Source organism: Ranitomeya variabilis, chromosome 2 (assembly GCF_051348905.1).
Source record: "Ranitomeya variabilis isolate aRanVar5 chromosome 2, aRanVar5.hap1, whole genome shotgun sequence".
Lineage (NCBI taxonomy): Eukaryota > Metazoa > Chordata > Amphibia > Anura > Dendrobatidae > Ranitomeya > Ranitomeya variabilis.
Window position 1 is genome coordinate 626851968 of NC_135233.1, and position 226095 is coordinate 627078062.

At 47.3% G+C, this 226095-nt stretch overlaps 1 protein-coding gene across 5 annotated transcripts; it reads left to right on the forward strand.

Annotated features, from left to right (window-relative positions):
* Positions 1-16595: 16595 nt before the first annotated feature.
* On the forward strand, positions 16596-134849 carry ELMO3 (engulfment and cell motility 3). 5 transcript variants are annotated; one of them, XM_077289038.1, is made up of 22 exons: positions 16596-16725; positions 18120-18185; positions 40691-40783; positions 50794-50846; positions 63573-63645; positions 63757-63807; positions 64500-64669; positions 78802-78901; positions 82981-83132; positions 83261-83339; positions 83409-83459; positions 83531-83653; positions 86369-86497; positions 87004-87108; positions 87217-87325; positions 91702-91838; positions 97343-97506; positions 107932-108044; positions 108280-108384; positions 133829-133911; positions 133984-134061; positions 134551-134849. In XM_077289038.1, exons 6-22 carry the CDS (start codon positions 63763-63765, stop codon positions 134761-134763), a joined length of 1956 nt encoding a protein of 651 aa, XP_077145153.1. In that variant the 5' UTR covers positions 16596-16725; positions 18120-18185; positions 40691-40783; positions 50794-50846; positions 63573-63645; positions 63757-63762; the 3' UTR covers positions 134764-134849. The 5 variants fall into 5 exon arrangements, with proteins under 5 accessions (XP_077145153.1, XP_077145152.1, XP_077145151.1 ...); XM_077289036.1 differs by having other exon boundaries at positions 16637-16725; positions 50794-50834; XM_077289039.1 differs by having other exon boundaries at positions 16638-16725; positions 50794-50834; positions 133955-134061; positions 134551-134689.
* The last annotated feature ends 91246 nt before the right edge of the window (positions 134850-226095 follow it).

The following is a 226095-nucleotide window of genomic DNA, read 5'->3' on the forward strand; positions in this document are numbered from 1 at the left end:
ATTTTGGGGATATGTCAAAAGTAAAGTCAAAGATGCTATAGGATTGTTACAGGATGAAAATGATGAAATGGTAAGAAAGGATGTTGAGAAGGCTTAACTTTTAAATTCCTATTTTGCATCTGTTTTCTCAAAGAAAATCTTAACAACTGATTTTCACTGTCCTATTAAGGGAATAGATGAATCAAGGATATCTATAAACAGAAAGATAATGAGGAAACACTTAGCGAACATAAATTAATTCAAGTCTCCGGGTCCAGATGAATTATACCTCAGAATACTGAAGGAGATAGCAGAAGAAATTTTTGAACCACTCTCCATAATCTTTGAAAATTCTTGGAGAACAGGAGAAGTCCCAGAAGACTGGAGAAGAGCATTGTTCCTATCTTCAAAAAGGGGAACCCAGGGAACTATAGGCCAGTGAGTCTGACTTCCATACCAGGAAAGATCTTTGAACAAATTATTAACATGTATGTAAGTACCTGGATAAGAATGAAGTGATTAACCAGAGTCAGAATTGGTTTGTAACTAATAAGTCATGTCAGACTAACTTAATTTCTTTCAATGACAGAATAACTGACTGGGTGGATCAGGGAAATGCTGTAGATATAGTATATCTTACTTCAGCAAAGCATTTAACAAAGTATCTCACACCATCCAAGGCAACTGTTAGCTGGATTCATAACTGACTTAGTGATCGGACCCAAAGAGTGGTCGTAAATGGCTGCGCATCCAGTTGGAAGAATGTCTCAAGTGGGGTACCACAGGGTTCTGTGCTGGGCCCTGTATTGTTTAACATCTTTATCATTGATTTAGATGAAGGAATTGAGAGTAAATTGATAAAATTTGCTGATGACACAAAGCTGGGAGGGATTGCTAATACTAGAGAAGAGAGTGAGGATTCGAAAGGATGTAAATAAACTGGAGCAGTGGGCAGCAACTAACAGAATGGTTTGTAACAAGGAAAAATGCAAAGTGCTACATCTGGGCAATAAAAATGAAAAAAGCATATACAGAATGGGAGGACTACGGTTAAGCAACAGCACATGTGAAAAAGACTTGGGTATACTAATAGATCATAGACTGAACATGCATCAACAGTGTGATGCAGCAGCAAAAAAGGCAAATACAATTCTGGGATGTATTAACAGAAACCACCAAATGAATTTTATGCAGGGTAAACTTACAAAAAAGAACCAAAACTGAAAAAAACCCTAAAAAATACTTTTAATAGATATGCATTAAAAGATGCTAACCATCGCTTGAAATCACTAAATATAAATTACCAACACCTGGGCTGGGTAGAGTAATAAACCCAGGGCCAAAAATACCAAAAGGAGGGTGAGAAATTCCTCAAATCACCCTGGAGGGCTCCTAGTAGACTAACCCTTCCTATCAGGAGGTTGGCACCCTAAGAGTCGATGTGGCGCCCCCACTCCTCGTTGACTGTCCCTCCTAGCCCTAAAAGTCCCTACCAACTACCCACGCCCACACCCAACAACATACACACAAGGTACTATCTAGCTCAGTGATGGCGAACCTATGACACGCGTGTCAGTGCTGACACGCGTAGTCATTTTCAGTGACACGCCGGCCGCGGCCCCATAGAAATTGCTTCTTTCCCAGGGTCTGAAGGAGAGGAAACTCTCCTTCAGGCCCTGGGAACCATATTAATATGTAAAATAAAGAATTAAAATAAAAAATATTGCTATACTCACCTGTCCGACGCAGCCTGGACGTCCGCGAGGGAACCGGCAGCGTTGTTTGCTTAAAAATCGCGGTTTTCCTTCCTTCCTTGAAGTCCCGGCTTGTGATTGGTTGCGTGCCGCCCATGTGACCGAGACGCGACCAATCACAGCAAGCCGTGACGTAATTTTAGGTCCTTCAGGATTTTAAAATTACGTTCCGGCGTTGTGATTGGTTGCGTCGCCCATGTGACCGCACGCAACCAATCACAACGCCGGAACGTAATTTTAAAATCCTGAAGGACCTAAAATTACGTCACGGCTTGCTGTGATTGGTTGCGTCTCGGTCACATGGGCGGCACGCAACCAATCACAAGCCGGGACTTCAAGTAAGGAAGGAAAACCGCGATTTTTAAGCAAACAACGCTGCCGGTTCCCTCGCGGACGTCCAGGCTGCGTCGGACAGGTGAGTATAGCAATATTTTTTATTTTAATTCTTTATTTTACACACATTAATGTTGTTTCGATACCGATACCCGATACCACAAAAGTATCAGATCTCGGTATCGGAATTCCGATACAGCAAATATCGGCCGATACCCGATACTTGCGGTATCGGAATACTAAACAATGGCATCCGATCCGATTTTTTATCGGATCGGATGCCATGCAGGAGGTCTGTGGGTCCAAACAACAGAGCTCCGGTGCAGAGCGTCTAGGCCTGGGACTTCCGGTAGGCCAGGCGCAGCTCCCGGAAGTCCCAGGCCTCTGCGTCGGATCTGTGTTGTTTGGGCGACATTGCGCTGCTCCCTGCTGCGCCGACCAGAAGTCCCAGGCTGCACCGACCAGAAGTCCCAGGCTGCACTTCTGAGGCCTGAGGAGATAGCTGTCTGGAGGCCCTGTGATAGCTGTCTGGACTCAGGCCCTGTGATTGCTGTCTGGACTCAGGCCCTGTGATTGCTGTCTGGAGGCCCTGTGATAGCTGTCTGGACTCAGGCCCTGTGATAGCTGTCTGGACTCAGGCCCTATGATTGCTGTCTGGACTCAGGCCCTGTGATTGCTGTCTGGACTCAGGCCCTGTGATTGCTGTCTGGACTCAGGCCCTGTGATTGCTGTCTGGACTCAGGCCCTGTGATTGCTGTCTGGACTCAGGCCCTGTGATTGCTGTCTGGACTCAGGCCCTGTGATTGCTGTCTGGACTCAGGCCCTGTGATTGCTGTCTGGACTCAGGCCCTGTGATAGCTGTCTGGACTCAGGCCCTGTGATAGCTGTCTGGACTCAGGCCCTGTGATTGCTGTCTGGACTCAGGCCCTGTGATAGCTGTCTGGACTCAGGCCCTGTGATAGCTGTCTGGACTCAGGCCCTGTGATTGCTGTCTGGACTCAGGCCCTGTGATTGCTGTCTGGACTCAGGCCCTGTGATTGCTGTCTGGACTCAGGCCCTGTGATTGCTGTCTGGACTCAGGCCCTGTGATTGCTGTCTGGACTCAGGCCCTGTGATAGCTGTCTGGACTCAGGCCCTGTGATTGCTGTCTGGACTCAGGCCCTGTGATTGCTGTCTGGACTCGGGCCCTGTGATAGCTGTCTGGACTCAGGCCCTGTGATTGCTGTCTGGACTCAGGCCCTGTGATTGCTGTCTGGACTCAGGCCCTGTGATTGCTGTCTGGACTCAGGCCCTGTGATTGCTGTCTGGACTCAGGCCCTGTGATTGCTGTCTGGACTCAGGCCCTGTGATTGCTGTCTGGACTCAGGCCCTGTGACTACTACAGCAACCATCATCCAGTGAACTGTGGGGTGTCATTGGCCATTACTGAGATAAGTGAGAGGGAGGCATCAGTGATGGCGAACCTGTGGCAGTCCAGCTGTTGCAAAACTACAATTCCCATCATGGCTGGCCATTCAAAGCAAAGGCTTTGGCTGTAAAGACATGATGGGAATTGTAGTTTTGCAACAGCTGGAGTGCCACAGGTTCGCCATCACTGGAAGAATTCCCCCTCCCCCTCACTTATCTTAGTTCACGGCACCCCACACAAGTTAAATAATAGCAAGACCAACAAAAGAAACCAACTGACAGATGAACAAAGAAGTCACTAAGCAGGTAAGTTAATTCTAATTATACATATTTGTTATTTAAACTATACATGTCGCAAAATTATGTTTTTTTATCAAGGTGACACACCACCCAAGTTATGCTCGGTTTTTTGGCGAATTTTGACACACCGAGCTCAAAAGGTTGCCCATCACTGATCTAGCTGGACTGTTCTGCAATACAATTTGACAACTGATAAGTCAGAGATATCATACCTACACGGTACTACCTTATGAGATAAATATTTTTCTTATACTCATAGGGTATAATAACCTTGAATACTTAAGCCAAAATGACTCAAGTTAGATTGCACACATGGATCCAACTAAAATAGATAATCTGCATTAATGTCACAGTGACCAGGACTTATCCTACCATTTTCATGGTCTCATTAGATATGAGATCATTATATACTACACCTATCCACATATTAGGTGAAATAACATCTACATCGGATACCAGCAAAATCCTTTAGACATATCACAGTTCTTGCAATAAAAAAGCCTAATGAGTAAATCCCTGTAACTCAGTCATTCTGGATTCAGTGTACATATAGGGACAAGGCAACCTGGTATTTGCACAGTATAAGTCATGGTTCATAATGCAGAAAAATATCTTGCTAAAGCCACCATAATGGGTCACTTATCTGGTCATTTGTCTGATCATATCTGGTCATTTGTCCCGGTTTTTCTTATAGCGTCCCTACGCGTTTCGCCCTCTCCCATCAGGGCTCATCAGGGGACAATAGATAGGAGCATGCTGAAATGGCTGTAGTAATAGATGATCAGTGTGGATGTGTCCAGAGGTCCCGCATTTCCTTTTACAAGGTGCGTTTACCGTAATTACGATTACACATCCCATATGTCCCTTTCCCAAAAGAACCTAAAGACGTCTGTTCGTGCCTCTATTATAGTAAATACCTTACAACAGGCGTGGGGGATACCGTGAGGCACATGCCAGGCTCTCGTGCCAAGCCTCCTTTTCAGGTGAAGAGCGCGTACATCCGGACCCGCGCACCATGTTTTCCCTGTGGAGCGCAGATGACAGGCGCACACTTCCGGGCTTGCGCACTAGATTCTATCGGAGCATAGATAGGAAGGACACAGCTCCGGGCCTGCGCACTGGATTCTCTCCTGGTGGAGCACAGTTCTATAACTGCTGGGCATGCGCAGTATCTACTTTACCGCGCTAAGATCACTCAGGATTGTGGACATGCGCAATGGCGTGTATACCACCTCCTAGATGTGCTCAATGGCCAAAACCAGGCTATTAGGAGTGTGGACAAATATCTTTGCAGCTGAAATATTCAGCGATCTTATATGTGAATTCACCGCCTGCTTTGTATTGGACCTCCATAGATCGATCTTGTTAGTTTCTTTCCAGAAAGGGGATCATTGGTCACACCCACCAAGAATTAGGTGGCAGCTTGGGTTAAGGGGGATAAATACATCCAAAAGCTTACACGCTAATTTGATGTAGGTAATCTTGCAGATCTTATAATTATACTGCAGATATATTAACCAAAATTAGTTAAGAATGGACAAAAAGGAATTCCATCAGTTAAAATATATGTAACACGGAAGGCTTTAAATGAAGCAGGTATATGTGAGTTGTTCATTAATGCTATCAGGGCTAGTACTTTCCATCCAAAAGATCCATCTAGATTCTCTTTGGAGGATCTTTTTGTCCCAATCACCTTGCCTGATTGGGGGGCTCACCACCTCGATGACTTTGAAGGTGATGGTTTCCAAATCACCTCCATGCACTGCATTGACATGTCTGGCTAGGGTGGTGTCTCTGTTGTTTCTGACATCTCCCAGGTGTTCCCCTATCCTCACGCGCAATTGTCTCTTCGTTTTTCCTACATAGTCCAGGGGACAAGAGCACGTGCACAGATAGACCACACCCTCAGTTTTGCAGTTCGCAAAGCATCTATTGTTATAGATACGTTTGGTTACTGCACTTTGGAATGTATTGGACGATGAAATGTACTTGCAGAAGCTGCAATGTCCACATTTAAACATGCCCACAGATCTATTAGTGAGCCATGTCTCTGTTTTTTGGGGGGGATTGTAGTGACTACTTACTACTTGATCTTTTACTGATCTCCCCTTCCTATAAGTCACAGACGGATTGGGGGAGATACATTTAGCCACATCTGGGTCTGTTCTTAATATTCCCCAGTGTTTTCTCAGGATGCCCATCACTTTAGACTGTTGATCGTCAAAAGTTCCTATTAGTCTTGTTGTATGCTCATCAGTGCCCCTCACATTCGGATTGAGCAAACTGGCTCTATTGATCCCACGAGCATTGTTACAGGCCTCATCCAGTAAGGCTCTAGGTTAGCCCCTATCCCTATGTATTAACAGAAGCATACAGTCTAGATCATGTGAAGTCATTATTGCCCTCTACTCTTTGGTCAGACCTCATCTGGAATACTGTGTCCAGTTTTGGGCACCACATTTTAAAAAACACATCAACAACCTGGAGCAAGTTCAGAGAAGAGTGACCAGAATGGTGACTGGTCTGCAAACCATGTCCTATGAGGAACGGTTACAGGATTAGGTTAAATCCAGGTGTCAGGCCAGGAACTTCCTCTTTTCCTCCCGGCGGACACCTGTAGTATCAGGGCTCAGCTTCCTGTCCCCTCTCCTGCCCCCGTGCTCACAATCCTCTCACCTGGTCCGGCTAGGTCCGTCTCCCCTGTGCCCCCAGGCCCCCGGGTGTCCGGCTCTCCTCTGCTGGGTCGCTCTGCGCTGCGTACTGGGGGTCCAGAGGGTGGAGCTGCCCGGATTCCCACGCCGGAGCCCCTCTCTTCATCGCAGCGGTCCGGGGCCCTCCCAGCCGCGGGCGTGCAGGCGACTTCCCAAAGGTGGGGGGATAGGGCTGGGCGACGCACCCGCCGTAAAAATGTTTGCGGTCCTCCTTCGGTAGGGGTAGCGAGTCGCGCAAGTCCGCGCACGGCGCCGCCACTTTCCCCTTCTGCAGCCCCGGCAGCAGGCGTTGTGTCGGCGACCAGCGCCGGGCGGCTAGAGGCATCCACCCATTCCCCGGCCGCTCCAGGGACGTGGTCGACGCAGGGGGAAAGGCGGTCCGCCCGCTTACCCCGCGCCCCAGAGCGGCTCCAGGTCGGGAGGGGGCGGCCTCGCAGCTGCAAGCCTCTTCCGGCGTCTTCTGGCACCGCTCGGAGCTCTGGGAAGGCTCCGCCCAGCCACTTCCGGTCCCCGCCCACCCACTTCCGGTCACCGCATATCAGCGCTGAACACAGCGCTGGCCAGTCCTCCATTACCTCCCCTGCGGGCACTTATATGCCGCAGGGGGTAACTTGGAGGCTGGCATTAACCCCACATGGTCCCCAGAGTGCGCTGATTGATCGAACCCGACCGATCAGTGCGCTGATTTCCCACCAGGCTTGACCTCCAGCCTACCCCTGGCAGACGCAGCACTGATGCCTGCACTGGGGTATCAGGGGTCAGGCCGGAGAGGTTACAGGGCAGCTGAAGAGCGCATTGTTCGGTCCCATAGGACCGAGCAAGGCGCTCAACAGCCGCACAGCGGGAATCACTGCGAAATATCAGTAAACGCACCAAACACGGACACATTCACACCTCCCCCCACTGCCCAAATTCCTAATAAAAATTATCCGGTAACCGCCGCCCCGTCAAATCCCAGCATTGGGATTGAATACAGTTACCTCCTTACGCCCCCCCTTCTAAGTAGCACTACGGGACCGTATACGGCCATTAATCCCCCTCGTAATAATGTTAGAATCCCCCCCATTACACCGCTAAGTAACGGCGGACGAAGGCGTAGACGCCAAACATCCTCCCAATCCTCCTCTGATAACTCCCGTCGCCATTCGCGCTACCCCTCTAAATGCCCCTCCCGTCACCGTCGCAGACACAGCTCCCATAGGAGCCGCCGCAGATCCCGGGCCTCAGGATGGCTGTCATCAGCAACATCCGAGGGGTCCGATGTATCGCTGAGCCCGGAGAGTAATCATCGTGCACATGGCAAATTCTCAAAATTACGGGCACCCTCTAGGGCTTTCAGCCGGGGAGAACAATCCCCCGCGGCTTCCAGCCACAACAACCACCACGCCGTCGCTGAAGACAGAGCCATTAATCCGCCACTACATGGTTGTAATCAGGCTCCAACGCACGATACTCAGAGCATCGGCCAGCACATCGGCCAGTCCCTCGCTGTAGCGGGAGCCAGAGTTTCCCCGTCCTGTGACATCACCCCGTCAACATCTGCGGGGGTTCCTCCAGGATCGGAGTACACTCGTCCAGAGTCACACAGCGGTGAGTGTTCCAAGGGTAGCGAGGAAATGTTACACTATGGTGTTAACTTAAAAGAAATGGAGCTAACTTCAGCGTTAAAGGAGTTAATCCTACAACTATCACATTCGAGCGGAAAAGTGATGAACAATACACCACAGTCCGCTAATCTACACAGAGACGCCTTCTGCGGGATCAGCCCGCTAGGCGCCCATATAGATCAGGAAACTAGACAGAAAATCTGGAGCAACGATTATATTGATATATGGTCGCTGTTATCAGCGGACCAACAGACGGTGGATAAAGCTAACGATAGGGGTTTTGATAGGGGGAGATCGAAAATCGGATTAACCATGAATAATTGGCTCCAGGCCTTCGCAGTATTGGGCTGTATTATGGGCCAGAAACATCCGGAACGCTGCTCCGAATTGTTTATATATCAGGACATGATATATAGTTCATACAAGTCGCATGGCAGTTCAGCCTGGCGGAGGTATGACGAGGAGTTCCGCAGGCGTCTGGCCCTACAGCCCGATCTAGGCTGGGGGGTTAAAGCAACAGACGTGTGGTTGCGACTGATGCTGTCCCAAAAGCAGCCCCCCTTTTCAGCCACGACCACTAATTACTCCACAGCCGCAGGTCAGAACTCAGTGGTCGTGCGAAAACCCGGGGCCTGCTGGTTATTCAATGAGGGAAACTGCCGTTTCCACGCGTTATGCAAATTCAGACATGATTGCTCCGCAGCGTCAAGGTGCACTCGTCAGCCATACAAAGTGGCTACAAGGCAGAATCCCAGTGAGCGTAACCGCGATGGCCCCCTGGCTAAAGCTCTACCCCAATAAGAAAGCGGCTCAGCAGCTGCGGGTGGGATTCTCCGACGGGTTTTTTACTCCCTTTAGGCTAACAAGAATGCCAACCCTATCCGATAACCTAAAATAGGCTCGCGAATTTCCCCAAATTCTTAGACAAAAAAATTGAAAAGGAGGTAGAGTTGGGTAGAATAGCAGGCCCCTTTAAGTCGCTCCCCTTCAAAAACATGAAAATATCACCGCTAGGCATTATACCAAAAAAGGAACTTGGTAAATACCGCCTAATCCATCATTTATCTCACCCAAAGGGCGATTCGGTTAACGACGCAATTTCCCCAGAAGAAGCTTCTGTCTCATACGCGTCTTTCGATAAGGCGGTAGAATTAGTTCGGGCAGCCGGACTCGGCGCCCTGCTAGCCAAATCCGACACAGAATCGGCATTCCGTTTACTAACCGTGCACCCCGAATGTTTCCACCTTCTGGGCTGCAAAGTGGACCAACACTATTACTTCGACATGTTCCTCCCGATGGCATGTTCCATCTCATGTCACTATTTCGAGCTATTCTGCACCTTCCTAGATTGGGTAGTTCGGTACGAGACGGGTAGCAAATCCCTAATTCACTACCTAGACGATTTCCTGTTCGTCGGCCCCAGAAATTCTAAACTCTGCTCCGATCTACTAGAAACATTCAAAGCTATCTCACACAAATTCGGCGTGCCATTGTCACCGGAAAAAACGGAGGGACCATGTAATGTGTTGCCCTTTTTGGGTATCGAAATAGATACCAATTCGATGGTTTTCTGCTTACCAAAGGATAAAATACAAAAAAAACAGCAAATGTTGCAAGGCTTCCGCGAAGTTAACAAGGTAACCCTACAGCAAATGCAGGCATTATTGGGCCTACTGACGTTCGCCTGCCGTGTAATGCCGGTTGGCAGAGCATTCTCGCGCAGACTTTCTTTGGCAACAAAAGGTGCTTCGCAGCCCGGCCATAGAATTAGGCTCACTCGTTCGCTAAAAGCAGATCTGCTGGTATGGCAGACGTTCCTACAATCGTACAACGGTCACACATGCGTCATGGCTAGAGAGATCACATGCAAGGAATTAGGGCTGACAATAGGGTGGAACAAAACAGAGGGTTTTGCAGCAATCTACAAAAACCAATGGTGCAAATCTGATTGGCCAGAGCAATGGACGACAACAAAGTGGGGGCAAGATCCAGCCCTATGGGAATTGTTTGCGGTTGTAACGGCATTGGAGTTATGGGCCGATCAGTTGAGAAACATGAACATTCGTTTCCAAACAAAAAATGCGAAAACAGCGAAGAGTTTAAATCACATGTCTTCTTCATCCTTGCCCATACTCGCTCTCTTGCGCCGGCTAGCGCTGATATGCCTTGAAAACAATATCTGGTGTAGAACCACCATGGTGGCGGAAGTTGACAATAATATCATTAATCCACTGTTATTTTCCAATTGGCAGGCTTTCAGAAACCAGCAGCCCAACGCGCAACCCCGGGGTATTCTGTGTCCACTGTCCCTGTGGGACACAGTGGCCAATCATTGATGCCCTTAATCCGGGCCTCCGTTTCGCCAGCTACCTGGCAGGTGTATGGTAAGGCTTGGAAGTAGTGGTGCTCACTAATTCAGGGTAGGCCAGTCGACGAAAGCGACGGAGCGCGAAGCACGGTGACAACTGATTTTCTATTACGGATGAGGGAAGGCGGGGCGTCGGGTACCTCGGCACAACGGAAATTATCGGGGCTAGCATTTTTCTTTCAATTATTGGGATGCGTAGACGTTACTAAGTCCTTCTGCATAAGACAAGCCATAAAAGGTTGGAAAAAGCTTCAGCCAAGCCAAGAATGTCGCCGCCCCATTTCTCTGAGACTATTGCAGGACCTGACTGCGATATCCCCGTCAGTCTGCTCATCGCAATATGAGGCGGCCCTCATATCGGCAGCTTTTGCGACCGTCTTTTTCGGAGCACTGCGTATCAGCGAATTGCTACCGCGGTCAAAAAACGCGTCGGAAGGAGGCCTAATTAATGAGGACATAGTTATATGCAGCGACGCCCTGCGCATCAGGGCTAGAAAATCCAAATGCGATCCCACCGGTAGGCGCACATGGGTCCTGGTTAACTCTACAGAGGGCCCAGCTTGCCCGCTAAAAATTGTTAAAAGATACGCCGTAATAAGACACGCTGGTAGATTTTTCTTCACTCATCCAGACGGGTCCCCTCTGACCAAGTACCAATTCCAGGCAATATTTAGGCTATGCTTGGAAAAAACCGGCGCAAATCCAAAGGAGTACGGAACACATTCATTCCGGATAGGGGCGGCCACAGAGGCAGCTAGGGCAGGAGTGTCAGAGGCCGAAGTGCAGAGAATGGGTCGCTGGAAGTCTGCATGCTTCGCCAGATACATAAGACCTGATTTGCTGAATTAACATATGTTGTCTCTTACAGGGGTTGAAGTTTGGGTTGTAGGAGATTCCTTCGTATACTGGGCCGAAGAGAGGGCCAAACTGCGGCCAGGAGGAACAAATCTTTACCTCCCGGGCATAAAAGTTAACTGGAGGGGTGTCAGAGGCCTCCAGTGGAAACAGGTGTTCAAGGAGATGGTTGGCATAGCAAGGATGGCGGAACGCCCTGTGATAATGGTGGTACACGCGGGTGGCAATGACCTTGGCAAACAAAAGGTGGCCGAATTGTACAAATGGGTGACAACGGATATGGAACGGTTCAGCTGGCTATTCAGGAACATAATACTGGTGTGGTCGGATATAACACCACGGGCCGTATGGCGAGGAGCAAGAGATAAAAAAGCCATAGAGCGGACAAGGGGTAAATTCAACGCGCGGATCGGAAAATATGTGAGAGGAAGAGGCGGTGTCGTGATTCGTCACCACCCGCTACAAGGTAATAACACGCCACAATTAAGACCGGATGGAGTTCACCTAACGGACATTGGCCTCGATATTTTTTTTCGGGTTTACAGGATGGGGTTGAACAGGTCCTAAGGTTGATGGGTGGGGTCGGAGTCCCGCGTAGGTAATACACGGGATCCTCCGTGGCAGAAGAAGCGGAGGAGGGCAAAGGTCGTAACCGCTCGTTGGGCCAATTCCCCTGTCGATCACGGACAGGAGCTCGGCGCGAGCCGCCCGTTACGATATGTAAGTGCCTTTCTCTGCTTATTTAATTGATAAACTGTGACCGACCTGTTCAACCCACCTAGGACTGTGTGTGTTTCATTACGGGATTGATGGGAGGGTGGAAGGCACTGGTTACGACACTCAGGTCTCCACAGTCTTCATACAACAAGTGAACGATACAGGCTGCCGTGTCCTGTATGGGAGATGTGACGTCTTCATACAACACGTGAACGATACAGGCTGCCGTGTCCTGTATGTGAGATGTGACGTCTTCATACAACAAGTGAACGATACAGGCTGCCGTGTCCTGTATGGGAGATGTGACGTCTTCATTCAACACGTGAACGATACAGGCTGCCGTGTCCTGTATGGGAGATGTGACGTCTTCATTCAACACGTGAACGATACAGGCTGCCGTGTACTGTGTGGGAGGTATGAAGTCTTCATACAACACATTTACGATACAGGCTGCCTTGTCCTGTATGGGAGGCGTGACGTCTTCATACAACATGTGAACGATACAGGCTGCCGTGTCCTGAATGGGAGATGTGATGCCTTCATACAACACGTGAACGTTACAGGCTGCCGTGTCCTGTATGGGAGATGTGACGTCTTCATACAGCACGTGAAAGATTCAGGCTGCCGTGTCCTGTATGGGAGATGTGACGTCTTCATACAACACGTGAATGATACAGGCTGCCGTGTCCTGTATGGGAGATGTGACATTTTCATACAACACGTGAACAATACAAGCTGCTGTGTCCTGTATGGGAGATGTGACGTCTTCATACAACACGTGAACAATACAGGCTGCCGTGTCCTGTATGGGAGATGTGACGTTTTCATACAACACGTGAATGATACAGGCTGCCATGTCCTGTATGGGAGATGTTCACGTGTTGTATGAATACGTCATGATACAGGCTGCCGTGTCCTGTATGGGAGGCGTGACGTCTTTATACAACTCGTGAACGATACAGGCTGCCGTGTCCTGTATGGGAGATGTGATGTCTTCATACAACACGTGAACGATACAGGCTGCCGTGTCCTGTATGGGAGATGTTCACGTGTTGTATAAAAACGTCACGATACAGGCTGCCGTGTCCTGTATGGGAGATGTGACGTTTTCATACAACACGTGAACGATGCAGGCTTCTGTGTCCTGTATGAGAGATGTTCACGTGTTGTATGAATACGTCATGATACAGGCTGCCGTGTCCTGTATGGGAGGCGTGACGTCTTCATACAACACGTGAACGATACAGGCTGCCGTGTCCTGTATGGGAGATGTGATGTCTTCATACAACACTTGAACGATACAGGCTGCCGTGTCCTGTATGGTAGATTTAAACTTCAAGAAACTAACCGTCACATCCAAACATAGACTAAGGGTATGTTCACACGTTCCTGATTTCAATCCTTTTTTTTGAGGACTAAAACCGCAGCTCTTGGCAGAAAACGCAGGTGCGTTTTTGGTGCGGTTTTTGATGCTTTTTTTATGCAGTTTTCTCTGCAGATTGTCTGTGTTTGACACAAATAAAGCTTTAACTGCAGTGGGGGAAAAAAAAAAAGAAATGATGTCATTTCCTTGTCCAACCCTTTTCTTCTTCCATCCTCCATTTTGGGACTAAACACCAAAATGAGTGGACGTGTTTTGAATGACAGCGCTCCGCAGAGTGCTGAGCGTAGGCCAGATCACAGCCCGCGGATCCAGCTCTATCCAGCTATTTAAGTCTACGTTCACATTTGCGGTCTGCGCCGCAGCGTCGCCGCATGCGTTATGCGCCCCTATATTTAACATGGGGGCGCATGGACATGCGTCGCACTTGCGTTTTGCGCCGCATGCGTCACTGCAGCGCACGCATCCGGGCGCAGATGACGCAGCAAGTTGCATTTTTGCTGCGTCCAAAATCAATAAAAAAAAAGACGCATGCGGCGCACAACGCAAATGTGAACATAGCCTAAGTGCCACGTATTTAAGTGCCACGTATTTAAGTGCCACGTATTTAAGTGCCACGTATCACGTATTTAAGTGCCACGTATCACGTATTTAAGTGCCACGTATTTAAGTGCCACGTATCACGTATTTCAGTGCCACGTATTTCAGTGCCACGTATTTCAGTGCCACGTATTTAAGTGCCACGTATCACGTATTTCAGTGCCACGTATTAAAGTGCCACGTATCACGTATTTAAGTGCCACGTATTTCAGTGCCACATCTTTCAGTGCCACGTATTTAAGTGCCACGTATCACGTATTTAAGTGCCACGTATTTAACTGTCACGTATTTAAGTGCCACGTATCACGTATTTAAGTGCCACGTATTTCAGTGCCACGTATCACGTATTTAAGTGCCACGTATTTCAGTGCCACGTATCACGTATTTAAGTGCCACGTATCACGTATTTAAGTGCCATGTATTTCAGTGCCACGTATTTCAGTGCCACGTATCACGTATTTAAGTGCCACGTATCACGTATTTAAGTGCCACGTATTTCAGTGCCATGTATTTCAGTGCCACGTATTTCAGTGCCACGTATTTAAGTGCCACGTATCACGTATTTCAGTGCCACGTATTAAAGTGCCACGTATCACGTATTTAAGTGCCACGTATTAAAGTGCCACGTATCACGTATTTAAGTGCCACGTATTTAACTGCCACGTATTTAAGTGCCACGTATCACGTATTTAAGTGCCACGTATTAAAGTGTCACGTATCACGTATTTAAGTGCCACGTATTTCAGTGCCACGTATTTAAGTGCCACGTATCACGTATTTAAGTGCCACGTATTTCAGTGCCACGTATCACGTATTTAAGTGCCACGTATCACGTATTTAAGTGCCACGTATCACGTATTTAAGTGCCACGTATCACGTATTTAAGTGCCACGTATCACGTATTTCAGTGCCACGTATCACACATATATATAACGTATAACACACTGACAGGAGCCATAGTTCCTGTCGGTGTGTCATTGTGCATGCGCGAGCGAGTTTGCCGGCGGTCATTGACCCCGGCACTCTCGCTTAACGGCAGTGCTGCGTGGGAAAGTTCAACGCAGCTGTACTGCTGTTAACCGAGACGCCGGAGCCATTGAACTCCGGAACAGTACGCGATACACTGCTAGGAGCTTCGCTCCTGGCAGTGTATCGCCGGAGAGCAGGGGATCGGCGTGGGACACTCGTTTTATGGATTCTGCGGACAGGGAGTATGGATTTGATTTTTTATTTTGGGATTTTTCCCTGGAGGATCGAGGGCTTCGCCTACAAGTGTGCTGTTGGTGAGTATATACTCTGTGTTATGTGTTGTATGTACTGTACTGTGTGTCATGTATGTGTATTGTGTGTAGGTGTTTTGTGTAACTTTACAACTGTGCTAAGTCGCCGGACACAGGGACAACTCTCCCATCCTAATACCGGATGGGAGTAGTAGTCCCATACGGCGACTTAGCACAATGGAGACACTAGCGTCGCATGGGGACACACACACACACACACACACACACACACACACATAGAGACACACACACACACATACCAAATCAATCAAACGGCCGACACGATCCCCATGCGACGGTATGCCTCCATGTCTCTCCGCCCAAGCACTTCCGCCCACGCACTTCCGGCCGCTTCCCCGCACTTCCTGCTGCAGCGGTTCTGCACCACAAACCGCAATAAAACCCGCAGATATATTTTTGATCTGCGGGTTTTACTGCGGGTTTGACCTCACAATGGAGGTCTATGGGTGCAGAACCGCTGCAGTTTCGCACAAAGAAGTGACATGCTCCTTCTTTTTTCCCGCAGCTATTCAGCGCGGCTTTTTTTTGGAAATTCAGGATCGTGTGCACAGTGGTTCCTGTTTTCCATAGGGTACATTGTACTGTACCCTGCATGGAAAAAAGCTGCGGAACCGCAGCGGCAAAACCGCTGCGGTTCCGCGGTAAAAAACGCACTGTGTGAACATGGCCTAAGTGTGAACAGGTGCTGAACCTAAAGTCACCAACTCGTATACAGTCAAATAAATAAGGCAACACACTGGCGCCAAAACCTACAAACATGAAAATGGAATTGCATTACTGCACTAGAAATATGAAAAATTGAGAAAGTTTAGCGCATAAATTGGCCAATTTATGTGTACTTTGTAGCCACGTTAAGGCATTTCTCATATACAAGGTCCTAGCAATGCCTTTCCTCTCTGAGAATAAAGTCTTATTTATTTAACTGTATACGAGTTGGTGACTCTAGGTTCAGCACCTGTTCACACTTAGTCTATGTTTGGATGTGACGGTCAGTTTTTTTAAGTTTGTATTCATTAGCCTTCTGACTGAGCACTCCGCCTCTTAGCCACAGGTGTTTTTAATCACAGTAGGTCCACTTCCCCTCCACAGAGAGAGAGATTTTTAGTCAAAGAGAGGACTCCCTTTTAGGTTCCCATTCAGATGAAGACTTTATTCTCAGAGAGGAAAGGCTGCTGTGTCCTGTATGGGAGATGCGACATCTCCATACAACACGTGAACGATACAGACTGCCGTGTACTTTGTGGGAGGTGTGACGTCTTCATACAACACACAGACACTCCCAGAGGAAATTCTTATCTGAAGGAAGGAATGCAGGCTTGTGGAAACCTGTCTCCTCCTGGCTCCACCTCACAGCTCTGTCCGCATTCTCCACCTTTCTCTGCTGCTTCAAAGTGACAGGAAACAAGTTGCAGGTAAAATGAAACTTTGCAATGATCTAGAAAATAGAAATCATCTGGTGGGCAGCGCCATTGTCGCTTCATTGCCACGGTGTCTTCCTGCCCCCTGTCTGTCATTCCTGCCTGTCTTTCCTGTCTGTCTGTCCAGCCTTCCTCTCCTCAGTCTTCAGGACCTGTGATATAGCTTTCATGTAAATCCCTTTTCACAATGAAGGGATTGGGGCGGATGCAGGTGCAGTGTCATCTGGAATAAATAGCTGTGCACTCTGGCTCCTCGTGCTCTAGCATCTATCACACCTGCCTCTCTCCGCAGTCATCCTCTATACCCAGTTGCCTTGTGCTGTGCTCTCTGGCTCCTCTTGCTCTGGTACCCATCTCTCCAGTCTTCCTCTGTAGTCATCCTCTACACCCAAGGTGCCCTGTGATGTATACTCTGGCTCCTCTGCCTCTGGTACCCATCTCTCCTGCCTCTCTCTGCAGTCATCCTCTATACCCCAGATGCCCTGTTCTGTGCCCTCTGGCTCCTCTTGCTCGGGTACCCATCTCTCCAGTTTTCATCTGCAGTCACCCTCTATTCCCTAGGTGCCCTGCGCTGTGTACTCTGGCTCCTCTTGCTCTGGTATCCAACTCTCGTACCTCACTCTGCAGTCATCCTCTATGCCCTAGATGCCATGTGCTGTTCACACTTGCTCCTCTTCCTCTGGTACCCATTTCTGCTGCCGCTCTGCAGTCAGCCTCTCTGTACACTATGTATCCTTTGTTCTGTACAATCTGGTTCTTGGTGCTCTGGTAGCCATCTTTTTCTCCTCTCATTGCAATCAGTAACTCTGTACCACATTTCCCCTTGTACTGCTTTTCCACTTGTACTGTGTACCCTAATCTTGTATCAGACCATAATTGGAACTGTTTGCCAGGAACAGCTGTGTTTGCCTACTTTGGGCCAAATCTTCCTCCCCTGCAGTCACCTCTATACTCCATGTGCTTTGTGCTGTGTACTCTGGCTTCTCTTCCTCTGGTACCCATCTCTCTAGTCTTCCTCTGCAGACATACTCTATACTCCAAGTGTTGTGAGCTGTTTACTTTTGCTTCTCTTCCTCTGGTACCCATTTCTCCTGCCTCTCTCTGCAGTCACCCTCTATACCCCAGGTGGCCTGTGCTGTGTACTCTTGCTCCTCTTCCTCTGGTTCCCATTTCTGCCTCTCTCTGCAGTCAGCCTCTTGGTACACTAGGTATCCTGTGTTGTGTACAATCTGGTTCTTGCTGCTCTGACATCCATCTTTTTCACCTCTCATTTCAATCAGTGACTCTGTACAGCGTTTGCCCTTGTACTGTGTACCCTAATCTTGTATCTGACCATAATTGGAACTGTTTGCCAGAAACAGCTCTGTTCATCCACTTTTCACCCCTAGACGAAGGACTCCATTCCGAAACCCTCGTTGGGGTGTGTGTTGTACTTGGATCGGCGGACCTTAAAGGTATATGCCCCCTCTACTTTCCCTGAGATGCTTCCATTGCACTTTAACACTCTTTACTCTTTATGTACACTTCCTCTTTGCTTGCACTGCCATTAAGTATTTATTGTATCTTTCATGCCCCCTTTTCCATGCAGTGCTACAGGTTTATTATTTATTTCATGGCACAAGCCTGTTACGCTCATTAACTCTTTACTGTACTTGCTTTCAGTGCATATAACCATTCCCTACTATTTTTTTTATTTTCTAGGTATATATCTTGTGCAAATCGTAGGGGCTGTAAAAACACACACACACACATATATATATATATATATATATATATATATATATATATATATATATATATATATATATATATATATATATATATATATATATATGTGTACACAGTTGGTGCGGAAAGTACCCCTTTAAATTTTTCACTCTTTGTTTCATTGCGGCCATTTGGAAAATTCAAAAAAGTTCATTTTTTTCTAATTAATGTACACTCTGCACCCCATCTTGTCAGGAAAAATAAAACAGAAATGTAGAAATTTTTGCAAATTTATTAAAAAAGAAAAACTGAAATATCACATGGCCATAAGTCTTCAGGCCCTTTGCTCAGTATTGAGTAGAAGCACCTTTTGAGCTAGTACAGCCATGAGTCTTCTTGGGAATGTTGCAACAAGTTTTTCACACCTGGATTTGGGGATCCTCGGCCATTCTTCCTTGCAGATCCTCTCCAGTTCCGTTAGGTTGGATGGTGAACGTTGGTGGACAGCCATTTTCAGGTCTCCCCAGAGATGCTCAATTGGGTTTAGGTCAGGGCTCTGGCTGGTCCAGCCAAGAATAGTCAGAGGGTTGTTCTGAAGCCACTCTGTTATTTTAGCAGTGTGTTTAGGGTCATTGTCTTGTTGGAAGGTGAACCTTCGGCCAAGTCTGAGATTCAGAGCACTCTGGAAGAGGTTTTCATCCAGGATATCTCTGTACTTGGCCACGTTCATGTTTCCTTCACCCGAAAGGTCTAGCTTCGTCTCATCAGACCAGAGAATCTTATTTCTCATAGTCTGGGAGTCCTTCATGTGTTTTTTAGCAAACTCTATGCGGCTTTCATATGTCTTGCACTGAGGAGAGGTTTCCGTCGGGCCACTCTGCCATAAAGGCCCGACTGGTCGACGGCTGCAGTGATATTTGACTTTGTGGAACTTTCTCCCATCTCCCTACTACACCTCTGGAGCTCAGCCGCAGTGATCTTGGGGTTCTTCTTTACCTCTCTCACCAAGGCTCTTCTCCCACAATTGCTCAGTTTGGCTGGACGGCCAGGTCTAGGAAGACTTCTGGTGGTCCTAAACTTCTTCCATTTAAGGACTATGGAGGCCGCTGTGCTCTTAGGAACCTTGAGTACTGCAGAAATTCTGTTGTAGCCATGGCCAGATCCATGCCTTGCCACAATTCTGTCTCTGAGCTCCTTGGCCAGTTCCTTTGACCTCATGATTCTCATTTGGTCTGACATGCACTGTGAGATATGAGGTCTTATATAGACAGGTGTGCGCCTTTCCAAATCAAGTCCTATCAGTTTAATTAAACACAGCTGTCCTCCAATGAAGAAGTAGAACCATCTCAAGGAGGATCACAAGGAAATGGACAGCATGGGACTTAAATATGAGTGTCTGAGCAAAGGGTCTGAATACTTATGACCATATGATATTTCAGTTTTTATTTTTTAATAAATTTTAAAACATTTCTACATTTCTGTTTTTTCAGACAAGATGGGGTGCAGAGTGTACATTAATGAGAAAAAGATGAACTGATTTTGAGTTTAACAAATGGCGGCAATGAAAGAGTGAAAAATTTAAAGGGGTCTGAATACTTTCCTTACCCACTGTATATATAATTTTCCCCTTCGCCTCATTGGGGGACACAGACCGTGGGTGTATGCTGCTGCCAATAGGAGGCTGACACTAAGTGATACAAAAAAAGTTAGCTCCTCCCCAGCAGTATACACCTGGCTCTCAGCTAACCAGTTCATGCTTAGTGTCTTAGGAGGCACAGGTCTGGTTTCCAGACCTCCCGTTTTTTTTTTCTTTTGTTTTTCACCATGGAAGACGAGACAGGGGCGACAGACCCTTTTGAAGGGGTCCGATCTCCCCAAACCAACAACTGGCGATCACATGGAGTGTCGACTCCAGGTATCCTCTCCCGGAACGTGGGACAATATGCCGGACTCAGCCCTGACCACCCTAAGGTAACGAAACCCTAGGCTGTACAGGCATATGGACAGCCCGTGTGGCCCCCACTGCATCACCAATGCTCAGACAACGGTGATGGAAGGAGGCGGACGGTCCCTCTCCTCATCCCCTGAAGGGAAGATGGAGCTAGGGTGCCTGCACCGTCCTTTATACAGCCCCCCTTTAACCTTAATCTCTGGAGCCATGCGAGGTGGGGGCTGGGAGGGCTCCTGCTGCGGCGCTGTTTTCCTCTGCTGTTCAAGATGGGAAGCCTCGCTCCAGCCCCGTGCCCGTGTTCTCGGGCGGGTGCTGGGAGTTCCCTGCTGCTGGCGACGCCAGGCCGCAGGCCGAGATCCCGTTCCTGTCTCCCTCTTCCAGGTCCGCCCCCTCCATACTCGGGCGGACCTCAGATAATTTAGTGCCCGACTTCTGGCGCGGTTAGGCCGCAGGAGGAAGTCCCACCCCTTTTAGCTGCATCATCTTCCGGTGGCTCCGCCCCCTCATCCTCAGGCGGATGCCGGGGAAAAATTTAGACCCCGGCTTTGACCTCTAATAGGCCGCGAGTTGAAACTCTGCCATTTCCAGCAGGACCGGCCACCAATTGGGCACATTTTTTATATGGGACTTCACTGATTCTTCCTCCTGTGACGGATTCCACAGGACAGCCGGAGACACAGGACTGGGGTAAGTGCTACTCCCCCCAGCCTGGCAGCTGCAATATATATTCCTGCAACTTATCCAAATTCTGGTTATAACAGCAGCAGGTCCAGCATGTCTAGAAGGACCAAGTCTCATACAGTTTCATATATGCTGCATGTGTGGCCTGTCGGTCCGCTTTTCCGCTTGCCCAGAGTAATCATCTCTGTGAGGCCTGCGGTTCCCAGCTTGCTCAGGAGCCCTCCCCTGCGACTCAGCCCAGTGTGTCAGGAGCCCGGAATGGGCTTTGTCTTTGTCGCAATCTATGGCGTCCCTAACAAAGGCAATCGAGTCCCTTCAGACCCCATCTGGTTCCAAGGGCAGCAGTTTGCCTGTCCTGGAGAGGTCCTCCGACTCACAGGAGCCTCCGGCCTGCAGGGGCCGCTCTCTCACTAGGCAGACGCAGGGGAAACGAACCCACACCGCGTCTCCCGGTCCATCGGGTGCATCTGCATCCTTGAGTTCTATCTCTCGTTCACCCTCACCAGCAGAGAATAGTGAACATGGTTCGGAGTACGATTCCGAAGGGTCCCTCAATTTAGAGGCGCCTGATTACTAGGAGTCAGTAGACAGCATCATTGAATCCGTCAACCAAAACCTGGGGGTAGAGGATGTATCCACCTTGGCTTCCTGTCATAAGGTGTCTTTTAAGCAGCCCCATAGAGGTTTTTTTTTTTGTTCTCATCCTGAGAATTTAGTACAGCATCTCTGGGAGTGGCTGGAGAGGCGTTCTCGGGGCAGAGGGCTCTAAATGCAGACATCCTTTCGCCTCTGAGTTCCGTAGGAAGTGGGCGGAATCCCCTTCGGTAGACTTTCCCGTATCTCGTTTGGCTTCTAAAAACATTATCCATTCCTAATGGTTCTTCTATTAGGGATCCAACAGATCGACTAAGGGTACCGTCACACAGTACCATTTACATCGCTACGACGGCACGATCCGTGACGTCGCAGCGATCGTATGATTATCGCTCCAGCGTCGTAGACTGCGGTCACACGTTGCAATCACGGCGCTGGAGCGATGCCGAAGTCCCCGGGTAACCAGGGTAAACATCGGGTTACTAAGCGCAGGGCCGCGCTTAGTAACCCGATGTTTACCGTGGTTACCAGCGTAAACGTAAAAAAAACAAACAGTACATACTCACATTCCGGTGTCTGTCCCCCGGCGTTCTGCTTCTCTCCACTGTGTGAGCAGCAGAGCCGGAAAGCACAGCGGTGACGTCAGACGTCACCGCTGTGCTCGCTTTCCGGCTGGCAGGCGCTCACAGTGCAGAGAAGCTGAGACGCCGGAGGACAGACACCGGAATGTAAGTATGTACTGTTTGTTTTTTTTTTACTTTTACGCTGGTAACCACGGTAAACATCGGGTTACTAAGCGCGGCCCTGCGCTTAGTTACCCGATGTTTACCCTGGTTACAAGCGAACACATCGCTGGATCGCTGTCACACACAACGATCCAGCGATGTCAGCGGGAGATCCAGCGACGAAAGAAAGTTCCATACGATCTGCTACGACGTACGATTCTCAGCAGGATCCCTGATCGCTGCTGCGTGTCAGACACAGCGATATCGTATGGATATCGCTGAAATGTCACGGATCGTACGGTCGTAGCGATCAAAGTGTGACTGTGTGACAGTACCCTTATAGAAGGCCTGGCGCGTTCAGTATTTGAGGCTTCAGGCTCAACCCTCTTGCCTACTTTTGCGGTGTCTTGGGTGGCCAAGGCCATATCCTGATCATAGTCTTTGAGGAGAGCTCAACAGGATAAGGATCTGCCATCAGAGGTGACCGAGATTTCGAATCAGGACTCCCTAGCAGGTAACTATCTGATTAATGCGTTCTTGGATGAAGTCTCTTACTACTCTGCTCTATCAGAGCGGCCGATTATTCGGCGAAGAATTGGATCAGCTCATTTCTGATACCACAGGAGGAGAGAGCAATTTTCTCCCACAGCATTTCGTCGCCAGTTTCAGGCACATTTTAAGTCTTTTCGGGTGGACCACAGCGGCAAACCCCGCTGGCCCAGGTTGACCTAATCAAGACATAGATCATCAGAGCTCTTACAGAGCAACCCACTGGGAAAAACGCGGTTTCAACAGCCTAAATCAGGAGGATCTAAGTCCTACAGATTTTTGGCCAAATATCTGGAGGCAGGCTCAGGTCGACACCAACATATCCTTTTTTTTCAGATATGCAAACACGTGGGGTATCCCCTCCCTACGACGTGAGATGCCATGCGTGGTCTGATTCTTAGGGGCAACGGGTCCTTTTAAAGGGCACCGATCTCCCCACACCATCAATAGACGAGCACATGGAGTGTCTCCTCCATGTATACTTTTCTGCAGCCAGACCTAACACCGGAACCAGCCCTGTCCACCCGGAGACCTGAACTCTGTGGATGTACTATGGGACCCCTTTTTTTGGCATCCAAGCACTCCCCTCTGCATAACCACTATTTAGCAGAGGAGGCAAGAAGGCGGACGATCCCTCTCCACTTCCCTGTTAAGAGGGTGGTGGAACAAGGGTTCATCATTTTAACTCTGCACTGTCAAAAGAGTGCGGAGGTTGCAAGAGACCGTTTTTTCTGACCTGGATGCAGCCGGTTATTCTGTCACTTGGCAGATTAACTGGAGAAAATCTCCTGTGGCATACCTACCAGTATTCCTGCCCGAGGGGTTATCAATTAAAATTACTACAGACTATCAGATAGCAGATCTGATTTGTTCCGTCTAGCAGCCTCGGGTTTAGTGCTCTCCTTAACCACCCCTTGGGTTGCTAGAGCAATGATCTCCTGGTCAAAGACCTTAACTACTTTGATTCACAACAGTAACCTTTTCCCGAAGACAGTACAGCTGGTCAATCAAATTTCTTGAGCAGGAGACTAACCGGTTCACACCTGTCGGATGCGGCTAGATGCACGGCGCTGTCAGCAGCTAATACCATTACATCCAGAAGGGCATTATAGCTCAGAGAATGGAAGTGTACTCTGCTTTCAAAAAGCCTCTGACATCACTCCCTAGGATCACATGTTTCCTATTATTATTATTATTATTATTATTATTATTATTAATTTATATAGCACCATTGATTCCATGGTGCTGTACATGAGAAGGGGTTATGGCAAAATACAAATATCACTTACAGTAAACAAAACTAACAATGACAGACTGGTACAGAGGGAAGAGGACCCTGCCCTTGCGGGCTTACATTCTACAGGATTAAGGAGACAGTAGGCCGAGGGTTGCAGTAGCTCCAATGGTGTTGAGGTGGCCGTGTGGTCTTTACAGGCTGTAAGCTTCTTTGTAGGGGTGGGTTTTCAGGTTTCTTTTGAAGGATCCAAATGTGGTGGATAATCGGATGTGTTGGGGCACTGAATTCCAGAGGATGGGTGATATTCGGGAGAAGTCTTGGAGGCGATTGGGTGAGGAGCAAATAAGCGTGGAGGAGAGGAGGAGGTCTTGGGAGGACCAGAGATTATGTGAGGGAAGATATTGAGAGATTAGTGTGGAAATATACGGAGGAGAAAGGTTATGGATGGCTTTATAGGTCAGTGTTAGTAATTTAAACTGGATACGCTGGGAAATTGGGAGTCAGTGAAGGGATTTACAAAGAGGGGAAGCAGGACTGTAGCGAGAAGAGAGATTAATTAGTCGGGCAGCAGAGTTAAGGATGGACTGGAGGGGTGCGAGAGTGTTAGAAGGTAGGCCACAGAGGAGGATGTTGCAGTAATCAAGGAGGGAGATGATTAGGGCATGCACGAGCATTTTGGTAGAGTGTGGGTTGAGGAAAGGACGGATTCTGGAAATATTTTTGAGCTGGAGGCGACAGGAGGTGGTGAGAGCTTAGATGTGCAGTTTGAAGGACAGGGCAGAGTCAAGGGTTACTCCGAGGCAGCGGATTTTGGGGACAAGGGAAAGTGTGATTTCATTTATTTTGATAGATAGATCAGGTAGGGAAGATATGCATGATGGAGGAAAGATGAGTTCAGATTTGTCCACATTGAACTTGAGGAAGCGAGAGGAGAAGAAGGAGGATATGGCTGCTAGACACTCTGAGATTCTGGAGAGCAGAGAGGTGACATCTGGGCCCGAGAGGTAGATCTGAGTGTCATCAGCATATAGATGGAACTGGAAGCCATAGGACCTTATGAGTTGTCCCAGGCTGAGTGTATAGATTGAGAAGAGGAAGGGTCCTAGGACAGAGCCTTGGGGGACTCCAACAGAGAGGGGGTGAGATGAAGAGGTAGTATGGGAGTAGGAAACGCTAAATGTGCGGTTGGCAAGGTATGAAGAGATCCAAGATAGGGCAAGGTCTTTGACCCCAAAGGAAGAGAGGATCTGTAGTAGGAGGCAGTGGTCAACTGTGTCGAAGGCAGAGGACAGGTCTAGGAGGAGGAGTATAGAGAATTGTCTGTTAGCTTTGGCTGTAAGTCGTTAGTAATTTCGGTCAGGGCAGTCTCAGTGGAATGGTGGGGACGGAAGCCAGATTGTAGGTTGTCAAAGAGGGAGTTAGATGCAAAGTGAGAGGAAAGTTCAGTTGGACGTGCTGCTCAAGGAGTTTGGAAGCAAATGGGAGCAAAGAAATGGGGCGATAGCTAGACATAGCGCTTGGGTCAAGGGATGGCTTTTTGAGGATATGTGTGATTGTGGCATGTTTGAAGGCAGAGGGGAAGGTACCAGAAGGTAGTGAAAGGTTGAAGAGATGGGTGTTGTGAAATTGGATTTTGGGCTCCCCTGGTGGCCACTGGTGGAATTGAACTGGTGTGCATCATCCTCTCTGTTCACCTGTTTCCATCAGGATGTGGGAGTCGCTATTTAGCCTTGCTCCTCTGTCACTTCCATGCCGGTCAACATTGTAATCAGAAGCCTTTCTGTGCATGTTCCTGCTGCTAGACAACTCCCAGCTAAGTTGGACTTTAGTCCTTGTTTGTTTTTGCATTTTGTTCCAGTTCACAGCTGTAGTTTCGTTTCTGTGTCTGGAAAGCTCTTGTGATCTGAAATTGCCACTCTGATGTTATGAGTTAATACTAGAGTCTTAAAGTAATTTCAGGATGGTGTTTTGATAGGGTTTTCAGCTGACCATGAAAGTGCCCTTTCTGTCTTCCTGCTATCTAGTAAGCGGACCTCAATTTTGCTAAACCTATTTTCATACTACGTTTGTCATTTCATCTAAAATCACCGCCAATATTTGTGGGGGCCTCTGTCTGCCTTTCGGGGAAATTTCTCTAGAGGTGAGCCAGGACTATATTTTCCTCTGCCAGGATTAGTTAGTCCTCCGGCCGGCGCTGGGCGTCTAGGGATAAAACGCAGGCTACGCTACCCGGCTACTGTTAGTTGTGCGGCAGGTTTAGTTCATGGTCAGTTTAGTTTCCATCCTTCCAAGAGCTAGTTCTTATGTTTGCTGGGCTATGTTCTCTTGCCATTGAGAACCACAACAGATGGGTTAGGGATGGGATTAGTGTGGTGGTGAGGTTGGGGAGGAGATGGGATGGGGTCAAGTGCACAAGTGGTGAGGTGTGATTTGGAGACAAGATGAGCAAGCTCCCCTTCAGAGATTTTGGAGAGTGAAGTTATGGGGTTTGGGCATTGGTCTCTCATACAAAGAGGGTGTGGTGGTTGGACAACAAAGACTTGCCTTGTTTGGTCTATCTTATTTTTGAAGTGCGTGGCAAAGTTCTCGGCAACGATTACGGAACTCGGAGGGGGCAGTGGTGGGCGGAGGAGGGAGTTAAAAGTGTTGAACAACTGTTTGGGGTTGTGGGATAAGGAAGATACGAGGGTTGTGAAGTAGGCCTGTTTAGCAATGGTGAGAGCTGATTTGAATGCCAGTGTTGCTTGTTGTTTGAGTGCAGTGAAATCATCTTGTGAATGCGTTTTCTTCCAACGACGTTCTGCAATTCTGGACACTTGCCGAAGCTTTTTAGTGGTGTTATTGTGCCAGGGTTGTCTATTGGTTCGTCGCACTCTGCTATGCATGACAGGGGCGACCGTGTCAATAGCTGATGCAAGAGTGGCATTGTAGAAAGCAGTGGCAGTGTCTGTGTCGTGGAGTGAGGATATAGAGGACAGTGGTAGGATAGAGTCAAAGAGTGTGTGGGTGTCTAGGTGTGTGAGGTTCCTGCATGGGTGCAAATGGTGCTGGATATAGGTGACAGGTGAGGAGGACAGGGATGAGAAAGTGAGTAGATGGTGGTCAGATGGAGGGAGAGGGGAGGTTGTGAAGTTAGATAGGGAGCATAAACGGGTGAAGACCAGGTCTAATGTGTGTCCGTCTGTGTGGGTGGCTGAGGAGGACCACTGAGTAAGTCCAAAGGATGAAGTAAGGGACAGGAGTTTGGAGGCTGCTGACTGGTGGGTGTCAATGGGGATGTTGAAGTCACCCATGATGATGGTGGGAATGTCATCAGACAGAAAGTGAAGGAGCCAGGTGGAGAATTGGTCAATAAAGGCAGTGGTCAGGCCCAGAGGTCAGTATATGACGGCCATTTGGAGGTTGTAGGGGGAGTAGATGCGGACAGAGTGGACTATAGACCCTTCCTATAGACCCAACCAGCAGTGGAAGAGTTTTCCAGGACGGTCTAGATCTAAGGGATCTTCGTTCCAAAAAGAGGGAACAAAAAGTAAGACTAATCCTGGTCCTCAAACTTCTTCCTAGCTTGACAAGGTCCTCCTTCTTCGGATGGAGTTTCTCCGCTCAACTATTTCTTCAACGGAAAAGGGTGGAGCTTCTGGCATCCACCGACGTTCGGGATGCTTGCTTTCACATTCCTATTTTCCCTCTTTAAAATAAATAAAAAAATTTGCTTTTCCATTCGCAAACAGCATTTTCAAGTCACAACCTGGTCCTTCAGCCTTGCTACCGCACCCTGAGTGTTCGCAAGGGTCATGACGGCTGTCATGTTCCTCTTGCACCCTAGAGGAACGGTCGTCCTGCCCTGTCCGGTCGTCTTTCTAGCTTTCTTCCAGGACTACGCTGAGTGGTCTATATCAATTGCTATACCCTCTAACCTGGATTGGCAGCCTCATCTAGACAAGTTTTTCCTCATTTCCAGTCCAGCATATATCCTTTTTAAGGATGATCCTGGGCACTTCCAGGGGGTTGGTAATTCTCCCTTGAGAGAAGGCCGTGGCTCTTCAACTCAGAACTCTCTTACTTGACCTCTCATTCCCTCATTCCATTCGATTGCTGGGAGGGTCATGAGGAAAAATGGTGACAGCAATGGAAGCTGTTTTCCTTCATTTCGCTCGTTTTCTGTAGGTCAAACAGGCTTTCAGAGGGTAGTCTCTGAGCTCCTTCCTCATCCGGGAGAGTTCCTTCCGGTTCAATGATTATTAGTAACTGCCGTTGACAGCCTTCTTCTCCCGATTGTTGTTCTGGGGATCCGAACGATACGGCTAGTCCTACAGCAGGTCCCCTGATTTCTGGTGGGTCTCCCATTTGAATTCAATCGGATAATGCCACGGCTGTCCCATATGTCAATCTTCTAACAGGTACCCACGATTAGGCATCAGGGACGAGGTGCCTCACATTCTCTGATGGGCCGAGATCTGTCATTCGGTGATCTCGGCAGTACACATCCCAGGAGTAGACCTCTGGACAGCATACTTCTGCAGCTATCAGGGTCATGCCTCAAGTGAGTGGGAACCTCTCTCAGAAGTCTTCTATCAGATCTGCCTTCTCTGAGGCACTCCAGATGTAGATCGGATGACGTCCAGACTGAACGCCAATGTACTCGAGTTCATAGTTCGGCCTCGAGATCCAAAAACCGTTGCAGTGAATGCTCTGGTTCTTCCGTGGTACCAGTTTCCATAGCCCCCCTTCCACTACCTCCGAGAGTCGTTTGGAAGCGGGAAAGACCCCTGGGGTCCTGGGAGATCTGCACGGACCACGTTAGGTTTTTTTGGTTTGCGGAGCTAGGACTTTTCCATCTTATTCCAACAAAACTGCAAGTAGGGTATTTCTTGCAAGGAGTTTTCATATGTGGTGCTTATCTTTCGCATACCATTATATCGTTGGGTCCTTAATGGTCCTGGGAGTCTTACAGTAGACTCTTTTTTTTATCCGGACAGACTTTACTATCAGGGAAGGTCTCCTCTTTTTTTTCTCTGCGATCTCGTCATCCTGACGAGTCTTCGGTGCTAGCCGCTCTGTTCTTCAGACTTTTTTTTTCTTATTACCATCAAGGCAAGGTTGTACTCAGGTCATCCCCGTCTCTTGTTAACAGTCCACAAAAAGGGGGATGGGTTCTCCATATTCTTGACGAAGTAAGTGCTCTGAGAAGGTACGTATCAAGCTCGGCGTCCTTCTGAAGGTTGGACGCCTTATTTGGGCTTCCTGACGGTCAGAGGAATGCTTCCTGATGGTTACAGGAAGGGTTTAGCCATTTTAGCGGTCTTGTTAGCCTGGTGGATTTGTTACACCATCCAGGAGTCCTTCTGGGTTAGACGTAAGCCTAACTCCATTCCACTTTGTCGATCGAGGTTTCTTGGGCTCTAGGCACCAGGCGTCAATAAAGCACGCCTGCAAGCTTGCGGGTTCGTCCAGTCCGCGTGCAGCCATGAAGCACTATAATTCTCAGACTTTTACTGTTATGAGTCTGGGCAGGCGGACTCTGCAGGCCGCGGTGGCACTATTGTAAGTAGCAGTTACACAGGGCCTGATCTGATGTTGTCCCCACCCAGGGACTGCTTTGGGACCTCCCACGGTCTGCGTCCCCCAATGAGGTGAAGGAGAAATAGGGATTTTTGTGTACTCACCGTAAAATCCTTTTCTCCGAGCCATTCATTGGGGGACACAGCTCTCACCCTGTCATTAGCTTCTGCTTGTTTTGTAATTTGACATGTTATACTCTCATATAATTTGGCATGCTATACTCTCATATGTTGTTGTTGATCTCCTACTGCTTTTGCACCGAACTGGTTAGCTGAGAGCCAGCAGGAAGGTGTATACTGCTGGGGAGGAGCTAACTTTTTTTTTGTATCACTTAGTGTCAGCCTCCTATTGGCAGCAGCATACATCCACGGTCTGTGTCCTCCAATGAATGGCTCGGAGAAAAGGATTTTACAGTGAGTACACAAAAATCCCTATTTCTAAGGCCGGCGTCACACTAGGCGTATGAAAATACGGTCCGTTTTTTACGGCCGTAAGACGCAGTAATTGTCCCAAAACACTGTCCCGTATTCAGTTCGAGGATGCGATTTTTACGCACAAATTTATCCGTGTGTCATCCGTATGGCATCCGTATGGCTTCCATACGGCAATTTTTTTCTCGCAGGCTTGCAAAATGGACATATCATGGATCCATCGGCTCAAATATTCTTAAAAACATATATACAGTCTATATATATATATATATATATATATATATATATATATATATTGTGATGCAGCGATTTCCTTGCTGTGCAGTGAATAGGCAGTGACCCATATAAAGTTCAAACAAAGTCTTGTTTATTTCACAGCATACTCACAAACCAGAAAAATAAGCAAACAAGTCTTTCAGTATGCAGCCAGGAAAAATAACGACAGTCCACAATCCGTTGCCGTGAACGTAATACACCACCGTGTACACTGGGGTGTCAGGCTTTTTAGGATTTGCCTGGCCCGTGTTGCACCACACGGACAGAGCTCCTCATAAGGCCGGGGACACACTTAACGTATAAAAAAACGGTCCGTTTTTCACGGCCGAGAATCGCACAAATGTTTCAAAAACAGTGATCCGTGTGCAGTGCGAGGATGCGATTTCCTCGCATCAAATGATCCGTGTGACATCCGTGTGACATCCGTATGGCATCCGTATGCCGAGATTTTCTCGCAAGCTTGCAAAACCGACATCTAATGGATTTATGTGCTCAAATGTTCGGGAAAACATATATACAGTATATATATATATATATATATATATGTCATTGAGACACATATATATATATTCTGTATTTATATTTCATTCAGCGCGATATCTGTGAACAGCCGGTAATTCAATTGCCGGCTTTGCATTTCTCCTGCACAAACCCGACAGGATATGAGACATGGTTTACATACAGTAAACCATCTCATATCCCCCTTTTTTTTGAATATTCCACACTACTAATGTTAGTAGTGTGTATGTGCAAAATTTCAGCACTGTAGCTGCTAAAATAAAGGGTTAAATGGCGGAAAAAATTGGCGTGGGCTCCCGCGCAATTTTCTCCGCCAGAATGGTAAAGCCAGTGACTGAGGGCAGATATTAATAGCCAGGAGAGGGTCCATGGTTATTGGCCCCCCCTAGCTAAAAACATCTGCCCCCAGCCACCCCAGAAAAGGCATATCTGGAAGATGCGCCTATTCTGGCACTTGGCCACTCTCTTCCCACTCCCTGTAGCGGTGGGATATGGGGTAATGAAGGGTTAATGCCACCTTGCTATTGTAAGGTGACATTAAGCCAGATTAATAATGGAGAGGCGTCAATTATGACACCTATCCATTATTAATCCAATTGTTTGAAAGGGTTAAAAAACACACACACACATGATTTAAAAGTATTTTAATGAAATAAACACAGCGGTTGTTTTAATAATTTATTGCTCTCTCATTCCATTTTCAGACCCTCGCTTGGCAAAACAATAAACACACAAGATACATACCCTCTCTGATGAACTGTCACGTCCCACGAAGTAATCCATCTGAAGGGGTTAACTAATATTACAGGCAGAGCTGCGATAAACCACTCGCTCGTGCCTGTAATCCCCGGGTGCTGAAAGGAAAGCAGTGATCTATACTTACATTCAGTCGCGGTGATGCGCCCCCTGGTGGATGTCCTCATATGACCTGGAGCGTGGGAAAAAGTTCCCAGGCTGCAGTTCATGAGAACATCCACCAGAGGGCGCCTCACCGCGACTCAATGTAAGTATAGATCACTGCTTTCCTTTCAGCACCCGGGGATTACAGGCACGAGCGAGTGGTTTATCGCAGCTCTGCCTGTAATATTAGTTAACCCCTTCAGATGGATTACTTCGTGGGACGTGACAGTTCATCAGAGAGGGTATGTATCTTGTGTGTTTATTGTTTTGCCAAGCGAGGGTCTGAAAATGGAATGAGAGAGCAATAAATTATTAAAACAACCGCTGTGTTTATTTCATTAAAATACTTTTTAATCATGTGTGTGTGTGTTTTTTAACCCTTTCAAACAATTGGATTAATAATGGATAGGTGTCATAATTGACGCCTCTCCATTATTAATCTGGCTTAATGTCACCTTACAATAGCAAGGTGGCATTAACCCTTCATTACCCCATATCCCACCGCTACAGGGAGTGGGAAGAGAGTGGCCAAGTGCCAGAATAGGCGCATCTTCCAGATATGCCTTTTCTGGGGTGGCTGGGGGCAGATGTTTTTAGCCACGGGGGGGCCAATAACCATGGACCCTCTCCTGGCTATTAATATCTGCCCTCAGTCACTGGCTTTACCATTCTGGCGGAGAAAATTGTGCGGGAGCCAACGCCAATTTTTTCCGCCATTTAACCCTTTATTTTAGCAGCTACAGTGCTGAAATTTTGCACATACACACTACTAACATTAGTAGTGTGGAATATGCAAAAAAAAGGGGGATATGAGATGGTTTACTGTATGTAAACCATGTCTCATATCCTGTCGGGTTTGTGAAGGAGAAATGAGAAGCCGGCAATTGAATTACCGGCTTTTCTATAGAACACCGCTGCGTATTTCTCGCAAGTCACACTGCAGGTCCGTGTGTAATCCGATTTTTTCTCGCACCCATAGACTTTCATTGGCGAGTCTCGGCCGAGATACGCTGACAATCGCAGCCTGCTGCGAGTTCCCTCGGATCCGAAATACGGTGGAGAAAATATCGGATGATGGGAGCTGCACCATAGATTAACATTGGGCCGAGTGCTATGCGATTTTTTATCGCATAGCACTCGTCCGTATTACGGTCTAGTGTGACCCCGGCCTAAAGCTCCTGCTAGGTCTGATTCCCAGACCAACACTGACACACCCAAACTCTCTTGCAGGGTTTTTTTTTCTTTCCTCCAGATTCCATGGCCATGGGCCACTATAAGATCTGGGCTGGAGGAAACGGACCGGCCCCACTACCTTCCTGCAGTCCGTTTCAAAAATAAAAGCCCATACCGGGTTTTCCTGAATAATTTCTGGGTCAAATAACTTGATCCAGTTCACACTCACTTTTATTCTTCCCTGTGTCTCACAGGCAAACCTGCTGTGAGCACAGGGCACTCCAGCGGACCTAATATGCTTCTAAGCACATCCTGGGGGATACATAGCGACCCTCGCATATGACACCGGTCACTGCCTTAGGCCGGGGACACACTTAACGTATAAAAAAACGGTCTGTTTTTCACGGCCGAGAATCGCACAAATGTTTCAAAAACAGTGATCCGTGTGCAGTGCAAGGATGCAATTTCCTCGCATCAAATGATCCGTGTGACATCCGTATGGCATCCGTATGCCGAGATTTTCTCGCAAGCTTGCAAAACCGACATCTAATGGATTTATGTGCTCAAATGTTCGGGAAAACATATATACAGTATATATATATATATATATATATATGTCATTGAGACACATATATATATATTCTGTATTTATATTTCATTCAGCGCGATATCTGTGAAAAGCCGGTAATTCAATTGCCGGCTTTGCATTTCTCCTTCACAAACCCGACAGGATATGAGACATGGTTTTCATACAGTAAACCATCTCATATTCCCATTTTTTTTGCATATTCCACACTACTAATGTTAGTAGTGTGTATGTGCAAAATTTGGCCGCTGTAGCTGCTCAAATAAAGGGTTAAATGGCGGAAAAAATTGGCGTGGGCTCCCGCGCAATTTTCTCCGCCAGAGTGGTAAAGCCAGTGACTGAGGGCAGATATTAATAGCCAGGAGAGGGTCCATGGTTATTGCCCCCCCCGTGGCTAAAAACATCTGCCCCCAGCCACCCCAGAAAAGGCACATCTGGAAGATGCGCCTATTCTGGCACTTGGCCACTCTCTTCCCACTCCCTGTAGCGGTGGGATATGGGGTAATGAAGGGTTAATGCCACCTTGCTATTGTAAGGTGACATTAAGCCAGATTAATAATGGAGAGGCGTCAATTATGTCACCTATCCATTATTAATCCAATTGTTTGAAAGGGTTAAAAAACACACACACACATGATTAAAAAGTATTTTAATGAAATAAACACAGCGGTTGTTTTAATATTTTATTGCTCTCTCATTCCATTTTCAGACCCTCGCTTGGCAAAACAATAAACACACAATATACATACCCTCTCTGATGAACTGTCACGTCCCACGAAGTAATCCATCTGAAGGGGTTAACTAATATTACAGGCAGAGCTGCGATAATCCACTCGCTCGTGCCTGTAATCCCCGGGTGCTGAAAGGAAAGCAGTGATCTGTACTTACATTCAGTCGCGGTGATGCGCCCCTGCTGGATGTTCTCATGAACTGCAGCCTGGGAACTTTTTCCCACGCTCCAGGTCATATGAGGACATCCACCAGGGGGCGCATCACCGCGACTGAAGGTAACTATAGGTCATTGACCTACATTTCCTTCAGTCGCGGTGATGCGCCCCCTGGTGGATGTCCTCATATGACCTGGAGCCTGGGGAAAAGTTCCCAGGCTGCAGTTCATGAGAACATCCAGCAGGGGCGCATCACCACGACTTAATGTAAGTACACATCACTGCTTTCCTTTCAGCACCCGGGGATTACAGGCACGGAGCGAGTGGATTATCGCAGCTCTGCCTGTAATATTAGTTAACCCCTTCAGATGGATTACTTCGTGGGACGTGACAGTTCATCAGAGAGGGTATGTATATTGTGTGTTTATTGTTTTGCCAAGCGAGGGTCTGAAAATGGAATGAGAGAGCAATAAAATATTAAAACAACCGCTGTGTTTATTTCATTAAAATACTTTTAAATCATGTGTGTGTGTGTTTTTTAACCCTTTCAAACAATTGGATTAATAATGGATAGGTGTCATAATTGACGCCTCTCCATTATTAATCTGGCTTAATGTCACCTTACAATAGCAAGGTGGCATTAACCCTTCATTACCCCATATCCCACCGCTACAGGGAGTGGGAAGAGAGTGGCCAAGTGCCAGAATAGGCGCATCTTCCAGATGTGCCTTTTCTGGGGTGGCTGGGGGCAGATGTTTTTAGCCACGGGGGGGCCAATAACCATGCACCCTCTCCTGGCTATTAATATCTGCTGTCAGTCACTGGCTTTACCGCTCTGGCGGAGAAAATTGCGCGGGAGCCCACGCCAATTTTTTCCGCCATTTAACCCTTTATTTGAGCAGCTACAGCGGCCAAATTTTGCACATACACACTACTAACATTAGTAGTGTGGAATATGCAAAAAAAAGGGGATATGAGATGGTTTACTGTATGTAAACCATGTCTCATATCCTGTCGGGTTTGTGAAGGAGAAATGCAAAGCCGGCAATTGAATTACCGGCTTTTCTATAGAACACCGCTGCGTATTTCTCGCAATGCACACGCATGGTCCGTGTGTAATCCGATTTTTTCTCGCACCCATAGACTTGCATTGGCGAGTCTCGGCCGAGATACGCTGACAATCGCAGCCTGCTGCGAGTTCCCTCGGATCCGAAATACGGTGGAGAAAATATCGGATGATGGGAGCTGCACCATAGATTAACATTGGGCCGAGTGCTATGCGATTTTTTATCGCATAGCACTCGTCCGTATTACGGTCTAGTGTGACCCCGGCCTTACAATATATATATATGTCAGTGAGACACATATATATATATATTTATATTTAATTCAGCGCTAGATAGCAGAAAAGCCGGTAATTCTATTTCTGGCTTTTCCTATCTCCTTCACAAACACGACAGGATATGAGACATGGTTTACATACAGTAAACCATCTCATATCTCTTCTTTTATTACATATTCCTCTTTACTAATGCAAGAAGTGTCTCTGTGTAAAATTTGGGGGCTCTAGCTATTAAATTAAAGGGTTAAATCCCGGAAAAAATTGGCGTGGGCTCCCGCGCAATTTTCTCCGCCAGAGTGGAAAAGCCAGTGACTGAGGGCAGATATTAATAGCCTAGAGAGGGACCATGGTTATAGGACCCCCCCTGGCTAAAAACATCTGCCCCCAGCCACCCCAGAAAAGGCACATCTGGAAGATGTGCCTATTCTGGCCAATTCTGGCACTTAGCTATATATATATACCTATGTGTACACATTTATTCTATCTATTCTATTCTGTCAGTGTGATTTTACTGTACACCGCACTGAATTGCCGGCTTTTCTATAGAATACCGGTGCGTATTTCTCGCAAGTCACACTGCTGGTCCGTGTGTAATCCGTAATTTTCTCGCCCCCATAGACTTTCATTGGCTGATTTTTTGCGCAATATGGTGACAAACGCAGCATGCTGCGATTTTCTACGCCCGTAACATACCGTATATTACGGATGCGTAATATACGGCAGATAGGAGCTGCCCCATAGAGAATCATTGGGCCGTGTGCAATGCGTATTTTCTGGACGTATTTTCTGCGCTCATACATCGCATCGTAAAACTCGCTAGTGTGACGCCGGCCTAACACTTAACATCCTTTCATCAATAATTTTATCTTTTTTTTTTAATATAAATTCCTGTTATGATTTTTTCTACAATATTCTCCAACATTGTTTTTCCTCTAGTGTCATCTGGGGCTCTATATATGTAATTTTTGTGTTTATTTTTTGGTCCGCTGTTTTTTTTCCGTCATTGTATGTTTTTATTACCTTATTTATTATTGATCTTATATTCCAAGTACGGGCACATTTTTTACTGTTATGCTACCGTTTACCACTTCTGTTCAATAAAGGTACTTTTATTTAAAGTAATTATTAGTGCTTGTACCTTCTTTTTTAGACCATACAGTTATATGAAAAAGTTTGGGCACCCCTATTAATCTTAAGCTTAATGTTATATAAAAATTGTTTTTTTTTGCAACAGCTATTTCAGTTTCAAATATCTAATAACTGTTGGACACAGTAATGTTTCTGCCTTGAAATGAGGTTTATTGTACTAACAGAAAATGTGCAATCTGCATTCAAACAAAATTTGACAGGTGCATAAGTATGGGCACCCTTATCATTTTCTTGTTTTAAATACTCCTACCTACTTTTTACTGACTTACTAAAGCACTTTTTTTGGTTTTGTAACCTCATTGAGCTTTGAACTTCATAGCCAGGTGTATGCAATCATGAGAAAAGCTACTTAAAGTGGCCACTTGCAAGTTGTTCTCCTGTTTGAATCTCCTCTGAAGAGTGGCATCATGGGCTCCTCAAAACAACTGTCAAATGATCTGAAATCAAAGATTATTCAACATAGTTGTTCAGGGGAACGATACAAAAAGCTGACTCAGAGATTTAACCTGTCAAGTTCCACTGTGAGGAACATAGTAAGGAAATGGAAGAACACAGGTACAGTTCTTGTTAAGGCCAGAAGTGGCAGGCCAAGAAAAACATCAGAAAGGCAGAGAAGAAGAATGGTGAGATCAGTCAAGGACAATCCTCAGACCACCTCCAGAGAGCTGCAGCATCAACTTGCTGCAGATGGTGTCACTGTGCATCGTTCAACTATACAACGCACTTTGCACAAGGAGAAGCTGTATGGGAGAGTAATGCGAAAGAAGCCGTTTCTGCAAGCACGCCACAAACAGAGTCGGCTGAGGTATGCAAAAGCACATTTGGAGAAGCCAATTTATTTTTGGAAAAAGGTCCTGTGGACTGATGAAACCAAGATTGAGTTGTTTGGTCATACAAAAAGGCGTTATGCATGATAGCAAAAAAATACAGCATTCCAAGAAAAACACTTGCTACCCACAGTAAAATTTGGTGGAAGTTCCATCATGCTTTGGGGCTGTGTGGCCAATGCCGGCACCGGGAATCTTGTTAAAGTTGAGGGACGCATGGATTCCTCTCAGTATCAGCAGATTCTTGACAATAATGTTCATGAATCAGTGACAAAGTTGAAGTTACGCAGGGGATAGATCTTTCAGCAAGACAATGATCCAAAACACCGCTCCAAATCTACTTAGACATTCATGCAGAGGAACAATTACACTGTTCTGGAATGGCCATCCCAGTCCCCAGACCTGAATATCATTGAACATCTGTGGGATCATTTGAAGAGGGCTGTCCATTCTCGGCGACCATCAAACTTAACTGAACTGGAATTGTTTTGTAAAGAGGAATGGTCAAAAATACCTTCATCCAGGATCCAGGAACTCATTAAAAGCTACAGGAAGCGACTAAAGGCTGTTATTTTTGCAAAAGGAGGATCTTCTAAATATTAATGTAACTTTTCTGGTGAGGTGCCCATACTTATGCACCTGTCAAATTTTGTTTGAATGCAGATTGCACATTTTCTGTTAGTACAATAAACCTCATTTCAAGGCAGAAACATTACTGTGTCCAACAGTTATTAGATATATGAAACTGAAATAGCTGTTGCAAAAAAAACAATTTTTATAAAACATTAAGCTTAAGATTAATAGGGGTGCCCAAACTTTTTCATATAACTGTAAATTCGATGTTTTTTTCTTTTTTCGGTTTCTTATTTTCAAATGGTCTACCATTCATCCACTGAGCAACTATGTATGATCTATATTATATATATTGATTGATGTTGTAAGGCAAACACACAAGAGAAGAGCCGCGGGATACAGATATCCCCTGCCCAATCTGTGATGAAGCTTACACAGTCACAGCTCTATGGCGCCCCCTTACCCTCAGGTCAGTCAGGGAATTGCACCTAGGATAAGTAGTTGCCGGAGAGGCTGCCCTGTCATGTACTGGTTATCGGGGCACTCTGCAGTGAGGGCGGTATATATATCACCAGTCCAAGGCCGGGAATATATATATAAACCTCCGATCCGTCACTGCCAGGATCCCCCAATAACACCAGAACGGTATGCTGCCGTTCCAGTTCCTCGTTAGATATAAGCCCGGTCTCTTAACAAGCTTATATCGGATCAGAAACCAACCCCAGGTAGTGTATAAGGACTAGCTGAACTTACGAACGTGGGAAATCGGGATTCAAGATAAAAGAGCAGCCCAAAATTAATTCATATTTTAATTGCCAAAAGGCGCACTAGTTACTACAAATACACAGAGTAATATACAGAGATTACAGCCAGAAGTACAGATAAATGTAGGGTACAGGTTGGGGATAGCAGTTAGCTGTATGTGTCATGTTACCGTCTCTTCGTTTGTCATCCGTCCCCACACGTGACGTGATGTGGCTTCAATATCAGAACAAAGACCAAGGCTAATGGTGTGTAGCTAGCTTTTAACCCCCCCCCTTGCTCGTCCCCTCCCATATTTGCCACTGCCCCCTTGGGTTGGACTGAATTTTTCTCCCTTGACCTCCTAGCTGAAATAATTCCTCATATCTAGGATGGGTCATAACTTCCTAGTGGGAGGTCAAAACTGGACAAATGATGTCTCAACGGGTTTGTAGGAGCTGGACCGATACGGAGAGTCCAAACTTGGGTTAGCGAAGTGGTTTTTGGCCAGTCTCAATAGCTTGGAATCTGGGACCGCTAGAGAAATATGAGACGCAGGGGTGCGTGCGGAGGGCTCCCAGGGTTCTGGTGATATATTGGACATAACCCTGAGATGCACAGTACTCTCATAATTCATCTCTAGGTGTCGGTGCCAAAGTGTCTACACTTTCATGGTACTCTCATAATTCATCTCTAGGTGTCGGTGACGCTCGGTCTAGAACTTCCTTTGATGTGGGCCGCCTTGCACAAAATATAGCAGGGGTCCCAGCTCTGCTCCTCATTGCCTTCATTAACACGTGGGCTCTAATTCTCTAGCCATATGGTAAAGTTCTGTTCTTTTGGGAATTGTGTGCTTATCCCAAGGGTGGTGGCCACATCCCTGCTGTGGAAGGGAGATCTACGGATAATCTATGGGGCCTGAATTAATAAATCCAAGATGGAGTCTCCCTCGTCCTTCACAGATGTCACTTTCTGATATATAGGTATTGGTACGTTCAGTTTGTGTTATTATTATCACCCACTTTGGGCCAAATGTTCCTCCCCTGCAGTCTTGAGCATTTGCTAGTCTCAGCTGTACAACACAGATGTATGCAGGTGAATAGTATAAGAAGCAGACAATTGGAGGCGTGCATGAAGACTTCTGCGGCAGCTCTCTTTGGCGCACTATTTTTGAACAAACATTTGTGACTTTTTTAGGTTTTTCCATTGATCGCACCACTTTTCAAATACTGTGTTTTAAGTTATGGCAAAGGGGATTTATCCAGATTTGTTGCAACTTTTTTTTTTTTTTTTAAATCACAAAAGGCTTTATTTTACTACAGTATCGGGTGGATTTAAAATTGGAGGCATTGTTTTAAACAGAGGATTTATATTTAAGAGTTATTGAAAATGTATCAAACATTGACCGGGATTCTGATAAATTTGCACAAATATTCTAAAATCTCAAGTGTCTGGTGCTTAAAATGCCAAGGTAAGTCCAAGTAATGGGGATAATTGTGTGAACCACAAACTTCATGGCTTAATATGTTTAATGCCCTTGTTATTGCAGTTGCAACTGGGAATGATGGAGCCAGCAAAGAATATCGTGAAAATCGCCATCCAGATGATGGGTGCGTACCCCCAACTTATCGAGCTTAACCAGGTGAGCATCCATGCTTAGCTCCGATATATACGATCCCACACTGTCTGTGTTAGGCCGGATCAGATGTCTTCAAGGTTAAGAACTGACAACATTTATTTATTGCATTTGATATATAGGAGACAAACACATAAAATGTGGGGGAGAAAACATAGCAATGTGGCCCTTGCAGAGTCACAGTGGAAAAATCCAAATTAAAGGATTCATCCAGGGGACTGTGTTTCTAGAGATTCCGGCAACAAGAATTCACCCTCCAATTTGGGACCTTACCCTAATTAGCCCTAATGCTGCTTTTACTCATCTTTGTGTCACAGTCCGCTCGTGGGTCTCTGGATCTGGTCCTGGCGGCCTCCTGGACGTACATGAGACCTGCGACCATCTGTCTTCTCGGCCTGTGTTCAGACTGAGACACACGGAGGTATGAATGCTGCATTACCAGAGTCTGAGGCAGCTCCCATGGGAATTCTCTTCTAACCCAATAATGGACACACCTTCCAAAAAAGCAATGTCTTTTTTTAACCCCTTAACACCAAAGCCTGTTTTCATCATCCTGACCAGGCAAATTTTTCAAATCTGATGTGTTAAGTGTAACCCAACAAAAAAAAAAACTCTAAAAATAAGTTTTATTCAACTTACAGTAGTTAAAACCACAAATATATAAGGACACTGTCAAATGAAACAAAGAGAGAAGTGTGTCTAATTAGTAGGGTACAAAGATATTTATGAAGGGGATTTAGGGACTAAGTATCCCTGGTAGGCCTTATTATAGACCTGCCTAAGGACAGAGGTTGGCACCCTATACTTTGAGAAATGGTGCCCCACTCAACTTCAAGGATCCTTTGAACCTGTTATGCACCCTCTCTAGATAATAGGTGAGATATCAAACACACAGACAGACCTGGGTAGCATATGACTAATATTCTACATGATATGGGATGTATAAGACCTCCATTGACATGATATGCTAATCATTACGTCTGCAGAGTGGAGCATCATGAAGAGATATTGCCCAAAATCAATAAACAGCGCAATCGCAGGAAAGGAGGTCATAAACACCAGACGTAATGTAGCTGTAATCCTTCATTGCTTTCAAACATTATCCAGACGTGTTTCCCTCTGAATATAGACAGGCATCATCAGGGGACACATCTAATCAGGAAAGCACCAAACATGGGGAGCACTTACAATGCGTTATGACCCCACTGGCCTCATACAGGTTAGATGGCGCCCACAATATATAGGATATTTGTCCTGGGTTTGTTTGTGTGCATTTTGTATGGACAACTACACAGATGAAGTGACTTTGAGGGCCTCATGTGTTAAAAAACCCTGAAAACTTATTGTCATAGAAAATATTAAAAAATCCTTGAGGTCCCTCTTGTCCCCCCTCTCTTTTTTCATCTATCATGTGTCTTGAGGAAACAATGGTGGGTGCCTTTATGTATAATGGCAGTGGCAGCTAAGTGAAGCAGATTGCTTACAATTGCGAGGATTGTCTTTATGTCCAGGTGACTGCAGAGGATGTCTATTGTCCCCACAGAGAGACAGGAAAAGGGCCTTATTAGGGTCTGAAGTGGATCAAAGAAAATATGACCCCCTTTACAAATAGCCATGGTCAAGGTAATACAATGAGAGAGCAGACAGTATGGCTCCGGGAGAAAATGTGGAATATTGGAATTTCTATCCATCCAATATTAACGAGACGTACATTGTTGGCACCGGGATAACTGAGCAAAAATACACATTTACTCATAATTATAACCCCCACCAAAAGGCCCCAAATCCATAGGGGCCGTATAACCACCAGCAGCTAGGCCATGCTTGGTCTCTAAGCGTAGCTAATAATCCCGACATCAGTCTCGACCTTCTGTGACAGCGCTATAAGGAGATATTACTTAAATTGGGATTTCCTAATATTATGAAGGACTGAGTCCGGCCCACAACCGGGCCCTTGTGAGGTTAGTGTAGGGCGGTGTGTGGGTGGGACTCGGGGTCTGATAAACGATCGATCCCAATTATCATCAGTGTTCGTGCAGAGAGTTACATATCGTGTATGCAGGGACTCCGTTATTGACGGCCCTCTCCTTCGGCTAAACTGACTCGTCTCTGCGATCGGGGTAGTAAGTTCTCCCTTTAATCCCTTTTATATTATGTACCTCTATATTTTTTATTGTTTTGTGCCCTTTGTAAAATCTTTTGTATATTTTTCGTAAACACTGCCTTCCTTTGGATTAAATATAAAATTTAATAGTTTTGTTCCTTCTGTCCTGTAAACTACGCCCCAAGCCATAAGCTACCAGTTAACGGTGTCTAATCAACCAAAACAGAGTGGTGGTGGCAGCGAGTAGTTGGGGGGCATCTGAGAGTTAGCTGTGACCCTACCGAAGTATTTACACATATTCCATGTGTTGGAATCCGGAGGTGTATATGCCATACGCTCACTGTTTATTTTCCAATAGCCAGCCTAGTGGAGCGAACAGGCTGCGGCCTTCTCCGTTCCTCATCGGCCAATCATGTAATTGTCCGGACGATAGGGGGCAGCAGAGAGAGGATCGCTCCAGAGATCACAGCGGGTTCTCATGACCTTCCCGGCCTGTGATATCTGGGATTCGTGGGAGTAAGAAAGTCCTGACAAATACTCATATCCCTGATACTAATAATCATCCTTCAATGTAAACAACATTCAAGAAGTTTATTAACCCTTTAGGTGCGTAAAAGGAATTAAAGCAAAATTAAATTTAAAAAATTGAAACATTTCTTTTTTTTTATGTAAAAATGTTGCTTTAACCCCAAATTTTCAATTTTCAAATGAGGATAACAGGAGAAAATGGAGCCCACAACTTGTGCAATTTCTGCTGAGAGCAACGATATTCCATATGTGGTGGAAATTACTGTTCTGGCACATTGCTGAGCTCAGACAAGGAAAGGGTCCTTCTTTGGAGCCCAAACTTTGCTGGGATGACACCAAGTCATATTTACCGAAGCCTTGAGATACCAAAGCAGCAGAAACCCTCGGCAAGCAGGAACCCTCGGCAAGCGACACCATTTTGAATTGATCTAGGGATGTGTTGAGGTTTAGTTTATAAAGGGTTTTACTGATATTTCATTTTATAATATTGTGGCATATATAAGTTGTGCAGCGTAGATCATGGCATGATAAAGTGGTGCGATAAATCAGAGTAAATCACAAATAAATGTATTAACCCATGGGTGCGTGGTACACGCAGAAACAATCCTTTATGCACAGGCTTTTTTGGGGGGCTAGGAGGGGGGCAGATGTTGCATTGCCAATTGATGTCCTTCCTTATTCCTCTTTTGTAACATATTCTGCAACATTTTTGGGACCTTACTTTTCTTGTAGTTGGGGGACCTCACCGGGAACATGATGCCTTCATACAATACTGGCACTATCATTGTTTCTACATTGACTGTGGCCTAGGAAAGCTGTGAGAGGCAGCTCAGCCACCCTATTGGATCTGGAGTGTCCTGGACTGTCCAGTTATCCAAGCTTATCCTAGGACGTTCAACAGTTTTAATGACAGCACTTCTGTTCAATCTGGCTTAGTCTGCAGGCGTTTCCTCAGGTGCATCCCATCCCTAATCATTTGCAAGGTATTTACAGTGGGGCAAAAAAGTATTTAGTCAGTCAGCAATAGTGCAAGTTCCACCACTTAAAAAGATGAGAGGCGTCTGTAATTTACATCATAGGTAGACCTCAACTATGGGAGACAAACTGAGAAAAAAAAATCCAGAAAATCACATTGTCTGTTTTTTTAATCATTTTATTTGCATATTATGGTGGAAAATAAGTATTTGGTCAGAAACAAAATTTCATCTCAATACTTTGTAATATATCCTTTGTTGGCAATGACAGAGGTCAAACGTTTTCTGTAAGTCTTCACAAGGTTGCCACACACTGTTGTTGGTATGTTGGCCCATTCCTCCATGCAGATCTCCTCTAGAGCAGTGATGTTTTTGGCTTTTCGCTTGGCAACACGGACTTTCAACTCCCTCCAAAGGTTTTCTATAGGGTTGAGATCTGGAGACTGGCTAGGCCACTCCAGGACCTTGAAATGCTTCTTAAGAAGCCACTCCTTCATTGCCCTGGCGGTGTGCTTTGGATCATTGTCATGTTGAAAGACCCAGCCACGTTTCATCTTCAATGCCCTTGCTGATGGAAGGAGGTTTGCACTCAAAATCTCACGATACATGGCCCCATTCATTCTTTCATGTACCTGGATCAGTCATCTTGGCCCCTTTGCAGAGAAACAGCCCCAAAGCATGATGTTTCCACCACCATGCTTTACAGTAGGTATGGTGTTTGATGGATGCAACTCAGTATTCTTTTTCCTCCAAACACGACAAGTTGTGTTTCTACCAAACAGTTCCAGTTTGGTTTCATCAGACCATAGGACATTCTCCCAAAACTCCTCTGGATCATCCAAATGCTCTCTAGCAGACTTCAGACGGGCCCAGACATGTACTGGCTTAAGCAGTGGGACACGTCTGGCACTGCAGGATCTGAGTCCATGGTGGCGTAGTGTGTTACTTATGGTAGGCCTTGTTACATTGGTCCCAGCTCTCTGCAGTTCATTCACTAGGTCCCTCCGCGTGGTTCTGGGATTTTTGCTCACCGTTCTTGTGATCATTCTGACCCCACGGGGTGGGATTTTGCGTGGAGCCCCAGATCGAGGGAGATTATCAGTGGTCTTGAATGTCTTCCATTTTCTAATTATTGCTCCCACTGTTGATTTCTTCACTCCAAGCTGGTTGGCTATTGCAGATTCAGTCTTCCCAGCCTGGTGCAGGGCTACAATTTTGTTTCTGGTGTCCTTTGACAGCTCTTTGGTCTTCACCATAGTGGAGTTTGGAGTCAGACTGTTTGAGGGTGTGCACAGGTGTCTTTTTATACTGATAACAAGTTTAAACAGGTGCCATTACTACAGGTAATGAGTGGAGGAAAGAGGAGACTCTTAAAGAAGAAGTTACAGGTCTGTGAGAGCCAGAAATCTTGATTGATTGTTTCTGACCAAATACTTATTTTCCACCATAATATGCAAATAAAATGATAAAAAAACAGACAATGTGATTTTCTGGATTTTTTTTTCTCAGTTTGTCTCCCATAGTTGAGGTCTACCTATGATGTAAATTACAGACGCCTCTCATCTTTTTAAGTGGTGGAACTTGCACTATTGCTGACTGACTAAATACTTTTTTGCCCCACTGTAGCTGGCTAGCTGCTAGGAGTCTGTGTCAGTTGTAGATTTGCTTTAGCTAGGTGTGTTTGCTCTGTCTGACTCTGATCTTTCTGATGACCCTGGATTTTGTTGTGGCTACTTTTTTGAGTTTTCCCTTCTGCTTTTGACGCACCCTCTTGGCATTTGATCCCAGACTGTTACTTTATCACGCCTTTGTATCACCCTTTGTACTACAAGCCCTCCTGGTATTTGACCTCAGGCCTCCTGACTACACTGTCTCACGGCTTGCCCATGAGTATTGACACAGCGTCACATGAACTTTCAGTTCCAAAGGTGTTTACAACCTCCTGGAACTAGAAGAACGTGCTAGTCTGACCTGTGCATAGTGAGGGTTTGTAAGCATTATACAGTGTGTCCTAGAGAAATTAAAACCCATAAGACATCTCCAGGCAAGGGACATATCACCCTCACATTGAACATACCGTAGTATGGGATTAATTATCGCTGGTGAAGTAAAAAACTAGTTATAATTGGGGAAGAGAGAAAAAGAACTAACATATCAACCTCCTTTGTAGTAGGGACATACTGCGGTGATCAGGTAATTACCACAGAGGTCTATTCTGGGGAAAAAGACACCCAGACTGAGAGTTGTTTACCCAGAGGCAGGGAAATACACTTAATAGGCATAAGCTTCCTCTGATCAAAGCAACAATCACAGACCCTTTGGTCAATGATGAATATTGGGGTTTTTCATCAATCAGATATTTATGTAAGATATATTTTTGGTGTCATAGAGAAGGGACGCAGATAATGCATTCACTCCCTTCACCATAAGGCTTTCGGAACCCCTCCGACTTAATATCGATCCAGTGGACGGTGCCATTCACTATAGATCCATGCCAGTGGATGGATCCATGCCATGTTTAATTTCTATAGACAGATAAAATCAAAATCAGAAATATGACAACAATATCTACCACCGGAACCTCCAGGGGTGAAGATATATCCTGTAAGTTTGGGATGGGTAAGTAGTTGTTTTGCAAAAATAGTCTAATCTGTGATACGTGGAATGTGGATGGGAAAAAAGTGTAATCTTTAACTAAATGATTGAGGAGTTTCCATAAACCAGTTAAATGCAAAGAGTTTAGGGAAATATAAATTATTTTAAGGGTTTTCTGTGATAGGGTAGAGTGACCCGAGAAAATATCTAAGAGTGAGTTTAATGGAGTATTAATATCACGTCCAACTATAAGAAAAAGAAACAAAAAGAAAAGCAATAAAAGGCACTATTTTGACCACATACCTTGAGTAGTATTCAGCAGATGCTTGATAGCAACTTGCTAGTATCCAGGTATACAAGTGCTCCACCCGAAGAAAACAAGCCCTTGGTGCAAGCTTCAGGAAGAGGAAAGGATGGTACTCTGACTTACGCAAGTATCTTGTAAAAACTTTTATTCCTACAGCATTTTATACAACATGGAGCCGGCATCGATATTCCTTCAGGACGACGGCCATTTCGCGCCGCACTAGCGCTTTAATGAGTCCAGGTCCAGAGTTTGGCTGCACTTTGAGGGAGAATTCATGCCCTTCGTATTGAACGATGCCACCATAATGGCGTTAGAGATACAGTGGGGAAAAAAGTATTTAGTCAGCTACCAGTTGTGCAAGTTAAGTTCTCCCTCTTAAAAAGATGAGAGAGGCCTGTAATTGACATCATAGGTAGACCACAACTATGAGAGTCGAAGTGAGAAAACAAATCCAGAAAATCACCTTGTCTGATTTGACAAGAAGTATTTTACAAAATATGGTGGAAAATAAGTATTTGGTCACCTAAAACATTCAAGATTTCTGGCTCTCACAGACCTGTAACTTCTTCTTTAAGAGGCTCCTCTGTCCTCCACTTATTACATGTAGTGATGGCACCTGTTTATACTTGTTATCAGCATAAGACACCTGTCCACAACCTCAAACAGTCACACTCCAAACTCCACTATGGTGATGACCAAAGAGCTGTCGAAGGACACCAGAACAAAATTGTAGCCCTGCACCAGGCTGGGAAGACTGAATCTGCAATAGGCAAGCAGCTTTGGTGTGATGAAATCAACTGTGGGAGCAATAATAAGACAATGGAAGACATACAAGACCACTGATAATCTCCCTCAATCTGGGCCTCCATGCAAGATCTCACACCATGAAATTTATCGCAAGAATGGTGAGCAAAAATCCCAGAACCACACGGGGGGACCTAGTGACCTGCATAGAGCTGGGATTACGGTAAAAAAGGCTACCATCAGTAACAGACTACGCCGCCAGGGACTCAGATCCTGCAGTGTCACGTGTCCCCCTGCTTAAGCCAGTACATGTCTGGGCCCGTCTGCAGTTTGCTAGAGAGCATTTGGATTATCCAGAAGAGTATTGGGAGAATGTCATATGGTCTGATGAAACCAAAGTAAAATTGTTTGGTAGAAACAAAACTCGTCCTGTTTGGGGGAGACAGAGTGGCGAGTTGCATCCAAAGAACACCATACCTACTGTGAAGCATGGGGGGTGGCAACATCATGCTTTGGGGCTGTTTCTCTGCAAAGGGGCCATGAAGACTGATCTGTGTACATGAAAGAATGAATGAGCCATGTATCATGAGATTTTGAGCACAAACCTCCTTCCATCAGCAAGGGCATTAAAGATTAAACATGGATGGGTCTTTCAGCATGATAATGATCCCAAGCACACCACCAGGGCAATGAAGGAGTGGCTTTGTAAGAAGCATATCAAGGTCCTGGAGTGGCCTAGCCAGTCTCCAGACCTCAACCCCATAGAAAATCTTTGGAGGGAGTTGAAAGTCTGTGTTGCCCAGTGACAGGCCCAAAACATCACTGCTCTAGAGGAGATCTGCATGGAGGAATGGGCCAACATACCACCAACAGTGTGTGCCAACCTTGTGAAGACTTACAGAAAATATTTGACCTCTGCCATTGCCAACAAAGGATATATAATAAAATATTGAGATTAACTTTTGTTAATGACCAAATACTTATTTTCCACCATAACTTGCAAAATAAATGTTGCCTAATCAGACAAGGTGATTTTCAGGATTTGTTTTCTCATTGTGACTCTCATAGTTGTGGTCTACCTATGATGTCAATTACATGCCTCTCTCATCTTTTTAAGAGGGAGAACTTAACTTGCACAACTGGTAGCTGACTAAATACTTTTTTCCCCACTGTATCTCTGACGCCATTATGGTGGCATCGTTCAATATGAAGGGCATGAATTATCCCTAAGCTCCCTGTACTTGTATCAGTCATACCATAATTTGGGAAAGGAATATCTAGGTAACACATCCAGCAATCTAGGTACCAACATGACTCAAATAACGTTTAAATATTAACAATAGACATCTTATCTGCAGGGGGTAACATCCCAATTTGGGGCAGATAACATAGTCCCGGTGGTGATCCATCTAGTATTCTAGGGAAAAGATAAACTGCATATAACATGCTTAATGTGACCGGCTATGGGGAGGTGAGAGGGAAGCAGTATATAGGAAAAAACAAATGTAAAGAGATGGGATGGGGTACAGTTACAAAAGGCAGGTAGCCTTTGTCCTTTCTGTAAAGGACTTCAAGGAGTAAAAAAGATACTGTCCTTGATCTTCACGGAGTAGAGTTTCTTTATACTTGCTTCTTGGCTTTGGAATAGGTTGTTTTCCCCTGCATCAACTTTTTTTCAGGCCCCTGAAGCTGGGGAAGTTGAAGTTGACATCCGGGGGCATGCAGAAAGGAACTTCTACTGGTGCTATTCCAAAAGATCCCAAGCCATTTAAAGGTCTTCCACAGTACTGATGTAAAATTTGTTTGCCATCTTTTGGAACTGCAATCTCTAAGAGAAATAGCCATCTGTAGGTCAATTTGTTTGCAGGCAGAAACAGCTTGATTCTTCTTCTCTTCGCCAAGATGGATGGTGCTGTGTCCTGGAAAATTTGTACCCAGGTGCTGTCATAGGATAAGGATGGCATATCTCGTGTCTTGCTTGAGATGGTGGAGGTGTCGACAAAGCTCAGGAGACCACAGATTATCTCTCGGGGATCCAATGGTCTTGGTTTGGGTTTTAAGGCTCTGCGTACTCTTTCAATTATGATGTTTTGGCCCTGTCCATGACCACTAGAGAAGCAAAGATTTCTTTGAAGAGCAATAGGACTCATGGACCCTTTAATTCTCAGGTTTCTGCGTCTACTTCTACAGTTAAGTTGTTGTTAGTGAGGTGCCAATTGTTCTTTTACGAATTCTGGGAGAGAGAGAGAGAGAGAGAGAGAGAGAGAGAGAGAGAGAGAGAGAGAGAGAGAGTGAAAAAAAAAATAAAAAAAATAAATAAAAATCCCCATTGACGTGCATAGGGTTTCGTGTTCCGGCCGATCCTCGACTTTTCGCAGTAATCGGCCGATTTCGCCCGACTCGACTTTTCAAAAAGTCGGGTTTCGCGAAACATGACTCGACCCTAAAAAGGTCAAAGTCGCTCAACCCTACTCAGGAAGCCAGAAAAATGTCCTGGATGAGACTGAGCTAAAATATTTTGCAGAACTGAGTATTATATGGACATCTGCTGTGTGAGCGAGGAGATCATGACATGAACTATTGCTTTGCAGATTTTTAACAGGTTCTGTCCATTATCGCATGAGCCCCAGAGTTGCTTCTGATCACAATTAAGACATTCTCAATTGAGTGGCCGATCGTTCTATTTCTTACTCTTTTTTTATTTTTTGGTCACTAAAATCTAAGACTTTACATTGTAACCTTATTATATCTGTGCTTTTTGCAGAGTAAACCTCTGTCAGCGGTTCTGAAGGACGTGTGTGATGCGTAAGTAATAAGGTTTGTGGGACCTAAGTATTGGTTGACTAGATGTCTATTTCCATACAGTGACTGCCCTGGAAGGCTTTCTCTGGTCTTCGTCTGTGACAGCTCCTTCATGATTCTACACTTTTACTTTGAAGCAGTCAATCTTGCTTCCCATCCTGGCCCTGAATGCTGAGGCAGTCACTCTCGTTCCCCATCCCGGCCCTGATCACCGAGGCAGTCACTGTCGTTCCCCATCCCGGCCCTGATCGCTGAGGCAGTCACTGTCGTTCCCCATCCCGGCCCTAATTGCTGAGGCAGCCAGTCTCGCTTCCCATCCTGGCCTTGAATGCTGAGGCAGTTACTCTCGTTCCCCATCCCAGCCCTGATCGCTAAGGCAGTTAATCTCGTTCCCCATCCCGGCCCTGATTGCTGAGGCAGACACCCTCGTTCCCCATCCTGGCCCTGATCGCTGAGGCAGCCACTCTCGTTCCCCATCATGGCCCTGATTGCTGAGGCAGCCAGTCCCGCTTCCAACCCTGGCCCTGATCGCTGAGGCAGTCACTCTCATTCCCAATCTTGGCCCTGATCACTGTGGCAGCCACTCTCGTTCCCCATCCTGGCTCTGATCGCTGAGGCAGCCATTCTCATTCCCCATCCTGGCCCTGATTGCTGAGGCAGCCGCTCTCGCTTCCCATCCTGGACCTGATGGCTGAGGCAGTCACTTTTTTTCCCATCCTGGCCCTGATCGCTGAGGCAGCTGCTCTCATTCCTTTTCCCAGCCTTGATCACTGAGGCAGCCACTCTCATTCCCCATCCCAGCCCTGATCACTGTGGCAGCCACTCTCTTTCCCCATCCCAGCCCTGATCACTGTGGCAGCCACTCTCATTCCCCATCCCAGCCCTGATCGCTGAGGCAGACACTCTCGTTCCCCATCCCAGCCCTGATCTCTGAGGCAGCCGCTCTCGTTCCCCATCCTGGCCCTGATCCCTGAGGCAGCCACTCTCGTTTCCCATCCCAGCCCTGATCTCTGAGGCAGCCGCTCTTGTTCCCCATCCTGGACCTGATCGCTGAGGCAGCCAGTCCCGCTTCCCATCCTGGACCTGATCGCTGAGGCAGTCACTCTCGCTTCCCATCCTGGCCCTGAATGCTGAGGCAGTCACTCTCTTTCCCATCCTGGCCCTGATCGCTGAGGCAGCCGCTCTCGTTCCTTATCCCAGCCCTGATCACTGAGGCAGCCACTCTCGTTCCCCATCCCGGCCCTGATCGCTGAGGCAGCCACTCTCGTTCCCCATCCCAGCCCTGATTGCTGAGGCAGCCAGTCCCGCTTCCCATCCTGGCCCTGAATGCTGAGGCAGCCACTCTATTTCCCATCCCGGCCCTTATCTCTGAGGCAGCCGCTCTCGTTCCCCGTCCCAGCCCTGATCTCTGAGAAAGCCGCTCTCGTTCCCCATCCTGGCCCTGATCTATGAGGCAGCCACTCTCATTCCCCATCCCAGCCCTGATCTCTGAGGCAGCCGCTCTCATTCCCAATCCTGGCCCTGATCACTGTGGCAGCCACTCTCATTCCCAATCCTTGCTGTGATCACTGTGGCAGCCACTCTCATTCCCAATCCTGGCCCTAATCACTGTGGCAGCCACTCTCATTCCCAATCCTGGTCCTGATCACTGTGGCAGCCACTCTCTTTCCCCATCCTGGCCCTGATCGCTGAGGCAGCCACTCTCGTTCCCCATCCTGGCCCTGATCGCTGAGGCAGCCACTCTCGTTCCCCATCCTGGCCCTGATCGCTGAGGCAGTCACTCTCGCTTCCCTTCCTGGCCCTGATTGCTGAGGCAATCGCTCTCGTTCCCCATCCCAGCCCTGATCGCTGAGGCAGCCACTCTCATTCCCAATCCTGGCCCTGACTGCTCAGGCTGGTTCTGATCACTGTGGCAGCCACTCTCGATCTCTATCCTGGCCCTGATCACTGTGGCACTTGGTCTCCATTTCCAATTCCAGCTCAGATGGCTGAGGAAGAAGATCTTGCTCCCCCAACCAGACCCTGATTTCTGCAGCAACTACTCTCATTTCCCATCTCGGCACTGATCGCTGAGGCAGCCGCTCTCACTCCCATCCCATTCCTGATTGCTTTGGCTGCTGCTCTTCTTCCTCCTCTTAGCCTGATCACTGAGATAGCTGCTCTTGCTCCATATCCTGGCCCTGATCACTCTGGCAACCACTCTTGTATCCCATCCTGGTTTCACTCTTTCCTCATCTTAGCCTTGATTGCTGAAGAAGCCACTCTCACTATGGGCCTGATTGCTGCGGCAGTCGCTCCAGTTCCCTGTCCCAGTCATGAGTGCTGTGGAAGCCGATCTTATGCCCCCACCTGATCTTGATCACTGCAGTAGCTGTTCTCTTTCCCTATCCCAGCCCTGATCTCAGCAGCCGCTCTCATTCCCCATCTCAGCCCTGATTGTTGAACTTGCTCTCACTCCACCATCTGGCCCTGATCGCTGCAGCTGTTCTAATTCCTTATCCCTTAACCCTAACCCTGATTGCTGAGGAAGCCACTCTTGCATCCCTACCAGGCCCTGACTTCTGTGGCACCTGCTGTTGTATCCATTCTGGCATTGTTCGCAGATGCTGTTGTTCTCTATCCCAGCCTTTGGTCACTGCAGCAGCCTCTCTCAATCCCCATCCTAGCCCTGATCGCTGTGGCAAACTCTTGTTCCCAATCCTGGCCCTGATCACTGTGACACAGTGTCTCCATTCCAATTCCAGCTCAGATGGCTGAAGAAGATGCTCTTACCCCCCAACCAGGCCTTGATTGCTGCGGCAACCACTCTCATTCCCATCTCGGCACTGATCACGGTGGCACCAACTCTCATTCCCAGTCCCGGCCCTGATAACTGTGGCAGACAGTTTCCTTTTCCAATTCCACCTCAGATGGCTGAGGAAGATGCTCTTGCTCCCCCAGCCAGGCCCAGATTGCTGCGGCAACCACTCTCATTTTCATCTCTGCACTGATCGCTGTGGCAGCCACTCTTGTTCCCAATCCTGGCCCTGATCTATGAGGCAGCCACTCTCATTCCCCATCCCAGCCCTGATCTCTGAGGCAGCCGCTCTCATTCCCAATCCTGGCCCTGATCACTCTGGCAGCCGCTCTTGTACCCAATCCTGGCCCTGATCACTGTGGCAGCCACTCTCAATCCCCATCTTGGCCCTGATAACTATGGCAGCCATTCTCATTCCCAATCCTGGCCCTAATCACTGTGGCAGCCACTCTCGTTTCCAATCCTGGCCCTGATCACTGTGGCAGCCACTCTCATTCCCAATCCTTGCTGTGATCGCTGTGGCAGCCACTCTCATTCCCAATCCTGGTCCTGATCACTGTGGCAGCTGCTCTCATTCCCAATCCTGGCCCTGATCACTGTGGCTGCCGCTCTCATTCCCAATCCTGGCCCTGATCGCTGAGGCAGCCGCTCTTGTTCCTTATCCCAGCCCTGATCGCTGAGGCAGCCACTCTCGTTCCCCATCCTGGCCCTGATTGCTGAGGCAGCCAGTCCCGCTTCCCATCCTGGCCCTGAAAGCTGAGGCAGTCACTCTCTGTCCCATCCCGACCCTGATCTCTGAGGCAGCCGCTCTCGTTCCCCATCCCAGCCCTGATCTCTGAGGCAGCCGCTCTCATTCCTTATCCTAGCCCTGATCACTGAGGCAGCCACTCTCGTTCCCCATCCCAACCCTGATCTCTGAGGCAGCCGCTCTCGTTCCCCATCCTGGCCCTGATCTCTGAGGCAGCCACTCTCGTTTCCCATCCTGACCCTGATCTCTGAGGCAGCCACTCTCGTTTCCCATTCCAGCCCTGATCTCTGAGGGAGCCGCTCTCGTTCCCCATCCTGGCCCTGATCACTGAGGCAGCCGCTCTCGTTCCCCATCCTGGCCCTGATCGCTGAGGCAGCCACTCTTGCTTCCCATCCTGGACCTGATCGCTGAGGCAGTCACTCTCGCTTCCCATCCTGGCCCTGATTGCTGAGGAAGTCGCTCTCATTCCCCATCCCAGCCCTGATCGCTGAGGCAGTCACTGTGGTTCCCCATCCCGGCCCTGATCGCAGAGGCAGTCACTGTTGTTCCCCATCCCGGCCCTAATTGCTGAGGCAGCCATTCCCGCTTCCCATCCTGGCCTTGAATGCTGAGGCAGTCACTCTCGTTCCCCATCCCGGTCCTGATCGCTGAGGCAGCCACTCTCGTTCCCCATCCCAGCCCTATTGCTGAGGCAGCCAGTCCCGCTTCCCATCCTGGCCTTGAATGCTGAGGCAGTCACTCTCGTTCCCCATCCCAGCCCTGATCGCTAAGGCAGTTAATTTCGTTCCCCATCCCAGCCCTGATTGCTGAGGCAGCCACCCTCGTTCCCCATCCTGGCCCTGATCGCTGAGGCAGCCACTCTCGTTCCCCATCCTGGCCCTGATTGCTGAGGCAGCCAGTCCCACTTCCCATCCTGGCCCTGATCGCTGAGGCAATCACCCTCTTTCCCATCCTGGCCCTGATCGCTGAGGCAGCTGTTCTCGTTCCTTATCCCAGCCTTGATCACTGAGGCAGCCACTTTCGTTCCCCATCCCAGCCCTGATCACTGTGGCAGCCACTCTCGTTCCCCATCCTGGCCCTGATTGCTGAGGCAGCCACTCTCGTTCCCCATCCTGGCCCTGATTGCTGAGGCAGCCACTCTCGCTTTCCATCCTGGACCTGATCGCTAAGGCAGTCACTCTCTTTCCCATCCTGGCCCTGATCGCTGAGGCAACTGCTCTCGTTCCTTATCCCAGCCCTGATCATTGAGGCAGTCACTCTCGTTCCCCATCCCGGCCCTGATCGCTGAGGCAGCCACTCTCGTTCCCCATCCTGGCCCTGATTGCTGAGGCAGCCACTCTCGTTCCCCATCCTGGCCTTGATTGCTGAGGCAGCCAGTCCCGCTTCCCATCCTGGCCCTGAATGCTGAGGCAGTCACTCTCTTTGCTATCCTGGCCCTGATCGCTGAGGCAGCCGCTCTCGTTCCTTATCCCAGCCCTGATCACTGATGCAGCCACTCTCGTTCCCCATCCTGGCCCTGATCGCTGAGGCAGCCACTCTTGTTCCCCATCTTGGCACTGATTGCTGAAGCAGCCAGTCCCGCTTCCCATCCTGGCCCTGAATGCTGAGGCAGTCACTCTCTTTGCTATCCTGGCCCTGATCGCTGAGGCAGCCGCTCTCGTTCCTTATCCCAGCCCTGATCACTGAGGCAGCCACTCTCGTTCCCCATCCCCGCCCTGATCGCTGAGGCAGCCACTCTCGTTCCCCATCCCAGCCCTGATTGCTGAGGCAGCCAGTCCCGCTTCCCATCCTGGCCCTGAATGCTGAGGCAGTCACTCTCTTTCCCATCCCGGCCCTTATCTCTGAGGCTGCCGCTCTCATTCCCCGTCCCAGCCCTGATCTCTGAGGCAGCCGCTCTCGTTCCCCATCCTGGCCCTGATCTATGAGGCAGCCACTCTCGTTCCCCATCCCAGCCCTGATCTCTGAGGCAGCCGCTCTTGTTCCCCATCCTGGCCCTGATCACTGAGGCAGCCAGTCCCGCTTCCCATCCTGGACCTGATCGCTGAGGCAGTCACTCTCGCTTCCCATCCTGGCCCAGATTGCTGAGGCAGTCACTCTCGTTCCCCATCCCAGCCCTGATCGCTGAGGCAGCCGCTCTCGTTCCTTATCCTAGCCCTGATCACTGAGGCAGTCACTCTCGTTCCCCATCCCGGCCCTGATCGCTGAGGCAGCCACTCTCATTCCCTATCATGGCCCTGATCGCTGAGGCAGCCACTCTCGTTCCCCATCCCAGCCCTGATTGCTGAGGCAGCCAGTCCCGCTTCCCATCCTGGCCCTGAATGCTGAGGCAGCCACTCTATTTCCCATCCCGGCCCTTATCTCTGAGGCAGCCGCTCTCGTTCCCCGTCCCAGCCCTGATCGCTGAGGCAGCCGCTCTCGTTCCTTATCCTAGCCCTGATCACTGAGGCAGCCACTCTCGTTCCCCATCCCAGCCCTGATCTCTGAGGCAGCCGCTCTCGTTCCCCATTCTGGCCCTGATCCTTGAGGCAGCCACTCTCGTTTCCCATCCCAGCCCTGATCTCTGAGGCAGCCGCTCTTGTTCCCCATCCTGGCCCTGATCGCTGAGGCAGCCAATCCCGCTTCCCATCCTGGACCTGATCGCTGAGGCAGTCACTCTCGCTTCCCATCCTGGCCAAGATTGCTGAGGCAGTCACTCTCGTTCCCCATCCCAGCCCTGATCGCTGAGGCAGCCGCTCTCATTCCTTATCCTAGCCCTGATCACTGAGGCAGTCACTCTCGTTACCCATCCCGGCCCTGATCGCTGAGGCAGTTACTCTCATTCCCTATCATGGCCCTGATCGCTGAGGCAGCCACTCTCGCTTCCCATCCTGGCCCTGAATGCTGAGGCAGTCACTCTCTTTCCCATCCTGGCCCTGATCGCTCAGGCAGTCGCTCTTGTTTTATATCCCAGCCCTGATCACTGAGGCAGCCACTCTCATTCCTCATCCCGGCCCTGATCGCTGAGGCAGCCACTCTCGTTCCCCATCCCAGCCCTGATTGCTGAGGCAGCCAGTCCCGCTTCCCATCCTGGCCCTGAATGCTGAGGCAGTCACTCTCTTTCCCATCCTGGCCCTGATCTCTGAGGCAGCCGCTCTCGTTCCCCGTCCCAGCCCTGATCGCTGAGGCAGCCGCTCTCGTTCCCCATCCTGGCCCTGATCTGTGAGGCAGCCGCTCTTATTCCCCAACCTGGCCCTGATCGTTGAGGCAGTCACTTTCGCTTCCCATCCTGGCCCAGATTGCTGAGGCAGTCACTCTCGTTCCCCATCCCAGCCCTGATCGCTGAGGCAGCCGCTCTCGTTCCTTATCCTAGCCCTGATCACTGAGGCAGTCACTCTCGTTCCCCATCCCGCCCTGATCGCTGAGGCAGCCACTCTCGTTCCCTATCATGGCCATGATCGCTGAGGCAGCCACTCTCGCTCCCCATCCTGGCCCTAATTGCTGAGGCAGCCAGTCCCGCTTCCCATCCTGGCCCTGAATGCTGAGGCAGTCACTCTCTTTTCCCATCCTGGCCCTGATCGCTGAGGCAGCCGCTCTTGTTCCTTATCCCAGCCCTGATCACTGAGGCAGCCACTCTCGTTCCCCATCCCGGCCCTGATCGCTGAGGCAGCCACTCTCCTTCCCCATCCTGGCCCTGATTGCTGAGGCAGCCAGTCCCTCTTCCCATCCTGGCCCTGAATGCTGAGGCAGTCACTCTCTTTCCCATCCCGGCCTTGATCTCTGAGGCAGCCGCTCTCGTTCCCCATCCCAGCCCTGATCGCTGAGGCAGGTGCTCTCATTCCTTATCCTAGCCCTGATCACTGAGGCAGCCACTCTCGTTCCCCATCCCGGCCCTGATCGCTGAGGCAGCCACTCTCGTTCCCCATCCCAGCCCTGATCTCTGAGGCAGTCAGTCCCGCTTCCCCATCCTGGCCCTGATCTCTGAGGCAGCCACTCTCGTTCCCCATCCCAGCCCTGATCTCTGAGGCAGCCGCTCTCGTTCCCCATCCTGGCCCTGATCTCTGAGGCAGCCGCTCTCATTCCTTATCCTAGCCCTGATCACTGAGGCAGCCACTCTCGTTCCCCATCCCGGCCCTGATCTCTGAGGCAGCCACTCTCGTTCCCCATCCCAGCCCTGATCTCTGAGGCAGCCGCTCTCGTTCCCCATCCTGGCCCTGATCTCTGAGGCAGCCGCTCTCGTTCCCCATCCTGGCCCTGATCGCTGAGGCAGCCACTCTTGCTTTCCATCCTGGACCTGATCGCTGAGGCAGTCACTCTCGCTTCCCATCCTGGCCCTGATTGCTGAGGAAGTCGCTCTCGTTCCCCATCCCAGCCCTGATCGCTGAGGCAGTTACTGTGGTTCCCCATCCCGGCCCTGATCGCTGAGGCAGTCACTGTTGTTCCCCATCCCGGCCCTAATTGCTGAGGCAGCCAGTCCCGCTTCCCATCCTGGCCTTGAATGCTGAGGCAGTCACTCTCGTTCCCCATCCCAGCCCTGATCGCTAAGGCAGTTAATCTCGTTCCCCATCCCGGCCCTGATTGCTGAGGCAGCCACCCTCGTTCCCCATCCTGGCCCTGTTTGCTGAGTCAGCCAGTCCCGCTTCCCATCCTGGCCCTGATCGCTGAGGCAGTCACTCTCTTTCCCATCCTGGCCCTGATTGCTGAGGCAGCTGCTCTCGTTCCTTATCCCAGCCTTGATCACTGAGGCAGCCACTCTCGTTCCCCATCCCAGCCCTGATCACTGTGGCAGCCACTCTCGTTCCCCATCCTGGCCCTGATTGCTGAGGCAGCCACTCTCGTTCCCCATCCTGGCCCTGATTGCTGAGGCAGCCACTCTCGCTTCCCATTCTGGACCTGACCGCTAAGGCAGTCTCTCTCTTTCCCATCCTGGCCCTGATCGCTGAGGCAGCTGCTTTCGTTCCTTATCCCAGCCCTGATCATTGAGGCAGCCACTCTCATTCCCCATCCCAGCCCTGATCGCTGAGGCAGCCACTCTCGTTCCCCATCCTGCCCTTGATTGCTGAGGCAGCCAGTCCCGCTTCCCATCCTGGCCCTGAATGCTGAGGCAGTCACTCTTTCCCATCCTGGCCCTGATCGCTGAGGCAGCCGCTCTCGTTCCTTATCCCAGCCCTGATCACTGAGGCAGCCACTCTCGTTCACCATCCTGGCCCTGATCGCTGAGGCAGCCACTCTCGTTCCCCATCTTGGCCCTGATTGCTGAGGCAGCCAGTCCCGCTTCCCATCCTGGCCCTGAATACTGAGGCAGTCACTCTCTTTCCCATCCTGGCCCTGATCGCTCAGGCAGTCGCTCTTGTTTCATATCCCAGCCCTGATCACTGAGGCAGCCACTCTCGTTCCCCATCCCAGCCCTGATCGCTGAGGCAGCCACTCTCGTTCCCCATCCCAGCCCTATTGCTGAGGCAGCCAGTCCCGCTTCCCATCCTGGCCCTGAATGCTGAGGCAGTCACTCTCTTTCCCATCCCGGCCCTGATCTCTGAGGCAGCCGCTCTCGTTCCCCGCCCCAGCCCTGATCGCTGAGGCAGCCGCTCTCATTCCTTATCCTAGCCATGATCACTGAGGCAGCCACTCTCATTCCCCATCCCAGCCCTGATCTCTGAGGCAGCCGCTCTCGTTCCCCATCCTGGCCCTGATCGCTGAGGCAGCCAGTCCCGCTTCCCATCCTGGACCTGATCGCTGAGGCAGTCACTCTCGCTTCCCATCCTGGCCCTGATTGCTGAGGCAGTCACTCTCGTTCCCCATCCCGGTCCTGATCGCTGAGGCAGCCACTCTCGTTCCCTATCATGGCCCTGATCGCTGAGGCAGCCACTCTCGCTCCCCATCCTGGCCCTGATTGCTGAGGCAGCCAGTCCCGCTTCCCATCCTGGCCCTAAATGCTGAGGCAGTCACTCTCTTTTCCATCCTGGCCCTGTTCGCTGAGGCAGCCGCTCTTGTTCCTTATCCCAGCCCTGATCTCTGAGGCAGCCGCTCTCGTTCCCCATCCCAGCCCTGATCGCTGAGGCAGGTGCTCTCATTTCTTATCCTAGCCCTGATAACTGAGGCATCCACTCTCGTTCCACATCCTGGCCCTGATCGCTGAGGCAGCCACTCTCGTTCCCCATCCTGGCCCTGATTGCTGAGGCAGCCAGTCCCGCTTCCCATCCTGGCCCTGAATGCTGAGGCAGTCACTCTCTTTCCCATCCCGGCCCTGATCTCTGAGGCAGCCGCTCTCGTTCTCCATCCCAGCCCTGATCGCTGAGGCAGGTGCTCTCATTCCTTATCCTAGCCCTGATAACTGAGGCAGCCACAGTCGTTCAACATCCCGGCCCTGATCTCTGAGGCAGCCACTCTCGTTCCCCATCCCAGCCCTGATCTCTGAGGCAGCCGCTCTCATTCCCTATCCTGGACCTGATCTCTGAGGCAACCGCTCTCGTTCTCCATCCTGGCCCTGATCGCTGAGGCAGCCACTCTTGCTTCCCATCCTGGACCTGATCGCTGAGGCAGTCACTCTCGCTTCCCATCCTGGCCCTGATTGCTGAGGCAGTCGCTCTCGTTCCTTATCCCAGCCCTGATCGCTAAGGCAGCCACTCTCATTCCCAATCCTGGCCCTGACTGCTCAGGCTGGTCCTGATCACTGTGGCAGCCACTCTCGATCCCCATCCTGGCCCTGATCCCTGTGGCACTTGGTCTCCATTTCCAATTCCAGCTCAGATGGCTGAGGAAGAAGATCTTGCTCCCCCAACCAGACCCTGATTTCTGCAGCAACTACTCTCATTTCCCATCTCGGCTCTGATCGCTGAGGCAGCCGCTCTCGCTCCATATCCTGGCCCTGATCACTCTGGCAACCACTCTTGTATCCCATCTTGGTTTCACTCTTTCCTCATCTTAGCCTTGATTGCTGAGGAAGCCACTCTCACTCTGGGCCTGATCGCTGCGGCAGTCGCTCCAGTTCCCTGTCCCAGTCATGAGTGCTGTGGAAGCCGATCTTATGCCCCCACCTGATCTTGATCACTGCAGTAGCTGTTCTCTTTCCCTATCCCAGCCCTGATCTCAGCAGCCGCTCTCATTCCCCATCTCAGCCCTGATTGTTGAACTTGCTCTCACTCCACCATCTGGCCCTGATCACTGCAGCTGTTCTAATTCCTTATCCCTTAACCCTAACCCTGATTGCTGAGGAAGCCACTCTCGCATCCCTACCAGGCCCTGACTTCTGTGGCACCTGCTGTTGTATCCATTCTGGCATTGTTCGCAGATGCTGTTGTTCTCTATCCCAGCCTTTGGTCACTGCAGCAGCCTCTCTCTATCCCCATCCTAGCCCTGATTGCTGTGGCAAACTCTTGTTCCCAATCCTGGCCCTGATCACTGTGACACAGTGTCTCCATTCCAATTCCAGCTCAGATGGCTGAGGAAGATGCTCTTACCCCCCAACCAGGCCTTGATTGCTGCGGCAACCACTCTCATTCCCATCTCGGCACTGATCACGGTGGCACCCACTCTCATTCCCAGTCCCGGCCCTGATAACTGTGGCAGACGGTTTCCTTTTCCAATTCCACCTCAGATGGCTGAGGAAGAAGCTCTTGCTCCCCCAGCCAGGCCCAGATTGCTGCGGCAACCAATCTCATTCTCATCTCTGCACTGATCGCTGTGGCAGCCACTCTCATTCCCAATCCTTGCTGTGATCGCTGTGGCAGCCACTGTCATTCCCATTCCTGGCTCTGATAACTGTGGCAGCCACTTTCGTTCCCAGTCCTGGCCCTGATCACTCTGGCAGCCGCTCTTGTACCCAATCCTGGCCCTGATCACTGTGGCAGCCACTCTCAATCCCCATCTTGGCCCTGATAACTATGGCAGCCATTCTCATTCCCAATCCTGGCCCTAATCACTGTGGCAGCCACTCTCATTTCCAATCCTGGCCCTGATCACTGTGGCAGCCACTCTCATTCCCAATCCTTGCTGTGATCGCTGTGGCAGCTACTCTCATTCCCAATCCTGGTCCTGATCACTGTGGCAGCTGCTCTCATTCCCAATCCTGGCCCTGATCACTGTGGCTGCCGCTCTCATTCCCAATCCTGGCCCTGATCACTGTGGCAGCCACTCTCATTCCCAATCCTTGCTGTGATCACTGTGGCAGCCACTCTCATTCCCAATCCTGGCCCTAATCACTGTGGCAGCCACTCTCATTCCCAATCCTGGTCCTGATCACTGTGGCAGCCACTCTCAATCCCCATCCTGGCCCTGATAACTATGGCAGCCATTCTCATTCCCAATCCTGGCCCTGATCACTGTGGCAGCCACTCTCATTCCCAATCCTTGCTGTTATTGCTGTGGCAGCCACTCTCATTCCCAATCCTGGTCCTGATCACTGTGGCAGCCACTCTCAATCCCCATCCTGGCCCTGATAGCTATGGCAGCCATTCTCATTCCCAATCCTGGCCCTAATCACTGTGGCAGCCACTCTCATTCCCAATCCTGACTCTGGTCACTGTGGCAGCCGCTCTTGTTCCCAATCCTGGACCTGATAACTATGGCACATGGTCTCCTTTTCCAATTCCAGCTCAGATGGCTGAGGGAGATGCTCTTACACCCTTAACCAGGCCCTGATTGCTGCGGCAACTGCTCTTATTCCCATCTCTGCACTGATCGCGGTGGCAGCCACTCTCATTATCCATCCCAGACCTAATTGCCTAAGCAGCCTCTCTTGTTCCCCGTTCAAGCCCTGAATAGTGAGGAAGCCATGTTCGTTCTTCAACACAGGAACTCTATAAACAATGGGCTCATATTTCTGCACATTTTTAGAGGGGACTCTTGTGCAGCTTCACTCCTCTTATGGATAACACAACTGTCCTTACCTAAACAATGCGTAAAAGTAACCAAATCTAAGTATGATACTGCTGGCGAGCCTTGTTCTGAACAATAAAAATCATATCCAGAATAGGAGCCAAGAAGGTGACTATTGCGGTTTCACCGAACTGAGCGGCTGACGCGTTTTTATTGTATTTTCCTCTCCTTCTCCTCACTAAACTATGATTGAAAGATGTTTGGGCTATGTGCTATGTCTGGGGCCACTAGATGTGCCCTGGGAGGTGCCACCATGTCACACCATGCTCATGGTGGTGTCGTGTTAGGAATCTTATCTTATGTAAAAGACTCCTGATGAGGCTGACAGTTGTCTCATATTCTCTAGGTGGAACATCAGCAGTTCAGAACAGTATGCTCTGCAGTATGTAGATGGCCACCAAGCCTACATCACTGAGCTGGTGAGTACTGGGCAGACGGGCGAGAGCATGGCAAAAGTCCGAGAGCAGTAGAGACTCAGACCTAAGTGATGATCACATTCCTTCATGTTCCATGTTATCTTCTCCTCATAGAACAGAATGGAAATAAAGAATGGCAGCATCCTCAAACTGACCACGTCCCCGGTGAGCGAAAACTGCAAATCCTGCCTGTCATGGTTCACCCAAAGTGCCATGTACCGCGAAACCAACCAGCAGACATGAGTTTATTGCTACTCACCGCAGAGCTGACGGATCCTCTATATACAGTACTACACCACACAGGACACATCCTCTATATACTACACCACATGGGACACATCCTCTATATCTACACCACACGGGACACATCCTCTATATGCTACACCACACGGGACACATCCTCTATATACTACACCACACAGGACACATCATCTATATACTACACCACATGGGACACATCCTCTATATACTACACCACACGGGACACATCCTCTATATACTACACCACACGGGACACATCCTCTATATACTACACCACACGGGACACATCATCTATATACTACACCACATGGGACACATCCTCTATATACTACACCACACGGGACACATCCTCTATATACTGCACCACACGGGACACATCCTCTATATACTACACCACAGAGGACACATCCTCTATATACTGCACCACATGGGACACATCCTCTATATACTACACCACAGAGGACACATCCTCTATATACTACACCACACGGGACACATCCTCTATATACTACACCACACAGTAGAGCTGACGGATCCGCTGTTCTCCCCTTTGTTATCTATGAGCGCAGTGATTGTTTTCTTCCTCTGACCTGCAGGATAAGGAGGCGAGCAGCTTGTGTCAGGGAGTTCAGAGTCATAATGTGGACGTGAGATCAGAGTCTCTGAAGAAACTCGCCGTTCTATCCTCCGATGTCACATTTGCTCAGGAATTCATTAGTCGCGATGGACTCCAGGTTCTGTCTCGGGCAGTTGAAGATGATGAGGAGTAAGGTTCAGTAAATTAGGAAAAGAATATGGCTGCTATCATTATTATTGACGGTTTACACCGTGGTATCATTGAGTTCTGTCCATGTTGTTCACCCACTGATTGTATACACCATGGTATCATTGTGTACAACCCGTGTAGTTCACCCACTGATGGTATACACCGTGGTATCACTGTGTACAGTCCATGTAGTTCACCCACTGATGGTATACACCATTTTATCATTATGTATAGCCCGTGTAGTTTACCCACTGATGGTATACACCATGGTATCATTGTGTACAGTCCGTGTAGTTCACCCACTGATGGTATACACCGTGTGTCAGGAACATGAGGTATTTGATTGTGTATTATCGCACACTGAGTTCTGCTACATCCAAGAATGGAGGACAGACATCCACTGCAAATTCAACCCCCCCCCCTTCTTTTCTCTGCCTCTGTGTATGTGAATCCTAAACCCCTCATTTCACCCCTCCCTCAAAAATTTATATGGTTCTATGCTGCGGGCAGACCACTCTCACTACCCTACTCATTCCCCCCTCCCACCTGGTACTGTTTAAAACTGGTACAGAAGCATTGGCTTCTATTGTTCTTTCAAGGTAGTATATATTGGCACAGATCAGGGCTAGAGATATATGAATAAGAATTATATATTCCGGATGTCCATCGAGGGATCTATAACTCCCTGAAACCGCTAGAAGCTAAACCCAACGAGTGCAAAGTGCGGGTTTTTCCGTAAGCGGTTCATGTAATTACTCTGTGTTTACACTTAAAAGAATCCCCATGATGTGGGGCACATTCTGATCATCGTGTCTTTCGTATACGAGATTCATACAGCGAGCTAGGTAGAAAAATGGTTGCCATAACACTAAGTAAAAGGGGAAGATTCAGCCTCTAAGTGAGGTCACCACAGAGGGAGTGCCTGCGTTTTAGGCTAGGAAATAAGTAGTGAAGCAAGCAGTCTTGACATGTATTTGTCCAGGATCTAGCTGCTATACAGACTAGTGATGCAGGTAGATATATGCTCGCCCCTCCTCCACATCACACGGCCAGTGTCATGTCGGACGCTGTTCAGACCAGGTCGTCCGACAGACAGCGGTAATTCCGCTTTTGACCACTATTTACTCATTGGCGTCTGCTAGATTTTGTCTAGCTGTTCCGGGGTTAATTTACCTGATCCTCGGATTGGAAGCTGGGCCATTTCCATGGCCTTTAAATAGTTCTCCTGATCATTGGGCGTCGCCGATTATAGTTTCTGTCTTGCGTTGTTATCTCGGTCTGGAGTGGAGAGCTGGTGGTTGGAGATTCGTTGCTGGTGGTGTATATTCCTTCGTCTTATTTACTTCCTATATTTGTGTTTATTTTGCCCTGCACATTTATAGTGTATTCCTGAGTGTCTGCGGCGTGGTGTATATTTTCCTTTATCCTTGTCTGAGCTACTGTGGGTATTTAAGTATTACCTCTTCACTGGGTGGTGGGTGGAGGTTTCAGCCTAGGGCTGAGCTCAGGAGTTAGGGTGAGGTTCGAGGCCTGAACATGCACACCATCAGTGTAAACTTCAGGTAGAGGGTCAGTCAGGATTTCCCTAGTCTTAGGGAAATTGCAGGAGCCCGGGTTATTAGCTCTCGCTCACCAAGTCTCTCCCTGACATTATAATCGGCCCAACAACAACAACAACAAAAAAAAACAAAAAAAAGAGGGGTTTCTTTTTTTTTTTTTTTTTTTGTCATGGATCCCATGACTTCCATAACCCGCCAGTTGGAGGCGCTGTCCCTACAGGTCACTGAGTTGAGGGGGCAATGCAGCAACAGGGACTAGCAGTGTCCAATGTGCAAGCTGGAGCGACAGGAAGAGTTACTGAGCCTAAATTTCCGTTGCCTGAAAAATTTGCTGGGGAATGCAGTAAATTTGTTTCTTTTCGTGAAGCTTGCAAACTATATTTCCGTATGCGCCCGATATCTTCGGGTAATGAGGCTCAGCGTGTGGGCCTGGTGTTGTCATTGTTAAGTGGGGATCCCCAAGCGTGGGCGTTTTCTTTGCCATCTGATTCTGCGGCATTTGTCTCTGTGGAGAGTTTTTTTCTTCTCTTGGGAAAATCTACGATGAACCTGACAGAATGGCTCTGGCAGAATCTAGATTACGCTCTATTCGCCAGGGGGAGCGAGTAGCAGAGGATTACTGTTCTGAATTCCGCCGCTGGGTGATCGATACCCAATGGAATGATCCAGCATTGCGGAGTCAGTTTATTCATGGGATTTCTGGAAGGGTTAAAAAAGCCCTTCTGATGTACGAGACTCCTACTTCTCTGGATTCCGCTATGAGTCTGGTTGTCCGCATTAATCGCCGTTTGCGTCAGGGGGAGCATGAGACACCGCCTATGGGAGAGGGTTTAGGTTCACATGAGGTTGCTGCAGGTGAGCCCACGGAGCCTATGCAAATCGCAGGGGTGTCACATGTCAAGCATCGAGCCCCTGAGCTCAGGAAGCAGGGACCCTGCTTTTACTGTGGTAAAATTGGTCATTTTATTAACATCTGTCCTCTGCTGCCTAAGAAAAACGCAACGGCGGAAAACTTCTGAGCTCAGAGGGTGTGGAGGAGACCAGTCTGAGCTTATGTATATCCTCCATGGTGGTTTCTCAGTGCATGCTCCCTGCTAAGGTTTTTGTTGCTGGCAGTGAGCTGCCAATTACTGTTTTTGTGGTTAGTGGTTCAGCCACAAATCTCATTAATGAGGGGTTTGCGCGCACAGCAGGTTTTAGGATTGAAAAACTGTCTCATCCTATCCGCGTGGTCACCATCAATGCTGCTCCTCTCTCTCAGGGGGAGATTACTGAATTTGTGGCTGAGGTGAAACTCCACATTGGAGTTCTACATTCTGAGCGGGTTACATGTAAGGTGCTCAGGAATCTTCCTGCTCAGGTGGTTTCGGGTTTTCCTTGGTTGTCTATGCACAACCCGGTAATTGACTGGAAAACCTCAGGACATAATTCGGTGGAGCGAGTTCTGCCAGGAGAATTGCCTGGCCACATGTGTGGCTGCGGTGACTTCAAGCGTTCCGGAGTCACTTCAGGATTTTGTGGATGTGTTCTCTGAGAAGGGTTGTTCAGAGTTGCCGCCACATCGTCCTTATGACTGTTCTATCAGGTTTAAACCAGGGGCCAAATTACCTAAAGCAAGGATGTTTAACATCTCCGGTCCGGAGAGACAAGCGTTAAAAGATTACATTGCGGAAAGCTTGAGCAAAGGGCACATCAGGCCGTCATCCTCGCCGGTGGCAGCAGGGTTCTTCTTTGTGAAGAAGAATGATGGCGGATTACGCCCGTGTTTGGATTTCAGGGAGTTGAACCAGATTACGGTTCGTGATCCATACCCTATGCCTCTGATACCAGATTTGTTCAACCAGGTGGCAGGTGCTAAGTGGTTCACCAAGCTTGACCTCAGGGGGGCGTACAACCTCATAAGAGTCCGTCAAGGTGATGAGTGGAAGACGGCTTTTAATACCCCTGAGGGTCATTTTGAAAATTTGGTGATACCGTTTGGGTTGACTAACGCACCTGCAGTGTTCCAACATTTCATCAATGATGTGTTCTCGCATGTTTTGGGGAAATTCGTTATCGTGTACCTAGATGACATTCTCATATATTCTTGCGACCGTGAGGCTCATTTAGATCATGTCAGGCAGGTGTTACAGCTTCTCAGAGAGAATAAGCTGTATGCTAAACTTGAGAAATGTGTATTTTCTGTTCAAGAGTTGCCTTTCTTGGGTTATATTGTGTCTGCTTCTGATTTTAAAATGGACGCCGCTAAGGTGCAGGCGGTGCTGCATTGGGAACGTCCTGATAACCTGAAAGCACTTCAGCGGTTCCTTGGGTTTTCTAACTAGTATAGGAAATTTATCAAGGATTTTTCCATCATTGCTAAACCGCTAACTGACATGACTAAAAAGGATACCAATTTCTCTGTTTGGCCTGAGGCTGCTGTGCGCGCATTTGAATTTCTTAAAACCAGTTTTGTTTCAGCCCCCATTCTTGTGCAGCCAGACGTATCTAAACCATTTGTTGTGGAAGTCGATGCGTCTGAGGTTGGTGTGGGGGTGGTACTATCTCAAGGCTCATCTTTGAGTGGTTTACGTCCGTGCGCCTATTTCTCCAAGAAACTGTCGTCCGCCGAACGTAACTACGATATCGGCAACAGGGAGTTGTTGGCAATTAAGTTGGCCTTTGAGGAATGGCGACACTTCTTGGAGGGGTCGGTCCATCAGGTAACTGTTATTACCGATCATAAGAATCTGCTGTATTTGGAGTCAGCCAAGAGTCTGTCCCCCAGGCAGGCTCGCTGGGCATTGTTTTTCACGCGGTTCAATTTTGTGGTCACTTACAGACCGGGGTCTAAAGACACTAAGGCGGATGCTCTGTCCAGGTGTTTTCCGGGGGGAGAACCTCGGGAGGATCCAGTACCCATCCTCCAAAAGGGTGTTGTGGTTTCGGCTCTCACTACCGAGGTTGAGGCTGAGATTGCCGAGGCTCAGGAGGAGGTACCATCTGAGCTTCCCATCAACAAATCTTTTGTTCCACTTCATCTCCGCCTAAAGGTTTTGCCGTCCTGGCTGGTCACCCAGGGGTTAGCGGTACCTTGGAGTTGGTGTCACGTCGGTTTTGGTGGCCCAAGATCCGACAGGACGTAGTCTCATACGTGTCAGCTTGTACCACGTGCGCTAGGGCTAAGACGCCCCGCTCCTGTCCTGTTGGCACACTACTTCCTCTTGAGGTACCTAGTAAGCCATGGACGGAAATCTCCATGGATTTCATCACTGATTTGCCCTCATCAGCTGGAAACATGGTCATCTTGGTGATTGTTGATCGTTTTTCTAAAATGTCGCACTTTGTGTCTTTGCCTGCGTTGCCTAATGCTAAGATTCTGGCTCAGGTATTTGTGCAGGAGGTGGTCAGACTTCATGGGGTTCCGTCTGACATCGTGTCTGATAGGGGGTCTCAGTTTGTGGCAAAATTTTGGAGAGCGTTTTGTTCACGGCTGGGAATCAAGCTATCTCATTCTTCGGCGTTTCATCCTCAGTCAAATGGTCAGACTGAGCGTATGAACCAAAATTTGGAACAGTACTTACGCTGCTTTGTCTCTGATAACCAGGAGGAGTGGTCTACCTTTCTTCCTTTGGCTGAGTTTGCCATCAATAATCACCGCCAGGAGTCGTCTGGGGAGTCTCCATTTTTTTGTGTTTACGGGCTACATCCTCAATTTTGTACCTTGAGTCAGAGGGGCTCTTCCGGCGTTCCGGAGGAGGACCAGTTAGGAACACAATTGTCATCAGTCTGGAGGAGAGTTAAACAGCGCCTGTTGAGTGTGGGTGCTAGGTACAAACGTGTGGCTGACAGTAGGCGTGTGCCAGGTCCGGACCTGAGTGTGGATGACTGGGTGTGGTTATCCACAAAAAACATAAGACTCAAAATACCGTCCCTTAAATTGGGTCCACGGTTTATTGGTCCATTTAGGGTCACCGCCGTCATTAACCCAGTTGCGTACCGATTGGAGCTCCCTACGGTGTATAAGATACACAACGTGTTCCACAGGTCTCTTCTAAAGAAGGTGGTGGGTTCTGTGGACGCGGCGCCTATGCCACCTCCAGTCTTGGTGGATGGTAATTTGGAGTTTGAAGTCTCCAAGGTGGTTGACTCTCGTGTAGTGCGTCGCACTTTACAGTACTTGGTTCACTGGCGTGGTTATGGGCCTGAGGAGAGGTCCTGGGTACCAGCCTCGGACGTTCATGCTGACCGGCTGGTTAGGTTGTTTCACCCCCGTCATCCGGACAAGCCGGGTCCTATAAGCCGTGAGGGCCCTGGGGTCCCTCGTAGAAGGCGGGGTACTGTCATGTTGGACGCTGTTCAGACCAGGTCGTCCGACAGACAGCGGTAATTCCGCTTTTGACCACTATTTACTCATTGGCGTCTGCTAGATTTTGTCTAGCTGTTCCGGGGTTAATTTACCTGATCCTCGGATTGGAAGCTGGGCCATTTCCATGGCCTTTAAATAGTTCTCCTGATCATTGGGCGTCGCCGATTATAGCTTCTGTCTTGCATTGTTATCTCGGTCTGGAGTGGAGAGCTGGTGGTTGGAGATTCGTTGCTGGTGGTGTATATTCCTTCGTCTTATTTACTCCTTCCTATATTGTGTTTATTTTGCCCTGCACATTTATAGTGTATTCCTGAGTGTCTGCGGCGTGGTGTATATTTTCCTTTATCCTTGTCTGAGCTACTGTGGGTATTTAAGTATTACCTCTTCACTGGGTGGTGGGTGGAGGTTTCAGCCTAGGGCTGAGCTCAGGAGTTAGGGTGAGGTTCGAGGCCTGAACATGCACACCATCAGTGTAAACTTCAGGTAGAGGGTCAGTCAGGATTTCCCTAGTCTTAGGGAAATTGCAGGAGCCCGGGTTATTAGCTCTCGCTCACCAAGTCTCTCCCTGACAGCCAGTCATGAAATAAGATGACATAACGAAATGTAAGTGTGCTTTTCAACGGTTATCCCATTTTATTTGTAATTGTATTGTACATATGATATTTGTCTTCTTTATAATATCTTTTTATACCTCTGTAAACACTGCCTACCTTTTTTGGAGTAAAATATAAAATTACTTGCTTGTCTCTCCCTGCTCTATAATGAACTGTCGCATTCTCTGAAGTGAATTACGCTACTAATTTGGGTTGGCTCTGGACCCATTAATAATTATGAAATCGGAGCTGGTGGTAGCATAATCTGTCCTGTGCAATTAGGAGTCTTTGAAGCGACCAGTGGCGTTGATAATTATTGTTCCTTCCTGAGTGGGAGTAGTTATATCGCCCTCGCTGCAGCATGCCCAATAGCCAGTACATAGCAGGCAGCCTTTCTGGTCACTAATTACCATAGATGCAGTACCCTGACTGACCTGAGGGTAAGGGGGGTGCCAGAGAGCTGCAAGTTCCAAACCGGAACTGGGAAATGGGATATAGATAAATCCCCTTCAGAAAGAACCAGGGGCAACCAAACAACCCCGGTTCATGACAAATTGGTGAGTGGTGGGGATGACAAAGGTATATCCTCACCGTGAACTATGACATATTGGTGGCAGCACGGTGGGATTCTTGACATATTGGTGGCAGCGGTGGGATCATAGAGCATTAGTGATCGGGTTTGAGTCATTCCTCTCACTAAAAACTTGCACAGTTCTTGCGAGGACTTGGAGCAAAAGGTTTTGGAGAACAAGCTCAGTGTTTACTAGTCCTGAGACAATAGTGTGTACTTGTGATTACCCCCTCCCTTTCTCTTTGTTTTTCTATCCTATCTTTTATTTGGCAATGATGGCCGCAAAAGGAGAAGCCTGGTACATCTAGCAGAAGAGGGACACCCTTGTTGGAGTATGCACGTACCACGGCCTGGACCCCCATGGCAAAACCAAGGCTCAATTGGTCATGGAACTGGTGCAATTTGAAGCAGACCAAGACCGGTCTCAGAGCCCAGTGGCCGCAGAAGCCAGCACAAGCTTAAATAGTGCTGCAGCAGAGATCCAACCACTGAATGCTGGCCCTACTTGCAACCAGGGTGGATTGGACCCCAACCTGCTGGCGGCCTTGGAACAACTCCCCGCCGATGACCGTGATGAACATCTGCAGCTGATCCAGCAATACCACGAGAGAGCCGAGCGGCAAGCGGTGCGGGTGCACCAGCTGGAGTTAGTCCGACTCCAGGGGCCGAAGTCGTCCCAGTCCAGTGGCGAGCCCAACAGTGCTCAGACCCCTAAACCCTGGCCAGAGCACTTTCCTGTGATGAAAAAGGTCGGAGACTTGGACACTTTTTTGAGGGCATTTGAGAAAGCCTGCAGACAGTATCGGCTGCCTGGGAACGAATGGGCCCGACACCTAACCCCTCGGCTAAGATGCAAAGCTCTGGAGGCGTTTGCTGCTCTCCCTCCAGACCAAGATGACGACTATGAGGCCATCAAGCAGGCCCTGATAACCAAGTACCAGCTTACACCTGAGGTTTACCGTAGAAAGTTCTCCAACGTGACCCACACGACAGTCATAGCGATGCGGTGCATAGACTTAGGACCCACTTTAACAGGTGGATCCAAGAACTGTCAGTGACCACCTTTGAGCAGCTGGGAGACCTGATGATCAAAAACCAATTTCTACATCTGTGCCCAGCCGAGGTGAGACAGGTCGTGATGGACCAAGAGCCCAAAGAGGCGGATAAAGCAGCGCAGATTGCCGATGCCTATGAGGTGAACCGTAAATCGGAAGTGCGGAAGCCAGTCACCACCAGCTGGAGAGGGGGTAAGCCTGCAACCAACGCCAGTACCCTGCCAGCCAACTCACCAGAGGCCCTGTCCCTGTTGCCAATAGCATCGGACCTACCACCGACCTAAGCCACACTTTTTCCTGAAAACGAACTGGTCATATCAGCGCCAACTGTCCAGAGAAGCAGAGGAACCCCCCAGCCAAGGCCCCAGGGCCGAATGCAGTAGTTCTCTTGGTGGGTGGGGCTGTTGGGAGGGTCTGTGACAATGTGCAGCATGTCACTGAGGGGGGCCATGTCGCTCAAGGCTTCAAGGACATCGGGGCTGAACGAACCCTCATCTGACCCAAACTGGCAGCCCCTGAACAGATTATTGCGGGGAAAACCCTGACTGTCACCGGGATTGTGGGCATCCGCTGTCCCCTGCCAATGGCCCGGGTGTATATAGATTTGGGTGCCAGGAGCGGGGTGAATAAAGTGAGGCTGTTCGATAACTTGCCTACTGATGTTTTATTGGGAACTGATTTGGGGAGGATGGTTGCATATTATGTCCTTGACTCCGCTCCCCGATCGAATGCTGAGGATAGAGATGGGAAATTGCATGTGTTACCTGACAATGCTTTACCGGTTAATGATGTACCTGATAACCATTTTTCTGAAAATGCCGAAGGTAATGCTGATAATGCGGATGATGAAAATGTGCATGTGTTACCTGCTAACCATTCATTTCCTAAGAATGATGTGTCTACAGGTGCAGAAGTGCTCAGCCACGTCACTCCGCGGGTGGGATGGCTGAGGAACCCCTAACAGGAGCAAGCGATGGTGATAAGAGAAATGGGGAGATGCATGGGAACTGTGAGGAAGGTGATGCCGTGCAACTGACCAGTGCCACAGAGGACTGTAACTACCCCATAAGTAGCACTGCTCCTGGGGTGTTGGGGGTGGATGGGGAGGTAGTACCCATAGCAGCGCCAGCTGATGGGTCTATGGAAATTCCCGGGGAGACAGCCTACGTAGCTGCTGTCACCCGCAGAGTGCCCGGAAAGCAGATAACGTTCTGCCTTCTGGACCCTCCTCAGTCACAGGCGTGACAGAACCAGAGATGGACCCAGAGCAGGTCCCAGAGGATTCCCGTGGGGAAGGGACACCGACATCGCTTCTGGCTTCCCCTAGCCAGGAGTTCCAGGCTGCTGTGCACTCAGATGCGAGCATGGAGAATTTGAGACACCTTGCCAAGACGCCCACCTTCGTGACAGATAAGGAGAGGGTGTTCTAGAATCGAGGGAGGTTGTACTGGGAGACAGTACCCAAAAAATCCCAAAAGGAGTGGATGAGGGAAAGACAGCTGGTCATCCCGCACCCATTCAGGGGTGAGTTTTTGCGGATTGCCCATGAGATCCCGCTCCCTGGACACTTGGGGATCATCAAAACTAAGGCCCAGCTGTCTCAACACTTCTATTGGCCCAAGATGGGGACAGATGTGACAAACTCCTGCCACACCTGTATCAACTGTCAAAGAGTGGGGAACGCAGGGCCTGCTCTTAAGGCTCCCCTGATCCCTTTGCCAGTGATAGCGGAGCCTTTTCAGAGGATTGTGGGGGACATTGTGGGCCCGCTGGCCGTCCCCAGCAGTTCTGGAAAGCAATACGTCCTCACTGTGGTAGACCGCTATCTGGTAGCCAGAGGCAGTGGCTCTGTCCTCAAATAGGGCAGATAAGGTGGCGGATGCACTGTTGGCCATCTTTTCACGGGTAGGATTTCCCAGGGAGATGCTTACCGATCAAGGGACCCAATTGAGGTCTTGCCTAATGGAGGCTCTCTGTAAGAGAATGCAGGTGAAGCGTCTGGTATCGAGTGTGTATCACCCACAGACCAATTGCTTGTGTGAGTGTTTCAACGGTACCTCAAATAGATGCTACGCATGCTGGTTGAGACCCAAGGACACGACTGGAAGCGGTTCCTCCTACACCTGCTATTGTCAGGACTCTGAACATTTTTTACCTTTTGTGCATTACTGCCCTTTTTCAAGATGGCGTCTTTGGTCTCATGTGCACTGTGTCTTCCTGCTATAAAGCTCCACCCCAGCCTTCAGTCTGTGCTAGATTATTCTGCCTTGCATCCAGCTCCTGACCTCTGATTACTCCCTGGCTATACACCTGCTCCTGTGAACCTGTGTGGTGATCCTGCTACTCTGCTCTGAGTCCCTGCTGCATACACAAGCTTCCAGTAATCCTCCTTCATCTGCTGCTCGTGTTTACTTCTATCTGCATTTGCTGGACATGTAAGCTGTTGCTGCTTTGCAATAACCTGAGACTATTAACCAGGCTTCCCTGGTTGAGCTAAGATATGTTTTGAACTGCCTTATAAGCATATCTATCTGTGTCTGGACTAGACAAGGATTTATTCGTGTCAAGTATCCTCAAGAATAACTGTGCTTCATAGACTTTCTGCTTAATTTCATTCTCCTCTGAAGTTTCCTATAGACTGCTAAGCTGCGTTTATTATTTGCACCAAGTGTTGTGGACTTGAGTTTCTCTCTGCACCTGTTTGAATCACCGTGTGATAATATAGACTTTACCACTTATAAAACTGTGTCCTGTAGTTGTCTTGTTCCACGCAAAGAGTCTCCTGAGTTATCCCCTATAATTATTACAGCTATTCGCTTACCGAGAGGTTCCGCAGACCTCGACGGGGTTCTCCCCCTTCGAGCTCCTGTACGGCAGGCAAGTCTGGGGACTCCTTGGACTGGTAAGGGAATCCTGGGAAGAGGAGCCGAACCCTTCTGAAGTGTCCATAGTGGAGTATGTCATGCGCTTCCGTGACAAAATGCAGACCTTGACGCAGTTGGTGAATGACAACATGATGCAGGCTCAGGCTGATCAGAAGCAATGGTACGACCAGAACGCACGGAAGTGGACCTACCAGGTGGGTCAAAAAGTGTGGGTGCTGGTCCCCGTACCAAAGGATAAGCTTCAGGATGCCTAGGAAGGCCCATACGTTGTCCACCAACAGCTCAACCCAGTCACTTACGTGGTCACACTTGACCATGCTCGGGATAGGTGAAAGGCCTTTCACGTCAATATGATGAAGGCCCGTCACAAAAGTGAAGCCTACATCCTACCGGTCTGCAGCCTGCCCGAAGACGGGGAGGATGACTCTCTCCTGGACATGCTGGCCCAAGCCAAGGCCGGTGGGTCCATCGAGGACATGAAGGTAAGCGCCTTGTTAACCAAACCGCAAGGGTCGCAGTTGCGGACCACGTTGGAACCCTTCCGGGTCATGTTCTCCAACCGACCTGGAAGGCCTGAGTTAGCGGTCCATGAGGAATCATGCCCCACTACGGCGAACACCCTATCGGATCTCTGATGAGGTGCAGCAGGTTATGCGCCAGGAGATCGATGAGATCTTACAGCTCAGGGTGATTCAACGGTCAAAGAGCGCTTGGGCCTCACCTGTAGTTCTCATACCAAAGAAGGATCGGACCACCTGGTTCTGCTTGGACTACAGGGGGCTCAACGCCATCACAGCCTCTGATGCACTCCCAATGCCGCACATCGAGGAGCTGCTTGAGCGGTTAGCTGGCGCAGAATATCTGACCATAATGGATCTGAGTTGAGGATACTAGCAGATTCCCCTGAGCCACAGGAGAATTCTGCCTTTATCACACCCTTCGGACTGTACGCGTCCATGGTCATGCCCTTCAGCATGAAGAATGCCCCTGCCACTTTCCAGCGGATGGTCAACCACCTGCTTCAGGGACTGGAGAAGTGTGCGGTGGCGTACTTGGATGACATTACTATCTTCAGTTCCTCCTAGGACCAACACTTGCAGCATCTTCAGGAGGTGCTCAGGCGAATTCACCAAGCCGGTCTGATCATCCCATCCATCCAAGCCGGGGAAGTGCCAGATGGGCATGAGAGAGGTCCACTACGTGGAACACCGGGTAGGCGGGAACTCCATGAGGCCAGAGCAAGGTAAGGCAGATGGGTTGTCCCACCGGGGCGAACCTGCCGAGATGCGCATGCAGGAGTACCAAGAGGGGGAGGTGTCAGGAACATGAGGTATTTGATTGTGTATCATCGCACACTGAGCTCTGCTGCATCCAAGAGTGTAGGACAGACACGCACTACAGATTCGCCCCCCCTTCTTTTCTCTGCCTGTGTGTGTGTGAATCCTAAACCCCTCATTTCACCCCTCCTTCAAGAATTTATATTTTTCAATGCTGCGGGTAGACAAGTGCAAAGTGCGGGTTTCTCCATAAGCGGTTCATGTAATTACTCTGTGTTTACACTTAAAAGAATCCCCATGATGTGGGGCACATTCTGATCATCGTGTCTTTCGTATATGAGATTCGTACAGCGAGCTAGGTAAAAAATGGTTGCCATAACACTAAGTAAAAGGGGAGGATTCAGCCTCTAAATGAGGTCACCACAGAGGGAGTGCCTGGGTTTTAGGCTAGGAAATAAGTAGTGAAGCAAGCAGTCTTGACATGTCTTTGTCTGGGGTCTAGCTGCTATACAGACCTGTGATGCATCTAGACATATGCTCGCCCCTCCTCCGCAGCACACTGCCAGCCATGAAATAAGATAACATAATGAAATGTAAGTGTCCTTTTCAACGTCAATCCCATTTTATTTGTAATTGTATTGTACCTATGATATTTGTCATCTTTATAAAATCTTTTTATACCTCTGTAAACACTGCCTACCTTTTTTGGAGTAAAATATAAAATTACTAGCTTGTCTCTCCCTGCTCTATAATGAACTGTCACATCCTGATAAATCCTGATAAAGGTATCCTCCCCGTGAACCGTGACATATTGGTAGCAGCACGGTGGGATTCCTGACACCGTGGTATTATTCTGTACAGTCCATGTAGTTCTCCCACTGATGGTATACACCGTGGTATCATTGTATACAGTCCGTGTAGTTCTCCCACTGATGGTATACACCATGGTATCATTGTGTACAGTCCATGTAATTCACCCATTGTTGGTATACACCGTGGTATTGTTGTGTGCAGTCCATGTAGTTCTCCCACTGATGGTAGAATCATAGAATGGTAGAGTTGGAAGGGACATCCTGGGCTATCTGGTCCAACCCCCTGCTCCATCCCGTGTAATATAGGAGAGGCCTCCATCCCGTGTAAAATAGGAGAGACCTCCATCCCGTGTAATATAGGAGACGCCTCCATCTCGTGTAATATAGGAGATGCCTCCATCCTGTGTAACATAATAGAGGCCTCCACCCTGTGTAATATGGGAGAGCCCTCCATCCTGTATAATATGGGAGAGGCCTCCATCCTGTGTAATATGGGAGAGGCCTCCATCCTGTGTAATATGGGAGAGGCCTCCATCCTGTGTAATATGGGAGAGGCCTCCATCCTGTGTAATATAGGAGAGGCCTCCATCCTGTGTAATATGGGAGAGGCCTCCATCCTGTGTAATATGGTAGAGGCCTCTATCCCATGTAGGTCCAGAAAGAAGCGAGGCTTGTGTAGAACTCTCTCCAAAGTGATCTTTGTCACCTTTTCCTTCTCATTTTGTGTGCATTCCCAAGGGAGAGCTGAGAGGTCCCTGGTTTGTCTATAAAAACCTTGGTGACTAAAGCTCTGCTCCAGAAGGAAGGAAACTGGTGTCTGTGCTTGGAGAATGCCATACTGGAGGTAAATGGTCTCAGCCTGATTGAGAAGCTCAGGATGGAGGTATCAGAGGATCTAAGGGAAACCAAAGGTCTTGTGTGCAGCCAGACATGCAAAGAAAAGTCCTGCTCCCAGATGCCACCATATAATGACCCCCCCACTGACATATGGGGAATTCTGCTCATCACTAGCCTCATGTCTTGTGTTTACAGGCTTAAGGAGGTGATGTGTCACATCTTGAAGGCCATTTCGGAGCTGATGGAACATGGCTTTGTGTCCTGGGAGACGTTCAGCCCAGCATTCATACAAAAGGTACACAGGAAGTTTGGGTAGCACCAGATGCCATGACACGCATGGATTGTGGAGAGAACTAGGGCAGCACCTCCGCATGGCCAACATCACCTGAGCTAGATGAAACACCATCTTTATCCTTACGTGGTGATTAAAATGTAATGGTACAAAATTATAGCCTCGGTATTCCTAACTAAGGCACATTCCAGTCGTGATTTCCATTGGTGACATTTAGTGTTGGACTGGAAAACAACGAGCCCACCACAGAACTTCATTCTTAGGGCCCACCATCCAGTAATAAAGAAATAAGAGGACAAAGTATGCAACATAAAGAACAGCAATCTGTACATAAGAGCAGCCCTCCTCAACTTCGCCTTCCTCCTCATCCTCCTCGCCTTCCTTCTCGACATGTTGGTGTCTCGTCTAATCCCAGTGACATGTTGGTGTCTCCTCTAATCCCTATGACATGTTGGCATCTCCTCTAAACCCAGTGACGTGTTGGTGTCTCCTCTAATCCCTATTTCAAAGATAAAGCCGTGTGCACTACTACTGGTGGTGCCCAGGTAGGTTCCCACACCATGTGATACTAAGGAAAGAACCTGGCACTCAACTTAATGCTTGTGAGATTTTAATCGTAGTAGCCAAAACGTTTCGGTCCTATATCTGGACCTTCATCAGTTACGTACTATGATGAAAAAAGTAAATGACTGTAGTGTCATATAAGGCACAGCATGGTCTGCGTCTGGTATTTGCGCAGATAGGTTTAGGCACACAGAATGGACTTATTCACGCTGATAGGTGCTGTGCTTGTGTCCAGACACGGTATCCCCGGGGATACCGTGTCTGGACACAAGCACAGCACCTATCAGCGTGAATAAGTCCATTCTGTGTGCCTAAGGCCATGTTCACACTTTGCGGTTTTTGCGGTTTTTACCGCGGCGATTTTGATGCTGCGGGTCCGCAGCAGTTTCCATAGCGTTTACATTAACATGTAAACCCTATGGAAACCGCAAACCGCAGTGCACATGCTGCGGGAAAAACCGCGCAGAAACGCAGTGGTTTAAAACCCGCAGCATGTCACTTCTTTGTGCAGAATCGCAGCGATTCTGCACCCATAGAAATGCATTGAACCGCTTACTTCCCGCATGGGGCTGTGCCCACGTTGCGGGAAGTAAGCGGATAATGTGCTGGTGGTACCCGGGGTGGAGGAGAGGAGACTCTCCTCCAGGCCCTGGGAACCATAAATAGTGTAAAAAAAAAAGAATTAAAATAAAAAATGATGTTATACTCACCTCTCAGCGCGGCCCGCGGCCGTCCGGTCTTCGGTTTGCTGTGCGAGCAGGACCTGTGGTGACGTCGCGGTCACATGACCGTGATGACGACGCGGTCACATGACCGTGACGTCACGAAGGTCCTTCTCGGCACAGCATCTTTGGAATCGGAGCGCCGCGTGCAGCGCCGAGGAGATGCGGACATCGGAGGGTGAGTATAACCAATTTTTATTATTTTTATCATTACTATTGATGCTGCATATTGCTGCATATGCAGCATCAATAGTACAGGAGTAATCCCGCAGCGGAAACCGCGGAACAAACCGCGATAAATCTGCAGGGATAACCGCAGCGGTTTTGCCCTGCAGATTTATCAATTCCGCTGCGGGATAAACCTGCAGAGCACACCGCAAAGTGTGAACATGGCCTAAACCTATCTGCACAAATACCAGACGCAGACCATGCTGTGCCTTATATGACACTACAGTCATTTACTTTTTTCATCATAGTACGTAACTGATGAAGGTCCAGATATAGGACCGAAACGTTTTGGCTACTACGATTAAAATCTCACAAGCATTAAGTTGAGTGCCAGGTTCTTTCTTTTAGTTGTCCTCTAATCCCTATGACATGTTGGCATCTCCTCTAATCCCAGTGACATGTTGGCGTCTCCTCTAATCACAGTGACATGTTGGTGTCTCGTCTAATCCCAGTGACATGTTGACATCTCCTCTAATCCTAGTGACATGTTGGCATCTCCTCTAATCCCAGTGACATGTTGGTGTCTCATCTAATCCCAGTGGCATGTAGACATTTCATCTCCCTCTAATCCCAGTGACATGTTGGTGTCTCATCTAATCCCAGTGACATGTTGGTGTCTCATCTAATCCCAGTGGCATGTAGACATTTCATCTCCTCTAATCCCAGTGACACGTTGGTGTCTCATTTAATCCCAGTGATATGTTAGCTTCTCATCTAATTCCAGTGACATGTTGGCTTATCTTCTAATGCTAGTGACATGTTGGTGTCTTCTCTAATCCCAGTGATATGTTAGCATCTCATCTAATCCCAGTGACATGTTGGTTGTCTCCTCTAATTCTAGTGATATGTTAGCTTCTCATCTAATCCCAGTGATATGTTAGCTTCTCATCTAATCATAGTGACATGTTGGCTTCTCTTCTAATGCTAGTGACATGTTGGTGTCTTCTCTAATCCCAGTGATATGTTAGGCTAGTTTCACATTTGCGTTTAAAAACGCAGCGTTTTTAACGCAAACGCATGTGGTGCAAAAAACGCATGTAAATGCGTTCAAACGCTGCGTTTTTTAGACGCATGCGTTTTTGCATGTGGTAAAAAAACGCGGCGTTTTGACGCGTTTACATGCGTTTTTTCCTGCGTTTGCGTTTTTGAAACGCATGATGAGAAGTGTGTGACAGCTGCCAATCATCAAAATCAACTAGAAAACCCACTATAAACAGAAATAGCTAGGGTTAGTGTTAGGATCCCTAGTAACCCTAGGGATCCTAACCCTAGGGATCCTAACCCTAACCCTAACCCTAGGGATCCTAACCCTAACCCTAGGGATCCTAACCCTAACCCTAAGGGTTAGGATCCTAACCCTAACCCTAAGGGTTAGGATCCTAACCCTAACCCTAAGGGTTAGGATCCTAACCCTAACCCTAAGGGTTAGGGTTAGGATCCCTAGGGTTAGGGTTAGGGTTAGGATCCCTAGGGTTACTAGGGATCCTAACCTTAGGGTTAGGGTTAGGGTTGGGGGGTGGCTTATCAGTGTGTTTTCTTGTGTTTTTCTATTGAAACGCATGCGTTTAAAAACGCATGCAAACGCATGTGCTTAAAAACGCATGCGTTTACAAAGACAGCAATACGTTTTTTTGCCGCGAAAAAACGCATGCATTTTTTTGCCGCAAAAAAACGCCGCTAGAAATTACTACAGGTTGCATTTCTGCAACAAAACGCAAGCATAAAAAAACGCATGCGTTGTCAAAACGCGGCAAAACGCATGCAAAATAACGCATGCGTTTTTAATGTTAAGTATAGAAAAAAAAAAAGCATGCGTTTTTTAGTGCTAAAACGCAGCGGCAAAAAACGCAAGTGTGAAACCAGCCTTAGCATCTCATCTAATCCCAGTGACATGTTGGTTGTCTCCTTTAATCCTAGTGGCATGTAGACATTTCATCTCCTCTAATCCCAGTGACATGTTGGTGTCTCATCTAATCCCAGTGATGTGTTAAGGTACCTTCACACTAAACAACTTTACAGCGAGAACGACAACGATCCGTGACATTGCAGCGTCCTGGATAGCGATCTTGTTGTGTTTGACACGCAGCAGCGATCTGGATCCCGCTGTGATATCGCTGGTCAGAGCTAGAAGTCCAGAACTTTATTTGGACGTTAGATCGGCGTGTATCGTCGTGTTTGACAGCAAAAGAAACGATGTCAGCAATGTTAAACATGGAGCTAACGACCTGTAAGAACGATAAGTGAGTCACCGCTACGTCACAGGATCGCTCCTGCATCGTTCTGGAGCTGCTGTGTTTGACATCTCTACAGCGACCTAAACAGCGACGCTGCAGCGATCGGCTCGTTGTCTATATCGCTGCAGCGTCGCCGAGTGTGATGGTACCTTTAGCTTCTCATCTAATCCCAGTGACATGTTGGTGTCTCCTCTAATCCCAGTGATATGTTAGCATCTCATCTAATCCCAGTGACATGTTGGTGTCTCCTCTAATCCCAGTGACATGTAGACATCTCATCTAATCCTAGTGACATGTTGGCATCTCATCTACAGGTCTTCATTTTTTTTGTCAGGTTGTGACCTTTGTGAACCTGAATCTGATGCTTCTGGAGATCACCAGGTTGGCTCTGATCATCCTGGAGAGTGTGGTCCAGAGTAACACCACACTGGGAGCCATGGTCAGACAGGAGGTTCCTCTGGATAGACTGCTCATGCTTCTGCAGCTGTACGTTTTTTCCCCTGATATTTATGAGGTTTAAGTTTGTATTAAAGAGAAGTATTTCTATCATATGATGCAGAATCCTCTCAGGGCTACAGACAGGCCTTTAGACTCAGTGTTTTCTGCTCTTGTAGGCCTGATCAGGAGACACAGATTAAGGTGATGGCGCTCCTTGTGGCCTTACTACAGACGGTCGGTGGGCAAGACAGAGCGGTAAGACACTGGTTGGGTGTATTGCCTTGTTCTCTTCATTTGCTGTAAACTGCTGAACTCCTTTATCAGGAAATGCTGGAATATCTGTGGAAGAAGAACATGAGGCAGTTTATCCATAAGGTGAGCGATCCAGACATAGAAGGCGGCCATGTGTTGGATACTGGCCCAGACGTACGTGTTTTGTGTTCCAGAGCATTATCCACGGCTGGCCACAACTTGGAGATGAGATGCGTCACTACCTCTATGTGCTGCAGTGTCTTAGCCTCGGCCTACTGGACGGGCGGATGAGAATCGCCATGGATCCCAATGATGCTGTAAGACAATGCTCACATTTTTCGAAGTGTCAGCTTCTAAAGCCAAATTTCACCCATTAGGCACCGTTGTTGGACAGGAACAAGTCGGGGTCAATTCCAGGTTCAGAAAGTAGTCTATAATCCTAAGTAGCTTAAATTGTTCACTTCTAATGATAAGAGTACAAGTCAGTAATAGTGGTCAAATAACCCCCCAAATGTTCATACATGTGTGTGTAGAAATCTCCAGGACCTTGTGCCCTCTGTGTGAGTGGTCTCTATACAATCTCTCTTAGAGGGCAGCCATGGAGAAGTACTGATTGTGTCCACATACCAGACATCCTCCATGGACACAAGTGGTGCTGTCTCCCATTCACACACAACCACCACATCTTGGCTGAAGGACATGTCTGGAGAGTGGCCATATTGTGAATGTCCCTTTTTATAAATGGTGCCCTCACGGTCCAGGTGTGGGATCATTCTAGTGCTATTTACAAAGTGTAGAAGTCAGATTCTGGCAAATAGACAGCCCAAAAGAAGTGTTTAAGAGGCCAGCACCGCTTCATGAATTTGGCACACCATAGAGCAGCACTTTTCTTTCCTGGTGTAAGTAACGTTTTCCTGGAGCGGTTTCTCTAAATCTTTTGTTGATACTTTTTTTGTGCTTTTTAAAATGTTTATTTTGGGGGAGATTTTCTATAATTTTTTAAGTTTATTTAGCAATGAATATAATGCTATCGTTTTATCATGCAAAAACATCTAAAAAATGCTCAGAAACCTTCCCGGTGTCTTTGGGACATTTTTGTTGCCTTTTCATTAACTTCTATTGTAAAGTATGTGACATCTTCAGTGGGGTAAATGTGTGAAGAATGGTCAGGTGCTTCTTCTAAATGCTTGGTGGTTTTGAAACCTGAAGGTAATAAAAATTTAAAAAAAAACTATCAAAAGCTTGAATATCGGAACAGTTATTTTTAAATAAAAATGCTTTCAAGCATTTTTAAAGCAATTTTTTAAGTGTTTTTCAGAGCTGATCTACTTTAAAAAAAAAAAAAACAACTCCAAAAAAAAAACAACTCCCGTCCATTTGCACATACGCTAGTGTTTGGAAATACACCTGGCAAATGAGATTGGAATTTGAAAACTTTTTAAAAAGGCAGCATGTCACTTCTTTCAGCATTTCCTCAGCGTTTTTCACCCATAGAAAGCAATGAGTAAGTGCAAAAACACAAGTATCAGGTTTTTGCACCAAAAACGCAACAAAACCCAAGAAAGTTGAATCATGATTTTTTTTATTTTTTGAGCACCAAACCTTATCAGTGTGCACAAGAGACAATAGAAACGCAGCAAATATGCAGCAAAACCTGCTTTTTTTTTAAAGACGAGGAGGGAGGACAGAGAAGCCAGAAGGACGAGGAGGAAGGAGGACAGAGAAGCCTGGAGGACGAGGAGGAGGGAGGATAGAGGAGCCTGGAGGAGGGAGGATAGAGGAGCCTGGAGGAGGAGGGAGGACCGAGAAGCCTGGAGGACTGGGAGGAAGGAGGACAGAGAAGCCTTTAGGATAGCGAGGATAGAGGAAGATAGAGGGACCTAGAGGACAAGAAGGAGGGAGGATAGAGGAGCCTGGAAGACGAGGAGGAGGGAAGATAGATGAGCCTGGAGGAAAAGGAGGAGAGAGGATAGAGGAACCTTTAGGACGAGGAGGAGGGAGGATAGAGGAGCTTGAAAGATAAGGAGGATAGAGGACAGAGAAGCCTGGAGGGCAAGGAGGAGGGAGGACAGAGAAGTCTGAAGAACAAGGAGGAGGGAGGACAGAGAAGACTGGGGGATGAGGAGGAGGGAGGACAGAGGAGGAGGGTGGAGGAGGGAGGACAGAAGAGCCTGAAGGACAAGGAGTGAGGACAGAGAAGTCTGGAGAATGAGTTGGAGGGAGGACAGAAGAGCCTGAAAGACAAGGCGGAGGGAGGACAGACAATCCTGGAGAACGAGGAGGAGGGAGGACAGAGAAGCCTGGAGGATGAAGAGGAGGGAGGACAGAGAAGCCTGGAGAATGAGGAGGAGGGAGGATAGAGGAAACTGAAGGATGAAGAGGAGGGAGGACAGAGAAGCCTGGAGAACGAGTTGGAGGGAGGATAGAGGAACCTGAAGGATGAAGAGGAGGGAGGACAGAGAAGCCTGGAGAACGAGTTGGAGGGAGGATAGAGGAGCCTGAAGGACAAAGAGGAGGGAGGACATAGAAGCCTGAAGAATGAGGAGGAGGGAGGACAGAGAAGCCTGAAGAATGAGGAGGATGGAGGACAGAGAAGCCTGGAGGAAGAGGAGGAGGGAGGACAGAGAAGCCTGGAGGAAGAGGAGGAGGGAGAACAGAGAAGCCTGAAGGAAGAGGAGGAGGGAAACGCATCATTTAGATGAAGTCTTTACAAAATATTCTAAGATTGCATCTGTGACTACAAGTTAACACTCTATGATCCTGCAATGAATGACCCGTTTATGTAGACTAGGTGCACAGACTGAGAAGAACCTCATGATATCATATCATGATATCCCGTAGAATATAAGTCCGCAAGGACAGGGTCCCTCCCCTATGTACCAGTCTGTCATTGTAAATTTATGTACTGTAAACGACATCTATAACCCTGTATGTAACCCCCTTCCTATGTACAGCACCATGGAATTAATGGTGCTGTATAAATAAATAATTATAATAATATCATAGAGAGCATTTCTTCTTCACACTTTTAGGAACAGAGACAGCAACTCCAAAATCTACGACTGGTGGCTTTTCCAAATGAAGTTGAAGAAGGCAGCCATATGACATCAGAGAAACGTCGCTCCCTCTGTGCCAAGGAATTCCGCAAACTGGGCTTTACGGTGAGTTATTTCTGTGCAGAACCCTAAGAACCGCATGCTTTGCTTAACTGCATTCATTAGTTTTCTCTCATGTTGTATTTGATGCTTTCCAGAATGTTCTGCCTTTGCCGCTTAACCTTGACACTGTGTTAGTACAGATGCCTGTCATTCCTTTATCTCCGGGGAGGGAAAACATCACCCAAGAGAGTCTTATATGAATGTGTTTTCACCAGTAGCAGCCTCGGTATCATGGGGTTTGCTCCACTGACAAGTCCGCAGTTTGGGAAGGGCTTTAGGTGCTTTGGCCTTTTTCACCCAATGAACAATTCCTTGTCTGCAGCTTTTGGGGTAATATGTGGAACAGGATTTCATCATCACTCATCCCACAGATTTATTTATTTTCTCTGTTCAATGTAAAGATTCCAGATTTTAAAGTCATGAGTGGGTCACTATGGACCTGTATGATATCGTCGTGGGTGGGATCTGAGGCATCTGTCTGAAAATGCAAAATTTCTTCTCTTGCTCAGAATAATGGCAGTCCATGGCAGGACCTTTGTCATGTTCCTCCTGGACTTTTGGCTCTTGACAATATGGTGTATTTCTCAACACGTTGGCCTAGTGCATACAGTCGGGTGAGTAGTTCTGATCAGACGGTCAGTGGTCGGCCGACACCTGCTAGTCCATCTATGGAAATTCTTTGACATGAGCTACTAAACTACATCTTGTTGAATTTTCTATAGTTTGTACTTGAAAATAGCAGCCGAGAAGACAAACATATTTGTCCATTTGCCCGAAGCAGCATTCACCTAACCTTGATCCTCTGTGAAATCCTACAAGTTGGAGAATCCGGTATGACAATGGATCTTCATAGTTCTTCTCTTTCTGTAATAATCTTGTCTTATCAGCATACAACTCGGCCTTAAAGGGAACCTTGTCAGTAGGAACAACCCCCCTGAGCTGTCTATATGGCCACAGGTCATAAATGAGAAAACTTGCGAAAGCGATCAGCATGACAAATAATTCAAGAAGATATACTATATAAAAATAATAATAATTCTTCACTGCTGATCAGAGAGATATTGGATAAAATATACCAGACCGGTTGCTAGAACAATGACACGAAACATAGAGGCAATCAAGCCAGAAAAAACGACCAAATAGTCCAAAAGTATAAAAGTAAGAACACTCTTTATTTAAACCAAATATGTTACAGGCTAAAAAGATAGGTGCACCACAAATGTGCAGATACTATGAAACCCCGCAACTGTGGCAGGAGTGCAGAGAACCAGGGAACCACCAATCACATCAGTAATATTACAGACAAGGTACATTTACCCCTCCCCATTATACAAATTTAATCAGGGGGAGAAATCAGTAAGTAGTGTGACTATAACTGCCCATAAGAAAAAATGTAACTCATGGAGGCAATGTTATCAAATAAATAACCCAAAGGCAATACGGTCATGAATGTAATTGCACCGACTAAGGGACAGATCAATAGCCGATGGGATAAACATTACCTTAACAGCGGTGCAGATATAAGGATTCCCGGGGTCCGTGCACTCACCCCGACGCACGTTTCGGATGATCTCCTTCCTCATCCACTATTTGGTCGTTTTTTCTGGCTTGATTGCCTCTATGTTTCGGGCCACAGGTCATAGAAAGCTGAATAAAATGGCAACTTGATATCTGTGATTCGATCTTTAATTTTAGAGAAATCCACTTTTTTCTTAATATGTAAATGAGCCATCTATGGGTTGGACATGGATCTCCCTGAGAATCTGCCTCATGTGTAGTTGTTGCCAAGCCAAGTTTTTTTAATACAGCATACAGTGCGTTTCAAGTCTTATTAGTCTTCTTCAGGTATTACATTTGAAGAAGACTCATAAGAGTTAAAATGCGTTGTATGCTGTGTATCCTACCCACTGTGTTCTGGGAGCGCACACTGCCTGGAGAACAACTACACATGTGGCTTCCTATTGAAACACCTTGAGTGCCTTCACAAGTGCTCAGGATTGTGCTGCAAATCGGGAACAGGGGGAACAACAACTAATTCGCCCAGTGGAATTATAGACAAGTCTAAAAAGTCATAAGAAAGGTGAGTGCAAATAGCACTTGTTTAACATACATTTGAATCTAGTTGCTGCACTTAGAATCTGTGCTCTCTCCCCTCTTCCCATTTTCCTATCTGCCTCCAAAGATTATTGTAAATGAAAGGAGGCATTACAGATGTGAGTCATGTAGATCAGGAGAGCTGACTGTCAGTCACTACATGTCTCATCCTGGTAATCCCCCTTTCTGTTAATGTTTGACTCATAGATCCAAAAAGCTCATTTGCATACAAGATAAATGTGGATTTCTCTGGAATAAGAGATGGAATCACAGAGATCAAGGTGTAATTTTATGCTCCATTTTCTGACCTGCGTGCCCATATAGGCGGCTTGGGAGGGTTGATCCTACTGGCAGATTCCCTTTAAGGACAAATCGACTATATTCTACAGAAATGTCATGATTTAGAAGGGTTTTCTACAGTACATCATGAGACTTCTTACAGTGTATCTGAGAATTTCTGCACCTGATTCCAGTGCTGGGACCACAATGTGAGACTGCTCCAACCCGCCATAACATGTAGATAATCCCAAAATTCCAGACAAAAGATTAGCAACAGCATTTATTTCAATCGATGTCAATGATTGTGCCAAAAGGTGTAGACAAACAGAACCAGCAACTTTTAACACATGCCTGGATCAGTGGCAAGCAATCTTTTTCTATGAACGTTGATTAGACCCTAACTCTAAGGGATAGTTATCATAATTTTCACCATCTCAGGAAAATAAATAGTTTCAGTGGTTACTTCTGCCTTGTGCTTATAGAAATATCAAATACCTTCATGAACAATAAAAGAATTACACGGACATTGTGTATATATGAAGAAATGGACAGAGACTCTGCAGTAATCAGATCATTCACAGCCATTACATCCTACCTTCCCAGCACATGACCTCCTACATTTCCAGCACATGACCTCCTACCTTCGCAGCACATGACCTCCTACCATCCCAGCACATGACCTCCTGCCTTCCCAGCACATGACCTCCTACCTTCCCAGCACATGACCTCCTACCTTCTCAGCACATGACCTCTTACCTTCCCAGCACATGACTTCCTACCTTTCCAGCACATGACCTCCTACCTTCCCAGCACATGACCTCCTGCCTTCTCAGCACATGACCTCCTGCCTTCTCAGCACATGACCTCCTACCTTCTCAGCACATAACCTCCTACCTTCTTAGCACATGACATCCTACCTTTCCAGCACATGACCTCCTACCTTCCCAGCACATGACCTCCTACCTTCCCAGCACATGACCTCCTACCTTTCCAGCACATGACCTCCTACCTTCTCAGCACATGACCTCCTACCTTCTCAGCACATGATCTCCTACCTTTCCAGCACATGACCTCCTACCTTCCCAGCACATGACCTCCTGCCTTCCCAGCACATGACCTCCTGCCTTCTCAGCACATGACCTCGTACCTTCCCAGCACATGATCTCTTACCTTTCCAGTACATGACCTCCTACCTTCCCAGTACATGACCTCCTACCTTCTCAGCACATGATCTCCTACCTTCTCAGCACATGACCTCCTACCTTCTCAGCACATGATCTCCTACCTTTCCAGCACATGACCTCCTACCTTCCCAGCACATGACCTCCTGCCTTCCCAGCACATGACCTCCTGCCTTCCCAGCACATGATCTCGTACCTTCCCAGCACATGATCTCTTACCTTTCCAGCACATGACCTCCTACTTTCTCAGCACATGACCTTCTACCTTGTCAGCACATGACTTCCTACCTTCTCAGCACATGATCTCCTACCTTTCCAGCACATGACCTCCTACCTTCCCAGCACATGACCTCCTGCCTTCCCAGCACATGACCTCCTGCCTTCCCAGCACATGACCTCGTACCTTCCCAGCACATAGCAGCTTTACGCAGTGGAGAATGTCTGCACAGAGGCAATAATGACTCCTTGGTGTTGTGTGCGTTTTTCTTTCTTCAGCTCCTGTAACCTTCTTTCAATCCTGACACTTCTGTATTTAATGAATGAATGTAGGAAAGAGAGATATTTAATATACACAGGACCTAAATGGTTAATTAATTATAGCGAGATTTGATTCGTGCAGATATGTGGGGATAATAACCCCATGCCAGCCTGACAGACATTAATGTTAGTAGACAAATTCCGCTGCTTCTCTTTCTATATCTTTTCCAACAATACAGATTGACATCAGATACATTCCCACTCTTTACAGTTCGTCACATTTCTACACTATCACAGCAAGAAACCTTTATAAGAATTCACATGAACAGTTACATTAATTATTGACCCTATGGCAAAAAATTAACCATTCACTATAATGACGTCCACCGGGTTGTCCATTATTTTAATGGAAAAGAGAGCAGCATTCGGTACTTTTTCCTTTGATAAAATTGACAGAAACTGCAGAATTCTCCAGCACAAGTGAATTATTGGTAAAAAACGGTCTTCACTATTGAAATGATTAATAACTTTGCAATTCCCTGCTGCCTCCGGCCCAACACTTTTTGGCCCCTCAGATTCCCCGAGTCCAGTGCAGACACAACAAGTGAGCACTAGTCAATCAGTGGACGCATTGGTGACTGCAGTGGTTTCCACGTTACCACTACTGCCAGTGATCGCCTGCAGCAGTTATCTGCTGACATGGTACGAGACTGGCAGGAGTCCAGGGAACATGACCACAGCAGCAGACTATTGGTGAGGTGATTATTAGTGATGAGCGAGTATACTAGTTTCTCGGGCGGTCTCCGAGTATTTGTAAGTGCTCGGAGATTTAGTTTTCGTTGCGGCAGCTGCATGATTTACGGCTACTAGACAGCTTGATTACATGTGGGGATTCCCTAGCAACCGGGCAACCCCCACATGTACTCAGGCTGGCTAGCAGCCGTAAATCATGTAGCTGCGTCAACATAAACTAAATACAGTTTACAAATGCAAAGTTACAAATACTCGAAGACCACCCAAGCGTGCTCGGGAAAACCCGAGCAACGAGTACACTCGCTCATCACTAGTGATTATTACCAACTATATAAATTAGTAAAACTATTCTTGACATCCAATGCAGCAGTAACCAACTGGATTCAGTTAGACACTGACATGTTTGTTTTTATGACATTTCAGCCTCGGAGACAGGGCAAGATTTCCTAACTCTGTTTTATGCACAAGACCACTTTCTCCAGGAGCTATTCTGTGTTTGCATTCAGGTGCTTAATAAGACTTGGAAGGAGATGAGAGCAACCCAGGAAGATTTTGACAAGGTGCAGTAACTGGATAGGTGATCTGTGTTGCTGGTGGTGGTGGTATGCAGTTCTTTTAATGCTTATTGACCACTATAGATTCTGGATACATACTGTAGAAACAATTAATATATAAAAACTAGATGTCCCATTGTGAACGGACACTCCACGTTGACCACATAGGGCTAATGGCCTAATATGTTGTGCAGTATAAATATCACTTGGTTTATTTTACATTCAATTAACAAGTCTGAAATGATCAGGAAACAACAAGTTACTCAAATATTTTTGGCCAAGTGACTTGCCCGAGATACAGCCATAGCCTAACAAAAAACGTGACATGATGTGCTGACATTTGCTTCTTGACATCCTCCGTGTAATGACATGCTCTTCTCTTGGTTTCTTTAATGCCGTTTTCATCTACTGCTTTCCTCTGTGTAATTATGTCCTCTTCTACTTTATTCTCTGTATTGACCTCCTCCTCTTTTTTACTTTATATAATTACCTCCTTCTCCGGGTTATCTGACTGTAATGACCTCCTCTTCTGGTTTCTTCTGTGTAATCACCTCCTCTTCTCTTGGTTTTCTCACTGTGATGACCTCCTCTTCTACTGGTTTCTGCTATGTATAATAACCTCTTTTTCTCTTGCTTTTAATTCTGTATTGCCCTCCTGTAAAGACACAGCATTTCGGCGTTGGGAGAATCCAGGTTTTGACTCTCCAGTCACCTGGAACTGATGGATATGTTTGAGGAAGCTAGAATTGTGACTCTTTGGTCACCTGACCCCATGGAGACGTTTGGTTTAACCAGTTTAGGACCATCCGGTCACTTGGCTTCATGGAGACGTTCCGAAAAGCCAGGATGGGACCATCCGGTCGACTGGCCACGTGCCTCAATGGACTGTCAGTTTCCTAAGCTTGTCATTACCTCATCTCTGGTGGGATGAGCCCTGTTTCATGCGGTCTCGGGCCAGCAGAGGAGAGCACACACTGTCCCCTGTGTCTCCACATTTGGTGGCAGCAGTGGGATACTACTCAGCCCGGTGGATCTGGGGAGCTGCAGTGGATTATTATTTGTAGACACTGTCCAAGGGCTCCATAACCAGGGAGGCATGCAGAAAAACTCACCAGAGCATATGTGAGGCATGCAAAGCAAGTTTCAGGCGCTACTATGTCCAACCTCACCAGCTCAGCCTTTGGAAGAGGACCTAAGTAGATGTATAATTGCAACAAGAAACCACAACTACAGCAGCTGACCAAGCTTTAACAGATTGAATACCAGGCCACCGACACTTGTTCGGATTTGATACAGGAACTGCGGGATGCAGAGGACGCCATGTGTGGAAGCAATGGATATGAGCCGTTTCTCATCAATTACGTAAGGAGTTACCCAGGTCAAGTCAAGGAGCAGGAGAAGGATGATTGGAAGCCTATCACGTCTGTCTAATTAAGATGGGGGAGCAATATGACAACACAGAATTTCATCGTAATTATCCAGATACTTATTTTCAGTAAGCCAGGAAACATAGGCTTTATTTTGACTTTTTGTGGTTTTCTTTTTCTTTAGTTGGTCACACAGACTATTGTTCATATAAGCTGGATATTGACTTTTGAGTTAAGGTTTGTTGTATCTTATTGTCTATCTTCAAGGGACAGGGACATAGGGAAGTTGAACAATAGATGCTTGTTATTATGTTGATTGCACATTGTACCAGGCCAGCTAGTTTGTTGAGTTGCAAAACAGAGGAGGACAAACAAGGCAGATGGATTCAATAATCAAACAATGCACGTTAATCTAATCACACCTTCCCCTTGACCTGTGGTTGATTACTTGAAGGACAGTTGTGAACTGTATAAAAGGGGAAATTGCCTCTGTATCAAGAGTGACTCGCCAGAACAATAGCCAGGACAACATGGCTCCAACAAGAGGGACACAGATTTGACTTATTTGACTTTCTACAGGATATCAGCTTAGGGGACCATGGCCCCAGCTTGAAAAACGCAGATCTGCTTCAGGATTGTGACCCTCCAGTCACCTGACCCCTATGGCTACATTTGCAGAAGCCAGGTTGATACCATCCAGTCACCTGGCTCCATGGAGATGTTTGGTGATGCCAGGTTGGGACCATCCTGTCACCTTGCTCCATGAAAATGTTCAGAGAATCCAGATTGTGACCCTCAGGTCACCTGGAACTCATGAATATGTTTGGGGAAGCTAGGATTGTGATCCTCAGGTTACCTGAGCCCATGGGGATGTTTGGAGAAGCCAGGTTGTAACCATCCAGTCATCTGGAACTCATGGATATGTTTGGGGAAGCTAGGATTATGACCCTCCAGTCACCTGATCCCATGAAGCTGTTTTGGGGAAACCAGGTTGGCACCATCCGGTCACCTTACCCCCATGGATATGGTTCGAGAAGCCAGGTGGGACCATCCAGTCATCTGGCTTCATAGAGACATTTGGAGAAGCCAGGTTAGGACCATCTGGTCATCTGGCCACATGCCTCAAAGGGTTGTCAGCTTCCTAAGCTTGTTGTTACCTATTCTCTGTGGGTGTCTGTATGTTATTGTCTGGTGGGTAAATAAAGTATTGCCACTCTGTTTTACCCTTACCCTGTGTTGTCTGAGTAGCATTATGCCCATTGGGGAAAGGAGAGCTCTTCTCCTGGTTTCCTCTCTATAATGACCTCTCTTCTCTCCTAGCTTCCAGTCTGTAATGATCTTTCCTAGTTTCCTCTTGGTAATGATCAACTTTTTCCTGGTTTCCTCTCTCCTCATTAGAGGTCTTCTCCTGTTTTTTTTCTGTGTAATGACCTCCTCTTCTACTGGTTTCTTCTCTCTGTTATGAACTCCTCTTATTCTAATTGCTTCTCTGTAGTGACCTCCTCTTCTCATGGTTTCCTCTCTGTAATTACCTTTTCTTCTCCTTGTTTCCATTGTAGAATTACCTCCTCTTCTCCTAGTTTTCTTTCTCTAATGACCTACTCTTTTCCTGGCTTCCTCACGCCTTATTAAACGTCTTCTCCTGGTTTCATCTGTGTAATGACCTTCTCTTCTCCTGGTTACTTCTCTGTAATTACCTCCTCTACTCCTGTCTCTTTCTCTGTAATGACACCCTCATCTCTTGTATTCTTCCATGCATTGGTCTCCTCTTCCTCTTTCATTTGTGCTATGACCACTTTTTGTCCTGTTTCTCGTTGTACAATGGCCTCCTGTTTTTCTGTGCAGTGACCTTCTCTTAGCCTTGTTTCTATGAATATAACCTCCTATTATTTTGGATTTCTTTCTGTAATGTTCTCCTCTTCTCTTGGTTTGCTTTCTGTAATGATCTTCTCTTCTCCTGGATTCCTTTGTATATTGACCTCCTCTTCTCCTGTTTTTTTTTTCGCTTTAATTATCTCTTCTTCCCATGGTTAGCTCTGTGCATTGACTTCCTCTTCTTCTGAATTGACCTCTTCTCCTAGTTTCTTTCTTTTACCAACGTCTTCTCATGGTTTCTTCCCTGTATCCATCTTCTTTCCTCCTATATACCTGTGTCCAATAACATCATCTTGCAGTTTCCTCTGTGTAATTACTCCTTTCTATCTCATTCCCTTTTCCCCAACCCCTCTTCTGTTGGTTTCCTCTGTGTGATGTCCTCCTATTCTCCTGGTTTCCTCTGTGTAATGACCTTCTCTCCTCCTGATTTCCTTTGTGTAGTGACTTCCTCTTCTCCTGGTTCCCTTTATGCAGTGACCTCATCTTTTCCTAGTTTGTGTGGTGATCTCCTTTTCTCTTGGTTTCCTTTCTGTAATGATCTACTGTTCTAATAGCTTCCTCTTTCTCATGACTTCCTCTTCTCCTCATTGTCTCTCTGTAATGATCTCTCTTTCTTCTTTTTCCCTCTGTGCAGTGACCTCCTCTTATCCCAGTTCCTTCTTTTACAATGTCTGTCACGATATTGTATGAAATGTAATATGATTTGGTAGCTTTGCCTGTCAGACCCATGCTGCGGGCTAAAAACCCCCTTCTCTCTGTGTTTGTGTTTGCTGAGATATTGACGTGTAGAAGAGGTTTTATTGCTCTGGCTGTAAATTCCAGGCTTTGGGCAACTTCCTCATCTCTCCTCCCATCTAGAATCAGCTAGAACTGGTATAGAAGTTTTCCAAAATCCATGAGGGTCTTTGTTCTAGTATGATAAGATTCTGGGCCACCGACTTGGGCTAGGAAAATAATAAATACATATTGCTAACGTCCATCGGCGGGTCTGTCAGCCCCTGTAAGCAGGAGCCTCCAAGTCCAACTGGGACAGAGTACGGATTTCTCCAGAACCAGGTGACCCAACAAGCCCGAATTTACTACCCATAGAAAGCCAATGGTAAAAGAAGATGAATGAGGGGTGTGCTGGGATTCTGACATGTTCTGGAGTGGAGATACTAGCATTATAAGACTTTGTGTTAAATTTGGTAACTCTGATGAGAGGGGAGGGCGATGTTAATTCAACCCCTTTAGTGATGTCACGAGGCTCCAGGTTTTTAAGGGACTCCACTTTACCCAGCCTTCAGTCTTAGTCTGAGTCTTACCAGAGGAGCCCTCACTGCCAGACCTGATGCATTGGGACATTTGGGAGCTCCGCCCACTAGCCTGGTTGCCTGGAATGTCCTGAACGCATGTAAGTGTTAATTTCTCATTTAACCCCTGTTATTTTTATAATTACCTTGTACATATTTCCAATTGTCTCTTATTGTAACATCCTTGTAATATTTTCTATAAACACTTGCCTTCTTCCGGAGTAAATATATGAATTACTAGTTTTCGTTCTTCCTGCTCTAAAATGTACCCTAAGTCTTCTGAAGGGAATTACGCTACTGTTTTGGGTTAGCTTTGGACCCGGTTAATCGAAGCTGGTGACAGCATACCTTGCTCTGTGCCTTTGGGAGTCGTTGTAGCGACGGTGGCGTTGATAATTATTGTTCCTGCCTGAGTGGGAGTAGTTATATCGCCTCGCTGCAGCGTGCCCAATAGCCAGTACATAGCAGGCAGCCTTTCTGGCGACTAATTACCCTAGGTGCAGTACCTAATCTGACCTGAGGGTAAGGGGGGCATCAGAGAGCTGCAAGTTCAAGCGGAACTGTAAGCGGGATATACATAAATCCCTGCAGCTCATGGTATATTGAAGAGCAGTGGGATAATTAAAATAAGCCCCTGCTGTAAACTAAGAGGTCAATAGCCTTGTGTGGTTTTTTCATCACATTGTAGCAGTGGAGGGATAACTAAGATAAGCCCCTCTGCACATGTGATAGCCGTCTGTTGGCCTAAAGTCACCCCGATCCGTGACGTAGGGGTGACGGTCAAGGTGTGAATCGTGACAATGACCTCCTGGTTTCTTCTTTGTAGTGACTGACTGTTCTCCCAGCTTTTACTTTGACTTTCCTTTTTCCCTGATTTCCTCTGTGGAGTGACCTCCTCTTCTCCTAGTTGATTCTGTTTGATGACCTTTTCTTCTCATGGTTTTCTTTGTGTTATTTCTGTGTGCTTTTTATGCAGGTGATGCATGTGGTAAAGGATCAGATTTCTCGTACCCTCAGCCATGCTCCAACATCTCTGGAATTTTTTCGAACAAAAATCTCATCTCTTAATTATAGTGAGATTCTTCGTAGACGTCAGGAAGAAAGGCTGAACCAGGATGAAGCTCTCTCCCCACCTGTCATGTAAGAAACATACATACATCAGTCCAAAAGAAGCTCAATAAATATGTCCTAATCAGTGGTCTGGACTCTAAAGGTACCTTCACACTCAGCAACTTTACAACGAGAACGACAACGATCCATGACGTTGCAGCATCCTGGTTAGCGATCTCGTTGTGTTTGACACGCAGCAGCGATCTGGATCCCGCTGTGATATCGCTGGTCGGAGCTAGAAGTCCAGAACTTTATTTGGTCGTCAGATCGGCGTGTATCGTCGTGTTTGACAGCAAAAGCAACGATGCCAGCAATGTTTTACATGGAGCTAAGGACCTGTGAGAACGATAAGTGAGTCACCATTACGTCACAAGATCGCTCCTGCATCGTTCTGGAGCTGCTGTGTTTGACATCTCTACAGCGACCTAAACAGCGACGCTGCAGCGATCGGCTCATTGTCTATATCGCTGCAGCGTCGCTGAGTGTGACGGTACCTTAAGAGGTGGGTTTGTGATAAGGCAGCCTCCTCCTCTGTGTAGGATCATTAGTGGAAGACTATTAAAATGAGCAGCCAAAGAGCACTGATGATGTACCGACAGAGGAAGCTCTGAGCCACAAGTGGACCTTCCAAGACTGAGGCCGAAATTGGGAGATCAGGGCATCTTTTATAATTGAAACATGCCAGTTGTAAATATTTCCGGATTACAAACTGTCACGATATGGTATGAAATATATAAGTTTAGTTTCTCTGCCAGCACACATAGGGTGGGCGCTGACCCCCCCCTTCACTGTGTTTTAGCTTGTCTTGTCAATGAGTGTAGAGATTTTATGGCCTCTAGCTCTGAGAGCCAAGGTATTTACGACCGGTTTCCTGCAGTGTAAACTCTTCTCCAGCTACAACTGGATTAGAAACTTCCAGAATCCATGAAAGTCCTTTGTTTTGTTTTTGTAAGATATTAGGCAAACCATTTAAGTTAAGAACATGAGAATATATATTCTTAATCCCCCTCGGTGGATCTATCCGCCACTCTAAACACGGGCTTCTAACTCCATCTGGTAAAGAAGTAGGGATTTCTCTGTAAATATGCATGACAGATAGGACATATTTGATCTCATTAGAATGCCCACGTTAATACGAGATGAATGCTGGGTGTGTTGTGATTGTGACATGTTCTGGAGCAGAGATACAAGCATTAGAAAAACTTGTGGTAAAGCTAGTAAGACTGGAGAGGTAGGACGGACTGGGTAAACCAACCCCGTTCTGTGATGTCACAGGCTGCAGCTATAAGTTTTTGGCCAGACTCCAGCAAGGGTCAGTCTATCTGCTGGAGCCTATGTGAGCCTGACGTGAAGAGCTGTTCCTACCCATGCATTGGGACAGATGGAAACTCCACTAGCCTGGTTGCCTGCAATGCTTTGAACACATGTAAGTGTTATTCTCATGTAATCCTTGTTTTCTTTTATATAATTACCTTGTACATATTTGCAATTGTCTCTTTTGTAACATCCTTGTAAAATAACTTTTTATAAACACTGCCTAAAAATCATTTATGGAGTATAATATTTAATATACTAGATTCGTTCTCCCTGTTCTAAAACGTACCCTGTCTCTTGAAGGGAATTACGCTACTGTTTTGGGTTAGCTTCGGACCCGTTTAATCGAAGCTGGTGGCAGCTTACTGTGTGCACTGTGCCTGTTGGAGGCGTTGTAGCGACGGCGACATTGATAATTATTGTTCCTACCTGAGCGGGAGTAGTTAAACCGCCTTGCTGTAGCATGCCCAATAGCCAGTACATAGCAGGCAGCCTTTCTGGCGACTAATTACCCTAGGTGCAGTACCTAATCTTACCTGAGAGTAAGGGGGGCGCCAGAGAGCTGCAAGTGTTAAAGGGAAGGTGCCACCAGTTTTCTTGTAGTTTTTTTTTTTTTGTGAAATTAAGCTTAAAATAGTAAATAAAATGTAATAATGCAATGTTTGCACTGTTTGCAAACATTTCTATATGAAAAATATTATATATTTTCTTACAAATATATATATTGACCACTAGGGGGTGCATTTTCCGTTTTAGACCTCAAGCAGCTATAGTAAGACTTACCAGCTTTACTGTTAGCTGGAAAATTGGGGCAGTAACTGCTGACATCAGCATTTCCCTCCCCTTTTGGGTGGTCTAATATCCCTGGGGCAGAATGAAGAGCAGCATCACAGGGCAGCGCCAATTTGTGTGTGACTGCCCTGTGATCTGCTGTCACCAGCAGTTACTGCATCAGAAGCACAGTTAGTTTATGTGGTGTTTATGTATGGAGCAGCATTGTCTGTGCAGAGCTGACTGTGACTCATCCCTCAGTAAGATAAGAAGGAGCTCCAGGTCTGCAGTGAATGGCCAGGCATTGTGGAGGGAGGGGAGAGATACATTGTATGGCTGAGAGAGGTGTCAGGTGTTACCTCTCTCTGCAGGCTGGGAATGCAGCTTAATGGAGTGAATGGAGCTCCTGTGATAGAGAGTAAGTGGAGCTTGGCAGAGAGCACTGGGCTATAATAAAATGGCTGCTAGTCACACCTACAGCAGTGAGTTGTGCAGCCCACAGAGGCGTGCCCAGCTCACTGCTAACGCCTCTCCAATGTTATAGATAGGGTCAGCGCCGGTCTATTATCTCCTATGTCCATGGGGTGCTGTAAAATGACACTGTTAGTGCCCTGCTACTGCTGCAAAACCAAGATGTCAGCCCCCAGTTCCTTCTTTAAACACATATAACACACGAAATCTGTTTCACATGCATTTAAAACTTGGTTATAGCAGCATGTTATGCTACATTACAGTGATTTATTAATGATCTACAAATGCGGTACCTTACCTTTAAGTGGAACTGTAAGCGGGATACATAAGTCCCTGCAGTTCGTGGTATATTGAAGAGCAGTGGGATACCTAGAATAAGCCCCTGCTGTAAACTAAGAGGTCAATAGCCTTGTGTGTGTTTTTTCATCACATTGTAGCAGTGGAGGGATAACTAAGATAAGCCCCCCTGCACATGTGATAGCCGTCTGTTGGCCTAAAGTCACCCCGATCCGTGACGTAGGGGTGACGGTCACAGTGTGGATCCCTGACATATTGGTTGAAGCGGTTAGGGGTTCGTGACAAATTGGTGGCAAGGCGGTGGGATATTAGAGCATTAGTGATTTGGTTTGAGCAATCATTCCTCTCACTAAAAACTTGCAGAAAGTTCTTGCAAGGACTCTGCGCAAATAAGTTTGGAGAACGAACTCAGTGTTTATTAGTTGTGAGACAATTGTGTGTACTGGTAATTATCCCTTCCCTTTCTCTTCATTTTTCTATCCTATCTTTTATTTGGCAACCATGGTTGTGCTGGGAGAAACCTTTTATGAGCAGCAGACCAGAGACACCCTTGTTGCCTTATGCAAGTCACAGCGCATTGACTTTGCAGGCAAGAACAAAAGCCAACTGGTCGCAGTTCTGGTGCAATGGGAAGCCGCTCTAGACCACTCACAGAGCCCAGAGGCCGCAGAAGCCAGCACCAGCGAACATGGTGCTGCAGCAGAGGTCCAACCACTGAATGCTGGCCCTGTTAGCAATCCGGGCGAATTGGACCCCCACCTGCTGGCGGCCTTGAAAGAATTCCCCACTGATGACCATGAGGGACGTCGGCAGCTGATTCAGCAATACCGGCAGGAGGCCGAGTCCCGAGCCGAGCGAGAGGCCCAGCGGGAGGCTGAGAGAGCCCAGCGGGAGGCTGAGAGAGCCGAGCGAGAGGCCCAGCGAGACGAGCGAGAGGCCCAGCGACCCGAGCGCCAAGCCCAGCGAGAACATGAACTAGAGATGCTCCGGTAGGGGGGGATGCCTTCCACCGCCCAGAGCCGTGAGCCTAGCAGCACTCAGATACCGAAGCCCCGGCCCGACCACTTTCCTGTTATGGAAAAGGATGGGGACTTGGACACTTTTCTGCAGGCATTTGAGAAAGCCTGCAGACAGTACCAGCTGCCTACTCAAGAATGGGCACGATACCTGACACCAGGGCTGAGAGGCAAAGCTCTGGAGGCGTTTGCTGCACTCCCTCAAGAACAAGATGGTGCTTATGAGGCTATCAAGCAGGCCCTCATAGCCAAGTACCAGCTTACACCCGAGGTGTACCGTAAGAAGTTCCGGATCCTCCAACGTGGCCCACACGACAGTTACAGTGATGTGGTGCATGGACTGGGGACCCACTTTGACCAGTGGACCCAAGGACTGTCAGTGACCACCTTTGCACAGCTGCGAGACCTGATGATCAAAGACCAGTTCTTCCATCTTTGCCCAGCTGAGGTGCAACAGTTCGTGATGGACAGAGAACCCAAAGACGTGACGAAAGCAGCGCAGATTGCCGATGCCTATGAGGACAAACGTAGATTGGAAGTGCGGAAGCCAGTCACCACCAGCTGGAGAGGGGGTAAGCCTGCAACCAACGCCTGTACCGCTGCCAGCCAACACACCAGAGGTCCTGTCCCCGTTGCCAACAGCACCAGACCTACCACCGACCCTCGCCTGAGTTACCACTGCAGACAGCCTGGTCATATCAGTCCCAACTGTCCAGACAAGCAGAAGAACCCCTCATCCAAGGCCCCTAATGCAGCAGTTCTTTTGGTGGGTGGTGTGGTTGGGAGGGTGTGTGTGTGACAACGTACAGCACATCACTGTGGGAGGTCATGTTGCTACGGGCCTCAAGGACACCGGGGCTGAACGAACCCTCATCCGACCTGAACTGGCGGCCCCTGAAGAAATCATTCCGGGGAAAACCCTAACTGTCACTGGGATTGGGGGCATCAGCTGTCCCTTGCCAATGGCCCGGGTTTATATTGATTGGGGTGCCGGGAGCGGGGTGAAGGAAGTGGGGCTGTCTGATAATTTGCCCACTGATGTTTTGTTGGGGACTGATTTGGGGAGGCTGGTTGCATACTACGTCCCTGACACCCCTCCCCAATCTACTAATGAGGGTAAAGTTAACCCTCATGATGATGATGATGATGGGAAATCGAATGTGTTACCTGACCATGCTTTATCTTGTAATGATGCATCTGTTAACCATTTTTTCCCTAGGATTGATGTTGAAAATGTTGTACCTGTGCCAGCTGAACCTGATAATGATTTTTCTGTGAAAGTTGATATGTCCATAGGTACCGGAGTGCTCAGCCACGTCGCTCTGCGGAGTGAGACGGCTGAGGAACCCCTGGCAGGGGCAAGTGTTGGTGCTACAGGAAATGGGGAGCAGCATGGGAACCGTGAGAAAGGTGATGCCATGCAATTGACCAGTGCCACCGAGGAAGGTAACTGGCCCATAAGTAGCAATGCTCCTGAGGTGATGGGGGTGGATGGGGAGGTAGAGCCCATAGCAGCGTCGGCTGATGGGTCTGTAGAAATCCCCGGGGAGACAGCCTACGTAGCTGCTGTCACCCGTAGTCAGAGTGCCCGGAACGCAGATAACTCTGCCTCCCGGACCCACCTCAGTCATCACTGTGACTGAACCAGAGGTGGACCCAGAGCAGGTCCAAGAGGGTTCCCGTGGGGAAGGGACCCTAACATCGCTTCTGGCTTCCCCTAGCCAGGAGTTTCAGGCCGCTCTGCACACAGATGCGAGCCTAGAGAGTTTGAGACAACTCGCCGGGACGCTCTTTTCCGAGACTGATAAGGAGAGGGTGTTCTGGGAATGAGGAAGGTTGTACCGGGAGACAGTACCCAGAGAATCACAAAAGGAGTGGTTGAGGGAAAGACAGCTGGTCGTCCCCCCAGCAATTCCGGGGTGAGTTGTTACGGATTGCCCATGAGATCCCGCTAGCTGGACACTTGGGGATCAGCAAAACTAAGGCCCGGCTGTCTCAACACTTCTATTGGCCTAAGATGGGGACAGATGTGTCAAACTACTGCCGCTCCTGTGTCACCTGTCAAAAAGTGGGGAAGGCGGGGCCTGCTATTAAGGCTCCCCTGATCCCTTTGCCAGTGATAGAGGAGCCTTTCCAGAGGATCGCGGTGGACATTGTGGGCCCGCTGGCCGTCCCCAGCAGCTCTGGAAAGCAATACATCCTTACTGTGGTAGACTACGCTACCCGGTACCCAGAGGCAGTAGCTCTGTCGTCAACTAGGGCAGATAAGGTGGCGGATGCCCTGTTGGCTATCTTTTCACGGGTAGGATTTCCCAGAGAAATGCTTACTGACCAAGGGACCCAATTTATGTCTCGCCTAATGGAGGCTCTCTGTAAGAGAATGCAGGTGAAGCACCTGGTATCGAGTGTGTATCATCCACAGACCAATGGCTTGTGTGAATGCTTAAGTGGTACCCTCAAACAGATGCTACGCATGCTGGTTGAGACACAAGGGCGCGACTGGGAGCGGTAACTCCCACACCTGCTATTCGCTTACCGAGAGGTTCCGCAGGCCTCGACGGGGTTCTCCCCCTTCGAGCTCCTGTACGGCAGGCGAGTCTGGGGACCCCTTGGGTTGGTAAGAGAATCCTGGGAAGAGGAGCCGAACCCTTCTGAAGTGTCCATAGTGGAGTATGTCATGCGCTTCCGTGACAAGATGCAGACCTTGACGCAGTTGGTGCATGACAACATGACGCAGGCTCAGGCTGATCAGAAGCACTGGTACGACCAGAACGCCCGAGAGCGGACCTACCACGTGGGTCAAAAGGTGTGGGTGCTGGTCCCCGTACCAACGGATAAGCTTCAGGCAGCCTGGGAGGGCCCGTACGTCGTCCACCAACAGCTCAGCCCAGTAACCTACGTGGTCACGCTTGACCACGCTCGGGGTAGGCGAAAGGCCTTTCACATCAACATGATGAAAGCTCATCACGAACGTGAACCTTTCGTCCTGCCGGTCTGCAGCTTGCCTGAAAACCGGGAGGAAGACACCCTCCTGGACATGCCGGCCCAAGCCAAGGCCGGTGGGTCCATTGAGGACGTGGAGGTAAGCGCCTCGCTAGATGAACCACAGCGGTTGCAGTTGCAAACCACACTGCAACCCTTCCGGGTCGTGTTCTCCAACCGGCCTGGAAGGACTGAGTTAGCCGTCCACGAGGTGGACACCGGGAATCACGCCCACTACGGCGAACACCCTATCGAATCTCTGACCAGGTGCAGCAGATTATGCGCCAGGAGATCGATGAGATGTTACAGCTGGGGGTGATTCGACGGTCAAAGAGCGCGTGGGCCTCACCTGTAGTTCTCGTGCCAAAGAAGGACCGGACCACCCGGTTCTGCGTGGACTACAGGGGGCTCAATGCCATTACAGCCTCTGACGCGCACCCAATGCCGCGCATCGAGGAGCTGCTTGAGAAGTTAGCTGGCGCAAAATACCTGACCATCATGGATCTGAGTAGAGGATACTGGCAGATTCCCCTGAGCCCCGAGGCGCAGGAGAAGTCCGGCTTTATCACACCCTTCGGACTCTACGAGTCCACGGTCATGCCCTTCGGCATGAAGAATGCCCCTGCCACTTTCCAGCGGATGCGTGGCGTACTTGGATGACATTGCCATCTTCAGTCCCTCCTGGGAGGAACACCTGCAGCATCTCGAGGAGGTGCTCAGGTGAATTCACTGAGCAGGACTATCAAGCCGGCAAAGTGCCAGATGGGCATGAGGGAGGTCCACTACCTGGGGAACTGGGTAGGCGGAAACACCCTAAAGCCAGAGCCTGAGAAGGTGGGCGCAATCGTGAACTGGCCCACTCCCAGGACCAAGAAACAGGTGATGTCCTTCCTGGGCACTGCAGGTTACTATAGGCGCTTCGTACAGCACTATAGTAGCCTGGCTAAACCTTTGACGGACCTCACCAAGAAGAAGCTACCCCACATCGTCAACTGGACAGATGGCTGTGAGGGGGCCTTCCAGGCGTTGAAAACCGCACTGTGCAACGCCCCTGTGTTGAAAGCAGTCGACAGCAGTCGACCGTTCTTGGTACAGACTGACGCCAGCGAGTTTGGCCTCGGTGCTGTGCTCAGCCAGGTTGACTCGGAGGACCAAGAGCACCCCGTGTTGTACCTGAGCTGCAAACTTGCCGAGGGAAGTGGCCTACTCCAACATCGAGAAGGAGTGCCTGGCCATAGTCTGGGCCCTGCAGCGCTTGCAGCTCTACTTGTACGGTCGCACCTTCACTGTGGTGACCGACCACGACCCTCTGCGCTGGCTAAGCACCATGTGTGGAACCAACGGCAGGTTGCTATGCTGGAGCCTTGCCCTTCAGCAATTTGACTTCACCATTGAACAAAAAGCGGGCAGGGAGCATGGGAATGCAGATGGACTGTCCCGCCAGGGTGAACCTACTGAGGTGCGCATGGAGGCATACCGTGGGGTTCTACCTCCCTAGCGCACGCCAAAAGGGGGAGGTGTCACGATATGGTATGAAATATATAAGTTTAGTTTCTCTGCCCGCACACATAGGGTGGGCGCTGACCCCCCCTTCACTGTGTTTTAGCTTGTCTTGTCAATGAGTGTAGAGATTTTATGGCCTCTAGCTCTGAGAGCCAAGGTATTTACGACCGGTTTCCTGCAGTGTAAACTCTTCTCCAGCTATAACTGGATTAGAAATTTCCAGAATCCATGAAAGTCCTTTGTTTTGTTTTTGTAAGATATTAGGCAAACCATTTAAGTTAAGAACATGAGAATATATATTCTTAATCCCCCTCGGTGGATCTATCCGCCACTCTAAACACGGGCTTCTAACTCCATCTGGTAAAGAAGTAGGGATTTCTCTGTAAATATGCATGACAGATAGGACATATTTGATCTCATTAGAATGCCCACGTTAATACGAGATGAATGCTGGGTGTGTTGTGATTGTGACATGTTCTGGAGCAGAGATACAAGCATTAGAAAAACTTGTGGTAAAGCTAGTAAGACTGGAGAGGTAGGACGGACTGGGTAAACCAACCCCGTTCTGTGATGTCACAGGCTGCAGCTATAAGTTTTTGGCCAGACTCCCGCAAGGGTCAGTCTATCTGCTGGAGCCTATGTGAGCCTGACGTGAAGAGCTGTTCCTACCCATGCATTGGGACAGATGGATTGGATGCTTTGAACACATGTAAGTGTTATTCTCATGTAATCCTTGTTTTCTTTTATATAATTACCTTGTACATATTTGCTATTGTCTCTTTTGTAACATCCTTGTAAAATAACTTTTTATAAACACTGCCTAAAAATCATTTATGGAGTATAATATTTAATATACTAGATTCGTTCTCCCTGTTCTAAAACGTACCCTGTCTCTTGAAGGGAATTACGCTACTGTTTTGGGTTAGCTTCAGACCCGTTTAATCGAAGCTGGTGGCAGCTTACTGTGTGCACTGTGCCTGTTGGAGGCGTTGTAGCGATGGCGACATTGATAATTATTGTTCCTGCCTGAGCGGGAGTAGTTAAACCGCCTTGCTGTAGCATGCCCAATAGCCAGTACATAGCAGGCAGCCTTTCTGGCGACTAATTACCCTAGGTGCAGTACCTAATCTGACCTGAGAGTAAGGGGGGCGCCATAGAGCTGCAAGTGTTAAGTGGAACTGTAAGCGGGCTACATAAGTCCCTGCAGTTTGTGGTATATTGAAGAGCAGTGGGATACCTAGAATAAGCCCCTGCTGTAAACTAAGAGGTCAATAGCCTGGTGTGTGTCTTTTTATCACATTGTGGAGTGGAGGGATAACTAAGATAAGCCCACTGCACATGTGATAGCCATCTGTTGGCCTAAAGTCACCCCGATCCATGACGTAGGGGTGACGGTCACGGTGTGGATCCCTGACATATTGGTGGAAGCGGTCAGGGGTTCGTGACACAAGCATATTTACATATTTTTTAATTTAAGTTTTATTTCAATTTCAGTCTGTGAAGGAGTAATTTTTTTGAAGATTAAACTAAATGTTGGTTTCTGGCAGGTGCTTCCTGCAGTCCATCTGGAAAGGTGTATAGTTCTTGTTAATGACTTACTGGGAAAGCTATGCATATGTGTGCATTGAGTTACTCCATATATAGTTCACCGGAGGTTTGGGTAAGCACTGCCTAGGACGTGAAAATGGAGGCAAGCATCAGGAATAATCTGAAAGATAACACCCTTAAATCCCTGATTAGTAGTCACCATCACTCTGGACAAAAGCTGTATTTTCAGGAGTATGGCGCCAATGAGTAGGTTGTTTGATGCTTACATTTACTTTTCGATTCGACCAGGATTTATAATAAGAGAATGAAAAAGGCATTAATCTGTCATTATCACCTGAATAAATAATAGCCAAAAATATTCAGGGATGAAAAAGCACGTAACTAACACACCCCATAAGTCAAGGGAAGATGTGCAGGTGACATTCATAGAAGGAACAGTTGTGATGTGGAGGTAACATTGATAAGAGAAGGTGAGATGTGCATGTCACGATGTCCCGTGGACAGAGAACTCCATCTTGGATTGCTCTTTTGTCACTTTCTTGTAATTATTCAGGGATCTGAGGAAGCAGATACAACCTGAGCTGCTGAACTTGATCAGACAACATCGGCTTCACTATCTTTGTGAGGGCACCAAGTTCCGGAAGGTCAGCAGTCGCCGGAGACAAGGTAACTGATCAATTTGCTTTTCATTACGTGATTTAGTAATAATGTGATGTCTTTACATTAATTTGTCAATTGTTCTAAAGCCTTGAGGGATCTCCTGACTTCTCTACAGCCATGTCTCCAACTTAAAAACATGACTTTCTAGGGTTACTTGCCTCTTCTGTAGCCCAAACGCCTCTAATTTCCTATAGTTCACAGCTGTTCATTGGAAGTAAATTTACTGACATTCTTTTTTTAGATAAATTGTGGTTTTGTCGTCTTTCGCCAAACCACAAAGTTCTACACTATGGAGATGTGGAGGACAACATAGACAACCCACCTATAGAAATGCTTGCACAAAAAAGTAAGTATCCGTGCCTAACGCGTTACAAGATTAAAGAATAGATTCTTTATACTTCTCATGTGGAATCAGGCTGTGGTGACGTCACATGCGCCAGAGTGGCATCGTGTCACGTGCTGTCTCATGTGCCAGCATGAGATCAGGAATTTGGTGCTGTCTCATGTGCCAGGGTGGGATAAAGGTCCGGTTATCTCACATGTCAGGAAGGGGCAAAGTGTTTGGTGTCACATGTGGCAGGGTGGGATCAACAGTCTGGTGATTTCACTTGTTGCAAAGTAATATGAAATATCTGGAGTAGTGATGAGCGAGAGTGCTCCTCACTACTCATTGCTCGCTTCATCATCAGTGTGCTCGTAACTACTTATTACTCGCTCCTTCATCAGTGTACTCGTCACTACTTATAACTCGCTCAAGTGTCAGTGTGCTCCTCACTACTCGTTACTCGCTTCAGCATCAGTGTACTCGTCACTACTCATTACTCGCTCCAGTGTCAGTGTACTCGTCACTACTCGTTACTCGCTCCAGCATCAGTGTACTCATCACTACTCATTACTCGCTCCAGTGTCAGTGTGCTCGTCACTACTCGTTACTTGCTCCAGCGTCAGTGTGCTCCTCACTACTCATTGCTCGCTTCATCATCAGTGTGCTCGTCACTACTCATTACTCGCTCCAGTGTCAGTGTGCTCCTCACTAATCGTTACTTGCTCCAGCATCATTGTGCTCGTCACTACTTGTTACTCGCTCCAGCATCAGTGTGCTCCTCACTACTCATTACTCGCACCAGCGTCAGTGTACTCGTCACTACTCGTTACTTGCTCCAGTGTCAGTGTGCTCCTCACTACTCGTTACTTGCTCAAGTGTCAGTGTACTCGTCACTACTCATTACTCGCTCAACTGTCAGTGTACTCGTCACTACTCATTACTCGCTCAAGCGTCAGTGTACTCATCACTACTCGTTACACGCTCTAGCATCAGTGTACTCATCACTACTTGATACTAGCTCCATCATCGGTGTGCATGTCACTACTCATTACTTGCTCCAGCATCAGTGTGCTCGTCACTGCTCGTTACTCGCTCCAGCATCAGTGTACTCGTCACTACTTGTTACACGCTCCAGCATCATTGTGCTCGTCACTACTCATTACTCGCTCCAGCATCAGTGTGCTCGTCACTACTCGTTACTCGCTCCAGTGTCAGTGTACTTGTTACTACTTGTTACTCGCTCCAACATCAGTGTACTCGTTACTACATGTTACTCGCTCCAGCATCAGTGTACTCATCACTACTCATTACTCGCTCCAGCATCAGTGTGCTCGTCACTACTTGTTACTCGCTCCAGTGTCAGTGTACTCGTTACTACTTGTTACTCCCTCCAGCATCAGTATACTCGTTACTACTTGTTACTCGCTCCAGCATAAGTGTACTCGTCACTACTTGTTACACGCTCCAGCATCATTGTGCTCGTCACTACTCGTGACTCGCTCCAGTGTCAGTGTGCTCGTCACTACTCATTACTCGCTCCAGTGTCAGTGTACTCGTTACTACTTGTTACTCCCTCCAGCATCAGTATACTCATTAACACTTGTTACTCGCTCCAGCGTCAGTGTACTCGTCACTACTTGTTAGACGCTTCAGCATCATTGTGCTCGTCACTACTCGTTACTCGCTCCAGCATCAGTGTGCTCGTCACTACTCGTTATTCGCTCCAGCATCAGTGTGCTCCTCACTACTCATTACTCGCACCATTGTCAGTGTGCTCCTTACTACTCGTTACTTGCTCAAGTGTCAGTGTACTTGTCACTACTCATTACTCGCTCCAGCATCAGTGTGCTTGTCACTACTCGTAACTCACTCCAGTGTCAGTGTACTCGTTACTACTTGTTACTTGCTCCAGCATCACTGTACTCATCACTACTCATTACTCGCTCCAGCATCAGTGTGCTCGTCACTACTCGTTACTCGCTCCAGTGTCAGTGTACTCGTTACTACTTGCTACTCCCTCCAGCATCAGTATACTCGTTACTACTTGTTACTCGCTCCAGCATAAGTGTACTCGTCACTACTTGTTACACGCTCCAGCATCATTGTGCTCGTCACTACTCGTTACTCGGTCCAGTGTCAGTGTACTCGTTACTACTCGTTACTCGCTCCAGCATCAGTGTGCTCGTCACTACTCGTTACTCGCTCCAGTGTCAGTGTATTCGTTACTACTTGTTACTCATTCCAGCATCAGTGTACTCGTTACTACTTGTTACTCGCTCCAGCATCAGTGTACTCGTCACTACTTGTTAGATGCTTCAGCATCATTGTGCTCGTCACTACTCGTTACTCACTCCAGCATCAGTGTGCTCGTCACTACTCGTTATTCGCTCCAGCATCAGTGTGTTCCTCACTACTCATTACTCGCTCCAGCATCAGTGTGCTCCTCACTACTCATTACTCGCACCAGTGTCAGTGTGCTCCTTACTTGCTCAAGTGTCAGTGTACTCGTCACTACTCATTACTCGCTCAAGTGTCAGTGCACTCGTTACTACTCATTACTCGCTCAAGTGTCAGTGTACTCTTCACTACTCGTTACACGCTCCAGCATCAGTGTACTCGTCACTACTTGTTACTCGCTCCAGCATCAGTGTACTTGTCACTAGTCATTACTCGCTCCAGCATCAGTGTGCTCGTCACTGCTCATTACTCGCTCTAGCATCAGTGTACTCGTCACTACTTGTTACACGCTCCAGCATCATTGTGTTCGTCACTACTTGTTACTTGCTCCAGCATCAGTGTGCTCGTCACTGCTCGCTACTCGCTCCATGTCACGAGATTGTATGAAATATAATATGATTTTGAATCTTTGCCTGTCAGACCCATGCTGCGGGCTAAAAAATCCCCTTCTCTCTGTGTTTGTGTTTGCTGAGATGTGGATGTATAGAAAAGGTTTTATTGCTCTAGTCGTAAATTCCAGGCTTTGGGCAACTTCCTCATCTCTCCTCCCATCTAGAAGCAGCTAGAACTGGTAAAGAAGTTTCCCAAAATCCATGAAGTCCTTTGTTCCAATATTGTAAGATATTGGACCAACGATTTTGTCTAGGAAAATAATGAATCCATTTTGCGAATCTCCATCGGCGGATTTATCAGCCACTCTAAGCATGAGCCTCTAGTTCAAACAGGGTCAGAGTACAGATTTCTCTGGAGCGGAGTGTCTCTACTAGCCCGAATTTAGTATCTATAGAGAGCAAATCTGAATACAAGATGACTGAGGGGTGTGTTATGACTCTGCCAGATTCCCCAGCGAAGATATGACAATCATAAGAATGGTTGGAGAAAACTGTACAGCTGAGGAAAGAGGAGGGTGATCTTAACTCAACCCCTTTAGTGATGTCACGAGGCTGGAGCTTAAAAGTCTTTACCCTTAACCCAGCCGGAGTCTTAGAGAGTCTTACTTGAGGAGCTGTTCCTATCCAGACCTCCTGATGCACTGGGACATTTGGGGTCCCGCCCACCAGCATGGTTTTGCCTGAAATGGACTGAGAACATGTGATTTTTACCTTTCTCATTTAATCCCTTTATTTTATAATTACCTTGTACATATTTTCAATTGTCTCATATTGTAACATCTTATATGCCTTTTTATAAACACTGCCTTCTTTCAGAGTAAAATATATAAATTACTAGTTTTCGTTCTTCATGCTCTAAAATCTATCCTAAGTCTTCTGAAGGGAATTACGCTACTGTTTGGGTTAGTTTCGGACCCGTTTAATCAAAGCTGGTGGAGGCATACCTTTGTACTGGGTAGTTAGGAGTCATTGTAGCGACTGCGTCGTTGATAATTATTGTTCCTGCCTGAGTGGTAATAGTTATATCGCCTCGCTGCAGCGTGCCCAATAGCCAGTACATAGCAGGCAGCCTTTCTGGCGACTAATTACCCTAGGCGCAGTACCTAATCTGACCTGAGAGTAAAGGGTGCGCCAGAGAGCTGCAAGTTTCAAGTGGAACTGTAAGCGGGATATACATAAATCCCTGCAGTTCGTGGTATATTGAAGAGCAGTGGGATAACTAAAATAAGCCCCTGCTGTAAACTAAGAGGTCAATAGCCTTGTGTGTTTTTTTCATCACAGTGTAGCAGTGGAGAGATAACTAAGATAAGCCCCCTGCACATGTGATAGCCGTCTGTTGACCTAAAGTCACCCCCATCCATGACGTAGGGGTAACGGCCATGGTGTGAATCGTCACAAATTGGTGGCAGCGGTGTGCCTTTGTGACAAATTGGTGGCAGTGCGGTGAGATCTTAGAGCATTAGTGATTTGGTTTGAGCAATCATTCCTCTCACTAAAAACTTGCAAAGTTCTTGCGAGGACTCTGCGCAAATAAGTTTGGAGAACGAACTCAGTGTTTATTAGTCCTGAGACAATTGTGTGTACTGGTAATTATCCCTTCCCTTTCTGTTCGTTTTTCTGTCCTATCTTTTATTTGGCAACCATGGATGTGCTGGGAGAAACCTTTTATGAGCAGCAGACCAGAGACACCCTTATTGCCTTATGCAAGTCACAGCACATTGACTTCGCAGGCAAAAACAAAGCCCAACTGGTCGCAGTTCTGGTGCAATGGGAAGCCGCTCTAGACCACTCTCAGAGCCCAGTGGCCGCAGAAGCCAGCACCAGCGAACATGGTGCTGCAACAGAGGTTCAACCACTGAATGCTGGCCCGATTAGCAACCAGGGCGGATTGGACCCCCACCTGCTGGCAGCCTTGGAAGAATTCCCCACTGACGACCATGAGGGACGTCGGCAGCTGATTCAGCAATACCGGCAGGAGGCCCAGGCCCGAGCCGAGCGGCAAGCGGAGCGAGAGTACCACCTGCAGTTAGCCCGACTGCAAATGCAGGGGTCGTCCCAGTCCAGCCGTGAGCCCAACAATGCTCAGATACCGAAGCCCCGGCCCGATCACTTTCCTGTTATGGAAAAGGAGGGGACTTGGACACTTTTCTGCGGGCCTTTGAGAAAGCCTGCAGACAGTACCAGCTGCCTACACAGGAATGGGCACGATACCTGACCCCAGGGCTGAGAGGCAAAGCTCTGGAGGCATTTGCTGCCCTCCCTCAAGAACAAGATGGTGACTATGAGGCCATCAAGCAGTCCCTGGTAACAAAGTACCAGCTTACACCTGAGGTTTACCGTAGAAAGTTCCGGAACCTCCAATGAGGCCCACACGACAGCTACGGCGATGTGGTGCAGGGACTCAAGACCCACTTTCACCAGTGGATCCAAGGACTGTCAGTGACCACCTTTGAGCAGCTGGAAGACCTGATGATCAAAGACCAGTTCTTACATCTTTGTCCAGCTGAGGTGCGACAGTTCATGATGGACAGAGAACCCAAAGACGTGACAAAAGCAGCGCAGATTGCCGATGCCTATGAGGCCAACCGTAGATCGGAAGTGCGGAAGCCCGTCACCACCAGCTGGAGAGGGGGTAAGCCTGCAACCAACGCCAGTACCCCTGCCAGCCAACACACCAGAAGTCCTGTCCTCGAAGCCAACAGCATCAGACCTACCAACGAAACTCGCCAATGTTACGACTGCAAGCAGACTGGTCATATCAGTCCCCACTGTCCAGACAAGCCGAAGAACCCCTCATCCAAGGCCCCAGGGCCTAATGCAGCAGTTCTTTTGGTGGGTGCGGTGGCTGGGATGGTGTGTGACAACGTATAGCACGTCACCGTGGGAGGCCATGTTGCTACGGGCCTCAAGGACACCGGGGCTGAACGAACCGTCATCCGACCCGAACTGGCGGCCCCTGAAGAAATCATTCCGGGGAAAACCCTAACTGTCACTGGGATTGGGGGCATCAGCTGTCCCTTGCCAATGGCCCGAGTTTATACTGATTGGGGTGCCGGGAGTGGGGTGAAGGAAGTAGGGCTGTCTGATAATTTGCCCACTGATGTTTTGTTGGGGACTGATTTGGGGAGGATGGTTGCATACTACGTCCCTGACACCTCTCCCCAATCTGCTAACAAGGGTAACGTTAACCTTGATGATGATGATGATGATGATGGGAAATCGCATGTGTTACCTGACCATGCTTTATCTTGTAATGATGCATCTGTTAACCATTTTTTCCCTAGGATTGATGGTGAAAATGTTGTACCTGTGCCAACTGAACCTGATAATGATTTTTCTGTGCAAGTTGATGTGTCCATAGGTACAGGAGTGCTCAGCCACGTCGCTCTGCGGAGTGAGACGGCTGAGGAACCCCTAGCAGGTGTCACGGGGAGACTAGGTGGGCAAGAGCTAATAACCCGAGCCCCTGCAATTTCCCTCTGACTAGGGAAATCCTGACTGACCCTCTACCTAGAGTTTACACTGATGGTGTGCATGTGTAGGCCTCGACCCTCGCCCTGTCTCCTGTTTCAACCCTAGGCTGAAACCACCGCCCACCACCCAGTGAAAAGATCATACACCAATACCCACAGTTAGAACAAACAAGGATAACGGAAAATATACACCACGCCGCAGTCACTCAGGAATACACTATAAATGCGCAGGGCAAAATATATACAAATATAGGAAGGAGTAAATAAGACAAAGTGAAATACACCACCAGCAACGATACTCCAACTACTAGCTCACCACTCCAGACCGAGATAACAACGCACAAGACAGAAGCTATAATCGGCGACGCCCAATGTTCAGGAGAACTATTTAAAGGCAATGGGCATGGCCCAGCTTCCAATCCGAGCATCAGGTAAATTAACCCCGGACCAGCTAGATACAATCTAGCTGACGCCGATGAGCACATAGCGGCCAAAAGCGGAATTACCGCTGTCTGTCGAACGACCTGGTCTGAACAGCGTCCGACATGACAGTACCCCGCCTTCTACGAGGGACCCCAGGGCCCTCATGGCTTATAGGACCTGACTTGTTCGGATGGCGACGGTGAAAAAACCTGACCAGCCGATCCGCATGAATGTCCGAGGCTGGTACCCAGGACCTTTCCTCAGGCCCATAACCACGCCAGTGTACCAAGTACTGTAAAGTGCGGCGCACTACACGAGAGTCAACCACCTTGGAGACTTCAAATTCCAAATTACCATACACCAAGACTGGAGGTGGCATAGGCGCCGCGTCCACAGAACCCACCACCTTCTTTAAAAGAGACCTGTGGAACACGTTGTGTATCTTATACACCGTAGGAAGCTCCAATCGGTACGCTACTGGGTTAATGACGGCGGTGACCCTAAATGGACCAATAAACCGTGGACCCAATTTAAGGGATGGTATTTTGAATCTTATGTTTTTTGTGGATAACCACACCCAGTCATCCACACTCAGGTCCGGACCTGGCACACGCCTACTGTCAGCCACACATTTGTACCTAGCACCCACACTCAACAGACGCTGTTTAACTCTCCTCCAGACTGATGACAATTGTGCTCCTAACTGGTCCTCCTCCGGAACGCCGGAAGAGCCCCTCTGACTCAAAGTACAAAATTGAGGATGTAGCCTGTTAACACAAAAAAACCCGGAGACTCCCCAGACGACTCCTGGCGGTGATTATTGATGGCAAACTCAGCCAAAGGAAGAAAGGTAGACCACTCCTCCTGGTTATCAGAGACAAAGCACCATAAGTACTGTTCCAAATTTTGGTTCATACGCTCAGTCTGACCATTTGACTGAGGATGAAACGCCGAAGAATGAGACAACTTGATCCCCAGCCGTGAGCAAAATGCTTTCCAAAATTTTGCCACAAACTGAGTACCCCTATCAGACACGATGTCAGACGGAACCCCATGAAGTCTGACCACCTCCTGCACAAATACCTGAGCCAGAGTCTTAGCGTTAGGCAACGAAGGCAAAGACACAAAGTGCGACATTTTTGAAAACCGATCAACAATCACCAAGATGACCGTGTTCCCAGCTGAGGAGAGCAAATCAGTGATGAAATCCATGGAGATTTCCGTCCATGGCTTACTAGGTACCTCAAGAGGAAGTAGTGTGCCAACAGGACGGGAGCGGGGCGTCTTAGCCCTAGCGCACGTGGTACAAACTGACACGTATGAGACCACGTCCTGTCGGATCTTGGGCTACCAAAACCGACGTGACACCAACTCCAAGGTACCTCTAACCCCTGGGTGGCCAGCCAGGACAGCATCATGATGCTCCGCCAAAACCTTTAAGCGGAGATGAAGCGGTACAAAAGATTTGTTGATGGGAAGCTCAGATGGTACCTCCTCCTGAGCCTCGGCAATCTCAGCCTCAACCTCGGTAGTGAGAGCCGAAACCACAACACCCTTTTGGAGGATGGGTACTGGATCCTCCCGAGGTTCTCCCCCCGGAAAACACCTGGACAGAGCATCCGCCTTAGTGTTTTTAGACCCCGGTCTGTAAGTGACAACAAAATTGAACCGCGTGAAAAACAATGCCCAGCGAGCCTGCCTGGGGGACAGACGCTTGGCTGACTCCAAATACAGCAGATTCTTATGATCGGTAATAAGTTACCTGATGTCCTGACCCCTCCAAGAAGTGTCGCCATTCCTCAAAGGCCAACTTGATTGCCAACAACTCCCTGTTGCCGATATCGTAGTTACGTTCGGCGGACGACAGTTTCTTGGAGAAATAGGCGCATGGACGCAAATCACTCAAAGATGAGCCTTGTGATAGTACCGCCCCCACACCAACCTCAGACGCATCGACTTCCACAACAAAAGGTTTTGATACGTCTGGCTGCACAAGAATGGGGGCTGAAACAAAACTGTTCTTAAGAAATTCAAATGCGCGCACAGCAGCCTCAGGCCAAACGGAGAAATTGGTACCCTTTTTAGTCATGTCAGTTAGCGGTTTAGCAATGATGGAAAAATCCTTGATAAATTTCCTATAGTAGTTAGAAAACCCATGGAACCGCTGAAGTGCTTTCAGGTTATCAGGCCGTTCCCTTGCACCTTTAGCGGCGTCCATTTTAAAACCAGAAGCAGACACAATATAACCCAAGAAAGGCAACTCTTGAACAGAAAATACACATTTCTCAAGCTTAGCATACAGCTTATTCTCTCTGAGAAGCTGTAACACCTGCCTGACATGATCTAAATGAGTATCACGGTCGCAAGAATATATGAGAATGTCATCTAGGTACACGATAACGAATTTCCCCAAAACATGCGAAAACACATCATTAATGAAATGTTGGAACACTGCAGGTGCGTTAGTCAACCCAAATGGCATCACCAAATTTTCAAAATGACCCTCAGGGGTATTAAAAGCCGTCTTCCACTCATTATCTTGATGGACTCTTATGAGGTTGTACGCCCCCCTGAGGTCAAGCTTGGTAAACCACTTAGCACCTGCCACCTGGTTGAACAAATCTGGTATTAGTGGCATAGGGTATGGATCACGAACCGTAATCTGGTTCAATTCCCTGAAATCCAAACACGGGCGTAATCCGCCAACTTTCTTCTTCACGAAGAAGAACCCTGCTGCCACAGGCGAGGATGAAGGCCTGATGTGCCCTTTGCTCAAACTTTCAGCAATGTAATCCTTTAATGCTTGTCTCTCCGGACCGGAGATGTTAAACATCCTTGCTTTAGGTAATTTGGCCCCTGGTTTAAATCTGATAGTACAGTCATAGGGGCGATGTGGTGGCAACTCTGAACAAACCTTCTCAGAGAACACATCCACAAAATCCAGAAGTGACTCCGGAACGCTTGAAGTCACAGCAGACACACATGTGGCTAGGCAATTCTCCTGGCAGAATGCGCTCCACTGAATTATGTCCTGAGGGGCTCGACGCTTCGCATGTGACACCACTGCTATTTGCATAGGCTCCGTGGGCTCACCTTCAGCAACCACACGTGAACCTAAACCCTCTCCCATAGGCGGTGTCTCATGTTCCCCCTGACGCAAATGGCGATCAATGCGGACAACCAGACTCATAGCGGAATCTAGAGAAGTAGGAGTCTCGTACATCAGAAGGGCTTTTTTAACCCTTCCAGAAACCCCATGAATAAGCTGACTCCGCAGCGCTGGATCATTCCACTGTGTATCGATCGCCCAGCGGCGAAATTCAGAACAGTAATCCTCTGCAACTCGCTCCCCCTGGCGAATAGTGCGTATCTTAGATTCTGCTAGAGCCATTCTGTCTGGCTCATCGTAAATATTTCCAAGAAAGGAAAAAAAACTCTCCACAGAGTCAAATGCAGCAGAATCAGATGGCAAAGAAAACGCCCATGCTTGGGGATCCCCGCTTAACAATGACAACACCAGGCCCACACGCTGAGCCTCATTACCTGAGGAGATCGGGCGCATACGGAAATATAGTTTGCAAGCTTCACGAAAAGAAACAAATTTACTGCGTTCCCCAGCAAATTTTTCAGGCAAAGGAAACTTAGGCTCAGCAACTCTACCTGTCACTCCAGCTTGCACATTAGATACTGCTAGTCTCTGTTGCTGCACTGCCCCCCTCAACTCAGTGACCTGTAGGGACAGCGCCTCCAACTGGCGGGTTATGGAAGTCATGGGATCCATGACAAAACAAAAAAAAGGAAACCCCTTTTTTTTTTTTTTATTTTAAAGGCCGATTATAATGTCACGGGGAGACTAGGTGGGCAAGAGCTAATAACCTGGGCCCCTGCAATTTCCCTCAGACTTGGGAAATCCTGACTGACCCTCTACCTAGAGTTTACACTGATGGTGTGCATGTCTAGGCCTCGACCCTCGCCCTGTCTCCTGTTTCAACCCTAGGCTGAAACCACCGCCCACCACCCAGTGAAAAGATCATACACCAATACCCACAGTTAGAACAGACAAGGATAACGGAAAATATACACCACGCCGCAGTCACTCAGGAATACACTATAAATGCGCAGGGCAAAATAAATACAAATATAGGAAGGAGTAAATAAGACAAAGGGAAATACACCACCAGTAACGATACTCCAACTTCTAGCTCACCACTCCTGACCGAGATACCAACGCACAAGACAGAAGCTATAATCGGCGACGCCCAATGTTCAGGAGAACTATTTAAAGGCAATGGGCATGGCTCAGCTTCCAATCCGAGTATCAGGTAAATTAACCCCGGACCAGCTAGATAAAACCTAGCCGACGCCAATGAGCACATAGTGGTCAAAAACGGAATTACTGCTGTCTGTCGAACGACCTGGTCTGAACAGCGTCCGACATGACAGCAGGTGCAAGTGTCGGTGCTACAGGAAATGGGGAGATACATGGGAACCGTGAGGAAGGTGATGCCATGCAATTGACCAGTGCCACCGAGGAAGGTAACTGGCCCATAAGTAGCACTACTCCTGAGGTAATGGGGGTGGATGGGGAGGTAGAGCCCATAGCAGCGCTGGCTGATTGGTCTTTAGAAATCCCCGGGGAGACAGCCTACGTAGCTGCTGTCACCCGCAGTCAGAATGCCCGGAACGCAGATAACTGTCTGCCTTCCGGACCCTCCTCAGTCATCATTGTGACTGAACCAGAGGTGGACCCAGAGCAGGTCCCAGAGGGTTCCCGTGGGGAAGGGACCCTGACAGCGCATCTGGCTTCCCCTAGCCAGGAGTTTCAGGCAGCTCTGCACACAGATGCGAGCCTAGAGAGTTTGAGACAACTCGCCGAGATGCCCACCTCCGTGACTGATAAGGAGAGGGTGGTCTGGGAACGAGGAAGGTTGTACCGGGAAACAGTACCCGGAAAATCGCAAAAAGAGTGGTTGAGGGAAAGACAGCTGGTCGTCCTGCAGCAATTCCGGGGTGAGTTGTTACGGATTGCCCATGAGATCCCGCTAGCTGGACACTTGGGGATTAGCAAATCTAAGGCCCGGCTGTCTCAACACTTCTATTGGCCTAAGATGGGGACAGATCTGTCAAACTACTGCCGCTCCTGTATCACCTGTCAAAGAGTGGGGAAGGTGGGGCCTGCTCTTAAGGCTCCCCTGATCCCTTTGCCAGTGATAGAGGAGCCTTTCCAGAGGATCGCGGTGGACATTGTGGGCCCGCTGGCCATCCCCAGCAGCTCTGGAAAGCAATACATCCTTACTGTGGTAGACTACGCTACCCGGTACCCAGAGGCAGTAGCTCTCTTGTCAACTAGGGCAGATAAGGTGGCGGATGCCCTGTTGGCTATCTTTTCACGTGTAGGATTTCCCAGGGAGATACTCACTGATCAAGGGACCCAATTCATGTCTCGCCTAATGGAGGCTCTCTGTAAGTGAATACAGGTGAAGCACCTGGTATCGAGTGCGTATCACCCACAGACCAATGGCTTGTGTGAACGCTTCAATGGTACCCTCAAACAGATGCTACGCATGCTGGTTGAGACACAAGGGCGTGACTGGGAGCGGTACCTCCCACACCTGCTGTTTGCTTACCGAGAGGTTCCGCAGGCCTCGACGGGGTTCCCCCCTTCGAGCTCCTGTACGGCAGGCGAGTCCGGGGACCCCTTGGGTTGGTAAGAGAATCCTGGGAAGAGGAGCCAAACCCTTCTGAAGTGTCTATAGTGGAGTATGTCATGCGCTTCCATGACAAGATGCAGACCTTGACACAGTTGGTGCATGACAACATGACGCAGGCTCAGGCTGACCAGTAGCACTGGTACGACCAGAACGCCCAGGAGCGGACCTACCACATGGGTCAAAAGGTGTGGGTACTGGTCCGCGTACCAAAGGATAAGCTTCAGGCAGCCTGGGAGGGCCTGTACGTCGTCCACCAACAGCTCAACCTGGTCACCTACGTCGTCATGCTTGACCACGCTCGGGGAAGGCGAAAGGCCTTTCAAGTCAACATGATGAAGGCTCATCACGAACGTGAACCTTTCGTCCTACCGGTCTGCATCTTACCCGAAGACGGGGAGGAAGACACCCTCCTGGACATGCTGGCCCAAGCCAAGGCCGGTGGGTCCTTCGAGGATGTGGAGGTAAGCGCCTCATTAACTGAACGCCAGCGGTTGCAGTTGCAAACCACACTGGAACCCTTACGGGTCGTGTTCTCCAACCGACCTGGAAGGACTGAGGTAGCAGTCCACGAGGTGGACACCCAGAATCATGCCCCACTACGTCGAACACCCTATGGAATCTCCGACCAGGTGCAGCAGGTTATGCGCCAGGAGATCGATGAGATGTTACAGCTAGGGGTGATTCGACGGTCAAAGAGCGCATGGGCCTCACCCGTAGTTCAGTTCTCGTGCCAAAGAAGGACCGGACCACCCGGTTCTGCATGGACTACAGGGGGCTCAACGCCATTACAGCCTCTGACGCGCACCCAATGCTGCGCATCGAGGAGCTGCTAGAGAAGTCAGCTGGTGCAAAATACCTGACAATAATGTATCTGAGTCGAGGATACTGGCAGATTCCCCTGAGCCCCGAGGCGCAGGAGAAGTCTGCCTTTGTCACACCCTTTGGACTGTACGAGTCCACGGTCATGCCCTTCAGCGTGAAGAATGCCCCTGCCACTTTCTAGCGGATGGTCAACCTCCTGCTTCAGGGACTGGAGGAGTACGCCGTGGCGTACTTGGATGACATTCCCATCTTCAGTCCCTCCTGGAAGGAACACCTGCAGCATCTCGAGGAGGTGCTCAGGCGAATTCACCGAACAGGACTGATTATCAATCCCGGAAAGTGCCAGGTTGGCATGAGGGAGGTCCACTACCTGGGGCACCGGGTAGGCGGAGGCACCCTAAAGCCAGAGCCTGAGAAAGTGGGAGCGATCGTGGACTGGCCCACTCCCAGGACCAAGAAACAGGTGATGTCCTTCCTGGGCACTGCAGGGTACTATAGGTGCTTCGTACAGCACTATAGTAGCCTGGCAAAACCTTTGACGGACCTCACCAGGAAGAAACTACCCCACATCGTCAACTGGACCAATGGCTGTGAGGGGGCCTTCCTGGCATTGAAAACAGCACTGTGCAACGCCCCTGTGCTGAAAGCAGTCGACCGTTCTTGGTACAGACTGACGCCAGCGAGTTTGGCCTCGGTGCTGTGCTCAGCCAGGTTGACTCGGAGGACCAAGAGCACCCCATGTTGTACCTGAGCTGGAAACTTTTGCCGAGGGAAGTGGCCTACTCCACCATCGAGAAGGAGTGCCTGGCCATAGTCTGGGCCCTGCAGCGCTTGCAACCCTACTTGTACGGCTGTGCCTTCATGGTGGTGACTGACCACAACCCTCTGCTCTGGCTAAACGCCATGTGTGGAACCATCGGCAGGTTGCTACGCTGGAGCCTTGCCCTTCAGCAGTTTGACTTAACAATTGAACACAAAACGGGCAGGGAGCATCGCAATGCAGGTGGACTGTCCCGCCAGGGTGAACCTACTGAGGTGCACATGGAGGCATACCAAGGGGTTCTGCCTCCGTAGCGCAGACCAAAAGGGGGAGGTGTCACGAGATTGTATGAAATATAATATGATTTTGAATCTTTGCCTGTCAGACCCATGTTGCGGGCTAAAAAATCCCCTTCTCTCTGTGTTTGTGTTTGCTGAGATGTGGATGTGTAGAAAAGGTTTTATTGCTCTAGTCGTAAATTCCAGGCTTTGGGCAACTTCCTCATCTCTCCTCCCATCTAGAAGCAGCTAGAACTGGTAAAGTAGATTCCCAAAATCCATGAAGTCCTTTGTTCCAATATTGTAAGATATTGGACCAACGATTTTGTCTAGGAAAATAATGAATCCATTTTGCGAATCTCCATCGGCGGATTTATCAGCCACTCTAAGCATGAGCCTCTAGTTCAAACAGGGACAGAGTACAGATTTCTCTGGAATGGAGTGTCTACTAGCCCGAATTTAGTATCTATAGAGAGCAAATCTGAATACAAGATGAATGAGGGATGTGTTATGACTCTGCCAGATTCTCCAGCGAAGATATGACAATCATAAGAATGGTTGGAGAAAACTGTACATCTGAGGAAAGAGGAGGGTGATCTTAACTCAACCCCTTTAGTGATGTCACGAGGCTGGAGCTTAAAAGTCTTTACCCTTAACCCAGCCGGAGTCTTAGAGAGTCTTACTTGAGGAGCTGTTCCTATCCAGACCTCCTGATGCACTGGGGCATTTGGGGTCCCGCCCACCAGCATGGTTTTGCCTGAAATTGACTGAGAACATGTGATTTTTACCTTTCTCATTTAATCCCTTTATTTTATAATTACCTTGTACATATTTTCAATTGTCTCATATTGTAACATCTTATATGCCTTTTTATAAACACTGCCTTCTTTCGGAGTAAAATATATAAATTACTAGTTTTCGTTCTTCATGCTCTAAAATGTATCCTAAGTCTTCTGAAGGGAATTACGTTACTGTTTTGGGTTAGCTTCGGACCCGTTTAATCAAAGCTGGTGGTGGCATACCTTTGTACTGGGTAGTTGGGAGTCGTTGTAGCGACTGCGGCGTTGATAATTATTGTTCCTGCCTGAGTGGGAGTAGTTATATCGCCTCGCTGCAGCGTGCCCAATAGCCAGTACATAGCAGGCAGCCTTTCTGGCGACTAATTACCCTAGGTGCAGTACCTGATCTGACCTGAGAGTAAGGGGGGCGCCAGAGAGCTGTAAGTTTCAAGTGGAACTGTAAGCGGGATATACATAAATCCCTGCAGTTCGTGGTATATTGAAGAGCAGTGGGATAACTAAAATAAGCCCCTGCTGTAAACTAAGAGGTCAATAGCCTTGTGTGGTTTTTTTCATCACAGTGTAGCAGTGGAGAGATAACTAAGATAAGCCCCCTGCACATGTGATAGCCGTCTGTTGACCTAAAGTCACCCCGATCCGTGACGTAGGGGTGACGGCCACGGTGTGAATCGTGACACTCCAGCATCAGTGTGCTCGTCACTACTCATTACTCGCTCCAAAGTCAGTGTGCTTCTCACTACTCGTTACTTGCTCCAGTGTCAGTGTGCTCCTCGCTACTCGTTACTTGCTCCAGCGTCAGTGTACTCGTCACTACTCATTACTCGCTCCAGTGTCAGTGTGCTCGTCACTACTCATTGCTCGCTTCATCATCACTGTGCTCCTCACTACTCGTTACTTGCTCCAGAGTCAGTGTACTCATCACTACTCGCACCAGCGTCAATGTGCTCCTCACTACTCATTACTCGCTCCAGTGTCAGTGTGCTCCTCACTACTCATTACTCGCACCAGCATCAGTGTACTCGTCACTACTCATTGCTCGCTCAAGTGTCAATATACTCGTCACTACTCATTACTCGCTCCAGTGTCAGTGTGATCGTCACTACTCGTTACTCGCTCCAGTGTCAGTGTGCTCATCACTACTCCTTACTCTCACCAGCGTCAGTGTACTCGTCACTACTCATTACTCGCTCAAATGTCAGTGTACTCGTCATTACTCATTACTCGCTCCAGCATCAGTGTGCTCGGCACTCACTCCAGCATCAGTGTACTCGTCACTACTCGTTACTCGCTCCAGCATCAGTGTGCTCGTCACTGCTCGTTACGCGCTCCAGCATCAGTATACTCGTTACTACTTGTTACTCGCTCCAGCATCAGTGCACTCGTCACTACTCATTACTCGCTCCAGCATCAGTGTGCTCGTCACTACTCTTTATTCTCTCCAGCATCAGTGTGCTCCTCACTACTCGTTACTCGCTCCAGTGTCAGTGTACTCTTCACTACTCATTACTTGCTCCAGCATCAGTGTACTAGTCACTACTCATTACTCGCTCCAGTGTCAGTGTACTCGTCACTACTCATTACTCGCTCCAGTGTCAGTGTGCTCGTCACTACTCGTTACTCGCTCAAGTGTCAGTGTGCTCGTCACTACTCGTCACTCGCACAAGCGTCTCTGTACTCTTCACTACTCATTACTCGCTCAAGTGTCAGTGTACTCGTCACTACTCACTACTCGCTCCAGCATCAGTGTACTCGGCACTAACTCCAGCATCAGTGTGCTCGTCACTACTCGTTACTCGCTCCAGCATCAGTGTACTCGTCACTACTCTTTACCCGCTCCTGCGTCAGTGTGCTCCTCACTACTCATTACTCGCTCCATCATCAGTGTACTTGTCACTACTCATTACTCGCTCCAGCATCAGTGTACTCGTCACTACTCGTTACTCGCTCCAGCATCAGTGTACTCGTCACTACTCATTACCCGCTCCAGCGTCAGTGTGCTCCTCACTACTCATTACTCGCTCCAGCATCAGTGTACTTGTCACTACTCATTACTCGCTCCAGTGTCAGTGTATTCGTTACTACTTGTTACTCGCTCCAGCATCAGTGTACTCGTTACTACTTGTTACTCGCTCCAGCATCAGTGTACTCGTCACTACTTGTTAGACGCTTCAGCATCATTGTGCTCGTCACTACTCTTTACTCGCTCCAGCATCAGTGTGCTCGTCACTACTCGTTACTCGCTCCAGCATCAGTGTGCTCCTTACTATTCATTACTCGCACCAGTGTCAGTGTGCTCCTCACTACTCGTTACATGCTCACGTGTCAGTGTACTCGTCACTACTCATTAATCGCTCAAGTGTCAGTGTAGTCTTCACTACTCGTTAAACGCTCCAGCATCAGTGTACTCGTCACTACTTGTTACTCGCTCCAGCATCAGTGTACTCGTCACTACTCATTAGTCGCTCCAGCATCAGTGTGCTCGTCACTGCTCGTTACTCGTTCCAGCATCAGTGTACTCGTTACTACTTGTTACTCACTCCAGCATCAGTGTACTCGTCACTACTCATTACTCGCTCCAGCATCATTGTGCTCGTCACTACTCGTTACTCGCTCCAGGGTCAGTGTACTCGTTACTACTTGTTACTCGCTTCAGCATCAGTGTACTCTTCACTACTTGTTACACTCTCCAGCATCATTGTGCTCGTCACTACTCGTTACTCGCTCCAGCATCAGTGTGCTCGTCATTACTCGTTACTCACTCCAGTGTCAGTGTACTCATCACTACTCATTACTCGCTCCAGTATCAGTGTACTCGTCACTACTCATTACTTGCTCCAGTGTCAGTGTACTCGTCACTACTCATTACTCGCTCCAGTGTCAGTGTGCTCGTCACTACTCATTGCTCGCTTCATCATCAGTGTGCTCCTAACTACTCCTTACTTGCTCCAGCGTCCGTGTACTCATCACTACTTGCTACTCGCATCAGCGTCACTGTGCTCCTCACTTCTCATTACTCGCTTCAGTGTCAGTGTGCTCCTCACTACTCATTACTCGCTCCAGCATCAGTGTACTCATCACTACTCATTACTCGCTCCAGCATCAGTGTAATCGTCACTACTCCTTACTCGCTCCAGTGTCAGTGTACTCGTTACTACTCGTTACTCGCTCCAGCATCATTGTGCTCATCACTACTCGTTACTCGCTCCAGTGTCAGTGTACTCGTCACTACTTGTTACTCGCTCCAGCATCAGTGTGCTCGTCACTGCTCGTTACTCGCGCCAGCATCATTGTGCTCGTCAGTACTCGTTACTTGCTCCAGCATCAGTGTACTCATCAATACTCGTTACTCGCACCAGCGTCAGTGTGCTCGTCACTACTCATTACTCGCTTCAGTGTCAGTGTCCTCCTCACTACTCATTACTCGCTCCAGTGTCAGTGTGCTCCTCACTACTCGTTACTTGCTCCAGCATCAGTGTACTCGTCACTACTCATTACTCGCTCAAGTGTCAGTGTACTCGTCACTACTCATTAATCGCTCCAGTGTCAGTGTGCTCCTCACTACTCGTTACTTGCTCCAGCATCAGTGTACTCGTCACTACTCATTACTCGCTCCAGTGTCAGTGTGCTCGTCAATACTCGTTACTCGCACCAGCGTCAGTGTACTCGTCACTACTCATTACTCGTTCAAGTGTCAGTGTACTCGTCACTACTCATTACTCGCTCCAGTGTCAGTGTGCTCGTCACTACTCTTTACTCGCTCCAGTGTCAGTGTGCTCGCCACTACTCGTTACTCGCACCAGCGTCCGTGTACTCATCACTACTCATTACTCGCTCAAGTGTCAGTGTACTCATCACTACTTGTTACTCGCTCCAGCATCAGTGTACTCGTCACTACTCATTACTTGCTCCAGCGTCAGTGTGCTCCTCACTACTCATTACTCGCACCAGCGTCGGTGTGCTCGTCACTACTTGTTACTCGCTCCAGTGTCAGTGTGCTCGTCACTACTCGTAACTCGCGTCAGTGTACTCGTCAGTACTCATTACTCGCTCCAGTGTCAGTGTGCTCGTCACTACTCGTTACTCGCTCAAGTGTCAGTGTACTCGTCACTACTCAATACTCACTCCAGAATCAGTGTGCTCGGCTCTCACTCCAGCATAAGTGTGCTCGTCACTACTCGTTACTCGCTCCAGCATCAGTGTAGTCATCACTGCTCGTTATTCTCTCCAGCAACAGTGTACTCGTTACTACTTGTTACTCTCTCCAGCATCAGTGTACTCGTCACTACTTGTTAGACGCTTCAGCATCATTGTACTCGTCACTACTCATTACTTGCTCCAGTGTCCGTGTACTTGTCACTACTCATTACTCGCTTCAGTGTCAGTGTGCTCCCCACTACTCATTACTTGCTCCAGCGTCAGTGTACTCATCACTACTCGTTACTTGCACCAGCGTCAGTGTGCTCCTCACTACTCATTACTCGCTCCAGTGTCAGTGTGCTCCTCACTACTCATTACTCGCTCCAGTGTCAGTGTGCTCCTCATTACTCGTTACTTGCTCCAGCGTCAGTGTACTCGTCACTACTCCTTACTCGCTCCAGTGTCAGTGTGCTCGTCACTACTCATTGCTCGCTTCATCATCAGTGTGCTCTTCAATACTCGTTACTTGCTCCAGCGTCAGTGTACTCATCACTACTCATTACTCACACCAGCGTCAGTGTGCTCCTCACTACTCATTACTCGCTCCAGTGTCAGTGTGCTCCTCACTACTCATTACTCGCACCAGCGTCCGTGTGCTCGTCACTACTCGTTACTCGCTCCAGTGTCAGTGTGCTCGTTTCTACTCGTTACTCGCACCAGCTTCAGTGTACTCGTCACTACTCTTTACTCGCTCCAGTGTCAGTGTGCTAGTCACTACTCGTTACTCGCACCAGCGTCAGTGTACTCGTCACTACTCATAACTCGCTTAAATGTCAGTGTACTCATCACTACTCATTACTTGCTCCAGTGTCAGTGTGCTCGTCACTACTCGTTACTCGCTCAAGTGTCGGTGTACTCGTCACTACTCAATACTCACTCCAGAATCAGTGTGCTCGGCTCTCACTCCAGCATATGTGTGCTCGTCACTACTCGTTACTCGCTCCAGCATCAGTGTAGTCATCACTGCTCGTTATTCTCTCCAGCAACAGTGTACTCGTTACTACTTGTTACTCTCTCCAGCATCAGTGTACTCGTCACTACTTGTTAGACGCTTCAGCATCATTGTACTCGTCTCTACTCATTACTTGCTCCAGTGTCCGTGTACTTGTCACTACTCATTACTCGCTTCAGTGTCAGTGTGCTCCCCACTACTCGTTACTTGCTCCAGCGTCCGTGTACTCATCACTACTCGTTACTCGCACCAGCGTCAGTGTGCTCCTCACTACTCATTACTCGCTCCAGTGTCAGTGTGCTCCTCACTACTCATTACTCGCACCAGCGTCCGTGTGCTCATCACTACTCGTTACTCGCTCCAGTGTCAGTGTGCTCGTTTCTACTCGTTACTCGCACCAGCGTCAGTGTACTCGTCACTACTCTTTACTCGCTCCAGTGTCAGTGTGCTAGTCACTACTCGTTACTCGCACCAGCGTCAGTGTACTCGTCACTACTCATAACTCGCTTAAATGTCAGTGTACTCGTCACTACTCATTACTTGCTCCAGTGTCAGTGTGCTCGTCACTACTCGTTACTCGCTCCAGTGTCAGTGTGCTCGTCCCTACTCGTTACTCGCACCAGCGTCAGTGTTCTCGTCACTACTCATTATTCGCTCAAATGTCAGTGTACTCGTCACTACTCACTCCAGCATCAATGTGCTCTTCACTACTCGTTACTTGCTCCAGCATCAGTGTACTCATCACTACTCGTTACTCGCTCCAATGTCAGTGTGCTCCTCACTACTCATTACTCGCTCCAGTGTCAGTGTGCTTTTTACTACTCATTACTCGCACCAGTGTCAGTGTGCTCGTCACTACTCATTACTCGCTCAAGTGTCAGTGTGCTCGTCACTACTCGTAACTCGCACCAGCGTCAGTGTACTCGTCACTACTCATTACTCGCTCAAGTGTCAGTGTGCTCGTCACTACTCGTCACTCGCACCAGCGTCAGTGTACTCGTCACTACTCATTACTCGCTCAAGTGTCAGTGTACTCGTCACTACTCATTACTCATTCCAGCATCAGTGTGCTCGGCTCTCACTCCAGCATCAGTGTGCTCGTCACTGCTCGTTATTCTCTCCAGCATCAGTGTACTCGTTACTACTTGTTACTCGCTCCAGCATCAGTGTACTCGTCACTACTTGGTAGACGCTTCAGCATCATTGTGCTCGTCACTACTCATTACTCGCACCAGTGTCAGTGTGCTCCTCACTACACGTTACTTGCTCAAGTGTCAGTGTACTCGTCACTACTCATTACTCGCTCAAGTGTCAGTGTACTCGTCACTACTTGTTACTCGCTCCAGCATCAGTGTGCTCGTCACTACTCGTGACTCGCTCCAGCATCAGTGTAGTCGTCACTGCTCGTTACTCGCTTCAGCGTCAGTGTGCTCCTCACTACTCATTACTCGCTTCAGCGTCAGTGTGCTCCTCACTACTCATTACTCGCTCCAGCATCAGTGTACTCGTCACTACTCATTACTCACTCCAGCATCAGTGTACTCGTCACTACTCATTACTCGCTCCAGCATCAGTGTGCTCGTCACTATTCGTTACTCGCTCCAGCATCAGTGTGCTCCTCACTACTAGTTACTTGCTCCAGTGTCATTGTACTTGTCACTACTTATTACTTGCTCCAGCATCAGTGTACTAGTCACTACTCATTACTCGCTCCAGTGTCAGTGTACTCGTCACTACTTTTTACTCGCTCCAGCATCAGTGTGCTCGTCACACGCTCCAGCATCAGTGTACTCGTCACTGCTAGTTACTCACTCCAGCATCAGTGTGCTCGGCACTACTCGTTACTTGCTCCAGCATCAGCTCGTTACTCGGCAAGTAATTTTTGAATGTTCGAGCTGGAGCTTGAGTTGCCGCTCCGCATGTTTGGAGCTTTGCAGACAAACTGATATGGAATTTAGATTGTGAGCCCCATCGGGGACAGTGATGATAATGTGTGCAAACTGTAAAGCGCTGCGGAATATGTTAGCACTAAATAAAAATAAAGATTATTATTATTAATATTACTACTGCTGGATGACCCATGACCTAGGAAGGAAACCCAGCTATTAGACCCCAGGGCACTACATTTCCACCCAAAATGCTTTGGGAATCTAAATATTTCATGATGCCAAGGCACCCAAGGCCAGAGGCAGCGAACCAACCCTTACATTTATGAACCTCCACCATATGTGCTCTTTCATTTGTAGGCCTCATTCCATTTACACTGAACAGTAGAATGATGTGCTTTTACCATAAAGCTCTATCTTGATCTCATCTGTCCAGAAGACACTGACCCTTTAACAATAGAAAGGGCCACCTGATGGCCCTCTACAAATAGTGATGGCTGCCTGATGACCCTGAAAAAAAATTGTGACTTTCATTGTGTCTGATCACGTCTCACATTCCACATGACCAGATAAGTTATTAAAATGATAAAATTACATTTCCTGTTGAATGTTTCTTTCACCATTGAAAGCAATGCAAACCTGCAAAAACATTGTGTGTGAACATAGCTCAGGGTGCAGAGGAGCATTTTTTTTCTTATTTTGCCTTACATACAAGTAATTATGCAGGAAAAAATGTTTCTTAACATTTTTTCCAGTCAAATCCATTTTAAGTGATGTTTTGTATGTTTTTTTTTGTCAGTCTGTAAAAGTATGACACCATTGTTCTCAGCACCAACCTGGGATTCAGAGATGCTTCCAGGGGTCTTCCCCATGCTGCTCCCATGCCATTTTAGCTCTGTTTTCAGCAATATTTAGACCCTCTCCAGACCTCCGTGGGGGAGTAACGAGTACCCGAGCATTTTAGTGCTCGCTCATCACTAATTTGGAGATTTCACATTTGACATGGTGGAATCGAATGTCTGGTGGTATCACATGCAGCATGGTGGGATCAAGAGTCTGATGATTTCACACATGTCAGGGTAGAATCGAGTGTTTGATAATTTCACAAATGGCATGGTTGTATCGAGTGTTTGGTGCTGTATTATGTACCAGAGTGGGATAAGAAGTATGGTGATGTCATATAAGGTAGGGAGATATTAGGAGTCGTGTGATATCATACGTGCAGAGTGGGATCAGGAGTCTGGATATGTCTCAGGTGACAGGGTGAGAACAGGAGTCTGGATATGTCTTGGGTGACAGGGTGGGATCAGGAGTCTGGAGCTATCTCAAGTGATATACTGGGAAGTCTGGAGATGTCTCAGGTGACATGCTGAGATCGATCAGGAGTCTACTGATGTCACATGTAGCAGGGTGGGATCAGGAGTCTGGATATGTCTCAGGTTACAGGGTGGAAACTGGAGTCTGGATATGTCTCAGGTTACAGGGTGGAATCAGGAGTCTGGATATGTCTTAGGTGACAGGGTGAGATCAGGAGTCTAGTGATGTCACACGTTATATGCTAGGATCAGAAGTCTGGAGATGTCTCCCTTCCCCACACCACCTCCTCACTCCGTCCCTTGTCTGTCGGTGTTCCTCAAGGTTCAGTTCTGGGACCCCTACTCTTCTCCATCTACACCTTTGGCCTTAGACAGCTCATAGAATCCCACGGTATGCAGTATCATCTCTACGCTGATGACACGCAGATCTACCTATCCGGACCTGATCTCACCTCCTTACTCACCAAAATCCCACACTGTCTGTCTGCTATCTCGGCCTTCTTTTCTGCTTGCTTTCTAAAACTGAACATGGACAAAACAGAATTCATCATCTTTCCCCCATCTCACTCTACCCCTCCACCAGATCTATATATCAATGTCAATGGCTGCTCACTTTCCCCGGTCCCACACGCCCGGTGCCTCGGGGTGATCCTCGACTCTGCCCTCTCTTTCAAGCCACATATCCCAGCTCTTGCCTCCTCCTGCCATTTCAAACTCCAAAAATATCTCCTGGATCCGCGCATTCCTTGACCGCGACACCACAAAAACACTAGTCCATGCCCTTATCATCTCCCGCCTCGACTACTGCAACCCCCTACTCTCTGGACTCCCCTCTAGCACTCTGGCACCACTCCAATCCATCCTACACTCTGCTGCCCGACTAATCTACCTGTCTCCCCGCTATTCCCCAGCCTCTCCCCTATGCCAAGCCCTTCACTGGCTTCCTAACGCCCAGAGACTCCAGTTCAAAACCCTCACAATGACATACAAATCCATCCACAACCTGTCTCCTCCATACATCTGTGACATGGTCTCCCGGTACTTACCTATACGCAACCTCCGATCCTCTCAAGATCTCCTCCTCTACTCCCCTCTCATTTCTTCTTCCCACAACTGCATCCAAGACTTCTCCCGTGCTTCCCCCATACTCTGGAACTCTCTACCACAACACACCAGACTCTCGCCTACCATAGAAACCTTCATAAAGAACCTGAAGACTCACCTCTTCCGACAAGCCTACAGCCTGCAGTGATCCTTGACCTACTCAACCATCGCACAACCAGCTCTACCCTCTCCTAGTGTATCCTCACCCATCCCCTGCAGACTGTGAGCCCTCGCGGGCAGGGTCCTCCCTCCTTATGTACCTATATGCCTTGTTTTTTTTTGCTCATGTTTAATTGTGTTTGTCTATATTTGCCCACTTTTCACATTTAAAGCGCCATGGAATAAATGGCGCTATAAAAATGAATAATAATAGATGTGTCAGGTGACATGCTGAGATTGATCAGGAGTTTGGTGATGTCAGATGTAACAGGATGGGATCAGGAGTCTGGTGATGTCAGATGTAACAGGGTGGGATCAGAAGTCTGGAGATGCCACATGTAGCAGGTTGGGACCAGAAGTCTGGAGATGGCACATTTAGCAGGGGGGACCATGATTCTGGTGATGTCACACGTTACATGCTGGGATCAGAAGTCTGGTGATGTCACAGGTGACATGCTGGGATCGATCAGAAGTCTAGTGATGTCACACGTCACATCCTTGGATCAGAAGTCTGGAGATGTCACATGTAGCAGGGTGGGATCAGGAGTCTGAATATGTCTCAGGTTACAGGATGGGATCAGGAGTCTGGTGATGTCACACCTTACATGCTGGGATCAGAAGTCTGGAGATGTCTCAGGTGACATGCTGGAATCGATCAGAAGTCTGGTGTCGTCACACGGGAAACATGGCATACTGGAATATTTGGAAACTTTTTTTTACATTTTTGTATTTCAGTTTCAGTTGTCGACATCAAATATGTTTTAACAGGAAAAGATTGTCCACACATGAAAGAGAAGAACTCTGGGAAGCAGAATAAAGTGAGTGACAAGGGTCACAATGGTGCTTATGTGAGGGAGCTAGCTTGTGAATCTTGTCCTTTCCTTTTACAGGACCTCATGGAACAAGCATTTTCCATCTGCTATGATGTGGACAGCTGCCTGAATTTCATCGCCCCCTCTTCTGCTGACGTAAGGTTTAGCATTTCTATGAGTGTATGGTCTTCTGCAAGAAAGCAATGGTCAAGAAGAAAAGTAATAGTAATCAAGGGCTGCCCAGCTGGCAAACATGGGATCACTGGAATAACTGTACAAAACAATCCCAGCTCACCATAGAAACTTCATATGCAGAATATAAAGATAACATAACTGGTTTACCTCCTGTACAATACTAGCCCCAGTCTCCTTTTCATGTACAGTATGTATGTGTCCACCAGATTCTCAGACTACCCTATGTACTGAGATTTAGTGGTCTGAGAAACTCTTCCCTGCTCTTCGGACAAGAGTCGTACGGACACAGTGCTTACATCATCAGTGATGGTCCATTCTTGAATGGTGCCTCATACCACCTAATGTCCCCATCTCTATGTCAGCGGTGGGCTGGAGATCATGATGGTTGATCTGATGCAGACTTGTGACCCCTGTACTTGGTTAATCTTCTCTCTTCTCAATGATCTGCAGTTTTGCTTGTGGCTGGATGGCTTAAGTGCACTGTTGGGTCGGGAAATGCCGAGTGAGCGGACACGCACAGACCTGGATCTCCTGCTAAACACTGAACTCAAGCTGCGATTGTTGGACCTGGAGAACATACCAATCCCAGACCAACCTCCACCCATTCCTCCTCGTCCGAAGAACTATGACTACTGCTACCAGTTCACTTCCACTGAGGCCTGAAGCATCTGTGACTATGGCCTGACTCCTATCTCTGTGGCCCTGTCCATGATGTGGTCATCTGTTCGCAGCTGATAATAAAGTGTGGATCTGCCGTGTTTGTCTCGGGTAGAGAACCTAGAATTAGACGTCGAGTCTAGACCCAGCGCCACTCAAATCTTTGCTAGATCCACAACTGATACATTCCAGCTGCTCTTATGAAGATATATTAATCAAATAATGGGGATATAAAGCTAAAATATTGGCGATAGACACATAATATATAGCAAACATGACCAGTGATTTATACAGCGGCATGTAAAAATTTGGGCACCCCTGGTTAAAACTACAGTTATTGTGAACAGTTAAGCAAATTGAAGTCTAAAGGTACCGTCACATTAAGCGATGCTGCAGCGATATAGACAACGATGCCGATCGCCGCAGCGTCGCTGTTTCGTCGTTGTGTGGTCGCTGGAGAGCTGTCACACAGACAGCTCTCCAGCGACCAACGATGCCGAAGTCCCCGGGTAACCAGGGTAAACATCGGGTTACTAAGCGCAGGGCCGCGCTTAGTAACCCGATGTTTACCCTGGTTACCAGTGTAAATGTAAAAAAAAAAAAACACTACATACTTACATTCCGGTGTCTGTCGCTTCTCCCGGCGTCCGCTTCCCTGCACTGTGTAAGCGCCGTCCCTAAAGCAGAGCGGTGACGTCACCGCTGTGCTCTGCTTTACGGCCGGCACTGACACATTCAGTGCAGGAAGCTCTGAGCAGCAGCGCAGACGCCGGGGGACGTGACAGACATCAGAAGGTGAGTATGTACTTTTTTTTTTTTACTTTTACAATGGTAACCAGGGTAAATATCGGGTTACTAAGCGCGGCCCTTACCATTGTAAAACATTGCTGGCATCGTTGCTTTTGCTGTCAAACACAACGATACACGCCGATCTGACGACCAAATAAAGTTCTGGACTTCTAGCTCCGACCAGCGATATCACAGCAGGATCCAGATCGCTGCTGCGTGTCAAACACAACGATATCGCTATCCAGGACGCTGCAACGTCACGGATCGCTATCGTTATCATTGCTAAGTTGTTCAGTGTGAAGGTACCTTAAGTGATCTCTAACAGATGACACATTTCCTTTGTGTTTAGGCAAACAAAATTTAAATATATATATATACTGTATATATATATATTCATCTTTTACATTTTAAAAATTACAAAAAGGAAAATAGGACATTGCAAAAGATTGGGTATCCCGCATGGTTAGTACCTAGTGGCACCCCGTTTTGAAAGTATCACAGCTTGTAAACGCTTTTTGTAGCCAGACAATAATATTTCAATTTTTGCTTAAGGAATTTTCATCCATTCTTCCATGTAGAATTCCTCGGTCGCCTTCCATCCTCTATTTTAAGATCTAGCCACAGATTTTCAATGATGTTCAGATCAGGGGACTGTGAGGACCATTGTAAACCTTCAGCTTGCACCTTTTGAGGTTGTCGATTTTTGGTTTTTGACTTGGGTTTAGGATCATAATCCATTTGTAGAAGCCGTTTTCTTTTCATCTTCAGCTTTGTTGGAGATGTTTTATCTTTGCATCAAGAATTTGTTGAAATTTCATTGAACCCATTCTTCCCTTCTACCTGTGAAATGTTCCCTGTGCCATTGCCCTAACCCTGCAACACAACCCCACAGCATGATTGATCCACCACCATGCTTAATGGTTGGCGAGATGTTCTTTTCCTGAAATTCTGTGCCCTTTTTTTCCACACTTACCTTGGATCATTGTGGCCACAGACTTCTTTTTTTAACCTCATTGGTCTGCAGGACTTGTTTCCTCAATGCATCAGGCTTGTTTAGATGTTCTTTTGCATACTTCTGATGCTGACATTTATGGTGAGGATGCAGGAGAGGTTTTCTTCTGATGAATCTTCCATGAGGGCCATATTTCTTAATTACATTTCGAACTAAGGAAAAGGCAGTTTGAAAACGTTTTGCTATCTTCTTATAACTTTCTCCTGCTTTTTGGGCCTCCACCATTTTGATTTTCAGAGTGTTTTTTGGCACAAGGTCAGAGGAGGCTGGGTTTTTATAAAACTGGGAAATTTGCATCACCTGGCTTTTCCTAACGATGATAGTGAACGAGCCATAACCCTAACAGGCTAATTAAAGTCTGAACCCTTTTGCAAGGTTGTCTGAGTACACAAATCTCCAAAAGTGTCCAAACATTTGCATCAGACCATTCTCCTATTTGTAATTTTTAAAATCTAAATAAATAAATAAATAAATAAATATATATATATATATATATATATATATATATATATATATATATATATATATATATATATATATATATATATATTCTATAATCTATATCTGTTTGCCTAAAATGCAAAGGAATTGTCTCCTCTTTAACTTTATGCCCTTTAGAGAGAGATCATTTAATCAACTTGCTTAACTGTTAACAATAACAATTTATCCAATGGTGTCCATGTAAAGCAAGCTATAGCACTTCATATAACATACAAGCAAATTCGTACTTATATAGGTAAGTAGCCAAAAGAAGAGAACCATATATAGTATAAAACATAAACTTAATTATTAAGCCATTAAAATACAGTTAAGAAAAGGGCACTAAAACATCAAAGTATCCAGTAGGGGGATACTAATCCTATTGAGAGAGACTTGATCAACCAGGAAAATATATGTCTGTGGAAGTCAGTATTACCAGCAAGGGTTATGTATCAAGTTACAGGGTTAATTATCCATATACAGTTGTGCTCAAAAGTTTACATACCCCGGCAGAATGTTTGATTTCTTGGCCTTTTTTCAAAGAATATGAATGATGATACCAAAACTTTTTCTCCACTCATGGTTAGTGGTAGGGGAAAGCCATTTATGATCAAATTACTGTGTTTTCCCTTTTTAAATCCTAATGAAAACCCAAAACATCCAAATGACCCTGATCAAAAGTTCACATACCCCATTTCTTAATACCTTGTATTTCCCCCTCTAACATCAATGAGAGCTTGAAGTCTTTTGTGGTAGTTGTGGATGAGGTTCTTTATTTTCTCAGATGGTAAAGCTGCCCACTCTCCTTGGCAAAAAGCCTCCATTTCCGGTAAATTCGTGGGCTGTCTAGCATGAACTGTGCGCTTGAGATCTCTGCAGAGTGGCTCAATGATATTGAGGTCAGGAGACAAAGATGACCACTCCAGAACCTTCACTTTGTTCTGCTGTAGCCAATGACTGGCCGACTTTGCCTTGTGTTTTGGATCGCTGTCATGTTGGAACGTCCAAGTACGTCCTATGCACAGCTTCTGGGCTGATGATTGCAAATTTGCCTCCAGTATTTGCTGATAATGTGTTGTATTCATCTTTCTTTCAACTTTGACCAAGTTTCCTGTGCCTTTGTAGCTCACACATCCCCAAAACATCAGTGATCCACCTTCATGCTTTACAGTAGGAATGGTGTTCCTTTCATCATAGGCCTTGCTGACCTCTCTCCAAATGTAACGTTTATGGTTGTGGCAAAAAAAGTTAAATTTTGGTTTCATCTCTCCAAATTACCTTGTTCCAGAAGTTTTGAAGCTTGTCTTTGTGCTCTTTTGCGTATTGTAGGCGAGATACTTTGGTATTTGCGCAGTAATGGCTTTCTTCTGGTGACTTGGCCATGCAGCCCATTTTTTCAAGTGCCTCCTTATTGTGCATCTTGGAATAGCCACACCGCTAGTTTTCAGAGAGTCCAGTATTTCATCTGATGTTATTTGTGGGTTTTCTTTGCATCCCGAACATTTTTCCTGGCAGTTGTGGACAAAATTTTTGTTGGTCTACCTGACCTGCTTTTGTTTTTACAGAGCACCTGACTTACCATTTGTTAATCACAGTTTGAACACTGCTGACTGGCATTATCAATTCCTTGGATATCTTTTTGTATCCCTTTCCCGTTTTATACAGTTCAACTACTTTTTCCCGTAGATCACCTGACAATTCTTTTGCTTTCCCAATGACTCACAATCCAGAAATGTCAGTGGCTGGATGAAAGATGCAAGAGTCTGTCTGGATCCAAGAAAGTCACTCAGCTTTTATGCACACACACGGATTACAAGCAAACAGGTCCCAGGTGAGGATGTTACCTTTAGTACCCATTAACACCCATTTGTGTCAACTTCTGTGCATGTTATCAGGCGAAAATCACCAGAGTATGTGAAGTTTTGATCGGGGTAATTTGGATATTTTGACTTGTCATTATGATTTAAAAAGAGAAAGCACAGTAGTCACAGTAGAGAGACAAAGAAAACCCTATATTAAGGGTCACCAATCTAACAGAAGAAGAGGTGCGAAAATTAAAATAGATAAATTTCCGGGTCCGGATGGCATACACTAAGTAATGTAATACACAAACCATTATTTCTTATATTTAGGGACTCTATAGCGACGGGGTCTGTTCCACAGGACTGGCGCATAGCAAACGTCGTACCAATATTAAAAAAGGGCTCTAAAAGTGACCCTGTAAATTATAGGCCAGTAAGTCTAACCTCTATTGTTGGTAAAATATGTGAAGGGTTTCTGAGGGATGTTATTCTGGATTATCTCAATGAGAATAACTATTTAACTCCATATCAGCATGGGTTTATGAGGAATCGCACCTGTCAAACCAAGCTTATCAGTTTTTATGAAGAGGTAAGCTATAGACTGGACCAAGGTGAGTCATTGGACGTGTTATATCTTGATTTCTCCAAAGCATCTGATACCGTGCCACACAAGAGGTTGGTACACAAAATGAGAATCCTGGGTCTGAGGGAAAATGTGTGTAAAGCAGTCAATACAAGAGAAGATAGTATTCTGCTACAGATGGATCTGGTTAAGTTGGAAACTTGGGCCGAGAGGTGGCAGATGCAGTTTAACAATGATAAATGTAGTAACCAAACCACAAAAAAGGATAACTTGGAATCCTAGATAAATCTGAAAACCTAAACGCCAAGGACCCCTAAAATCTATCTTTTATTTGACAACAATTAAAAACTCTCTTATCAAGAACAAAAAGTATATTAAATAAATAAACAACAAGTTATGTACCTGTTGGGTCCTAGGGAGTAACTACGCTTATTCCTACCTAACAGTGGGGGTTGGCACCCTAATTTACTGCGGTAGGCGCCCCCACTCAGCGTGGACTTACCCTCAAAAATCCCTAGAATTCCCTGAATAAGGAACCCTGAAAAAGTCCTGAAGAATCCCTATAGGGAAAATACTACCTAACAGTGGGGGTAGGCGCCCTAATGTGAGGCGGTAGGCACCCCCACTCCGCGTCGACTAACCCTAGGATCCCTACAAAGTCCCTGAATCGGGATAGAAGATAAAGAATTGTGCCCAAAAACTCCCAAACACCCCAAAAAGAAGGAAAATCCCAAAAAAATTGAAAATACAAAAATTCAAAAAATCGTGAGACAAAATCTCACCAATTACATAGATGTGCCCAAAATCACATAGCAGACATCTATAGCTAGAGCAAAATATGCCCCACAAAAATTGCAACAAATAGATGAATAGGACGCAAATAATCTCAATGTAGGTGAATGAGATGCAGCAATAACAATATTGTCCATATAAGATCAAAAAAGCGCTCTTACAATATAAATTAATAAAATAATTAAATAAATAAATAAGCAGGTGCTCAAAACATATAAATCAATATAGCATACCAATACTATTTAAAGTGCATATTGCAATGTAACATGTCAAGCATTAGATAAAGCAAGTAGTAAAAATCAACCAATATTCAGGGCATGTAGATAGAGCAATGTAACATACCCGACTGTGGAGACCTGGGTGTCGTAACCAGTGCCTTCCCCCCTCCCATCCATCCCGTAATGAAACACACACAGTCCTAGGTGGGTTGAACAGGTCGGTCACAGTTTATTAACCCCTTCACCCCCAAGGGTGGTTTGCACGTTAATGACCGGGCCAATTTTTACAATTCTGACCACTGTCCCTTTATGAGGCTATAACTCTGGAACGCTTTGACGGATCTTGGCGATTCTGACATTGTTTTCTCGTGACATATTGTACTTCATGTTAAAGGTAAAATTTATTCGATATAACTTGCGTTTATTTGTGAAAAAAATGGAAATTTGGCGAAAATTTTGAAAATTTTGCAATTTTCCAACTTTGAATTTTTGTGCCCTTAAATCACAGACATATGTCACGCAAAATACTTAATAAGTAACATTTCCCACATGTCTACTTTACATCAGTACAATTTTGGAACCAAAATTTTTTTTTGTGACGGAGTTATAAGGGTTAAAAGTTGACCAGCAATTTCTCATTTTTACAACACCATTTTTTTTTAGGGACCACATCTCATTTGAAGTCATTTTGAGGGGTCTATATGATAGAAAATACTCAAGTGTGACACCATTCTAAAAACTGCACCCCTCAAGGTGCTCAAAACCACATTCAAGAAGTTTATTAACCCTTCAGGTGTTTCACAGGAATTTTTGGAATGTTTAAATAAAAATGAACATTTAACTTTTTTTCACACAAAATTTATTTCAGCTCCAATTTGTTTTATTTTACCAAGGGTAACAGGAGAAAATGGACCCCCAAAGTTGTTGTACAATTTGTCCTGAGTACGATGATACCCCATATGTGGGTGTAAACCATTGTTTAGGCGCATGGCAGAGCTTGGAAGGGAAGGAGCGCCATTTGACTTTTCAATGCAAAATTGACTGGAATTGAGATGGGACGCCATGTTGCGTTTGGAGAGCCCCTGATGTGCCTAAACATTGAAACTCCCTACAAGTGACACCATTTTGGAAAGTAGACCCCCTAAGGAACTTATCTAGATGTGTGGTGAGCACTTTGACCCACCAAGTGCTTCACAGAAGTTTATAATGCAGAGCCGTAAAAATAAAAAATCATATTTTTTCACAAAAATGATCTTTTCGCCCCCAATTTTTTATTTTCCCAAGGGTAAGAGAAGAAATTGGACCCCAAAAAATGTTGTGCAATTTGTCCTGAGTACGCTGATACCCCATATGTGGGTGTAAACCATTGTTTGGGCGCATGGCAGAGCTTGGAAGGGAAGGAGCGCCATTTGACTTTTCAATGCAAAATTGACTGGAATTGAGATGGGACGCCATGTTGCGTTTGGAGAGCCCCTGATGTGCCTAAACATTGAAACTCCCTACAAGTGACACCATTTTGGAAAGTAGACCCCCTAAGGAACTTATCTAGATGTGTGGTGAGCACTTTGACCCACCAAGTGCTTCACAGAAGTTTATAATGCAGAGCCGTAAAAATAAAAAATCATATTTTTTCACAAAAATGATCTTTTTGCCCCCAATTTTTTATTTTCCCAAGGGTAAGAGAAGAAATTGGACCCCAAAAAATGTTGTGCAATTTGTCCTGAGTACGCTGATACCCCATATGTGGGTGTAAACCATTGTTTGGGCGCATGGCAGAGCTTGGAAGGGAAGGAGCGCCATTTGACTTTTCAATGCAAAATTGACTGGAATTGAGATGGGACGACATGTTGCGTTTGGAGAGCCCCTGATGTGCCTAAACATTGAAACTCCCTACAAGTGACACCATTTTGGAAAGTAGACCCCCTAAGGAACTTATCTAGATGTGTTTTGAGAGCTTTGAACCCCCAAGTGTTTCACTACAGATTATAACGCAGAGCCGTGAAAATAATTTTTTTTTTTTTCTCAAAAATGATTTTTTAGCCCCCAGCTTTGTATTTTTACAAGGGTAACAGAATAAATTGGACCCCAAAATTTGTTTTCCAATTTGTCCTGAGTATGCTGATACCCCATATGTGGGGGGGAACCACTGTTTGGGCGCATGACAGAGCTCGGAAGGGAAGGAGCGCCATTTGGAATGCAGACTTAAATGGATTGGTCAGCAGCCGTCACGTTGCATTTGCAGAGCCCCTGATGTACCCAAACAGCACAAACCCCCCACAAGTGACCCCATATTGGAAACTAGACCTCCCAAGGAACTTATCTAGATGTGTTTTGAGAACTTTGAACCCCCAAGTGTTTCACTAAAGTTTATAGCGCAAAGCCATGAAAATAAAAATTCTTTTTTTTTTTCACAAAAATGATTTTTTAGCCCCCAGTTTTGTATTTTCACAAGGGTAACAGGATAAATTAGACCCCAAAAGTTGTTGTCCAATTTGTCCTGAGTACGCTGATACCCCATATGTCGGGGGGAACCACTGTTTGGGCGCATGACAGAGCTCGGAAGGGAAGGAGCGCCATTTGGAATGCAGCCTTAAATGGATTGGTCTGCAGGCGTCACGTTGCATTTGCAGAGCCCCTGATGTACCCAAACAGTACAAACCCCCCACAAGTGACCCCATATTGGAAACTAGACCTCCCAAGGAACTTATCTAGATGTGTTGTGAGAACTTTGAACCCCCAAGTGTTTCACTACAGTTTATAATGCAGAGCCGTGAAAATAAAACATCTTTTTTTTCCCACAAAAATGATTTTTAGCCCCCCAAATTTTTATTTTCCTAAGGATAACAAGAGAACTTGGACCCCAGAAGTTGTTGTTCAATTTGTCCCGAGTACGCTGATAACACATATGTTGGGGTAAACCCCTTTTTGGGCGCACGGGAGAGCTCGGAAGGGAAGGAGCACTGTTTTACTTTTTCAACGCAGAATTGGCTGGAATTGAGATTGGACGCCATGTCGCGCTTGGAGAGCCCCTGATGTGCCTGGACAGTGGAAACCCCCCAATTCTACCTGAAACCCTAACCCAAACACACCCCTAACCCTAATCCCAACGGTAACCCTAACCACACCCCTAGCCCTGACACACCCATAATTGTAATCCCAACCCTAATCCAAACGTAAATGTAATCCAAACCCTAACCCTAACTTTAGCCCCAACCCTAACTTTAGCCCCAACCCTAACTTTACCTCCAACCCTAGCCCTAACCCTAACCCTACCCCTAACCCTAACCCTAAACGTGACTGAAATACGTGGCACTGAAATACGTGGCACTGAAATACGTGGCACTGAAATACGTGATACGTGGCACTTAAATACGTGGCACTGAAACACGTGGCACTGAAATACGTGGCACTGAAATACGTGGCACTGAAATACGTGGCACTGAAATACGTGGCACTTAAATAAGTGGCACTGAAATATGTGATATGTGGCACTTAAATACGTGGCACTGAAATACGTGGCACTGAAATACGTGGCACTGAAATACGTGGCACTGAAATACGTGGCACTGAAATACGTGGCACTTAAATAAGTGGCACTGAAATATGTGATATGTGGCACTTAAATACGTGGCACTGAAATACGTGGCACTGAAATACGTGGCACTGAAATACGTGGCACTGAAATACGTGATACGTGGCACTGAAACACGTGGCACTGAAATACGTGGCACTGAAATACGTGGCACTGAAATACGTGGCACTGAAATACGTGGCACTGAAATACGTGGCACTTAAATAAGTGGCACTGAAATATGTGATATGTGGCACTTAAATACGTGGCACTGAAATACGTGGCACTGAAATACGTGGCACTGAAATACGTGGCACTGAAATACGTGGCACTGAAATATGTGATACGTGGCACTTAAATACGTGGCACTGAAACACGTGGCACTGAAATACGTGATACGTGGCACTGAAATACGTGGCACTGAAATACGTGGCACTGAAATACGTGCAACTGAAATACGTGGTACTAAAATATGTGGCACTGAAATACGTGATACGTGGCACTGAAATACGTGGCACTGAAATACGTGGCACTGAAATACGTGGCACTGAAATACGTGGCACTGAAATACGTGGCACTATGACTGTCAGAAAATGTTCATTAAACGGTTAGGGGTAGAGTTAGGGTTAGGGTTTGGATCCCTTTATCACCTTGATGGTGGTGGGTGGCTTTTCAGTGTGTTTTCTGTTTTTTTTCGATAAAAATGCATGCGTTTTTAACGCAAACAAACGCATGTGCTTAAAAACGCAAGAAAATACTGCAGGTTGTATTTCTGAAAATGAACGCATGCAGAAAAAACCCGCATGCGTTTGAAAACGCGACCAAACGCGTACAAAAAAACCGCATGCGTTTTCAATGTTAAATATAGGGAAAAAACGCATGCGTTTTTTTTGTGCAAAAAACGCTGCAGACAAAAACGCAAGTGTGAAACCAGCGACGCTTTTTATAGCAAAAAAGTTTTTGCGTCTCCACATTTTGAGACCTATAATTTTTCCACATTTGCTCCACAGAGTCATGTGAGGTCTTGTTTTTTGCGGGACGAGTTGACGTTTTTATTGGTAACATTTTCGGACACGTGACCGTTTTTGATCGCTTTTTATTCCGATTTTTGTGAGGCAGAATGACCAAAAACCTGCTACTCATGAATTTCTTTTGGGAGAGGCGTTTATACCGTTCCGGGTTTGGTAAAATTGATAAAGCAGTTTTATTCGTCGGGTCAGTATGATTACAGCGATATCTCATTTATATCATTTTTTTTATGTTTTGGCGCTTTTATACGATAAAAACTATTTTATAGAAAAAATAATTATTTTGGTATCGCTTTATTCTCAGGACTATAACTTTTTTATTTTTTGCTGATGATGCTGTATGGCGGCTTGTTTTTTGCGGGACAAGATGACGTTTTCAGCGGTACCATGGATATTTATATCAGTCTTTTTGATCGCGTGTTATTCCACTTTTTGTTCGGCGGTATGGTAATAAAGCGTTGTTTTTTGCCTCTTTTTTTTTTTTTCTTACGGTGTTTACTGAAGGGGTTAACTAGTGTGGCAGTTTTATAGGTTGGGTCGTTACGGACGTGGCGATACTAAATATGTGTACTTTTATTGTTTTTTTTTTTAATTTAGATAAAGAAATGTATTTATGGGAATAATATTTATTTTTTTTTTTTCATTATTTTGGAATATTTTTTTTTATTTTTTTTTACACATTTGGAAATTTTTTTTTTTACTTTTTTACTTTGCCCCAGGGGGGGACAATACAGATCGGTGATCTGCCAGTTTGCATAGCACTCTGACAGATCACCGATCTGAGAGAAGTGCAGGCTGCTTCACAGTGCCTGCTCTGAGCAGGCGTCTGTGAAGCCACCTCCCTCCCTGCAGGACCCGGATCCGCGGCCATCTTGGATCCGGGTCTGGAGCAGGCAGGGAGGGAGGTAAGACCCTCGCAGCAACGCGATCACATCGCGTTGCTGCGGGGGGCTCAGGGAAGCCCGCAGGGAGCCCTCTCCCTGCGCGATGCTTCCCTGCATCGCCGGCACATCGCGATCATGTTTGATCGCGGTGTGCCGGGGGTTAATGTGCCGGGGGCGGTCCGTGACCGCTCCTGGCACATAGTGCCGGATGTCAGCTGCGATATGCAGCCGACACCCGGCCGCGATCGGCCGCGCTCCCCCCGTGAGCGCGGCCGATCGGCTATGACGTACTATCCCGTCGGCGGTCATACGGGCCCACCCCACCTCGACGGGATAGTACGTCAAATGTCGGGAAGGGGTTAATTAAATAAGCAGAGAAAGGCAATTACATATCGTAACGGGCGCTCGCGCCGAGCTCCTGTCCGTGATCGACAGGGGAATTGGCCCAACGAGCGGTTACGACCTTTGCCCTCCTCCGCTTCTTCCGCTGTGACTTAATAAAGGTTACTAGGGTTAGTTATAACACATACGTATATCCATTTTTTTTAATTTTTTTTACGTAAAATATTACAATAGCATTTACAAATTTACATCATCCCGCAGGTTAGTACCATCTTTAGCCTTTAAAAAGGGAGGGAGGGTGGGACAAAAGCTTCCAGGTGTCCGCCGGGAGGAAAAGAGAAAGTTCCCGACCGGACACCTGGATTTAACCCCTGTAGGAGTGGCCGTAGGACCCCTCCCCTCCAGTGACCACTGGCCGGCTGGGGGTCTTCCAATTAATGCATCACTAAGGGGGAGTGATGCCAGGGGGGAACTGGCACTGACATCCTTTCCGTGCTTCTCTATCTAGGTGCTCCCCAGTCAGAGACGCGCACCTTATACAGTACCGCGTCTGCCAGACTGTGGAGACCTGGGTGTCGTAACCAGTGCCTTCCCCCCTCCCATCCATCCCGTAATGAAACACACACAGTCCTAGGTGGGTTGAACAGGTCGGTCACAGTTTATTAACCCCTTAATCCCGTATGACGTACTATCCCGTCAAGGTGACCTGGGACTTAATTCCCGGTGACAGGATAGTACGTCATACGCGATCGGCCGCGCTCACGGGGGGAGCGCGGCCGATCGCGGCCGGGTGTCAGCTGCCTATCGCAGCTGACATCCGGCACTATGTGCCAGGAGCGGTCACGGACCGCCCCCGGCACATTAACCCCCGGCACACCGCGATCAAACATGATCGCAGTGTACCGGCGGTATAGGGAGCATCGCGCAGGGAGGGGACTCCCTGCGGGCTTCCCTGAGACCCCCGATGCAACGCGATGTGATCGCGTTGCTCCGAGGGTCTCCTACCTCCTTCCTCCCTGCAGGTCCCGGATCCAAGATGGCCGCGGCATCTGGGTCCTGCAGGGAAGGAGGTGGCTTACCGAGTGTCTGCTCAGAGCAGACGCTTGGTAAGCCTGCAGCCCTGCACAGCAGATCGCCGATCTGACAGAGTGCTGTGCACACTATCAGATCATCGATCTGTGATGTCCCCCCCTGGGACAAAGTAAAAAAGTAAAAAAAAAAATTTTCCACATGTGTAAAAAAAAATAAAAAAAATCCCTAAATAAATAAAAAAAAATATATATATTATTCCCATAAATACATTTCTTTATCTAAATAAAAAAACCAAAACAATAAAAATACACATATTTAGTATCGCCGCGTCCGTAACGACCCAACCTATAAAACTGCCCCACTAGTTAACCCCTTCAGTAAACACCGTAAGAAAAAAAAAAAAGAGGCAAAAAACAACGCTTTATTACCATACCGCCGAACAAAAAGTGGAATAACACGCGATCAAAAAGACTGATATAAATAACCATGGTACCGCTGAAAATGTCATCTTGTCCTGCAAAAAACAAGCCACCATACAGCATCATCAGCAAAAAAATAAAAAAGTTATAGTCCTGAGAATAAAGCGATACCAAAATAATTATTTTTTCTATAAAATAGTTTTTATCGTATAAAAGCGCCAAAACATAAAAAAATGATATAAATGAGGTATCACTGTAATCGTACTGACCCGAAGAACAAAACTGCTTTATCAATTTTACCAAACGTGGAATGGTATAAACGCCTCTCCCAAAAGAAATTCATGAATAGCAGGTTTTTGGTCATTCTGCCTCACAAAAATCGGAATAAAAAGTGATCAAAAATGGTCACATGTCCGAAAATGTTACCAATAAAAACGTCAACTCGTCCCGCAAAAAACAAGACCTCACATGACTCTGTGGAGCAAAATGTGGAAAAATTATAGGTCTCAAAATGTGGAGACGCAAAAACTTTTTTGCTATAAAAAGCGTCGCTGGTTTCACACTTGCGTTTTTGTCTGCAGCGTTTTTTGCACAAAAAAAGCATGCGTTTTTTTCCCTATATTTAACATTGAAAACGCATGCGTTTTTTGTACGCGTTTGGTCACGTTTTCAAACGCATGCGTTTTTTTCTGCATGCGTTCATTTTCAGAAATACAACCTGCAGTATTTTCTTGCGTTTTTAAGCACATGCGTTTGCGTTAAAAACGCATGCGTTTTTATAGAAAAAAAACAGAAAACACACTGAAAAGCCACCCACCACCATCAAGGTGATAAAGGGATCCAAACCCTAACCCTAACTCTACCCCTAACCTCACCCCTAACCGTTTAATGAACATTTTCTGACAGTCATAGTGCCACGTATTTAAGTGCCACGTATTTCAGTGCCACGTATTTCAGTGCCACGTATTTCAGTGCCACGTATTTCAGTGCCACGTATCACGTATTTCAGTGCCACGTGTTTCAGTGCCACATATTTAAGTGCCACGTATCACGTATTTCAGTGCCACGTATCACGTATTTCAGTGCCACATATTTAAGTGCCACGTATTTAAGTACCACGTATTTCAGTTGCACGTATTTCAGTTGCACGTATTTCAGTGCCACGTATTTCAGTGCCACGTATTTCAGTGCCACGTATTTCAGTGCCACGTATTTCAGTGCCACATATCACGTATTTCAGTGCCACGTGTTTCAGTGCCACGTATTTAAGTGCCACGTATCACGTATTTCAGTGCCACGTATTTAAGTGCCACGTATTTAAGTGCCACGTATTTAAGTGCCACGTATTTCAGTGCCACGTATTTCAGTGCCACGTATTTCAGTCACGTTTAGGGTTAGGGGTAGGGTTAGGGTTAGGGCTAGGGTTGGAGGTAAAGTTAGGGTTAGGGTTGGGGCTAAAGTTAGGGTTGGGGCTAAAGTTAGGGTTAGGGTTTGGATTACATTTACGTTTGGATTAGGGTTGGGATTACAATTATGGGTGTGTCAGGGCTAGGGGTGTGGTTAGGGTTACCGTTGGGATTAGGGTTAGGGGTGTGTTTGGGTTAGGGTTTCAGGTAGAATTGGGAAGTTTCCACTGTCCAGGCACATCAGGGGCTCTCCAAACGCGACATGGTGTCCAATCTCAATTCCAGCCAATTCTGCGTTGAAAAAGTAAAACAGTGCTCCTTCCCTTCCGAGCTCTCCCGTGCGCCCAAAAAGGGGTTTACCCCAACATATGGGTTATCAGCGTACTCGGGATAAATTGAACAACAACTTCTGGGGTCCAAGTTCTCTTGTTATCCTTGGGAAAATAAAAATTTGGGGGGCTAAAAATCATTTTTGTGGGAAAAAAAAGATGTTTTATTTTCACGGCTCTGCGTTATAAACTGTAGTGAAACACTTGGGGGTTCAAAGTTCTCACAACACATCTAGATAAGTTCCTTGGGAGGTCTAGTTTCCAATATGGGGTCACTTGTGGGGGGTTTGTACTGTTTGGGTACATCAGGGGCTCTGCAAATGCAATGTGACGCCTGCAGACCAATCCATTTAAGGCTGCATTCCAAATGGCGCTCCTTCCCTTCCGAGCTCTGTCATGCGCCCAAACAGTGGTTCCCCCCCACATATGGGGTATCAGCGAACTCAGGACAAATTGGAAAACAAGTTTTGGGGTCCAATTTATTCTGTTACCCTTGTAAAAATACAAAGCTGGGGGCTAAAAAATCATTTTTGAGAAAAAAAAATTATTTTCACGGCTCTGCGTTATAATCTGTAGTGAAACACTTGGGGGTTCAAAGCTCTCAAAACACATCTAGATAAGTTCCTTAGGGGGTCTACTTTCCAAAATGGTGTCACTTGTGGGGGGTTTCAATGTTTAGGCACATCAGGGGCTCTCCAAACGCAACATGGCGTCCCATCTCAATTCCAGTCAATTTTGCATTGAAAAGTCAAATGGCGCTCCTTCCCTTCCAAGCTCTGCCATGCACACAAACAATGGTTTACACCCACATATGGGGTATCAGCGTACTCAGGACAAATTGCACAACATTTTTTGGGGTCCATTTTCTTCTCTTACCCTTGGGAAAATAAAAAATTGGGGGCGAAAAGATCATTTTTGTGAAAAAATATGATTTTTTATTTTTACGGCTCTGCATTATAAACTTCTGTGAAGCACTTGGTGGGTCAAAGTGCTCAACACACATCTAGATAAGTTCCTTAGGGGGTCTACTTTCCAAAATGGTGTCATTTGTAGGGGGTTTCAGTGTTTAGGCACATCAGAGGCTCTCCAAACGCAACATGGCGTCCCATCTCAATTCCAGTCAATTTTGCATTGAAAAGTCAAATGGCGCTCCTTCCCTTCCAAGCTCTGCCATGCGCCCAAACAATGGTTTACACCCACATATGGGGTATCAGCGTACTCAGGACAAATTGTACAACAACTTTTGGTGTCCATTTTCTCCTGTTACCCTTGGTAAAATAAAACAAATTGGAGCTGAAATAAATTTTGTGTGAAAAAAAGTTAAATGTTCATTTTTATTTAAACATTCCAAAAATTCATGTGAAACACCTGAAGGGTTAATAAACTTCTTGAATGTGGTTTTGAACACCTTGAGGGGTGCAGTTTTTAGAATGGTGTCACACTTGGGTATTTTCTATCATATAGACCCCTCAAAATGACTTCAAATGAGATGTGGTCCCTAAAAAAAAATGGTGTTGTAAAAATGAGAAATTTCTGGTCAAATTTTAACCCTTATAACTCCCTAACAAAAAAAATTTTGGTTCCAAAATTGTGCTGATGTAAAGTAGACATGTGGGAAATGTTACTTATTAAGTATTTTGCGTGACATATGTCTGTGATTTAAGGGCATAAAAATTCAAAGTTGGAAAATTGCGAAATTTTCAAAATTTTCGCCAAATTTCCGTTTTTTTCACAAATAAACGCAAGTTATATAGAATAAATTTTACCACTATCATGAAGTACAATATGTCACGAGAAAACTTTGTCAGAATCGCCAAGATCCGTCAAAGCGTTCCAGAGTTATAGCCTCATAAAGGGACAGTGGTCAGAATTGTAAAAATTGGCCCGGTCATTAACGTGCAAACCACCCTCGGGGCTTAAGGGGTTAATTAAATAAGCAGAGAAAGGCAATTACATATCGTAACGGGCGCTCGCGCCGAGCTCCTGTCCGTGATCGACAGGGGAATTGGCCCAACGAGCGGTTACGACCTTTGCCCTCCTCCGCTTCTTCCGCCACGGAGGATCCCGTGTATTACCTACGCGGGACTCCGACCCCACCCATCAATGTTAGGGCCTGTTCAACTCCCTCCTGTAAACCAGACAGAAAAATATCGAGGCCAATGTCCGTTAGGTGAACTCCGTCCGGTCTTAATTGTGGCGTGTTATCCCCTTGTAGGTATTGGTGACGAATCACGATACCGCCTCTTCCTCTCACATATTTTCCGATCCGAGCATTGAATTTCACCCTTGTCCTCTCTATGGCTTTTTTATCTCTTGCGCCTCGCCATACGGCCCGTGGTGTTATCTCCGACCACACCAGTATCATGTTCCTGAACAGACTGCTGAACCGTTCCGTATCCGTTGTCACCCATTTGTACAACTCGACCACCTTTTGTTTGCTAAGGTCATTGCCACCCGCGTGTAACACCATTATCACCTTGCTAAGCCAACCATCTCCTTGAACACCTGTTTCCACTGGAGGCCTCTGATACCCCTCCAGTTAACTTTTATGCCCGGGAGGTGAAGATTTGTTCCTCCTGGCCGCAGTTTAGCCCTCTTTTCGGCCCAGTATACGTAAGAATCTCCTACCACCCAAACTTCAACTCCTGTAAGAGACAACATATGTTAATTAAGCAAGTCGGGTCTTATGTATCTGGCGAAGCATGCAGACTTCCAACGACCCATTCTCTGCACTTCGGCCTCTGACACCCCTGCCTTAGCTGCCTCTGTGGCCACCCCTATCCGGAATGAGTGTGTTCCGTACTCCTTTGGATTTGCGCCGGTTTTTGCCAAGCATAGCTTGAACATTGCCTGGAATTGGTACTTGGTTAGAGGGGACCCGTCTGTATGAGTGAAGAAAAATCTACCCACGTGTCTTATTACGGCGTATCTTTTAACCATTTTTAGCGGGCAAATTGGGCCCTCTGTAGCGTTAACCAGGACCCATGTGCCCCTACCGGTGGGATCGCATTTGGATTTTCTAACCCTGATGCGCAGGGCGTCACTGCATATTACTATGTCCTCGTTAATTAGGCCTCCTTCCGACGTGTTTTTTGACCGCGGTAGCAATTCACTAATATGCAGTGCTCCGAAAAAGACGGTCGCAAAAGCTGCCGATATGAGGGCCACCTCGTATTGCGATGCGCAGGTTGACGGGGATATCGCAATCAGGTCCTGCAATAGTCTCAGGGAAATGGGGCGGCGACATTCTTGGCTTGGCTGAAGCCTTTTCCAACCTTTTATGGCTTGTCTTATGCAGAAGGATTTAGTAACGTCTACCCATCCCAATAATTGAAAGAAAAATGCTACCCCCGATAATTTCCGTTGTGCCGAGGTGCCCGACGCTCCGCCTTCCCTCATCCGTAATAGGAAATCAGTTGTCACTGCGCTTCGCGCTCCGTCGCTTTCGTCGACTGGCCTACCCTGAATTAGTGAGCACCACTCCTCCCAAGCCTTACCATACACCTGCCAGGTAGCTGGCGAAACGGAGGCCCGGATTAAGGGCATCAATGATTGGCCACTGTGTCCCACAGGGACAGTGGACACAGAATACCCCGGGGTTGTGCGTTGGGCTGCTGGATTCTGAAAGCCTGCCAATTGGAAAATAACAATGGGTTAATGATATTGTCATCTACTTCCGCCACCACGGTGGCTCTACACCAAATATTATTTTCTAGGCATATCAGCGCTAGCCGGTGCAAGAGAGTGAGTATGGGCAGGGATGAAGAAGACATGTGATTTAGACCCTTCGCCGTTTTTGCATTTTTTGTTTGGAAACGAATGTTCGTGTTTCTCAACTGAACGGCCCATATCTCCACCGCTGCTACTACCGCGAACAATTCCCATAGGGCCGGGTCTTGCCCCCACTTTGTTGTCGTCCATCTCTCTGGCCAACCAGATTTGCACCATTGGTTTTTATAAATTGCTGCAAAACCCTCTTTTTTGTTCCACCCTATTGTCAGCCCTAATTCCTTGCTTGCGATCTCTCTCGCCATAACGCACGTGTGACCGTTGTATGATTGTAGGAACGTCTGCCATACTAGCAGATCTGCTTTTAGCGAACGAGTGAGCCTAATTCTATGGCCGGGCTGAGAAGCGCCTTTTGTTGCCAAAGAAAGTCTGCGCGAGAATGCTCTGCCGACCGGCATTACCCGGCAGGCGAACGTCAGTAGGCCCAATAATGCCTGCATTTGCTGGAGGGTTACCTTGTTAACTTCGCAGAAGCCTTTCAACATTTGCTGGGTTTTTAATATTTTGTCCTTTGGTAAGCGGAAAACCATTGAAGTGGTATCTTTTTCGATGCCCAAGAAAGGCAATACATTACATGGTCCCTCCGTTTTTTCCGGTGACAATGGCACGCCGAATTTGAGTGAGATAGATTTGAATTTTTCTAGTAGATCTGAGCAGAGTTTAGACTTTCTGGGGCCGACGAACAGGAAATCATCGAGGTAGTGAATTAGGGATTTACTGCCCGTTTCGTACTGAACTACCCAATCTAGGAATGTGCTGAATAGCTCAAAATAGTGACATGAGATGGAACATCCCATCGGGAGGCACATGTCGATGTAATAGAGCTGGTCCACTTTGCAGCCCAGCAGGTGGAAACATTCGGGGTGCACGGGTAGTAAACAGAATGCCGATTCAATGTCGGATTTGGCTAGCAGGGCGCCGGGTCCGGCTGCCCGGACTAATTCCACCGCCTTATCGAAAGACGCGTATGAGGCTTCTTCTGGGGAAATTGCATCGTTAACCGAATCGCCCTTTGGGTGAGATAAATGGTGGATTAGGCGGTATTTACCGGGTTCCTTTTTTGGTATAATGCCTAACGGTGGTATTTTCATGTTTTTGAAGGGGAGTGACTTAAAGGGGCCTGCTATTCTACCCAACTCTACCTCCTTTTCAATTTTTTGTCTAAGTATTTCGGGGAATTCGCGAGCCGATTTTAGGTTATCAGATAGGGCTGGTGTTCTTGTTAGCCTAAAGGGAATAAAAAACCCGTCGGAGAATCCTGCTTGCAGCTGCTGAGCCGCTTTCTTATTGGGGTAGAGTTTTAGCCAGGGGGCCATCGCGGTTACGCTCACTGTGGTTCTTCCTTGTAGGCGCTTTGTAAGGCTGACGAGTGCATCTTGACGCTGGGTGTCCCCCCCCCGCAAGCGGAACAATCATGTCTGAATCTGCATAATGTGTGGAAACGGCAGTTTCCCTCGTTGAACAACCAGCAGGCCCCGGGTTTTCGCACGACCTTTGAGTTTTGACCTGCGGCTGTGGAGTAATTAGTGGTCGTGGCCGAAAAGGGGGGCTGCTTTTGGGACAGCATCAAACGCAACCATACGTCTGTTGCTTTAACCCCCCCAGCCTAGATTGGGCTGTAGGGCCAGACGCCTGCGGAACTCCTCATCATACCGCCGCCAGGCTGAACCGCCGTGCGACTTGTACGAACTATATATCATGTCCTGATATATAAACAGTTCGGAGCAGCGTTCCGGATGTTTCTGGCCCATAATACAGCCCAATACTGCGAAGGCCTGGAGCCAATTATTCATGGTTAATGCAATTCTCGATCTCCCCCTATCGAAACCCCTCTCGTTAGGTTTATCCACCGTTTGTTGGTCCGCTGATAACAGCGACCATATGTCAATATAATCGTTGCTCCAGATTTTTAGTCTAGTTTCCTGATCTATATGAGCGCCCAGCGGGCTGATCCCGCAGAAGGAGGCGTCTTTGTGTAGATTAGCTGATTGTGGTGTTGTATTGTTCACCACTTTTCCGCTCGAGTGTGATAGTTGTAGGATTAATTCCTTTACCGCTGAGGTTAGCTCCATTTCCTTTAAGTTAACACCATAGTGTAACATTTCCTCGCTACCCTTGGAACACTCACCGCTGTGTGATTCTGGACGAGTGTACTCCGATCCTGGAGGAACCCCCGCAGATGTTGACGGGGTGATGTCACAGGATGGGGAAACTCTGGCTCCCGCGACAGTGTGGGACTGGCCGATGGTCTGATTATCGTGCGTTGGAGCCCGATTACAACCACATAGTGGCGGATTATTGGCTCTGTCTTCGGCGACTGCACGGTTGTTGTTGTTGTGGCTGGAAGCCGCGGGGGATTGTTCTCCCCGGCTGAAAGCCCTAGAGGGTGCGCGTGATTTTGAAGTCTTGTCACGTGCACGACAACTTCTATCCGGGCTCTGCGATACATCGGACCCCTCAGATGTTGCTGATGACAGCCATTCTGAGGCCCGTGATCTGCGGCGGCTCCCATGGGAGCTGCGTCTGCGTCGGTGACGGGAGGGGCGTTTAGAGGGGTAGCGCGAATGGCGACGGGAGTTATCGGAGCAAGATTGGGAGGACGTGCGGCGTCTACGCCTTCGTCCGCCATTACTATGCGGTGTCATGGGAGGGATTCTATCAGTAGCCCGCAGGGGATAATTGGCCGTAGACGGTCCTGTAGTGCTACTTAGGAGGGGGGCGTCAGGAGGCCACCGTATTCGGCCCCATTACTGGGATTTAACAGGGCAGTGGCTATCGGATAATGTTTATTGGGCATATGGGCGGTGTGGGGCGGTGCAAATGTGTCCGTGATTGGTGCCGTTAACGAAACTTCACAGTAATTTTTGTTGCGCAGCTGTTGAGCGCCTTGATCGGTCCTTGCGGACCGAACAATGCGCTCCTCAGCTGCCCTGTAACCTGTACTGCCCGACCCCTGATACCCCCGTGCAGGCAACAGTGCTGCATCTGCCGGGGGTATGCTGGAGGTCTGCGCGCTGATCGGTCAGATTCGACCGATCAGAGCAATCGGGGCTGCGTGGCATTAATGCCAGCCTCCCGATTACCCCCTGCGGGCGGCGTATATGTGCCCGCAGGGAAGGTAATGGAGGACCGGCCAGCGCTGCCATCGCTGGGGAATTGCGGTGACTGGAAGTCGGGGGGCGGGGACCGGAAGTGCCCGGCCGGAGGCTTTGCAGAGCCCCGGGCCGACACCGAGGAAGCAGGAAGCCGCTTTCCGTGCTTCTCTATCTAGGTGCTCCCCAGTCAGAGACGCGCACCTTATACAGTACCGCGTCTGCCATTACTGTTTAAATTGCACGCTTACAGTATAATATGTCAGAACGGAATCACAAGCCTGGGGCCCTCAGAGAGTCAATATTTACTAATGAAAGGATGCAATCATCCCCATTATAAAGATAATACCATGATTTTGATACTCATCTGCAGGCTTGTAGCACCCTTGTGGCACCGCTGGATAAATATAGTAATCACATCAAGCGCTGAACAGCAGTCTCCCCAAAACAATGCCCGACGCGTTTCCCCCCCATGTGTATAATAGAAAAATAAAGGTATTAAATGGCAACATTACCAAAATCTACATAAATATTAATATTGCCCTATAATGGATATATATAAACCCTGACGAAGGAGCCTCCGCTCCGAAACGCGCGTCGGGTGCTCGTGTGGGACCGGTCCGGGCTTCCTTCCAAAACATCCCCCTGTCTACAGGTAAACTCCCGGCCGCAGTTGCGGCGATTAGTCCTGGTTTTTTCCGGGCATTTACATGGTGAGTCGTACGGTCTTAGAGGACCATGGGGGAGTGACACATGTGATTTACGTTCCATGTATATCTGGAGAGGGTAGCCTTAGGACACTGGTCCGCACGTTTTCCAGGCATAGTGGCGACTGGATGGGGTAACTGCCACCATTATTGCACCTTGTTCTGTTTTTTGTCTTGAGCCTTATTAGGTTTTTAAAAAAACTTGTTATTGCTGATTATTAATAAAGATGCTTTTGTATTAGTACCCAAGTTTGGTTGTTTTCTATGTGGTTTCCCACATTCCCGTCCCATGTGTATAGCGGGGGTTCATCATGGGTATATGTAGCAGCGAAAAAATAGGAGCTGTGGTAGACTCACCATGTATCACCTTATAAATAGCCAAAGGCAACCCGGAAAACATGTGGAGCACGCTGATTTCAGAGCGGCCCCCAGAGATGACGTCATCTGCGCGCCGAATACAAGGTGGAACGCAGAATGCGTGTCATACTAAGAAAAGCGCCAGGGTGTCCGGTGCATGCACAAAGCGTAGTGGCGTCACAGAATGTACAGCACCACCTAGCTAGAAGCGCCGTATAAACAGGTGGAACGCATAATGCGTGCCACACTGAGACCGGCGCCATAATGGCCAGCGCTTGCGCAAAAAAACCTACAACCTGCCCACTCTTGTACGATCCACAATGGGAGTGCACAACGGAGGACACAAATCATAGTGTAAAAAGATGCAAGGCACATAACTTAGGAGCCACCTACAAAAGAAAACTAAAAAAAGCCGCACATCCAAATGAAGCGCTGATTGCGCAACAGACTTATAATAATTAGCGCATGTACACATTATACCTGCGCAGAGGGGTGCACAATTCAATGCCTAATGAATAAAAATAGTGTGTGCAAGATGAAGATAAACCCGCACACATGGTGCATCCCTAAATACCTTGCACATGAATAAAGTCACATCTGCTGGGTAATCCCACACTAGTAATTATTACAACACACAAAACAGGGAAATAAAAATAATACACAAATAATCTCAGGTAAGTACCCACAGCAAAAAAGAAGAAAAAACGGACAATAAACAAAACATGAAAAGAGAAATAAAGCTATATAATATCAAAAGGATAAGATAAAAAATAACTATAATATCAATATACATGGCTATAGCTCAGATTATACAGGACCTGACAGGTGGCTTAGATGAAACTAGTGAAAGTCAATTGTTCATTGAGGCCCGAAGGGCTCATGGATCTCAATATATAGATCCATCTTGTTTCCCGCTGTATTATTTTTTTATCCCAATCACCTCGTCTCACAGAGGGAGGGATAACCTCGATGACTCTGAATTGTAAGGAGCCCGGGTCACCTCCATGTTCTTGAATAACATGCCTTGCGATTGGTGTATCTCTGCGATGCTGAATATCACCAAGGTGTTCACTAATGCGAACACGAAGTTCGTGTTTGGTTTTGCCCACATAATCCTTGGGGCAGGAACATGTGCAGAGATACACCACGCCCACAGCTCTGCAATTAGCAAACTGTCTCATAGAGAATGTCCTGTTGGTAGTCGAGCTTCTAAAGGTACTGGAGACACTAACATGCTTACAAAAAGAACAATGTCCACACCTAAATGTATCGGTGGATCTATTGTCCAACCAGGTACCCTGTTTTTTAGGAGACACAAAATGGCTCTGGACAACATTGTCCCTAATCGACCTCCCCCTTCTGTACGTAATAGATGGATGTGAAGTGTTGTGAACTCTGTTCTCGAGCTCCCTCCTGTGGTCAGGAATGGTATTTCTGTGAGTTCTGTCCGTGGGTTCCCTCTGGTGGCTGAAAGTGGAGCTGCTGGTCTGGAGGTGGCTTCCTCAACTGCATCGTTTAAGACTGGGCTGGTTCCTCTATTTAACTCTGCACAGATCGTTACCTGATGCCAGTTGTCAATGTATCTGTACTGGTTCAGATCTCACTTGGATCTCCTGATGACCTGTCTACTTTAGCAGAAGCTAAGTCCCTGTTAAGCTCATTTGTTGTTCATTTGTGTGCTGAATATATTTCTGAGTACCTGCTAAGTTTTGTCCAGCTGGCTATCATGATATTGTCTCGCTAGCTGGAAGCTCTGGGTTGCAGAGTGGCACCTATCGTGCCGTGAGTCGGCGCGGGGGGTTTCTTGCTCACTCTGCGTGGCTTTTTGTAGTTTTTTGTGCTGACCGCAAAGATCCCTTTATCTATCTTCTGTCTATTTAGTAAGTCGGGCCTCCTTTGCTGAAACCTGTCTCATTTCTGTGTTTGTGTCTTCCTCTTAACTCACAGTCAATATATGTGGGGGGCTGCTCTTTTCCTTTGGGGAATTTCTCTGAGGCAAGGTGAGGCTATATTTCTCTTTAGGTGTAGTTACCTCTCAGGCTGTGTAGAGTCATCTAGGCAGAGTCAGGTACGATCCACGGCTAATTCTAGTGTGTGTGATAATAGATTAGGGCTGCGGTCAGCAGAGCTCCCACTTCCCAGAGCTCGCTCTATTTTGCAGTTTTGACTATCAGGTCATTCCCGGTGCTCCTAACCACCAGGTCCAGCCATAACAGTGAAGCAACAAAACCGCTTATGTCTGGGTCAGATTTCAAAATCTGCCAATGCCTCTTAAAGATGTCAAAGACTCTCCTAGACTGGTCATCAAAAGTGCCAATTAGGCATGTGATAGATGTTGAATCAGTCACGGTCTTTGGTAACAGAAGTGATGTCCTATTTGAGTCCAAGGCAGTATCATAAGCGGAAGCAATCATATCATCAGGGTATCCCCTGTCCCTAAAGCGATGTTTGAGTTCAGTTGATCTAGTTCTGAAATCGCTCAGGGATGAGCATTTCCTCTGTAACCGGAGGAACTGTCCCTTGGGGATGCCACGTTTCAACGGAAAAGGGTGGTGGCTCTCCCATCTCAAAAGGCTATTCGTAGCCGATGGTTTACGGTAGATAGATGTACCAAGAGAGCCATCACTAAGTCTCTTAATAGAGACGTCCAGAAAGGTGATGCTGTCCCCACCTATTTCAAAGGTAAAAACAGGCCTTCCACTGTGGTGTTCAAGTACTGTAGGAAGTTAGAAAATGAGACAGCATCACCCTTCCACAGGACGAGGATGTCATCAATATATCTGCCCCAGAAAATAATCCTGGGGCACCATGTGTCATCCTCGTCCCTGAAGACAAAAATATCCTCCCACCAGCCCTGGAGCAAATTAGCATATGTGGGAGCACAAGGGCTCCCCATTGCTGTGCCCCTGAGCTGGTGGTAACATTTCCCGTTGAAAAGGAAATAATTTCGTTGAAGGACGAAGTCAAGAAGTTCAATCAAGAAAGCATTGTGTGGTGCAAAGTGAATGCCTCTACTGCTCAAGAAATACTTGATGGCTCTAAGACCATCATGATGGCGGATACTGCTATACAGTGCCTCCACATCAATGGAGGCAATGATAGTATCCGGTTCCACCCCGATCCCCTCCAATTTGGTCAGGAGGTCACTCGTATCCCTGATGTATGAGGGTAGAGCAGTCACAAAGGACCTTAGTAGCTTGTCCAAGTAGATACTTGAATTTTGGGAGAGGGCATCCACCCCTGATACTATAGGACGTCCCTTTAAGGGACTAGTGCCCTTATGTACCTTGGGAAGCGCGTAAAAGGTTGCCACAGTTGGGAACTTGGGTAACAAGAAATTGTACTCATTGTTTGAAATAAGCCTAGACCCAACAGCCCGGGTCAGGATATCTTTCAATTCCGAGATGAAACCTACCGTAGGGTCATTTTTAAGAATCTCATATGATAAGTTATCTGATAGAATGGCGTTACACATGTCCACATATTGTAAGTGGTCCAGAATAACTATGTTTCCGCCTTGAGTTTTTAATTGTTGTCAAATAACAATGATAAATGTAAGGTTATACACATGAGAAGAATGAATCAATATCACCATTACACACTGAACGGGAAACCACTGGGTAAATCTGACATGGAGAAGGACTTGGGGATCCTAGTTAATGGTAAACTTACCTGGAGCAGCCAGTGCCAGGCAGCGGCTGCCAAAGCAAACAGGATCATGGGGTACATTAAAAGAGGTCTGGATACACATGATGAGAGCATTATACTGCCTCTGTACAAATCCCTGGTTAGACTGCACATGGAGTACTGTGCACAGTTTCGGGCACCTGTGCTCAGGAAGGATATAATGGAACTAGAGTGAGTACAAAGGAGGGCAACAAAATTAATAAAGGGGATGGGGGAACTACAATACCCAGAGAGATTAGCAAAATTAGGATTATCCGTATATACTTGAGTATAAGCCGACCCGAGTATAAGCCGACCCCCCTAATTTTGCCACAAAAAACTGGGAAAACTTAATGACTCTAGTATAAGCCTAGGGTGGGAAATGCAGCAGCTACCGGTAAATGTCAAAAGTAAAAATAGATACCAATAAAAGTAAAATTCATTGAGACATCAGTAGGTTAAGTGTTTTTGAATATCCATATTGAATCAGGAGCCCCATATAATGCTCCATACAATTCATGATGGCCCCATAAGATGCTCCATATTAAAATATGCCCCATATAATCCTGCATAAAGGTTAATAATGGCCCCATAAGGTGCTCCATAGACACATTTGCCCAATATAATGCTGCACAAATTTTGATTATGACCCCATAAGATGCTCCATAAAGATATTTGCCCCCATATAGTGCTGCACAAACGTTATGGCCCCATATAGTGCTGCACAAACATTATGGCCCCATATAGTGCTGCACAAACGTTATGGCCCCATATAATGCTGCACAAACGTTATGGCCCCATATAGTGCTGCACAAACGTTATGGCCCCATATAGTGCTGCACAAACGTTATGGCCCCATATAGTGCTGCACAAAAGTTATGGCCCCATATAGTGCTGCACAAACGTTATGGCCCCATATAGTGCTGCACAAACGTTATGGCCCCATAAGATGCTCCATACAGACTCTTGCCCCATTTGCTGTTGCTGTGATAAAAAAATAAAAAAAATTACATACTCACCTCTCCGTCACTCAGGCCGCCAGCACTTGCTATATTCACCTGCTCCTCGTTCCGGCGCCGATCAGTCTTCAGCGTCTCCTGCACTGACGTTGAGGCAGAGGGCGCTCACTAACCACGTCACCGCGCCCTCTGACCTCAGCGTCACTGCTGAAGATGGAGCGGCGGTGGAATGAGGAGCAGGTGAATATCGCGCAGCGCTCCCCTCCCCGTTATACTCACCTACTCCTGGCGCGGTGCAGTCCCTGCTTCCCCGCAACTTCTTCCTATACTGAGCGGTCACCGTTACCGCTCATTACAGTAATGAATATGCGGCTCCACCTCTATGGGAGGTGGAGCCGCATATTCATTACTGTAATGAGCGGTACCATGTGACCGCTCACTACAGAAAGAAGCTGCCGGCGACGGGGAAGCCAGGGACGTGCAGGGACCGGCCCAGGAGTAGGTGAGTATAATTAGTCAGCCCCCGCTCCCCCTCCCCTTCCGACCCCTGGGTATGACTCGAGTATAAGCCGAGAAAAATGGCTGAAAATCTCGGCTTATACTCGAGTATATACGGTATTTAGTCTAGAAAAAAGATGACTGTGGGGCGATCTAATAACCATGTATGAGTATATAAGAGGACAATACAAATATCCGAGGGTCTGTTTATACCAAGGAAGGTGACGGTCACAAGGGGGCATTCTCTGCGTCTGGAGGAGAGAAGGTTTTTCCACCAACATAGAAGAGGATTCTTTACTGTTAGGGCAGTGAGAATCTGGAATTCCTTGCCTGAGGAGGTGGTGATGGCGAACCCAGTCGAGGGGTTCAAGAGAGGCCTGGATGTCTTCCTGGAGCGTAACAGTATTGTATCCTACAGTTATTATATAATAATAATATATAATAATAATTTTTATTTATATAGCGCCAACATATTCCGCAGCACTTTACAAATTATAGAGGGGACTTGTACAGACAATAGACATTACAGCATAACAATTGCTTTAGTTATTTGGACCAGTCATAGTGTAAGGCTCGGTTGTTCATGTAAAACTGCATGAACAAGTTAACAGCCTAAGTATGTAGCAGTACAGACACAGAGGCTATTAACTGCATAAAGTGTATGAGAACATGATGCGAGGAACCTGATTATTTATTTATTTATTTATTTATTTTTTAATAGGCCACACAGGGATAGTTAGGCTAATGCGTTGAGGTGGTAGGCCAGTCTGAACAAATGCGTTTTTAGGGCACGCTTAAAACTGTGGGGATTGGGGATTAATCGTATTAACCTGGGTAGTGCATTCCAAAGAATCGGCGCAGCACGTGTAAAGTCTTGGAGATGGGAATGGGAGGTTCTGATTATTGAGGATGCTAACCTGAGGTCATTAGCGGAGCGGAGGGCACGGGTAGGGTGGTAGACTGAGACCAGAGAGGAGATGTAGGGTGGTGCTGGTGTTATTAGGTTCTTTAGAAGGACGTAGATCTGGGGATTTATTCTGACAGAATATAGGCTGAACTGGATGGACAAATATCTTTTTTCGGCCTTGCTAACTATGTTACTATGTTAGTTTGACAATAAATGGCTAATTTAGATTGTGAGCCCCATCGGGGACAGCGATGATAATGTGTGCAGACTGTAAAGCGCTGCGGAATATGTTAGCACTATATAAAAATAAAGATTATTATTATTATTATTATTCACCCAACTACTAATCATGAGTAGAGAAAAAGTTTTGGTGTTATCATTCATATTCTCTGAAAAAAGGCCAAGAAAGCAAAAAATCTGCCAGAGTATGTAAACTTTTGAGTTCAACTGTATCTCTATATGGGATATATGGATAATTAACACTGGCACACCCAGAAGAAGCAATGGGTGAAACGTACATCGGGGTAAGGGGGGATGCCTAATCCATCCAGATCTTCCTCTCCAGTGGTCTATTGTGTCCAGGTAAAAGCGCATCATAATCTATCATTACCTAGTATGTTGAATTTTATGATCCACATTTTTACTGTATCACACTTCTCCACTTTTTTGTTAGCGTGCACAATACCCTGGCCCTTTATTATAATGTAATTCACAGCATATTGGATAATTAATGGATAATTAACCCTGTAACTTGATACATAACCCTTGCTGGTAATACTGACTTCCATATTTTCCTGGTTGATCAACTCTCTCTGGATAGGATTAGTATCCCCCCTACTGGATACTTTGTTTGTCTGTATGTTTGAGTGCCTTTTGCTATCTGTATTTTAATGGCTTAATAATAACATTTGTTTTATTATGATCTCTATACTCCTCAACATAGACATTACAAAACAAGAAGGAAAAGTTGTGGCGTTATGGAAATTACAGCATGGAGTCATGTTACTGATATATAAATAATTGTGAAACTGAAACAAAATTTTAAAAACCTCTGCATTTATTAATTCTGGAGTATGATTGCCAGGTGCAGAATCCCTGCACTTACAGCCTTGGCTGCTATCAGTGAAATATGTGCACAGAGGAGCTACGCTGATACATTGAGTATCAAAGCAGATCACTATTACATCATCAGTCACAATATATATATATATATATATATATATATATATATATATATATATATATATATATATATAGTAAGGGTTCACTCGCTCACGTGCGTAGGAGGAAACAGGAGCCACATTCTCTTCTGCATTCAAGTGGGTTTATTGCTCCATAAACCACATAACAGCGTGAACAACAGGTAAACAAATAGCCTTTAGCTCAGGAAAGGAAAATACAAGAGTCCAGTCCTTCAGGCTCAGTCCTGGAGCCTTAACACACTGTGGGGGCTTTCTCCTCCACACACACAGACTCCTGTCTATAGTGTCCCGCCTGGACACAGGGATCTCTGTCCACACTGACAGATTCCCAAACACTCACAGCCATGTGCCAAACACACCTCCGTTATGTAGCCTGAAACCACACCCAGGAACCCATCACATGATTAGACATGTGGTTCTGACATCACCACAGGTCCTGAAACAAGCAGACAGGCATGGTTATGCCCCTTACCCAGGGATGAGGTATATGGGTAGCCAGACCCTCCCATCTCTCATAGCTACCCGTAACCCAGACCCGAATATACTAAACAATTTCTTATTGCTTTATGTGCATTACAGAAAACATTCCGGGTCACATCACAGCGACAAGCCTTCTCTGTGATACATACCTCCCATCGACTATACAACCTTTAGCCACGCTACAATATATATATATATATATATATATATATATATATATATATATATATATATATATAATTAAAGAACATTTGGCAGCACTACCATAAAACAGGTGCAAGAAAACCTGTAAAGGTAATGCCCAAACCTCCAAAGAAGAAAGAAAATCAGAAAAAAATAGGCAGCACTCCAAAAATCAAAATGAAAAACCGTGACTTTACTGGTCCATAAGCAGCAACGTTTAGGCAGTTATCTCTGCCTTTCTCAAGCCATAAATACACACACATTTCTTGGACATTCATTGTAGCAATAGAATTGGCTCAGCTTATCTCTAAATATGCGCTGGCATTAGCATACATACTTCTAATTGGCTAAAGGTAATACTGTCTACACTCAGCTGAAAAGGTTAGGTGTGTCTCTGACTTAGAAAAAACATTGGAAAGTGAGAGAAACATAACCAAGTCCATTAGACAAAGACATTCCTAAGACCCCCCTTATCTGATCATATACTCCATCTTGGAAAGCAGGAGAGAATACATGTACAATATCCACAATAGAGTCAAGATAGATAAATGAATCCTGCTCTCACATCAACAACCAATGACGTTCTAAATGTGCTTAATGTGAGAGAAGTCTGAGATGCTGCCAACAGCTCCTGTGTGATCACTGACAAATTACGTTCCCAAACTGCTTGATGTGAGAGAAGTCGGAGACGCTGCCAACATCTCCTGTGTGATCACCGACGAATTACGTTTCCAATGTGCTTGATGCGAGAGAAGTCGGAGACTCTGCCGACATCTCCTGTGTGATCACCGACGAATGATGTTACCAATGTGCTTGATGTGAGAGAAGTCGGAGACTCTGCCGACATCTCCTGTGTGATCACAGACGAATGATGTTACCAATGTGCTTGATGTGAGAGAAGTCGGAGACGCTGCCGTCAGCTTCTATGTGATCACCGACGAATTACGTTCCCAATGTGCTTGATGCGAGAGAAGTCAGACACTCTGCTGACAGCTCCTGTGTGATCACCGACGAATGATGTTAACAATGTGCTTGATGCAAGAGAAGTCGGAGATGCTGCCGACCGCTCCTGTGTGATCACAAATGAATTGCGTTCCCAATGTGCTTGATGTGAGAGAAGTCGGAGACACTGCCAACATCTCCTGTGTGATCACTGACGAATTACGTTCCCAATGTGCTTGTGTAGCGCCCCCACTGCCGCAGGGCCGAGGGGTACCCGGTACCGGGCTTCTGAGTCTCTGCTCTGGGGTTGTCACGGTGGCTAGACCCGGTCCGTGACCCTGCTGAGGGGCGCCCAATAATAGGTGTGGATGGTGGTGGTAGTGCGGTGCAGTGCCGGTCACAGTAAATAACGAGGACACCAGGTTGCAGTCTCTTTACCTCTTTACTGAAGGCTTCAGGATCCTCAGTCCGGAATACGGTCAACCAGGCTGCGCAAATCCGGCCGGTCCAATGGCACCTCCAGAGCTTCCTTTGCAGGTGGAAATCTGTGCCTACCTTCTAGCGCTTGTGTGTTGCGGTCCTCCCCTGCTGTGCTTACGGGATAGTCCCCACAACTGTTGTGTCTGTTTCTCGTGTTCCCTCACAACTCGATTCTGATGTTCTTCTTCGTCCCCCCAGATGATATGGCTAGGACGCACCCGTATGACGGGTAGGCTCGGAGCTCTTCCTGGACCCTAGTGTCGCCCTTCTCCTATTGTTGCCCCCTGTGTCTTCGTAGGTGATTTGTGTGAGACAGCCCGCCTATAGCTGACTGTCCTGCCGTAGGTTTGAAGTATTGCTTGGAGCCTAGTACTTCCTCGGCGTTCCGGCCACCGGCTACGCGCCTCAGTAGGATGTTGCCTCGTCTTACAGCACGACTCCTACTGGTATTTCTCCTTGTTGCGTTGATCTCGTTTCTCACTCAGCACAATATACCTCGCTTCTTGTCCTTTCTTAGGGTACCGCCGCGATCAAGTGCAGGCGCGGTCCCGTAATGTTCTCTCTGTTCGCTAGGTCTCTGTCAGGATCCCACCCCTGACAGGGACCCCCCTGAGTCTCTCCCCGCAACACCCTCTGCCACAGGGTGTTGCCTGTTCGATTCCCAGTCAGCTTCTACCTAACTTCCTATCCAACCCCCAGTTTTACCAGATTGTGAGGAGTGGCCTAATACATAGCACCCTTAGCTCCCCCTGGAGGCCAGACTGTGAAGTGTATTGGTGTCTGTGATACCTGGTCAGGTGAACTCCTTCAGTGCCATCAGACGTACCATAGCCCCCCTTAGCGGCGGAGCATCAGTACTGCAACGACCAGGACTCTGGGGCGCTGCACTTGATGTGAGAGAAGTCGGAGACGCTGCCAACATCTCCTGTGTGATCACCGACGAATTACGTTCCCAATGTGCTTGATGCGAGAGAAGTCGGAAACGCTGCTGACAGCTCCTGTGTGATCACCGACGAATTACATTCCCAATATGTTTGATGCGAGAGAAGTCAGAGACTCTGCTGACAGCTCCTGTGTGATCACCGACGAATGATGTTAACAATGTGCTTGATGCAAGAGAAGTCGAACACGCTGCCAACATCTCCTGTGTGATCACCGACGAATGATGTTACCAATGTGCTTGATGCGAGAGATGTCAGAGATGCTGCCGACATCTCCTGTGTGATCACCGACGAATTACATTCCCAATATGTTTGATGCGAGAGAAGTCAGAGACTCTGCTGACAGCTCCTGTGTGATCACCGACGAATGACGTTACCAATGTGCTTGATATGAGACAAAAGTTGGAGATGCTGCAGCCACGGGAGCAGGTTCAGGCCGCTCACAGTAGTGCAAGGAACATGCTGCCTGGGGATGTCATTTTGATAAACAGTTCTGAAAAATTTTATTTGGTTGTGGAACCAGTACCAGTCTCTATTCTTTCATGCAGCGGTAGCAGGGTTGACCTTAGCAGCCGATGAACCCCAGTCTATGTTCTACCATATACTGGCACAAGGATCACACATACATTCTATGTATAAGGTTGTACTAAGGCTAAATTCACATTAGCATTCGGGGGCCTTGTGGAGGGCTGGGTACATCCTCTGTTAAGCCTACTTCCGCATAACTTCTGCATGTGTGCTATCTTTAACATTGGGTACGTAGGACATGCGGATGTATGCAGATGCGTTTTGACACGCCCGCTGACCGCACAGGATCGCAACAAGTTGCGCTTTGTGCAGACGGCGGGTGAGTCAAAACGATGCATCCGCATGTCCTGCATGCCCAAAGTTAAAAATAGGAACACAGGAAGCATGCAGAAGTAGGCAGGGCTTAACGGAGGACTACGCAGCCCTCCGCCAAGCCCCCAAACACAAATATGAACCCGGCCTTAGCCTTGCAGTATAATGCCGGTCTCTGCTGGTCACACATCATTATGGCACATTTGCTGTACCTTCTATGTACAAATTTGTACTTAGCCTTACAGGAGAACTGGGCAAAATGCAGCCCGCAGCACACATGCGGCCCTCTGGCTGATCCAGTCCAGCCCGCAGACAGAGACAGATAAAGGGCTGAAAATAGTGGCCCATTGGCCACACCATGACCTCACCTGTACTGCCGCCCTCGTCCAGATTTCAACGCTTTCTGCATCCTCAAGATGCAGTGAGAAATATTATCACCAGAACAGAAACCATATCAGTATATAACAGGACCTCTGCCTATTTAAAGGGACCCAATGAATCACAAAATAAGGACACTCCCCTACTTGTCGTCTTCAGTTTTGGACTAGTCGTTCAAAAAATGTGTATAAAACCAATCTTTTATTAACCTCACAATAGGCATGTACATACATATAGCAAACAAGTAAACCAGTTACAGACTCTTTTAAAGTAAAGGTCAGGTAGAGGCAAGCATGTACATCACTGACGGTGGGGTGGGGGGAGGTTATTGTATAAAAAGTGCATAATGCTCGTGTAAACTTTATAGTCACTCAGGGGATGTGGGGAAGTCATGGCATCACTATATAATATAAAACTAATTCATGTAACACATGTGCTATAGGCTGAATTTACAGCGGCATCATCCCAACATACATAGAGAGGCTCTTAACCATAGTCAGTCGTATGTAATAACACGAGAGCGGCCCCAACGCGCGTTTCACATTAGTTTCCTCAGGGGACCATAATCTTTGCATCCCCTGAGTGACTATAAAGTTTCAATAAGTACTAAGCACTTTTATAAAATAACCCCCCCTCCACAGTCAGTGATGTACCTGCTTGTCTCTACCTGACCTTTGCTGTAAAAGTTTCTGTAATGGAATTAATTGTTTAAGTATATACATGCCTATTCTGAGGCTAATAAAATACTTTTTATATACATTTTTTGGACATCTATTCCTTGTCTTCAGTTTCTTATCCTTAGGGTGCAGATAGCGGTGACTATGTTGGTGGAGGATGGAGTCGCCTGCTCCTCCTTCCACCAATCAGTGTATGCAACTGAAACAGCAGATGTGATAACTTCATTTCATTGGGTCTGCTGTGCGGAGAGTCAGTGCACCAGACGCCGGAACTGCGGAAATGCGAGCGAGGTGTCTATGTGCTGTGTTTTTGTGTGTATGGTATGTCTGCATGGAAATAGGGGACCATGTAGGAGATCATCATGTGTATATATGTGTATATGGGGCTCATCCTGCATATAGTGGGGGACACAGTATACAGTACTGTTCAAAACTACATTACAGAAAATAACAAAAAATGAACATTGGTCTGTTCTAATAAACAGCAGTATCTGCATTTGTATTTACACACTTACAATATGTACTATTTTTTGAGGATTTATTATTCCTGTTTATCAACTGCTTCACATCTATGTGTCATAGAGTCAGCCTCCAAAAGCAGACGAGTGGAAGCATGTAACCAAAAGAAGAAAGACAATGGAGACATCGCCAACCACACAACTGAGAAACCGATACCAAGGCCTTGCGAAGGACGAAGATGGCACACCTAAGGATGAGGCACTACCAGCAAGCAAAGAAGAAAAGGGCACACAGCAACAACCAGAAGTGACAACAAAAAGTACAGCCAAGAAGCGAAGAAGAGTGGTAGTGGTGGGAGACTCACTACTGAGAGGCACAGAAGTAGCCATCTACAGACCAGACATAACCGCAAGAGAAGTATGCTGCCTCCCAGGTGCGAAGATCAATGATATGATTGATAGGATACCAAAGCTTGTCAGTTCCAAGGACGTCCACCCAATTATTCTGATGCATGTTGGCACCAATGACACGGCAAGGAAGGACCTACCGACAATCTGCAAGGACTTTGAAGAGTTGGGGAAGAAAGTAAAGGAACTGGATGCACAGGTAGTTTTTTCTTCTATCCTTCCAGTAGATGGGCATCATGGTGCCAGGAGATGGAACAGGATCCTTCATGCGAACAACTGGCTAAGACGATGGTGCAGACAATAAGGATTCAGATTCCTGGACCACGGTGAGAATTACCTGCACGACAGACTCCTCACCAGAGGCCGGACTACACCAACAAACCTGGGAAGCACACATTCGCCAGAAGACTCGCTACACTCATCAGATGGGTATTAAACTAGAAGAAGAGGGGATGGGAAGAAAAACATTAGACACGAAAATAAAGCCAGAAAATATACTGATGAAGGATATGAGGTGTGGCAAAGAGGACCAAGACAACATTCTCGGAAGGGAGGTAAGAACATTTCTAAAACAATCCACAAGGAGGAAATTGGGACAAAACAAAATCATCTAAACTGCATGCTCGCAACCGCCATAAACCTGACAAACAAGATGGAAGAACTAGAAGCAGAAATATCTACAGGTAACTATGACATAGTGGGAATAACTGAGACACAGTTAGATGAAAGCTGACTGGGCAGTTAACTTACAGGGTTACAGTCTGTTTAGAAAGGATCGTAAAAATCGGAAAGGAGTAGGGGTTTGTCTTTATGTAAAGTCTTGTCTAAAGTCCACTTTAAGGGAGGATATTGGCGAAGGGAATGAGGATGTCGAATCATAGAATGTTAGAGTTGTAAGGGACCTCGTCGGTCATCTGGTCCTACCCCCTGCTCAAAGCAGGATTCACTAAATTATCCCAGACAGATGTCTGTCCAGCCTCTGTTTGAAGACTTCCATTGATCACCCTGTCAAAAAGTTTTTTCTAATATCTAATCTGTGTCTCCTCCCATTCAGTTTCATCCCATTGCTTCTAGTCTTTCCTTGTGCAAATGAGAATAAAGATGATCCTTCTACACGGTGGCACAGTGGTTAGCACTGCAGCCTTGCGGCGCTGGAGTCCTGGGTTCTAATCCAACTCAGGACAACATCTGCAAAGAGTTTGTATGTTCTCTCCGTGCTTGTGTGGGTTTCCTCCGGGTACTCCGGTTTCCTCCCACATTCCAAAGACATACTGATAGGGAATTTAGATTGTGAGCCCCATTGGGGACAGCGATGATAATGTGTGCAAACTGTAAAGCACTGCGCTATATAAAAATAAAGATTATTATTCTACAAGTGTTTCTCAACTCCAGTCATCAAGACCCCACAACAGGTCATGTTTTCAGGATTTCCTTAGTATTGCATAGGCGATGGAATTAATGCTTGAGCAGGTGATGAAATTATCACCTGTGCAATACTAAGGAAATCCTGAAAACATGACCTGTTATGGGGTCTTGAGGACTGGAGTTGAGAAACACTGTTCTACAAGGTGACAGCCCTAGAGATATTTGTAGACACCTATTAAGTCTCCTCTCAGTCTTTTTTTTAATGCAAACTAAACATTCCCAAATCCTGTAACCGTTCCTCACAGGACATGGTTTGCAGACCGGTCACCATTCTGGTCGCTCTTCTCTGAACTTGCTCCAGTTTGTTATTATTACTTGGAGAATATAGAGTCAAAAATAGCCCAAAGAGAATACTATTAATTCATGTTTATTAGAAATTCTATTTAGCATATGAGCACATACATAATACATGTGGAAAAGCTTCATATCAAAAAGCAATAATTGTGACTAAATCCTTGAGTGCAACCAGTACATCAGGTATACAGATCAGGGCACAATAGTAATAATAATATAGTTTATATGTTACAGCAAGTACGCCCCCTGAGGAAGCGGTTATACATACACGCGAAACGCGCGTTGGGGTACACATCCAGGATCCAGACGGGCTCACCAGAACTTTCATGGGTGATTAATCTCTACTTTTTTATATTCTATATGTTGCAAAGCATGTATGCATGCATGGTTAGGCTGTTAGCACTATTGTTAGCTGTCAACACTTGTTTTGACTACCATGCATCTTCATACCTAGATGGAGTTTACTACTATTACTTGCTGTAACATATAAACTATATTATTATTACTATTGTGCCCTGATCTGTATACCTGATGTACTGGTTGCACTCAAGGATTTAGTCACAATTATTGCTTTTTGATATGAAGCTTTTCCACATGTATTATGTATGTGCTCATATGCTAAATAGAATTTCTAATAAACATGAATTAATAGTATTCTCTTTGGGCTATTTTTGACTCTATATTCTCCAAGTAATAATAACATGATTTTGAGTCGCCGTTTGTGTATATATTTACTGACGATTGTATTAATAATTGCTCCAGTTTGTTGATGTCTTTTTTTAAAATGTGGTGCCCAAAACTGGACACAGTATTCCAGATGAAGTCTGACCAAAGAGGAGTAGAGGGCAATGATGACTTCACGTGATCTAGACTGTATGCTTCTGTTAATACATCCCAGAATTGTGTTTGCCTTTTTAGCTGCTGCATCACACTGTTGACTCATGTTCAGTTTATGATCTATTAGCATACCCAAGTCTTTTTCACATGTGCTGTTGCTTAGCCCTATTCCTCCCATTCTGCATATGTGTTTTTCATTTTAATTGCCCAGATGTAGTACTATGCATTTTTCCTTGTTAAAAACCATTCTGTTAGTTGCTGCCCACTGCTCCAGTTTATTTATATCTTTTTGAATCTTTTCTCTCTTCTCTAGTATTAGCTATCTCTCCTAGCTTTGTGTCATCAGCAAATTTAATCTGTGCACCCTCAATTCCTTCATCTAAATCACTGATAAAGATGTTGAACAATACAGGGCCCAGGACAGAACCCTGCGGTACCCCACTTGAGACATTCTTCCAGCTGGATGTGCAGCTATTTACGACCACTCTTTGGGTCCGATCACTAAGCCAGTTATGAATCCACCTAGCAGTTGCCTTGTCCATTCCATACTTAGTAATTTTTTCAATAAGAATGGTGTGAGATACTTTGTCAAATGCTTTGCTGAAGTCAAGGTATATCTACAGCATTTCTCTGATCCACCCAGTCAGTAATTCTGTCATAGAAGGAAATTAAGTTAGTCTGACATGACTTATTAGTTCTAAACCCATGCTTACTGTTTAGTCACTTCATTCTTATCCAGGTACATACATAGTGTCGCGCTCGCGCCATGACTGGTAGGCGTGAGCTCGGGGGGTTTGTGGCCCCACTGTGCCACAAACCAGACTACACTGGAAGGGGCATGACTATGACAGCTGCCTGGGTTTTCACTGGAGCCCCTGATGGTGAGGTCAGGCTTGTGCAGCAGGCAGCTGCCAGGTGCTACTCCAGGGCGGTGTCTGGTTGTGGCTGCTGATCCCACTTGGGAGACAGGAATACCAGGATTGGTGCAGGCATCAGGCAGGACTGGCAGAAGAGCACGGCTGAAACTCAGACGAGTAGGCTGGCACGGCTGAGACAGGGCTGGCAGAGACACAGCAGAGATCACAGGGCTGGCAGAGAACACAGGGCTGGCAGAGACACGGCAGAGAACACAGGGCTGGCAGGAACACAGGACTGGCAGGGACGGCAGGAAACACAGGACTGGCTAGGACGGCAGGAAACACAGGACTGGCAGGAACACTGGATTGGCAGGCACAGCAGAGAACACAGGACTGGTTGATGTGGTGTAAGAAGGAACAGGTAGGGACCTGTTCACACTAGAGGTGCAGGTACGGATATGTAGTGAGGAGGAACAGGTAGGGGCCTGTAACACACAGGTGATGTAGGTATGGAAATAAACCAGAAGGAAGGGAGAATGAAGGAACAGGTTGAGACCTGTTCACACAGGAAGAGAACTGCAAGGTTGCGGATAGGAAAGGTAGAGCAGCAAGAGATAGCGCAGCAATAAAAGCAAAGCAGAGCAGAACCACAAGGAATGTGGAGAAGAGCTGCAGCAAGAGATCCTTACGTCAACGGGAGCGGAGCAGAGATGAACGGAGCAGAACCGCAAGAAATGCGGAGAGGAGCTGCAGAAAGAGATTCTTACAGCAACAGGAGCAGAGCAGAGATGAACGGAGCAGAACCGCAAGGAATGCAGAGGGGAGCTGCAGAAAGAGAATCTTACAGCAACGGGAGCGGAGCAGAGAAGAACGGAGCTGAACAGCAGGAGTGCGGATCAGAGGTAAAAGCCACAAAGGTAAAGAGCAGGCAGAGCTGCAAGAGTGCAGAGTGTAAACAGACTGAGAACACAAGGAAAAACACAGCAGGGAAGGAAGCCACAGACAAGGAGACCGAGATAAGACTAAGTACAGACAAGGCAATGGAATAAGACACAAGGACAAAGACACAGGGACCAGGATATTCTGCCTCCTGGAGGGCGGACAACAAGACCAAGGCAAAAATACAGAGAAAAGCCTCCAGAGAGGGAGTAACTCACAGCAAGGCCTGGCAAACTCAGAAGCTAAACACTAACTGAGCTAACACATTGCACAGGCCCAGAACACTGGGTGGAGCTGCACGATATACTGGAGGCCTCTTGGTAATTGGTCAGGAACAGATTAGACAGATGCACCTGATTGCTATAAGAACCAGAGAGTTCAGGCGCCGCCCCCCTATACACAAAGCCATGAAGCATGGAGAGAGCAGAGACACAGAACATGGAGCTGGCATAAAACAGTAACCACATCATGGCCTGGAGCAGTGGGTAAGATAGTGTGAGAGATGTGAGGCCATGCCGTGATGCCAGCAGAGTTGTTACAGTACCCCCCCCTTTACGGCCCCTCTTCTTCAAGCCCGCCAGAATAACTTGTAGAAGAAGGATAGGAGCACACATAGTCCTGGCAAACATGACATCTTCAGAGTAGAAAAAGGCAGGCGGGCCACCAGGAATCTCAGAAAACAAAGTCTCTTTGTGCTCTGCAGGGTTAGTTTCATCAGAAATCTTGGATAGCAAAGTCTCATTGTACCCAATGGGGTTAGCTTTCTCAATGGACAGGACCATTTCCTCAGGGTAGACAAGAAGCAGGGACTTGGAAGCTACCGACTTGTTATCTTCACCAGCCGGCCACATGGAAGCCGAAGGAATACTCACAGGATACACCTTCTGCCCGATATCCAGAGACAAACTTTCAGGTAGCAGAGATGTTTTAGAGTACTGAACACAGGAAAAGTCATTAGAGATGAGTGTGGAGCGCATCAGCTCCACCGGGTCAGAGAAAAATTGAGGTGAACAAACTTCTGTTTTGAAGTCTTCACCAGCCGGCCACAAGGACGCTGAAGGTATAAACATAGGAACCATCTTCTGCCCGTTATCCAGAAGAAATCGTCCAAACGGCGGGGATGTTCCTAGGAACGGATTACAAGTAGAGTCGTAGGAGATGTGAGGAGAGATCGTCACCGCTTTCCCATCTTCGGTGACATTAGCACACCTTGACTCGACAACTAACTGTTTACTGGTATAGTCGCTGGAGATGTGTGGAGACATCCTCACCGTTTCCCCATCTTCGGTGACGTCAGCGCACCTTGACTCCTCGACTAGCAGACCAGCTGAAGAAGATGTCACTGCTGAGTGTCTTTGATGCATGGGAACCAGACACTTCTCAAGACTGGGTAAGTTCAAACGAAGCACTTTACTGGAACTCTTGACCAGAGCGGGTGGTAGAGTCCTTGGCTCAGAATGACCCATGGGCATAACAGACAGCATACGGAAAACAAACTTCTTCGTGTATAAGGCTCCAACTTGGAGCTGTAGTTGTCCTTGCAGGACTAGACTGCTCTTTAGCAGGGCTCGGCCATAATCAGGCAACGCCCACACCGGGTTCTGGAGCTGCAGAACGGAGACCATACACCGACTCTGTATGACAGGCGGCTTAAACACACCAAAGCTCCAAGAAGGCACTGCAACAGACACAGACTTTAGCGGAAGGGAGTTATTCTCACCAAGGGCAGTCTCTTACTGGCCCGAGGTTTTTGTGCTTTAGATCCCCTGGACAGAGGCCATCCAGGTATTCCTCACAACAGCAGCGACATTGTATGCCCTTCTTATGGCTGATTTCAGGCTGCTGCTTTGCCAGCCCACTCTCATCAACCTTCTTAGGCTTCACACGGGTAGCTGCATTAACAGGTAGAGGAACTGGAGGGTCACAGACGGTCATGGCTTGACGTGGGGGTTTCTTCACGGGTTTCGCTCGTCTGGAGCGCCTCTCGGATCTAGATGGGGAAGACTTCACAGGAGTAGCAGGACGAGGCTTGTCAAAGACTCTACGGAAGGCCACCAGGAAGGCCCCTAGGTTCATGAAAATAGGATCCCCTGCTTCCCAGAGGGGAGTTATCCATATTAGAGCATCTTCGGCCAGGTAGGACATGATGTAACCCACCTTGACCCAGTCAGAGGGAAAACAAGCTGCATTCTGCAGGATGTAGCGTAAGCACTGTTTCAGGAACCCCCGGCATTCTTCAGGATTCCCATAGAACATAGGTGGGTCAGCTGGGTAGTGCTCCTCCTCATAGGCCTGAAGTTGCTTGAAGAGAGCATTAGAGACTATAATTGGGTCAGAGGTCTCTTCAATCTGAACCACCCTTGGTGGAACAAATTTATCAGGTTGCTCATATGGGCAGAGAGAAAGTTCATCATTCTCTGCGAGCGGTAGGACAAGGGATACAGCGGAGGCCATGGCCTGTGCAAACTGTCGCGCTCTGACTGGTAGGCGTGAGCTCGGGGGGTTTGTGGCCCCACTGTGCCACAAACCAGACTACCCTGGAAGGGGCGTGACTATGACAGCTGCCTGGGTTTTCACTGGAGCCCCTGATGGTGAGGTCAGGCTTGTGCAGCAGGTAGCTGCCAGGTGCTACTCCAGGGCGGTGTCTGGCTGTGGCTGCTGATCCCACTTGGGAGACAGGAATACCAGGATTGGTGCAGGCATCAGGCAGGACTGGCAGAAGAGCACGGCTGAAACTCAGACGAGTAGGCTGGCACCGCTGAGACAGGGCTGGCAGAGACACAGCAGAGATCACAGGGCTGGCAGAGACACGGCAGAGAACACAGGGCTGGCAGGAACATAGGACTGGCAGGGACGGCAGGAAACACAGGACTGGCTAGGACGGCAGGAAACACAGGACTGGCTAGGACGGCAGGAACGGTAGGACTGGCAGGAACACTGGATTGACAGGCACGGCAGAGAACACAGGACTGGTTGATGTGGTGTAAGAAGGAACAGGTAGGGACCTGTTCACACTAGAGGTGCAGGTACGGATATGTAGTGAGGAGGAACAGGTAGGGGCCTGTTACACACAGGTGATGTAGGTATGGAAATAAACCAGAAGGAAGGGAGAATGAAGGAACAGGTTGAGACCTGTTCACACAGGAAGAGAACCGCAAGGTTGCAGATAGGAAAGGTAGAGCAGCAAGAGATAGCGCAGCAATAAAAGCAAAGCAGAGCAGAACCACAAGGAATGTGGAGAAGAGCTGCAGCAAGAGATCCTTACGGCAACGGGAGCGGAGCAGAGATGAACGGAGCAGAACCGCAAGGAATGCGGAGGGGAGCTGCAGAAAGATTCTTACAGCAACGGGAGCGGAGCAGAGAAGAACGGAGCTGAACCACAGGAGTGCGGATCAGAGGTAAAAGCCACAAAGGTACAGAGCAGGCAGAGCTGTAAGAGTGCAGAGTGTAAACAGACTGAGAACACAAGGAAAAACACAGCAGGGAAGGAAGCCACAGACAAGGAGACCGAGATAAGACTAAGGGTACTGTCACACAGTGCAATTTTGATAGCTACGACGGTACGATTCGTGACGTTCTAGCGATATCCATACGATATCGCAGTGTCTGACACGCAGCAGCGATCAGGGACCCTGCTGAGAATCGTACGTCGTAGCAGATCGTATGGAACTTTTCTTTCGTCGCTTGATCACCCGCTGACATCGCTGGATCGTTGTGTGTGACAGCGATCCAGTGATGTGTTCGCTTGTAACCAGGGTAAACATCGGGTAACTAAGCGCAGGGCCGCGCTTAGTAACCCGATGTTTACCCTGGTTACCAGCGTAAACGTAAAAAAAACAAACAGTACATACTCACATTCCGGTGTCTGTCCTCCGGCGTCTCAGCTTCTCTGCACTGTGAGCGCCTGCCAGCCGGAAAGCGAGCACAGCGGTGACGTCACCGCTGTGCTTTCCGGCTATGGCGCTTACACAGTGGAGAGAAGCAGAACGCCGGGGGACAGACACCGGAATGTAAGTATGTACTGTTTGTTTTTTTTACGTTTACGCTGGTAATCAGGGTAAACATCGGGTTACTAAGCGCGGCCCTGCGCTTAGTAACCCGATGTTTACCCTGGTTACCCGGGGACTTCGGCATCGCTCCAGCGCCGTGATTGCACAGTGTGACCACAGTCTACGACGCTGGAGCGATAATCATACGACGCTGCGACGTCACGAATCGTGCCGTCATAGCGATCAAAATTGCACTGTGTGACAGTACCCTAAGTACAGACAAGGCAATGGAACAAGACACAAGGACAAAGACACAGGGACCAGAATATTCTGCCTCCTGGAGGGCGGACAACAAGACCAAGGCAAAAATACAGAGAAAAGCCTCCAGAGAGGGAGTAACTCACAGCAAGGCCTGGCAAACTCAGAAGCTAAACACTAACTGAGCTAACACATTGCACAGGCCCAGAACACTGGGTGGAGCTGCACTATATACTGGAGGCCTCTTGGTAATTGGTCAGGAACAGATTAGACAGATGCACCTGATTGCTATAAGAACCAGAGAGTTCAGGCGCCGCCCCCCTATACACAAAGCCATGAAGCATGCAGAGAGCAGAGACACAGAACATGGAGCTGGCATAAAACAGAAACCACATCATGGCCTGGAGCAGTGGGTAAGATAGTGTGAGAGATGTGAGGCCATGCCGTGATGCCAGCAGAGTTGTTACACATACTGTACATGTTGTTTAACCCCCAGAGCGGTTTTCGTTTTTCTCTCCCGAGCCATAACTTTTTAATTTTTCCATCAATATGGCCACGTGACGGCTTATTTTTTGCGGGATGAGTTGTACTTTTGAACGATACCATTGGTTTTACCATGTCATGTAACAGAAAACAGGAAAAAAATTCCAAGTGCGATGAAATTGCCAAAGAAGTGCAACACCACACTTGTTTTTTGTTTGGCTTATTGCTAGGTTCACTAAATATTAAACTGACCTGCCATTATGATTCTCCAGGTCATTACAAGTTCATAGACACCAAACGTGTCTAGGTTCTTTTTTATCTAAGTGGTGAAAAAAAATTCCAAACTTTGCTAAAAAACAAAATTGCGCATTTTTCCGATACCTGTAGTGTCTCCATTTTTTGTGATCAGGGGTTGGGAGAGGGCTTATTTTTTGCGTGCCGAGCTGACATTTTTAATTATACCACTTTTGTGCAGATACATTTTTTTATCACCCGTTATTGCATTTTAATACAATGTTGCAGCAACCAAAAAAATATAATTTTGGCATTTTGATTTTTTTTCTCACTATATCATTTAGCGATCAGGTTAATCCTTTTTTTATTGATAGATCTGGCGATTCTGAACGCTGCGATACCAAATATGTGTAGGTTAGATTTTTTTTTATTGTTTTATTTTGATTGGGGCGAAAGTGGGTGATTTGAACTTTTATATATTTTTTAATTTTTTAAAACTTTTTTTTTGGGATGCTTCAATAGTCTCCATAGGAGGCTAGAAGCATGCACTACTCGATCGCCTCTGCTACATAGAAGTGAAACACAGATCACCTCTATGTAGCAGAAATGCAGCATTGCTATGAGCGCCGACCACAGGGTCTCAAGGAGACCTCAGGTTGTTATGGCAATACACCGATGACCCCCAATCATGTGACAGAGGTCAGCGGTGCGAGCGCTTCCAGCCGCGCGGCCGGGGGCACTTGTTAAATGCCGCAGTCAGAGTTTGACAGCGGCATGTAACTAGTTAATGGGAGTGGGCGGATCGCGATTCCGCTCGTGCCCATTGTGGCCACATATCAGCTGTTTATAACAGCTAACATGTCGCAGCTTTGAGGTGGTCTCACCCCTGGAGCGGGGGATACTGCCAGCTGACGTACTATACCGTCAGCTGGCAGAAAGGAGTTAATAATTTGTTCAAAGATCTTTCCTGGTATAGACGTGAGACTCACCGGCCTATAGTTCCCTGGGTACACCTTCTTTCCCCTTTTTGAAGATAGGGACAACATTTGCTCTTCTACAGTCTCCTGGGACTTCTCCTGTTCTCCAAGAATTTTCAAAGATTATGGAGAGTGGTTCAAAAAAGCATTTACACTACTAAAGCAGGATGGCACCGGTGAAGCTCTAAAAAACTATAGGGAGAAAAATACTTTATCTAAAAAACGAATTAAAGCTGCCAAAAAGGAAACAGAGAAGCACATTGCTAAGAATAGTAAAACAAATCCCAAACTGTTCTTCAACTATATTAATAGTAAAAGAATCATAAGTGAAAGTCTAGGCCTCTTAAAAAATTGTGAGGAAAGAATGGTTGTAGATGACGAGGAAAAAGTTAATATAGTAAACACCTTCTTCTCCACAGTATTCACGGTGGAAAAGGAAATGCTAGGTGAAATGCCGAGAGACAAAGAAAACCCTATATAATGGGTCACCAATCTAACACAAGAAGAGGTGAGAAACCGGCTAAATAAGATTTAGATAAATCTCCGGGTCCGGATGGCATACACCCACGAGTACTAAGAGAACTAAGTAATGTAATAGACAAGCCATTATTTCATTTATTTAGGGACTCTATAGCGACGGGGTCTGTTCCACAGGACTAGCGCATAGCATATGTGGCACCAATATTCACAAAGGGTTCTAAAAGTGACCCTGTAAATTATAGGCTAGTAAGTCTAACCTCTATTGTTGGTAAAATATTTGAAGGGTTTCTCAGGGATGTTATTCTGGATTATCTCAATGAGAATAACTGTGTAACTCCATATCAGCATGGGCTTATGAGGAATCGCTCCTGTCAAACCAATCTAGTCAGTTTTTATGAAGAGGTAAGCTATAGCCTGGACCAAGGTGAGTCATTGGATGTGGTATATCTTGATTTTTCCAAAGCGTTTGATACTGTGACACACAAGAGGTTGGTACACAAAATGAGAATGCTGGGTCTGGAGGAAAATGTGTGTAAATGGGTAAGTAACTGGCTAAGTGATGGAAAGCAGACAGAGGTTATAAATGGTATATTCTCTAACTGGGTCACTGTGACCAGTGGGGTACCGCAGGGGTCGGTATTGGGACCTATTCTGTTGAACATATTTATTAACTATCTGGTAGATGGTTTACACAGTAAAATATCGATATCTGCAGATGATACAAAACTATGTAAAGCAGTCAATACAAGAGAACATAGTATTCTGCTACAGATGGATCTGGATAAGTTGGAAACTTGGGCCGAGAGGTGGCAGATGCGGTTTAACAATGATAAATGTAAGGTTATACACATGGGAAGAAGGAATCAATATCACCATTACACACTGAACGGGAAACCACTGGGTAAATCTGACATGGAGAAGGACTTGGGGATCCTAGTTAATGATAAACTTACCTGGAGCAGGCAGTGCCAGGCAGCGGCTGCAAGGGCAAACAGGATCATGGGGTGCATTAAAAGAGGTCTGGATACACATGATGAGAACATTATACTGCCTCTGTACAAATTCCTGGCTAGACCGCACATGGAGTACTGTGCACAGTTTTGGGCACCGATGTTCAGGAAGGCTACAATGGAACTAGGCGCAAGTACAAAGGAGGGCAATAAAATTAATAAAGGGATGGGGGAACTACAATACCCAGAGAGATTAGCAAAATTAGAATAATTTAGTCTAGAAAAAAGACGACTGAAGGGCGATCTAATAACCATGTATAAGTATATAAGGGGACAATACAAATATCCCTGAGGATCTGTTTATAACAAAGAAGGTGACGGTCACAAGGGGGCATTCTCTGCTTCTGAAGGTTTTTTCCACCAACATAGAAGAGGATTCCTTACTGTTAGGGCAGTGAGAATCTGGAATTCCTTGCCTGAGGAGGTGGTGATGGCGAACTCAGTCGAGGGGTTCAAGAGAGGCCTGGAAGTCTTCCTGGAACATAACAATATTGTATCTTACAGTTATTAGGTTCTTTAGGACGTAGATCTGGGGATTTATTCTGACGGAATATAGGCTGATCTGGATGGACAAATATATTTTTTCGGCTTTGCCAACTATGTTACTATGTAATACAAAAAGTGAAACGCATATATAGAGTCATTACAAACAGAGTGATCTATTTCACATGTTTATTTCTGTTAATGTTGATTATGGCTTACAGCCAATGGAAACCCCAAAGTCATTATCTCAGTAAATTATAATACTTTATAACACAAGCTTGAAAAATGATTTTAAAATCTGAAATGCTGGCCTACTGAAATGTCTGTTCAGTAAATGCACTCAATACTTGTCCGGGGCTCCTTTTGCATCAATTACTGCATCAACACGGCGTGTATGCAGGCGATCAGCCTGTGGCATTGCTGAGGTGTTATGGAAGCCTAGGTTGTTTTGATAGCAGCCTTCAGCTTGTTTGCATTGTTGGGTCTGGTGTCTCATCTTCCTCTTGACAATACCCAACAGATTCTCTATGAGGTTAAGATCAGGCGAGTTTGCTTGCCAATCAAGCCCAGTGATATAGTTATTTGTAAACCAGGTATTCGTACTTTTGGCAGTGTGGACAGGTACTAAGTCCTGCTGGAGAATTAAATTTCCATCTCCAAAAGGCTTGTCGGCAGAGGGAAGCATGAAGTGCTCTAAAATGTCCTGGTAGATGGCTATGCTGACTTTGGTCTTGATAAAACACAGTGGACCTACACCAGCAGATGACATGGCTCCCCAAACTATCACTGATTGTGGAGACTTCACACTAGACCTTAACCAGCTAGGATTGTTGCCTCTCCACTCTTCCTCCATTTTCTGGTACCTGGATTTCCAAATGAAAAATCTAAGTTGCTTACCGTTAACAGGATTTTACAGAGCCCATGACCGCACCACCTGAGAGAGGGTATTCGCCCACGAGGACAGGAAACCTACTGAATAAAAAGGCGGTACCTCTCCTCTGCATCATTTTGGTTTCAGAGCATGAGAGGACCTCCAGACAGTTAGTAGCATAACCAACACCAAATACATTTCTCTAATACCCTTAATAGTGCACACCACAAGTGATAAAGCGGGGAAAGGAATATAAGGGTGCTGTCATGGGCTCTGTAAAATCCCGGTAACTTAGATTTTTTCCCCTTCTCCCATGACAGCACCACCTGAAAGATTTATACAGATCAAGGCACCCTAGGGAGGGATCACAGCTTGCAATACCTTCCTCCTGAAGGACAGGTCAATAGAGGAGGACAGTTTGAGACAACGGTGTCTATAGAAAGTAGAAGGGGAAGACCATGTGGCCGCCTTACATTTTCGTCGATGGACACCTCCGCTCTCCTTGGTGGAATGGGCTTTCAGATTTCCAGGAACTGGTCTACTGCTGGAGGTGTAGGCTAAGCTAAACGGCGTCCCTTATCCATCTAGCTATAGTCCCCCTTGTAACACTACACCCCTTCCCATTTCCCTGGAATGATACGAATAAGGTCTCATCCTTTCCACATTGCCTAGTTCTGTATAGGTACTGTATCAGGGCCCTTCTGATGTCTCTGTGAAGCCTTCTGCAGTCTTTGGTTCACTATAGAAGGAGGGAAGAATTACTTCCTGACTCCTATGAAACCTGGAGGCCACCTTGGGGAGGTACGCTGGATTTGGCCTCAACACCATCCTATCATCGAACACCTCCGTGAAAGGATGATTAATGGATAGGGCTTGCAAATCAGTAACTCTACGCGCCGATGTTAGGGCAACTAGAATTACCATTTTTAGTGCTAGTATCTTATCTGGCAACTCATGTATGGGCTCAAAGGGTGATCTTGTTAAGGCTTTCAGGACCAAGTTCAAATCCAACGGAGGCATCTTTGGGGTTGGCACAGGCCTAGACCTCTGGCATGCTTTAATAAACCTGACCACCCACCTATCTGCCGCCAAGTTATAGTTGTAAAGGGCACCCACACCTTAAAGGTGCTGGTGGCCAGGCCCATCTCCATACCTTTGCGAAGGAATTCTAGGATATCTCTGATTGGGACCGTACCCCCAATAGACTGCCCAGAGAAAGTAAAAAAAATTTCCCATATTTTACCATAAATCCTAGTCATTATGGGCTTTCTACTCTGCATCAGAGTAGCTACCAAAGCCAGAGAAAACCCTCTCTGTATTAGCAGCGCCCCCTCAAAATCCAGGCCGTCAAATGAAGACCCGACTTCTGAGGATGTGACACTGAGCCCTGCCTGAGGAGACCGGGAATATCCGGGAGAACCAAGGGAATTGCCAAGGTCATTCTCCTCATCCAAGAGAACCATGGTCTCTTGGACCAGAAAGGAGCAATGAGGATGACATCCGCCGTTTTCTCCCGAATTTTCCTCAAAACTGTCGAGGTCAACATTAATGGAGAAATGCATAGGCCAGAAGGAAATTGCAAGGGATCTGCAGTGCATCTACTGCATCTGGCCTTTCTCTTGGGTTCAGGAAACAGAAGATCTTTGTTTTCCTGCTCTTTCTGTTGCCAAATAGATCTATCTCTGGCTGCCCCCAAAGAATCACAATCTGCTGAAAGATAAATGGATCCAGCTCCCATTCCCCGTTTCAGGGTTGTCCAGCTAAGGAAGTCCGCTTCCTCGTTTTCTTTCACCATTATGTGTAGGGATCTGTAGCTGATGTTCCTCCATCACCTGTAGAATCTCCTGAGCTAGCCGTATTAGGGGTCGGGATCTTGTACCCCTTGATGATTGATATAGGATACAGAAGTTCGATTGTCCGACAATATTCGAACATGGCTCCCTTCTAAACAGAGAAGAAACTCTATGACTACACTCTTTATCGCTAGCAGTTCCTTGTAGTTTGAGGAACTGTCTGTGACCAGATCCCTTACACTATATGGTCTCTGAGATGTGCCTCCCAACCCTCCGCACTTGCATCTGTCACTATCACATCTGATATTGGGAGGGATCATGGGAAGCCAGGCGATAGATTCCCTGGATGCAGCCACCAGACCATGGAGTCTATTGCTTCCTGGGAAAGAATAATCCTCCCTTCCGGACATCCGGCCAGCCTCTTGTCTCCTTCCAGGACATCCTGCTGAAAAGCCCTGGAATGACATTGAGACCACTGTACTACTGGAATGCATGATGTCATTGATCCTAGAAGAGACATGGCCTTCCTCAAGGACATGATCATGTTGGACAAAACTTCTGACCTTAGAGTTATAATCTTGTCCCTCTTTCCCTCTGGTAGGAGCACCCTGAGGAAGGAGCTTTACCTACTACTACTACTACTACTCCGAAACGCGCGTCGGGGTGGACTCCTGGCTTCCCGCTGTAACACATACCAGGTATTATTGTTGCATATTTAGATGTATGTGGCCATGATTTGTGCAATGCTACTATGTTTCAATACATAGGGATATTGATCCTTTCTATTTGATATGGCCATTGGTCGTTTATTTACTATAATCATTGGTATGGTTGTGCAGTGATGGGGCCTTGGAGTCCTTGGGCAACTTGTATCGCCACATAGTGCTTCACTTCCCCTCATTGTTGTCCATTTATCTGTCCTCTGTTTTGATATATGTTTTATTGGTTACTAAATAAACTTAGGATATTTAATTTCCCAGAGGAGCATTGCACGGCGAATAAGCCTCCTTACCTTGACAAGCCAGATGGTATGTCACTCTCCATAAGGAGAAACGTTACCCCTTAGACCCCAGTCCAGAGCCTCTCACCTAGCCAAATCAGTTCTCATGCTTCGCACTGACGAGGGCCAACAGCCCGAAACACCGTGTCTGCAAATTGAGATACTGATTTGGCTTTTATCCTAAGTCATGTTGCACGACTCGTTAAAGGGTTGAATGTGACTTGTAGGATCGCTACTTCCAACAGGTGGCGCTATAGAGTTAAGTCCTCTTTTTCTCAGAAGAGGCAATTTGCATAAATAAACTTATACATTTTATGGGAGCATTTAACTGCATTCTTGTGATGTCTATATATGGAGTTTTGGCAGTTTTCCTGATTACAGTCCTGACATGCATGCAGGTGACATTTACATTAAATTTTCTGCTGATAGAATATTGATTGTATATTCGTGCATGTAAAATGTTTGTGACTACTCTATCATCCCTCTGGTAGGAGGCAGACCTGTCTCTCTCTGAGTCCAAAATAAGCCCCAAGAAGGATTGAACCTTCAGGGGCTGTAGCCCCGACTTTTTGATATTTATCATCCAACCAAGATCGGACATAGTGTTTCGGATGTAATTTAGCTCAGTACAGCATTCTTGTTCTGTCCTGTCGATCACTAAAAAAATCGACCAGATATAGTACTACCAGTATGTCAATTTCCCGTAAGTGTGCCGTCACCTCCAGAACAATCTTGGTGAAGATTCTCGGGGTCATGGACAGCCCGAATGGCAGCGCACTCTACTGAAAATGTATGAGATGTCCTCTTACGTATACCGCTACCCTTAGGAATTTCTGGTCTTCCTGATGAATTGGGACATGGTAATATGCATCTTTTAGGTCTAAGACACTCATATAACAGCCCGGGAACAAGATCTTAATTGCTGTCTTTATTGACTCCATCTTGAATGGTCTGTAGATCAGGAATCTGTTGAGGCCTTTCAGATTGATGATAGTTCTGTATGACAGGTCTGGTTTGTTTATCAGAAACAGGGGAGAATAAAATCCCCTCCCCTGCTGCTGAATGGGCACCTCCACTCGCACCCTCTTTTGACGCACAAGCAACACCTCCGCTTCCAGGGCCTGTTCCTTCCAGGATCTGTGGAATGGGATACTGAAGCTGTACCTGGGGATAGATGCGAACTTTAGTTTCAGCCCTGATTTTATTATATTGAGCACCCAGGCATTGGCCAATGTCTTCTCCCAGGCAGTTTGGAAGTGGGACAGCCTTCCACCCACCTGGGACAGCCCATCACTTGGAGGATTTTTGGTTTCTTGATGAGGAACCCCCAAACATGAAACCTTTGCTTTTTGGCTTTTTATCTCTCCAGTCACCCTGTTCCTTGGGTGGCCTACACCTGTTATATTTTCTCCTCCGAAAGGAACTTTTAAATTGAGGACATGATGTAGTAGGGAAACCCTTCTTCTTGTCTGCTGCCTTATCAAGAATATCATCCAAAGCTTGTGCAGCGCCCCAGAGTTCTGGTCGTTGCAGTACTGTGGATCCGCCACTATGGGGAGCCATGGTGCGTTCGATGGCACTGAAGGAGTTCATCTGACCAGGTATCACAGACACCAATATGTTTCACAGCAGGGCCTCCGGGGGGAGCTAAGGGTGCTATTCATTAGGCCACTCCCCACCATAGTGGGTAAACTGGGGGTCAGGCAGGAAGTTGGAGGAGAAAGCTGACTGGATTGAACGAAGCAACACCTTGTGGCAGAGGGTGTTGTGGAGGAAGAGACAGTAGGGTCTCTGTCAGGGGTGGGATCCTGACAGAGGCTTGGCATTGGAAAGAACGTAACGGGACCGTGCCTGCTCAGCATAGCGGCGGTGCCCAAGAAAGGACTAGAAGCGAGATAGATTGTGCTGAGTGAGAAACGAGATCAAGCAAAAAGGAGAATACCAGTAGGGGTCATGCTGTAGGACCGGAGCAACATCCTACTGAGGCGCATTACCGGTGGCCGGAACGCCGAGGGAGTGGAATAGCATACAGCTTCAAGCCATACTCCAAACAGCGGCAGGGCAGTCAGTTTAAGGCGGGCTGTCTACCACATATCACCTATGAAGTCTTGGGGGGCAATTGCGGGAGAGGGGTGTCTCTAGGGTCCCGGAAGAACTCCAGGCCTACCTGACAAACGGGTGCCGTTCCAACCTGAATAACAGGGAGGGATGGAATACGAGAAGAACATCAGTGAATCGAGTTGTGAGGGAACTTAAGAAACAGACACGACAGTTGTGGGGTACTTTCCGTGAGCACAGCAGGGGAGGACTACAACACATAGCGCTAAGAAGGAGGGCACTGATTTCCATCTGTGAGGAGAACTCTGGAAGTGCCATCGGACCGACCGGACTTGCGCAGCCTGGTGAACCGTATTCTGGACTGCGGACTGAGAGATCTCCAGTAAAGAGGTAAAGAGACTGCAACCTGGTGTCCTCGTTATTTACCGCGACCTGCACCCCACGACTGCACCGCTACACCACCGTTACTGCACCATCATCATCACTTATTGCACCGGACGTCCCCCACTGACGGACAGGGCCACGGACCGGGTCCAGCCACCGTGACAACCCCAGAACTGAGACCCAGAGGCCCGGCTCCGGGTACCCCTAGGCCCTGCGGCGGTGTGGGGGGCGCTCCACTTGACCAAAGAGATATTTGCCCTCACACGGAATAGAGCATAGCCTAGTGTTGGACTGAGCATCCTCCAGCCATCTTTTGAGCCATAGAGCCCTATGGGCAGCGTTGGAGAGGTTTGCTGATCTTGCTGCTAACCTTATTGAGTCAGCCGAGGTATCGGCCAAAAAGGAAGCTGCTCCCTGCAACAGTGGAAGATCCCCAGAATCTCTTCCCTTGGGGTATTGTCTATCAGATGGTCGATCAATGATTTTGCTGTGAAGGTTGCAGCTATCGCTGGCTTTAATGAACCCGCTTGTTTAAAGGAACTCTTAGTGTCCCCAGGTCTTCAAAGGGCAATGTGGATTTTTTAACCGATTTAGCCACTGCAACGTAAATCTTTGGGGTTTTCTCCCATATGCCTTCCTTCCTCCTCCTCTTCAAAAGGATATCTCCTTTTTGAGGAAGATGGTAGCATCCCTTTCTTCTCTGGCTTCTTCCATTCCTTGTTGATGAGCATTTTGATGTCCTCATTAACCGGAAAGAAATGTCTCTTCCTCTGACCCAGACCCCCAAACATAGTGTACTGAACTGACTTGGTTGACTTACAATCCGAAATGCCCATAGTGTACCTTATGGCTCTAACCAGTTTGTCAGTCTCCTCTGCTGGGAAGCAGGGCCTACCCCCCCGTATACTCATCAGAGTTAGAAGAGGAGGATAACTCCAGGTCCGAACTCTCCTCTCCAAGCTCCACTGATCCCTCAGACGCTGAATACAGTGGTTCTTTCTTCCCTTTCCCTCTTTGCCCCATCAGGTCCTTTAAGGACTCCTGGACCTCCCGATCTGATGATGGACTTTAGATCCATGGCAAACTCGGGTGTCTCCTCTGAGGTTGGTTGCTGTATACACCCAGGGCAGAGCCTCTCATGATAAGAGCTAGGCAGATCTTCCTTGCACAGGGCGCATTCCCTATTATTTTGTTTGAAACTGCGATTCAGGGGTCTTCCCTATCAAGGAAACAGAGAGATGGGACTGTTTTAATATCTATATATATATATATAATTGTCTAAGGGGTACTTCCGTCTTTCTGTCTGCAACTTCCGTCACGGAAATCCCGCGTCGCTGATTGGTCTCGCCAGCTGCCTGTCAAGGCTGCCGCGACCAATCAGCGACAGGCACAGTCCGATTAGTCCCTCCCTACTCCCCTGCAGTCAGTGCCCGGCGCCCGCTCCATACTCCCCGCAGTCAGTGCCCGGCGCCCGCATGCTCCCCTCCAATCAGTGCCCGGCGCCCACATGCTCCCTTCCAGTCACCGCAGTCAGTGCCCGGCGCCCGCATGCTCCCCTCCAGTCAGTGCCCGGCACCTGCATGCTCCCCTCCAGTCACCGCAGTCAGTGCCCGGCGCCAGCATGCTCCCCTCCAGTCACCGCAGTCAGTGCCCGGCGCCCGCATGCTCCCCTCCAGTCACCGCAGTCAGTGCCTGGCGCCCGCATGCTCCCCTCCTGTCACCGCTTAAAAATAATAAAAAAAAAAAAAAGCGCTATACTCACCCTCCGTAGTCCACCGAGCCGCGGGCGGCCTCCGCCATCTTCCGTTCCCAGAGATGCATTGCGAAATTACCCAGAAGACTTAGCGGTCTCGCGAGACCGCTAAGTCATCTGGGTAATTTTGCAATGCATCCTGGGAACGGAAGATGGCGGCAGCCGCGCGCTCATCGCCTGCGCCACAGCTTCGCTGGATTGGATCCCGGAAGGTGAGTATATAACTATTTTTTATTTTAATTATTTTTTTTAACAGGGATATGGTGCCCACACTGCTATATACTACGTGGGCTGTGTAATATACCATGTGGCTGCTATATACTACCTGGCCAGTGTTAGATGGTATGTGGGCCGTGTAATATACTGTGTGGGCTGTGCTATATATTACGTGGCCAGTGTTATATACTGCGTGGGCTGTGTAATATACCGCGTGGCTGCTATATACTACCTGGCCAGTGTTATATACTGCGTGTGCTGTGCTATATATTACGTGGCCAGTGTTATATACTGCGTGGGCTGTGTTATATATTACATGGCCAGTGTTATATACTGCGTGGGCTGTGTAATATACCGCGTGGCTGCTACATACTACCTGGCCAGTGTTATATACTGCGTGGGCTGTGCTATATATTACGTGGCCAGTGTTATATACCATGTGGCTGCTATATACTACCTGGCCAGTGTTATATACTGCGTGTGCTGTGCTGTATATTACGTGGACAGTGTTATATACTGCGTGGGCTGTGTTATATATTACTGTCATGTCGGACGCTGTTCAGACCAGGTCGTTCGACAGACAGCGGTAATTCCGCTTTTGACCACTATTTGCTCATTGTCGTCGGCTAGATTTTATCTAGCTGTTCCGGGGTTAATTTACCTGATCCTCGGATTGGAAGCTGGGCCATGCCCATTGCCTTTAAATAGTTCTCCTGATCATTGGGCGTCACCGATTATAGCTTCTGTCTTGTGCGTTGTTATCTTGGTCCAGAGTGGAGAGCTGGTTGTTGGAGATTCGTTGCTGGTGGTGTATTTTCCTTAGTCTTATTTACTCCTTCCTATATTTGTATTTATTTTGCCCTGCACATTTATAGTGTATTCCTGAGTGACTGCGGCGTGGTGTATATTTTCCTTTATCCTTGTCTGTGCTAACTGTGGGTATTGTGTCATGATTCCCCAATGGCATGGGAACATCAGAAACACAAAATAACAGACTAGCCCTCGGGTGATGGAAACTCAAGCTGACCGTGACCTAAATCTACCACACAACTAACAGTAGCCAGGAAGCATTCCTACGGCTGCCTAGATGCCATGCGCCAGCCGGAGAACTAACTACGCCAGGAAGAGGAAGGAACAGACCTGGCTTACCTCTAGTGAAATTCCCCAAAGATGATAGTAGCCCCCACATATATTAACGGTGAGTTCAGAGGAAAAGACATACTCAGTATGAAGGTAGATTTAGCAAAGCGAGGTCCACTTACTAGATAGAGGAAGGATACAAAGAGGACTTCACGGTCAGCTGAAAAACCCTTTCAAAAACCCATCCTGAAATTACTTTAAGACTCCTGTGTCAACTCATGACACAGGAGTGGCAATTTCAGTCCACAAGAGCTTCCAGTAACAGGAAATGACAAACTGTAAACTGGACAAAAAATACAAAACAAAAAGGACAAGAGTCCACTTAGCTGATCAGCAGACTGGTAGCAGGAACATGCAACTGAAAGACTCAGGTTACAATGATGACCGGCAAGGAAGTGACTGGAGAGCAAGGCTAAATAGGGAACTCCCAAAACTGATGGAAGCAGGTGAGCTGAGGCAGAAAAGAACACACAAGTCTCCAGTACCACCAGCCATTACTAGGGGAGCCCAAAAAGCGGATCACAACAGTACCCCCCCCTAAGGAGGGGGCACCGAACCCTCACAAGAACCGCCAGGGCGACCTGGATGAGCCCTATGAAAGGCACGAACCAAATCCGAGGCATGAACATCAGAGGCAGTTACCCAAGAATTATCTTCCTGACCATAGCCCTTCCATTTAACCAGATACTGGAGTCTCCGCCTGGAAATACGGGAGTCCAAGATCTTCTCTATAACGTACTCCAATTCACCCTCAACCAGCACAGGAGCAGGAGGCTCAGCAGAAGGAACCACCGGCACCTCGTATCTCCGCAACAACGACCGATGGAACACATTATGGATAGCGAAAGATGCCGGGAGGTCCAAACGAAAGGAAACAGGGTTAATAATCTCCAAAATCCTATAGGGACCGATGAACCGAGGCTTAAATTTAGGAGAAGAAACCCTCATTGGGACAAAACGGGAAGACAACCACACCAAGTCCCCAACACGAAGGCGAGGACCAACCCGACGCTGGCGGTTAGCAAACCGCTGAGTCCTCTCCTGGGACAAATTCAAATTGTCCACCACTTGTTCCCAAATCCGATACAACCGATCCACCACAGCATCTACTCCAGGACAATCCGAAGACTCCGCCTGACCAGAAGAAAAACGGGGATGAAACCCCGAATTGCAAAAGAAAGGGGAAACCAAAGTGGCCGAACTAGCCCGATTATTAAGAGCAAACTCCGCCAACGGCAAAAAGGCAACCCAATCATCCTGATCCGCAGACACAAAACACCTCAAATACGTCTCCAAAGTCTGATTAGTTCGCTCCGTCTGGCCATTAGTCTGAGGATGGAAGGCAGACGAAAAAGACAAATCAATGCCCAACCTGGCACAGAATGCCCGCCAAAATCTAGAAACGAACTGGGTACCCCTATCAGAAACGATATTTTCAGGAATACCATGCAAGCGAACCACATTTTGAAAAAACAAAGGAACCAACTCAGACGAGGAAGGCAACTTCGGCAATGGCACCAAATGAACCATCTTAGAAAAACGGTCACACACCACCCAGATAACAGACATCCTCTGAGAGACAGGAAGATCAGAAATAAAGTCCATCGAGATGTGCGTCCAAGGCCTCTTCGGAATAGGCAAGGGCAACAACAACCCGCTAGCCCTAGAACAACAAGGCTTGGCCCGAGCACACACATCACAAGACTGCACAAAAACACGCACATCTCGAGACAGAGATGGCCACCAGAAGGATCTAGCCACCAAATCCCTGGTACCAAAAATTCCAGGATGACCTGCCAGCGTAGAAGAATGAACCTCCGAGATGACTCTACTGGTCCAATCATCAGGAACAAACAGTCTACCAGGTGGACAGCGATCAGGTCTATCCGCCTGAAACTCTTGCAAAGCACGTCGCAGATCTGGGGAAATAGCGGATAATATCACCCCATCCTTAAGGATACCTGTAGGTTCCGAATCACCAGGGGAATCAGGCTCAAAACTCCTAGAAAGGGCATCTGCCTTCACATTCTTAGAACCTGGTAGATATGAGACCACAAAATCAAACCGAGAGAAAAACAACGACCAGCGCGCCTGTCTAGGATTCAGGCGCCTGGCAGACTCAAGATAAATCAGATTCTTGTGATCAGTCAAAACCACCACCTGATGTCTAACACCCTCAAGCCAATGACGCCACTCCTCAAATGCCCACTTCATGGCCAAAAGCTCCCGATTACCGACATCATAATTTCTTTCGGCGGCAGAAAATTTTCGAGAAAAGAACGCACAAGGTCTCATCACTGAGCAATCGGAACTTTTCTGCGACAAAACCGCCCCCGCTCCGATCTCGGAAGCATCGACCTCAACCTGAAAGGGGAGAGAGACATCAGGCTGGCGCAACACAGGGGCAGACGAAAAGCGGCGCTTAAGTTCCCGAAAGGCCTCCACAGCGGCAGAGGACCAATTGGCAACATCAGCACCCTTCTTAGTCAAATCCGTAAGAGGCTTAGCAACACCAGAAAAACCAGTTATAAATCGACGATAAAAATTAGCAAAGCCCAAGAACTTCTGAAGACCCTTTAGAGAAGTAGGCTGCGTCCAGTCACAAATAGCCCGAACCTTGACAGGGTCCATCTCAACAGAAGAAGGGGAAAAAATGTACCCCAAAAACACACTTAGAACCCTTTACACACAGAGAATTCTCCCGCAAGACCTGAAAAACCCTCCTGACCTGCTGAACATGAGACTCCCAGTCCTCAGAAAAAATCAAAATATCGTCCAAATACACAATCATAAATTTATCCAGATATTCACGGAAAATATCATGCATAAAGGACTGAAAAACTGAAGGTGCATTAGAAAGGCCGAAAGGCATTACTAAATACTCAAAGTGGCCCTCAGGCGTATTAAATGCGGTTTTCCACTCATCCCCTTGCTTAATTCGCACCAAATTATACGCCCCACGGAGATCAATCTTGGAGAACCACTTAGCCCCCCTTATGCGAGCAAACAAATCAGTAAGCAGCGGCAACGGATACTGATATTTGACAGTAATTTTATTCAGGAGTCGATAATCAATACAAGGCCTCAGCGAGCCATCCTTTTTAGAGACAAAGAAAAACCCAGCTCCTAAAGGTGATGAAGAAGGACGAATATGTCCCTTTTCCAGGGACTCCTTAACATACTCTCGCATGGCAGCATGCTCAGGTACAGATAGGTTAAACAAACGACCCTTTGGAAATTTACTGCCTGGAATCAGATCTATGGCGCAATCACACTCTCTGTGGGGAGGGAGAGAACCAATTTTAGGCTCTTCAAAAATATCCCCAAAATCCGACAAAAATGCCGGAACCTCAGAGGGAATAGATGACGAGATAGAAACCAAAGGTATGTCCCCATGAGCCCCCCGACATCCCCAGCTTAACACAGACATAGTTTTCCAGTCCAGTACTGGGTTATGAGATTGCAACCATGGTAATCCAAGCACTAACACATCATGTAAATTATGCAACACGAGGAAGCGAATCATCTCCTGATGGTCTGGAGTCATACGCATAGTCACTTGCGTCCAGAACTGTGGTCTATTACAAGCCAGAGGTGTAGAATCAATACCCTTCAGAGGTATAGGAACTTCCAGAGGCTCCAAATCAAACCCACAGCGCCTGGCAAAGGACCAATCCATGAGACTCAGAGCGGCGCCAGAGTCCACATAGGCATCCACGGTAATAACTGATAATGAACAAATCAGAGTTACAGACAGAAGAAATTTAGACTGTAAAGTGCCAATAGAAACAGACTTGTCAACCTTCCTAGTACGTTTAGAGCATGCTGATATAACATGCGCGGAATCACCACAGTAGAAGCACAAGCCATTTTTGCGCCTATAATTCTGCCGCTCGCTTCTTGACAGAATTCTGTCACATTGCATTTTCTCTGGCGTCCCTTCAGAAGATACCGCCAAATGGTGCACGGGTTTGCGCTCCCGCAAACGCCGATCAATCTGAATCGCCATTGTGATGGACTCATTCAGACCTGTGGGCGTAGGAAACCCCACCATGACATCCTTAACGGCATCAGAAAGGCCTTCTCTGAAAATTGCCGCTAGGGCACACTCATTCCACTGAGTAAGCGCAGACCATTTACGAAATTTTTGGCAGTATATCTCAGCTTCATCTTGCCCTTGAGACAGGGCTATTAAAGCTTTTTCAGCTTGAATCTCCAAATTAGGTTCCTCATACAGCAACCCTAAAGCCAGAAAAAACGCATCCACATTGAGCAACGCAGGATCCCCTGGTGTCAATGAAAATGCCCAATTTTGAGGGTCACCTCGCAGCAAAGAAATCACAATCTTAACCTGCTGAACAGGATCTCCAGAGGAGTGAGGTCTGAGAGAAAGGAATAATTTACAATTACATTTGAAATTCAGAAACCGAGATCTATCTCCGGAAAATACCTCTGGTGTAGGAATCTTAGGTTCAGAAATAGGAATACGTATAACATAATCTTGTAAATTCTGAACCTTCGTAGCAAGATTATTTAAACCTGCAGCCAAACTCTGAGAGTCCATCCTTAAACCGGAGAGATCAGAGCCATTCAAGGATTAGAAGGAGAGAAAGGCAAGGCTGTAAATAGAGCAGAAATACAACTGAGCCAACTAAGTAGCAAACATGTGAGGAAAAAAAAAAAAAAAATCTACAGACTTCTTTTACTCTCCTTTCTTCTGCCAATTACTTTAACAGTGGCCGGTCATACTGTCATGATTCCCCAATGGCATGGGAACATCAGAAACACAAAATAACAGACTAGCCCTCGGGTGATGGAAACTCAAGCTGACCGTGACCTAAATCTACCACACAACTAACAGTAGCCAGGAAGCATTCCTACGGCTGCCTAGATGCCATGCGCCAGCCGGAGAACTAACTACGCCAGGAAGAGGAAGGAACAGACCTGGCTTACCTCTAGTGAAATTCCCCAAAGATGATAGTAGCCCCCACATATATTAACGGTGAGTTCAGAGGAAAAGACATACTCAGTATGAAGGTAGATTTAGCAAAGCGAGGTCCACTTACTAGATAGAGGAAGGATACAAAGAGGACTTCACGGTCAGCTGAAAAACCCTTTCAAAAACCCATCCTGAAATTACTTTAAGACTCCTGTGTCAACTCATGACACAGGAGTGGCAATTTCAGTCCACAAGAGCTTCCAGTAACAGGAAATGACAAACTGTAAACTGGACAAAAAATACAAAACAAAAAGGACAAGAGTCCACTTAGCTGATCAGCAGACTGGTAGCAGGAACATGCAACTGAAAGACTCAGGTTACAATGATGACCGGCAAGGAAGTGACTGGAGAGCAAGGCTAAATAGGGAACTCCCAAAACTGATGGAAGCAGGTGAGCTGAGGCAGAAAAGAACACCCAAGTCTCCAGTACCACCAGCCACCACTAGGGGAGCCCAAAAAGCGGATCACAACAGTATTGGTGTATTACTAGTGTTGAGCGATACCGTCCGATACTTGAAAGTATCGGTATCGGATAGTATCGGCCGATACCCGAAAAGTATCGGATATCGCCGATACCGATACCCGATACCAATACAAGTCAATGGGACACCAAGTATCGGAAGGTATCCTGTATGGTTCCCAGGGTCTGAAGGAGAGGAAACTCTCCTTCAGGCCCTGGGATCCATATTAATGTGTAAAATAAAGAATAAAAATAAAAAATATTGATATACTCACCTCTCCGACGCAGCCTGGACCTTACCAATGTAACCGGCATCTTCCGTTCCTAAGAATGAGCGCTTGAAAGACCTTAGATGATGCCTCGGCTTGTGATTGGTCGCGTGGCGGTCACGTGACCGCCAAGCGACCAATCATAAGCCGCGACGTCATCTAAGGTCTTTCAAGCGCTTAGATCACAAGGCTGCATCGGAGAGGTGAGTATATCAATATTATTTATTTTTATTCTTTATTTTACACATTAATATGGATCCCGATACCGATTCCCGATATCACAAAAGTATTGGATCTCAGTATCGGCCGATACCCGATACTTGCGGTATCGGAATGCTCAACACTATGTATTACCTCTTCACTGGGTGGTGGGCGGTTGGTTTCAGCCTAGGGTTGAAACAGGAGACAGGGCGAGGGTCGAGGCCTGGACATGCACACCATCAGTGTAAACTCCAGGTAGAGGGTCAGTCAGGATTTCCCTAGTCTGAGGGAAATTGCAGGGGCCCGGGTTATTAGCTCTCGCTCACCCAGTCTCCCCGTGACATTATAATCGGCCCAACAACAAAAAAAAAGGGGTGTTTTTTTTGCTTTTTTTTTCTCTTGTCATGGATCCCATGACTTCCATAACCCGCCAGTTGGAGGCGCTGTCCCTACAGGTCACTGAGTTGAGGGGGGCAGTTCAGCAACAGGGACTAGCAGTATCTACTGTGCAAGCTGGAGCGACAGGAAGAGTTGCTGAGCCTAAATTCCCTTTGCCTGAAAAATTTGCTGGGGAACGCAGTAAATTTGTTTCTTTTCGTGAAGCTTGCAAACTATATTTTCGTATGCGCCCGATCTCCTCGGGTAATGAGGCTCAGCGTGTGGGCCTGGTGTTGTCATTGTTAAGCGAGGATTCCCAAGCATGGGCGTTTTCTTTGCCATCTGATTCTGCGGCATTTGACTCTGTGGAGAGTTTTTATTCTTCTCTTGGGAAAATCTGCGATGAACCTGACAGAATGGCTCTAGCAGAATCTAAGATACGCACTATTCGCCAGGGGGAGCGAGTTGCAGAGGATTACTGTTCTGAATTTCGTCGCTGGGCAATCGATACACAATGGAATGATCCAGCATTGCGGAGTCAGTTTATTCATGGGGTTTCTGGAAGGGTTAAAAAAGCCCTTCTGATGTATGAGACTCCTGCTTCTCTAGCTTCTGCTATGAGTCTGGTTGTCCGCATTGATCGCCGTTTGCGTCAGGGGGAGCATGAGACACCGCCTGTGGGAGAGGGTTTAGGTTCATGTGAGGTTGCTGCAGGTGAGCCCACAGAACCTATGCAAATCGCAGGGGTATCACATGTTAAGAATCGAGCCCCTGAGCTCAGGAAGCAGGGAGCCTGTTTTTACTGTGGTAAAACTGGTCATTTTATTAACATCTGTCCTCTGCTGTCTAAGAAAAATGCAACGGCGGAATACTTCTAAGCTCAGAGGGTGTGGAGGAGACCAATCTGAGCTTATGTATATCCTCCATGGTGGTTTCTCAATGCATGCTCCCTGCTAAGGTTTTTATCGCTGGCAGTGAGCTGCCAATTACTGTTTTTGTGGATAGTGGTTCAGCCACAAATCTCATTGATGAGGAGTTTGCGCGCACAGCAGGTTTTAGGATTGAAAAACTGTCTCATCCTATCCGTGTGGTCACCATCAATGCTGCTCCTCTCTCTCAGGGGGGAGATTACTGAATTTGTGGCTGAGGTGAAACTCCACATTGGGGTTCTACATTCCGAGCGGGTTACATGTAAGGTGCTCAGGAATCTTCCTGCTCAGGTGGTTTTGGGTTTTCCTTGGTTGTCCATGCACAACCCGGTAATTGACTGGAAAACTCAGGACATAATTCAGTGGAGCGAGTTCTGCCAGGAGAATTGCCTGGCCACATGTGTGGCTGTGGTGACTTCAAGCGTTCCGGAGTCACTTCTGGATTTTGTGGATGTGTTCTCTGAAAAGGGTTGTTCAGAGTTGCCGCCACCTCGTCCCTATGACTGTTCTATCAGGTTTAAACCAGGGGCCAAGTTGCCTAAAGCAAGGATGTTTAACATCTCCGGTCCGGAAAGACAAGCGTTAAAAGATTATATTGCTGAAAGCTTGAGCAATGGGCACATCAGGCTGTCATCCTCGCCGGTGGCAGCAGGGTTCTTCTTCGTGAAGAAGAAAGATGGCGGATTACGCCCATGTTTGGATTTCAGGGAGTTGAACCAGATTACGGTTCGTGATCCATACCCGATGCCACTGATACCAGATTTGTTCAACCAGGTGGCAGGTGCTAAGTGGTTTACCAAGCTTGACCTCAGGGGGGCGTACAACCTCATAAGAGTCCGTCAAGGTGACGAGTGGAAGACGGCTTTTAATACCCCTGAGGGTCATTTTGAAAATTTGGTGATGCCTTTTGGGTTGACTAACGCACCTGCAGTGTTCCAACATTTCATCAATGATGTGTTCTCGCATGTTTTGGGGAAATTCGTTATTGTGTACCTAGATGACATCCTCATATATTCTTGCGACCGTGATGCTCATTTAAATCATGTCAGGCAGGTGTTACAGCTTCTCAGAGAGAATAAGCTGTATGCTAAACTTGAGAAATGTGTATTTTCTGTTCTAGAATTGCCTTTCTTGGGTTATATTGTGTCTGCTTCTGGTTTTAAAATGGACGCCGCTAAGGTGCAAGCGGTGCTGCATTGGGAACGTCCTGATAACCTGAAAGCACTTCAGCGGTTCCTTGGGTTTTCTAACTACTATAGGAAATTTATCAAGGATTTTTCCATCATTGCTAAACCGCTAACTGACATGACTAAAAAGGGTACCAATTTCTCCGTTTGGCCTGAGGCTGCTGTGCGCGCATTTGAATTTCTTAAGAACAGTTTTGTTTCAGCCCCCATTCTTGTGCAGCCAGACGTATCAAAACCCTTTGTTGTGGAAGTCGATGCGTCTGAGGTTGGTGTGGGGGCGGTACTATCTCAAGGCTCATCTTTGAGTGGTTTGCGTCCGTGCGCCTATTTCTCCAAGAAACTGTCGTCTGCCAAACGTAACTACGATATCGGCAACAGTGAGTTGTTGGCAATCAAGTTGGCCTTTGAGGAATGGCGACACTTCTTGGAGGGGTCGGTACATCAGGTTACTGTTATTACCGATCATAAGAATCTGCTGCATTTGGAGTCAGCCAAGCGTCTGTCCCCCAGGCAGGCTCGCTGGGCATTATTTTTCACGCGGTTCAATTTTGTTGTCACTTACAGACCGGGGTCTAAAGACACTAAGGTGGATGCTCTGTCCAGGTGTTTTCCGGGGGGTGAACCTCGGGAAGATCCAGTACCCATCCTCCAAAAGGGTGTTGTGGTTTCGGCTCTCACTACCAAGGTTGAGGCTGAGATTGCCGAGGCTCAGGAGGAGGTACCATCTGAGCTTCCCATCAACAAATCTTTTGTACTGCTTCATCTCCGCTTAAAGGTTTTGGCGGAGCATCATGATGCTGTCCTGGCTGGCCACCCAGGGGTTAGAGGTACCTTGGAGTTGGTGTCACGTCGGTTTTGGTGGCCCAAGATCCGACAGGACGTGGTCTCATACGTGTCAGCTTGTACCACGTGCGCTAGGGCTAAGACGCCCCGCTCCCATCCTGTTGGCACACTACTTCCTTTTGAAGTACCTAGTAAGCCATGGACGGAAATCTCCATGGATTTCATCACTAATTTGCCCTCATCAGCTGGGAACACGGTCATCTTGGTGATTGTTGATCGGTTTTCTAAAATGTCGCACTTTGTGTCTTTGCCTTCGCTGCCTAACGCTAAGACTCTGTCTCAGGTATTTGTGCAGGAGGTGGTCAGACTTCATGGGGTTCCATCTGACATCGTGTCTGATAGGGGGTCTCAGTTTGTGGCAAAATTTTGGAAAGCATTTTGCTCACGGCTGGGGATCAAGTTGTCTCATTCTTCGGCGTTTCATCCCCAGTCAAATGGTCAGGCTGTGCGTATGAACCAAAATTTGGAACAGTACTTACGCTGCTTTGTCTCTGACAACCAGGAGGAGTGGTCTACCTTTCTTCCTTTGGCTGAGTTTGCCATCAATAATCACCGCCAGGAGTCGTCTGGGGAGTCTCCGTTTTTTTGTGTTTACGGGCTACATCCTCAATTTTGTACCTTGAGTCAGAGGGGCTCTTCCGGCGTTCCGGAGGAGGATCAGTTAGGAGCACAATTGTCATCAGTCTGGAGGAGAGTTAAACAGCGCCTGTTGAGTGTGGGTGCTAGGTACAAACGTGTGGCTGACAGTAGGCGTGTGCCAGGTCCGGACCTGAGTGTGGATGACTGGGTGTGGTTATCCACAAAAAACATAAGACTCAAAATACCATACCTTAAATTGGGTCCACGGTTTATTGGTCCATTTAGGGTCACCGCCGTCATTAACCCAGTAGCGTACCGATTGGAGCTCCCTACGGTGTATAAGATTCACAACGTGTTCCACAGGTCTCTTCTAAAGAAGGTGGTGGGTTCTGTGGACGCGGCGCCTATGCCACCTCCAGTCTTGGTGGATGGTAATTTGGAGTTTGAAGTCTCCAAGGTGGCTGACTCTCGTGTAGTGCGTCGCACTTTACAGTACTTGGTACACTGGCGTGGTTATGGGCCTGAGGAGAGGTCCTGGGTACCAGCCTCGGATATTCATGCGGATCGGCTGGTCAGGTTTTTTCATCGTCGCCATCCAGACAAGCCGGGTCCTATAAGCCGTGAGGGCCCTGGGGTCCCTCGTAGAAGGCGGGGTACTGTCATGTCGGACGCTGTTCAGACCAGGTCGTTCGACAGACAGCGGTAATTCCGCTTTTGACCACTATTTGCTCATTGGCGTCGGCTAGATTTTATCTAGCTGTTCCGGGGTTAATTTACCTGATCCTCGGATTGGAAGCTGGGCCATGCCCATTGCCTTTAAATAGTTCTCCTGATCATTGGGCGTCGCCGATTATAGCTTCTGTCTTGTGCGTTGTTATCTCGGTCCGGAGTGGAGAGCTGGTTGTTGGAGATTCGTTGCTGGTGGTGTATTTTCCTTAGTCTTATTTACTCCTTCCTATATTTGTATTTATTTTGCCCTGCACATTTATAGTGTATTCCTGAGTGACTGCGGCGTGGTGTATATTTTCCTTTATCCTTGTCTGTGCTAACTGTGGGTATTGGTGTATTACCTCTTCACTGGGTGGTGGGGGGTTGGTTTCAGCCTAGGGTTGAAACAGGAGACAGGGCGAGGGTCGAGGCCTGGACATGCACACCATCAGTGTAAACTCCAGGTAGAGGGTCAGTCAGGATTTCCCTAGTCTGAGGGAAATTGCAGGGGCCTGGGTTATTAGCTCTCGCTCACCCAGTCTCCCCGTGACAATTACGTGGCCAGTGTTATATACTGCGTGGGCTGTTATATATTACGTGGCCAGTGTTATATACTGTGTGGGCTGTGTAATATACCACGTGGCTGCTATATACTACCTGGCCAGTGTTATATACTGCGCAGGCTGTGTTATATACTACCTGGCCAGTGTTATATACTGTGTGTGCAGTGCTATATATTATGTGGCCAGTGTTATATACTGCGTGGCCTGTGTTATATACTACGTCACCTGTGTTATATACTGCGTGGCTGCTATATACTGTGTTTTTTTTTGCATGGCCTTTTCTTAATCCTTTCAAGGCTGTGGTTATCCCGGTTGCTTGTGCACCTTTTCCTACCACACTTTTTCCACCACACTTTTTCCTTCTACTCAACTTTCCATTAATATGCTTGGATACAGCACTCTGAACAGCCAGCTTCTTTAGGAATGACATTTTGTGGCTTACCCTCCTTGTGGAGTGTGCCAATGACTGCCTACTGGACATCTGTCATCAGCAGTTTTCCCCATGATTTTGGAGCCTTCTGAAAAAGACTAAGGGACATTTGTAAACGCTTAGGAAGACTTTGCAGGGTTTTTTGCTAATTATTCAATTTACGGAGATAATGACTTTTGGGTTTTCATTGGCTGTAAGCCATAATCATCAACATTAACGGAAATAAACACCTGGAATAGATCACTCTGTAATGACTCTATAGAATATATGAAGTTCACTTTTTGTATTGTAGAACTGAAATAAACTAACTTTTTGATGATCTAACTTTGTGAGAAGCACCTGTATATATAGCTGCAGGTGTTTATGTTCGTGTTGGAAAAATTGAATGTATTTTGATCCAAAGTATGTGCTTTGAGGTCCTTTTTTGTGTTATATAACACACCCAACAGTCGTTGAAACATTTTCCTGGGCTACATTTAACATCCGTACTCTATTCCATAGTGTAGAGTAAATTTCTGTGATCTCAAGCTTTTAAAAAATGTTTAAGGGTCCCTGTTGATGGGGCTTCCAGACGAGATAGGCTTCCGGTCATCTTTCTCTGCATGATAGTCCATCAGCATTTCCATGATCTTTGCCCTTAATATGAGAGACAGAAAAATTATAGGACTGTAAGACCTGACTCCATCTGAGTAAATGTCCGTTGTCCCAGCACTCCGATTTACCCAACTTAAAGGATTATGGTCGCTTATGACCATGAATTTCTTGCTGTAGAGGTAGGGCTGCAATTTCTTTAAGGCCCAGACTATGGCCAAGCATTGTTTTTCTATTGTGGACTATGCCCTCTCCTGAACCAACAGCTTCCGGGAAACATAGGCTACCATGTGCTCTTGACCATCGTCCCCCACTTGACTGAGTACGGCTTCCAATTGGGTGTCTGATGCGGCTGTTGGGATAATGAACTGACAGCGGAAATCAGGAACAGGCCGGGACTGGGTTTTGGGCTAGCTGGATTTTCAACTGGAGGAATAGCTTGGCCATCCCCATGTGTCACTTGTCGGGACGGACGGTAAGCTGGGCTTTTGCTACCCTCTGCAGCACCTGGGACACATGTTGAAGATGCTATTCCCATGTATCGCTGAAGATAGCAATGTCATCCAGGTAGGCCTGGGCATACCCCTGACATCATTCTAATAACTGGTCCACCATCCTTTGGAAGGTAGCTGGGGCTTTCTTCATCCCAAAAGGCATGTTGGTAAATTCATAGAGGCCAAAAGGAGTGATTAATGCAGACTTCTCTTGAGCCTTTTGTGAGTGGGATCTGCCAGTACCCCTTGCTCAAATCGATGGTACATATGAACAGAGATCCGCCTAATCTGTCTAGTAGTTCACCCACCCAAGGCATGGGGTATGCTTCTGTAACGGTGACTTCATTGAGTCACCTATAGTTCACAGAGAAGCTAGTACTCTTGTCTTTCTTGGGCACCAACACTACACTGACTGCCCATGGGCTATGAGAAGGAACTATGACTCCATATTCAACATGTCATCCACTTCGGCCTTCATCATTGCCAAAACTTGAAGTGTCACCCGGTAGGCAGGTTGTATGAGTGGAGAGGCTACCCCCGTGCTGACATTATGCTGGTCAAAGGGGGTTCGACCAGGTCGACTCCTGAACAGGGAGCCATATGTTCAAAGCAGTTTTGTTAATTGTTGCTTCTGTGATGGACCAAGCCGCTCCCCCAATGGGACATCTTCATTCCTCTTTTGGATTCCACCAATAAGTCTGGGATCTGGCCCAACAAACTGCTAGGTTGGTAACTTCCCTTTCCTCATAAGCTTTTAGCCTGTTAACATGTCAGGTCCATTTATGAACTCTTGCTCGATCCAAGGCCACGCTGTAGTCAGTCTCCCCAGATTTCCTGGTGATGGTGAACAGACCAACCTACATGGCTTGCAGCTTGTTTTTGTGAACTGGAACTAGTACCAAAACATTCTGTCCACAGGTAAATTCTCGGAATCTAGCAGTATATCATTGCCTTTCCTGGGCTACTTCTAAATTCCCATGGATTAAGGCCATGAGGTACCTCATCTTCTCCCTAAACTTTTGGACATACTCTAAAATAATGGGAAGATGAACAGTAGGTAGGTGAACAGGAGCTGCAGGTTTTACTCCCAGTCATCTCCCTCAGACTCCACATACAGACTAATGAGCTGCTTGAGCGTTCTGTTGAAACGTTCACACAACCCGTTAGTTTCAGGGTGGTACGCATGGGGCGGACATCATGCTTCTCCCAGAGGGTCTGAATCAGCTTGTTTTGTAACTGCGTCCCCTGGTCTGTCAATACCTCCTGTAGAAACGATACTCGACTAAAAATGTCCAGTGGAGCTTGAGACACGTGCTCCGCATCTATGGATGACAGGTGTTGTGAATTCCGCTCTTGGGCTCCCTCTGGTGGTTGTAAGTGGCACTTTTGTGAGTTCTGCTCTTGGGCTCCCTCCGGTGGATTTAAGTGGAACTGCTGCTCCTTGGATTTAGCAGTCAGCAGCTGCTTCCACTGATCGTTTATTCTGGCTCGGCTATTTATCCTGGCTCTATCCTTCAGCCAGTGCCAGTTGTCAATGGTTCCTGGTTGGATTCACATCTCTGCTTGGATTTCCCTGATATTCTGACCAGTTCAGCAAAGATAAGTCCTTGCTTTGTTCTTTTGCAGTCCACTTGTTGTGGACTTAATCTTTCTGCACTTTCTATGTTTTTCCTAGTCCAGCTTGTCACTATGGATTTATTCAGTTAAGCTGGAAGCTCTGGGAAGCAGATTTACCCTCCACACCTTTAGTCAGGTGTGGAGATTTTTGTAAACTCTGTGGTGGATTTTTCTAGTTTTTAATACTGACCGCACAGTATTCTGTCCTGTTCTATCTATCTAGCTAGACTGGCCTCTTTTGCTACACCCTGTTTTCATTCTGCGTATGTCATTTCCCTCTCCACTCACAGTCAATATTTGTGGGGGGCTGTCCTATCCTTTGGGGATTTTCTCTGAGGCAAGATAGCTTTCCTGTTTCTATCTTTAGGGGCAGTTAGTCCTCCGGCTGTGACGAGATGTCTAGGGAGTGACAGGAACATCCCACGGCTACTTCTAGTGTTGTGTTAAGCTCAGGAACTGCGGTCAGTACAGGTACCACCTCCTCCAGAGCACGTCCCATGTTGCTCCTAAACCACCAGTTCATAACAGTACAACTGGCCAAAAATGAATTAAATGCATCTCAAAAGAAGGAAAAAAGGAAAATTTTGAGCCATTTTTTTTTCTGCAGTCTGTTTTTTTCCTCTTAATCTTTGGGTGGTTCAGGATTTTGGCGCTGGCATGGATGTTCAGGGTTTGTTTTCTCGTGTGGATCAACTTGCTGCGAGAGTACAGAGTATCCAAAATTATGTTGTTCAGACTCCGGCTTTAGAGCCTAAAATTCCTACTCCTGATTTGTTTTTTGGGGACAGATCCAAGTTTCTGAACTTTAAAAATAACTGCAAATTGTTTTTTGCTTTGAAACCCCGTTCCTCTGGTGATCCCATTCAGCAGGTTAAAATCGTCATCTCTCTGCTGCGTGGTGACCCTCAGGACTGGGCATTCTCCCTTGAATCAAGGGATCCGGCATTTTTTCAAGCGCTCGGATTATTGTATGACGAACCTAATTCTGTGGATCATGCAGAAAAAACCTTGTTGGCCCTATGTCAGGGTCAGGAAGCGGCAGAATTATACTGCCAGAAATTTAGAAAATGGTCTGTGCTCACTAAATGGAATGAGGATGCTCTGGCCGCAATTTTCAGAAAGGGTCTTTCTGAAGCCCTGAAAGATGTTATGGTGGGGTTCCCCACGCCTGCTGGTTTGAGCAAATCTATGTCTCTAGCCATTCAGATTGATCGGCGCCTCCGCGAGCGCAAAGTTGTGCACCATATGGCAGTGTCCTCTGAGCGGAGTGTTGAGCCTATGCAATGTGATAGGATTTTGACTAGAGCAGAACGGCAGGGATTTAGATGTCAGAATGGCCTGTGTTTTTACTGTGGTGATTCTGCTCATGTTATTTCTGATTGCCCTAAGCGTACTAAGAGGGTCGCTAGGTCTGTTACCATCAGTACCGTACAGCCTAAATTTCTCTTATCTGTGACCCTGATTTGCTCATTATCGTCCTTTTCTGTCATGGCATTTGTGGATTCAGGCGCTGCACTGAACTTAATGGACTTGGAATTCGCCAGGCGCTGTGGTTTTTCCTTGCAGCCTTTGCAGAGCCCTATTCCTTTGAGGGGGATTGATGCTACACCGTTGGCCAAGAATAAACCTCAGTATTGGACTCAGCTGACCATGTGCATGGCTCCAGCACATCAGGAAAATTGCCGTTTTCTGGTGTTGCATAACTTGCATGATGTTGTTGTACTGGGTTTTCCATGGTTACAGGAACATAATCCGGTGCTGGATTGGAAATCTATGTCTGTGACTAGTTGCGGTTGTCAAGGGGTACATTGTGACATTCCTTTGATGTCAATTTCCTCTTCCCCCTCTTCTGAAGTCCCTGAGTTTTTGTCGGATTTCCAGGATGTATTTGATGAGCCCAAATCCAGTTCCCTTCCTCCACATAGGGACTGTGATTGTGCTATTAACTTGATTCCTGGCTGTAAGTTCCCTAAGGGCCGACTTTTCAATCTGTCTGTGCCAGAGCATGCCGCCAGGCGGAGTTATGCCAAGGAGTCTTTGGAGAAGGGGCATATTCAGCCGTCTTCGTCACCATTGGGAGCGGGATTCTTTTTTGTTGCCAAGAAGGATGGCTCCTTGAGACCCTGTATTGATTATCGCCTTCTTAATAAGATCACGGTCAAATTCCAATACCCTTTACCTTTGCTTTCTGATTTGTTTGCTCGGATTAAGGGGGCTAGTTGGTTTACTAAGATTGACCTTCGAGGGGCATATAATCTTGTTCGTATTAAACAGGGTGACGAATGGAAAACTGCATTTAATACGCCCGAAGGCCATTTTGAATACCTTGTGATGCCTTTCGGGCTTTCTAATGCTCCTTCTGTATTTCAGTCCTTCATGCATGATATTTTCCGCAATTATCTTGATAAATTCATGATTGTGTATTTGGATGATATTTTGATTTTTTCCGATGATTGGGAGTCTCATGTGAAGCAGGTCAGGATGGTATTCCAGATCCTTCGTGATAATGCTTTATTTGTGAAGGGGTCTAAGTGCCTATTTGGAGTTCAGAAGGTCTCTTTTTTGGGTTTTATTTTTTCTCCCTCGTCTATAGAAATGGATCCTGTTAAGGTCCAAGCCATTCATGACTGGATTCAACCCACATCGGTGAAGAGCCTTCAGAAATTTTTGGGCTTTGCTAATTTTTATCGCCGTTTCATTGCCAACTTTTCTAGTGTGGTTAAGCCCCTGACCGATTTGACGAAGAAAGGCGCTGATGTGACGAATTGGTCCTCTGCGGCTGTTGAGGCCTTTCAGGAGCTTAAACGCCGATTTACTTCTGCCCCTGTATTGCGTCAGCCAGATGTTTCTCTTCCTTTTCAGGTTGAGGTTGACGCTTCTGAGATTGGGGCAGGGGCCGTTTTGTCTCAGAGGAATTCTGATGGTTCTTTGATGAAACCGTGCGCTTTTTTTTCCAGAAAGTTTTCGCCTGCGGAGCGCAATTATGACGTTGGTAATCGGGAGTTGTTGGCTATGAAGTGGGCATTTGAGGAGTGGCGACATTGGCTTGAGGGAGCCAAGCACCGCGTTGAGGTCTTGACCGATCATAAGAATCTGATTTACCTCGAGTCGGCCAAGCGGCTGAACCCTAGACAGGCTCGATGGTCCCTGTTTTTCTCCCGTTTTGATTTTGTGGACTCGTATCTTCCGGGATCTAAGAATGTTAAGGCTGATGCCCTCTCTAGGAGTTTTTTGCCTGATTCTCCTGGAGTCCTTGAGCCGGTTGGCATTCTTAAAGAAGGGGTAATTCTTTCTGCCATCTCCCCTGATTTGCGGCGGGTGCTTCAGGAATTTCAGGCTGATAAACCAGACCGCTGTCCTGTGGGGAAGCTGTTTGTTCCTGATAGATGGACTAGTAAGGTAATTTCTGAGGTTCATTGTTCAGTGTTGGCTGGTCATCCTAGGATTTTTGGTACCAGAGATTTGGTTGCTAGGTCCTTTTGGTGGCCTTCCTTGTCGCGGGATGTGCGTTCTTTTGTGCAGTCCTGTGGGACTTGTGCCTGGGCCAAGCTAGTGGGTTGCTTTTGCCTTTGCCTATCCCTGAGAGGCCCTGGACGCATATTTCCATGGATTTTATTTCGGATCTTCCTGTTTCCCAGAAGATGTCTGTTATCTGGGTGGTTTGTGACCGGTTCTCTAAAATGGTCCATTTGGTACCTTTGCCTAAATTGCCTTCCTCCTCTGATTTGGTTCCATTGTTTTTTCAGCATGTGGTTCGTTTGCATGGCATTCCGGAGAATATGGTGTCTGACAGAGGTTCCCAGTTTGTTTCTAGGTTTTGGCGGGCCTTTTGTGCTAGGATGGGCATTGATTTGTCTTTTTCTTCGGCGTTCCATCCTCAGACAAATGGCCAAACTGAGCGAACTAATCAGACCTTGGAAACCTATTTGAGATGCTTTGTGTCTGCTGATCAGGATGATTGGGTGGCTTTCTTGCCGTTGGCCGAGTTTGCCCTTAATAATCGGGCTAGTTCGGCTACTTTGGTTTCGCCTTTCTTTTGTAATTTTGGTTTTCATCCTCGCTTTTCTTCGGGGCAGGTTGAGCCTTCTGATTGTCCTGGTGTGGATTCTGTGGTGGACAGGTTACAGCAGATTTGGACTCATGTGGTAGACAATTTGACGTTGTCTCAGGAAAAGGCTCAACGTTTTGCTAACCGCCATCGGTGTGTTGGTCCCCGGCTTCGGGTGGGGGATTTAGTCTGGTTATCTTCTCGTCATGTTCCTATGAAGGTTTCTTCCCCTAAGTTCAAACCTCGGTTTATTGGTCCTTATAAGATTTCTGAGATTATCAATCCGGTATCTTTTCATTTGGCCCTTCCAGCCTCTTTTGCCATCCATAATGTTTTCCATAGATCTTTGTTGCGGAGATATGTGGTGCCCATTGTTCCCTCTGTTGATCCTCCTGCCCCGGTGTTGGTTGATGGGGAGTTGGAATATGTGGTGGAGAAAATTTTGGATTCTCGTTTTTCGAGGCTTCAGTATCTCGTCAAGTGGAAGGGTTATGGCCAGGAGGATAATTCTTGGGTTGTTGCCTCCGATGTCCATGCTGCTGATTTGGTTCGTGCCTTTCACTTGGCTCGTCCTGATCGGCCTGGGGGCTCTGGTGAGGGTTCGGTGACCCCTCCTCAAGGGGGGGGTACTGTTGTGAATTCCGCTCTTGGGCTCCCTCTGGTGGTTGTAAGTGGCACTTTTGTGAGTTCTGCTCTTGGGCTCCCTCTGGTGGATTTAAGTGGAACTGCTGCTCCTTGGATTTAGCAGTCAGCAGCTGCTTCCACTGATCGTTTATTCTGGCTCGGCTATTTATCCTGGCTCTATCCTTCAGCCAGTGCCAGTTGTCAATGGTTCCTGGTTGGATTCACATCTCTGCTTGGATTTCCCTGATATTCTGACCAGTTCAGCAAAGATAAGTCCTTGCTTTGTTCTTTTGCAGTCCACTTGTTGTGGACTTAATCTTTCTGCACTTTCTATGTTTTTCCTAGTCCAGCTTGTCACTATGGATTTATTCAGTTAAGCTGGAAGCTCTGGGAAGCAGATTTACCCTCCACACCTTTAGTCAGGTGTGGAGATTTTTGTAAACTCTGTGGTTGATTTTTCTAGTTTTCAATACTGACCGCACAGTATTCTGTCCTGTTCTATCTATCTAGCTAGACTGGCCTCCTTTGCTACACCCTGTTTTCATTCTGCGTATGTCATTTCCCTCTCCACTCACAGTCAATATTTGTGGGGGGCTGTCCTATCCTTTGGGGATTTTCTCTGAGGCAAGATAGCTTTCCTGTTTCTATCTTTAGGGGCAGTTAGTCCTCCAGCTGTGACGAGATGTCTAGGGAGTGACAGGAACATCCCACGGCTACTTCTAGTGTTGTGTTAAGCTCAGGAACTGCGGTCAGTACAGGTACCACCTCCTCCAGAGCACGACCCATGTTGCTCCTAAACCACCAGTTCATAACAGACAGGGCAATGGCCTCCGGATAGTGGGTGGCAAAGTCGACCAAGGTGAGGATGAACCTCTTTCTGCTGCGACTGGGGATAGCTCGCCTCAGTTCTTTGGTCAGGCTGGTGTGCCAGGGCTGTCTGTTGATTTTGCGAGCTTTGGTATGTGTGAGAGGGGCAACCAATTCCAAAGCTATAGCTATTGTGGTGTTATATAGAGCGGCATCCGCATTGTGTAGGGAACTTATGTCTGTAAGAGGGAGGAGGGATTCAGACAGTGAGTGTAGATTGAGGTGTTTAAGATTTCTGCGAGGGTGTGCAAGTTTGTGGGGTGGGGAATGTAGACAAGGAGTGGAGAGGGAAGAGAATACGAGTAGGTTGTGGTAAGGAAGAGGTGAGATAGAGAGGTTAGATAGGGAGCAGGTGGGTGAAGATTAGGTCCAGTGTGTGGCTATCTTTGTGAGTGGCTGCAGAAGACAATTGAGTGAGGCCAAAGGAGGAAGTGAGAGATAGAAGCTTAGTGGCAGCTGAGAGGGAAGTGTCAATGGGGATGTTGAAGTCAGCCAAAATGATAGTGGGGAAGTCAGTGGAGAGGAAATGAAGTAGCGAGGTGGTGAAGTGGTCAAAGAAGGTGGTATCTGGCCCTGGGGGGCGGTAAATGACAGCCAGTTGGAGGGGGAGTATATGCGCACAGAGTGCACCTCAAGGGAAGGGAGGGTAACAGAGGGTGGCAGTGGGATTGGGGTGAAGAAGTAGTTATCCGACAGGAGAAAACCAACTCCTCCACCATGCTTGCTGTTGGGGCGGGGTGTGTGAGAAAGGTGGAATCCACCATTCAAAGTGCGGCAGGAGAGGCTCTGTCAGAAGGGGTGAGCCAGGCTTCGGTGATGGCGAGGAAGGAAAGTAATAAAAAGATCATAGATGTAGGAAAGTTTGTTGCAGACAGAGTTAGCATTCCTCAGAGCTCCTGATAGTGGGACTGGGGAAGCAGGGGCTGGGCGAATGGATAGAAGGTTACAGAAAGTTGTGATAGAATGTGGATGGGAGGTAGAACTGACTGTGGGGATGTGGTGAGGAGGACCAGGATTTGGAGAGATAATACCAGCAGTGAGAGAGCAGAGAAAGTGTTAGCAGGTGGGAGCAGGAGAGGGCATGAGGTGGCTGTCTGTGTTTGGAGACAGAGGATTGTATGTTAAGGAACAGTTCTGAGGAGGAGGTGAGATGGATGGGGAGGATTGAAGAGGAGATGAACAGTTCCTTACTATATAGATATATATAGTATATAGATGAGATTGATCAAAGGATTGCTTTACATATACTTTTAGCAATCTCCGGTCTGGCCTTAGGTACACTTAAGATCCAACCTGCTTGTCTTCCTCTGCTTACTGTCACTGCATGAAAACATTGATTCCTTAGGATGAACTGACAAGCAAGCTTATCACTGATAAAATGCAGCAAGCAAATATCTAATGAAATACAACAATATCAATGCAACCGGTGCTCAAAAAAGTCTGTATCCCTTAGAGCTGTGGACCCCAGTCTACGTCTATTCATCCTATAGTCATTAATAAGGGGCCAGCTCCTCACACTTGCTACTTTGTGTTGGTGTCACATACAGTACATTCAAGTTTGTAGGTGTAATGTGAAAACATGGAAAAGTTCATGGGGTGTTAAGACTTTTTCAAGACTCTGTATGCCAGTCCTAAACAACCATTTTTAGTGATCAGGTGATTACTAAGAACAGCAGACTTGGTTCTTCTTATTACACGAGTTATAAAAATGTCCCTCATCGCATATTTCAAACGTCAATGCATCCTGATCACGTGTCAGGGCGGGTTGCAGACTGAAGAAACAACTCGCGGCATGTGACTCAACGGTCAGCGGAGCAGCATCATGAACAAACATACCTCACTAAGCCATAGATCAGGGTTGTGCCACGAGAAAAAATAATCTCCTTGCTCACTGACAGCAATGTTTTTTTTTGTGTCTCCCACTTTATCCTTCTCGGTGCTTATTTGAATACCATTCTGTTCAGTCGGCCTAACAGTGTTAGAGCATGGGATGGAGACTGAAAACGTAGCCGGACTGAGCTGTGGATTAAAAAAAAAAAAAAATCTTCAGTAAACAAGGAAACATTTTTTTCTCATGTCACAGCCCTGCTCAGTGGCGGAGTTAGGAATGATTGTTCATGATGCTTCCCCTATGATAATTGAGACACATCTCAAGTGGTTTCTTCAGTCTGCAACCCGTCCTGGCACATGACTAGGACGTTCTGTAGTTTAAAATGTGATAGGGGCTATATTTTTCTTTATAACAGTAATACCCTTTAAGAAAAGGCAAATTGCTTAATTTTACTGCATTGGCACATCTGAATGCTCCACCACTACATTATTATTATACATTTATATAGCGCCATTTATTCCATGGCGCTTTACATGTGAAAGGGGCAAATATAGACAAGCACAATAAACTTGAGCAAAACAAGGCACACAGGTACAGAAGGAGAGAGGATCCTGCCCACGAGGGCTCACAGTCTGCAGGGGGATGAGTGAGGATACACTAGTAGAGGGTAGAGCTGGTTGTGCGGCGGTTCAGCAGACTAAGGATCACTGCAGGTTGTAGGCTTGTTGGAAGAGGTGAGTCTTCTTGTTCTTTTTAAAGGTTTCCGTGGTAGGCGAGAGTCTGATGTGTTGGGGTAGAGAGTTCCAGAGTATGGGGGAAGCACGGGAGAAGTATTGGATGCGGTTGTGGGAAGAAAAGATAAGAGGGGAGTAGAGAAGGAGATCATGAGACGATCGAAGGTTGCGTGCAGGTAGGTAACGGGAGACCATGTCACAGATGTATGGAGGGGACAGGTGGTGAATGGCTTTGTATGTCATAGTTAGGGTTTTGAACTGGAGCCTCTGGACAATAGGAAGCCAGTGAAGGGCTTGGCATAGGAGAGATGCTTGGGAATAGCAGGGAGACAGTTGGATTAGTCAGGCAGTAGAGTGTAGGATGGATTGGAGTGGTGCCAGAGTGTTAGAGGGGAGTCCAGAGAGTAGGAGGTTGCAGTACTTAAGACGTGCACTAGAGTTTTTGTGGTTTCATGGTCAAGGAATGCACGGATCTGGGAAATATTTTTGAGTTTGAGTCGGCAGGAGGAGGCAAGGGCTTGGATATGAGGCTTGAAAGAGAGGGCAGAGTCAAGGATCACCCCGAGGCACCGGGCGTGTGGGACTGGGGAAAGTGAGCAGCCATTGACATTGATGGATGGGTCTTGTGGAGGGGCAGAGTGAGATGAGGAAAGATGATGTTTTGTCTAGTAAAGTTTTAGAAAGCGAGCAGAAAACAAAGCTGAAATAGCAGATAGACATTGTGGGATTTTGGTCAGGAAGGATGTGAGGTCAGGTCCAGATAGGTAGATCTGCGTGTCATCGGCGTTGAGATGATACTGCAAACCATAGGATTCTATGAGCTGTTCCAGGCCGAAGGTGTAGATGGAGAAGAGCAGGAGCCCTAGGACTGACAGAGAAGAAAATGTCCAGCTTCACCGAATCCGTGCAAAAAAGTTTTTTCTTTATTCACAAACTTAAACATGGAGGATACATACTTCAGCACAAGCCATATGGGTAAGAATCTCAACGCGTTTCTGGAGACTAAGCTCCCTTAATCATGACATCATAAATTTGGAGGAAAATGGGTGGTGCGTCTTATAGTCCGGATGTACCTGGTGTTGATGGGGAGGTGTGGGAACAGCAACAGGTCACAGGATGCAGGAGTTGGCTGCTGCGGCTAACACCTGTGGCCGCTGCTAAAGAGAAATGAATAAATAATATTCACTGCATTGCAAGCCCATGGAACTGGAGAGCAGTGAATATTCATTTATCTTTAATAGCAGACATGCTTTAAGCCACAGTTGCCAGATTTCTGCATATGCTGGGATCTGAAGAGGGTCTGTTACTTAAGGGAATGAATATTCACAGCTCTCCACTCTCATAGGTGTGGTGAGCAGTGAATATTCATTGATCTTTAATAGCAGGCATATTAGTCGGTAGCAGCCGGCTTCCTGCAGCCACTGGGCTGTCACACGTGCCCACTATTAAACAGAATAAATATTCACTGCTCTCCACGCCTTTAGGAGTGGAGAGCAGTGAATATTCATTCCCTTTAGTAGCGGACACACATGATCGCCCGGTGGCTGCGGCTATTAAAGATTAATGAATATTCACTGATCCACAAGCCCATAGACCTGGCTGTGGGGACATACACAAATTCAGTATAAGGCTGCCGTCACACTAGCAGTATTCGGTCAGTATTTTACATCAGTATTTGTAAGCCAAAACCAGGAGTGGAACAAATAGAGGAGAAGTATAATAGAAACATATGCACCACTTCAGCATTTATCACCCACTCCTGGTTTGGCTACAAGTACTGATGTAAAATACTGACCAAATGCTGCTAGTGTGACGGCAGCCTAAGAGTTTAATTACATATTATCTACATTGCATACAATTTGTGTTTTGTGTTTTCACAGGCATCACTTATTTTATTATAAATTGACGTTATCACAGTTCACATTACTTGTTCTTCCCTTTCCCCCCCTTTATATTTATATACATTTTTCATCTTCATAAGGATAAAGCTCAAATAACAAAATCATGACACACTTATTTTACATTTTATATTTTTTTAAATAAAAAAAAGTTTTGCAACGAACTGTGCCCAACATTGTTATAATGAGCCCTTCCTGACCTCTTCACATCATGTGGCATAATTTCAGTATATAAGTGTCCATTGGCTAGCTGCTATATATATGTGAATATCCCCTTCATAGTTTTTAATGGACTTTAAATTCTGTGGTGCACACACAGCGCATGTGCTGTCGTTGTGGGGCGGTGTTCTATACAGGCGACGAGTTGCCAGGGCATTATCCTGGGTCAGGTGACCAGGTCATGCACCCCTGGAGGCATACATCGAAACGCTGTTATATACTGTATACACTACGGTTCCAAGGTTTAGGGTCACCCAGACAATGTGTTTTCCATGAAAACTCAGACATTTATTAATCCAATGAGCTGCCAAATGAATGTAAAATCTAGTCCAGACATTGACAAGGTTCGAAAAAAGATTTTTATGTGAAATAATAATTTTCTCTTTCAATCTTTGCTCCCTTTGCAGCAGTTCCAGCATTGCAGACCTCTGGCATTCTAGCAGTTAATTTGCTGCGGTAATCTGGAGAAGTTCCCCCCATTCTTCCAGAAGCCCCTCCCACAAGTCGGTTTGGCTGATGGGTACGTTTTGCTTACCATACGGTCAAGCTGCTCCCACAACAGCTCAATAAGGTTGAGATCTGGTGACTGCGCTGGCCACTTCATTACAGACAGAATACCGCAAAACAAAGAAGAAAAAAAGACTAGACCAATAATGGTATGCACACCCATGGATAGTACAAAAACATCATAGTACTTTATTGACACCTCAGAAAAAGACAAACACAGGATAAAACCATTTAAAAAAAGACCTAAATATAGGACCAGTGGTCCTCACCCCTATACAGATCATGCATAATATAACATAACCAAAGCATAAAGTGGGGATACCAATCTATATAGACATAAATAATGTGCTTGGCTACGTTAAACAAGAGATACTGCGTATTTGTACTAAGTGCATCAAATAGCAAACCAATAAGCTATAACAAACCAAAATATTGCAAATACAGAGAAAAAGGAACTAAATAATGGCACACAATACACTGTAGTCATGTATCGACATAATAGTGGCTGCATAAGTAAGGCAAAATAAGTTGCAGTATAATATAAGCATGCTCAATACCTGAACGATATTAGCCCCAATGTACCCATCACAAAGTGAACCTAAGCTGTCATCATAAGACCTGGCCAGGTATGTAGCAAGGCTCCCTAGAAGAGGGAAGTACTGCCAATTCAAATAAAGGGCAATAAGCTTACGGATTTGAAGAAGATGGAGATGGGAGATTTGCTTAATTTGTTTAACAGACTAGGTATTGCACCCTGTCTCACTATGAACACAGGGGTGCACCCCTTATATACATACTTACAGATAGAATACCAGCTGCTTCTTCTTCCCTAAATAGTTCTTGCATAATTTGGAGGTGTGCTTTGTGTCATTGTCCTGTTGGGAGATGAAATTGGCTCCAATCCCGCGCTGTCCACACGGTAGGGCATGGCGTTACAAAATAGAGTGATAGCCTTCCTTATTCAATATCCCTTTTTTTACCTGCACCAAAGCAACCCCAGACAATCACATTACCTCCACCATGCTTGACAGATGGTGTCAGGCACTCTTCCAGCATCTTTTCAGTTGTTCTGCATCTCACTAATGTTCTTCTGTGTGATCCAAACACCTCAAACTTGGATTCGTCTGTCCATAACACTTTTTTCCAATCTTCCTCTGTCCAATGTCTGTGATCTTTTGCTCAGATTAATATTTTCTTTTTATTAGCCAGTCTCAGATATGGCTTTTTCTTTGCCACTCTGCACTGAAGGCCAGCATCCCGGAGTCGCCTCTTCACTGTAGACGTTGACACCGGCGTTTTGGGTGTACTATTTAATGCAGCTGCCAGTTGAGGACCTGTGAGGCGTCAATTTCTCAAACTACAAACTCTAATGTACTTGTCTTGTTGCTCAGTTGTGCAGCGGGGCCTCCCACTGTTACATCCTCCGCTACGCTCCAGCGTCCTCGTTCCATCGCTCCAGCGTCCCGGTCTGCACGCTCCAGCGTCGCCGTTTCCACCGCTCCAGCGTCCCGGTCTGCACGCTCCTCTGCAGGTGTTCTTTCTCTGCGCAGGCGCTCTAGCTTCCCTGTAGCTCGCAGGCCCAGCGTCTCTGTTACCTCCTCCTGAAGTCACATGTTCTTTCCACCCAATCCTGTTCCTGCTCCTCCTATAAAAGGTAGTTCTTCCTGCTTCCTGGTGCCTGATTGTTTTAGCACGTTTGCTATTACGTTTGGCCCTTCGTATTCCCTGCCCAAGTACCTGCACTCTGTGCCTTACCGTGCTACCTTCCGGTTCTCTCTGGTCCACTCCGTTTCCTCCTTGTTGTTACCTGCAGTCCCCGTTCTTCTTTTCCTGTAGTTTACCTATGGTCTTTGTTTTGTTTTCCTTCCCTCAGCTCAGCTCCATTCCTGCCTCCCAGCCCTCCGGGCTCTCTAGCTGCTTCCCGTATTCTTCCTCAGTATCCTGCCTTCGTTTATCTCTCTTCCTGGAGCCGTCCCTACTGGTATCTCACCGTGGGTAAGTGACCTCTGGGCTTGCTCCTTGCGGTCCCTGTATAGGGGTCGTTATCTCCTAGGTCGCTCGCCCAGGGGTAGGGCTCCCCACGGTCCAGAGGGTCCACTCTTGTCTCTCCTAGTTCGCTATAGTACAATCAGGCCATGGACCCCGCGGGTACCCCTTTCTCGGCCCAGAAAGAGCTAGCCCATTTGCGTGAAAACCAACGGTGCATAATGGCTTTTATGAAGTCTATGGAGTCCCGCCTTACCTCGATACAGACTTCAGACCCAGTTAACGCTGCCCAGTTAGCTAGTCTCCAACAAGAGCTTGCCCAGCAACGCGATACCCAATCCCGCATGCTGAGTTATATGGCCTCTATTGATGACCGTTTGTTTAATCTCCAGTCTGCCCCAGCTGTGGTCACACAAGCCTCTTCCCTTGACTCCAGTCCTCCGTCTACCGCTCACCCTCCCCCTCGTTTGGGTAAACCTCCCAGGTACTCTGGCGATCCAAAACTTTGCAGGGGTTTTTTAAATCAATGCCGCCTCCACTTTGAGCTTCTCCCACTTCAGTATCCATCAGATCGGGCGAGAGTGGCGTTCATAGTGTCTCATCTTGAGGGGGAGGCATTAGCTTGGGTGAACCCCTTATGGGAGCGTGACGATCCCGTTGTCAGCCACCTGGAGGACTTTCTTGAGACGTTTCGGAAAGTTTTCGATGAGCCCGGACGTTTAGCCTCTACGACCGAGTCTCTCTTTAATCTGCGTCAGGGTTCTTCTTCCGTTGGACAATATGCCATCCGCTTTCGTACTTTGGCCTCGGAGTTAGGGTGGAACAATGAGGCTCTTGTGGGTGCTTTCTGGCGAGGCCTGTCCAGCCGTATTAAAGACGAGCTCGCCGGTCGTGACACTCCAACTACCCTGGAGGACCTTATCTCTCTCGCCACTCGGATCGACCTCCGCTTCCAGGAGCGTTCGCGGGAGTCTGCTAGAGAGAGGAGATCTATGCCTGTCTCCGCTACCTTCCGTCAGTCTAGTATTTCTCGTGCTCCCATTTCTGTTCCCTCTACTGTTCCAACCTCTGAACCTATGCAAGTGGATCGAGTTAAAATGGCGGAACAACGCCGCAAAGAGAGACGCACCCAGGGCCTCTGCTTCTATTGTGGTAGTGCAACCCATTTACTCCGCAGTTGCCCTGACAGACCGGAAAACTCTTCCGCCTAGGACAGGTAAGAGAGGCCTCCCTAGGTGCCCGCGTTTCCTCTCAACCTTTGACTCTTTCCATTCTTTTTTTCTCTAACCAGCATCAATCTTCCGAGGTGGCGTATGTGGATTCTGGAGCGGCAGGCAATTTTATCAGTCTTGAGGCGGTTCGGAGGCTTCGCGTACCAGTAATCTCTTTGGACACCCCCCGTCTAATCGCCTCTGTGGATGGAAGACCTTTACAAGATGCAATTTCCCTCGTCACTGAAGAGGTGGAGATACAAATTGGGGCCCTTCATCGCGAGAAGATCGCTTTTTATGTTCTGCCTAACCTTTCCTACGCCTTCCTGCTGGGTCTCCCTTGGCTTCGACTACATGAGCCCACACTGAATTGGCGCACTGGAGATGTACTTCGGTGGGGTCCTTCGTGCCATGATCGTTGCCTTCGGTCTGTATGTCCGGTTTCTCGTACCCAGCCTGCTGAAGTTCCTGACGGGTTACCTTCTCCTTACTGGTCTTACGCTGACGTCTTCAACAAGCGAGAGGCTGAGAATCTTCCTCCCCATCGTTCTTACGATTGTCCTGTGGAGCTTCTTCCCGGCCGTTCTCCACCTAGGGGAAGGATTTACCCGCTTTCTGCAGCTGAGACCAAATCTATGTCTGAGTACATACAAGAGAACCTAGCTAAAGGATTCATCCGGAAATCCTCCTCCCCTGCTGGAGCAGGGTTCTTCTTTGTGAAGAAGAAGGACGGTTCCTTAAGACCTTGTATAGACTATCGGGGTTTGAACAGCATCACGATTAAGAATCGGTATCCTCTGCCCCTTATACCGGAGCTCTTCGATCGCCTCCGTGGCGCTCGTATTTTTACTAAGTTGGATTTACGAGGCGCTTACAATTTGGTCCGGATCCGCTCTGGTGATGAGTGGAAAACAGCTTTTAACACCCGGGATGGACACTACGAGTATTTAGTCATGCCTTTCGGTCTCTGCAACGCTCCTGCGGTTTTCCAAGAGTTCGTTAACGATGTGTTCCGGGATCTTCTGTACTCTTGTGTTTTGGTTTATTTGGATGATATCCTTATTTTTTCTTCTGATCTTCCGTCACATCGCAGGAGTGTCCGCGAGGTCTTGCAACGCCTAAGAGAAAACCACTTGTATGCCAAGATAGAGAAGTGCTTGTTTGAGCAAACCTCACTACCTTTCCTTGGTTACATTGTCTCTGACTCCGGCCTTAAGATGGACCCTGAGAAGGTGAATGCCATTATTAACTGGCCACGGCCCTGCGGAGTGAAAGCCATTCAACGCTTCATCGGATTCGCTAATTACTACAGGCAATTCATCCCACATTTCTCCTCCATGATTCGTCCTCTCTCTTCTCTCACTCGCAAAGGTTCCTGCTCCAAGGATTGGTCTCCTGAGGCCGAGAAGTCCTTTGTCCTTCTCAAGAGATCTTTTTCTTCTGCCCCAGTCTTGCATCACCCGGAGGTGAACAAGCCTTTTATTCTGGAAGTTGACGCCTCCTCTACCGGAGCTGGAGCTGTGCTCTCACAAAAGACTCCTGAGGGTCTAACGGCACCGTGCGGCTTCTTCTCAAAAGCCTTTTCACCCTCTGAACGAAATTACACAATTGGAGATCGAGAATTGCTGGCCATCAAATTGGCTCTAGTCGAGTGGAGATATCTACTGGAGGGCTCGGTGCACCCGTTTGTAATCTTCTCCGATCACAAGAATCTTACTTACCTACAGACTGCGCAAAGATTGAATCCACGTCAAGCTAGATGGTCCTTGTTCTTTGCTCGCTTTGAGTTCGAACTTCGTTTTCGGCCCGGCAACAAAAACATAAGAGCTGACGCCCTGTCCAGGTCCTTCCAATCGTCAGATACCGTAGAGGAGCCAGCTTACATCATTGACCCTACTAAGATGGTCACCGTAGCCCCTTTACGGATGTTCCAACCTCCTCCGGGCAAAACTCTTGTCTTGGATGAAGACACTAAGAGGGTCTTATCTTGGGGCCATTCTTCCAAATTGGCTGGTCATGCCGGTATTAGAAAGACTTTTCTTCTCATTTCGCGTTACTATTGGTGGCCTACTTTACGTCAAGACGTAAAGGACTTCGTAGCCTCTTGTCCTTCTTGTGCCAGAAACAAGGTACCCAGGCGACTACCGCATGGAAATCTCCTTCCTCTTCCTGTTCCATCCGCACCTTGGCAACACATCGCAATGGACTTCATCACCGATCTACCTTGCTCTTCCGCCTGCACGGTCATCCTCGTCGTTGTGGACAGATTCTCTAAGATGGCTCACTTCATTCCATTATCCGGTTTACCTTCAGCTCCTGAGTTGGCTAACATTTTTATTCTTAACATCTTCAAATTCCATGGTCTTCCTCAGCACATCGTGTCAGACAGAGGGGTTCAATTTACTTCCCGCTTTTGGAGAGCTTTGTGCAAACTTTTAAAGGTGAATCTGGACTTCTCTTCCTCGTATCACCCTCAAACTAACGGTCAAGCAGAACGTACCAACCAAACCTTGGCTGCTTATCTTCGGCATTTTTCTAATGCTCACCATAATGACTGGGTCGAACTACTTCCTTGGGCGGAGTTTGCCTATAACAACCATTCCAGCGAATCCTCCGCAAAGTCTCCATTTTTTGTTGTTTTTGGACGGCATCCAAGTGTTCCCCTACCAGTTTCTCCTGCCTCTGGTGTTCCAGCTGCTGACTCTACGGCTCTCAACTTTTCTTCCATCTGGAGCGAGGTCAAAGGGACCTTAAATCTAGCTTCTTCTAGAATGAAGAGACAAGCAGACAAGAGGCGTTTAGATTCTCCTCCTTTTTCTCCTGGTGACAAAGTTCGGCTTTCTTCAAAATTCATCAGACTCAAGATTCCTTCCTACAAGCTTGGTCCACGGTTCATCGGTCCTTTTGAGATTCTACGTCGAGTCAACGATGTCGCCTACAAGCTGAAATTGCCTGCTTCGCTCCGTATACCCAATACGTTTCATGTCTCTCTTCTCAAACCAGCCGTCTTTAACCGTTTTCATTCTCCCTCTTGTTCCTCTTCTCAACCTGCCAGCACGGACAACATTTTTGAGGTTAAGGACATTTTGGCTGTTAAAAAGGTTCGGGGAAAAGAGTTTTTTCTGGTGGACTGGAAGGGTTTTGGTCCGGAGGAGAGGTCCTGGGAGCCCTTGGAGAACATTGATGCTCCTCGTATTCTCAATAGGTTTTTTGCTACTCTTCGTAAAGGGGGGTATAAGAAGGGGGGTACTGTTACATCCTCCGCTACGTTCCATCGCTCCAGCGTCCCGGTCTGCACGCTCCAGCGTCGCCGTTTCCACCGCTCCAGCGTCCCGGTCTGCACGCTCCTCTGCAGGTGTTCTTTCTCTGCGCAGGCGCTCTAGCTTCCCTGTAGCTCGCAGGCCCAGCGTCTCTGTTACCTCCTCCTGAAGTCACATGTTCTTTCCACCCAATCCTGTTCCTGCTCCTCCTATAAAAGGTAGTTCTTCCTGCTTCCTGGTGCCTGATTGTTTTAGCACGTTTGCTATTACGTTTGGCCCTTCGTATTCCCTGCCCAAGTACCTGCACTCTGTGCCTTACCGTGCTACCTTCCGGTTCTCTCTGGTCCACTCCGTTTCCTCCTTGTTGTTACCTGCAGTCCCCGTTCTTCTTTTCCTGTAGTTTACCTATGGTCTTTGTTTTGTTTTCCTTCCCTCAGCTCAGCTCCATTCCTGCCTCCCAGCCCTCCGGGCTCTCTAGCTGCTTCCCGTATTCTTCCTCAGTACCCTGCCTTCGTTTATCTCTCTTCCTGGAGCCGTCCCTACTGGTATCTCACCGTGGGTAAGTGACCTCTGGGCTTGCTCCTTGCGGTCCCTGTATAGGGGTCGTTATCTCCTAGGTCGCTCGCCCAGGGGTAGGGCTCCCCACGGTCCAGAGGGTCCACTCTTGTCTCTCCTAGTTCGCTATACCCACTTCTCTTTCTACTCTGGTTAGAGCCTGTTTGTGCTCTCCTCTGAAGGGAGTAGTACACACCGTTGTAGGAAATCTTCAGTTTCTTGGCAATTTCTCGCATGCTATAGCCTTCATTTCTAAGAAACAGAATATACTCTCGTGTTTCACATGAAAGCTCCCTCTTTTCTGGCCATTCTGAGAGTTTAATGGAACCAACAAATGTAATGCTCCAGATTCTCAACTAGCTCAAAGGAAGGTCAGATTTATAGGTTCTCTAATCAGCCAAACTGTTTTCAGCTGTGCTAACATACTTGCACAAGGGTTTTCAAGGGTATTCTAACCATCCATTGGCCTTCATACACAGTTAGCAAACACAAAGAACCATAAGAACACTGGAGTGATGGTTGTTAGAAATGGGCCTCTATACACCTATGAAGATATTGCATTACAGACCGGACATTTGCAGCTAGAATAGTCATTTACCACATTAACAATGTATAGAGTGTATTTCTGAATCATTTAATGTTAGCTTCATTGGAAAAAAATGTGCTTTTTTCTCAAAAATAAGGAAATTTCTAAGTGACCCTAAACCTTAACGCTAGTGTATACATACAGTCACATTCGGAGGTATACATAGACACTAATACAGTTAGGTCCATATATATTTGGACAGAGAAATTTGGTTATAGACATTACCACAATGAATTTTAAACAAAACAATTCAGATGCAGTTGAAGTTCAGACTTTGAGCTTTTATTTGAGGGTATCCACATTAAAATTGGATGAAGGGTTTAGGAGTTTCAGCTCCTTAACAGGTGGAGCAGGTGTAAACCGCTGCGGAATCGGCACAAAGAATTAACATGCTGCGGAAAATAAACTGCAGATTATACATCCCCCCCCAAAACCACACCCCTCGTTATACATCCCCCCCCCAAACCACACCCCTCGTTATACATCCCCCCCAAAACCACACCCCTCGTTATACATCCCCCCCCCAAACCACACCCCTCGTTATACATCCCCCCCCAAAACCACACCCCTCGTTATACATCCCCCCCAAAACCACACCCCTCGTTATGCATCCCCCCAAAACCACACCCCTCGTTATGCATCCCCCCCCAAAACCACACCCCTCGTTATGCATCCCCAAAAAAACCACACCCCTCGTTATGCATCCCCCCAAAAAAACCACACCCCTCGTTATGCATCCCCCCAAAAAAACCCACCCCTCGTTATGCATCCCCCCCCAAAACCACACCCCTCGTTATACATCCCCCCCAAAACCACACCCCTCGTTATACATCCCCCCCAAAACCACACCCCTCGTTATACATCCCCCCCAAAACCACACCCCTCGTTATACATCCCCCCCCAAAACCACACCCCTCGTTATACATCCCCCCCAAAACCACACCCCTCGTTATACATCCCCCCCAAAACCACACCCCTCGTTATACATCCCCCCCAAAACCACACCCCTCGTTATACATCCCCCCCAAAACCACACCCCTCGTTATACATCCCCCCCAAAACCACACCCCTCGTTATACATCCCCCCCAAAACCACACCCCTCGTTATACATCCCCCCCAAAACCACACCCCTCGTTATACATCCCCCCCCAAAACCACACCCCTCGTTATACATCCCCCCCAAAACCACACCCCTCGTTATACATCCCCCCCAAAACCACACCCCTCGTTATACATCCCCCCCAAAACCACACCCCTCGTTATACATCCCCCCCAAAACCACACCCCTCGTTATACATCCCCCCCAAAACCACACCCCTCGTTATACATCGCCCCCAAAACCACACCCCTCGTTATACATCCCCCCCCAAAACCACACCCCTCGTTATACATCCCCCCCCAAAACCACACCCCTCGTTATACATCCCCCCCCAAAACCACACCCCTCGTTATACATCCCCCCCCAAAACCACACCCCTCGTTATACATCCCCCCCCAAAACCACACCCCTCGTTATACATCCCCCCCCAAAACCACACCCCTCGTTATACATCCCCCCCCAAAACCACACCCCTCGTTATACATCCCCCCCCAAAACCACACCCCTCGTTATACATCCCCCCCCAAAACCA

Bases quoted from the DNA above. Each gene is read 5' to 3' on its own strand.
- ELMO3 (XM_077289037.1), top strand. From the start codon at position 40,703: ATGATGGAGCCAGCAAAGAATATCGTGAAAATCGCCATCCAGATGATG. The intron at 86,498-87,003 runs GTGAGTTATTTC...TCTCTTGCTCAG, and splicing joins TCCGCAAACTGGGCTTTACG to AATAATGGCAGTCCATGGCA. The intron at 87,326-91,701 runs GTATGACAATGG...ATGACATTTCAG, and splicing joins CCTACAAGTTGGAGAATCCG to CCTCGGAGACAGGGCAAGAT.